At 52.7% G+C, this 276,956-nt stretch overlaps 9 protein-coding genes across 23 annotated transcripts; 7 read left to right on the plus strand and 2 right to left on the minus strand.

Annotated features, from left to right (window-relative positions):
* The first annotated feature begins 34,397 nt into the window (after window positions 1–34,397).
* NOTCH1 (notch receptor 1) lies at window positions 34,398–79,879 on the plus strand. 2 transcript variants are annotated; one of them, XM_075439365.1, is made up of 34 exons: window positions 34,398–34,578; window positions 36,196–36,277; window positions 54,846–55,108; window positions 55,443–55,781; window positions 58,839–58,961; window positions 59,133–59,366; window positions 59,510–59,665; window positions 59,757–59,942; window positions 60,373–60,486; window positions 61,071–61,184; window positions 62,507–62,740; window positions 63,072–63,182; window positions 63,955–64,147; window positions 64,402–64,547; window positions 64,878–64,991; window positions 65,990–66,109; window positions 66,532–66,684; window positions 67,126–67,354; window positions 67,508–67,709; window positions 67,854–68,007; window positions 68,208–68,392; window positions 68,583–68,715; window positions 69,030–69,287; window positions 69,409–69,521; window positions 70,064–70,635; window positions 71,364–71,792; window positions 72,590–72,738; window positions 73,363–73,579; window positions 73,929–74,019; window positions 74,295–74,460; window positions 75,174–75,469; window positions 75,815–75,962; window positions 76,075–76,172; window positions 76,631–79,879. In XM_075439365.1, the coding sequence occupies exons 1-34, from the start codon at window positions 34,521–34,523 to the stop codon at window positions 78,101–78,103; spliced, it is 7,653 nt and encodes a 2,550-aa protein (XP_075295480.1). In that variant the 5' UTR covers window positions 34,398–34,520; the 3' UTR covers window positions 78,104–79,879. The 2 variants fall into 2 exon arrangements, with proteins under 2 accessions (XP_075295480.1, XP_075295481.1); XM_075439366.1 differs by having other exon boundaries at window positions 69,168–69,287.
* A 4,517-nt stretch (window positions 79,880–84,396) lies between these two features.
* SEC16A (SEC16 homolog A, endoplasmic reticulum export factor) lies at window positions 84,397–114,510 on the plus strand. 6 transcript variants are annotated; one of them, XM_075439372.1, is made up of 33 exons: window positions 84,398–84,538; window positions 88,485–91,070; window positions 91,839–92,369; window positions 92,940–93,085; window positions 96,116–96,201; window positions 97,152–97,287; window positions 98,075–98,273; window positions 99,403–99,580; window positions 100,355–100,497; window positions 101,258–101,319; window positions 101,543–101,681; window positions 101,940–102,182; window positions 102,500–102,597; window positions 103,291–103,372; window positions 103,561–103,678; window positions 103,918–104,029; window positions 104,365–104,470; window positions 104,962–105,102; window positions 105,218–105,331; window positions 106,040–106,244; window positions 106,443–106,691; window positions 107,382–107,470; window positions 108,508–108,555; window positions 108,742–108,900; window positions 109,140–109,217; window positions 109,473–109,529; window positions 110,185–110,296; window positions 110,627–110,764; window positions 111,432–111,532; window positions 111,927–112,001; window positions 112,625–112,684; window positions 113,593–113,667; window positions 113,900–114,510. In XM_075439372.1, the coding sequence occupies exons 2-33, from the start codon at window positions 88,560–88,562 to the stop codon at window positions 113,966–113,968; spliced, it is 6,660 nt and encodes a 2,219-aa protein (XP_075295487.1). In that variant the 5' UTR covers window positions 84,398–84,538; window positions 88,485–88,559; the 3' UTR covers window positions 113,969–114,510. The 6 variants fall into 6 exon arrangements, with proteins under 6 accessions (XP_075295482.1, XP_075295485.1, XP_075295486.1 ...); XM_075439367.1 differs by having other exon boundaries at window positions 84,397–84,538; window positions 88,485–92,369; XM_075439370.1 differs by having other exon boundaries at window positions 84,397–84,538; window positions 88,485–92,369; window positions 99,463–99,580.
* Window positions 114,511–115,994: 1,484 nt separating this feature from the next.
* On the plus strand, window positions 115,995–127,140 carry INPP5E (inositol polyphosphate-5-phosphatase E). 3 transcript variants are annotated; one of them, XM_075439373.1, is made up of 11 exons: window positions 115,995–116,062; window positions 116,835–117,998; window positions 119,802–119,925; window positions 120,671–120,768; window positions 121,509–121,633; window positions 121,790–121,909; window positions 122,307–122,414; window positions 123,351–123,512; window positions 124,067–124,182; window positions 124,651–124,787; window positions 125,897–127,140. In XM_075439373.1, exons 2-11 carry the CDS (start codon window positions 117,142–117,144, stop codon window positions 126,027–126,029), a joined length of 1,980 nt encoding a protein of 659 aa, XP_075295488.1. In that variant the 5' UTR covers window positions 115,995–116,062; window positions 116,835–117,141; the 3' UTR covers window positions 126,030–127,140. The 3 variants fall into 3 exon arrangements, with proteins under 3 accessions (XP_075295488.1, XP_075295489.1, XP_009940742.2); XM_075439374.1 differs by having other exon boundaries at window positions 116,000–116,062; window positions 116,957–117,998; XM_009942440.2 differs by lacking the exon at window positions 115,995–116,062 and having other exon boundaries at window positions 116,184–117,998.
* Window positions 127,141–127,519: 379 nt separating this feature from the next.
* Window positions 127,520–134,276, minus strand: PMPCA (peptidase, mitochondrial processing subunit alpha). The gene is made up of 13 exons (XM_075439581.1): window positions 134,192–134,276; window positions 133,879–134,084; window positions 133,022–133,101; window positions 132,607–132,689; window positions 132,211–132,305; window positions 131,948–132,048; window positions 131,285–131,548; window positions 130,956–131,048; window positions 130,575–130,693; window positions 130,014–130,104; window positions 129,828–129,890; window positions 129,444–129,588; window positions 127,520–129,107 (listed from the first exon to the last, which is right to left on the minus strand). The coding sequence occupies exons 1-13, from the start codon at window positions 134,242–134,244 to the stop codon at window positions 128,938–128,940; spliced, it is 1,563 nt and encodes a 520-aa protein (XP_075295696.1). The 5' UTR covers window positions 134,245–134,276; the 3' UTR covers window positions 127,520–128,937.
* Window positions 134,277–134,467: 191 nt separating this feature from the next.
* On the plus strand, window positions 134,468–138,427 carry ENTR1 (endosome associated trafficking regulator 1). The gene is made up of 7 exons (XM_075439437.1): window positions 134,468–134,592; window positions 134,669–134,941; window positions 135,434–135,507; window positions 136,080–136,191; window positions 136,784–136,846; window positions 137,713–137,852; window positions 138,260–138,427. Exons 1-7 carry the CDS (start codon window positions 134,479–134,481, stop codon window positions 138,351–138,353), a joined length of 870 nt encoding a protein of 289 aa, XP_075295552.1. The 5' UTR covers window positions 134,468–134,478; the 3' UTR covers window positions 138,354–138,427.
* Window positions 138,428–138,808: 381 nt separating this feature from the next.
* SNAPC4 (small nuclear RNA activating complex polypeptide 4) lies at window positions 138,809–157,567 on the plus strand. Of its 2 annotated transcripts, none has more exons than XM_075439503.1 (23): window positions 138,809–139,014; window positions 139,538–139,578; window positions 140,615–140,773; window positions 141,226–141,351; window positions 142,181–142,259; window positions 142,796–142,877; window positions 143,744–143,848; window positions 144,435–144,507; window positions 144,776–144,940; window positions 145,174–145,321; window positions 146,331–146,437; window positions 146,723–146,817; window positions 147,508–147,602; window positions 148,235–148,320; window positions 149,041–149,451; window positions 150,450–150,539; window positions 150,781–151,024; window positions 151,123–151,193; window positions 151,520–151,618; window positions 151,844–151,871; window positions 152,438–154,545; window positions 155,872–156,002; window positions 156,934–157,567. In XM_075439503.1, the coding sequence occupies exons 1-22, from the start codon at window positions 138,810–138,812 to the stop codon at window positions 155,989–155,991; spliced, it is 4,737 nt and encodes a 1,578-aa protein (XP_075295618.1). In that variant the 5' UTR covers window position 138,809; the 3' UTR covers window positions 155,992–156,002; window positions 156,934–157,567. The 2 variants fall into 2 exon arrangements, with proteins under 2 accessions (XP_075295618.1, XP_075295617.1); XM_075439502.1 differs by having other exon boundaries at window positions 155,872–155,987.
* A 1,721-nt stretch (window positions 157,568–159,288) lies between these two features.
* CARD9 (caspase recruitment domain family member 9) lies at window positions 159,289–171,041 on the plus strand. Of its 2 annotated transcripts, none has more exons than XM_075439398.1 (14): window positions 159,289–159,420; window positions 162,068–162,291; window positions 163,467–163,604; window positions 164,053–164,378; window positions 164,792–164,971; window positions 165,169–165,321; window positions 165,793–165,918; window positions 166,041–166,232; window positions 166,752–166,793; window positions 167,402–167,447; window positions 168,859–168,929; window positions 169,672–169,754; window positions 170,635–170,886; window positions 170,969–171,041. In XM_075439398.1, exons 2-13 carry the CDS (start codon window positions 162,108–162,110, stop codon window positions 170,729–170,731), a joined length of 1,638 nt encoding a protein of 545 aa, XP_075295513.1. In that variant the 5' UTR covers window positions 159,289–159,420; window positions 162,068–162,107; the 3' UTR covers window positions 170,732–170,886; window positions 170,969–171,041. The 2 variants fall into 2 exon arrangements, with proteins under 2 accessions (XP_075295513.1, XP_075295514.1); XM_075439399.1 differs by having other exon boundaries at window positions 165,172–165,321.
* DNLZ (DNL-type zinc finger) lies at window positions 171,026–172,993 on the plus strand. The gene is made up of 5 exons (XM_075439331.1): window positions 171,026–171,041; window positions 171,126–171,248; window positions 171,323–171,585; window positions 171,797–171,936; window positions 172,711–172,993. Exons 1-5 carry the CDS (start codon window positions 171,026–171,028, stop codon window positions 172,880–172,882), a joined length of 714 nt encoding a protein of 237 aa, XP_075295446.1. The 3' UTR covers window positions 172,883–172,993.
* Window positions 172,994–178,150: 5,157 nt separating this feature from the next.
* Window positions 178,151–261,772, minus strand: GPSM1 (G protein signaling modulator 1). 5 transcript variants are annotated; one of them, XM_075439380.1, is made up of 14 exons: window positions 261,705–261,772; window positions 234,224–234,445; window positions 233,549–233,684; window positions 233,109–233,251; window positions 231,429–231,552; window positions 230,120–230,235; window positions 229,682–229,837; window positions 227,867–227,975; window positions 224,718–224,844; window positions 210,454–210,524; window positions 206,686–206,865; window positions 184,304–184,463; window positions 180,736–180,944; window positions 178,151–180,327 (listed from the first exon to the last, which is right to left on the minus strand). In XM_075439380.1, the coding sequence occupies exons 1-14, from the start codon at window positions 261,761–261,763 to the stop codon at window positions 180,139–180,141; spliced, it is 2,001 nt and encodes a 666-aa protein (XP_075295495.1). In that variant the 5' UTR covers window positions 261,764–261,772; the 3' UTR covers window positions 178,151–180,138. The 5 variants fall into 5 exon arrangements, with proteins under 5 accessions (XP_075295495.1, XP_075295496.1, XP_075295497.1 ...); XM_075439381.1 differs by lacking the exon at window positions 261,705–261,772 and adding an exon at window positions 239,952–240,025; XM_075439382.1 differs by lacking the exon at window positions 206,686–206,865.
* Window positions 261,773–276,956: the final 15,184 nt, after the last annotated feature.

The raw sequence follows: 276,956 nt of genomic DNA on the forward strand, positions 1-276,956 counted from the left end.
CCTCTCCGTCTGCGCGCGGCTGCCGTGCTGGATGCTGCCCCGATGCTTTGAAGTCGCTCTTTGCAGCAGGGTAAAGGTTCATTAACTCTTTCGGGACGAGCGGGGCAACCTCCATCGCCTCCTGGCTGGTGAGCACTGGGAGCACCCGCAGCACCGTGGTCGGATCTCGGCCTCCACCGCTGTGGCCACGGTTTGAAGATGCGCTGCACACCGGGGCCAGGCGCCCAGCCTCCCGCGGCCGTGCCTCAGCAGGGACATTCTGCCACACTCCCGCCCTGCCGCCGGCCAAGGAGACGGCAACCCAGCAAGGGCCATTTGCAAATGGTGGCCAGAGGCATGGCAGGGTCCAACACTGCGTGCCTGGACGTGTCAGCAGATGGCAATGTTTCTGTGCTCTGCATATCTCCGCAGATCTCTCCTTTTCAGCCCACAGCCTGACGAACCAAACCCCCGGCAGCAGGATCCCCCCCGTGGGGTCCAACCAGGCCCAACCCGGAAAGTCTGGAGCATCAATATCTGATGAAGCTAACATGCCCAAACATCTCCAGCACCCTGCTAGCAAGATCTGCTGCCGTTTCTCCTCCGTCCATGCCCAGGACACAGCCATCTCATCCTCTCCGTTGTGGCGTTACTGTTTCTGGTCTCAGCCCTGGCCAGGAAGGGCAGAGGCAACAACAAAAATAGCCAACAAACCGTTCAGTGAAGCCTTTTCAGACACTTGGGTGTGGTGCGACTTTTGGGCAAGAGATCAGGGGTTGGCTTTTTCCATCCGGCGCTGCTCCACTGCGCTGGCTCGGCTTGGCTGCACCAGGGAGCCTGGGAGCAGTAAAGCAAGCAGGGAACGGAGGAGGAGGTGGAAGCAGGCTGTCCTGGTGGTGGCCTTAGTAAAATGTCAGCCAAAACATCCCTGTGGGGAGCTCTGAAATGCCAGGTCTGAAGGGCAGCAAGTCAGGGCTCGGCACTTTCAGTCCTGCTCACCCTCCTCCGGCAAAAGCGGTCCCTGCGCACGGTGCCGCCGGTGCCCGGCTCAGCTCAGCCCGCCTCGCTCGCAGCGAGAGATTTCTATTTCCCAGACTTCCTCTTTCGGGTGAGATTTATGAAGGTCTGATCGTGGCAATTAGGAACCAGGAATGACCCAGCAAGGCTGCCCCAGGGGGTAAAAATAGCCCTGGGCAGTGACTCAGCGGCTTGTGGTGCGCAGACCCCCGGGGCCGCGGGCATGCTCCAGGCTGGTGACGCTGCCACAGCCCTGTGTCACCCACGCGGTGTGGTCCTGTCCGGCAGATCTGTCAGGAACCCACTCTGATCCCACCGATGTGGGAAGGTGCCGGGGGCATCGTGTCGAGCCAAGTCGGGGCAGTTTGCGTGACGGGGTGCTCCCACCGCGATCCAGCTCTCTCGAGCTGATGCCCCATTGCAGGTTTCCGCTTATCCCTGCGGGAGCTGGAGCGGGTGCTCAGCCCTGAGCACGGCCACATTGCTGCATTCGGCTTTTGACCGCTCCCGGCAGCCGGCACAGCCTGACCAGGGGCACCCGTGGGGTGGGGGCTGCTTCCCAAGGACCATCACACCCTGATGGGGAAGGCACCGTGGCACCAAGCACCTGGGAGAAGCCAGGTGGGACACTGGGAAGGTTTAGGGAGTACATTTTACCTCCCAGTATAAAAGCCCGCACCCCAGCAGCCCTGTCCCTCCCTGCCCGCGGGCTGGGACTGGAGGGGGGCCAGACCCTTCGTGCCAGAGCAGCACCACAGCAGGTCCCTACCGCAGCCCCGTGCTGTTCCCTTTCTCTAATCCCATCAGGTAACGACCTCCGGTGATGCGAAGCCCCGAGCGGTCAGACACACTCGACTAAGTTGTGTGTCAAGTCCGCTGAGCAGAAGTGTCTGTTGAGGGTGGGTGGTTACCGCAGGGTAATGTGTGCTTCCTCTGTGCAAGCTAAAAATAGATGGCAGAGCACAAAGAAACAAGGTGCTGGGTGCACCTCTGCAGGCGCAGGGCATGGGGGAAGGAGGATCTCAGCGCAGCTTCTGGGTAGATGTTTCAAGAGCAGCTTAATTCAATGCAACGTGTGCTCCAGTTTCGGGACTCCTTTTTGTTTTCGCAAGAGATTTGCACTTGAAAAGCCACTGTCAAATTTGCATGCACAAACATGTACGTAGTCAGTCCAGAAACAGAAACGATGCCCTCTGGTTTGCAGCGCAAGCCCCGCTTCCTGCGGCGTACCTGGCTTGCACAGCCACGGAGCAGCACCGGGCTGGTCTCCCAGGCTGGCATGGAGCGCTCGGTGGAAGCAGGACGGCAAATCCACTGTCAGCACGTGGCTAAAGCCGTACCCCACCACGCAGCAGCCAGCGCTGCCCTGCCTGGCGATGAACGACCCTCTGCTGAGATTCCCCAGAAGGAAGCAAGAGCCTTTCCAATGGAATGAGCTCATTTCTAACGACACAGCCCTGACAGCTTACGCCATCCATTGCAAAAGGGGCTTTGACCACGAACGCCCACACCGGAGGCTGACTTTGCATTCCCGATTTAGGAAAAGCAGGGATGCCCCTGCGAGCCGGTTCCTGCAGCTGCCAGCCATGCCTCGCGGTGCTGGAGCTGCTCTGGGAAACCCGGTGCTCATCGCCCCGGAGCAGAGCAGGGCTGATCCCCAGCACAGTCTTTCCCTCCTTTGACAACACCAGCCCTCCCGTGCAGCAAGCTGTTCCCTCGCGTGGCTACATGTCCCCAGCCGAGCCGCCGAGCACACGCGGCAGCAGCGCCGGTGCCAGCTCGTATTTAAAGCCGAATCCTTGGCAGCTTAAGGGACCTGTGTGGTCTGAGCATCACTCCAATCCACCCCTGCGGGGGCTCGCTCCCAGCACACGCGGCGGAGAGGCTGCACGGGGCGCGCGGTGCCATGCCAGAGCCCGCCGGGAGCCTTGCAGAGATGCAGAGGGGATCCGGCTTTGGGGGCCTTCACCTGGCCCTTCCCCATGCAGGCACGGGGGAACGCGGTTTGCAGCACGGAGCTGGTTTTGCAGAGCTCCCCATCAGCCCAGCACCATGCAAGAGGGGGAACGGGGGAAACCACAACCCTGGCCAGCTCCAAAACTTCCCACCGGCCCAGCTGCTGCCCGTCGGGCCGGCCGCGTCCAGCCTCGTGCCCAGGGAGCTTTTGCTCCTTGGCCTTTCGGTCAAAGTGAGCACAGCAAGCTGGCCAAAGCCGGAGAGGACTCGTGCCAAGAGCTGATCCTCTCCCACTCGCCGCTGGAAGGGTTATCAGGACAGGAGCGAAATCTGGAGCAGGGCCGAGGTGGGAGAGGTGTGGGAACGCAGACAAGGCAGGGTTATTTCCCCTGCGCCGCGGAGAAGCGAGGCAGGAAAGACACACAAATAGACATAATTGAGGCTAAATGTCTTCGGTTTTTGAATCAACATGCACCACGGAGAGCACAATCAAAGGCTCTTTAGTAATTTATTGACTTACCCTGAAGTAAAATTATCTGCGTGTATTTATCACACCCACACCCACCCCCACCCCTTCCTATTAGCTAACGGAGTCCTTCCAGAGCGCTCGGCTCTCGAGGAGGACGGGACGCGGTATGGGGAGCTCCGTGCCGGAACCAGCCTTGCACTGGCAAGGTGCACATCAGCGCCCAGGAGGGTGCAGGTCCACTGCCACCCCATTGCTCAGGTCAGTGGCCACGGCCGGATCCTGCAGCTCTGGAATTCAGATCAGATCCAAACACGGCTCCAGAGACATCCCTGGGGCGGTCGGTGGTTCTGCAAGAGCCACGGTCGTAGGGGACGGGGAGATTCCCATCTCCAAATGCAAGCCAGGGAGGCTTGGATGGGTCAGCGGCACCTTCGCACCCATCACGCCCTCCCTGCCCACCCCCGGAGCACAGAGAGGCTCCCACAGAGCAAAGGGAGATGGTACAAAGCCCTGGGGTTTTTCATCCACCACACCACGATGTCCCAGCTCCCTGTTGCTCTGCTCCCAGGTGGGTGCGTTTCCACCTGAGCTCTGCTGAGCCCAAGCAAACTCATGGCAGGGGTGGCCCCCCGTGACGCCAGCCCAGCCCGAGTGACACTTCAGCCCCGGCTTTCCGGGCAGAAAGGGGAAGGCAGCGGCGAGAGGCGCAGTCACCAAGCCCGGAGGTCAGGCTCGGTTTCAAAAGGCACGTGCAGGTTTTCTGCGCTTGCACAACTTCCCCCTCCCTCCTCTTTCGAAAGACCCTCGGCTTGCAAAACAGCAGGGGTTTTCGAACATGCTGGTTAAAAAAAACAATTTGTAAAGAAAAAAAACAACTTAAATTGTTGAGCTTGCAATGAGAGTGAGTACCTGGCTCCGGTTTCACCACCATGCCAGCAGCGAGGGCAGCCTGTGCCTCAGTTTCCCCTGCCGAGGAGCGGGACAGGCACTGGGGGAGCAGCCAGTGCCACAGGGCTTCCCCCAGCAGGCTCCCAGCCATGGTCCCTCTCCCACACCAGTGCCTGGCCCTGGCCCGGGGGCTCGGAAAAACCCTTCCTCCCCACCCCACGCTACAGACTGGAAACACTGGGGTTTATTATTGACAAATGAGGCAGTGGGTCGGATGAGGCCGATGCTGACCCCGCATCCTTGGAGAGCATCAATTGCTGCAGCGGGCGGCTGGCACCATCCCCAGCTCCCTGGAGGTGCTCATCACCCCAGCTTAGCTCGGCAGGTCCATCCCAGCCTGCTGCAGGCAAACAAACATCCCTTCCCCTGACACAGCCGCAGTCCTGCTCCCTGAGGATACCCGAAAATATAGGAAAAGCTCTGCTGTGGTCCCTGGGAGCCCAACTCACCACAGCAGGGAAGGCGAGGGGCTGCCGAGCCTGGCGAGAGCCTGCAGCCACCCTGCCCTGGGCTGCAGCCCCGGGCACCCAGAGAACCCGGTTTATAATTAGCTGGCGGCCAAAGCCCGGAGGGGAACTTCATGAGTTTGTGCAATCCCGTGCAAAGCAGATGGGGGAAAAAAGCTCCTACGCAAATCCTTGCCCACGCTTCCCGGTGGACACGGCTCAGCGGCGGCCATCCCACGCAGGAGAGCTGCCGCGGCTCGGCCGGGACGGGTGTGCTGGGCCCACGCCGGGAGCACACGTCTGTCCCCGCTCGGTCACCTCCCCACGTGCCAGGGACAGCCCGGGCTGCCCTGACCCGCTGCCAGGAATGGACCCAGGCTCCTCTGCTCCCACCAAGGTCCAGCTGTTACTGTGGGGAAAGGGAAATAACTGGAGGTTCGGCCCCGGCGCTGGGTCCCTCACCACTCACCCAGCCCATCTTCGGAAATAAACATCCTCCCGGCGCCCGGCGAGGGGAAGGGAGCTTCTGCCGCTGAAGAAAAAACACACACGAAGCGAACCAAAGCCACAACCAAGCAGGAACACACGCTGCCGAAACGGGTCCTGGCTCCCACACGAGGGAAGATGAAGCACTGGTAGATGAATCTTCTCCGGTGGGAGACCCTGGGACCAGGCACCCACCTCCTGCCAGGCATCGCTGCACCCCGGGAAGCTTACTGGGAGGCAGAAGCCAACGTGGGGGGCCGAAGGGGTTTTACAGCCCAAGGACTCATCTCTGGGCGCCAAGGACAAGATGTGGGGCAGAGCTGAGGCAGAGGGACGCCCCAAAAGGAGCACAGAGCCCGTGCAGCCCCCGACTGCCTCTGGGCACAGGGAGAGGTGCAGGGTCCAGCCCAGCACCCGGGTGCAGGGGGTCCACGCACACGCAGAGCCCCCAGGCTGGGAAACGGGGGATTTTCCCCCTGGCTTGCCCCGGCCCTATCGCACAGAGCCAGCTGCTTCGCGCATGGGAAACTGTGAGCACGAGAGAGAAAGATAGCGGCCAAGGGGAGATACGGCCCTCGCTTCCTGCGGGCAGCGCACAGCCCTCCGCCCTGCGCCAGCCCCGCAGTCCCCCTGGCCCACAGCTCGTCTCCTCGCCTGGCACCAATTAGCCTGATTAGCACCAGGGCTTTGCGTAGTGATAGGTCAGCAGAGCCCCAGCCTGCTGGAGCAAAGCCTGGTCTGCGCGTGGAGAAGATGAGGGGGTGCTTCTCCCAGCCTGGCGTTAGCCCCCGGAATGGAGGAGCGCTGGTGGTCCCATCTCATTTCGGCTGCCGCAACGCCCTCGAGGCCGGCCCTGGACCCCCTCGAGGCCGGCCCCAGGTGGAGGATGGCCATCAGCCAGCGCTGCGGCACGGCCAGGAGTCGGGGCACTCTCAGGGCTTCCCTTAAAACCCTGTTTAGATGTGCCCGTAACCACGCTTCTCATGCGTGCCGCAAAGCCAAGCGATTCGGGAGGCAGTGAACCACTTCCAGAATATCATAAACACCCAGTGCAGGTGCCTCGTGTCCTGCTGGGAAGAGAGTTTGGCCCCAAAGTCACAAAAAATCTCACAGTGCTGAGCAGAGCGTTGCCTGAATCCCCCCTGCCGCTGCTGCCCAAGGCAAGAAGAGAGACAAGCGGTGCCATGGGTGCGTGAGCGTGCACGGGCACTGGTGTGCGTGCAAGAACAGGCATGCGTGCACACCCTGGGACATCGCTCGCGGCAGGCGGGAGGTCAGCGCCCGGGTCGAGCCCTGCCTTGTGCAGGTTGGGAAGCCGAGGGGCCGGGAAGGGGCAGGGGATGGACGCTGGCGTCGTCCCCAGTGACAAACTCGGCCCTGGGAACAATCGCCAGCAGCTCGGGTTGGGCTGCGGTGCATCACGGACACCTCCCCGGGGCCGACGTGGCTGGTCCCCGCGGCAGAAGGCACTGCTTGGGTTCAGCCCCCTCATCTGCCCGCCCGGGGCTCCCCAGGGATGGCCAGTCCTGGGAACCGGCGCTTCGCAGCGGGGAGCGCGGCCATCCCGGGGTGGGACCCGCATCCCCCGCTCTGCCCTGGCAGCCCCGCTTGTGCCGTCTCCGGTGAAGAGCAGCGGCCGTGCCGTGCTGCAGAGCTGTCCCGGAGCTGCTCACGCTCCCACCGCAGCCCACGGGAGTCCTGCAGCTGGGAAAGGACAATCCGCCCCATAAATCCATCAGCTTTTCCCTCTTTACAGGGAAATCGTCTGGGAAGGGGACGTGGTTATTAAAGTCACCCAAGTGCCGGGCTCAGCTGGGGGGAGGCGTGAGGTGAGATGAAAACAGAGCTGCACGGGGGCTCCCGAAACACGGAGAGCGGGAAGGCGCAGCCCCATCCCTGCGTGCTGATCCAGCCCCATCGTGCGGGGTCCGTCCCTGTCACAGTGCTGGGGTGGCCCGTTGGGGTTTTGCTCGCCCGGTCCCGCAGGTCGGAGCTCCAGGATCAGCCTGGAGCAGTGGAGAGCCCCACTCGAGCCGGCTGGGGACAATTCCTGGGCGAGGAAGATGTGTGGGGGCAGGAAAACACGAGGCAGGGAAATGCGGCAGCACTGGGAAAAGTCTGCTCTGTTGTTTTTTTTTTTTTTCTTTTATTATTGTTGGGGTTTTTTGTTCTTTTTTTTTTTTTTTCGGAAGGTGCCTGGGAAAGGAAGCGATTGTTTGGAGCAGATCTTGATGGCTCCAGGCCCCTCGTTGGGGAGATAACCAGGCGCAGCCCCTCCGCAGCAGCCAGCCCCAGCCCGGCCCCGGTGGGAAACGTCCCGCTGCAGCTGGGCAGCTGCGGGGGGGGCAGGGGGTCAGCACTGAGACCCACCACCCCGCCGCCCCCCGAGACAGTGCAACTCGGGGAGGAGGGACCTGAGGGCCGTGGGGTCCCCCGGCGGTGTCACCCCATGGCTGCTGCCCTGGGACCTGTCCCCACCTCCGCCGTGTCTGCTTGGGGCTGTTTTGGGGGTAAGCAGGAATTAGGCAGCTTTAGCTCCTTTCTGATGCTGTTGCCAAAAATCTTGGCTAAGCATATCTAATTGGGGCCTCCGCCGTCTGTGGAGCCGTTACCCCTCTACCCGGCGCTGATTTGCAATATCCACATCTTAAATGTCACCGTCCTGGACCTCTCCTCCACCTCCCGCCATCTCTCACGACTTGAGCTGGGGATTAGGGAACAAGAGAGGGGTTTGGGGCCTCGCTGCCGGTCGGGAGATAGGGCCGGGTTTGCTCCAAGGAGGGAATTATTCTGGGTATGAATTATGTCATTTTCCTCTCCGGAAACGGCGCATGCTCCCGGGTGTCACAGCTGGTGGGGCCGAGGGGGAGGCTCCCTCCTCGGCACGTCCCGGCTCCCCGACCTCTCCAGGTCCCCAAACCCTGAGGAGAACAACGGGAATTGCCTGGGAGCGAAGGAAAATGAGCACTGGCTCCTCTCCCCTCCGCCCCAGCGGGTTGCTGCCCGGGAAGGATGCGGCCGCAGTTGTGCTGAGGCCATGCTGGCGACCAAAGGCTCAGCTGTGCGTGGGGCACGGGCGAGACGGGGCTGTAATCCGGGCTGGCAACCGGGGGGAGATGCAGAGCGGATCAAAGGTCCCTCTCCCAGCCCCCCGGAGAGCACCCGCCGGGGTCCGGGCTCTGCGGCACTTGGAGCATCCCAAGAATCAGAGCAAATGGCGGGGGCTGCGTCCCCCTGCCCTTGGCGGGGCGGTTAAAGATAGTAACGGGGAGAAAGATCTGGGAAGGGACGGGAGCATCTGCCCTGCGACCGGCAGCACCTCGTGCAGCACTCAGCAGGCAGCCGAGCTGAGCCGGGTTGGGGTGCGACACCCCGCACCCTCACCAGCACCCCGCAAACCCCACCGTGCGCTGCTCCGGCGTGCTGCGCGGCCGGCAGCCCTCAGCCCCGTGCCTCATCCCGGCCCTTGGCAGATGCCACCGTCAAAGGGAGCATTTAGGGCCGTGCTGGCACCCTTGGCAGGCGGCGGGGCGGGCGGCGGGGCCAGCTGCTGCCGCTGGCGCCGGAGCCGGCGGCACGGGCTGCAGGGCAGGTGGACGGCTGGCTCAGCCGCCTCGCTCCCCACAAAGGCACCCCTTTCTCCCGGGCAGAATCGGATCTGAATGAATCCGACTGATTTATTTGGCGTCGTTTCCTCGAATGGCTTTCCCCGTGAGCGTGTCTGCGGCAGCGCTCCCCCTCCCGCTGCCGGCACAGCCCAGGCACTCACGGGGTGGCAGCGGGTGAGGGTCCCTCCGGAGCAGCCACTGCACCCAGCTCTGCAGGATCCCCCCCCTGCAGATGCCTGGGGAAGGGGAGATCGGAGCGTTTCTGGAGAGAGGCCAAGCATGAGGGCAAATGGTTTACCAGCATCCAGGGAAAATTCTGGGCACCACGTGTGTGCGAGGAGCGAACGGCTGCTGGGACCCGCTCCGGATGCTCACCTTTATCCTGAAGTACTTCAAAAATGCAAACCTCCCCACATCCCCCCTTTGCACGATGCCGGGCTCTGGGCACGCAGAGGGAGCAGCACAGCTCCGCTCCGCTCCATCCCTGCAGGCAGCAGGATCGTGCCCTGCTCGCCCTGGCACCCCGACCCTGGCAGCACCCGAGAGCCGGGCTCCCCCGGGGACCCGGGGCTCTGCGGCAGAGCTGCCGCCCAGACATGAAAAGCCCTCTGCAGTTTCCCTTCCTTGTGTTATCCAAGCACAATATCAATTAAAAACCGCTCTGTTTTAAAATGCAAATGCTCCCTGGCGTGCCGATGCAGACGGAGGCAGTCGCCCCATCTCTGCCGGCGAGGGCCCAGATCTGCTCATTCCACTATCTCGCTCCGTCGGAAATCTTAATTAAATTCTCCCTTTGATTTGGGCGTGCTCCTGCACCCCGCGCGGCTCCTGCCGGGGCGTGCAAGCCTCCACCAGCACCCGGCTCCTTCCTCCTGCGAGGGGGAGCACCCCGCACCCACGGACCCGGGGGGAGGGTGGGTAGGAGAAACCCCACCGGGATGGCAGGCGGAACACCGGGACACGGTGCAGTGCGCGGAGGAGGTGGGAGCCACGCCACGTCTGCTTGCGCGTGGCAAAGTGGGGACCCGTGACGGGGACATTCTCGCCTGCTCGGCTCTGAAGGGCTGGTGGCTGGGAGGCTGGCTGGAGGTGACTTTTCCTTCTGGGGTTTTCCACTCAGGGTTGGCATCCACCCATGCCTCTGCTTAAAAAGCAAAAAAAAGAGAAATATCAGCCCCGAGAAGCGGCCTTGGCTCGTTGCAGGCTGTCTGCACACCCTTAGCACAGCTGAAAGGCCGTCCGTGCTTATCGGAGACGCCGTCCTGGAGCATCCCCGCAGAGCGGCTGCCTTTTGCTGCGTGGGGCTCCCCCCGGGCAGCCCCCCCACGACACGCTGCCTGCGGGGGGGTTCCAGCCCCGCTGGAGAAGCAGCCGGCGGGCGAAGCCGGGCGAGTGCCTGACGGCTCGCAGATGGGGCAGAGCAGCAAAGTAGGACAGCTTGGGGAGCAGCTCTGCCTCCCCGGCCCCATTGTCCCCTTTTCTTCCCCGAGCCCCAGCGCGGGGAGGACGCGGTGCTCAGCATCACGCCGCCGGGTTACCATGGCATCTCCCAGCCAACACCAGGCAGCGGCTGCCCCTCGGAGCCTGCTGCCGCCGGAGCACCCCTCGGCATCGCCGCGCTCGGGCCCGCGCCGGGGGCTGCTTCCCTCCCCTCCTGCCTTTCTTCCGAGCTGGTGGGCGAGCAGCCGTTGGGGAAGGAAGCGGCGGGGAGGAATACATTGACCTGGTGTCAGCCGCGCTGGCACGGCTGGAGCTGCTCCAACGCTGCGTTTCACCTGCCCAGCGCAACGTTAAAGCGGGACTTTCCTACTCGGGTAATTTGGACCGGGCACAGGATCACCTCGTTTGCTGCTAATTTGCTATTTTGTTCCTGCTGCTATGGCAAATATTTGTGTGTGGTATGTGTGGAGAAGTTCCTCCTTTGTTCCGCAGCCTCTCCCTTTGCCAGTCCCTGCAGCAAAAGCAGTCTGGGCTGACTGGTGATGTAAAGTGGTTTGGCAAGAAAGATCCTGTATCTCCCCAAAATCTCCATCAGTGATGGGCTCAGGACGGCACAAGGCTCTGCTTCCCACCTCTCCCCCTCCGCACGGGCCAAGGGAAGAGGGGCTGAGCCGGGAAGCGAACAGTCTGCTCTGGAGGAACTCAGAGCCAAGTTTGCAAAAGATTTCAGGCATGCATTTTTGCAGACTGGGCTGTGGCAGAGCCAGAGGAGCTCCCGCCTCCCGAGGCACGGGAGCAAACGGTCCAAAGGCTCTGTGCTGGAAGCCTGGACGACGTGAGAAACCCCCAAATCCCAGGTCAGGGCACAAGGGCTTGCTGGAGACGCTGCCCTGTCTCAAGGACCTGTCCCTCCCGCAGCCAGCATGCTGGGAGCCAAGACCTTGGGGAAAATCCGGGTGGCTGCTGAGCCACCTCGCAGCTCCACGCAGCCCCCCAGGGCTCGCCCCCCACCCTGGGCAGTGCCTGCTGCCATGTGGGGAGGTGTTGGAGGGCCGGCAGGACCGGCTGGGAGGGTTTGCACACCTTCGTTCACCCCTTGCTCCTCACAGAGCCCCAAAACGAGGGCAAACACGATGCCAAATCCAGCCCTGAAGATAGAAACCGAAATTCATTTGCTTTGTTAATTATTTAATTACACTGGAGATAAACAACAGAGAGCATCTCCCGGGCCCTTTCAGCCTGTTGGATGGCAGATACCTCCAGACTCTGAGCCCGGCCATGATGCAGAGGGTTGAATTTGGGGTGCCTCGTGCGAGGGTTCCCTCCTGCTCCAGGCGCTGCACAGCTCCCCCCCCCCCCCCGGCTCAACTCCCACCCAGCTCCCACCCACCACTGCCAGGAAAGGAATTTGGCCTCCGGGGCCACGTTAATTATGATTGCTCCTCGCCTTGCAGCGTGGCGGCTGCGAGCTCTGCAGACTCCCACCTCCCCGGCGCGGGGCCGTGGGGTCCGGGACACGCCATCCCCGTGCCTCCGGTGCTCCCGCATCCACCTGCCGCCCCGTCCCGCAGCGCCGAGACACGGCACGGCGGAGGGGGTCTGGGGAACGGTGCTTCTCCCCCGCGCCCTCCCGCTGCGGGGATGTGTCCGGGCATATCCCCCATCGCTAAAATGCAACAACCCAAAACGCACTTGCCTGGAGTTCAAATGTGCAGAGACGTCCTGGGGCACACGGAGAGGGGACCGTGCCGCCTGTGTGGACACGTGGCCCGTGCGTGGGCCGCTAGAAACCCCCCTGAGTTGGAAAGGAAGGGTCCCAGCTGGGCTAAACCCAGCCAGTCCTCCCCATCCTGCCGAAAGGACCCGGAGGCACGTGGGCAGGGGGTGGTTTGGTGCCGGAGGTCCCCCAGCCGGGCCGACCACTGCGTTTCCGCAGATGGGCTGGTTTCACGGTGCGGGCAGGGTTCCAGCTGGGGCTCGGCCAAAACCAACCCATTCGTTACAGTCCGGATCTCAGACTGGGCTTTACAACAACCGCAGTCCCAGGGCAGAGGGGAGAGGTGCCCAAGCCCGGCCAACCCACAGCTCCTGCCCTCTCCAGCCACCCACCACCCGTGTCCCTCTGGCACCAGCCGACTCCGGTGCCACGTTGCCAAAATTCTGGTGGATCAAGCTGGCTTGATCCTGCTCGGCAAAGCACCCATGCCAGGAGTTTTGGGGCTGATGAGGCCCCTCTTCCCAGGCAGCCCCCCCTCCCTGCCCCACCGGGCTGGGTCTCCCCGGGGGATCGTGTCGGCGAGGCAGCCGGCCGGCTGTGGTCCTGGCGCTGGGATGACTTTGCTGGCACGGCCCTGGTCACCGTGGTGAATGGTTTAGCTGGTCTCTGCCGTGACTGGGCTGGCTTTGACTGAGTGGTGTGAGATAATTTCCCGCTCCTAAGGGCTGGGCTTCTCCCAGGAGAGCTTCGTGCTGGAGGCACAGTCGGCGTCCCGGCTCCCACGGGGACCCAAACCCCGGGCAGGCACGGCAGCGACAGGGAGAGATCAGAAAAAGTCTGGGCTGGAACTAGAGGGGTGAGCAGCAGGGAAAGATGTCTCAAACCCTCCCTCCACTGGGACCCCGACGGTTAGGACTTTGGCAGAGGCGTGCGGATTGCTCAAATGACTCCGTGGCAGTGAGGAGGCTCGGGGGGGCTGCGGCGAGCCGTGGGCGTGCGGGAAGGCGGCTTGAATTACCCCGACGGCCCCTCTGTAGCCGAGACTTTGGAAAGACTCTCTGGAGCCCGGGAAGGGTCTCTGCCAGGCTTGACCTCACGTCGGTGACACTTTGGAGCGCAGACGCTCTCCGGTTGGGGCTCCTGCAGAAACACCACGCAGCCAGCCCTGCGTGGGACAAGGACGTGGTGATGGGGGACAGCAGAACCGGTGGTGGCCGCACCGCCACGAGCAGCTCCCAGCTCGCTGCCCCGGCACTGGGCTGGCTCCGGCTGGAGCACGAGCGGCTCGGTGCCCTGTCACCGTGCAGGCAGCCAGCCCTCGGCGAGGGCAGCGCGTCCGGCCGGGAGCTGCGTGCGGCACGGCTGGGCTCGGCGGTGGGGATGGCGATGGAGGCACCAGCACCCCGGTTGCCATCCCACAGCCTGCCCAGGGAGCAGGGCCGCTGGGCCGCTCTTTTTCCTACCACAATTTCAGATTTTGTGGATGGAAAGGAAAGAAGCGGCCCCCAAAAGTTTCATTTCCTCCACACCCCCCCTCACAGCAGCGCGAGTTGAATTTAATGCTGTCCGTCAGGCAGTGCCTGGCTGGCTGTGCCGCTCTGCAAGCTGATGGGGAAACCAATTGAGGGCAAAATTGCTGCAAACAATTGTCCTTTTGTCCCCTTCCCTGGGGTCTGTCTGCCAAGGTTAGTGGAGCTGAATAAAACTCACTTGAGCTGCAACTCACACAACATACCAAGGGCTCCTTTCGGGGCTCGGTGGGCGGGAGCAGGGGGAGCGGGGAGGAAGGGAGGACGGGGAGCAGGAGGCGACGGCGAGGGGAGGACGCTCCGGCGTACGCCCAGTGCCCACCCGCCGGGCACTGGGATGCGGCGGTGGGATGGGCAGCATCCTCCCAGCCCCAGCTCAGACCTGGTGGTCCATGGCCGACGACCGGCAGCGACCGAGCCGCTGGGAAGTGGGGCTGCACCGTGGCTTTGCTCACCCCTTCGGCACCCCGAAACGGCCAGTGCTGCCTGGCTAGAGAGCCCAGCGGGTCCGCGGCTCCTCTCCTGTGCACCCCCCGCCTGGTGCCAACCCAAGAGCCATTTGGCAGGAATCATCCCTCCGTGCCCATGGGCTGCCCAGGCAAAACCCTGTAGAACACATGGAAACCGATGCCCCCTCCGAATAAATAATAGCATGCTTGTTTGATTTCCTGAGCACAATAATTAAAAGCCCGGGGGCAGGAGGCATTGTCTGAACACCCCTGGGACCCAGCTCCCTCAGCTGACTCTTTACATTCCCCCAGTTATTCTTTGCGTCCTTTTTTTAGCTTCTCCATTGGCGAATGAAAAATAAAAGCACTTTTTTCCATCAATCTGGCTTTGTTACTGGAAGCCGATGCCTGAAAAGAACTTCTGTGGGTTTTTTTCATGAGTAATGAGCACTCGTGTTCCTACTGCCCAAACATATATGTGTTTTCCCATGGGGATGCCCCCGGCTTCCTCCCCCCCTTCTTCCCCAGGTTTGTCCCGGGAGATTTCTCGCCTTACCTAGGCGATGTGTCAGAGTACTGCTGGAGCCACTCTCCCTTTCCCTGCCATGTTGCTTCTCTTTAAGTATTTCCTCACCTGGCAGGTGGTGGGATGGCCCTGGTGGGATGGGACGAGCAGGCTGGAGGCCCCGGTGATGGGCTGCTGGGCATCTGTGCTGGCAGCTCTGCCCCAGCCCCATGGGACGCAGCCGGGGAGGAGGCAGAATCTCTGGGAGGGCAGGAGCAGAGGCTCAACCTCGCTGGCACCTAACGCAACTCTCTGTTTCTCCCCTGCAGCGGGGAGCCCCGACGTGGAGACCCTCCTCTCTGCTCCCGCTCAGCGGCCGGGGGGCTGTGGGTGATGCAGCTCCTCCAGCCATCGCCCGGACGCAGCGGAAAGCTGCAGCGTGCGAGAAAAATAAAGCAAAAGGACACCAAAGTGGGGCTGGCCGCTTCGTTATTTTCATTCCCTGATTTGTTTGCAAAGCTGCACTGTGCAAAATTCAATTTCTGGGACTTGCTGGGTTTCTAGGCAGCCCACTGGCTGCGGGGAGGGCGAGGGCAGGGGGCTGGTGGCGGCTCTGTCGTCCCGACGGGGAGCGTGTCCCCGCCGTTACGGGGCAGGTTTCAGTCCCTCCCTGGGGACGGCTGCTCCGAGCAGAGTGGGGCTGTTCCCCGCCTGTCTGCGTCAGCGGTCCCAGTGCAAGGCACGTTCCCACCCCGGGCTGGGGTCCCGCGGGGCGCAGGGGAGCAGAGGGTGGCAGGAGATGGCAGCGGGGCTGCCCCAGCTCCCAGGATGAGCGTTCCCAAAGGCAAAACCTCTCCGAGTATTTTTATCCCCCCCTGGAGACCCCACTTCACCAATGGGCGCAAAATCTCTCGCCTGTCTGCAAAGAGCAGCCGGGATGGCCCTGCATCCCCATCTCTCAGAATCACAGAATCACACAGAATGTTGGGGGTTGGAAGGGACCTCTGTGGGTCACCCAGTCCAACCCCCTGCCCAAGCAGGGTCACCCAGAGCAGGCTGCACAGGACCTTATCCAGGCGGGTCTGGAATATCTCCAGAGAAGGAGACTCCACAGCCTCCCTGGGCAGCCTGGGCCAGGGCTCCGTCACCCTCAGAGGGAAGAAGTTCTTCCTCATGCTCAGCTGGAGCTTCCTCTGCTTCAGTTTGTGCCCGTTGCCCCTTGTCCTGTCACTGGGCACCACTGAAAAGAGCTTGGCCCTGTCCTCCTGACCCCCACCCTGCAGATATTTATAAGCATTTCTAAGGTCCCCTCTCAGCCTTCCCTTCTCCAGGCTGAACAAGCCCAGCTCCCTCAGCCTCTCCTCGTAGGACAGATGTTCCAGTCCCCTCCTCATCCTCGTAGCCCTCCGCTGGACTCTCTCCAGTAGCTCTTCATCTTTCTTGAACTGGGGAGCCCAGAACTGGACAGAGCACTGCAGATGGGGCCTCACTAGGGCAGAGCAGAGGGGAAGGAAAACCTCCCTCACCCTGCTGGCCACGCTCCTCCTAATGCACCCCAGGACCCCATTGGCCTTCTTGGCAGCCAGGGCACGCTGCTGGCTCATGGTCAACTGCCGTCCACCGGGACACCCAGGTCCCTCTCCACAGAGCTGCATGCTCCCATGCTCCCATGCTCCGATGCCGGTGCCAGCACAGCCCACGTGCACAACAGCCCCAGCCCCCACCCCAGGGACACCCCATTTCTACTGAAACAGGAGCAAGTGGACAGCGAGGCCTCGTGCCGGGTCTGTGCTCGGGGCTGCGCACCCCATCGCTCCCCAGATGCCTGCGGTGTCCCCAGAACAAGCCACTGAGGAGGAGCAGCGGCGAGCGGCGGGAGGGCATCGGGACAGGAGCACCGGGAAGGGTCGCGGTGTCCCATCGCCTGGCCACCACCTAGGAGACATTTGACCTTTCCATTTTCAGCTTTGCTGACAAGCAAAACCAACAAACACCCCCAAAGGAGCCGTGGGGAGGGGGAAATGCCTGCGAGTGAGTCAGCCCAAGCAGACGCAGCAGTTTGCAGCCCACAGCGCTGGTGAGACCGGGACGTGCGTTGCACCATCAGCCCCAACGGGGCAATCAGCTGCGTCTGCCAAGCAAACCCCCCGCCAGGTGCCAGCTGAGCGCTGGTGAACCGGGCACTGGGTTTGGCACCTGATGTGGTGAGTTGGAAACCGGAGGGACGGTGGCAGCGGGGTGCCTGAGCAGAGGTCTGCCGGCGCTGCCCGGCTCGCCCGGCTGCAGAGCCACGCTCCCATCAGCCGAGATGCGATTCTGACCTGGGGTGGTTTTAGTTTACGGTCACGAATGGCCAAAAAAAAAAAAAAACCCAAATGATTTCATCCCCTTTTTGGCAAGTTTTGCTCTGAAAAACCTCCGCCTGTTGTAGTACTGTTGTCTTTTTCCAACCCGGAGGCTGCCTAGTGATTCGAAGCATCAATGAAAGCTGCTGCCCCGGCCACAGCGCAACGAGGCGCTTTCAGCAGCCTGAACGTGTCGCTGGGAGGTTGCCATCGAACGCTGGTTCAAAAAACACAGCAGAAAAAAAAAAACAAAGCAAAACAAAACAAAGGCAAGAGTACAAACAGACAGGGCTTGGGATCAGACCGAAGGAAAAAAAAAAGAAGTTATGAACTATATTTACTCTGCCCGAGATCCTTTACTGCCCTCGCTTCTGTGTGCGGTTATTTATTCACCCAGGGCCAAATCGCAGGAAGCGCTCGCAGCCTGCAGCTCCCGGCAAGTCGCCGCAGCCGCCACGGCAAGCGTGCCCCCCATGCCCTCCACCCGTCCCGGTGATGCCACTGCACCACCCAGGGACCTTCTCCCCGCACAACCCGATGCCCACGGCCGCTGCTTTACCTCCAAGTGACGGATTCCAGTTTTTCTAGATTTTTTTTAACACCCCCAGTGCAAAGCCAGCCTGAGCATCACAAGCTGCCCCCAGCCCCGGTGTTTCTGCAGGGCAGGCTGGGTTTTAGTTAAGTGGGAGCTGCCGCCCCGTGGTACCACGAGCCCAAATTTCGTGCGCCCGTCCAGCAGAGCCAGGGAGATGCTGGCTGGGCACCCAAACCCACCCCAGCTCCCACCAGAGCCGAGCAAGGCGCGTTGTCCCCGGCAGCCGGGGCAGGACCCCCAACGTGCAGAGCTGCTCCGTGCCCCCGAGGGAGCCGCAGGGTTGAGGTCACCCAGCGCAGGAGCTGCCTGCTTGGCCACGCCGTGGTTTGCCGGCGGGGTGACGGACGCGCTAAAGATGTACATCTTGGAGAGACCACAAGGCCGCCAGCGCGTGGGCTGTCACAGCCCACCAGCTGAGGACGGAGTAAAAGCAGAGGATGCTCTCCGAGCAGGTTTGCTTTCCCATCCGGAAGGAAAGGTGATGCTGGTTACCAGCACCAGCTGGGGCAAGCACAGACGTGGCCAGGAGACCTCCGGGACACCCCTCTGCAAGGGTCCAGCCTCTCTGCCAACCCCAAATGGCACCCCAGAGCGAGCTCCCGAGCGGGCTGAGCCCCCAGCCCAGCCCACCCAAGTTTTCCAAGGCAAGTGGAAAGGAGCTCAGACCCACCACGCCAGCCCCAGACCTCTGCTCAGCCAGTGTGGCCGGGCTGCTCCCGAGAGCAGGGTGAGAGCAAAGGCTGATGGCTGCCCCTGCATTCTTTTTCTTACTATTTTCTTATTTTTCTGCAAATATGCCTCCGACGCGGCCACGGGGGTGTCTTAGGGAGCCCCAGGCGGGTCCCTGGCAGTGCCTTCACCCCGCTTCAGAGGCAGCAGGTGGGGAATGGCTTGAAATGCAAAATCTCCCTCACTTTCAGATGCTTTTAACACATCGAGCAGGCCGGCAGTGAAAGCGTGCTGCAGCCCTGCCGAGCACTTCGCACCGAGGTGTGCAGACCACCATCACCACCACCACCGCCAGCCCTGCAAGCCCCCGCGGGTCCCCCCAGCCCAGGGCCGGGCAGCGGGCCTCGCCGGAGGCTGCAGGAAGGTTTTCCTTGGACTCTGTGCTGCTTTCCAGGAGCGTCAGCGAGGGGTTTCTGCAGGCTGGGAGCCCCGCGGCCGGCAGGGCTCGGCAGTCCCACGTGCCTCCACGCAGGATTATTTTTCCAGCATTTATTTTCTTTCCACTCATCCGGTACGGTTGTTGTGACACTGCAGTCAGCAAATATCATTAAACAGTAGGAAACGTGAGGTTTTACTGCTTCAGTGAGATCCAGCTGATAAACAGAGGAAGACAAAAACCCTCTTCGAGAGGGTGCAAAGTCCCATCGTGCCACCCCCGACCTCCCCTCATCCCTTGTCTGCTCAGACCCCCAGGTCCGGGTCCGACCCACAGCTGCAGCCCCACGTGGGGTGGGGGAACGTGCTGGAGGTCCCCCACAAAAGTGCTGGGACACCGCTGCCTGCCTGTCACCCCCGTCTGGGGAGGAAGGCAGGACACGACCACCTCGCTGCCTGCCATCACAGGGTGCCCGCAGGACCCGGACGGGGGGCTGCACCCGGGACCCCCAAAGTCTTGATAAAGCCCATGGGCTTGCTCTCGCTTGTTGCTAGTGGCCATGAAATACTGATGGCCAGCGTGGCCCAGGGAGCCATTTTCAGCTCCTTTATCTGATGGGACATTTTGAGGGAACAATGTCCCCCACGGCAGAGCTGGGGCGAACAATGGGCGCGGGGCGGCGGGCAGCGCGGCGGCCGGGCTGCGGGACCCCGGGGCGCCCCAGCCCGCAGGAAATCCTTTTATTTTTCACTTGTGAACTGAAACAAACACAAGCTCCTGTTTATTTCCTGGTCGATTGTATTTTGGAGGATGGAGGTGGCTTCCCCACGCCGGGCGGCTTAACTCCTCCCGCGCCGGCTGCGGCTGTCCGCCGTCCCGCGGCGAGACTGCTCCTCGCGCGGGGGTCACCCCTGCCTCCGCTAATTGATGTTTGATTTGAAAACCTGGGGGTCATTAATCACACGTGCTGGCGTGGGAAGTCTGGGAAGCGGGAAGCGGGAGCCCAGAGCTCGGCGGGAGGGTTGAGGGCTGGAGCTGCTGCTGGGGGATCGGGGCAGCATCCCCGGGGCTGCTCTGCACCGGCAGCCCGAAGCGGCCACCGCCACGGCCCCGCGGGATGTCCCGCTCCGAAACGGGACGGAGACGGGCGCCGAAGCGGTGCTGGATCAGCAGAGCTGCCGGGCAGGATCTGTCCCTCCTCTCCCCATCCCTCTGCACCTCTCCCCGCTATCGCCCACCCCGGGCTCGGGGCTGGCATCGCCCCACATCTCCGGCTGCTGAGCCCTCTCCTGCGAGGGAGCATGGCTCCCACGGCGAGGCCGAAGGTTTGCCGACCTCAGGCTTTTCTCACAGCTTCCCCGTCACATCCTCTCCAGCTCCCACGTCTGCCGTTCACAGGCGCTGCTCTCTTGGCTCCCAGCCCCGGGGCCTGTGCCTGGGTGGAAACAGCATCCAGATGGAGCTATTTTTTCACATTTTTTGGGGGGAGGGGAGAAAGGTTTGGGAAAAAGCAGCCGGGACCAGGGAAGGAGAGGATTTCCAAGGGGGCTGGTTCGCATAGCCCCGTTTCTGCTGGGTGCTCCCAGGAACCGTGGGCTCAGTGGGGATACTGAGGCACGGAGCACCCCACCCAGGGCAGCGTCCTGGCTGAGGGTGAAGCCTTGAACTCCTGCGCCGTCCCTGTGTGGGTGCAGCTGGGGGGACAGCACGGTCCGGATCGCACCCCGTCAGCGGGGACCAGCTCGGACGGGGAGTTCGGTGCCATGGGCAGAGCCTGAACTCGGCTCTCGCTGGTCCAGAGGTTGGAGGGGGAGGAAAAGGCCCTCCGCCCCCTCAACCTTCGATCGCATCCATAGAAAACTTTCGAAACCCCACTATTGTGTTAGAGGATAAACATTTATTGAATATTTCCTGTTTGGCACAAACACTCTCTGACTCCTCTATGGTCTTTTTCTTCTCGTGCCTTTAAACGAGAATTATTTGAGCTGAATGCAAAGGAAAATCACCCCCAGAGCGTGGAGGCCCTGGGAGCACGGAGCGAAGGAAAGCCCACGTGTGTGCCATGCCTGCTTGCTGTTAGCTATTAATTTCTGTCTCCCGAGGTCTGACATGAGCAATGCGTTATGCAAAGGTTGTGGGAATATTTCAGGCGCTGCATCCCGGGAGAACTACAATTTCAGTTTTACAGGGTTTAGGGTATTTCCCCCCCCTCCCCTGTCTTTCAGATGTGTTATTTCATTGAGCTGTAACCGCGGTGACGACTTACGCAGCGGAGGGAAGGACGAGCTGGGTCTGGCTGGGGTGGTCAAGGTCTCACCGTCCCTGGGCACCCACTGCTCAGCCTGGACCTCGCGTCCCCAGAACCCTCCGAGGTGGGCACCCGTCGGACGGAGGAGCAGCGTTCGGACCCCGCTTGCGTGCTTGGGTACGGGCAAAACCCACGGGGCTGGACTCCGGGGGCCGAAAGCGGGGCTGCGAGCCGCTGGGGGCTGGGGGCTGGTGGTGCCACAGGGAGGGCGGCGCCGGGGGACATGCGGGGCACACGAGGAAGGTGCAGGGGACATGGGGCCACCCCATCCCGTGTCACCGGGGGCCCAGAGCGAGGGAGAGGGCTCAGGCTGGGATGAAGCTGAGCGGGCTTGGTCCGGAGGCAGTCTAATTCTGGCCCAGGCACAATCAAAAGGGATTTATTTTTAGGATCCGGGCTATCGCCGCTTTGGGGAACTGAATGGAAAAATGTATATTTAGCCTCTTTGGTGATTTGCTTAGAAAAATAACCTCGTGTCACGGCTGCGGGCGGTGATTTGTGCCAGCCCTGCCCTCGCCAGCGCCGGCGGGCCCCCCGGCAGCCGAGCGAAGCCGGCAGGCATCGCCCGCCGCACGGCTGCTGCCTGCGGCCCCGCGAGCTGGCTTGCAGGCTCTTTTCTTCTTTTTTTCTCGACAGGATCTTGCCATCCCGCAGACTCTGCCCTTGCTGTGCGAAGGCAGGTGTGGGAGGGCAGCGCTGGGCTCCCCGCACAGCTCCCACGGGGCATCGCCCCCGGGACCGGCACTGTCCCCATGCCTGGGGGCCAGCGCAGAGGACACCGTCACGTAGGTCCTGCCGCCAGGACCTCATTTGTTTGGTGCCTGTGGGAAGTGCCAAGGCCTCTCTGGCGTGAAAGACGCGTGCGAACGCACGGGAGGGAGAAGGTGTTTCCTCCCCGAGCCGCAGGTGAGAGCCAGAAAGGCAGAGCGTTCCGGAGCCGTTCACGCTATAAATACACCAGATACACAGGAACCCGGGGCCCGTCGCTATTTTTGCCTGCAGGAAGCCAGGACGAGAAGGAGAGCATCCCTCCCTCTCCAGCACGTCGCTGGCAGCGGGACGTGCCCAGGGCCAGGGCGGCCGGGCTGGGCACATCCCACCCCACGCCGGCTCCCTTGCACACCATCCCTGCCAGCAGAGCAAGAACGGGTGCAGGGCTGGCACTGCCCCATCGCCTTCACCGTCACGGGGCAAAGAGCGGTTGCCAGAGAGCTGCCATCCCCCGGCCGGGGCTCTGAAGGAGAATCACAGAATCAGAGAATCATTAAGGTTGGAAAAGACCTCTAAGATCAAGTCCAATCACCACCCCAACCCTACCACGTCTGCTAAACCATGTCCCCAAGTGCCACATCTCCACATTTTTTGAACCCCTCCAGGGATGGGGACTCCACCACCTCCCTGGGCAGCCTGGTCCAGTGCCTGAGCACTCTTTCAGCATTTTCCGAATATCCGATCTGAACCTCCCCTGACGCAACTTGAGGGTGCATGGTCCATCTGCCAGGCTGCCGCGAGCGTCTCATCTCAGGGCGACGGAACGTGAGGAAGAACTTCTTCACTCTGAGGGTGACGGAGCCCTGGCCCAGGCTGCCCAGGGAGGCTGTGGAGTCTCCTTCTCTGGAGATACTCAAGACCCACCTGGACGCGGTGCTGTGCAGGCTACTGTAGGCAACCCCGCTTCAGCAGGGGGGTTGGACTGGGTGACCCACAGACGTCCCTTCCAAACCCTATGATTCTGTGATTCTGTGAATGGTCACGACAGGAGCCTGCGGCTGGGTCACCCTGGAGCCTCAAGACCCCGCAGCAGCTCTCGGGCCCCGGCGCCAGCTGGCTGGGTGGCTAAAGGAAAAGACGTGTCACCTTCACCGGGACTGATATCAGCTCCGCATCCTGCAGAGAGCTCTGCTGGCTGGTGACCTGCTCCCCTGGGACACGGGAAACAGCATCGGCTTCGCTGCGGTTGGATCGGGCCCGTGAAGCACGCACAGCCAGCATGGGAAGGTCTTCACACTCGTCCCTCCTCTTCCTCACTGGCTGCCCTGGAGACAACTCCTGAGCAGCTGCAGCTCCTGATCTGTCTTCTTACCCCACTTTGGGGCCTCTGGCAGGCTCTCTGCCGCGGGGTCACCGGCACTGCCGTGTGTCGTGGGAAGCCCACCGGTGGGACGACATGCAAACCGCATGGACGGGATTAAAGGCGCTTGGCCCCAAGAGGGGAGAGCGAGAACAGGACCACGCTCGGGGCTGCCTCCTGCTCCGATCAGGTCTCAGACGGCTCTCTCCATCCACACTCCTCTGTCCCAATTTCCTCGTTGCTGGGCTGTCTCTTGGCTGGTATCTCTTCTTTGGAAGAAGCCAAAGGCAACAATTGCACGAAAGCAGTGATGGCAAATCACAAGCAGCAGCGTCACGAATTGAGCAGATCTTATCAGCCCCCTCAGCAGTGCCTGTCTGTCTCTGCGTCCTCTCACCTCTAGAAAACGGAACCCAGCAACATTTCTTGGTCCAAAACAACTTCAGGCAGGGTCCTGTCTCTGCAGGAGACTTGCTTGGTGTCTACATGCGCGTGTGTCTCTGTGTCTGTGTGTTGCACGCACGTGCCCGTGGGTTTGAGGGTGTGTGTTTGTGTGTGTGTGCACCCGTAGAGTAAGCACATTTTACAACAGACAAATAGGAATAAAACATTTGAAGAATCTCTCTTGAATAAAACAATCTTGGGGAGTTTGACAGCCAAGGTCACGAAGAACTTTTGCTTCACGCTTGCTCAGTGCAGAGCCGGGTCTGGGCTCCGCACGGGCAGGGTCCCACGGGCGAGGAAGGTGGCCGGTCCCCGGTTCCCCAGCTGAGGACAGCTGTGGGTGTTGGCGTCTGTGTCCAAGAGCAGCAGCAGCTTCAGGACGTGGCCGGGACTGGGAGCTCTCACCTCACGCCCGCAGCAGGAACCCTGCCTGGGGAGCGTCTCTCCTCCGAGTCCCGGCGTGACCTGCCGGGGCACGCTGCGTCTCCGGCATTCACCAAAAGAAAAGAAGCAGGAAGAAAAAAAAGTCAGCTCCTCGTGATGTAGCCTCGTAATTACCTGTTATTCTCATATCGAGGTAATTAACAATTAGGCAGCTGTCTGAATCACATGCAGAGGAACAATTATTTCGTTATTAATGGATTCTATTTAACAGGTCCTATTTTCCCAGATGCTTTTTTTTTTGCTTGTGCTCTCATGAATTATCCTAGCAATTAAACCTGCACCAGAAAGAGGGAGGAGTAGTCCTAATATTTACTGAACCTTGCAAAGCATCGCATTTCTCAGCTTGTGAACCTGTCACAAGTCATCGGGGGGCTCCGGCGGTGACGGGGAGCCGGTAACCCAACACCCTGCGCTGTCACCTGCGCAGCTCTGCCGGCTCTGCCCCGCCGCTGCCGGGGAGCTTATTCATTTCACGGGTACCGCTGCAGATAAAAGCTATTATTTACAGTCAGTTACATATTTCCGTTGGCAAACCTCCTCCCTTAAGTGCAGGTTTGAAAACATCCCACTCAGCAAACCGAAGCTAAGCAAGCTAACGCCAGCCCGCTTTCATGCGGGTGCTGATCCCCCCGTGCCCCGACGCCGCGGCGGTGCTGTGCCGGGGGTCCCCCCAGCACAGCTGCGGTTTGGGGTGCGGGAACAGCCCAGCTGGGCCCCTCACCTTCATGTTACAGAATCACAGAATCACAGCGTGGCAGGGGTTGGCAGGGACCTCTGTGGGTCACCCAGTCCAACCCCCTGCCCAAGCAGGGTCACCCACAGCAGGCTGCACAGCACCGCGTCCAGGGGGGCTTGAATATTTCCAGAGAAGGAGACTCCACAGCCTCCCTGGGCAGCCTGGGCCAGGGCTCCGTCACCCTCAGAGGGAAGAAGTTCTTCCTCGGGTTCAGCTGGAGCTTCCTCTGCTTCAGTTTGTGCCCGTTGCCCCTTGTCCTGTCGCTGGGCGCCACTGGAAAGAGTCTGGCCCTGTCCTCCTGACACCCACCCTGCAGATACTTAGAGGCATTTCTAAGGTCCCCTTTTCCCACCTTTTGAGTTTGGCTCATGCTTGAAAGCAGAAGGGTTTGATTCTCCCAAACACTTGAGTGTGAGGTTTTCAGAGAGGGGGAAGTTTTTTGAGTTTGCTTTCTTTGGTTTGTGCCTACGGACTGGTCCAGCCCTGGAGTTCGTGTTTTCAACAGACAGCCAGGGCCGAGCCCTCCAGCCGCCCCGCGCAGGGCCAGGCACCTGCTCCGCTCCCATTTGTTTTTTCCAGGCACGGAGTTGGGGATTTCAGTGAAAAACAGGAACTTTGCTGGACAGCAGCTGCTCGGAGGCGGTGAATCAGCTCGTCCCGCTGACACCCCGCGGAGCCGTGCCAGCGTCCCGCAGCACGCCCGCGCCCAGCGCCCGCACACCCGGGACCCCGATGTGGCCGCACGTGCCACCAGCCCGGCCGGCAGCCCCCGTGGTGCGGGGACCCGGCCGGCGGCTGCGACCACCCGCGCGGCCGTGGCTGCTGCTCTGTCCCCACCGCAGAGGTCAGCGGGCCACGACCAGGCGCGGATGGCTAATGCCTTTTGTCCCAGCCTGACTTTTCCCCTCCCAGCGGGATTAGGACAGGATGACCGGGCAAGGAGGCCCCTAATCCTATTACAAGACCCTCGTGCAGCCCCGTCGGGCGGCTCTGGGAACCGGCCTCACTGCGAGGCACTGGAGCAGTGGGCGAGGAAACGGCCCCAGACTCTGCCACAAAATCAATCACCGCCGCCGTCCCGCTCAGCCCCGTCTCCACTGCTTTTCCCAAACCCACGTTGCTCCGCGCTGGCAGAGCGCTGGGCACGGTGCCCCAGCATGCAGGGGAGGCAGGAGACGCGCGGGCACCCCTGACCCCTGCGGCCCCCGCCACGGGGCTCAGCCCCCCGCCGCCACACACCTGGCAGCGTTTGGAGCAGGTGGTCCTGAGCCCTTTTGGCTTGTTTGGCCCGTTTGGCTCGTTTGCCACATTTCTCCGCGGGGTTGCAGCTGAGAGGGCAGCAAACCTTCTCCCGCCTGGAGAGCGAGTTGTTTTTCTCCTCCGACAGTTGCGAGGAGCCGTGTTTGTCTTTCTCTCCCTTCCTGTTTACTCGCTGCCATCAGGATGGGCTTTGATGTGTTTTCACTGCTGGATGTTCACGGGAGCATCGTCTCGTGGGCGCCTGCAGCGGTGCAGCGGGGACCGTGGCTCGCGACGCCGCAGCTCCAGCTCCGCCAGGCACAGCCGGCGTGCCGCAGGGGCACGGCTCAGCGAGGTGCCGGCGCAGGAGCGAGCACCCCAGCACCCTCGCCAGCACCTGGGCTGCCACACAGCTCCTACGCTCCAAAGTCCAGGCGGCAGTGAAAGCCCTGCCCTGCTGTGCCCGGGCCAGACACTGCTCCGGTGGGGCACAGGCTGCTGCGGGGGGTGGGCAGCCGGTGGCGGCACCGGGGTCCCACCGGGGCAGCATCACCCTGTCCCCGTGTGCCGGAACCAGGGGGTTGACCCCACACCTCCAGTGCGTCCATGGGTGCGTGGATCCCCCCTCCCCGCGCTCCCCGCTTCCTCCCAGGCTGTGAGTCTCACCGCCCCGTGCAGGAGCCGCTGCATTTGAAAGGTCACCGGGCTTTGAAGTCGGGGGCAGGGGAGGGTTCACACCTCTCCAGTCCCTCTTTGCCGGCCGGTTCCCAGCCCGTCACCCGTGCCGCGGGCAGGTATGGTGCCAGTGGGTGGTACAGCACACGGCCCAGCCCATGCCACCAGCGCTGTGCCTGCACCACGGAGTGGGAGCAGCAGGACCGTTCCTATATGTGGAGAAGGGGGGAAGCCCCAGGATGCCACCCGGGACCCCAAGGGGGGACAGCCTGAGTGAGAGTCCCCGGCCCGCTGAGGGATGCAGCGGGCAGCAGCCCTCACCGAGCTGCAGTGATCGCTCCCTGCAGAGAGGACCCCACAGAGGGACGAAAGGTTGTGGCATCACAGGGGGGTTTTCTTGTTATTTTTCAGCCTAATTCTAAAGAATATTTGCAACGATTTTCCAGGCAATCAATCGCTCAGCTACAGCTGCCTGCAGGCAGAGGTCAGGGAATGGGCTCTGGGGCTTCTCCAAACCCTGTGGCACCGGCTGCGGCACCTCGGAAGCCCCGGGTGCAGCCAGCCCCATGGGACACAGTCCCATGCAGGGCAGGGGACCCCCGGTGTCCCGGCATGGGGGAACGCGCTGGTCACGACGGGGCTTTTCCTGGGTCTCCTGGGTGCACCCCAGCGTGGTTTGGGGGGTCCTGCCTCCCGGGCGTGGAGCCCGCCATGATGGGGCACACCACGATAAAGCAGGCGGCTCCGGGGAGGCAGCCGGTGCCCCGCGGCCTCTCTTCTCCAAGCGGAAACAGCATCTTTCGGCCGATTCCTCCTGGTTCCCGTCTTCGTGTGCCTGGCTTTGATTTGCGGCCGAGCCCTGTGATAAAGTGGCTGCCTGGGAAGGAAGGGAGTAGAAGGAACTGGCTATTATGCTTGGCCCCTCTCCAGGAGGTGTTTTTGCTGGGAGGCACCAAGGTCAGAGCTGGGTGGGAAGCCTTCCCCGACAGCAGCCCTCGCACATGTGCCCGGCCGTGGCAGGGGGGACGCAGCAGACCCCACACAACCCCGGTAGCGGGGGCTGCCATCCCGGGCACCCATCGCCCAGAACGCCTTTCATCGGCGCGGAAGGTGTGTGGTCCCCTCTGCATGCGTTTTGGGGGAGAAAGAGCTGTTTTGCTGCTGCTCTGTGAAACAACACATCTCCAAATGTTTCCATGCAGAAGGAAAGAGGGGGCGGTGGGTGGGAGCGCCCGCGAATGGAGTGAGCAGCAAGGGCAGGGGTGCAGAAAGCGTTTTTTCACCCTCTTTTTGTAATCACTTAAGAATTTCGGCTAGCTTCAGCCTGGCGCGGGAGCTCCCAAGTCCCAAATCCCATTGCTGTGAGAACAGAACTGGCACTGAGCTGCCCCTGAAACTCCCTGCTGGCATCAGTGGCACCCCGGGACCCTGCAACCCGGCCCCCCGAGGGCAGTGCAGCAAGAAGGGGCACGTCCGAGTCTCCGGGAGTGACGTCTCCCGAAAAAACCTGCCTGAAAACCTGCACGGAGCGAGTGTCCACACAGCGTGACGTCTTTCTTGGAGTGCTTGCCTTGGGAGAGGCAAATCCCAGCAGCGCGGAGCCGGGTGAAACTGCGGGGATGCCAGCGTAACTCAGATGTGCTCGGCATTGCACAGCGGTCCAGAAATCCAGTATCAGGTTCATGCCCGGGCTTGTGCGCAGAGAATCACGCTTGGGTTTTCGCTGCTGCGAGCGATGATTTTCAATTATTTAAAGTAAATATCAGAAGAGGTCTGCTCCTGGCCCCTCCACGCAGTCCGGTGAGCGATTCCTTTGCTGAGACGATGCAAAGTCCCACGTGCCTCCGCAGGAAAAGAAGGAAAGGAAGAAAAAGCAAAGAAACAGATGGTTTTGAAAGAAGATGAACACAAAATGAAGGGTGCAAATACGTCCCGCACAGCCCCCAGGGCTGGTGTCAAGGCTGGGCTGGGGTCTGTGCTTTGAGAGAGACGGGGTCACCACCTGCATCCCCCCCGTGGGCGAGAGCCGGTGGGCGCAGAACCTCCCCCAGCCCCGAGCTGGGTGCCTGCGACGCCCTGAGGAATCACCCCGGCGAGGGTGGGGGGGACAGGGACACGCAGGGTCTGCAGCAACCGGGTGCAGGCAAGGACAAGGAGGAGCATGGAGGGGACAGGGATAGGCACCGAGCGACAGGGGGACCTGCACCTTGAGGGAGCCCACACGGGTGGGTGCACCCACGCCCCGGCACCCGCGAGGGAGCAGCACCGGGATGGGACGGGCTCGGGGACGGGCACACCGTCACCCGCGGCTCCATAAACCCCGCCGGCCTCTGTTTACACAACAGTGAATGTTTCGGTTGTTTTATGGAGGCGGATAAGAGCAGCGCAGGGGACGGCGAGGCCGAGGGACGCCTGCCCGACACCTGCTCTCCCTTCGCAGCCCATAAAGACATTTTATTTTAAACGTGACACAGATTTTATAGCGCGATAGCGCGGCAGCACCTTTCACCCGGGTACAAACAGCGCGGGGAGATCGGCTCCTCCGGGACATCTCCCCGCCTGTCGCTGATCCCGTGGGCGAGAGCTGCCAAGCTGACTTCACACTCCAAGAAATGATGGCCAGAAGCAACCCTGCAATTAAAACCAGTTTCAGCAGCCGGCGAGGAGGAAAACCCCGCAGGTGCCAATCCCGGGCGCAGCAGCCGTGCTGGGGCAGGGACACGCGTGGCACCAACCTCCGCCCGCGGCAGCGAGGGCCGTCGGCTGTCCCGGCCGCGCTCCCTGGCAGGACCGATGTCCACAGCGCTGCCGGGAGGAAAGCCGTCCTCCCCGGGCACGTGCTGCCGGGGAAAGGTGTGATCGGTGCGACTTCTGCTGTGGCCATCCATTCACAACCCTCCACTCAGCTATTTAAAAAAAAGAAAAAAAAAAAAAGAAGAAAAAAAAGGATTTAGACCATTCTTACAAATCCAGCCTTGTCTCTCTGGTGCCCCAGGGAATCGCGGTTTAATCCCACCACGGGGCAGCTTTGGCTGGGATAGTTTTACATCGCAGACTCCGTGGCCGGTTGTATTTTTATCAGCTCAGACTTTCCAGGATGCTCTACCCACTTTGCTTCACGCTTAATTACTAAAAATTGCTTTTTTTGAGAGCGCGGGTGCGTGTACCGGAGCGAGGAGGGCTAACCCTGCGCCCCGCTCCGACAGCCGCCGGCGGGGGAACGCCAAACCGAGCCCGGCGGGGAGAGCAGGAGAGATCCAGTTTGCTGGCGGCCTTATCGGCCCCGCGTTTATTGCACTGAACGTAGGAGAGCAAAATATTGATTGTGGTGATAAAGAGATGAAAGTGTCAAGAAGGAATCGGCACACAAGTTACTCAGGCGATTGGAAGCTGCGTTGGTTGTATTTAACAGGCATTTGCCATTTAAAAAAAAAGCCTGTTTTTATTTAAATAGCCTAGGGCAAATTTCTCACTAAACCAACTTTCCCACGCCAGCCCAGTGCTCTAACTCTGGTTTTTGGCAAATTTTTTCCTGAGCTGTCAAGGCAAAATATATATAAGAATGCTGGTCTCACTTAGGTTTTTTTCCAGCCCCTGGAGACATGAAAATAATTTACAGATGTGCGTTACCTGTTTATATTTGTATTAAGTTTTGCTTAACGGACATAATTTTCTTAGCTTGCAGTAACAAAAAAATATTCCCAGAGTTTCACTCATTTAATTTTAACTTATTAAAACTTTTAAACATGTGTGGAGGTTTTATGTTTTTAAATCGCTAATCACATGGACAGTTGCCAAGGTTTCTATTACAGCCTTTTATGAACGCTATTTTTAAAAGTACCTAAAATCCCATTATTTTTAACCCCTGAAGACCACTCGAAATAAAAAGTTGCTTTGGATTTATGTCATATTCACCTCTTATTGCAAAAAGATTTATGCTGAAGGCTGACTTTTCCCTTCCTCCCTTTTTTCCCTTTTCCTGGTGAAGTCCCTGGAGGAGGCGGCCGGGAGAAGGAGCCTCGAGGAGGTTCCCTGCAAGGATCTTGCCCCAGATCCCCCCTGTGCCAGGGGAAGGATGGCACCGGATTGAAGCCGGACACCTCACAGCAGCACCCGGCTGGAGGAGTCCTCCTCGCGCCGAGACGCTGGTGGCCCCGTCCTGCCCGTGGGGCACCGCGGAGCAGCCTCCTGCCTCCCCCCCGGCCGCGGGGTCACGGCAGCCCCCAGCGCGATGGCAATCCGTAGATGTATTGGACCTTTCGCAAGGCGGCACGGCCGCACGCACGGGGGTGTTTGCGTTTATCCGCAGCCTTGCCCCCGGCCGCCGCGGGCAGACCCCACCGCCGAGGGCAGCCAGGGCCGGGGCTCGCACATGGCTGCCCACGTGCTGTTTCAGCCCCCGGGCTGGTGGGTGTCCAGCACCCCGAGAGCTGACGGTGCCAGGGACACCCAGCCATCAGCGCCGGGACAGCGGGCAGGGCTGGGTGTCTGCACCACCCCGTCCTGTCGCTGCACCCCACCGCGCCGCACCGCATCTGGCGTCACCTTTTTCAGCCTGAAGAAGAGAAGGCTGCGAGGGGACCTTATAAATGCCTACAAATATCTGAAGGGTGGGTGTCAGGAGGATGGGGCCAAGCTCTTTTCAGTGGTGCCCAGTGACAGGACAAGGGGCAATGGGCACAAACTGAGGCACAGGAAGTTCCGTCTGAACATGAGGAGGAACTTCTTCCCTCTGAGGGTGACGGAGCCCTGGCCCAGGCTGCCCAGGGAGGTTGTGGAGTCTCCTTCTCTGGAGATATTCAAGACCCGCCTGGACAAGATCCTGTGCAGCCTACTGTAGGTGACCCTGCTTCGGCAGGGGGGTTGGACTAGATGACCCACAGAGGTCCCTTCCAACCCCTACTATTCTGTGATTCTGTGATTCTGATTCTGTCCCCAGCCGGCACAGGCACGGCAGGGACCCCGACCGCCCCGTGTGCCCGGGCACGGCCACGGTGGTCTGGCGGGGCTGGGAGGGCTCTCTCCAGTTTCGGGGAGAGAGCCCCCGAGCGCAGCTGAGCTGAACACGCCGTGCTTGCTGCATGTGGAGAACAAGCCCGGGCAAAGCTACGGACGGTGTTTGCAGGCGGGTAGAGCCGAGATGCTCCCTGCTCACCGGGCCCTGGCAGGGAGGGAGACAGGGAGAAGATGGAGAGAAAAACAGCAGCAGCCTCCATCTCCAAGGAAGCCCGAGTGGTGGAAACCTCAGGCTGCCCTCGCAGCTGCCTTGCCCCTGGCCGGGGCTGAAGATGGTGGCATGGTCATGGTGGCACACAGATGTTGCTCAGCCGGGGGGGTGGCTGGGGCTGAAGGTGGTGGCACGGTCGTGGTGGCACAGGGACATTGCTCAGCTGGGGCGGTGGCCGGGGCTGAAGATGGTGGCACGGTCGTGGTGGCACAGGGACGTTGCTCAGCTGGGGCAGTGGCAGGGGCTGCAGCCCACTGCTCAGCCGCTGACATCCTGCTCTTGTCTGCGGGGGGGATAAAATGGGGGGAGCACCCGCTTCCCCACCAAGGGTGGAAGATGAGGATGAAGAGGCACAGCAGCAGAGCGCTCGCATCCTTTGGCATCTGGCGTTTGCCCTTGGAACGCACCGACGGCCCGGCCTTGCCCCTGCTCTGCCGCCGCGGAGTGAGGCGAGCGGCATCTCCCGGGGTGCTGGAAGGGTTCGGAGGGGGCTCCAGCTCCCGGCGGCACCCAGATCCGGAGCGGCACCGCGCTCCGCTCGGAGCCCCGAGCCCCCCAGCCGGGTCAGGGTGCTGTTTTAGAGCCCGACGCGGCGAAGGCAGGAGGAGCAGGGAAGGAGGGGAGAGCGCGGGAGCGAGGTGCCGCCGCGGGGCTGGCTCCTTTGATCTGACGAGCAGACTCTGCCCTTCGGCCGGTTTAATTGTTTCACACTTGCTCTGGAAATAATTTACGACAGGAAGCAGCGGGGTAACACCGGGCCTGGCATGGGACGAGCTGAGCCCGGGGGGCTGGCGGAGAGGTGCCCTGTGATGAGAGGTGCAGATGACAACGGTGTCACCTCCTTCCCCTTAACCCGTCCCTGGCCCTCGCTCCTCTGTCCCAAGCTTGCAGCCGAAGACCACCAGCCGGCCCCGTGAAAGAGCCATCAGACGGCCTCCAGCGCCCGCAGCTCGGAGGGGCTCGGGGGGAGACCCAGGATCCCGACAGGATTTAGGTGCCCCCATCCCCAGGGCAGTCGGTACCCCACATTCTCCGTGCTCCCCTTTTGCAGGCCCCGCGGCGCAGCGCTGCGGCGGGTGACACCACGCTGCCACGGCGTGACGCAGGGGACCGGTGTCGAGCAGGGTTGGCTGCCGCTACTCCGCGAGGAAGCATCACTCGTTAGCACCCACACACGGGCTCATCCCGGCAGCCGTGCTCGGTGGGTACAGCCACCCCCCACCCCCCTGCAGCCACAGCCCTCGGGTGACACCAGCGAACACCAGTTTAAGCGCTTTAAGCTGGGCTCAGGGCCTGGCAGGGTTTCAGGTGGGACGTCCCTGCGCTCCCACCCCGCAGGCTCCGGGGCAGCTTGGCGTGCCGGGCTCGACCGCGGCGGAGCGTCGGCCGGGGGTCGGAGCGGGGCTCTGGGGACACGGGGACGTGGGCGCGGGATCCCGCAGGCAGCGCAGCGCGCGTGGGAAGCCTGCACGCGTCTGGGGGTTGTCGGGCTGCCTCGCAGGTTTGGCTTCCCCGCTTCTCCTAATTTATTTGTTTATTTGTTGACGCCGGCCGGGGCTCTGCCTGCGAGTTCATTAGTTCAGAGAGCAAAACAAACAACATCCGACCCCGGCTCCGCGGGCTGCCCGCGCGTACGGTGAGGGCGGGTGGGAAACCGCTCGCCGTACCTGCGCGCACCTGCGTCGTGGTGCGGGTCCGAGGGGGGATCCCACCCCGTGCCCCCCGAGCGCGGCCTGCACCCGGCTCCCCGGTGACCCGCGGGGGATGCTGAGCCCGAGCGCTGGTCCCCAGCGCAACCGGCCGTCGACAGCCGCCCCGTCCCCGCGCGTCCCAGGGCCCCTGCGCAGGGGTGCTGGGGGCCTGGGTCCTCGTGTGGCCCCTGAGCAGGGGCTGTGTCCCCCGGGCTGTGCAGAGGCTGGGGGGCTGCACCGGGGGGGCTGCGCGGGGGCTGTGCTGAGGCTGCCCCCAGGGCTGGGACGGGGCTGTACTGGGGCTGTGCTGGGAGTGTAGAGGGGGCTGAACTGGGACTGTGCAGGGTGTGCACGGGGGGGCTGCACCGAGGCTGGGGTGGGGGGCTGAACTGGGGGTGCCTGGAGCTGCACTGGGGCTGTGCAGGGGCTGCACTGGGACTATGGGGGGGCTGCTTGCGGGGGGCTGAACTGGAGGTGCCTGGGGCTGCCCTGGGGGTGTGCAGGGGCTGCACTGGGACTATGGGGGGGCTGCTTGTCAGGGGCTGCATGAAGGCACCTGGGGCTGTGCAGGGGCTGCAAGGGAGGGCTGTGCTGGAGCTGCACTGGGGGTGGGGGGTTATGGGGACTGCGTGGGGGGGCTGCTCTGTGAGCGTCAGGGGACTGCACGGGGCAGCTTCACTGGGGGTGTCCGGGGCCGCCCCGGAGGTGTCCGGTGGCTGCGTGGGGGGCTCCGCACCCGAGGTGTCCGGTGTCCGCACGGCGGGAGCCGCGCTGGGGCTGCCCGGGGGGGGCTGCGCGGACCCCCGCCGCCCCGCTCGGACCCTCCGTGACGGGAAGAGGGTTCCCAACCGCTGGGGGCAGGGAGGAGCGTCCCGCCCGGTGCCGTCCCGCGTCCCGCCCCGCGCCGTCCCGCCCCCCCCCCGCCCGGCCCGGCCCGCCGGGGCTGAGCAGCAGCGGGAGGCGCCGGCGCTCGGAGTCTCTGCGCTGGGGCGCGGTGTGTCCGGGGCAGCGCGGACCGGTACCGGCACCGGCACGGCCGAGGGCCCCCCGCCCCGGATCTATGCGGCTGTGAGCGGCGGGAGCAGAGCGGGATGGAGCGGCTCCTGGCCCCCGGCCTCATGGTGCTCCTGCTGCCCGCCCTGACGCGAGGTGAGGGCCGCGGCCCGGGGGGTTTGCCGGGACCGGGGGCACGGCGGGTACCCCGCGACGGCGGGGGGGGGGGGGGGGGGGGGGGGGTCCGGGACGCGGGGTCCCCGTGGGAACCGGGGCTCGGTGCCGCGGGGTGCCCCGGGACCGCGCTCAGCTCCTGCGGGGGGACCGGAGCTTGGCGGCGCCGGGGGAACCGGGGACGGAACCGTGCGGGGAGTGGGGCTCGGTGCCCCGGGGGGGGGGGGGGGAGAAGAGGGGCTTGGTGCCCCGGGAGGGGGCAGAACGGGGCTCGGCGCCGGGGGGCCGCGCTCGCTGCCGTCGGGGGGAGCGGGGCTCGGGACGGGCTGGGCCCGGCGGAGGGGCGCGGAGGGCGGCCGTGCTTCTGCCTCATGTTTCGCGAGAGCTTTTTTGACCGTTTTTTGCAAATTTGTTCTCGGTTTCCTGTTTCTTGAAAGTCAGGCGGCGCCCCCCCCCCCGCCCCGACCCCCCCCCTCCTCCCTCCCCGGGGCGGGTCCGGGCGCTTCGCCGCAAAGCGCTGGGAGACCGTCGGGACTGGGGAAAGGAGCCCGAAAAGTGCCCGGAGCGCGGGGAGCCGCCAGCCCCGGGGGGGGTCGGGGCCCTGCGGTGCCCCCGGGGCCGAGCCCGCAGCGTCCTGGGAGGGTTTTGGGGGGTGCTGCCTTCACCCCGCTCCGCAGCCCGGGCTGAGAGCTGTGCCTGGCCCCCGGCCCCTCGGAGGCGAAGTTTGCGGAAAGTTGTGCCCGGCTGAAGGGGTCCCCAGCACCCCACGCCGTCTGTCCCCCGTGGGACACGCAGCGGGGTGTCCCCGGGGGTGCGAGGGGCTCGGCAGCCATCCTGGTGAGAGCCCCCAGGAGAGCCCCCTGCCCCTCGGAGGCGAAGTCTGCAGAAGACTGTGCCCGGCTGGAGGGGTCCCCAGCACCCCACGCCCTCCATCCCCCGTGGGACACGCAGCGGGGTGTCCCCGGGGGTGCGAGGGGCTCGGCAGCCATCCCGGGGAGAAAGTTTGGTTCTGGCGGTGGCAGCGCGAAGCTGCAGTGGCTCGGTGTGAAGCTGTTGGGGCTGCACACGCGTGTCGCAGAAGCAGTTACCGCGAAGAGCGAGCGGGGCAGAGAAGGGGAAGAGCGAGCCGGGGTGGAAATCGGAAGCGATTCTGGTACTTTCAGCGAGTTGCTGTGGTAACTGTGCAGAATTTGGCTCTGAGGGCCAGACAATGAAACCTTTACTCATAGCAAGTTGTGACGGGCGACTCATTTCGTTACTGGGTTAGTGGTAACTACCGGGCCCTCGGGCGGATGGTTTTTCCCAAATGGCATTTGTCACTCAAGAGCCTGATCTGGGGTTTCTCTCTGTCAGTCCTCCCGCTGGAGGAGAAGGCAGAGCCTACCCTGCAGCCCACCCCGAGTTTATTTTTAGGCGAGCCTCCCCATGCTGGGGCCAGCGTGGTCCCTGCCCGCCTCCGTCACCCTGCATCGCCCCAGCCTGCGCCAGGGGTCTCGGCGAGCCGGTCCCCAGTCCGGGTGACGCCGGGGGATGCAGCCCTCACCCCCCCACTGCCACCCGGGACCTGCGCGGTGGGTAACGCTCTCCTTCTGTTTGCAGGTTTACGGTGCACACAGCTTGCCGAATCCTGCCTCAACGGGGGCAAGTGCGAAACTTTTCCGAACGGGACGGAGGTGTGCCAGTAAGTATGGAGGGAACCGGAGGATTTTCATCTCCCCCGACCAAAGTATTGACATGCATGTTGACTTTGCTTTGAAGGCTCTGGATTTAATAGGGCAAGATGCATTTTCTTTCCTTGAGTGGCAAGAATAACCTGCTTGTGTAGGAGTCGACGCGAGTTTGGCAGGATCGGGCTTTGTTCCTAGCTGGGTGGAAAAACATGGGCAAAGGGCCATGTTTTGCTGGTGTTAACCTATGCAGGCTGCCCTGCTGATGGAGCAGGAGGTAAGGCCAGCCCGCGGCGCTCGTTGGACCGTCGGACGGGGAGGGAGGCTGTCTGTCTGTCTGTCTTCCTTCCAGCGACTCCCTCCTGGCCCCGAAGCGTTGCCTTGCAGTCCCTTGCACCGTGGCAGTTCGTGGCGCGGCGTCCAGTGCACCTCCAATAAACGCGCAAGAGAGGTTTCGTGGCGCGGCTCCGGCCGCTGCGGCTGCCCCACGGATGTCCGTGGGTCTGCGGGGCATCGGCCAGGGGAACAGGGCCACCTCCTGCCGCAGCCCTGCCGGCGCCGGTGCCAAGCCGCGGTCCGGGCTGGCGTTCCTGGCACCCAGGCGGGAGCTTTCTCCGAGCTGGTTGTGGGGAAGCGGATGTGCAAAGCGTTGGGACTCTTTGAAGGACCAACCGACCCACCGCAGCGATGGCCGATTCACTCCAGGCTCCCAGGGAACAATAACCAAGAGAAATGAATAAGACTCCAGCTCCCTCTTTAAAACTATTCCATAAAAGAAATGTGAATGGGCAAGGCTCTGTTTTCCGGCCAGATTTCCCCTCTGCCTGCTGAACGTGGTCGGAGCTGAGAGCAGGCGGGGAGACGTTCCCACCCACCCCAGATTCCCAAAGAGGAAGTCCTCGGCGGAGGAACCCGAAGGCATTTCCAATCCCAACCTGTTGAATGGCAGTTTCCCTTGACAATGTCTGTGGCTTTTTTGCAAATGCGCCTGGGTGCCGTTACTGTGCCCGGTAGCCGGGCACCTCCCGCCCCCTTCTCCAAGCTGAGCCCCCCAACCCTTTGGTGCAAATAAATCAGCAAATCAATCAGGCACATGAGCAATTTAATGGACAAAGGCTGGGTCCCTTTGTGAGCCACTAATGAATGCACGCCACTTTTTTTTGCACAGAAGCCCTTACCAACGCTTGACGCTCTAAATCTTGTTTTCTTTCATTCAAAGAGCGACAGCTGGGATTCGGTCGAGATTCGGCAGCTATTGTTAAGGGAGGCAGATTAATGCTGTGTGACTAATCATGTATGGCTTCCCAGAATGCCCAACCCTCCACCCCCTCCCCAACCTTACACCCCTCCTTTTCCTTGTGGTCATTCTTCCCCTTTTTTCTGAAGTCTCTGCGACTCCTGATTTACATTTCATGTGCAGATGGTGATGGAATCTAATTAGATCTGATGTGTGCGAGCTCTATTCGGAGGAGAAGCCTCCAAAGTAGGCTTGGGGTGGGTTTTTTTTAAGAGAGAAAGTTAACTTTTAAAGAACTTCTGCGTTGCTAGCTGTGAATAACCGCCTCTCCCTTGGCTGCAGACGCTGGGATGGCTTCGCGAGTCTGTGCGAGTTATTTTTGCAGGAAAGCAAGGTGTGTGCTCTCAGTGTGTGAAAGTGCTTGTCCCGTGCAGGGTGTGCTCCGTGGGCGATGGGGACCGATATTAGAGGCACTGCCAGACTGGAGGAGGTGCAACTTTCCGAGGTATCCGATAGCAGCTCGCAAAATCCTGGTTTTTCACTTGTTTGAATATCTCTTTACGAGGAGTTTTGCTTCCAAGCTTCTTAAACAAAGCAGAGCCAAGAACACAGATACCAGACGCAGAGAAGCTTGGCACTGCCCTTTGGCGCCTGCGTGAAATGCACCATTTTGGCTGCTGGCCACATCTCCGCTCAGCCTGGCACTTAACAAAGTTTGGCCATAAAGCCCCATTGTGCTGCCCCCACAAATCCAATTAGAAAGTGGAGTGAAATAAAGAGCGTACGAGGGAGACGCTGCTGCAGCGGACAAGCGTCCCGGCGTTTGTGGCGGGAGAGAGCGAGCTGGGTGACACGGAGACGACTCTGATAACACCAAAACCGAGTTATCAGCCCTGTTACGGAAAGGGAATTGGCGGTGCGAGACGAGGAGCTTTCTCTGCCTTTATTATTTTACAGCGCTAGTTTGTAAAACTCCAGGTGCCTTATCTTGCTTGTCCCTTTGCCAGGCAGTCCGGGGCACGCAGGACTTTAACAGAATGGAGAGGACTGAGCGTTCGCTCGACTGGAGGGCTTGCAGCAGGAGCGGCCTGATGAAGCCACCCTTGGAGCTGTTTGCCATCTTGGCGGGGGTGGCCGGGTCTCTCGGTGCTGGAAGAACAGCGGCAGAGTTTTGTGCATCGTGCACGAACCCCAGCTGAAGGTGCGGGGTGTTTCTGTCCTGTGCATGGCACCTGCGCCAGATCTGGAGCTTGACGAGGTCCGGGCTGCCGCGGTGTTGGCGTGTGGTTTCGCGGCGCTGGGGAGCTGTGGCTTTCCAGAAAAGGCGCTCACCTTTGACTAAGGCATTTTCCCAGAGAAAATGAGAACGTTTTCTAAGAGGTCGTTTTGACTTCTAGTGGTAGCTCCTAATTAGACTGTTGGGTAACTGTAGTTGTGACTGGCATCTCCGCAAATGAGCGGGGCTGATTTTAGATTGCTGTGCCATGTGACATTTATTCCCAGGACCTCCCTTGCTCCACTAGTTAAAAGCAGATGGCATGAAAGAGGGCCGAGTTTCAAACCCCGCTCCACCAGCCTTTCGCCGTTAAAGTCGGAGGAGCTGTGTCTGGGTTGTCGTACTCTTGCCCAGAGAAGCCAAACAGACGGCAGAGGCAAAGAGTAAGTTCAGTTAATCAGCAGGCTTGCGCTGAAAAGGGGGAAAAGTCGGTTTGCTAAAGTACTTCCTCTGTTTATGAATCAGCGCGGCGCTGCAGTTCAGCCGGGGCGATGGCTCCCAAGCTGGTGCCCGCTGCCCCCACCAGCTTCCACAGGCAACGGGCCAGAAACCTTGGAAGAAACATTCAGAGGGGGACCGGAGTAGCAAGAGATGATTATTTTAGCTCAAAACTCTTGTCGGGAGACGACCAGGAAGACAGGGGAGGGATCTGAGCTCTGCAGCTCTCTGCGCCCTTCAAGTTATTCAACTGCTCAGTCACTGTTATCTCATTGTGAAGGGCGGAAGTTTCCTTCTGGTTTGGTTTTTCTCATGTGCTTTAACCCAACGTTATTTCCATGAAATAATAACAAAGAAAAAATGCGGTCTCCGTGCTGGAGAGGAAGAGGGTGGAGTGTTGAACAATCAACCAGAGGAAGCTCTTAAAGAAGTAGACGAGCGGTGATTCAGCCATGTTGAGAACTCTTGATGGCTCTTTCGAGTCTGATCTCATTCTCGGAAAGAACAAGGTGGAAATGGGTAAGAGGGTAAATCAAAAATACAAAAGCGTCACCTGTTGCAGATTCCAGTGGAAGAGAAACTTCACTGAGAAGCCCAGCTGGTGAGGTTACTGGGACGGCAGTGGGATTTTTGAGCTCTTTCTAGAAGAATCTGTTTACATCTCTCCTCTCTGCAAGGCATCTTGGTGATTGATCTTGATGAGATCAGTTGTTTCAGGTGGTACCACTGACTCCTGCTAACTTGCCTTAGGATTTTAGTGGTTGGTCTGAGGTTTTTCACCTGATTTTTCTCATGGCTTGGATACTTGTGATGGCCAGAGGGTTGTACTGCGTTTGGGCAGGGGCCAGCATGGGTCACGTGCAAGAGGAGATATCTCAGTAGGTCCCTCAGCAGTACCTGCAGCATGGAGGTGAGCAGGAGAGACGGAGTGATGCCTGCTGAGATGAACTTGCTCAGGGACTCCCTGGGACGCAGAGGGGGTGAGGTATTCGCAGTGGTCATCACCCTCACCAGAGGGTACTTGGAGCTGTTAAATGTGTGATGCAGCGCACGGGGCTCTGCTCCATGGACAGCTTCTGGAGGTTGCTCACTTCGTTGTACGGGATGCGTTTTACTCCACCAAAATCTCTTCCATCTCAACCACCTGACTTGCTGCCTGCCTGCCTGCTGGAAGCCAAGCTACGTCCGTTTGTTCCAGCTGATACTGCATACCCTGCTCTCACCTCCAAGGCCGTTACGGTTTGTTGTATGTAACATGAGGGAGACACGTATAAGTCATTGCAAGACCAAGCTATTCGCCAATTAAGGGCTTGGATAACATAATCAGCAGGCAGTTAGCAAGTTTTAAAATAACATTGTTTGGAAATTAACCTGCTCTTTCCAGGCCTAGAGGCGTGCTGACCCTTGTTTTGCTCGTGTTGGTAGGTGTCTCGAACGGTAACGGTGTGTGTACATGAGTGGAATGTGAAATTTATAGAGCATCAGGGTGTTTAACGAGGGAGTAGCCTCGGGGTGCACTCGCCAAGAGCTGGTAAGCTCTGGATCTGGATGGAGACTTCTCCACGGTTAACATCTCGCCAAACTCCAGGTGAAGGTTTTAGACCACGTGGTGGGGCTGCGGAGTGGAAGAGCCTCTGGGGTACAACTTAACTGCCCTGGGAAAGCAGACCTGCAGTGGGGTCTCAGTTGAGTCCTGCCTCCATCCTGGGGGCCAGGAAGGTGGTCGGGTTCTGTCTGCTTCGCCGCAGGTGTGTGGCTGTGTGTCCAGCCAGCTCGTGCTGCCGCCCGGGATGGGGCAGCACCATGGGGCACTTGGGCTGCTCGCTCCCTGCTCCCCAGGCTGGTCTTGGGCTGACCTCCTGCAGCCCTTCACTTTGGGGACCAGGGTTAGAAGGGCCATCAGGCTGGAAAGGTGAAGGTCTGGGGTGATTCCAGATGTTTTCCGAATGGTCTTTTCGTCTCGTTGCATGCCCTTGGCACACAGCGCCGAGCCCCAGAGCCTGGAAGTGGCTGTGCCAGAATCCTGCAGGTCTCTGAAGCTGTCCTGCTTGCATGGTGTCCTCGTGAGCCCAGATTTGCTGTGGGTAAGAGGCATCCCAGCTTCCCCAGTCTGTCCACAGAAGGGCCCCATCCTGCAGTGCCGGGCTCCTTGGGGTTGGCCTCGACAGGTATCGGCAGCGGCGGGTTGGTGTCACCACTATCCAAGGACTGCTGGCCATGGGCGTTGTGCTGGGTGCTCACCAGCCCGGGGCTGTGCTCACGCGTTGGTCTGGGGTAAAAGCGCAGCTGCTCGCGTCGGCCAAAGATCTGGAAGAAGCATGGAAATGCTGCTCTGGAGCTGAGGGGGGACGTTGCGTTTTCACTTCTTGGGCGTCTGAAGGTGGAGGCATCCAGGAGCAGAGGGCTGTGAGGGTCAGGGCCCTGCCTTGGGACCGCTGGCGTCAGCAGGGTCCGAGCAGGGGCTCTGAAGGGCTGAGGAAGCCCCAGCTGGGCTGAACAGCACAACTCTCTGTACATCTATCGCGTGAGATGTTGGGAAGCCTTCACAGCACCCCGCTAGGTCTCAGTGACACCAGACCATGGCAGCTCCCATCCGCCCGCTCGGCAAGCCCCAGGAGGGTTAGGGATGCCCACCTGGGGACACCCCAGTCTTTACTCTGGCATCGGAGAGTTGCTGGCAGAGCAGCTCCACGCTGCTTCCAGCTGGCTGTCTGGCCGAGGTGTGATGGTGCTGGTTCAGACTTCACAGAATCACAGAATCACAGAATAGTAGGGTTTGGAAGGGACCTCTGTGGGTCATCTAGTCCAACCCTCCTGCTGAAGCAGGGTCACCTACAGCAGGCTGCACAGGACCTTGTCCAGGCGGGTCTTGAATATCTCCAGAGAAGGAGAAGGACTTCTGTGCCCTTGCCTGGATTCGGCTTTCCTCGGTGCGGAGCGGCGCTGGGACCCGTTGCAGCACCTCCGTCTACAGCTCCTGCGTGTGACCAGTGGGTCGGGTCACCTTGCCTCACCTCCCTGCGTTGGCGAGTGCCCCGCGGGCAGGGGTCTGCAGCACGGGACGATGCCGGGGTGTCCACGTGCATCAGGCGAGGTCCACTTGGTGCCTCAGTGTCCCTGGTAGAGGTGAATTAGGTGATGGAGGTGCCCATTGGTAAGTGCAGCGCTTGGTGCAAGAGGTGCAGGATCAGGACCACAACTAATGCCCATGTGAGGGATTAGGGATGGGGGGGAAGACATTTGGCTGGGGCGTATGGGGAGCTCTGCCCTAGAATAGACTATTTTCAGCTGGAAGGGACCTGCAGTCGACTCTAACTGATGGGGATCCTGCCCACCGCCCCGTGCGCAGCAGGGCCGGTGCTGTGCTCACAGCCAGCGATGTTCCACGTCTGTTATCCTCGTTAGGGCTACGAGGATGATGAGGGGACTGGAGCATCTCTCCTACAAGGAGAGGCTGAGGGAGCTGGGCTTGTTCAGCCTGGAGAAGAGAAGGCTGCGAGGGGACCTTAGAAATGCCTACAAATATCTGCAGGGTGGGTGTCAGGAGGACGGGGCCAGACTCTTTCCAGTGGTGCCCAGCGACAGGACAAGGGGCAATGGGCACAAACTGAAGCAGAGGAAGCTCCAGCTGAACAGGAGGAAGAACTTCTTCCCTCTGAGGGTGACGGAGCCCTGGCCCAGGCTGCCCAGGGAGGCTGTGGAGTCTCCTTCTCTGGAGATATTCCAGCCCTGCCTGGACGCGGTGCTGTGCAGCCTGCTGTGGGTGACCCTGCTTGGGCAGGGGGTTGGACTGGGTGACCCACAGAGGTCCCTTCCAACCCCTAACATTCTGTGATTCTGTGTCTGCGAGGGGCTGTTGGGAGCACAACGCCGGTGGGATGTGGGCAGTGTGCGCTCCGGGTGTGCTTCCCTCGCACAGCAGTAATTAATGTCTGCTCCAAAGTTTCGCCCGTCATGTCCTCCCCTTCCCCCGTGGCAGCCTGGAGTTAATATTGGAAAATTCAGTTAAACAGTTAATGTTTAGGCCCTGGTTATTAGGCTCCTGCACATTTCCAGCAAAGGGAGCGGAGTTGCATTTTAATGGGAAACTTTCACGCTCAGTCAAGTTGCAAAAATTTATTTGTGCAGAAGTCATTTTCTTTTAACAAGTTTTCACCCTAATTCCCTTCCCCAAAATCTGAATTTAATGGTATTTATATGGGAAATGGATTTATTAAGTTTTAATGATGCTATAACGTTGCCCTTATTTAACGGCAGGGGCACCCTGCAGGCGAGCGGCCGTGTGGTGGTGGGCCGGGAGGGCTGGGTGCCGGCAGCGGTGCCGGTGGGCTGGGGAGCCGCTTGCTTTGGGCTCCATCAAAAGTCAGCGTCGGCGGTGCTGGGCTTCGCTTGGACCTCCAGGGCGGTGCAGGATCAGTCCCAGGCTCTGCAAGGGCTGGGGCTGCAGGGCTGAGCCTGGCCGCCTGCTGCCGATTCCTCCTCATCCTCCTCATCCTCCTCTGTGGCTCCTGGTGCGATGTGACGCTGCCGTGCCCACCGCGACTGTCCCCAAGAGGAGGAACGGAAGGAGCCTTTGGCGCTGGGGCTCTTCGCTTTGTCAGCTGCTCTGTCCCGTGTGCCCTCGTGAGACAGCCGGTGTCAGCGGGGCGGTGGGGACCCCGAGGACCATACGCTCGCTGCTGGCATCGCTGCCGTGGGTGGCTGAGTGTTTCTGAGCGTGCAGGGGTTGATTTTCAGGTGGAAATTATCTGCTGTCGACGAGCAGCACGATGAGGAGAGCACGTCCCCAGTGCTCCCGCCCCACCGGCGCATCCTTGCGCTGGGGGATCAGGAGAAGACCCCCGCAGAGGCACCCATTGCCGGTTGACCCATGGGGTAGCTCACCTCGGGGCCGGTGGAGGAACGTGGCTGTCGGCAGCGGGATGTGCCGGCTCCCGCCCGCTGCCCGCCAGCTTCGGGGCGGGCTGGGAGAGTGACCCCACAGGGGAGCAGCCCGGGAGGAGGGGGGCCTCTCCCCGGCCCCCAGCCCCTATTAAAATGTTAGACACAGACCTCCAAGTCAAAAGGCAGGGCGACAGACGGCCCTTTCACAGGGCCCGCTGCTCCCCACAAAAGGGGGGTTTCCAGGGGAGGGGGGCAGGAATGCGGGCTGCGGCCGGAGGGCAGAGCCGCCGCCATTGTCCCGCTCCCTCGGCGCGGGCGTCATGTTGACACAGGGATTTCTGCCGGCAAAAGGTGTCGGAGGCAGAGGCTTCCCTCCCGCCCTCGCCGTTTCCTTGGTTAAACTCGGCAGCCGCAGAAATCCCGGGACGCAGATCCCGGGAGCAGACACCCGTCGGCTCGCAGGGGCTTGGTGTCCCCCAGGCCACAGCTTCCAAGGGTTTTTGTTGCTAATAACTATTTTTCGGGAGCTTCGCTTTGCTTGCAAAGAGAAACCAGCAACTTCGTGGCTGTGAGGTTGGGGGGAGCTGGCTCCGTCGCTCTCCCGCCTTTGTCCGCTCACCGTCTCGCCGAAACAGCCCCGGCGCGCGTCGCTCTGCCTTGCGGTGGGGTTTGTGCCGCGGGAGCACCCATGTGCTCTGCCAGATCCCACAGTATCACACAGAATAGTAGGGGTTGGAAGGGACCTCTGTGGGTCACCCAGTCCAACCCCTGCCGAAGCAGGGTCACCTACAGTAGGCTGTAGAGGACCTTGTCCAGGCGGGTCTTGAATATCTCCAGAGAAGGAGAGTCCACAATCCCCCCCTCCTCCTGTTTATATCGCAGCTAAATATAGCTCGTTTAAACTCTTGGTGGCTGTTCAGATCCTAATCTCAGGTTTTATGTTTGGGATCAGACGAGTGGGATGGTGGGGTGACGCATGGCCCGGGGGGGAATTTTCCATATTTGGCTCTCGGGCAGCGCGGTGTTTAGCCAAAACTTGGTTTGAGGGGGGAAAAGGGAAAAAAAAGAAGAGAGTTCGTCGTCGCGTAGTGAGATGGTGACACCGGTGCTGCGTGCGTGCCTGGGGTCCCGGGAGCAAGGCAGCGTGAATTTGCCCTGCGCAGGCAGCAAGTGTGGGCAGCGCTGTGTCCGGATGGGGTGAAAATGGGCATTTACCCCAAAAGGGATGGGGAAGGGAGCGTGGCCTCGGGCACCAGCAGTGACGGGCTGGCAGGTGGCCTGGGGAGGTGGAAATGCCCCATCTCCCCCATATTCCGACTTTTCCTTCTGCAGGCTTAAAGGATAAAACATTTTTAAAGGGAGAATGTTAACAAATGAAAAATCAGAAGCAGGAGTGGTTGCAGCGGGCGCTCTCGAATGCCACGGCTGCTGGGCAGCGCGGCGGTGGAAGAGAGGAGCCGGGTCACTGCATGGTGTCAGACAGGCCCCCGGTCACCGGCGCGGCCGCTTGCTTGAAGACCTCCCCCAAGACCCTCGCCCCGCACTGCGGGCGGGCGGTGGGACCGGCTGCGGCCTCAGCCCGGGTCGTTTTCCCTGGGGATGCTCCGCTGGGAGCGCATCCTCCGTGGTCGCCCCGTAAGTGGGCTCCTCCCGGAGAAGGAGCGGGGAGAGCAGAGCTGAGCGCAGGGCAGCCGGGTCCCACAGGCAGTGGGGCTGTGCGGATTTACGCCGGCAGAGGATGTAACAAACGTCGACTGGGGGGGAAAATATATTTCATAGCAGCCATTGTTGCGGGTGGGAATGAGGTGGCTTTGTCTTGGTCTCTTCCTTCGACGTCTTTCATGTTTATTGTGAATGAAGCCCCACTGGAAGGCAGCTCCTTCCCAGGTAGCCGGTTACCACCCGGAGAATAGCCTGGCCACTCTGCTTACTAATGGGATTATATTGTTTTTCATTACAGTGGGAACTTTGATTCCCAAACTGTCCTGACTAATGTCTGCTTAAGAAACAAAGCCAATTTTTTTTTTTCCCTCTCCACTGCTGGTAGGAGGAACAGCGCTCTAGCTCGTTTTTCCCCCACTCCTGTCCATGAGTATATCCAGCTTTGGGAATTCCTTTAGTTTCTCTCCAGATGAAAGTCGGGGCCTTAAAATCTCAATTAGATGGCTTGGGCTAGGTCAAAAATGAAATGGAACAAAAAAAAACACATCAAAGACTTCGTATGGCACCGTTGTTTAATTAAAGAAGACTGGAGATCTGCTCTTGCTTTATTAACCTGATGTCACTCGAAGTAACCTGCTGCTTTGCCAACCACCTTCCCTGGGTGAAACTCCGCTTTTTTCCCAGGCTGCTGTCCCAGAGTGTTTAATAAAGCAGGGCCTGGATGGGACTTCATAAAAAAACCACCAGATTGCTCGAGCGCTGGGTTTTGGTGCCGGGAGCCGCGTTGCGGCTGCCGGAGGTGTTTGTGGGGTGATGCCGGCGCTGGGGCAGTGCAGCCGGGCTGGCGGGAGCTTTGGGGTGCATCGCCCGGTCGGGGGGCCCTACATGGGCGAGGGGGAGCTGGGCAGCTCTGCGTTCTCTGCCGAGGCGAAGTCTTCGGTTTCTTAACGGCCGCGTGTGGCAGAAACCACAGAGCGAAGCTGCAGGTGAAGCGCGGTGAGCCCGGCCGTGCCCGCTGCCGGGAGGCGGCTCGAGCCAGGGCAGGAGGGAGCATCCACGGCCCCGCGTGCCCCAGGGAGGTCAGGGCAGCATCCAAAAGTGTTCCCTGTCTCCCTGCACCCATGTTCCTTCTGCCGGCTCCTGGGGTGCCGTGCCACCCCGAGCAGGGGGGCCATGCCCAGACAGGGGCAGAGCGGGAGGTGGGACCGAGCGCAGGGTGCTGAGCTCTGCTTTCCCAGCAGGGTTGTTTTCCGGGCCTGTCTGCCTTCCCCTGGCTCCGGAGCGTGCTCCTGTGCTCAGCGGGGCGTTTCCCATTGCTGGGAAGCCATCCCGTGGGCAGTCGTAGGCACCTGCGGTCCCCGGTGATGCCCTGCGCAGGAACACGGGAGGGGCTGGTGGTGAGGCCATGGAACAAGAACGAATGCAAGAAGATGGCGTGGGAAGGTGGAATAAGAAGCAGATCTGATCCCTCAGTGACTCGGAGACGTGTCCCTGAGCACCGGCCCTTTCTCTGGGCGGATTGGAGCTGGGGGAGATCAGTAGGGGGGAAGGGTGTAACTTCAGGAGAAAGCTGGGGTGTTGCTTGCAGGCTGTGCCAGGCGGGAAGCCACTGGCACAACTGGAAAAGTGACTCTGGTGCGTGGATGTCTGGTGGAAGGCAAGCTCACCGCCCGGGGTCTGCAGCTGCTGGGGCTGCACGGGGGAACGGGTGGAAGCAGGCGGTTGTGGTTCCCGTTCCTAAGCCCAAGGTAACGACGGTTACCCCGAGAGGTGTGGGGACGGTGGGGCAGGGTCGCGTCACCGCTCTGCGCCTGGGAGCAGCGTGCAGTGGCTGTGGTCCTGCTAAGGGAGACTCTCCTGCTGGTTATTTCTCCTTCTCTCAGCAGTTGCCAGCAAACACATGAAATCGGAGTGTCCTGCTCACATTTGGCCACTTGCTTCACTCGTGGGGTCCAGACCAGGCTGGCACAGGCGTCCGCTCGGTCACGCAACGCGTTTGCTGGTGCGGAGGACTGTGGTGGTCCCTTGCTGGGGACCCTCTGCACCACGCAAGGTCACCATGGTGGTTTCTGCACCACTTCTGCGCTGAAGTGGCTCTGCTGGGGACTCTGGGGCGGAGGGCGCGGAGCTTGTCTAGGACAGCTGCTTCGGGACGCGGGTACCACGGAGCAGAGAGCGGCATCCCCAAAGCCCAGCCTGCACCTGCGGATGGGTGTCGGGGTGGGGGCTGCTCCCCCTGGCAGGGCAGACCCAGCGCCTGGGCGCGCTGCTGCTGCGGAGGCCACAGGGACTCTCCTGGCCCCGTGAGTCTCCAGGACCCCCAGAACGGGGCTTGAGTCAAGACCCGAGCCTCTGCTCCTTGGCTTTCTCACGGTGCTCGTACCTTGGGGAAAACAACCGCGGCCGTTTATGCTTCCAGCAGATGAGGGTGAGGAAGAGGTTATGTGATAGCAGCGCAGATAAGCAACAGCCTGGACGCGGGGCTGGCGGTGGGGACGGGGCTCCCCACCAGCCCCCCAGCCCCTCCCGCAGCGTATGGGGCACAGCCCCGTGGCCGTGCCCAGCTTACACCTGGTTTTCATTTTGCTTGTTGGTTGATTTTGTGCGTTTTAAGCCCGAGGTGGGTTTTACCTCCAGTCCTGCCACGGTCTCAGCCCTTGGGGGGACGCTCTGGGGCTGGGCAGGAAAGTGGTGGGTGGCGTGAGCGCGGGCGTTCTCAGCTGTGGGGTGATGCAGGCTGAGCCCCCGCATCCAGGGCATCCCCCATGCGCCCGGCACCTCTCCAGCAACCCCGGGCTGCGCTTGTGCGGGGCTGACGCGTCCCCAGTTTGAACAAAGCCCCTGTGCCACCATGCAGAAGCCGTGCCGGGGTGGGACGGGCTGCGGGAGCGCCTGGGTGTCATCTGTGCCGGCCGTGGCAGATGGCAGCTTAGCGCAGAAAGGAAAACATTAGTCTTGGGTCAGAGGTCGCAGAAACATCTGCCTCGGGATGCTTTCAGTGCCCGCATTGCTGCGGAGGGACAAAACCTGTTGCTGGTGGGTCGGAGGAGAAGCCTCGCGCGCTGCAAGCGGGGAGAGAGCGAACAAAAGGCCGGCGGCGTGCGCGGAGCCGCACGCACCCAGCACCCGGCGCAGCGGCTGTGGGCTGGCGGGGGGCCGGGATGAGCACCCCAACACCCCAACTCTGCCGGTGCTGCTCATGGGGCGAGGGGGTGCTGGAAGCTGCGGGGCAGGCAGACGCGTGGTGCGGGGCTGGGGCAGCGGCGTGGCGGCGGAGCGCGTTGGCGCGCTGAGGTTTCTACTGCTCATCCACGGTTTTGATGCTGTGATCTGCCGAGCTTTTCTGGAGCCCTGCTGAAAGGGCTGCAGCGCTGGGCCGTCGTTTGTAACTCGTTAAGGATGCGCAGCAGACACAACAAATGCACGTGCCCATGCTGAGCAGATCCAGATTTGGCCTGGGCTCGGCGCTGGGAGCGGGGTGGGAATTCGGGGCCGCTGTTCCCGTTCCCAGGCCATCCCTCGGGACTCAGTGTCTGACCTTGGACAAGGCCTTCTCCATCACCCTTCACATCGCCCATGAATCATGCCGGAGATTTACAGGCTGAGAGCGCGGTGCATTATTAATTGCGCCTCCCCCCTCGCAGCCGTTTGCGCTCCGGGCGCGGGTGCTTGCTCGGGGCTGGCGTGGAGGGGGAAGATGTGTCCCAGCTCAGTGTCATGGGAATCCGGCCCCCAGCCTCTGCCTGACCCCCCGAAACAAAACACCACCAGAACGGGCGGCAGCCCCAGACGCTCGGGGGCTGTAAATCAGTGCGTTCGCACCTGCGAGGAGCACGTGCAGCATCCCCATCCGCAGGGATGGGGACCAGCGGCTGCACCGCTGTCCCCTGTCCTGCCTGGCGCCTGGGTGACAGCCGCGGTCCCTTGGTTAGGTCACAGAAAATATGCTAGAAGTGAAGAGTTGTGAGAACATCCGCCCTGACTTGCTCCTTGTGCCGGCACGGTGCTGGGAGAGGGAGCATTGCGCGTCGGAGCGGGGCTCGGCCGTCGCCGGGGTCGGGATGCCATCACCCTCCGTCGCGGTCTGAAACGGCGGGGTGGGTCGCGGCGGGAGCGTTTGATGCCTCTGCAGCAGGTTAATGAGTCAACGGAAACGCTTCTCAGCTGCGTGCGCAGGGGAGGGAGAGACACCCGTATTTTTAGCCGCTCCTGCCTGGGTCGGGAACAGGGCGTGCGTCACGCGCGGGGCTGGGAGCGTGGCTGCGCTGGCCTCTCCGGGGATGTCACGGGGGCTCCTCAGGACCCCGGGGAGCTCGGCTGCCGTTCACCACCTCCAAGCTGGGTTCTAATGGCCCTTCCAAGCTGTTTTGATCCTGGAGCAGCCACGCTGTCCTCTGCCAACGCATATATTTATAATTAAAGCATAGCTTTAATGTCTCTTCTGCGAATTTCCATAAGCTGCTTGGGGTTTGGTTTGGGTAGCCCTCGCTTGGGAAATGCCGAAGGAAAAACCACAGGGTGAGCTTCACCTGGCTGAGCCCGCGGGTGCGTCGCGTCCTCCGCGTCTGCTCACCTGCGAGCCCTGCCGCCACCACCCATCGGTGTGTTTTTTACAGAAAATAAAGCTTCGCTCCCTGGGGTGAACTTTAGGGGAGGTTTTGAGCCCATTGAGAAGTGGTTGGATGCATGAGGAGGCTGCAGCACAGCTGGGACCTGAACCTGGCTCTGCTGAATCCAGCCTTTCCAGACCTGGGAGAGCTGAAAAAGAACGTTGTCTTGGGTTGGCCTTGTTCTTCACCTGGTTTTTGATCTCTTGCTTTGCATGCGAGGCTGGTCCCCAGGCTTTCCCCTGCAGCTAGGGCTCTCGATAGCAGTTGCGGTCATCGGGCTTTTAAATGCAGCTCCAGAGTCTCTGGCTGTGTGTGAGCTCCGGGACCCACGCAGGGACGAAGCGGAGAAATTCATCCCATGGCTTCGGTCCGCAGCTCTGCCCTGTCTCCTCTCAGACCTTCTGCGCAGAAGAGTCCACTGATGGTGCAGGCGCGGTGTGGAAGCCACCGGGTGCGGGGCTGCCCGTGGGCACGTCCTGGGCGCTGCCGTGTGTGAGCAGAGGAGCGTCCAGCGTCCTCGTTTCGTGCTCTTGCTGAGCAGCAATGTCGCCGTCGGAGACCTTTTGCTCTGAAGCCTTGAGAAGGAGTGCATTAGGAAGAGTGTGGGCAGCAGGTCGAGGGAGGTTCTGCTTCCCCTCTGCTCTGCCCTAGTGAGGCCCCATCTGGAGTACTCTGTCCAGTTCTGGGCTCCCCAGTTCAGGAAAGATGAGGAGCTACTGGAGAGAGTCCAGCGGAGGGCTATGAGGATGATGAGGGGACTGGAGCATCTCTGCTACGAGGAGAGGCTGAGGGAGCTGGGCTTGTTCAGCCTGGAGAAGAGAAGGCTGAGAGGGGACCTTAGAAATGCCTATAAAGATCTTAAGAGTGGGTGTCAGGAGGATGGGGCCAGACTCTTTTCAGTGGTGCCCAGTGGCAGGACAAGGGGCAATAGGCACAAACTGAAGCAGAGGAAGCTCCAGCTGAACATGAGGAAGAACTTCTTCCCTCTGAGGGTGACGGAGCCCTGGCCCAGGCTGCCCAGGGAGGCTGTGGAGTCTCCTTCTCTGGAGATATTCAAGCCCTGCCTGGACGCGGTGCTGTGCCCCCTGCTCTGGGTGACCCTGCTTGGGCAGGGGGTTGGGCTGGGTGACCCACAGAGGGCCCTGCCAACCCCCACCATGCTGGGATTCTGGGATTCTGTGAAGGAGCTGAGGTGACTTAGAAACTGTGGAAGGAGTTTGAGAGGGCTCCCCGAGCTGGGAGCTGGCGCGGTGTGGACGATGGACATGCGAGGGCCGTCCCCGTCGCTGCCAAGGTCGTGGTCGTGGTTTGGGACTCGCCAGGCGTCCGTAGGGGGTCTGTGCTGCACAGCCCCTCTCTGTGCGTTGCAAACTCCTCCGTGGGGTGTGGTAAGGGGTACGGGATTTTAAGGATGCCCGTGTTGTATGGCTTTTTTTCGGAAGAGTTACTTCACCAGCGCTTCTCAGCAGCTGGAAATACCCCCTTTGCAGGGAGGAGAAAGGCGATGCGTGAGCGTACCCTGTCCCACCTGCCCACGCGTGCCCATCGCTCAGCTCAGCCCCTCTGACCAGGGCAGACCCGTGCCGAGCCCTTCCCCGGCGCCTGCCGCACCCTCCTGCCTTCCTGGGCTGATGGCGTCCGTAAACCAGACAGGTAGAAAGCCGCTTTCAGAAAAAATCTGCAAACTCCGTGCAACTTGAGGGGTTTCCTGAAGCAAAAGCCTGGAAAGCAGCCGGGGAGCCCGGCCAGGTGCAGGGCAGCCCCCAGCCTGGGCACTGCCAGCGGCCCCAGACCCCCAGTGCCTGCAGGTAGGGGCTCCCCTGCCCCCCGGGGGGGTTCCACCATCACTAATTAACCTCCTGGCTAATAACCGTGCCCGGACTCGGGCTGGGCTCTGCTCCGGGAGCTCAATCCACCACTTCCCTGCACTGAAATTGGAAACAGTCCGAAGACTAATTGGGTGGGAGGGCTTTCGGCTCCGCGCCCCTCGCCCCAGCCGCATTTAAGCCCCGCGGCGCGGGACCCCCGGTCCCCACCATCGCCCAGCCGAGCATCGCCCGCTGCCCGCCCCGCCGCCGTTCCCGCGCTGCCTCGCCGCTCTTTGTCCAGCATCAATTCTATTTATTTTTTTTTCCCTTATTCCCTTTTTTTTCCCGCCTTTTTCTCCCATTGGAGACCCTCGTGACGCTCCCCTTGTCCCCCAGCCGCCGCGAGAGCCCGGAGCGTCGCTGGCGCGGCGCTGTTACCGGATGACCGCACACTCGAGCGGTTTGCCGCCCGCACAATGGCCCCGCAGCCCCCCAGAAGCGCCGTCGCCCCACGGCCGCGGAGCCCCGGGCCCGGAGCCGTCGGCGAGCGGAGCGTCGGCCACGGGCGCCGGCAGCTGCTCGGCCTCATTAGGATGCACACCTGCTCCCCGCCGCCCTTTGTGTGCCGAGCAGATGCCCTGATTTATTATTATACACATTTTCTTTTTCATTTGGCCTGGATAATGCCATCTCATTAACTCAAAATGTCTCCGAATCCTGACAAATTCTCACACAATCCCCAACAATGAAATAAGAATTGGGTTAAAAAAAAAAAAGTAGGGGAAAAGGAGAGGGGGAGCGGGGCCAAAACGTGGTCCTGCCGCCGGCGCGACGCGGCGAAGCACTGCGGCTCCGGGCTGCGGCTGGCTAAGGGCGGGGGTTTGCTGGCTGAGCTTCACGGAGGAGCCCCACGCTCGTGTTTTGGGGTTTGCAGGCTGGTGGGCTCTGCGGGTGGGTGCTCAGGGCTGCAGCGTTGCCCAGGACCCTCCCTGCTCGCCCCGGCCGGCTGCCTGCTGCGGGAGCCATGGATGCTCTGCCCAAGGCTTGGGGACGCAAGGTCCCCCCAGCTCTGGTAGCGATGGGTGCGAGCACGTGGTGGGTGCCTGAGCCGCGACCTGCTGAAGCAGAAGGGGGAGCGTGGTCCCCAGTGCCGGGGTGCTGTCGTCTTCCCCGCTGTCACCTCCCGCGGCGGTTGCCTTATTCCAAGCTCGTGGCAGTGAGTGCAGCTGCCGCTGGATTTATTTCTGCTCTCGAGGCCTCCGAGAGCAGCCGGCAGCGCAGCGGGAGCGCAGCGTGCTCTGCTCTGCCGGCTGCGGTGGTGTTGCCGTCGCGGGGTGGGAGAGCAGCGTGCCGGAGTCGTCTCGCTCCTCCCGTGCCCTGCTCGCGGCGGCTGCTCGGCGCAGCCCAGCCGGGGCAGAAAATGCCCCTTCGGAAGCAGCGCGATGTGAGCAGAGCTGGTTGGGGACCCACATGTGGCACCTCACGTTGCAGAGGTGATAGAAGAGATGCTGTGCGAGAGGGTTTGCGCTGGGGAGGTGGTGGAGGACCTCGTCCCTGGGATCTTCTTCTGATGTCCGGTGCCCTCGTGCTCTCCGTGCACAGCTTTGCTCCATCCTCCCTTTCTCAAGGGGCCGCTCCCCACTCTGCGGGGTCCTTTGCCGGCCTCGTGTCCTGCCCAGCCTCGCTGGGACGGCCGCTGGGATTTGCCCTTGCAGCATGTCTGCGTTGCCTGCCCCGGTCATGCAGCAGCCGTTTCACAGAATCCCAGCATGGTAGGGGTTGGAAGGGACCACTGTGGGTCATCTGGTCCAACCCCTGCCGAAGCAGGGTCACCCAGAGCAGGCTGCACAGCACCGCGTCCAGGCAGGTCTTGAATATCTCCAGAGAAGGAGACTCCACAGCCTCCCTGGGCAGCCTGGGCCAGGGCTCCGTCACCCTCAGAGGGAAGTTCTTCCCCATGTTCAGATGGAATAGTTCCAGCCCTGTCAGCTGACGTCTGACAGATGGCTGAGCCGGTGGCTGCGTCGGGGGGGCCTTTCTCAGGATGCCCACGCAGAGGGACGTGGCAGCGGGGGCCACTCGTCCCTCCTTGTGCAGGGCTTGTCGTCCGGGAAGACCTCGGCTGGCTGCGAGGAGCAGGAACGTGTCCCACCTGCCACCAGCCAATGCTGAGCCCATGTTTGAGCGGTTTCGCAGGATGGAGGGGGGGTTTGCATCGCGCCGGGGGGGCAGGGACCTGGGGCGGGCAGGGACGGGCAGGGCGCAGGGCTATCCCCATGGCCCCGTGGGCCACTGTGCGGTTTCCTCTCCCTCGGGGTCTGGAGGTGCCCTGGGTTGGGTGTGGGTATGGGGAGCCCCTCCCGGCCCCACCACGTCACCTCTTGTGCCTCAGTTTCCTTTTCGGTAAGAGGGGTGGCAAAAAAACCAGCGTGTTGCGATGCGAAGCAGGACGTCGGTGCTGGAGGCTGCGGTTTTGCAAGTCAGCGCAGGCCCTGCGGCGGGGGACGCCTTGCTTCCCGGTGCCTCTTTCATCTCCCTCTCCTCAGCGCGGCGCGGCCAGGACAGAGCCTTGCGACCGCCAAACCCGACGTGCGGGGCTGCGGTGCGGGGTCGGGCGCGGGCGGGCGTCCGGGTCCACTCTGGCTGACGGCGTCTCGCCCGTGCCAGGTGTAGCGGTGCCTACGTGGGCGAGCGGTGCCAGCTCCCCAACCCCTGCCTGAGCTCCCCCTGCAAGAACGCCGGCACCTGCACGCCGGTGGTGCGCGGCGGCAGCGTGGACTATGCCTGCGCCTGCCGCCTGGGCTTCAGCGACGAGCTCTGCCTGACGCCGCGCGACAACGCCTGCCTCAGCAACCCCTGCCGCAACGGAGGCACCTGCGACCTGCTGACGCTCAGCGAGTACAAGTGCCGCTGCCCGCCGGGGTGGTCAGGTGAGGGACACGGGGACACGGGGACCTGGGGGGGGAGAGGGAGAGCCCGCCGCCGGGGTTTCCATATCCCCATGGATGGAGATGAATCAGCGTGCTGGGGGAAATGGGAACAGGGGGGGTCTGCGAGCGGGGGCTTGGGAGGGTCACTGGGTGGATGGGCTGCAAGCATCCTGCACAGGTGAGGGTTTTACAGGAGCGGAGGTGTGTGGGGGGGCAATTAGCTGCACCCCCTGTGAGCACACTCCCAGAGGTGGGTCTGCGCCCCAGCACGAAGATCGCTCCCGCCAAGCGCTGCCGTTTGCATCCTCATCCTCCCTCCCTGCCCCTTCCCCAGGCAAAACCTGCCAGCAGGCCGACCCCTGCGCCTCCAACCCCTGCGCCAACGGGGGCCAGTGCGTCCCCTTCGAAGCCCACTACGTCTGCCGCTGCACCGCCAGCTTCCACGGGGCCAACTGCAAGCAGGACGTCAACGAGTGCAGCATCTCGCCGCCCGTCTGCAAGAACGGCGGGAGCTGCACCAACGAGGTGGGCACCTACCAGTGCTCCTGCAAGCCGGCGTACACCGGGCAGAACTGCGAGCACCTCTACGTGCCCTGCAACCCTTCGCCCTGCCAGAACGGGGGGACATGCCGCCAGATCGGGGACACCACCTACGACTGCACGTGCCTGCCAGGTAGGGGCTGCCTCCGAGGCGGGGGACGGGGATAGGGGACCCTTTTGCCCCCCCTGAAGATGTAGTGCCCAAGCTGCTCTCGAGCTGTGGCTCTGGGAGGGACAAAAATGAGGGGCTGTGGGCTGGCTGAGCCGCCTGCGTTCGGGAAGATGTTGGGCAGCGGTGCCTGAAGAGGAGAGGTCATCTGGGGGCTTTTTGTACTTGGTGATTCACCGAAATAGCTCTTCCAAAGCCACTGCTTCAGCGGAGGCCCCTGTGCGGACGCTCATATTCCAGAATAAGAGTGCCTTTTTCCGCTTCAGCTTAATCCACTTCCAGAATGGAATAATTAGCCCGGAATAGCTATTTTGGAAAGTTTCCGAGTGCGAAGGGAGTTGGGGAAGGGAAGACCCTCTCTGTGCTCGCTGCTGCTCCCTCCGGCAAGCGCCAGAGCAGCCCAGCCGAGTTACAGCCTCCAAAATGAGGGGCTCTTGCAGGAGGGGGCCTGTCCTGGGAGCTCAGCACCCTGCGTGGGAGCTCAGCAACCTGCATGGGAGCTCAGCACCCTGCGTGGGAGCTTGGCACCGTGGACACTGGGGGAAAGAAAAGCAGCGGTGAAAGGGCTCCCTGACCCCAGCAAGCCCTTTCGCTTCTGCCCATGGGCAGCGGTCTGGAGCGCGGTCAGGGCAGGGAGCGGAAGGGGCCAGCGATGGCCGGCGCAGCGCAGAGCCCGGCTGCCCCGCGGTGCAGCCCCAGGCTCAGACCAGGCTGTGTTTGCTGCGCAGCGAGGGCTGTTTCTCGCCCGAGCCAGCCCTGCCAGCGGCAGACGCAGAGGGGACGCATCCGCTCTCTGCCTTGGAAGGAAGCTGCGGGCTGTGCTGCGCTGCCTGAGGACTCTCTCGTGGGATTGCTTTGATCTCTGCTGGTCGCCCGTTGCCCCACAGCGGCTGGGCAGGATGAGGCGTAGGTGGCTTCTCTGCTCTGCACCCCGGGGGGTGCTTGACATTACCGGGGGGAGCTCCAGCATCCCTCCACCATAGCCCATCGGGCTGGGCTAGGGTCTCGCAGCCAGCACCGACGTACCCGCATCCTGCCGGCAGCCCGGCCCGGTGCCGAGAGAAGATGCGCAATCCCTGCAGGGCAGCATGGAGGGGTCTTCTCGTGATCTCTGACGCAGGCTCAGAGGTTCAGCCCGCTTCCCAAAACTTTTGCCTGCAAGAACTCGGGAGACTCGTTAACCATCCAAAATGTGCAGGGCCCTGCGGGGTCTCCTGCCCCCCACCCCAGGTGGGAGCAGAGCTTGGGGGCAGCGAGGCGTTGGGGCTGACGCAGTGAGCGGTGCCGGGGAAGGAAGCTTTTCCTGCCGGGATGAGCCGGTGCAGCCGGGAGCTCCGTGGAGCGATGCTCTGCAGGAGCAGCTCCGAGCCCTGGCTCCAGCAGAGCGATGCCGCAGGGTCAGGCTGTGGAGGGGGCAGAAGGAGCGGCGCTGGCCCTGCCCTGCCATTCTGCTGACTAGGCACTTTCCCCGGAGCAGCCCAAGAAGCGTCGGGCACATCGGGGTGAGGTATGGCCCTGGGGGGGGAGCATCCCTGTTGCGGGAGGGATCGGCGCTTTCACACCCAGCTGCGGCTTCGTGGGCTGCTTCCAGGAGATTTGCATGCTGCACGAGCTGGTTCGGCTCCCGCGGGGTGGCACGGCGTGGTCCCCGCTGCGGGGGGACGCGAGGGTCCCTCGGCACCTCCGCCATCCCGAACACCTCGCTGCAGGAGCTGCGTCGGCGGGGATAGGAGGGACCGGGGGCTGCTTCTCGTGATAAGAGGGTGATGGATACGCTGGTATGCAGCGCGGCGGACCCGAAACAATGTCCCCTTTTCATTCCCGGAGAGGCCTGGCCGTACCGGGTTTCTCCAAGTTAAACTAATCTTGGCTGTTTTATCATGCCATCGCTGTAGAACGTAACCCTGAGTTTAAAGTAATTGCAGTACTAATTACTCATTGGGATGGTTCAAAATGAGTTAATCCTGGTGTCTAGGACATTGCCAGTTATTGCTGTTCAGTTTCAGCCCAGATGCTCAAAAGTGAGGCACAAATCAGCGTTACCTGCTTTGGATCCCTACCAGCGATCATAAATAGCTGTGGCTGCTCCTCGCGTGGTGGGGCTGAGGCTGTGGGGGAGCAAAAGTGAGCGGAAAAGCCCCAGCTGGGCCAGGGGCTGGGGTCCCGCAGAGGACGAGCCGGGCACCTGGTCTGGACCTGCCTTGGGGAGTCTGGGGGAGCTGCGGGTGCGTGCCGGCACCGCGGGGAGCTGCCGTGGGCTGGCGTCGCCGTCCCGACGCCGGGCGGGCTGGGAAAGCTGACGCCTGACGGTGGCTGGGCTGGGGGCTCTGGGGGTCTTGCCGTAGATGCAGATGCCTGGAGAAGGGCCTGGCCGTTTCATTTCTGCTGCGGATGCCGCGGGGAGAGGCCGGGGGCGGCACGGTGTCCGTGCGTGCCACGCTGTCAGGCAGAGGCGATAACTCAAAGCGGAGCAGCCGGGCTCAGCGCGCGGGCAGCGGGCTGGGATCGGCACCGCGCTGCGTGGGGCCGTGGCTCGCCCCGCCGGGGCCCAGGATCCCGCTCCGGGGGAAGCGCTGCTGCTGAGGCTCTTTACCTCTGCAATTAAAAGCCGGTGATTCAGCACCGGGTGCCGCAAGCCTTTGTGGGAGCAGCCCTGGTTCATCCTGTCTTGCCGTGGAGCTGGATCCTCCGCTGCTCGCGGCGAGCGTCTGCAGAGCCGGGGGCTTTGGCAGGCGAGCCCCGCGCTGGGGACGCCCCGTTCTGCCCTGCTCGGGGGAAGCTGCTGCCGCTTGCCAGGCTCCGGTGATGGTGCCCAGGCAGGGAAGCCTGCGTGGCAGAACCAAGCCCCGACAGAGTTGAGATGGGGCTGGGGTGAAACCAGGTAGCTGGCTTCAAAGCTGGGCTGGGAGCGGCACCCGATGACGAGCAACCGGCCGTCGGCGGGGGTTGGCAGGGGGCTGAGGCAGTGGTGGCACGGCCAGCTGGTCGGTCAGCATCACTGCAGACATCTCCTCTGCGCAGGGTTCACGGGCCAGAACTGTGAGGAGAACATCAATGACTGTCCGGGCAACAACTGCAAGAACGGAGGCACCTGCGTGGATGGCGTCAACACCTACAACTGCCAGTGCCCACCCGAGTGGACAGGTAACACCGGCAGCGGCGGTGAGGGTGGCACGGGGCTGAGCTGGGAGGACGGGTCCTGCGCCGGGGGATGCCAGGGACCGGCTGGGGAGAGCTGTCGGACTTCCCAGCGATGCTCGTGGAGCCTGCGGGAGCTGGGCAGCACCAGCCTCATAGGTGCCCTGTCCCTGGCAGGTCAGTACTGCACCGAGGACGTGGACGAGTGCCAGCTGATGCCCAACGCCTGCCAGAACGGGGGCACCTGCCACAACAACCATGGTGGCTACAACTGTGTCTGCGTTAATGGCTGGACGGGAGAGGACTGCAGCGAGAACATCGACGACTGCGCCATGGCTGCCTGCTTCCACGGGGCCACCTGCCACGACCGGGTGGCCTCCTTCTATTGCGAGTGTCCCCACGGCCGCACAGGTGAGGCCCCGTCCCATCTTGCCCCTTGCTCGCCGGGCAGGGTGGCAGCTCCCCAGATGTCCCCTGGCTCCTAGATGACGTCTTGGTGCCTGATGACTTCTGTGCCCATCACCCTTGACGTGCATCTGCCTTTTGCTGCCCAGGTTTGCTGTGCCACCTCGATGACGCCTGCATCAGCAACCCCTGCAACGAGGGCTCCAACTGTGACACCAACCCCGTCAACGGCAAAGCCATCTGCACGTGTCCTTCGGGGTACACGGGGCCAGCCTGCAGCCAGGACGTGGACGAGTGCTCGCTGGGTGAGCACGGGGGCTGAGCTCGTGCAGGCAGCTGGGGAGAGCACCGGGGCAGCCGGGAGCGTGTCCTGTGAGCTGCGCTTGTGTCTTGCAGGAGCCAACCCTTGCGAGCACGCAGGCAAATGCATCAACACCCAGGGGTCCTTCCAGTGCCAGTGCCTGCAGGGCTACTCGGGCCCTCGCTGCGAGATCGACGTCAACGAGTGCCTCTCCAACCCCTGCCAGAACGATGCCACCTGCCTGGACCAGATCGGGGAGTTCCAGTGCATCTGCATGCCCGGTGGGTGGGCAGCCTGGTGGACCCCTGCCTGGCGCTGGGTGCGGGTGGTGGGAGGGCTCTGGGTGCTCCGGAGCTTCAGCTGAGGAGCCACGGGAGGTGAGTGTGCCTGGGAACGGCACCAAAAAGAAATTGCTAAGCAGAGATTGCGCGGTCTCCCGCAGTGATGAGGGGATGGGAGCAGAGGGTTGGGCACCATCAACCCTGCTCCGGACACCTTCTCCTGCCCACCTGGCTGGCTTGGATCAAGCCAAGGGCAGGGAGATCCAAGGTGGACGACCATAGAGCAGCTTGTGCATCAGGTCCCACCACCAGCAGCACAGCTCCTGAGCTGCCTTTGTAAAGACGGGGGGACCGAATACACCCTGGTGTAACCTGCGCGTTGTGCCGGCCCCGCGTCGCGGCGCTGACGGTGCGCCGGGTCTCTCGGCAGGTTACGAGGGGGTTTACTGCGAGATCAACACGGACGAGTGCGCCAGCAGCCCCTGCCTGCACAACGGCAACTGCCTCGACAAGATCAACGAGTTCCACTGCGAGTGCCCCACCGGTACGCGGCGTCCATCCCGCTGCGGCAGAGACAGAGCCGCACGGCGTCCCGTCCCGAGCCACGAAGGAGCTCCTTAGGTTTCAGAGCCTCCCAAAATGGGGAGATGGGGCTGAGCACCTTTCGATGCTTTCGGGACGGGGGGTTCCCTCGTCCCGGCGAGGGGCTGAGCCCCGCGCGGGTGATGCTGCACCAAGTCTGGCCCATGGGAGAGGGGAAGGAGGGTTAAACCCCACGGCTTTGCACTTGAAAAGGCCCCTCTTTGGGAAGGAGGGCCGGGGGCTGGGGGGGCCGCGCCAAGCGGCTTTGAATGCGGTGTCAAAGTCACGGGGTGGAGCGGAGAATGGGGAGACGGTTAATCTGTGAAAGGAGGTTTTGAAGTTCAGAGACTTTGCTCCTCTAGAGATGTAAATAAGATGCTCTCAATGGCGGGTCGCAGCCCCGCATTCAGGGCCCCCAGCAGCCGTCCCCATGGAAACCCGGCGCCCCGGCCGGGATGCGGGGGGCCCGGCGGGATCTGCCCGGCGGCGGGGGGAGGCTGGTGGGTCCGGCCACTGCGCGGGGACATGACTTCTCCCTGCGTCCAGGCTTCAACGGGCACCTGTGCCAGTTCGACATCGACGAGTGCGCCAGCACCCCCTGCAAGAATGGTGCCAAGTGCGTGGACGGCCCCAACACCTACAGCTGCGAGTGCACCGAAGGTGAGGGGTCCCCGCGTCCGGGGAGGCTCTGGGGATCCCACCCCACCGGGCACCAACGAGCCACTTTCCACCCCGTGACGTGCCGTAAAACCACATTGCTGAATTATTAACAAGTGCCCACCTGCCATGGGGGGGTCCCTGCTGATGTGATTCCCGTGGGGCAGGACTGTCAGGGCAAGGACAAGGGGCAACGGGCACAAACTGAAGCAGAGGAAGCTCCAGCTGAACACGAGGAAGAACTTCTTCCCTCTGAGGGTGACGGAGCCCTGGCCCAGGCTGCCCAGGGAGGCTGTGGAGTCTCCTTCTCTGGAGATATTCAAGCCCCGCCTGGACACGGTGCTGTGCAGCCTGCTCTGGGTGACCCTGCTTGGGCAGGGGGTTGGGCTGGGTGACCCACAGAGGTCCCTTCCAACCCCTGCCATGCTGGGATTCCGTGATTCTGTCCCTTTCCCGGGTGTTGGAGAAGCTGGTGTAACTCCACTGCCCGCCGGCCCCGGAGCCAGGCGTAACGAGCCCAGCGTTCGTTAGGTGTGGCCCTGCAGCGGCCGTCCCGCCGTGCTCCCAGCCTCGGCAGCGGGCGGCAGCGAGGGGGACGGCAGGAAGGAAGGAATAAAGCTGCCTCTATGGGGACGCAAGGTGCAGGGCTGCGGGGGCTCGCCGGCCGAAACCCAAGGAGCGATTGCACAAAATGATGACTTGAGCCGTGGTGGCAAACAGTGGCTCTTTTGTGGAGCAGCTCCCGCCAGAAATCTTCCAGCTCAATGGCCTCTAATTAGTGTCTTGCTAATGCCAAGCCCCGATGAAAAGCTGCTATGTGGGCTTGGCGGGGTCTAGTCAAAGCTGTACTTTGTCCTCGGCTCTCCACCCCCAAACCCGGCAGGGAGGGAGCCGCCCGGGAGAATGGGCTCTGCTGGGGGGGTTATTATTCGGGGGTGCCTGCGGCTGGCCCCCCTGCATGCTCCGGGACGAGCCGTGGGCAAGCGCGGGGCCCCGCTCCTGAGCCGGGGCTGCTTAATGCAGGTCATTGTGCGCCCCGGGACAAAGCCCGCGAGCCGGGGTCTGACCAGCCCCACCGCCAGCAAGCTGGGGTGCTCGCCTGCCTGCGCCCCGCTCCCGGGGGTCCCGGGGCTTGTGGTGGGGCGGGTGGGCAGGCCAAGCCACCCTGGTGCACTGCCTCACACCTGGCCAGGGTGGGAAAGGGTGTCCCCCATCCTCACCCCGCGTCCCCCATCCTCACCCAACGTCCCCCATCCTCACCCCGCGTCCCCCATCCTCACCCCGCGTCCCCCATCCTCACCCCGTCTCCCTCCCGCTGGTGGCAGGTTTCTCGGGTGCTCACTGCGAGATCGACATCGATGAGTGCGACCCCGACCCGTGCCACTACGGGACCTGCAAGGACAGCATCGCCGCCTTCACCTGCCTCTGCCAGCCAGGCTACACGGGCCACCGCTGCGACATCAACATCAATGAGTGCCAGAGCCAGCCCTGCAAAAACGGGGGGACCTGCCAGGACAGGAACAACGCCTACAACTGCCTCTGCCTCAAAGGGACCACGGGTGAGCGGGAGGGACCCCCCGGGGGCTCCATGCGGGTTGGCCGTGCCAAGCAGCACCCTAGTCCCATCCCCGTCCCCGGGCGGGTTGGCCCTGGGCTGTCGCCCGCAGCCGCGCTGGTGCTGGGGCTGGCCCGGGGCATCCTTGGGGAGGGCGAGTTCTCCCAGTTGGGTGCCCGGCTCTCGCAGGGATCGTGCCCCAGCCGGGAGCCGGGCAGCTGCTCGTGGCGGAAGCGCTTTTTCGTGGAGCGGCAGCGGCGGTCGGTGCCGGTGGGCTTCGTTTTGCCTCGTCAGCAGGGCCGGGGACCCCCTAACGGCACCGCTCTCCTCCCCAGGGCCCAACTGCGAGATCAACCTGGACGACTGCGCCAGCAACCCCTGCGACTACGGCAAGTGCATCGACAAGATCAACGGCTACGAGTGCACCTGCGAGCCGGGCTACACAGGTGAGAGCAGGGCAGGGCGGCCACCGCAGCACCCTGGGGACGTGGTCTGGATGCAGCCTCACGCCGGGGAGCCCTGGGATGTCCCCCGTGGCCACGCAGGGATGCCTGCGGCTGGCGGTGCCCCACGCAGCCAGGGCGAGGGTGCGGTGAGGAGGGGAGACGCTGCCATCCCACTTGCCGGAGGTTTTGCACCCTCCAGCGCTCCTGCTTGTTCAGGAGGGTGGCGCTGGCTCAGGCCGAAATCAAAGGGGTGTCTGGTGCCGCGAATTCGATTCCCGCTGCGCCCACTCCCATGGGTATCAGGTTGCTGCCTCGTCTGACTGGTTTTGTTTGATCCCTGCTGGAAATGGCGGAGGGCTTTGATGGGGGCGGCCGCCGCCTCTCCCCGCTCGCGCGGCCCCTTGTCCTCCTGCCCACTGGGAGCCACAATAAAGCCTGGCTTTGTTGGCCACGGCAGGTAGGGTTACCGGCTGAAACCAGCACCCTTCGTTATTCCTTTCTGCACCAAAAGAGCCCAGGGCATGGCCTCCTCCCAGTCAAGTTTAATTAAGCCAGGCGGGCGATGCAGGGGTGTGAAGTCACCCTACCCGGGGGGCAGCCCGCTCCTCTGCGGCCAGCACACGTGTGCCCAGAGACTGGAGCCTCCGGCAGCCGTGCCCCAGGTGGCTGGAGGGGATCCTGCCCGGTGGGTGCCCCCCGGGTGGCAGCGCGCCCGCCGTGCCATGCCATGCACCCTGTGGGGTGACATTTGCTCACCCCCACCCTTTCCCAGGGCGCATGTGCAACATCAACATCGACGAGTGCTCCAGCAACCCCTGCCACAACGGGGGCACCTGCAAGGATGGCATCAACGGCTTCACCTGCCTCTGCCCCGAGGGCTTCCACGACCCCAAGTGCCTGTCCGAAGTGAATGAGTGCAACAGCAACCCCTGCATCCACGGGAAATGCCACGACGGGCTGAACGGGTAGGTGGGGGGGCGCGGGGGCTGCTGAGGGGCTGCTGGGACCCAAGGGGCACCCAGCGAAGTCGGGGGTAGAGGCAGGGCGAGCAGCTGTCCCCCGTGCTGGCGCTGGTCCACGCTCTGTGGTGGACCAGGGGATGTTTCCCTGCAGGGGCACAGTTAAGAACCGGGGTTTGCTGGGGAAACGATGGCTGCTGCAGCCGGGAGGGCCGGGGTGGAGCAGATCCTGTGCTTGATGCCCCAATTTTTCCCCAAAGCTACAGGTGTGACTGCAACCCAGGCTGGAGCGGGACAAACTGCGACATTAACAATAACGAGTGTGAATCCAATCCCTGCATGAACGGTGGCACCTGCAAGGACATGACCAGCGGCTACATCTGCACCTGCAGGGAGGGCTTCAGCGGTAAGGGTGCAGCCGGGGACGCTGCCCCGTTCCCCTGGTGCTGGGGCCTGGGTGGGAGCTGTGGGTGAGCGTCTCCGTGATGCTGGGTGGGTTGGAGGCTTTGCTGTGGGGTGGTGGAGACCCCGGGTCTGGTTGGGAGATGTGGCAGTGCTGCCAGCCTGGGGACCTTCAGCAGAGATCGGGCACCCATGGCTGGAGCTGAGAACAGGAGGCTCTTCCAGGGCGATGCGTGGGCCATTGCCGTGGCCACCGTGTCCCAGCTGTGTCTTCAGCCCCCTCCCACCAGCACACCTCCATCACAGCAGCTTTTATCTATTTTTCTTAACACAGGACCCAACTGCCAGACCAATATCAACGAATGCGCTTCCAACCCTTGCCTGAACCAGGGCACGTGCATCGACGACGTTGCCGGCTATACCTGCAACTGCCTCCTGCCCTACACAGGTGAGGGGGAGCGCCCCGTGCCCCCAGGCCCTCAGTGGGGCTCTGCAGGGCTGCTGCTTCAGGTGTGACAGCAAAGCGGTCCCTCAGCACGTGTGACAAGCCAGCACCAAGCATGGAGGCTTCCCTTGTGCTGCCCTGCCGTGGGGCTGCCCGCGGCCGCGCTCCACCTCCCTGTGCCATGGCGCAGCCGGAGGAAATTTGGAGGAGCTTTGGGAAGCAGCCAGCCAGAGCTTCCTCCCTCCTCCTCCTCCTCCTCTTCCTCCTCCTCCTCCTCTTGGAGGGCACCGAGGCGGTGGCTCGGCCGCAGCCAGCACCCGGGGCAGCAGCCCCAGGCAGCCACCCCACTCACGCCCCACCGCCCTGGGTGGTCGGCGCTGCCGGTGGCCCCGTTCTCCTGCCATGGTGCTCACGCTGGAAAAAGCGAGCCGAGGCCAAGGGGCCGGGGGATTCTGCTGAGCCGATTCCTGTTTGCCGGCCTCCTGCTTCCGCTCGCACAGAGCGGCAGCCTTTGCACAATTGCAGGAAGCCGTGAGCTGTTTCCTGCCCTCGGCAGTGGCCATAGAAACCCCTGGGGGGACGGGGACGGGGCAGGCAGGGAGGGGAAGGCTCTGGAAAATAGCAAAGGCCAGTTCGGGAGATACTGGCTGACAGGGAAGATAAGGGTTCGGAGGGAACGTGTCCCTTGGCTGGACGTAAACAGGAAAAGCAGCTGAGAGGGACGGGGAGGAGCGCGAGGGGGGAAAGACACGCCGAGCAGCGCTTCCCTGCCAAAGGAAGTGTGCAGCACTTTAATGCAGCCCAGATTGCCAGGGCTTAAAGGATTCAGGGGGGCGTTGGGGTCACGGGGTACCAGGGATGGAGAACATGGCCCTAGCTGGGCTACCCCGGCATGGTGGGGAAGCCCAGAGCGTGCCCCGGGGCAGGGGACAGGGGTAGCTGGGGTCTTGGGCCACCCCTTGTTTTGGAGGGGGTGTCAGCGGTTGCTTGTGCCTGTGCAGGAGCCACCTGCGAGGACGTGCTGGCCCCCTGCGCCGGCAGCCCCTGCAAGAACGGCGGCGAGTGCCGGGAGTCAGAAAACTACGAGAGCTTCTCCTGCAGTTGCCCCGCTGGCTGGCAAGGTAGGGGCACAGCCCGTCTCGGGGTTCAGCACGCCCCGCTCTCCTCGGCTGCTCGGGGAGTGACAGACAGAGGGGAGGGAGCGTGGCCGGGGAGCAGTGGGAAGGTGGCTGCCTGCCCGCCCTGCCAGACGGGAGCAACCTGGCACGGTGCCCGGCCCCGGGGAGGGTCCTGTCCTGCCCCATGGCTCACGTGGGTGGATGGGACATGGCCATCGCCCGCACTCCTTGGCGAGGGTCCTGTCCTGCCCCACAGGTCACCCAGGTGGATGCGATGCAGCCATCGCCCGCACTCCTTGGCAAGGGCAGTTTGCTGCAAGGGCATCCCCAGTGCAAGCGGTGCCCAAGATGTCGTCGTCGTCGTCCCCGGGGCTTTCCCCAGCACCTCCATGCCCACGCGGTCCCCGTCCCCCTCTGTCCCGCAGGTCAGACCTGCGAGATCGACATCAACGAGTGCGTGAAGAGCCCCTGCCGCAACGGGGCCACGTGCCAGAACACCAACGGGAGCTACCGCTGCGCCTGCAGAGCCGGCTTCGCCGGCCGCAACTGCGACACCGACATCGACGACTGCAAGCCCAGTAAGAGCAGGGGCTGCTCTGGGGACCGCGCTCAGCCCAGCCTGGAGCCAGCAGCCTCCTTGCCCGTCCTGGGGCTGGGATCCTTGCTGCGCGTGGGCGAGCCCTGGCGCTGCTTTGCTCTGGGCTGTGCCTCAAGCCCTGCTCGGGCTTTTGGGCCACCTCGAGCACGTCCCGGCTGAGCTGCGTTGGTCCAAGGCCGGATGGGAGCTGGGGGGGAAGAGTGGTGTGTGGGCAGTGAGCATGTATGTCCCATGTGCCCTGCTTGTGCCCAGTCTCCCAGTGGGGCTGGCCCGGTCTCTGCCTGGTCCACAGGCTCTGTCCCGTCCCTCTGCACGGCCAGGGGACGTGTGCGGGGACGGTGCTGCGGGGCAGGTCCTGGGCAGGGCTGCTGCACCAGGGCTGGACCCATTGCATGTTCATGCACACATCCATCCTCTCCAGATCCGTGCCACAACGGTGGCTCCTGCTCTGATGGTGTCGGCACATTCTTCTGCGAGTGCCTGGCTGGTTTCCGTGGGCCCAAGTGCGAGGAGGACATCAACGAGTGCGCCAGCAACCCCTGCAAGAACGGTGCCAACTGCACCGACTGCGTCAACAGCTACACCTGCACCTGCCCCTCCGGCTTCAGCGGCATCCACTGCGAGAACAACACGCCTGACTGCACGGAGAGGTACAGCCCAGCGCGGCTCCTGCCACGGGCGCAGCCTTGGAGCAAGGGGCTGAGGTCCCTGCGCTGCCCCGTAGCCCTGGGCTGGTTTGTGGGGGCTTTGGCGTGGAGCACGGGCGGTGGTGACTCACGGGGACGTGATGTCTGTGTTCCCAGCTCCTGCTTCAATGGTGGGACCTGCGTGGATGGCATCAACACCTTCACCTGCGTCTGCCCGCCCGGCTTCACGGGCAGCTACTGCGAGCACAACATTAATGAGTGCGACTCCAAGCCGTGCCTGAACGGGGGCACGTGCCAGGACAGCTACGGAACATACAAGTGCACTTGTCCCCAGGGATACACCGGGCTCAACTGCCAGGTAGAGGAGCCTTGGGCTGTCGGCCACTCGCTCCAGTGTCCAACCTTGCATGCGGGCTGGGGGGAGCTGGGGGTCACTGCAGCCTCCACTCCTGCAGAAGCCCTGCTGGGTCCTGCCCCCCATCTCCTCCTGTGCTCCCCACAGAACCTGGTGCGCTGGTGCGACTCCTCTCCCTGCAAAAACGGAGGCAAGTGCTGGCAGACCAACAACCTGTACCGCTGTGAGTGCAACAGCGGGTGGACGGGGCTCTACTGCGACGTCCCCAGCGTCTCCTGCGAGGTGGCCGCCAAGCAGCAAGGTCAGTCCCTGCTGCACTCGGTTCTCTTGGTGGGGATCTTTGGCACAACGAGAGCGATCTCAAGGATTGCTGTGACGGGCACACCCTGCGGCTGCAGTCCTGGCTGCGCTCACCGGTGGGACGTGTGGTGGCCAGGACGTGGCCCTGCGGTGCGCGGGTGTCACCGAGGTCCCAGCGTCTCACTCTGCTCTCCCCGGCAGGTATCGACGTAGCACATCTCTGCAGGAATTCAGGGCTCTGCGTGGACACCGGCAACACTCACTTCTGCCGCTGCCAGGCCGGCTACACCGGCAGCTACTGCGAGGAGCAGGTGGACGAGTGCTCCCCCAACCCCTGCCAGAACGGAGCCACCTGCACAGACTACCTGGGAGGCTACTCCTGCGAGGTGAGTGCCGCGGGGGCAGAGATGCACGGGGGAAAGCACCAGTTATTGCCTTCCTGGAGCCCAAGGAGCTGCCCCAGCTTCAGGCTGGTGCCCCTCCACTGGGTTGAAGGCTGGGGTGCTGTCTGTGCTCCTGCAGCCACGTGGGGATTGAGGGAACCTCTCTGATAGTTCCGCTCTTCCCTCCTTGTAGTGCGTGGCTGGTTATCATGGAGTTAACTGCTCAGAGGAGATCAATGAGTGCTTGTCCCACCCATGCCAGAACGGAGGAACCTGCATCGATCTCATCAATACCTACAAATGCTCCTGCCCCAGAGGAACTCAAGGTAAATTAATTCCCCAGGTTGGGGCGTTAGTGGGTTGAGTGCAGATATCCTCGGTATCTGCTCATTAGCTGCTCGGGCTAGCAGAAGCAAATGCAGCGGTAGAGGTTTGTGTTTGCTTGCGAGCTTAGCCATCAAGGCCACGCAACCTTGGCCGCGAGCCTCGCCGCGCTGCGTGCCTCCTGCCAGAGCGGCGGCTCAGGCTGCCGTGGAGTTGGCCAGGCTCAGCCCCTTCGCAGGGGAGGTTCACGCAAGGGACCACCGGGCACCCTGACACTGTTTGATGAGCTGTGTGGGTTGTTCCCCCATCTCTCTAGGGGTGCACTGTGAGATCAATGTGGATGACTGCAGCCCTTTCTTTGATCCTGTCACCCTGGGGCCCAAGTGCTTTAACAATGGCAAGTGCACGGATCGGGTAGGTGGCTACAGCTGCATCTGCCCCCCTGGCTTTGTAGGGGAGCGCTGCGAGGGAGACGTCAACGAGTGCCTGTCCAACCCCTGCGACGCCCGCGGCACCCAGAACTGCGTGCAGCGGGTCAACGACTACAAATGCGAGTGCCGACCTGGCTACACAGGTGAGCGCCGTGTCCCCCCCGTCCCCCACCCTGCTCCCAGCGCCCAGCCCTGCGGCCCCCGGCCACTGCGAGCATCTCGCACGCCTTCCTCTGCTCCTCACGCGCTCCTCTCCCTCGGCAGGCCGCCGCTGTGACACCGTGGTGGATGGCTGTAAAGGCAAACCCTGCAGGAACGGGGGAACCTGCGCTGTTGCCAGCAACACCGGCCGTGGCTTCATCTGCAAATGCCCCCCGGTAGGTACCTGCTCCCCTCCAGCTCCCAGCGTGGGATGTTGCACGGGCCCTGCAAGTCAGCCCCTCGCACAGCGGCGCAGCGAAGGGGCCAGTTTAGCCCCTGTGGCTTCCCTGGCTGGGGTAACCAGGGTGATCGTGGGGGGACGATGCATTGCTGTGGGTGCTGACTGGAGGGAGGTGCGTCTGTATGTCCCTCCTCGCTTGCAAGGAGACCGGGTTAGGGTCAGGGAGAAGGAGGCGGCTCAGCCCTGCAGGAGCCACGCGCAGCTTGGTAGGACAGACTCTTCCATGGTTGACCGTTGTTTGCACCAGGTAAAGGTGGAGCAGGTAGCTATGCAAAAGAGCTCCCTTCGTTTGGAGTGGGATGCTCTGACAGGCGGGATGCTCTACGTTCTTGATGATTGTTGCCCATCACTAGTTTCAGAGGACGCACCAGAGCCGTGCCCTGATGCACTGGGTTTGTGCCAAGTTTCTCAGCGTGTTAGGCTGCTCATAGGACAGCGTCAGTGATTCTGACTCCCTCCTTGCTGTCACCTCCCCAGGGATTCGTGGGTGCCACCTGCGAGAACGACTCCCGCACCTGTGGGAACCTGCACTGCCTGAACGGTGGCACTTGCATCTCCATCCACAAGAGCTCCAAGTGCATGTGCGCGCCGGCCTTCACGGGTCCCGAGTGCCAGTACCCGGCCAGCAGCCCCTGCACCTCCAACCCCTGCTACAACAGGGGCACCTGCGAGTTCTTCGGCGATGCCTCCCCCTACTACCGGTGCAACTGCCCTGCCAACTTCAACGGCCTCAACTGCCACATCCTCGACTTCGATTTCCAGGGTGGCATCGGGCAGGATATCATCCCACCCAAAATTGAGGAGAAGTGCGAGATTGCCGTTTGCGCGGGCTACGCCGGCAACAAGATCTGCGATGGGAAATGCAACAACCATGCCTGCGGCTGGGACGGGGGTGACTGCTCCCTCAATTTCAACGACCCCTGGAAGAACTGCTCCCAGTCTCTGCAGTGCTGGAAGTACTTCAACGACGGCAAGTGCGACGCTCAGTGCAACAACGCTGGCTGCCTGTACGATGGATTTGACTGCCAGAAATACGAAGGGCAGTGCAAGTAAGTGGCTCGCTCATTGACCCTCTTAAAGCCATGACCTCTGGGCTCATCATCTGGGGGTATTTTCTGGTTGCATCTGCTAAAGCTCCTCAGCGCAGACCTGTTGTTCGCTCCCTACGTTCTGTTCTGCTGCCTGTGGGGCTGCAACTCAAACAACCACACTTCTCTGTGATCTTACCGAGTTCATGTCCACTTGGAAGCTCTCTGGGTTTGGCTCATTCCAGATGGCTTCCCTGTCCTTGCCTGTAACACGCCAGACAAGTGAATTCCCCAGCTCGCAGTAGTAACACAGTGAGTTTCAGTGTAGGGAGACCCCAGATGGAAGAGCTGCCAGAAAACAGGATGATGTTAACATCCAGGCATTTACCAAACATTGTCTTTGGCAACAGCAGGAACTTAATCCCAGATTCATGGACAAACTCTGGTCTGAGTAACTGTTCTGTGTCCCGCTGTCTTCTCTGAGTCACAGTAATTTATCCCTGTTTTCTGGCATCTGAATTGCAACTTATAATTTAACAGCTGCTGTCTTTCACCCCCAGTGGTGACTGCTTCACGGTGCTGCGTGAAACGATTGCCTTCTGTGTAAACTGGTTGAGTGTCCGTCAGGATGAGGCATATTTATACGAAAGAGAGGTCCTTGTGGACCACTGCTTGTTTTCTCAGCAGACAGTAATATGTGCAGTGCTCCGTCTAATTCGTTCTTCTGCCTTTCTTGTTCTTCTGCCCAGCCCTCTGTACGATCAGTACTGCAAAGATCACTTCTCAGATGGTCACTGTGACCAGGGCTGCAATAATTTTGAGTGCGAGTGGGATGGTCTGGACTGTGCAAACAACATGCCGGAGAAGCTGGCAGATGGCACGCTGGTGGTGGTGGTCCTCATCACTCCCGAGAACCTGAAGAACAACTCTTTCAACTTCCTGCGGGAGCTGAGCCGCGTGCTGCACACCAACGTGGTCTTCAAGAAGAATGCCAAGGGAGAGTACATGATCTTTCCGTACTACGGCAATGAGGAGGAGCTGAAAAAGCATTACATCAAGAGATCAACAGAGGACTGGTCAGACATGTCTAGTGCTGTCATCAACAAAGTGAAGAGCAGCCTCTACTCCAGGGCTGGCAGAAGGCAGAGGAGAGAGCTCGATCAGATGGACATCAGAGGGTAAGGGGGACCAGTGCGTTCCTTTTGCACCGAGCTGCGTTTGTTTTCTGCGTCGATAATAGTAACACGCTATAAGGGGAAGGATGTAGGCCAGAGAATTGTATTGAGACGTTGCTTTCAGTGTGAATAGAAACCGGATTTTGCTCTCGTGTGGGAAAAGCGAGTGATCGCTCAGGAATCCCTGATACAATGCTGCGCCGACTCTCACGATTGAAGGAGTCCTGTGTATTGTCGGGAGCCGGGGCTGGGCTGGGTGGGAGCTGGAAGCAGAGGTTGGCCTGACCGACTGTCTGACTTCAGGAAGTCATTAAGTTAAGCCTCAGTTTCTCCCTGGGAAATGCTTTCTAGAGCTTTGTTGTAAAACTCAATTACTGCAAACTGTGTTTGGAGATCTTTGGTATAAACATATAGATCTAACCATCTCCCTCTCTGTGGGCTCAATCAAAAGCCACCGACAGCAAAGGAGCTAGAGCAGCGAAAGTGATGGGAAAAGATCTGCAGGCTCCCAAACAGCGTTGTTTAAGATAGCAGAGTGCCTGCGTAATTCTAAAAATTGTGAAGCAGAGACTCCCTTCCATTCTTTTAGATAAGGAGTTAGATTTTGTGGTGCTCACTGAGACAAATCCAGTAGACCAGGAGTGTGAGCTGCAGGGCTTGGGCCACGGGGGAGCGAGGAGATGGGTTCCCACCTTCTGATTCCCACTGATGGGGGTTAAGGCAGGAAGGGAGACAGGGCTCGTCTGGCTTCTCAGTGTGGCCATCGCTCCGTGCTCCTCACCGACTCCTCTCTCGCACAGATCCATCGTCTACTTGGAAATTGATAACCGCCAGTGCATCCAGTCGTCTTCCCAGTGCTTCCAGAGTGCAACCGATGTGGCGGCGTTCCTGGGCGCCTTGGCCTCCCTTGGCAACCTGAACATACCCTACAAAATAGAAGCCGTTAAAAGTAAGTATGGCTGGTCGGCTGGGGAGGAGAGACAGCCAAAACTTTCCAGCCTCATCCATGTTTAGTTATCTCTCAGCTGGCTGCATCTGAGCACAGTCTGGTTTTAATAACCTTGCATCTTTTTTTTTTTTCCCCTTTGTCTGTTCTTAAAAAAATTGCAAAACCAGTTTACTATTTTTTGCTCATTCCAGGTTTATTTCAAAACCATTATCACTATAAAAGTTATAAGGGGAAAAAAAAAAGAGAAAATAAAAAGAAAGCTCAACCAGCTCCAATCAATCAGTGACATGGAAGGAGTTGAAGTTTGTATCTTGAAAATCCCCCCTAAATCCTTTTGTCTTAACAGCTCAATGCAAGCGCAATGATTTGAAGTTTGCTAATCCTTTTCCTTAAAGGAGAAAAAAGTGAAGCTGTCTCCTGATGCAGGCTGGCTTGTGCAGCCGAGAATTTGCCGATAGTTTGCAATTCTGATTAATAGCGTGTAAAATGACCTTATTTTGGGGGGGCTGATTTAGATCAGCCTTAGGTACCTCTATTAACTAATTTTCCTTCATTTCCACTCTGTCACTGGTTTGCTATGCAGCTTAATGTCTCAGCGTCTCTTCGTGCCCCACTGTTCTGTAGGTGAAACAGCTGAGCCGGCGAAGAACTCCCAGCTGTATCCTATGTACGTGGTGGTGGCTGCGCTGGTCTTGCTTGCTTTCATTGGAGTGGGAGTACTGGTGTCTCGTAAGCGGCGCAGGGAGCATGGGCAGCTTTGGTTCCCAGAAGGCTTCAAAGTGACAGAGTCGAGCAAGAAGAAGCGACGAGAACCGCTTGGGGAGGATTCTGTTGGACTGAAGTGAGTAATTTGCTTGCTAACCCGTTAAACGCAGTGCAGCAGGGCTGCTCGGGGCTCTGCTGAAAGAGCCCATCGGAGTTTTGTTCTCTAGTGCATCATACTGGCATCGCGGGGAGAAGAAAAAATCAGGTTTCTTAAAGATCTGCATGGGGAAAATAGTGTTTCCATCTGGAGGAGGTTTTTAACTGCTCTGTGGTCCATTTGCACTTGGTAAAAAATGAAAGGCAACCTGAGGGGGACCTGCTGGAAATTGCCTTGTTGATTCTTCTTTCAGTTTGTGCACACAGTCCATCACACTCTAGTTCCTGCAGAGGAGCTAATTTTTTGTGTGGTTTTTCTTTTTTCAAAGACCCCTCAAAAATGCTTCTGACGGCACGCTGATGGATGACAACCAAAATGAGTGGGGTGATGAGGAGACCTTGGACACCAAGAAGTTCAGGGTAAGCTCACTGCCCCGTTCCGTTGCTGTGCAGCACGTAGTCACTGGCGGGGTTTTGTCGTGGAAGGAGCAGAGCGCTGCGGGAAGCAGCAGAGCGGAGGGACCCCCGGGGGCCCGGTCTGCGCTGCGCATCGCTGCCGCCGGCTCCTTCGCGAACCTGCGTGCGACACTCGCACCTTTGGGACTTGCAGAGCTTCCCACGCTAGAGCTCAGCCCCCTCCTCCCGCCCTGCCTCGTGCGCTTTGCTCGGTGCTCATTTCCCGCTGTCGTTCCCAGTTCGAGGAGCAGGCGATGCTGCCCGACACGGACGATCAGACGGATCACCGGCAGTGGACCCAGCAGCACCTGGATGCCGCTGACCTGCGCATATCCTCCATGGCGCCTACTCCGCCGCAGGGGGAAATCGATGCGGACTGCATGGATGTCAACGTCAGAGGGCCCGGTAAGGTGGACTCCTTTCACCTCTGTGGTGCTTGTCAGCTCATCTGAAATCCTCCCTTACCCCTTGCAGGTGAGCGGTCCCAGACAGCCCTACCCATCTCCATTTCTAGCAGGGAGTTGCTGCTAGCCGTTCTGCATGGTTGTGTGTGATTTAGAGATAGATCCTGTCACGTTTTGCTGTCCGTGAGATCTCTTTTGTTTAATCACTGAGATGGAAATTAGAGAATACAGAAGAAGTACCTGTTAAATCATCCAGCTTATCTCTCTGCCCCTCCTAGATTCCTCTCCTCCCACCAATCTGCACATTTCACAATCTTCTTTTCAGGTTTTTAACTACACTAGTAGCGAATAGGCTCTTAAATTGTTACAAGCATTTGGTCCTCCCCACATCTGCAAAGTTGTCCTCTGAAATAATAAAAATATTGAAGGCTGCTCTGTACCATACTCAAGTTTGCTTTGAGCAGCCTTCGTTATAAATTGCACCTTACATGCAGACAAAATAGGAAAAGCAGTGAGTGGTGAGATACCACTAAGGAATTTCAGATCCATATCAGAGGAAGGATATTCGTGTTTGATGTTTAGAACCAGTCAGGAACTCAGTCTTGATGCGCCCACGAGGATAAGCATCTATCGCAGACAGAGCGTGTTGCTGAGCCGCCTGCATTACAGAAGGGTAAAAAGCCTTTTTTCACCGAGTTCCCCATGGCTTTTCAGATGGCTTCACCCCCCTCATGATCGCCTCGTGCAGCGGAGGAGGGCTGGAGACCGGCAACAGCGAAGAGGAAGACGATGCTCCCGCCGTCATTTCGGATTTCATTTACCAAGGCGCCAGCTTGCACAACCAGACTGACCGCACGGGCGAGACGGCTCTGCACCTGGCTGCCAGGTACTCCCGCTCCGACGCTGCCAAGCGCCTGCTGGAAGCTAGCGCCGATGCCAACATCCAGGACAACATGGGCAGGACACCCCTCCACGCCGCCGTCTCTGCCGATGCCCAGGGAGTCTTCCAGGTAAGTCATCCTTTCGCCGCCCGTCTCGGGGCTTTCTGGGGAAAGCGCTGGTGCTCCGCGTTGAGTCGGTCACACGGCTGAGCTGAGCGCGGGGTCTCCAGCTCACCCTGGCAAGGTGTGGCGTGAACGTCTCGAAAACCAAAGCCCCTGTTGTCTCAGGGCAGGGCACAGCGAAGCAGCAAGCCCGTAGCTGTCCTTGGGTGTGCACCGCGGACTGGGAGCGGGGACTGGAGGGACCAGCCTCTGGAAAGGGGGTTGCGGGTCCTGAGACCTGGTACTGGGAGCGTCTGCTCTCTGTCCCTCCTAACGTCTGCGTTTCCTGCGCTTTGGCCCTTGTTGTGGCAGATCCTGATTAGGAACAGGGCAACCGATCTCGACGCCCGAATGCACGACGGGACCACTCCTCTGATCCTGGCCGCTCGCTTGGCTGTGGAGGGCATGCTGGACGATCTCATCAACTGCCACGCAGACGTCAATGCCGTGGATGATCTAGGTACTGCAGGCAGCTGAAGCACGGGCTGCCTCGGAGGGGGAAGGAACGGGCTGCTTGCTGCTACTCTTACCACTCACTGACACGTGCTGTATTTTGTGGTCTTCCTCTGCAGGCAAGTCAGCACTGCACTGGGCAGCGGCTGTGAATAACGTTGAAGCCGCAGTGGTGCTCCTGAAGAATGGGGCCAATAAGGATATGCAGAACAATAAGGTAGGGGTCTCCTGGGCTGACGTAGGCAAGGGAAGAACCATCTCTGGGGAGTCTGTTAGAGGGTAATTTTTGCCTCAAATACAACACTGTCTGGCACTGAGACTCTGATTTGATTGTTCTGCTGGGAATGAAGCTGTTGGATTTAGCTGAAAGAAGCACTGTGGGATTTGGTCCTACGGGTGATGCTGAGGGGCCGTGCAGTGCTTGGGGAACAGTGTGGTACGGTGTTTGTGTGGCCATCTCCTCGCACGTTCTGGGTCGCTCATGGGGTTCCTGGTTTGATATCAGCGTAAGGGCATGGCTTAGCAGGGTAGGAAAAAGCAGCAGCAAAAACTCACCAGAGGAGAGACGATTACTGTCTCTGCCACGCGGCTGATGGTGTTGGGCATGGAGCTCAGGACACTGTTAGCCAGGAGGATCTGTGAACTTAAACTTAACCATCTTTGCTGGGTTTCCAGGAGGAGACCCCACTGTTCCTCGCAGCCAGAGAAGGGAGCTACGAAACCGCCAAGGTCCTGCTGGACCATTATGCCAACCGCGATATCACGGACCACATGGACCGGCTCCCACGGGACATCGCCCAGGAGCGCATGCACCACGACATCGTGAGGCTGCTGGACGAGTACAACCTGGTGCGGAGCCCACCGCTGCACAACGGCCCGCTGGGGGCACCCACCCTGTCCCCACCGCTGTGCTCTCCCAGCAGCTACATTGGCAACCTGAAACCTGCCGTCCAGGGCAAGAAGGCCAGGAAGCCGAGTACCAAGGGCCTGAGCTGCAACGGCAAGGATGCCAAAGACCTCAAAGCCCGGAGGAAAAAATCACAAGATGGGAAAGGATGTCTGCTTGACAACTCCAGTGTGTTGTCTCCGGTGGACTCCCTGGAGTCGCCCCATGGGTACCTGTCGGATGTTGCCTCTCCTCCGCTGATGACCTCTCCGTTTCAGCAGTCCCCTTCCGTGCCTCTGAATCACCTGCCAGGCATGCCTGATGCCCACATGAGCATCAACCACCTCAACATGGCGGGGAAGCAGGATATGGCCATGGGAAACTCCAGCAGGATGGCCTTCGATGCGGTGCCGCCGCGCCTCTCCCACCTCCCCGTCTCCAGCCCCAGCACAGCGATGAGCAACGCCCCGCTGAATTTCTCTGTCGGCGGCGCGGCCGCTCTGAACGGGCAGTGTGACTGGCTCAGCCGGCTGCAGAACGGCATGGTCCAGACCCAGTACAACCCCATGAGAGGCAACATGCAACCAGGGGCGCATCAGCAGCCGCAAAACCTCCAGCACGGCATGATGACCTCCCTGCACAACGGCTTGCCCACCACAAGCTTGTCGCAGATGATGAGCTACCAGGCCATGCCCAACACCCGGCTGGCTTCCCAGCCTCACCTGATGCCGAGCCAGCAGCTACAGCAGATGCAGCAGCAACAGCTCCAGCAGCAAAACATGCAGCCGCAGCAGCAGCCGCAGCAACCGCAGCAGCAGCCACCGCCGCAGCAGCCGCCGCAGCAGCATCACAACCCCAGCTCCAACGCGAGCGGCCACATCGGCCAAAATTTCCTTGGTACGGAGCTGAGCCAGCCTGACATGCAGCCGGTGAGCAGCAGTACCATGGCGGTCCACACGATCCTGCCTCAGGATTCCCAGATGCTGCCCACGTCTCTGCCATCCTCCCTCGCCCAGCCCATGACCACCACGCAGTTTCTAACTCCACCTTCCCAGCACAGTTATTCCTCCCCCTTGGACAACACCCCCAGCCACCAGCTCCAGGTGCCCGACCACCCTTTCCTAACGCCGTCGCCGGAGTCACCGGACCAGTGGTCCAGCTCGTCTCCTCACTCCAACGTGTCCGACTGGTCCGAGGGCATCTCCAGCCCTCCGACGAGTATGCAGTCACAGATGGGACACATCCCCGAAGCCTTCAAGTGAAAGACGGTGTTTCAGAGACGCTGGCGCTCAGTGGGAGTTAGAAGCTCGAGGGAGATCTTTTTTAAAAGGACATTGGATGCTTTTATTAAAGGATCCTTTTTAAATATGTTTTTATAAAAAAAGTAAAAAGACAAATTAATTCCTTTTTTTTTTAGTATTTATTTATGTACTTTTTATTTTACATGAAAACACTGCCTTTTTATTTATATGTTCTATTGTTAAGAACTCAATGTGGGACTCCAGTTGTGTTTCATGAAATCAAAAAGTTAGGTTTTTATAGGACATTCTCTTTTGTTTGGGGGGGTTCACTGTGTTTGATTTGAGAGGAAATGTTTATGTAAAGCTATAAGCAGCGATTTGTGATTCTGAAATGCCATTAATTTATTTTTTTCTCTTTCAACTCCGAAAGAGAGGTAAGAAAGAAAAGGGGAAGGAAAAATTGACTAAAAATACCATTCCTTAAGGGGGAAAAAAATTAAGTGTGGACAGATTTTTGAAATGTACTTTAAAATGTTTCCTTTGCTGTAGTATCTGAGAGGACATTTTATGGTACCGGTCATGAATCTTTGTTTAAATTTCAGTATTATATAGTTGTACATTTGCCTTGATAATAGAAATTTTTGTTCTCGCTTGTTTTTATATATATAAAAATATATATATTTAAATGATTTTAATGATCTAAAAAAAAAAAAAATCAGGATTATAGACCTGTAAGAACAGGTTCTAAGCTAAAAAAAACCCTTACAAAACATGAATACTGTCCCCCACCAAAAAGAAGTGTGTTTGCCAAACTTCTAAGAGAGCAAGCCCATAATTATGGAATATATACCAAACCCATAACTGTGGAGTTGATACACAAAGGAGACTTAATTTTACTTTGAATATCTTTACTGTTTTTTGTTTTCGTGTTTGCATTTGAGTAACTGTTTAAGAAATAAATGCCAATATAAACTTGTAAACCACATCCTTATTTTAAGGATGGCCTGCCTGTTGTGAAGAAGGCGTGTCTATTAATGCAGACAACCTGAGTGAGATTACAAAGCGTTGTAACACTGCCACCGCCGAGTGCTCGCCCGCCGCCGGCTCCTCTGGCAGCGCGTTGCTGGGTGCTCGGTGGGAAGCGCTGCCGGCTTTGGGGGCAAGCGGGGAGGGCGAAGGACAGCACAGCCGAGCCTGTGCTGTGAAACGTTAACATTTTGTTCTTGTTAGCCTGGAGTGATGCATCTTTTTTTATATTGATGTACACTCTTTCTGTGTATCATGTAAAATATGGTATAAGCCTGTGGCAGATTTAATGTTTGTAAATATGTGGTTTTTTTAAAAAAAGGTGGATTTTGTTTCAAAAATCTAAATGAGCAAGTCTTAAATATATCAGAAATATAGCACCTTATAGAGGTGTTGGAATATCACTCACTCGGGTGCAAGGGCAAGCAGACACCCTAAGACTAGATACGTGTATGGGGCAGGCAAATAGAGAGCAGTTAATCAAGAAAACCTAAGAAAAGGGTTTCTTTTCCTCATTGCTTTTTATTAGAACACCAAATAAAATGGATATTTCTCAAGGCCCAGCGCCTTGCTGAGCACTCAATTAACATTTCAGACCGTTGTTATTGTGACATGCCTAATACGAGTGATAAAAACATCACGTGGTGTTGAATCTTCCTATGTTTTATAAACTAGAGTGTAGTTTAAGAAAAGATATCTTCTGTAATAAAGCTATCTACATGCAAAGTTGTAGTTTGCAAAAATGATGTATTTTTTTTGGTTAACTGATTTGCAATAAATGATGCTTCTGGGCATCTAGATTTTACTAAAACTGGTACGTAGTGTTTTTGTTACGGATCGTTTGAAATCTGGGCTAGATCCCCACTGTCCTTCAATACTGCAGGGCTGCCTCGCCACAAAGCACCGGCACTTTCCTGACGTCTTGTTCTCTGTGCTAAAGCTCGGAGCAGGGCTTTGGACAATGAAACTTTCTCCTGAACTTGTGCAAAACTCTCACTGACTCGAGACGTCTGTTCTGATGAAGGCCGGAGGGGCTGTGCGAGGCGGTCAGCCAGGCTGGGCTCTGCCCAGGTCGCCCTGTCCCTGTGCTGGGGATGCTCCCATGTCCTCTCAGGCCTCTGCCATAAGGTCGGGATCTAAAAGGGGAAGCACTGAAAAGTTGTTTTAGAGAATGTCACTCACAAATGTGCAAAGTACCGTATTCTCTCACTGTAAAACTTCCCTTTCTGATTATTTTTTTAGGAGCATTCTCTGGCTGATGAGACGGCTGAGAGTAAGAAATGGCCACGTGCTTCTAATTACATAGTGCCTATGGAAACAGAGCCCTCTACGAGTAGGTCTGTAAGAGTGCTGCCTACTTCACAGACGGCGCTGAGCGTCGGGCTGGGCTCTCGGATGCGGTGGCTTGCGCAGATGGGAACTGGAAATCCCCCCAGTGACGATGCCGAGGGGCAGCAGCTCCCGAGGGGAAGTTTCAGTAATGCCACTGCGGGCACCAACACCACACAGAAACGGTTGCTGTCCTTGCTGCACTCCAGATTTTTAAGGTAATTTAATGTAATTCTTTCTCTTCCCTGCAGGGACTCTATAGCCCAAATGCAGCTGCAAAGTTCCCAAATAACTGGATATAAATAGCCGAGTCGTGGACCTCCTCCCAAACCAGATAAGCCTGGTAACTCCTGGAATGCTGGTATTTTCCACTCCGCGGCCGGGGAGGGAGTGGGCATGTGTGAACATGTAGCCGGTACCCAGCCCCAGACGGAACCGGGGCCGCCAGACGTGTGCTGTACAACCGGTCAGAGGCTGGTGCTGCAGCCGTGGCATTTTGCGTGCCACCCAGCTGCAGTGAAAGGCAGAGGTCGGGGAGGCGATGTGCCAGTGCGCACCTCCTGCAGACTCCGTGGAAAGGGGCATTTTAACCAAGGACAAAGCCCTCTTCCCCCTGCAAAACACGGTTTGCCAGTGAGGCTCTCGTTTCCCCAAGGGACACCCTGGAGATGGGCTTCCTGAGACGTGCTCTGCCCCAAGTCGTGTCTCGCTGCATCCCATCTGGGAGACGCTAGACGAAGTGTGTCTGCCCTCACCGCGACTCGCGCATGTGCTGCCCACGAATCACGTCTGGGAGCACCCAGCCGTGCTCCCACGCAGCCCATCCTTCCAGGCATCTCCCACACGTACGCATCCCAGCGCTCCTGCCCACGGCTGGCTGCGAGCATGGCTCATCCCAGCATCAGCCATTAGGAAGGCTCTCTCCTATCTGGGCTAGCATGCAACACGCCGGTCACCCTCAGTCAAGGTGGGAATTTGGCCTGGAATGGACTAAAAAAAGCCGTTATGAGGATGTGCAAAACCACATGACATGGCAAGAGGCAACTAAACGCGTGGCTCTTAAGAAGTGGGGGGCTGCAAAGCACGTAATTTTCCATGAGGATGGCTCAGAGGGACAGAGCGAGGAAAGAGGGGGCTAAATACCAGGGAAAGAGGCAAAACAAAAACGTCCGCTTTATCACGTGAATAGATATTAATAAAATGGCCACAAGGTAATTCAAACTAGCAGTCAGAAAAGGCTTTCTAAGCAGTCCAGGAGGAAGGATACACAGTTTAGTTTTTAAGCATTTAGACCCCACTGACTCCTACATTTATGAAAGTGTCTGGTGACCCACAATCTCCTGCCAGTCCCTCGTTCCGGCTTTCCCAAGCGGGTGCATGAGGTGGTCGTGGGGTCACAGGTCCCCAGCTGGGATCAAGGCAAAGTTAAATGAGAAACGAGAGAAATGGCCGCAGTTTCAAACCCTCCCTCCACACTTGGGGCTTTCCCACCAACTCTCTGTCCCGAAGGATTTGCCTTCCCCCAAGCCCCTCCACCCAGCCCATGCTGGCCAAGCACAAGCTCGTCTTTACCTCGTGTTGGTCAAAGTGCTGGGAGGTGAATTTCCAGCTCTCCCGTCAACAGAAGATGCCGAGAAATGAATGGGTCATGGCAAGCACAGTTGTTCCAGCATTCCAGCTGAAAAAGGCTGAGAAGCACTAAAATTATCTCCCACGCCAAGGGAAGGGTTCAGAAGTGTTTGCGTTAAACAAGATTAGCGCGGAGCTGTTCCGATGGCAAGTATGTTGATGCCAGGAGGAATCGGTGCATCTGAACTATTTGTTTACACGCTGGAGGGCTTGTTTTCTTTTTTTTTTGATTCTTTGTTTTCATTATTCCTGCTCAATTACATGGGACATTTAGAAATGGTAACTCTGTTTTGCTTTTACCTCCAGGCTACTGGTGTTTGCTCAGAAAGTTGCTAACAGCTGCTTGAACCCTGACTGCCGAATTGTTACTGCAGCTCTAATCACCCCCCCTTAAGAATGTACAAAAGGAGCCAAATTCATCTAAGGTGTAGCCTCTCTCGAATTGCACACAGCTTCATGTGGCTGGGGTAGTTTGGATAATCACAGCAACCAAATGAGTAAATAAATAAAGCTCAGCTTGTCCAAGTTGGATAACCTGGTACAGAGTTCCAATCATCATAAGAGAAACTCTGCTTTAGCCATCTTCCCTGTTTCTAAACTCAGAGAATGAGCCTTTTAATAGTGAGCTACTGGGGCAGGGCTGAGTTTATGGTTGCCTGAAACCTGAAGGCCGAATAAATTATCAGAATGTAACGGGAAAAGGTCAGTATTGCCTGTGCTGTACCCCAAGTATGCTGATAAAGCAGGAGAGAAGGACCCAGGCTGTCCTTTTCCCACTGGCAAGCATTTTTATTTGTAATGGGTCACTCTCAAGTCCAGAACCAGCTCCATTTGCTGACTACAGCAAATGAGTTAGCAAGCTTCAGGGTAAAAAGGGATTGAATGTCTTAATGTGACAATTCTTTATAATCACATACACAACAGGAGAACAGCAGCGGTAAGCGCCCATCATTAGTGTTTGTTTGTGTACAGGTGTATAAGAAGAGGGTTAGATATGTAAATATATAGCTATAGACACAGATGTAAGCTGGTATTTACAGAATACACTTGTATTTTTAAAAAGCCAGGCAGGCTAATTAAAAACATGTTTCCTCAGATTACACCTGTCGGGGGAAACATCAAAGGAAGACCAAGGCTTTATCTTTAATTCATGCTTGTGTAGGGAAATTGTCTTTGACAAGCTGGTTTATAAGAAAGTTCCTACAGAAGAGGGAGTTGAAAGGCACTTTAAAAATCACAGTGCTGCTCCTGCCTCCCACACCAGCATCAAAGTGTGGCTTGCCCTGCTCAGACCAGGCTTTGAGGACACCACCCTGCTTTCATGACCAAGCGTGCAGAAACAGCTCTCGTGCTGGTAACAGCCCCTGAGGGAGATGTTTGAGCCGTCTGTCTTGTCCCTTCCGAGGCTTGCTGTTGGGCACAGAGTGACAACGCCGGCATGGCCCACAGAGGGGACAAATCCTTCTTGCCTTTGCACGGGGGCTCGTCCCCAGAGCTTCGTGTTTGGGGGAACAGGCCCTGGAGACAGAGCACAGCAGAACCTCCAGCCTTGCACCCAACCGCTTGGCACCGTGCCGTGGCCCCGCAGGCACGAAGGCCCCAAGCACCCAGGTGGCAGGAACTCCGCTCTGCAGTGATAGCTCCTTACATTTCCCTCTGCTTCTACAAAAACTCAGCTCTTCTCGAGACCTGGGGCAGGCTCCTGACCTGCCCTGCTCCCCCCCACCAGGTGTTGTGGTGATGGTTGGACTTGATGATCTTGTAAGTCATTTCCAACCTTAATGACTATGATTCTATGATCCGACCGCAGCCGGCCCAAACCCCCCGCAGGCCGGGCCCGAAGCCCCCCAGGCAGGCCGCGCCCCAGGCCCCTCTAGGCAAGCCGGGCCGGGGCCAGGTCTGGCGTTCCTCTGTCCCGCCCTGGCGGCCGCCATCGCCACTGCAGCCGCCTCAGGGGCCCCTGAGGAGACCGGCAGCTCTCCCCGGGGCCGCGCCCCGCCAGACCCCGACCGGCGGCCGCGGATTTGCCAGCGCGGCCCCGCTCCGGGGAGGCGGCCCCGGCACGCCCGCAGCTACCCCAGCCGGGACTCGAACCGGCGACCCCCTCATCCGCAGCAGCACTGCGCCTGCGCCAGGCCGCAGCGCCGCGAGGCGGACGGAGTCGAAGCCGCTTCCGCCCTTAGTAGGCGCTCCCCGCTGCCTTCCCCCTTCCCCTTTAAAGGCACGCGGAAGGGCGGGGGGAAAGGGAGGAGCCGGCGGGAGTGAAACACAAACAAGCGCTCGCGCGTCGCCGGGCCCCGCACGCGCCGCGTGGCGTCGTCGCGCGTGCGCGGCGTGACACGTCGGCGGTGGCGGAACTCCGAGCCGGATGTTCCAAGATGGCGGCGGAAGGGGCCGGTGCCGCGGCCGTAAGGGGGGGCGACGGCGCCGCAGCCCGCTGCTGAGGGGCCTCGGTCGGCGGGGGACCGCCAGGTGCGGCGCGGCGGCGGCGGGAAGGGTTGGGGGCGGGCCGGGGGCGGGTGGAGCGCCGGGGATCCTGGGGGGGCTGCGTGAGGAGCGCAGAGGCCCGAGGCGCGGGGCTGGCGGTAGCTGCTGCCCGCTCCGTGCGGCTGGAGCCGCGCCGGGCCCGCGGGCCTCGGGGCGGGGGGAACCACCCGGGTCCACCCGCGGCAGCGTAGGGGGGGCGACGGCGGAGCTGGGCCCTCGGTCCCGCTTGGGGCAGGCGGCGGTGCCGCCCAGGCCCGTTGCGGCGGGGTGCGGGTCGCCCCAGGTCGCTCTGGGTCTCGGCGGCGGGACCGCGGCCCTCCCGCCAAGCCCTCCTTGCGCTGGGGCGGGGAAAGAGGGACCCCGCAGCCGTGAGGAGCCACCGCGCTGCTCGCAGCCTGGGGTCCCGGGGCTGTGCTCCGCTGGGGCAGCAGCTGGCGCTGGGTCGGGAGCGCGGATACCTGGGAGTGTTCGGCCCCGCTGTGTGACGGCCTGGGGCTCGGTCTGCCTTCCGCTGCAAACGGGAAGGTTTTACACTGCTGCTCTCTGTGTATCGCGTTAAGCTCTGCGCTTTTGATTCCCAAGGGGCTCTTTTCGCTGAATAACGGGGGTAACCGGGGTTGCCAGTTGCGAGGAAGCCGGTAGGAAGCTGCCAGCGGTACTGAAGACGTGCGGTGTGTTCAGTCCGAGTGCCGTCCACACGTGTGCTGATGCGTGGCCATCTACATAGAAAGAAAAAAATCTGAAAAACTGGCGCCCCGGATAGGGATTTTAAAGCTGCAGATCTCATTTTCCAGCTATTGTAGTCTTTGGGATCGCAGCGGGTTTATTTATTCACTTTGTTCTCCTCATTAGAAATCTGTGTATCTGAGCACGTCATTTATTGTTTGGTACATGTGCCTGTGTGTGCAAACGTGTGTGTGCATGCATATAGACACACATCAGAGTTGATATTAGAACTCTGTAACCTGCTTTGTGGGCATACTTACTCTTGTTTGAGAGTAATTTATTTAGCTTATGTCTCTTGGAGATACGATTGAATTGTTTCCCCCCTAAATAAATTATTCCTTCATGCAGATAGATTTTCCCAGAGGAGTTTAAAACTAATCATGGCTATAGAGCTCGTCAGGTGAAATTTATTGATGGCCTTGTCTAGAAGGTGGTTTTAAGCTCTTATTTTTTTTTTCCCCCTCTTTTGTATAATTTTCTTGGAGTGTCTGAAAACACCTTCTGCAATTGTATTTCTGGTGACTGATGTTTAGCAGGCTGCTCTGCATTATCTATTAATAAACCTGCTGAAAGTTAAGAATTTCCAAACTAGATAAAGCAGAGATGGATTGCTGTTAACTTACGTAGTTATTTCTCATTTATAAATTTCTCAAAATCAGCATTTCTGTCAATACTGGATTGGAGGCAGGGAGGGTCAGTGTCACCGAGTTGATATCTTCTGTTTAAATTACCTGACATGGGCACGTTCATTTTATTTGGACTTAATTCTTCAAATCTTGTATGCTTTTACTCCTGTGTGCAGTCTGTTAATATTAACTTTCCTTCTGTAAAGAGTCTGATACCCTCATGTTGAACTTCTGTAGTGCGACATTGGGAATCTTGTTATAGGAATGGCAAGCCAGCGCTTTAAAGTGGAACTCTAGATGTATTTTAATTAGCTAATTACTAGTACTGGCTGTGACAAAAATGTGGTAAAGTATTAGTTGTTTTTTTTTCTTTGTGTACATCTGATAAGACAGAAACAACTTTTCTATGAAGAACAGAACTGTTAGGCAGAATCCAACATTTTGTTCAGTTAAGTTAGTGCTTTCTGGGAGGTAACTTTTGGCAGATGTTTTAATCAGCTTTTTTTCTCCCCACTTCACAGTATGTGGCATAAAAACACTAATTTATTTGGAGGGGAGGGAGGAGTTTTTGCAGTTAGGTTGATACAGTGAAGAACATGATGAAAAATAAAAGAGGATGTCCAGAAGAGCCTGGGGTTTCTTCAGCATGTGGAAACTGGGGTGGGTGTTTCAGCAGGGTTTGGTGGTGGTATGGTTGGCAGTAAGCATGGCCAGATGGAAAACCTGCACCTTGGTATCACAACAGGAGAGAAGATTGTAAGGCACTAAAACCTTTCTGTGAGTGTTCCTTGACAGGAATTCAGCTGGCAGCTGTGTTTTTAAAAGAATGTTGAAGGCAAATGCAAGTAATGCATGAAACTAATGAAGCTTTCTATTGAACGCTTTTCTGGTGAAGTCAGTTTCTGGTCTTCTTTCCCATTTTAACCTAACATAAGTTTTAATAAATTTACAAAGTCTTAACTTAAGACACGGATATGGGGGAGAAATAGAGAGACTCTGTTGATGGGTACTTCAGGCCCTCCGAAAGAGGGACCTGGATTGTACGTACAACTGTTGGATTCTGCAGCGATGAATAGAAGAGATTTTTCCCTAGGGTAAGCTTTACTGATGTCCGATAAAGTCTGTGTAGATCGTGCTGTGGTGCTAGTCAGTATGCTTTTTATTGGAATTTTTTAGTTATAAATCTTAATGAAATACACGTAGTTACGCAGTGTTCACTCAATTTTTGTTAACCAGAAACCGGTAGCGGTTTGCATTTGAACTTTTCTATAGCTGTTAAAATTTTGGCTTGATTACAATTATCTGACTTTTCTGGCTTCCCATTTTATTCCTCTTATGGGCAAGATGCTGAATCTTAAAAAAAAAACCAAAACAAAACACACAAAACCAACAAACAGCCAATTAAAAATTGCACAGTTTTTGTCTGTCTTCTACAAACAGAAGTGCATCTGGCGTGGAACAATTGCTGTGAGCGCTCCACTGTACATCCTATAAACTGTATTTGCTGTGCACTATTAGAAAAGAAGACTGTCGCGTGTTGCTGAAGCTTCACTGAGCTGAACTGGCCCAGTACTGAAGAAGACCTCTAGTCTTGTTAGCTTCCCGCCTCCCCAGATTAAGGGTGTGATAAAATTGTAAAAGATGTGTTCGTGATTAATTTACTGAACTTCCTGTGTACCAAACTCCTAACTGGTATTGTTTGGAGTTCTTACTGGCAGGGTTGGAATACTTCTGTGCCTGTCCTTTCCACCCTGAAGTATAGCTATAATTCTGATGCTGTGCCGAAGTGCCACTAGTGTTAAAGTGAGAACGTAAATTAGTATGTGGGGAGAGTTGATTGTCTTTTATGGTCTTAAATGCAGTTTTACTATTATGCTGCATTCATCTGTAGGAGAGAATACTTGCAAAGACAACCCAGTCGCCTTTCTCAAAATAAATAACGCCACTGTCCTACACAGTGTTTTCTTTATTAAACCAAAATTGGACTCTGTTCTGTTGAGGAGGATAACATCTGATGCATTCTTTCTTGAGATGCTTGCGTCTCATCTTACCTGTAAAAAGATCCATTCACATTGAGCGGCAGTGCAACAGAGCTGAAGATCGTCTCTAACAGAATTAGAGTTAGATAATATTTTCTCAACTCTTGATAATTAAATTTATCTTGCCGTAGTGCTTGTGGGTTCTGTTGTAGCCTGACTGCTGCTGTGTCTTGTGTATTGTGCGTATTTCTGCTTAAAACAAATTTGGGGAAGTGTAACAGTGCAATACCATTGGTGCTTTAACAGTCTGAGATTTTAACATTTGTACAGGACTGAACTGTGTTTGATTACTCCTACTTGGAGCTGTTTGTTAATACAGTTGTTAAACAATGTGCGTTGTTAACACATAGCATTAAACTTCATAAATACTGGACTTGGATTTAGAAATACAATGTTATGTGTAACTTTCTTATGCGTTCTGGAGAGAAGAGAGTTCCACTTCAAGTTCTTTGAGTAATTTGGTTTCTAAAATAAAAATTGCATACTTGCTGCACCTGTTTGACAAGGGGAACTGACTTGTCATCTGTTTTGCCTTAACAGGGTGGAAGAAGGAATCTGTCTACAGTATCCACTACTAGTTTGTCGTCCAGCACCTGACCCTGCTAGAAGGCCACCATGCAGCAGCCTCCACAGACTGTTCCAGCAGGAGCGGCAGCTCCACCTCCTGCGGGCATTGCTCGGAACATGTACTGGAGGAGCGGCTCGCTCAGTAAACGAGCGAATGCAGCAGCTGCCCCAGTGCAGCCTGTGACAGACCCTTTTGCGTTTGGCAGACAAACTCCACAGGGTTCCCCTTTAGATAATCCATCCAAGGGCAATGCGTTGGTTATGCAGAGTTCTTCCCCAGCAGTGTTTCCACAGCCAGCCGTTATGCATACTTCACCGTCACATGCAGGGGACAATCCTCATGGACCACATACGTCTTTATCAGCTCCTGTATCTCAACCAGGAATAAATACCAGTACGTTTTCTAATGTTCCGATTCCTTCACCGTCCCCAGGATATGTTATAAATAGTGCTACAGAAGTGCATGCAAATGCAGATCTTGGACTCCGAGGGCCTGCAGTACCATTGCATTATAATACAGGAGCAGTGGTTGAAAATTCTTTCAGTGTGCATCCTGGAATGGTGTCTGTGTCAAACAAACCTGGAGGTAGGCAAGATGTTAGTAGAGATCCAAATGATGTTCCTTCAGGACCCAATGCAACAGCATTCTTCCCTCCACCTCCTCAGCAGCCTATGTCTCCATGGAGGCCTGTTCAAGGTAACCTGCAGTCTCCAGTTCGAAATTTTGTGCCCTATCCTGAGCCATCTTCTCAGATTGACGTTCATAACATTTCTCAGTCTTCTGTTAGCACTTCACATCCTCCTCCACAGACAAATTTACAGCAGGGTCCTGTACACCAAGGTACTCCACAAAATATCATGCAAGCGCCTTTGCCCGTTGGTTATGAAAAGAGTGGGAAAAATGGCTCTGCAAATAGCAGTCATCACATGAACAGTGTCCAGCCTGGCAGTGTGTTTAGGCAGAACACAGAGATGACTAACGCTTGGTTAGGTCAGCCATACCAGGAACAGTTTTACCCACAGCCCCCACTGCAAGACTCCAGTTTTGTCGTTTCCACAGCTCAGGAAAATAACCCCAAAAACCAGTCTCCAGGTATGTCTGAAACGTCCAATAGACCTGTTCCCACAGATCGAGATTCAGGAACTCTCTCTATGTTTTTCAAAGGGGATGAGGCAGAAAATGAAGAAATACTTTCATCTGAAAAAAATTACATAGTTGAGAAAATGGAGTTCGATGCTTGTCAGCCAAATTCAGCATCCTTGTATCGCCAGCCAGTGCATCCTCAGCGGGTTGCAGCTGATGTTCTCTCTCAGGCACAGGCTGGTACAGGTTCAGCCAACGAGATGGTACAAAAAGGAATGGATGTCCAGTACTTTCCTAAAATTGTGAGTCAGCAGGAGACACAGGCCGCTAAGCACTCTATGTTTGTTAGTGATGACAAGGCGCGTATAGGTGATGCGTCTGGGAGTGGTGGGTCACAGTATGAAAACGTTGAGAACCTGGAGTGCGTTCAGAATCAAGAAGTGCTGCCAAGTGAGCCACAGAACATCAGTGCTTCATCCCCTGCTGCTGGTCCTGAGCTGTACAGGTATGGATCCTTTCCTGGTCAGATGCTTCCAAAGAATGCTCTTGTGAGCCATGCTGAAGGAGGACCAAATTTGGAGGCACCCGATTCATTACCTCATCCTGTCCGACCAGACAGCGTATCTTCAAACTACAGCAACATTAGCCATAGGAGTGCTTCTAGCTCGGCAAGACCTCAAGAGCAAGTGGGTACATTTATTCAGCAAGAAAGTGGGAAGCCTGATGAAGAGTCTTCTGCTAGCTTCTTTAAACAGATTGACTCCTCTCCTTTGGGAGGCAATTCAAGTGAGCTAAACCTGGGCAAGAGCTACCATAGTAATCTGTCCCAGCCTCCAACTCCAAGTCCTCCTAAGCCTACAGGTGTATTTCAGACAAGTGCAAATAGTTCTTTTGAACCTGTGAGGTCCCACGGAGTTGGTATAAAACCTGCAGAGGTTGACCAAGCAAAGATGGTGGGTGAATTAAGAGAGAACCACTCAAACCAGAAGAGCATCAAGAAGAATACAGCTGTGCCGGCTGCATCCCCAGGCAATCTTGAACAGCCACCAGATAATCTGGAAACTATTTTCATGCCTCACGTACACCCCCTGCCTCTTGCAGCCGTTGGTGAAGCTGGAAATATTTTGCACTCTGGACCCGTTATGGAAAACATACAGTCAGTATCTGAGAGAAGGTCCTTAACAAGAGCTCAAGGATCAGTTAAGAAGTGTGATAGCCCCGCAACAACTTTGTGGGCTCATAATGAGTTACCTAATTTTGGGGGAAATGTTCTTCTAGCTCCTGCTGCTCCTGCAGTGTATGTACCTGCCAAACAAACTGTAGAAGTCATTCAGCCACCAGAAGAAGGCATGTCTAATCAGCAGCCAAGTAAACCAGGGACTATTGCTGTGCGGCTATCCCAAGATGGAAATATATCTTCTGAAAATCTTGAAAATCCTCCCAAAATGGGGGAAGAGGAGGCACTTCAGTCTCAGGCAAGTTCTGGTTATGCAAGTTTGTTGTCTTCTCCACCTACAGAGTCTTTGCAAAATCAGCCTATCCTGATTGCTCAGCCTAATCAAAACTATAACTTGGCTCAGCCAATTAATTTTTCTATTTCTCTATCTAATCAGCTCAGCAGCAATGAAAACAATCAGCCAATGAAGGACTCTGGGGCTGGGGACAAGCCTGCATTGGGTCCCCAAACCTCATGTGCTGGTGGGATCATTTCTGGGGAAAACATGCCATTACCTGCGGTGCAAGTTGGATCTCTGTTAGTTAATGCACTTCCAAGTACTAATCTGTTAAAACAGAATTTATTGCAAAGCCCTGTTAATTCCTCTGATGCTGCTCCTAATCAGCCTGCAAACTTGCTTATGAAAACTCCACTTAATTTGGCTCCAGAAGGGCAAAAGAATGTTAATATGGAAGGTTTTATTCCTGAGTTTGCTAGCAAGCCAGGGTCTAACTCATCTGTCTCTCCTGGGACAAATCTCCCCAGTGGAAGTGCAGGTGTACTAGTCCCCCCTGTTAATGCTGTAGTGCAGGCTAACAATTCTGCAAATCATTCAAATAGCAAAGAAGAAGCTGCTGGAGTGCTTGACTTCACGGTATCCCGGACGTTGGAGAAATGCAGTGCAAGTAATTCTGTACAGGTGCATAATCAGTCACTTTCTGGTGGTCCAGTGTATCCTCAACAGTCAGCTGGCAGCGCTGGTCAGGTGGGTCCTGAGGTGCATGACAAACAACATTTCTATCAACAGGTGACAAAAGATGTACAGCATCAGGCTGTATCAGACAGAGCTGTACAGGGAGCATTGCCATCTCAACCACAAGTGCAAGGAGCTCAAATGCAGCAACCAACATCTTCTGGACAGTCCTTAGTTCCTTCAAACCACCAAATTGCTGCAGGGACTAAAGCCATGCAGACATCACAGCAGCGTAAGAACCAGGTGCTGAGTGACCATCCTCAACCTGTGGGTCCTCAAGAGGCAGGTTCCGCGCAGCTGATGACAGCGTATGATCAGACGAGTCCTGATAAGCAGCCAGTGTCTGGACAGCCGTCAGGTGCTCCACCTGCCACAGCCCCCTCGACCACCACCAGTCAGTCAGTCACGCCAAATGCGCAGCAAGACCTGCAGCGTCCGTCCCTGCCGCAGACTCCTCAGGATGCCTTTGGTCCACTCCAGAACCCATACTACTACTATAGACATCCTTATGATGCTTACCAGCCTCCATATCCACCACCATATCCTCCTGCAGACCCCAGAACGGCAGCTCATCTTTATTACATGGTAAATTTTTATTTTTCCCGTCTTCCTTCCTTGGTATGGATTAGTAACTTTCATATTTGAATTAAGAGTTTAAACAGTTGTGTCATGATCAACATTCAGTATGGCATTCACGTTAAGTACTTAATTGTAGGGAAAATCCAGATAGCAGTAAAAAAGCTTACATTAAAAAGATGATAAAAACTTAAAAGTACTTGCTGATACCAATTCCACTTGACACAGATGTCAGCTGATAGAAATTTATTTGGTTCTTTGGAAAAAGTTGGCAGCCATAACTGTCTTAGCTGCCCAGGTGTTCAAATCTGGTTCCCGTCTGCCAGCTGCATCATCGACAGTTTAGCAGAGTGGCTAGCATAGTGGTTGAACTGCCTTTAGTCCAGATGTAATGTTTTTTCTTTAAGTCTGGGATATTAATAGACTTGAATATGACTTGCCACAATGCTTATCGAAAGCTATATGTTAGTCTATTGATCTGCATCTCTTCAGTAGTGGTGTGTATGGTGGTGTTTCTTTTTAAAGGCTTATTCTTGGAGACGGGAAGCCTCTTACCTTACATGTCGATCTCTTTTGTAGGAGGATAGCTACGGACAGTATGACCCGCGGTACAGACAGTATGATGGCACCAGCACTGCTTATATGGAGCCTGGGAGCTATCGGTATTCTGAGCCTGAACGTCCCAGTTCCAGAGCTAGTCACTGCTCTGACAGGCCACCTTCTAGGTACGCGGTTCCCAAGTTGAGTAAAGATCCGGTACGCCCTGAAGCAGTGAGGGTAATAATGCCTGTTGAAGTTTTATAGCATAAGCCGCAGCGAGGAAGTTCAAAACCTCGTTGTGTGCTGCCATAGGAACAGACGGTATCAAATGCCACATCTGAGAAGGATACAATTCCGCAGTCTTTTCTGTTGCTAAAGCCTTCTTACTCCTTTCATTCAGTTCTCTGGGTGGTGGTTGGTGTTTCTGCTAGGCAGGAAGTCGCTGCGAGGGGCGGCTCGATGCTGAGGTTAGCTCTTTCGCGTGTGCTGTGAAAGAGCAGTGTAGGCCATGGCTTTTTAATCAATATTAGTTCAGTTTCTGGCGAGCAGTTAAGCAGGGACCCCTAGTCCTGTTAACAAATGGCACTTTTGCACATCGGGCTGGGACTTGCCTTGCAAGCACTGCAGTACGTGTGGCCTGCTGATACGTGGGTTTTCAGATGTTCAGAAGAGAGAGATGGTGAATTAAGCGAAAACATCCTGGCGCTGTGTCGGGTTAGTTTGTCAGATGATTACTTCAGCTGCGTGGATAAGCTTTCTCACCAAACTCCCAAACTGTGGTCTGTGGAGCAAAGGTGCTATGTGGGCATGTTCCACCCACTGACTTCAGGTAGCACATGAATTAAGAAAACTTAAAAGCCTTGCTTTGTCTCATTATATGAAATAAAATATTTGAGAGAGGGAAATATTGTTTTCAGATGCTACTTGCAAATATTAAACAAAAAGCAGAAATGAAATCTCTAGTATTTCTCAGGCAAGAAGCAGCAAATTACCTTCCAGGGATTACTGCTTTCTGATGATTATTGCATAAGTGATTTGTATGAACTCCAAATTAATGACAAAATGTTACTGTTTCATTATCTGGTGGGTGGATTTGCAGGTTTCCAAGAGAGAACTCCGGTTATCTGTCTGGAAATGATGAAACCCTTTGTAGTATCTGTCTGTTGTTGGTAGTTCACTTACGGAGCAGTCTTCAAATAGAAAATGTAACATTTTGCTTACCACCTCCAGAAGATTATAGGAGGTGTATATTGGCCTTGAGGAGTGCAAAACAATGGCTGCAGCTGCATGTGAGAACTTTTATCATCTTAAGTGAATCTAAGTGCACTGTGAGATCTTGTAATGAGATAATAACCTCTAGTAGCACTTCGTGACGTGTGCTGTTCTTGGGCTTCATTTTCATAAGATGTTGCCATTGCTATAGGTGGCACTGGGCAGATCGAAGCCTGTTGTGAGGAGCTCTGTCAGTGTTGATGTGTGATGTGACTGCAGTTGGATGTGGACTGTGGTATGGTACTGCAGGGCAGCAGAGCCTAGGAGTGGCAGAGTCTGCGTGTGATAGCGTGTCTGAAACTTGCACTTAATCTACCAGTATTGATGGTGCAGCCTCGTAAACTCTGTTTGGGGTGGGGAGGAGCATAACATCTTTCTGAAGGAGACTGAGAAGATTGGTTGGATGGATAAACCTGATCTGATAAGATCAAATCTCCTCCTCTGCAGAGGTAGGTGCTGTCTTAGCAAACTTCCCACACGTTGTTCCAGGGAGGAACATCACTTGACTTGCTTGGCTGCTTTGGAGTTTGCACTATCACTTGTGTGATCAGTTGTAGAGGAGCATGACAGTTCTGATTGTTCCACATTGGCATTAAATAAATATCTTTACCTCCTGTGTGTGTATGTATATGTGTTTGTGTATATACACGCATGTAAAATATAACATACATGTAATACATATGTGTATGTACATGTATATAAACACAATACATTTTTCATCTAACATTCCTTGTGGAATAACTTGTGGGATGGTGCCCTAAAAATGGCATATAATAAAGGCTCATGATTTTTGAAGTAATGGCCACATCTTTCTTTTTCCATCAAAAGTAATGCGATTCTTGCACGTAGAGGTATTCTAACTATCTTTTGTATATGCACTGGCTTACTTTGATGTGTTGGTCTAAGTCAGGTTCTTGTGCTTTTTCTCTGTATTTGAACAACCATTATTTTAAGGCGGGCTCTGTAAATGAGGGGTTTTTTCTATTCGGTCGTCTTTATTTGCTCAAATGAAAAATAAGCCTTTCCTACACACTGCTGTCCCTGAAAGCCTGTTGAGAGGGGTAATAACCTAGAAGATGCCTGGAATTAGCTGTGGTTTGCTGTGTTATGATTGCATCTCAATGCTATCTCATGTATTCAGTGAAGTATTAAATGTAAGGATGTGCTAACACTCAAAACATTGCTGCATCTGCTGAAAAGCTGAGATTGAGAAACAGCCTGAGTGCAGCATGACAAGTAAAGCCATTGGTGTTATGGTAGTGCTAGCCCTACAACGTTAGTGTTCTGTGTCCTTGCCAGCCACAGACTGGCATCAGCTTGAAGTTGAGCAAGGTGATACAGTATGGAGTTCTTTGGCCAGGTACCCAAAGAAAGGTGCAGTGCGTTTTGGTTTTGTTTCTTTTCTGGCTGTATTGAATGCTAGTGACAGATGCCACAATGGCAGCCCCGGAGGCTGAAACCCTCTGTTTGGAATTATCTGTGAGAGTGCTGGTTTGTGTCCTGACCCGTTTTCATGACCTCTTCTCCAGACCGTAGTGCTCTTTTCATCACCATAAGGTGTATGACAAAACACAGCTCAAGTTGAAGGAGCAATTATTTCATTACTAGTTAAGTTACTGACTCCTCTATTGAGACATAATTATAGCAATAGTTTTTGTGGTTGCCTGTAAGTAATTGAACTTATCACCAAAGCAGTTCACAAGAATCACTGAATTATTATATAGTGAGGGCTGTCAGCTTTTTATGGCACACAACTATTTAGTGATAGATTGGTTTGTGAAGTCTTAATTTTATGATTCCTTAATTTCCTGTAAATGCATTATTTTAAATATGAAACTCTACCTAATCAGTTGTGGCATATAGTTCTTCATATCTCCTCCTGACTTGAGTCGAGAGATTGAAGGAGGAATAATAATGTTTTATGCCTGCACACTTTCTTTCAGGCAAGGGTATACTGAAGATTATTATACAAAAAGTGGATGGAGTGATTATTATCCAGGCTATTATCCGAACTCGTATGATTATGCAGGTAAGGTGTCAAAAATAAACTCTGCCTTTTTCTGTAGAAAATTGCAGGTTTAAACAAAAATTTATTGGGAAGAGGAATTTAAAGATCAGAGAATTATTATATTTTTCCATATTGATAAAACAAATATCCTTTCCATGACCAGCAAGAATAAAGTTATATTTGCTGAAAATTGATCTTTGGGCCTACTTCAGTTCTTAGTACCGTGCCATCATTCCTGTATGGTTTTTTTTTCAGTAGAAGTAATAAATAGAAAATAAACTAAGTTTTTTCCTCACTACCAGCCTTGAATTTGCCTTTCCATTTTGAAAGCACACCATTGTAAGTCTACAGAATGGTCATCTTCAGTGTATTGCAAGCCTGTCGTTCACTGGGGTGTATCCTTGGTGTGTAACCTGCAGGCAGACTTCTAAATTAAATTTTAGGTTAGTGTCTACAGAAATTGACTCATGACTAGAATTTAGTTTTGTCTGTAATTATCTGAATACTCACAGAGACTTACTTGTGTTGGTAATATGAAGATAATTGCTTGTATAGTGCCTGGGAGAATTGTAAGCAACATCTGTCCACATCCTGAGATGTTCAGCATGATGCTCTGAAGACTGATCACGGAGATTCTGTTAATATTTGTTGAGTTGTTATGATTGCGTTTTGAACTGTTAGAAAAGATCTGTCTGTCTGATGGTAAACACCATCTCTTCAGGAGTATCTAGCTAACTATAATAACCGCGTTTCTCTGAAAGTTGTGGAATTGATTTTTTTTTCTTTTTTTTTTGTGGTTTGTTGTTTTAACTAAAAATGAGTGGACATGTTTATGTAGCTTTAAGTACTTTTTTTTGGTTTTGCTATATGCTTCAGGACCAAATCAGCATTTAATTAAAGGGAAAGAAGTAGAAAAAAAGTTCTAGGCAACAGCTTCCAATACCTAAAAAATTTATTCATATTTTCCAAAGATCCAAGTCGTTGGGAACGTTACTCATCAGCGTATGACCCCCGATACAGAGATCCTAGAAGTTACGATCAGAGATATTGGTATGATGCTGAACACAACCCTTACCAGAAGAGAGAAGCGTATCCATATGGCAACAGGTTTGTCCATTCCATCCATGTTCTCTTGGTGCTCTTTCCACATCTCGGGCAGCTCAGGGCCTAGGTGCTGATGACGGGCAGAGAACTGGTGTGTGTGTCTGAGTGAAGGTGCAGAATCTGGTATTGGTTTCTCCAGGGCTGGGTCCCCCATAGTCAAATGTGGCACGAGAGAATGAAGTCATGACAGTAAGTGTTAAGGCAAAGGCTGAGGCTTTGCTTGTGCACTAACAGAAATACTACTTTATTTGCTGAAGATCTGCTCCAAAGCCTTCAAAATTTATGAACTGTTGTGATAGTTGTATCAGGTGTCAGAATTTCAAGGTGTTGTGCAGCTTTGTAAGTAAAATCCTCTCAATATTGTCTAGGAATGCAGATGCGTCCTGTAACAAACTGTCAAAATGCAGTATTATACATATTTCACAGGTGTATGTTGCTAGTCCTTTCTGTAGCTTTAACATAGGTCATTGAGGAGAAACAGATGAGCTGTCATGTCACTCTGAAGAAAAGGATTTAAGGCAGTAGGACTTGTTTTCAGATTGGGTGAACATTCTATGGGTTTTCCTAGAATAGACTTTGTGTGTCATCTTGAATATTCTGGATTAACTTCTTGAAGAAATGCCAGTTTGCTTACTGTGATAAAAAAACTCAGTCTAGGAAATAATCTAAAAGCCTAATAATCTGAAGTTAGGTACACTTTTCTTCTTAACAGGTATGCAGTGAAGTCATTTCCCTCCGGGATATATGTGGCTGTGTTCATTTTTGCTTTGTGTGTTTCTTTGTTCTTCAGACATGACCGATATGAAGATAACTGGAGATACGATCCTCGTTTTACTGGAAGTTTTGATGATGAATCTGAACCCCATAGAGATCCTTATGGTGATGAATTTGATAGACGCAGTGTCCACAGTGAGCATTCTGGCCATAGTCTCCGTAGCTCTCGCAGTGTTCACAGTCACCGGAGTAGTTTCAGCTCTCGCTCTCAGCAAGTGAGTTTTAAATGGTCACATCAAGTATTCTTTCAGCTGAGTTGCATCTTTCTCAGTTAGGGGTGGGTGTAACATTAGAAATATGGATGTATTTCTGGATTTATTTTGAGTAATATATATTTTGAAAAATTTTATTCTGTAAGTTAAGGCTGCTTAATAATACAGTTTTGAACTTAATATTTATCGCAGTTGTCAAGAGAACTTTAACCAAAATCAGCACTCAGCTGTGCAAGTTGCTGCACACACAGAAATTGAGAATTTCCTCTACCAAATCCATTTGCTGTTTGTTAGAACTTTACCTGTACTGTGCTTGGCTGTAGTTGATAATGTCTGGCTTTCAGTGTTACGTTGTTTTTCTCATCACAAGCATGAATGCTATTACTGAACTTGGGATCTCTTAAAAGACTAACTCCATATTTGTATGATGCTATTTTGACTTCAAAAGCAAAAACCAAATCTAACTGATTACTCACCTACTTATCCCAATATCTGAAAAAACACAGAGACTGTTTAGGTAATTTTTGTGTTACAGTCTTTGCTAGTGGCATGTGTCATTTTAGCTGTAATCTCATGTCTTGGTATATAATGTTTCTTGAAAATTAGATGGTTTTCCAGTCTGGACTCCAATTCAATCGGTAATAGGGGAAGTAGTACTGGAGATCGTTTAGGCGTTAATCTTGAGGCACCTGAAGTCATTTAGACATTCATTAGGTTTAATCAGTTCAGATTTTCTGTTGAAGTGTGGCAGCAGAGGTGAACATTGATTCTGATCCATAGTTGCTGATCCAGCAACACTTGAACCTGATGCCTTCGATAATGTTATTCTTCACACAAGCACATAGGCATTCTGTCTTGAGAGAACTGAACGTAGTTGGATGTGAACAGATGAAATGGTAGTAAAAACATGGAGGAAGAACACAAAGATATATTAATTATCTTGATGGCCTGTTGCTGTAGGTGTTGTGTAGCATAGCTTTCTCCAATGCAGTGATGTAGTAAGCCTGGCTTACGAACAGTATAAAGAATCGAAGCGGGGGGGACTCTTACTGTCTTAACTCATGCTTGCAGTATCTCTTGCTTTGTGTAACTTCATGCTCTCCGCTAACAATTACTAATATGATCTATTTAGAGCCAGCTGTATAGAAGTAATCATGATCTAACGGTTAATACGTATGAAACTACTGCGCAGGCAGTGTCGCTCCACACAGATTATCCATATGGCGGATATGCTGCTAATTTTGATGGACAACAGCCTTTTACAGATTATGGCTACGCGACTGAAACTGGATGGTCAGCTGTAGAACAAGGTATTGGCACCACTGGGGGAGGAGGAGGGAAGGCACTGCGCTTGTGAGGTTGACTACCAGTAGTAGTTTGCACTTCTGTTAGTATTTATTGTGTATGAGATGCCTTTCATGTATTCATTGAGCCTGTTAACAGGAAAACAAATGCTGTTTTTGTTTATGTGTATATACACTGTAAGTTTTGTTTCCTTTTCAGTGTAAGGATAACTTGCTTGCTGAAACCTGGATATATCACAGAGCAGTAGTAGCTAGGCAGTGTTTGCTGTTGAATACTGCATGCTTCCATTTGTAAATGTCTTTTTAGATAGATTTTTAACTACGCTGCTTGTGCTTCATGGGGAATGATTAAAGTTTAACATAAACTTCAGATTTTTCCATAATTTTTTCTTACCCTTTCGGTGTGGAACATAACACTGTTTCTTTGGCAAAGCTTTTCCAGAGTATGCTGAAGTGTGTCGTTAGCTCTTTGAAGATATGTCGTAATTGTACAGAGATCACAGAAATGGGTCTGAGACAAACAATCAAAGCCCCTGCACTGAAAAAATTAGTGGATTTTAAAATTCTATAATCTAGTTTTGGTTTTGTTGTTTCAAATCTTCAGAAGATCTTTGGGGATATAATGGAACTGATTAATTGTAAAGTTGAGCCAGATTGAATGCTGGGGTTTTTTCCAGCAGTACTGCAGGATTACTGAAGGGGAGAAGTATGTCAGCAAGTTTACTTATTTGCAAGAGTGGTAACATTGTTCTTATTTTATATTTTTTCTTCCCACTTCAGCACCTTTAAGGCCATCAACACCTGAGAAATTTTCAGTGCCTCATATCTGTGCTAGGTTTGGTCCTGGGGGCTTCTTAATAAAAGTGCTGCCAAACCTGCCTTCAGAAGGACAGCCAGCTCTGGTTGAAATACACAGTATGGAGGTAAAGTTTGAAAGAAAAAAAGGGATGTGGTGGGATACAGGCCCTGCTTTTGGAAGGGGGGTAGAGAACATGGATCTGTAGCTTCCTGACTATTTTTTATGTCGATGCATGTATCTATGTATTTGTCTGTTTGGGCTGTAACCATAAGTAGAACAGTAACTTTAAAAATTGTCTTCCTGTGAGAGATAATATAGTCATGATCAGATCATCCAGCTCCTTGTAATTTTGTTCAGGTAAAATCCTTACATCCTGGAAGGGCTGGAATTGTGTTGGTTTGTTTCTAATGTGATGCTGTTCATAGGGACAACACTGTCCTCGTGCATTCTCTGCAGGGCTGAGGACCGCTTGTCATCTGGATGGGCTGGGGATGAGGTATCATGGGTATAGTTTCCTCCTTGTGCTTCTACAGAGAAATGCAATACTCTAGTAGTGTATATGGAAGGACGGGCTTACAGGAGGGCAGAATTCATTGGCAAAATGTCACTAGAAGGGAGTAGAATTGTACACAAGTACTAGAACAGCATCAGGAAAATTATTAAGGAGGTGTGAGGCAGATTTTTCTATTTTGCTACAGAATGCCTTGCATGTGAAGTAGATTTTTGTCATTTATTATCCTTGTGCAGGTTGCAAGTCACCCTAAGTGTTTTGTTTGAGAAATAAGTTTGATTGCACTGTAAACTGTTCAGGTCTGGGGTTTTTATTGTCAAAAAGCAAAATTCATAGTTTTAAGAGTTTCTTATGGTTTATATTTGTGTTTTAGACTATGTTACAACATTCTCCAGAGCAAGAAGAGATGAGAGCGTTTCCTGGTCCTCTTGCCAAGTATGTCCTTGCAGACTTCAGAAATAACCTTCATGCTTTCAAATTTCATTTCTTCATCAAACTCTTACTTGTCTGCAAATGATAGGATTTAAACTGACTCAAAATATTTATGGCTTTCCACCTGCTTAACTAATACATGAGCTTTAAATTTATTCCTTCTACTAATCACAATAATGATCGGAATGTTGACGTTTATCTCACTGAAAACTTTTTTTTATTTCAGGGATGACACCCATAAAGTGGATGTTATTAATTTTGCACAAAAGAAAGCTACACAGTGCTTTAAGAATGAAAACTTAATTGACAAAGAATCTGCGAGTCTGCTTTGGGACTTTATTGTACTGCTCTGCAGGCAGAATGGGGTATGTCTCACAGCTTGATTTCATCTGTCCTAAAATATTTTATACACAAAGTGGTATTTATGTAAAAGACAGCAATATGCGTATAGTGGCGTATCTTGGAATAGTTCACAGACTGGCAGAACAGGTAAACTGATCGCTTGTCCGTAGGTGCTCGAAGGTGCTGGTATTCATACGTTGTTGTTGAAGTGACAAATAACATGAAGGCGCTGTTGAAATAACAGGCCTTTTTTTTTTCTTCTTTTCCCTCCACCTGTATAGACTGTTGTGGGAACAGACCTGGCTGAACTGTTGCTCCGAGACCACAAAACAGTGTGGCTTCCTGGGAAGTCCCCTAATGAGGCAAACTTGATTGATTTCACGAATGAGGCTTTGGAACAGGTGGAAGAGGAATCTGGTGAAGCCCAGCTCTCATTTCTCACTGATAGTCTAATAACCGCAATTGACAGTCTTGAGAAAGAGACAGAGAGATTCAGGGAGTTGCTGCTTTACGGCCGCAAGAAGGTGAATGATTCTACTGTTGTCCCAAATACTACATCTGTCTTGTTTACTTATCTTTCACAGATTTTAAAGCTCTAGGCATCACGTAAAATGATTCTTGCAACTTGCAGTGCATAGAATATTTCACGGCACTGCACTACACTGATACGGAAAAAATATTGTGCCCTACAGTTCATAACATAAAATTATTTTCATCTGTTAGCATTTGATCTAAACAAACACTTCTTCATTCAGTCACAAAGTGCTAGTGTAAAATAAACATTGTTTATCTGAGTGGTATGTTAAGCTATTCCCAGGAAACTAATTTCTGTATTAATTAGGATGCTTTGGAGTCTGCCATGAAGCATGGTTTATGGGGTCATGCTCTGCTGCTTGCCAGCAAAATGGACAGCAGAACACATGCAAGAGTTATGACCAGGTACGGTTTTGCTTGTTGATTAGTACAATATGACTACCTGTGCTGCTAATGAGTTAGAGGCTTGGTGCTCAGAAATCTTGATGTCACAATCATGAGTTACTCTTCGTAGCTCATGCAAGAATTACGCTTTAATTTTACTTGTATCTGTAGTTATTGTCTGTTACTTTTTGTTCTGGGGTGTTCTGGCCATAAACTTAAATCTGAAAAGTTACTCTATGCCACTCCTTCCATTTAAGGGATATTTGAGCAGTGTCATCTGTGGGCTTGCTTTACAGTCGCTGTTAGTCAGGCTTGGAAAAAACTGTGCAAAAACCAACTGTCAACTTAAAGCCAAGTAACTCTGTGGTACCCTTCAGTCTCCTTGCATGTAAGAAGCAGATGTGTTAGTGCATGCTTTGTCTATAGACACGTGAGCTTGTGTAATTCTGTGCTAAATCTCGTCAGCTGGCATGGGGAGAATCTCAGGGTTTTTCCTAGCTTGGACTGACCTATGTCAGAGTGGCAGATCCAGTTAACTGGTAATGTTTTGCTTTTGAACGTTATCTACTGGACAATTGCTTACTCAGTGTAGTATTTTCAACTAGCGCTTCCTTCTCTTAAGCTAAACTAGATTGACCGGCACCGAGTGTTCAAGTATATTTTAACTGCTTACCCCATGTTTGTTTTTTGTTTTTCTGTGTAATGTCTCTGTAGATTTGCCAACAGTCTCCCAATTAATGACCCTCTGCAGACTGTTTACCAGCTCATGTCTGGAAGGATGCCAGCTGCATCCACGGTAAGACTCAAGCGTGAGCTGCAGCTGAGGCTTAAATAGGTACCGCAGCAAGTAGTGTAGTTCACAAGAGTAATCCTTCTGTGTGCTTTTCCTAGAATGTCAGATAAGTTGTTTTGGTCCTTTTTAGGTTGAAACACCCATGCAGAGCTCCAGTCACTGATTTGACTAAGTAATTCTTCTAATTTTAGTGCTGTGGAGATGAGAAATGGGGAGACTGGAGGCCTCATCTAGCAATGGTGTTATCCAACTTGAACAGTAATGTGGACTTGGAATCCAGGACCATTGCTACCATGGGAGACACTCTTGGTAACTCTTGGGGAATGAACAGGGTGATGACTGAAGGAAAAGCTTTCTGAAAACTTTAATCACTCAGCTGATTTTGAATGCAAGCAATTGCCATGTAAAATGTAAAGTGGAACAGTTTTATATGTGTGTGTCTCTGTTGTGAAGGTAGTTGAATACAAAGTCAAAACAATATGGGGCACTGAATTACAATGTGCCACCAAGAGGAAATATCCTGAGTTCTGTCGCTTATTTTTCTACAGCGTCTAAAGGCCTGCTGGATGCTGCTCATTTTTGTTACCTTATGGCCCAAGTTGGTTTTGGCGTTTACACAAGGAAGACAACAAAGCTGGTCCTAATTGGATCAAATCATAGGTTTGGCTTTCCTTTTTTTTTTTTTTAAACATGGCTTTTTAGATGCAAGTGGCTTGAGAGACTCACTGCTCCTGTTATCATCATGGTGGTGATGGGTTGACAGTTGGACTTGATGATCTGAGGGTCTTTTCCAACTGTGATGATTCTGTGGCTCTATGATCGCTAGCCACAGCTGATTTTGAGATAACTATTTGATGCCTTGTCCTTGTTTGAGGAGTAGAAGTTACTGATACTCTGTGTCTACCAGAGCTATGTTTCTGGCTTTATTTGTGATTGTTGTCAGCATATATAATCTCAATGTTAAATAAAGTTTTTCCTTTCCCATTCCCGAACAGCTTGCCATTTTTAAAGTTTGCCACCAATGAAGCCATTCAAAGAACAGAAGCCTATGAATATGCACAGTCACTAGGAACTCAGCCTGGCTGCTTGCCCAACTTCCAGGTGAAGAGCTATTTCTTTTTTCTTTTTTTTATTTTGGCAGGTTTTATGCAGGGTTTTAATCTCTCATGTGCCGTATTCAACACAGCAAATATTTTATCCATTATAACATGAAATATTCATGGGTAACGTAGTGCAAGATAGCTTTTTTCCCTGTTGTCACTTAAATTTACTTTCTGCATTTTTCATCTGTGCATTCTGAACTTCTGAATTTTAAATTTTTTGTTATCATTAACTATATTACTAAAGCAAAATCTAGCAGAATGTGTTGGTACTAGCACAGACAAATAGATAACTTCCATTGGATACATTGAGTGGAAGAGGAGAACTGAATGCTTTTTCCCTCTTTTTTTTTTTTTTTTTTTTCCCCTGCCTAGTATAGGTGTGATAGTGGGATATCTGAGCTTTCAACTGAAATGACAGACTACCTTTCATTTGATACTTCTAAGAATGTTCTGATCACTTGGTTTATTTCACCTGCTTGCATTCCATAGGTTTTCAAATTCATCTATGCTTGCCGACTAGCTGAAATGGGACTTGCTGCTCAGGCTTTCCATTATTGTGAAGTGATATCCAGAACTGTCCTTAAAGATCCACATTACTATTCACCTGTACTTATTGGGCAGCTAATCCAGGTAACATAAGGAAGAATTACGTATTTGTGGCTTCATATTGTAGGCGGTCAGCTGTGGCTAAAGTTGCTGTTTGTTGACTGATTAACTTAAACTTTACAATGATTTCTTTCTCTAGATGTCATCACAACTACGCCTGTTTGACCCACAGATAAAAGAAAAACCAGATCAGGAATCTTTTATTGAACCTTCATGGTTAGTAAGGCTTCGATATGTGGATGGACAGATCAAGGTACAGAATGTACTTTTCAACATTAAGTAATATCTTTTAAGGATAGTGTCAATCCATTTTTTTCAAATAGTTTTGTTTATACTGCTAGTTACAGAAATGTAAAGTGACCTTGTGATATATTCATGTCATAAAGTGCAAGTCTTATGATTTAAACTAAGTGGATTTACCATGATTCAGTGCCCTAAGATTTAATACAGAGTAGTCAAAGGGTGACGTACAGTATATGATAGCCTTTTCTTAGTACTGTAATGCAAGGAGAATTGCAGGGCTCATTAGGTTGTAACAACTCCTGCTGTATGCAGAGGATCTGCTTGCCAGAAAAAAAAAGTTGTATGTGAATTAGTGTAGCTGGATTGTAACAGAGTGGAAGTAATTACCGTTTATTTAGAGACATCTGTTAGAATTTTGAACCTTGAGCTTATTAACTAAGCTTCCATTTAAAAAAAAAAAAAAAAAAAGACCACCACAACCCCTAATTTCCCCCCGAAAATCTAAAACCAAAAAAAAACCCACAGACAAAAAAACTTTTAAATGTTTTGGTTGAACTTGGCTTGCAAATGGCTGACAACTCATTTTTTGACTAAACACTGAAAGAAACTGTGTGCTGTTTTCACTTTTTAAGATTTCCTTTAGTGTATGTTCCCTTGGTTATGAACTTAAGGTCTGGTACAGTTAATAAGATCTTGCTTTTCTTGCTTTTTTGTGCAGGAGGGTGCAATAGCTTATAACACAGACAGATCCACCCCACCACCATATGCATGTAGTACCCCAAGTTCTGAATTAGACCGTGCTAGTCAATGTGATGGAGCAGGAGTTGGCCGTGACGTGGGTCCAGGTGCTGAAAATGCGTTGTTAGCATCCTTAATGCCTAATATGGCTCAACAGATGCAAAGTGTGCAGCTGATGCCTTCAGGTTAGTGTTCTGTATCCTTCTTCATGACAGAGAAAACAAATGTTTCAGATTTATGGTATAAGAAACCACTTAAGAGGGTGGTAGAGACAGTGAGATTTCACTTCTGCATTGTGTGATTTTGTTCAATAGGGTAGAAGGTTCACACACTGGAATTTGTTTAGTTATAACTCTTAACTTTTTTTTTTTCCTGTGCTGCAGTACCTCAGGCTGTCCTTGATGGGTCAGCTGCCATGATTCCTCCTGGTGACCAGGAAGCTGTCCAAAGTGTCCCTTTCTATTCAGTGGCTTCTCAGCCTGTGGGTCCAGGACATGGCTTTGCACCTCCAGGATTTTCAAATCCGTATGGAACTGAACCGTCACCACTGTATTTAGGGTCAGCACTACCACCAGGAGGGCCGCCACAAGAAATTGAACCACAGTCAGAAGACCAGACAAACCTGGAAACAGGTCTGGGGTCTTAGTAAACAGCTTTCTTTCCTTATTTGGGGAATGAAGTATTTTGGGGAATAATGCAAAATATCTCAATATTTAGAATATACTAAGTCAAGTCTTGGCTAATGACATTTAAAACCACCATGTAATGCTACGGAAACATCTATGGAAAGTTACAGTATTTGACCTGCTTATTTGGCTTAGTTTAAAAGAGAGGTCAGACTCAGCAGATCACGATTTAGATCCTGACAGGTAATCACTGAGTGCACTGGGATTGGCAGTTCTGTTTGCAGGCTCTGTGAATGGAGCCTCAGGGATTTCTGCCTCTGGGCATCAGCTTCTGGGACTCTTGAGAAGTTTTCATTCTGTGATGGCAGAACCTGACGTTTGTGAAGGCAAGCACGCACAAGTTTGGCAGAGCTGTGTTGGAGATGGGAAGAACCTTAAACTGCCCCATTCTGACGGCTGCATCCCTCGGCCTGCTCTGACCTGTGTTTAGAACAAACGTAATACCCATGCAGGAGAAAAAATAAAATCCCAGCAACTGCAGTTTACATTCTTTAAAAGACCAGCTTCTTTCTAGCACAGAATTCATAACTAGTGAAAATGTTTGTCTTAAAGGTGTTGTGGGGTTTGGGGGCTTTTGGGGTTTTTTTGTTGTTGCTGTGTTACTTCCCGCTAACATAATCTAATTTGTTTTTTAAGGAATGCAGAGAATTGCTCCAGAGTCTCCTTCACATAACTCTTTCCCTGAACAGAAAGAGGAGGATTTCTATGGCAGAATGGCTAGCATGGTATCTTTATTTCATACATCTCTTCAGCAAGTGTCAGCTGCATTGCAGATCTTTGCAAACACAGGAGTGTATTTAGACTCTGTCTTGCTCTTCAGCAAGACTCGAAGCTTAGTTTTTCTTTCCCGCTGTCCTTCCCCTTCAGTGGAGTAAATCACAAAAAACTAGTAGAAAAATTTTAGCCATAATTTTCTTGTCTAGAAAGAATTCTTAAAAAAAAAAAAAAAAAAAAAAAAAGAGGAGAGGAATATCAGGCTGTTCTCTGGAAGAGTTTAATTGAGCTTTCTCTGCCCTGGCTTCCTCTCGCATCTCCAAGAATGATTCTTCATAGCCAGAAGAACTTGTAGCATACAAACATGCAAGTGAGGCAAGCAGACTCTAAAGAACAGTTCTGTGACTGAGTTGTAAAAGCGTAGTATTGACTACCACTTGGTCATGATTGGAAATGTGGAAGGTGTTTTATCAACATCCCAAACCCATTTTTTAAATATACAGTATTTTCACTGTTTAAATATCACTGAAGTTGGTATCTCCTTGGAAGTCAGTTTAGTCTCTTCACATGACAGTTGTTTGAAAGAATTAATATAAAAATTTTTAATAGAGATACATTTGGCAACTAGTAAAGGATGGGAAGACTTTTTTAACTAGAAGCTAACTGTATTTAGAGGAAACAGAGAAATTTTTTTATGCTTGAGTTGCTATACTAACTTTAGAAGAACAACCTAGTGTAGCAGGGGAAAAAATTGCAGCAACCACTCCCTGGTGCAGCATCTTTATATCTTTCCTCTTGTGGGCTGGTTAGCATGCACAGCAGTGCCCTGATTTAACTCTTTTTAATGAACCAGTTACGTGATAGTGCGATTGCTTGGCTAGACTTCAGCTATTTTTCTGCACCTGCTACATGTCAGAGGAGATAGAAGTACCCAAGTAACCAGCTTGAGTATCTTCAGTTGTGTGGGAATTCTTGATAAAAAGTGAATGTTGTGTCAGATATTTAGCGCCTTGTTTATTAAGCATGTCCTGGCTTTATGTCTAACCAGGCACCAGGACGAAGATCCAGATCTGCATCTCAGTCTTCAGCACATATGGTATGCCATGAGCAGGCTGTTTCTTTTACTAAATCTTCATTCTTATTTATGTTTATTTTTCATGTGCTTTTGTATCTCTCTCTCTAGTAGTAATTTTGCAAAGAAGGGATGTGTTTAGCAGGATGAAATGTAATCCACCCCTCCAGCAGTGTTAACTTTGTACTTTTTTGTGTATTTGTAATAAAGGGCTATGGGCGAAGATCCCGAACAACTTCAGAGTCCTCTGCTCATTCTGTGGGACGAGAGAGATCCAACTCTGCAGCAAAACAGCCCTCTACTACTCCCTCTGTTCCTGTAGGAAAAGAAACTAAAAAAGAAATAAAAAAGGAGCCAGCGCCTAGAAAGGTAAACTTTCTAAGAAAGGTAGCTATACCTAGAGGAGATTTGTTAGTATATGTGGTAACTCCTGATCAAGGGTACTGATTTAAGAGGTCCTGACTAAACTATTTCTATTTATTAGGTGCAACTCTGGGCTCAGAGGTGAAGTCCCTAACGGAAAATGAATTGTTGCATGAATTTTTCTTTTAATCTACCTGTAAAGACAGTGTTGAGAGAATTAACTGAATAGATGAATTTATTTTTAGACTGGTGCAAACTGGTTTCGTTGGCTGATGGGAAAAGGAAAGAATGAAGCTCACCTTCCAGATGACAAGAACAAATCAGTAAGGCCCCTAAATCACAAAAACCTTTATAAATTCTAATGTGTTCAAAACGTTCCCCTGGATGACAGATGAACATTGTTTTGACAAGTAAACAAATGTGTGTAAAACATTTGAGATTACACTTATTTCAAGACTGGCTTTTAAAAAATATTATTACAGGGTGGTGGTTTGTGTTTTGTTTTGGTTTTATGTTTTTCTTTTTTGGCTGAATGGCTGTGTTTGAATTCTCTGTCTTTGACTGTGATTTCCTTGTAGATTGTTTGGGATGAACAGAAACAACGCTGGGTTAATCTGGATGAGCCAGAAGAAGAGGTAAAAGTCTGAGGACTCATTATTTCTCCAAGTGGAAAACTGAAATCTATACTGGCACTCAATTTTGTTTAATCTGTTATGGGCTGTTAAGAGTTGCATCTTACTGAATTTGGATTAAAATGTGCAACATTTTGAAACTAAGGAACAGGTTACATGTTCTTGTAGTTTACATCCTTATGGAACCATTTGTGTCTTTAGTTGCTGGTGTAGATCTAGTAATTGCAATTGAATTTACAAGGAAATTTAAACTTAGTTTCATCTATCTTTTCATAGAGGTTGACATCACCTAGGCAATTGCTTGTTAATTAATTTGCTGCAAACAATATAGGGAAAATAGGTAGGAAGAGTCTGTAGTTTTGAAAATGTAATGTATAGTATAGCAGAGAAAATAGCACATCCTGTCCATCCTTGTCATTTGAGGATCTGCCTCAAAACACAAACAAATGGTAAGAACTGCTGTTGTAAATGTTTCCTTTTAGAGTGAGCTTAGATGGCACTGACATTAGTTATCAAACGGAAGGTCTGCACTACAAGGTGTGTGCCTGTATACCCAATGTTATGTGCTCTGGAATAGGTGAGGAAAGGAACTCAGGCAGACACTTGGTTTAAAGCTCTCGGTCAGTGATGTGGTTGGGTTTTCTTGTTCTCCCTGCAGAGTAAGCCTCCGCCACCACCTCCAACGGGATTTCCTAAAGTTCCTCAGACTGTTCCACCTGGACCTGGAGGCCCACCTGGTGCCCCTGTCAACATGTTCTCCAGAAGAGCAGGTAACGGATAACATTGACACTTGAAGTATGGAAGGCTTCAGATTTTCTCTCGCATAAAATGTGAAGGCTTGGCTTTTTTGGAGTTGTCTGGGAACAGCTGGCAACTCAGTGATACCATGGAGCTGTGGCTGTTGCTGGCTTGGCTTGTGCCTACCTTCTGCACTGTGATTGCTGTCACAACTGTATTGTGACTTGGGTATTATTGTTTGTATCCCTGGAGCATTGTTTTCTGATTCTGAAAGATGGCTTAACCAGCACACTGTTTGAAATAGAAATGGGGATGACTAACACCAGGCTTATTTCTGTTATTTCTGGATTTTTCTGGTTTAGCTGGAAGCAGAGCCCGTTACGTTGATGTCCTGAATCCAGGTGGAACCAAGTCCAGTGGTGCTGTTCCTGCGCCATCAGATCTGTTTGCCCCTTTGGCACCAATGCCAATTCCTGCAAATGTATTTGTTCCAAACTCAGGTGTGTCATGAGTGGATAAAATCTTAAGGAGGCTGCGTGGTTATTTATGGTTGTATGGTTATCTAAGTCACTTTTGACAGTGTGTGTATTTTGTAGCCTTTAATGAACATTCTTAAATGTTCAATCTCAGTAGCTTCAGTGCATTTTAGAAGTAGAATCAGTCTGGGAACTGCAGTAAAACAAATGGGTTAGCAAAGCCCAGCTCTGCGTTCTGCAAAGGGGTGCTCTTTTTTGCTTCCCCCCTTCCCCATCCCGTTGCAGAGTGGCTAGGCCATCCAGATAGCTAAATTTGAACTGTGTAGTATTCCTGTGTTACTCAGTATCTCGTACTCACTTCTGACACCTGTTGCTAGTTCCAGGATTGTGATTTGGGGAAAGAAAGGGAGAAGTCTTACCTGCACGCTTACTTACCGTATTTTTTTTTCTGTTTTCACCACATGCTGTATTGCACCAAGGTTATCTGTGTGAACTGTATGCATCTCCTGCTTGCAGACTTGTAACAAGACTGAGGCATCTAGAGACATTGACACTGCCCTCTCTAAATTACATTTTTCCTGGGAGAAGATTGATGGTGTAAAGATTCAGTTCTGCTAATGTCCCTGCCTCTCTTTCTGTGAAGTAGACGCTCTGGTGTGGTGTGTTTGGCTAAATCCCATTTCTGCTGTAGTTCCAGGGGAACCCCAGCCGCTGGAAGGGAGTGGGGCAGCAGAGCACACGCCAGCTGCAAATCAAACCAACGCAGATCCTGCAGCAACTGTTGAACCAGAGGTGGGTTAGAAGGAATGTCTGTCTTGTATTTAGAATTCAGACTTCTGATTGAAAAATCCTCATGGTTCTGCATAGTTTCATAGCCACAGTGTGTCCAAAGCATGTTGTTGTAGCGATTACATTTCTGTACAGCGTTTTAGTTAAAAGAACTGGGGAAGAGAAATGCAGGTGAAAATGGAAATGGGAAGCCCATGGAAAGTTGCATTTCCTAATTTGGCCGAACTGCAGGTTCCGTGGGTGCAGCATGTGTCAGGAAAGGGACCACGAGCTTAGGAGAGCCATACTCTGCATGTTTCACCTGGCTTGATGTATTGTTCAGTGGGATCAATATAGCAGAAATGTGAAATAGCCTCATAGTAACGAAGTTAAACAACAGTGCATTGTTTTTCTTTAGTATTTAAACCCTGCAACCCTTCCTCCTGGCTCTGGACTTCCTGTTTCTAACCCTGATGGCTCCCAGTCAGGCGAGGTAAGGCTTGAGTCAAAGTAGTTATTAGCTAATGACTTTTGCAGCATATTTTAACCATGAATTTGTAGTGGACTTAACATGGGCCATCTAAAACAACAAGTAACTGATTCAGTTGTTGATGACCAGCCAAGATGGAATCGTATGACTGCCTCCAAAATTGTACAGAAAAGACATTTAAGCCCATACAAGAAGTTCAGCCTCAGTATCCTACATTCCGTGGTGTGATTCCCTATTTCTGTATTAGTAGACTTTTACAAGCCATTTTCAGAGTAAAGTGTCAGTAGCAGTTTGAGGATCTCTTGTTGCCTCCGTGCATGCATGTAATTTCACTAATATTGAGTGCAAGACACAACGAGGAGAATAGATTGCTATGTGCCAGGCAGAGTAACATTACCTTTGTTCCTACTAAATGTTTTCTGTATCTACATAATTTTGTGCTTTAAGAAGTCCTTTTGATTTAAACTAACTTCTGGCTTTACTTTTTTTTAACTTGAAGTTGGTTTAACCTTTGGCAGTGAGACTTTTAAAATTAAACAAAACAACTGAAAGCTTGGGGCAGTGACATGCATGACGACTTTTTTATTTGTGTTTTTTTGTATTTGTGTGTTCTTGCTGTTTTGTAGCTTTCGCGCTCTAGTTCAATGAGTTCATTATCACGTGAAGTAAGCCAGCATTTTAATCAGGTACATGTGGCTGGCCATTCTCATTTATGTTAACTTATTTACTTTTCCCCTCTTTATTTTGCATTTGCTCAAATACTTACTAATGCTACTTTTAGTCATTTTCCCCTCTTCTCATTTCACAGAAATTAAAAGTAACTAAAGATGTAGTGTTCCTTTTAACACTCAAACAGGGTCTTCAGAAGTTTTTGTATTTATGTGAATGCACGTAATCCAGGCATGCTTTTTGTTTATGTTCATGTTCCTAAGAGATTCACTTTAATAATTTTGGTGAGCTCTTTCCTGGGATACCAAAGAAGTCAGTTGATTTTAAACAATCAAAAACAAACAAACAAAACAATCCAAAAAAACTTCCTAAAAAGAGTCACCCAAGCAAAACCTTGTCATTCTGCTGCTGCCAGTCTCAAATCGGTAACAATACCATTGCCTGATTGATCTGCAAAAGCCCCTGTAGGAATGAAAGGAATGCTTCATCTCTGCTGTAAGTTCCAGTACTGTGGGGTCACCATAAAGGGGTGACACAAACTCTTTCTGATATTTCTCAGTAAAGCAAAACTTGACATAGAATGTTTATTTGGGGGCAACTCCTAAGGTCTACTAACAAAAGCAGAAGGTACTAATTCAGTGAAATCGCACTGGTGTCTTGTTTTGGTTTTGCATGCTTTGGATTCTCAGAGCTATTTGCAGTTTATGCATGTGACATTGTTTTGCCAATTCCTACTTTAAGCAAGTAATATTAAAGGTATGGATGCAAACTGTACCAGCACTTTTTGCAGTTGTTACAATATGCTGCGCTATCCATATTGTTGGCATTATTACTGTGAAGATTTGCGCTGTCTGACCAAGCAAACCACATTTGAGAGGCAGTGAAGCTCTGCAGTTCTGTAACTTTGGTATTATCTGCTTTCTAGCCTGCCAGTGTGTCACCTTCAGGGGGACCTTCAGCAGGAACAGTACCGTTCTACAATCCGTCTCAGTTTGCACAAGTGAGTACAGGCCTCGTCTTCACTTCGAACAAAACTATTGAGCAAAACCATGATTTTATGTTTTACTGGCTTTATCTGGACTCTTGCATGTTAAATGTGCACATAGGCCAGTCTCGCACTGGTTTCAGTTAACAGGTTTGCTTTCAAAACTTTATGGCCAACTTCTTGCATTTTGTCTCCAGTATGACACTTCTACAGAACTTTTTTTTTTATTCCTGTTCTCCTTTTTCAGTCTCCTGCAGTCACTGGAAGTTCAAGACTGGGAAGAATTGGACAGAGGAAGTATCCAACATTGAAGTAGATACAGTGGCTTTGTGTTTGGAATTCCCACTCATGTTCCGAGTGCACAAAGAACTATTCAATCTTACGGCACATGGTATCAGTGCTAGCTGCACTTGACATGACAGAAATTTAATGATGGGTGATTTTTTTCATGGGTCTCCCTACTTGCACCTCATCTACGCAAATCATTACCAAACATGAAATATGTGTAACTTTCCCTTTCAGAAAGCCTGGCTAGAAATAGCTTTGCTGTGATAAAGAATAGACACGAGGGAGGAAATAGTTGCTGTCTGTTACAAAATCTATTTGTAAATTGCATAGGCAATTTATTCCTTAAGTTTATTTTAAAGCTACTAGTGTGACCTTGGAAGACAATAGTTTCAGGGATTCCTTGGTTTCTGAAGGATGCTCCCCTCCCAGCGAGGGAGAACCATGTCCGCACTGTAACCTAACACTCTGTGGCCTTACGAGGACCATGCACAGTCGTGATGCTTATCAACCAGGCCTTGGTTTGTCAGCGCAGGGGGTGGGAGACGCTCCTCTGGGAAATGCCTCGGGCTGGCGGGGGGGTCGGAGGGGGGAGGGGGCCGCAGCTCATCCAAATAAATTGACCTATATTGAATGAAAACTGTGACTGTAATCTAACGCTAAGTTGATTTGGATCTTACCTAGTATGTACGTAGTTTGTGGTTTATACTACTTGTAAAGCAAATTGTATAGTCTGAAAGAAGCTCTCTGTATCATAGCCGACGCTGTACTATTTGATGAGTGAGTGTTCTTCGAAGTGCAATACGGTTACTTGCTTTCTCTCAAACTGCTGGCGCTGTACAATTAAGGTGGTAACAGCTTGAAAGTTGTTGAGGTTTTTTCCTGGTGAGTGCCAGAATCGGCGTAGTACTCTGTTCTTGAATTTCCATTACTGAAATAACCAAGGTCTTAAATAACTAACAGCTGAATTTCAAACATACTAAGAGTAGACGGATTAGACCTCTACCGATGGACTTTAAAATCTTTAGGTTTAATATAGGAAATCTTGAAAACCATGATATGCAACGTTCATATTCACTGAAGAATCTGAATTATCTGCAAAGAGAGAAATAAACTTATAAATATTTATTAAATCATTAGGCCATATTTTATTTAGAACCTGCCACCAAACTATTTGATTTTACTTGAATTTCTGCCCATGAGTAGAAATAATGTGAATGTGAAATTGCCAGTGTTGGTCCCTGATTGTTTTTCCTTTTGCTGAATAACGCCACCTCTCTGAGATCTCGATAGCCTTACGTATGTCCTGAAATGTTTGTATGTAGCTGGAGTAAAGTGCTTTTTGGGGGGATTAGAAACCTTTGCATAATGGTCCATGCTCAATTCCAGACGTGGTCAGCAGCAGTCAGTGTGGTTTACTTTTCTATAATTGAAACCTAGTCAGGCTCTTGGCTTTCCTCTAGTTCAGCCAGGCTGCTGATTATTTTCTCCTTTCAGTAGAGACTGCCAAACAACTCAATTCAAGAAGGCTTCCTTTGAGCTGGGAGCGGCTATCTTTCCTAAGTGTAAGATTTGACACTGTAAATTCTTAAATAAAATATTTTGCGCTCTGGAGCACTTTCACATTTTACTTTTTCTTGTGGTTATTGCTTTAGCCAGCTGGGTGAAGGACCCTCCCCTGCACCTTTGGAAATAATCTGTTTAAAGAACAGGAGTGAGATGGGCGTGCCTGTGGGGGCTGTTCTGTCCTGGAGCTGGTGTGGGTGTCTTTAATGAATTGTTCAGAACTGAAGCTGTAGATTTAACATAAGCAGCTCTTAATTTTTTTTTTTATTTTTTTTTTAAGTGTAAAATGCCTTGCTTTAAACTGCTGATCTAAATGCCGCCTGGAGCTGGAGCGCTTTATTTATTTATTCACGGCTGCGCGGGGCGGGGCTGGCGCGCGCTCCTCCGGCCGCCAGGGGGCGCCGCCGCTTCCCGCGGGGCGGGGCCCAGCGCCGCCGCTGTTGCCACGGGCGGGACCCGGCGCGCAGCGGGGCTGAGGCGGCCTCACACCCGCCCCCGCCCGCCGGCCGGGCCCGGGCAGCCGGCCTCACGCCGCGGCGGGCTCGGGGGGCTCTCGGCGGTGAGCGAGGCCGTGCCGCGGCCCGGGGAGGTCGTGGGGGGTCTGCGGGGCCGCCGGTGCCCGCGGCCGGGGTGGGTGGAGGGGTGTCTCGTCCATCCTCCCCTCGCCCGGGGCTGGCGCGGCCGCCGTCAGGGCTGGGGTCGTCGCGGTGAGGCCGCGGGCTGTGAGGGGCTGGCGAGGCTGTGACTCCCACCCGGGCCGCGGTGAGGCCGCGGGCTGTGAGGGGCTGGCGAGGCCGTGCCTCCCGCCGGCGCCTTCCCCCGGGCAGCGGCGTGGCGTTCCGGCGTGCTTTCACGGGATTGCGCGTTTCCAGGGTGGGGTGCCCGGTCTGGGTTGCACTAACGGCAGCGTGACGAGAGGCTTCCCCCCAGGCGGGGTCCGCCTTGAGCCCTGGCTCCGCGTCCCTGAAACCGCGGCCTCGGGTATTCCCTGGGGGTCAGCGGCGGTGGCCGGGGTCTGGCGCTGGGCGGGAAGCGGTGGCCGCGACCTCACTGCTGCGGGGAAAAGCTGGGAGTGCTGGAGACTCCCCGGCCTCTGGCACGTTGGGCAGCCCGGGGGCTGGCTGTACTGGTGACTCCGTGTGTAGCACAGAGAGCAAGCTGTGATTTATGCACAGTTTTAATTCCGTTTTGCGCTAGCAGTGTACTCAGCCTTTCCCTAAAGCAGCCTGTGCACAGCCACGGGGCCTGCAGCGGCGAGGCAGGCAGTTTGCTAAAATAGAAAATAACATTGTCTTTTTAACAAGGTCACATTAGGGTTTGAATTGTTCTAGAGGGAGGTCCTGTGAGGAGCTTGCTGTCTGATTAAGGAGCGGAGTTTGCAGCTCAATAACTGTTCATTCTTACGTGTTTCTCTTGGGGAAATCCACGCATCCTGCCTCCTGAAATTTTGCAGACAATGCATCCACCTACATGCACAGCTTCCCTTCATTCTCAGCTAAAGACCGAGCTGTCTTCAACTTCCATGTCCTTCTGGCTCAGTTAAAGCCCTGTGAACCTACAGGGTAAGTGAGGGAAGGACGCTATGCTGTGAGGAACTTTTCCTATGGAGCAGTGTCCATAGCTGGTACCCAGGGGAGAATGAGTACTCCAAATGGATTTCCGCAGCACTCGGGGGCCTGTGTTACTCAGAGCATGGAGGGTGGAGCAGTCCAGGACCTGCAGGCTAAGAAAGCTGGCAAAGCAGCGAAGAAGGACACTGGTGGCAATGGGGTGCTTACCTTTGAAGATCCTCCAAGTGTAGGCACCTCTTTAAATGAAACCTTAAAGCTTCTACCAGATGAACTCAAAGCTAATATGAAAATTAAATCACTCACTCCAAGGCCTCCTCGGAAGCCCCGGCTGGAGCGTGCTGCATCTCTGGATGAGAAAAGCTGGAGGAGGTGGAGGCGGTTCAGAACGAGTCAGGAAAGTCTGACTGATCCTAATGAGACAAGTTCCTCAAACGGTTCTCTGCAGGAAGCGTCCCTCAGCCCTCCCGTCAGGGGCAGGGCAAGCCCCTGCCATCAGTGCTGCCAGGAGAATTCCTTGCACAGTTCACCGGACGCCTTGGAAGCCAGTCCCGTGGGGAAGAGCAGAGGCAGCACCTCCGACCTGGGGAAACGAGCCTCCGAGATCTCCAGTGCCTTTGGTGGGCTTCTGCGGGGCAAAGCCTTTGCAGGCGGCAAACCCCGGCTGTCCCAAATAATGCCGGCTCGACCTCTGCCACCCATGGAGTTCAACGTGGCCTCTCACACGCTGAGGACAGCTAATAGGATTGACTCAGATTGTATGGATTATCGACATTATTCTCAGCACAAGTTTGGGAGGGTAAGCAGCAGCTTGAGCGATAGCAGGCTACATGGCAATGGGATGGTCTATGATAATTGCTCCACAGACTCCATGAAATCTACGTTCAGCCTGCTCACTCCCATTCGCTCCAAGGATGTTCGGAGCAGGTACGTCCCCCAGCTTCTTGTGGCAAAGTTTGGGGTGTGTTAGCAGGGAGCCAGCCACTCGGCAGAATCCTGCTGCGCAGGGGCAGGGAACTTCAGACCGATCAGTAAAGCACAGAAGTTGTTCTGTGCTTTTTAACCTGCTGTAGAGACTGGAAACAGCTTGAAGATGAAGAGATTAGTACAAATACTCTATATTTGCTCTTTTCAGCTGGGTATTGTTTTTTGTAAATGTAAGTTTGATTTGCTGTTAGCTTGCTTGTAGTATTTAAAGTAATCTGTTTTGAAAATTAACAAACAGTAGCTGTGCATGCTAACAGTTGGGGAAAACTATTTTTTTTTTTTAAATCTAAAAGTACATTGGGCTTGAATGGAAATGTTAAATGGAAGGGAAAAAAAACAGATATTTTAGCTTGGAACTATCGTGCAGTACATGCAGTACTATCACAATCCTGTAAGGTGCTGAGGGTCCTCTGCAGATGTTGAGCTTGTTTGGCTTCTGGCAGGATCAAACCATGTACTGTGAACTGCTTCAGCGTCCCACGGGAGCTCCTCTGCCCCGGCTTTTCCAGGAATCTCTTGAGGAAGAGTGTGATTCCACTCGGATCTCATCACTTTCTCCTAGTGTGGCCCTGAGCCCTTGCTCTGGTTGCTCATTTGTCTGTATTCTCAGTGAAGTTTAGATTGTTGACTGGAGGGAACTAACAGGAGTTTAATCTGCTTGCTAGATTATTGAATCCTCTTCTTGTGTTGGCCGCAGACCCTCTGTTTGCGAAGACCTGCCAGCACACAGCACAAACACTGCAACGAGTACGATTGATAGATAATACCACAGGTCAGGAAACGTGTTAGAAGGTGAAGGATACCAAGTACTCAGCTAAAGGTTGTAGGTTACAGATACACAACAGTCTGCAAGACCTTGAGGGACAAATCTGATCATTGATCCTAAGAGTGGGAGCCAGTGGTACAGGGAAAAATAGTTCTGAGATAAAGTGTTGCTAATTGGTGAAAAAGCTAGATTTTGTTACTTGTTTGCCATGAGGGATTTTCTTTCGCTTCCCTCTACAAAGCTGTTGTGGTCAGATGAGCAGCTGGGTGGACCAGTGGGTTGCGCAGCATCCCCTGACATCATGCTGTCATCATTATTTGCAGAGCTTAAGCAAGATTAAAAATGCTTATTCAACTCGCAGTCCTTTTGTAAGCAGCGTGTTCTTTGGAGAGGCAGACGGTGTGGGGTGGATCTGTCCTCTTCGAATGTGATACTCTTGTAGACCTCACACTCAATAAATCATTTACTTGAAAGCTAATTTGATGAGCTGAATTGGAGGAAGAATGTGAGTCTGAATTCTTGATCAGGAGCAACCTGGTGCCAGAACACTGGGAATGGTGGAGCCGTTTACTGCGTTTTAAGTAAACTGAGCTGCTTCAGGACTCAAATGTCAAACCATCCTCTTCATTTTGTGTCTGTGGTGAGTACTAGGGGGACTGAAGACTTTGGATGGCTTCAGTCTTCTCATGGCAGAACCTGGGCAGCAGCAGTCTCACCATCAGATTCGTGTCCTGGCTTTGAAAAGGCCGGTTTATGACAATAGTGTTGTTTTCTTGCCTATGATCCATGAACTCTCTATAAGGGTTGGAACTTTATAAGGAACTTTAGGCAAGGAGAACAGCGTATGAATACTAACTGCTATTTTTCTTGAGCAAAAGGTATGTTGTTGGTTAACTCGAGCTTCAAGTGTTACAAATCATTATTCCAACTGTCGTGCCATTTCCTTAGATGCTCTTTTATGGGTCTTCTGTTCACAGAAGCTATTTGGAAGGCAGCCTTCTGGCAAACGGTGCCTTACTGGGAGCAGAAGAACTTAGCAGATACTTCCCTGATCGGAACATTGGAATTTTTGTGGCCACCTGGAACATGCAGGGTCAGAAGGTATGTGCGCCTAAGTCTCCACAGGTCTTTCGGCAGTGGTAAAGTTACCCCACCTTTACTGCTAGAACTGGTGCAATGGGTTTTTTTCTGTTCATGGCTATGTTCCCTGTCAACCTGAGTTCATTGTCTTTATCAAATTACAGGGCCCTCTCACGCATGTTCAGCCTAGTGAGAGAGCCATGGTAACAGGGTTCCTCAGATACTAGGTGTGACAACAGTGAGCTTGCTAGTGCCTCTCTGGCTTTCTGTGGCAGCTGCTGCTGGTCTGTTGCAAGTAGGGTTGTATGAAGCTGACTGACAATTTAGTGCTTATGATGAGAACATCTCTGATAAAGAACACAGCCTCCTGCCTCCATCTTTGCGTAGCCTTGGAATTCAAGACTAATTCTACCAGGTGACTGAGAAGTTGTGCTTGGGAGAACACAAGCAGCCCCTGGGGTGTTCAGTAAATAGCTTATGAGCTTGGTAAAAAGTAAGCATCGCAGGAAATTAGAAACATCGCCTTACTGGCCTGTGTGGCTGAACTGTGGAAACTTGGTTACTGCTGGAGCAACAGCAGTTGAAGTCTGCCTTTGGGAAGGAGAATTTTTAGTATTATCACTTAATGTATATTTTGAAGCCTGAATTGTTTGCATATGCTGTGGAGCTTGTAGCTTAGCCTGGACTTTTCGTGTACTTTTCTAGTAAATCTTTGCATAACTAATATTCCTATTTAATCCTTTTTTTTTTTTTTTTTTAATAATAGGAACTTCCAGTGAATCTGGATGACTTCTTATTACCAACAGATCCTGACTATGCCCAGGACATGTATGTCATTGGGGTTCAAGAAGGCTGTCCAGACAGGTAGCAAAAACAATGTAATGAACCATCCTCTCTTACTGTTAACTGATTACTTTGGTTTTAATTACTCTGGAAATAGTCTCCATCATATTCTTAATATTTTCAGTAAACAACTCATTTTATAAGACTCTGAATTCCATTGCATGAGCACCAGGGGAGATGAGTTTTAGAGGAAAATGCCACAAAAATCTGTAAATCCAGAACTTGATGCTGTTGTTGGGGCAGCTAACAGCAACACTCCCGTCTGCCTTCTGTGGGCGTCTCACCGTAGATCTGAGCTGGCGGTGAGCTCGCTGACGGGCTGGCTGTTAGCGTTAGCAGCCACGTGCTCGTTAGCATTACATTGCTGCAAACTTCTAGTCTGAGATTGACCAACCCAAGGAGAGCAGATTGAAGCTTCGTGACAGACTCTGCTTTTTTAGGGTATCTTCCCAGTGGGACTTGTTTTTCCTCAGATTTGCAAGCCGCTCGGTGCAGTGGCAGTAATTCCCTTGCACTGACACACAGAGCCTGCTGCATGGCGTGCGTGGAGTTACACGTCAAACTGACCAGCCTTCACTGCAGCACCGCTGTGACCGTGGAGGTTTTGCTTACACTTACTTGACGTTCTTTATCAGAGAATAATATCAGAGTATTATCAGAGAGAAATCAGAGAATTGCTCGTTTTTCACAATGCTAATTTCCTTTCCTGGTTATTGTCTCTTGTACTGTCCTTGTGATCCAGCTGTTGTTCTTTCCTGCAGAAGAGAGTGGGAGATCCGCCTGCAAGAGACGCTAGGCCCCCACTACGTCATGCTCTACTCTGCTGCACATGGGGTGCTGTACATGTCGGTCTTCATTCGGAGGGACCTGATCTGGTTCTGCTCAGGTATGTGGTCCAGTAGGGGCTGGAGAGTTGGGAGGTGAAAGAACTGCTGCCGTCGGGTGTCTTGTCCTTTTCTCCTGGGGCTGTCCCTCACCTAACTTTCCCGCTTGCTGTCTCTAGAGGCTTTTCAATAACAGCAGCTTCTTTTTCTCCTTCCAGAAGTGGAGTATGCCACGGTGACAACTCGAATTGTGTCTCAGATCAAAACCAAGGGAGCTCTGGGAATCTGCTTCACATTTTTTGGGACCTCCTTTCTCTTCATCACCTCCCATTTCACATGTGAGACATTTACAGTGTTTTTAGAAGTGGCCTGATTGAGGGAGGAGCAGGGGTTTCTTTACAGAGGTAAAAAAAGCTGCTGGGAGATAGAGGAGCAGGACAGACTGAAGTCAAAGCCCAGGATTCCTGAGCTGAGAACAGTAAGGGAGGAGGATTTTTTGGTAGCAAACTTACAAAATAACTGTGTTTAGAAAAACAGAAATGTACTCTGCACAATGGTATCCCTTTTTCCACCCTTTCTGTTGTGATTTTTCAGTCTGTATGCTCCCTGAGTCAGAGGGTTACATTTTACAGGTGGAAAATGTGTGATGTCCTCTGGAAGCTCCTGTTATAACCAAAGATGGTAGCTGAATGAAAATGATGCATCATTGGCAGTAATGGGATTTCTGTCTTTCAGCTGGGGACAGTAAGGTGAACGAGAGGAAACTGGACTACAATAAAACCATCCAAGCCCTTATGCTTCCCAAGAACGTTCCAGACACAAACCCCTATCGATCCAGTTCTAGTAAGTGTGAAACCACGCCTGTGCGGGAGCCCAAATGAACAGAGCTTGTGCATTGTCTTTTGGTCTACACTAAGGAAGAGAGAATGAGACTGCTGATTTGAGACGGTATAAAAAGAGACCACCGGTCTTTTTGTCTGAGGATGGTGGTTATTCACATGATTTTCTTTTTTTTTAGGTGGGTTGCAATTTTGGGGGGAATTTGAGAGAAAAAGTTGAAATGGAGGGGGAGAGGATGTATTTTTTCTCAGAACAGCAATATGATAATTTTGGTGTAATTTTTATTGATATTGTGGATGTGTTTCACTTTACAAGTGTTTACTAGAACAAGTGGAAACTACATTCTTTCAAAACCTAAGAGAAAGAGCATTATTTCAATTTGCATATACGCAGGTCAGCGTATTGTTTGTCAAATTCTGTTATTGTCTCTTAGTACTGTGCTGTTAACATGATGTCTAGATACATAGCTAAGCCCTTTTTCTAGAAAGATGAATTTACTCTTTATCTGCAGTGTAGCATTAGGTTTCTGTGTTCATACTATTTTTAGGTCCTATAGATAGTTTGGTCTCTTTTCAGCTTTTTCTATTATTTTTTTTAAATTTCTGTTCTGTTTTATACTGCTTTTGATTACCACGTGCTGTGATGGTCACAGGCAGAAAACATGCTGAAGTGTTATATCTCTAGGTAGTAAAAAGAAAGGATTTATGCCTGTTCCTTGAACATACCTAGCAGCACTGTTAGTAAGCTATGCAGCATACAGCTCTCATTTCAAAAGAATGGAGTTTCATTTTAACGACCACGTAGCTACGTCACATACTTTAGGTTTCCTCAAAAGTCAAAAGGAGATCCAGGAAAGAAAAGTTGGGGAATTTTTTTTTTGCTTTCAGAACTTTTCAGGATGATTACCTTTATACTGACACTTCTATCTTGAATTTGCAGGTGATGTCACAACTCGGTTTGATGAAGTGTTCTGGTTTGGTGACTTCAACTTCCGACTAAATAAGGATCGGGAGACCGTGGATGCCATCTTGAACCAGAACCCAGAAACAGACGTGTCCAAGCTGCTGGCATATGACCAGCTGAGTAGCGAAATGAGTAGGGGTGAGGGACAGCTATGTTTCTCCCTGGCTGCCAGGAACAAAGAAATCTATGGATAGGAACAATTACAGCCTAATCGCTACTTTCTAGAAACCGTCACTGCTTTCTGTTGTTCAGTTCCCTAAAAAGGGAAGTCAGCAGTTGTCAAATCCAGTGGTGGTCTGTACTAGGGACTTTTTCTTACAGTATTTTGTTATATGTAGTGTAATCTCCCAAGCCATTTATTGCTCTGTTTTATCCGATTCCTCTGTAAACTGGACATCATTCAGATTTGAATAGCTAGCATTTGCAAATCATCATCTTTCAAATGGAAGGGGAAGTACATGTACCAAATGTTGTTTGTTTAAATAGCCACTGACTAGCTTTTCACCCTTGCTGGGGAAGAGCTTGAGCTCGCTCCCTTTCCAGAGCCCAAGGCCATGTTTTTCTAATCCTGTATGTACATGGCTGCAGTTTCTAGCCAGCATTAGTTGAGCAGTGTTGAATAAATGCAGAAAGTGTGCCAGGTTCTTGGGAAGAAGTTTGTTGTTCATGCTGTTCTCCCCTTGCCCTTACAGGGTCTATTTTCAAAGGATTCCAAGAGGCTGACATTCATTTCCGTCCCTCCTACAAGTTTGACATAGGAAAGGACAGCTATGACACCACTTCCAAACAAAGGACTCCTTCCTACACGGTAAGGGCTGGTTTCAGAGCAGCGTGCTGGGAAGGGCTGCTCAGCCTCACGTCCGTCTCCAGAGGGGATTCTTGCCTGTGAGAAAAAGCTGCCTTCCACAGTCGGTCTGCGTGAGATACAGTTGTGCTGAGATTTGTTGCTTGAGGGGAACAGGGCATGTGGGACTGGTTTGCAAAAAAGGATTGCTGAATCCGTGAGCACGGGGAGAGTTTTGCACAGGCTGCTAAGCTCATTTTCCCTGCCTTCCATCCTCTTCCAGTGCATTCTCCCCTGTGCTCAGAGCTGGGCACAGAACTGCTGCTGGGATCAGACACACGTTCTTCATGAATGTATCCCTGTCCAAGACACTTGATTTCCCTAAGTGGAGCGTGATAAATGAAGGGATCTGTCTCTCGCGAACCAGTACTTCTCTCCAGGGTGGATGTGCAAAGGGAGTTACCATCAGTCTCTCCTCTCTCTGCCTCCCAGGATCGAGTTGTATACCGCAGCCGGTACAGAGATGACATCCATGTGGTCAAGTACTCGTCTTGTCCTGTGATCAAAACTTCAGACCATCGGCCTGTATTTGCCTTGTTTCGTGTGAAAGTGAGGCCTGGCAGAGACAAGTGAGTACCTCCTCACGCCAGTCGGTATGGCTGCACATGGCTCCAGTGCTCCTGAGGATACACTGCTGTTCAGAGCTTGTCCTCTCAGGAGAGTCCCTGAAACAGTTTATCCCGTGTAGCTCTCTGCAGCCTGTTTGGTTTTCACCCAGTACATGCTCTCAGTGGTCAGAGCAGTGTGAGTGCTTAAACCTTGCACTGACATCTGAAATCTCTGCCGCCGGGTCCCTTAATCCTCCTGAGGGAGGGAAATAAACGGAGTCCGCTGCAATGGACTATAAATCTGTGTTTCGTCTGAGATGCAGCGCTCTGTTTTTCCTGTCAGCATGGCCAGCTTTCCTCTTGTTTCCCTCTTTGGCTTCAGTGCAGTTTTCTCTCCCCAGTGGTGCCTGCATTTTAACATAGCTGTATGTCAGTGCAGTATTTTGAGATCGTCCAAGTTTCTTTGTGTCCCACTGTGGGCTGCCATGCTAGTAGAACACCTTGGAAAATTTGGTTAAGTGACTGAAAGTTAGTCTCTTCGAGTAGCATGCTCAGGAATTTCAAGACCCAGGTGTCTAGAAAATGGTAATTTCTTAAAGCACTTGATCAGCAGTGCAATTAGAATTGGGATTTTTTTGTTTGCTTGTTTGTGGGCATTAAATACCCATTAAATAGAAGCATTGCAGAGTCTGAAGCTGGGCTGCTACGGTTTCCTCCTGGCCTCCGTAGAACTGACCAAGGTAGGAACTGTTGCGCATGAACCATACCAGTGAGTACACCGAGCTAACAGTGAGCTAGTGTAGCTTTTCAACCGAGTGTTTTTTGGTTTAGGGTCATAAAGAATGTCCTCCATCTATGTCCCTTATGAGTGCAGGAATGTTCGCACTTAAATTGGAAGTATATTTGCCTTTAACAACTGATACTCTTTTCGTTTAAATGTACTGTGAAAAACCTTAACTTGTTGCTGTGGAAGAACTTTGTTTTACCCATTTTCTCCTACAGCAGTAGCTGAATGCCGTAAGAAAGTAAAAATTAGGTTTCTGGCCTTTGTTGTATGAATTAGTTGGGAAATGTTGGGCAAACAAGAATGTATTTGTGCCCTGATCTAATTGCTTGTGTTTATATTGTAGCATTCCACTTGCTGCTGGGCAGTTTGACAGAGAACTCTATTTAATCGGAATAAAGAGGCGGATTACAAGGGAACTCCAGAAACGGCAAGCGCAAAAGGACCAAAAATCCAGCAGCATCTGTAGCGTTTCCTGAGCTGAGAACTCTGCAATGCTTGTGTTAGAGGTGCCCAGAAAGAGGATTTCAGGCCACGGCAGACTCTGCAGGGAATTGTCTGCTTAAGCACCTCTGGCAGTTGCTGTGGCTTGTGAAGAAAGTCTTAAACCTCATCCTGGATTCATTTGCATGAGCTAATCCATGTAGCTCAAGTGCTTTTGTTGAAGAAAATGGAGTCAGTTATTTAGGACATTCATCCCAACAGATGCAACTGAGTTGTTTTTAACTGTACTGTCTTTGGAAGCAACCAGATGCGGTCTGCTGTTCTAAGATGGCTCCACACAGGGGGTACAGCTTCTGGAAATGGCCTGACCAGGGGCAGGGGACCTAAGAAAAGCCTCCAGACAGGTGAACATTTTTGTTTGTCTGTTTGATTTGATCCGGTTAGCTCACATACGCTGTGGGGTTGGGTTTTTTCTCCTGATCTGTAGCCAAGTGTATGGTGTTCTGTAAAACGCGTAACAGGGACCAGGTAGGGGACTTGGGCAGTTTTGTGGAAGGATGGTGCTCCTGTCCTGGGCTTTTTTGGCCCTCTACAGCAAGATCTGTGTGAATGTACTACTGTACATTTGAAGTGTAGAAACATTGCCTTTCAATAATTATTCTATCAGCCTTCTGTTACTAAGGGGGTAAAGATCAGTCTCTCACACCATGTATTTGGCTGTTGAGACAGCTTGAAACAATCCCTTCCTTAACTCACTTCGCCTCCCGGCGGGTGATAGAACGCTACCTGCCTTCAGCAGCAGGACACTCGAGTTGAAAATAACGGTGGCCTAAGTACAGCTACTGTGTAATGCTTCACCAAAGTGATTAAAATATCAAGTGAGTACTAGGGAAGCATGCAGACAGACTGCAGCAAGTCCGATCAGCGCAGTTCCATTACCTCTGATTACAGTTAATTCCTTTTGTTTTTATTTTTCCAATTCAGTGAACTGTGAATAACTCGCTGTTTTGAAGTAGTGTTGTCTTAAGGCTAAACATACTACATGGACCAGTATGGCACTGGTAAAACGTTAAGTGCAGCAAATACGTAAAAACTCTTTGAGGGCACAGATTGGCTGGATCATTAATCACTGTAGTACCTAAAACACCACGGAAACAACTTGGAGGAAGTGCTGCTGACTATGCAACCTGTCCAAGACAGAGCTTCTGTTCTGCGGTACAAACATTTATGGCACTGACCTGTCTGTAGCCATCAGGTATTTGGATTTCCTTTCTTTTTAAAGGAATAAAGATAAATTAATGCAATACTTAAATGAGAACCAGCTCTTATTGTAGGGTTGTCAGAACTAGAGTTCTTTGTGTGATGCATGCTAACTGTTCGGGTGACCCGAGCCATTTGTCCTCAGCTGGAAGAGCGGGACAGATTTCTTTGGGATTGTCTGTATTGGACAAACAAAGCACATTTCACCTGCCAGTTCAAGAAACCCAGCCATTAGCTGATGAATTTCAGAACTCTTACTACTTGCTGCAGTCATTTAGAGGTCTCTTTATTTTCTTACGAATACACAACAACTGAATAGGACTTCCATACTGTGGGTTCCACAAGAAGCAATGCAACATGTTTTCTTCTAGTTGCATAAGGAAAGGTATGGGGATAAAGCAGGTAACAGCTGCCTCCCAGTGTTCTGCTCCCGGTTGGATTGCTCCTTACAATACACATCTAGCCAGTGAAGTGCTGCAATGCAGCTGTCTGCATTTTTTAAGCCCATAGGTTAGGGGATTCTGTAAATCAAATGTTTTCTTCCTCTGTTTTGGGTCTCCATTTCTTCAGCATATCAAATGCGTGGCACTGAGCTTCATATCTTTCCACAACATGGTGTCAGTCACTTTCAAGATCATAAGCTTTCCAAATGTTGTCATTTTCTTGATCGTGACTCCTGGCTGAGCGACATCTCTGCTGTGAGGCTGACAATCATGTCTTCTTTTTGCAAGGCCTTAAGTTCATGGGAGTGACAATGAAGAAAGTAGGTACAAGTTCAAGGTGCAGCAGCAGCAACTCCTTTAATAACTTTCTGTCTGTATACCAACTCTGGAGTAAAACAACTTGTATTCTTAGCACAGTTCACTTGCAAGTGAGAATCCTGAAGCACAGGATCGCTTTCACTCTAGACAAAGTGTCCATCTAGCATTACGCATAGAGTCTTTGTAGATGAACTCCAGAGAAACTTGGTTACGCCATAGGTCTACTTTCCTCTGAGCTCTAGCAAAATTATTATGTTATTTCCAGACATGCGATTCTATGATTCTAGTAGCACTACCGATGGTAAATTACACTGATGAAATGGGTCCATGATGCTTGTAACAAAACCTGGACTGCAGGAAACTTGTTGCCTAAGTTCACATAGATAACAACTGGTATTTTCCTAATTCAGTTTGACCAAGTCTTTGTTCACCTTGGTAACAGCTGTAAGAGTTCTTTGAATTCAGCTATGTAAGCCAAGTTCTTTAACATGCCACCATGTTCCTCAAGAAATGCACACACCAGGGCCTCCAACGTGACAGCCCCGCTTCGACTGCTGATGTGGGTAAGTGGTAACACATGGCAGCGACTGACTTACCAGATACATGCTTTGTTGTAGTGATGAGTATTTTGGCTTGCTATGCTCTCCCCAGTGCCAAGAGAAGGCTGTATACACCCACCTTCTCTTGTAACCTACTCAGAGGGTCAAAGGACTCATCCAGAGCCAGGGTGGCCCTTTAAGGCCCACATAACGAGCTTGTCACAGTCCAGTGTTCTGAGGCAGCTTTGCTCAGCTGTAGCATAGTTCCATGTGTGCGCAGGATGCCTGGAAAGATCGGGGGAGAGGGCTTGCAGCAATATTATAATCTCCAAAACATATTAAAAAAGAAGCAAGTCTGTCAGATGTGTGCAAGATGCGCTGCTTTATCGAAAGAGCCGGTACATCCGAGGGAGTCGCCCGTCCTTACTGGAAAGTGCTGCCTGGATGTGTTCGTAAGTGGGCAAATCCGTTAAGTCACCCAGTGCAGCCACAGCTGGTTTTTTATGAAGCATTTTAGTGACCACTCTCTTGATATCTGTAGATTTCACCTGACCTGCAGAAAAAAAAGCCAGAGCTGTGACAACTACATCCCAAATAGCGCAAAGCAGCTTTGTTACGATGCCGAGTCAGACCCCATGCTCAGAAAACCAATCCCTAACTCTAGACCTTCTCCACCATGCTTCTGTTTTTTGCTTCCTTCTAACAAAAATAAGCATTGTGCTAGCTTGCAAGCAATTCAGAAGATCAGTCTGAGATACACCTGTAGTATTTACGCCCCCACGCTTTCTAAGGCAATTCATCTGTGATACAAGAATACAATGTAAGTTGCTCCCCCTGCCCAACTGTACCTATAATTCAGTCAAGGCAAGGAAAAGCACTGTCTACTCACTGATCAGGGTGCAGAGCTCATGAGGTAGCTTCCTTGTGTTTGTTGCCAACACCTGCCTTCCCACATCTTCAAAGATAACTGGCCGAGACTCCAGGTTCATCATCAGCATGGACTTGAGCTGTGTCTTCGCTCGCTCAAGTTCTACCTGCAAATGAGCAGCAAATTCAAATGGATGTTCAAAGAAGTCTGGCCACTGCTCTCTAATACAAGATACCACGTAAGAGTTGTGGAAACACCTTCCTCTTTGTGACTGTGTTACTAAAATTACTATATTCTTTGACAGAAATACCTAACATACTTATCTACACAAATTCATTCTAGCAAGCCCAGTGCAATGCAGTATTTCCGCAGTAGACCGCACAGTCTGCAAGTTAGGCTGCTGACCTCTCCTACCGCTCCTGCCATTAGAATGAACTCTCTGGTGATGATTTCCACCATCTCTCGAACCTAGGAAAAACAGATAATTGAAAGAAGATTACAACGATGCTTATTCTGTTAGGATTACTGTCTGGTAATCACTGATGCAGTTAGTTTTTAAGGACACCTATCTTTGAATACAGGACTGTATACCTGTTTTGGATCTGCACTAGCATGTATACACAGCAGACCTGTATCCTCGTAACTGTGGTGGTAAGAGGTTGCGTTATACATCCAGTGGTGCCTGTAAGTACACAAACAGTATTTAAAAATTTAAAAAACCAGAATTTAAATGTAAAATCAAACTCACATGGACAGCAACTCCCCCTCCTAGTGCATTTTCAGGATTCTCAGCAATGCCAGTGAGGACCGTCAGTTCCTGCCTCTGCCACAATTTCTGCTTGTGCCATCTGCTTCCTTCTCTCCGCTTGCATCCTTGAGCCCAAACCCAGAACAACACAGAGCAGTACTGCCAATTCTGTTAATATCCCTGATTAAAGGACGGGTTGGGCTAGTGGAGGAAGACAGGACTCCTGGTCACTTCTGCCCTTTCACCCTCTCAAAAGGCCCACTGACAACTCAGTCCTGCATGTTTCAAGCGGAACAAGCCGATGTAAAACCTGGAGGTGCTGGCTTTCAACAGACAAAGCCTTCCCTGTGACCCTGCTAGAGAAGACTGTTTCTGCTGTCCCTTAATCAGAAAGGCAAACCAACCTGTTGAGCACATTGAGATACAGGCGGGTGAACATGCCCTTGCCGGGCCCTCCAGCTGAAAAAGAGCCACCACCTCCCATCATCATGTTCAACACTGCAAAGGGAATGAAGTCTTCCTCCTGAATTGCAACAAGAAATACAGTCAGCTAACACCAGAGCTCTCAAGGGTCTGGGATGAGTAAAGAGGGAGAAAGTCAGCAAGAAACATGGCACAAGAAGAGCATAAAGGTCAGTGCCTTCGTCAAACTGCCAGTGAAAAAGCTGCTTGTCTGTACGTGCAGCATCAGCGGCGAGTGCCAATGTTTACATAATGGGATACAGTAATCTGGGATTCCTCAAGTACAGGGCACCCAAAACAAAGGATTTTAGGTTGACACTTACTAAAAATGAGCAGCTTTCCAACCCAATCATGATGTGGGTAAGCTCAGGGATGGGAGTGGGGCCCAGACTCACATCTGACATATCTTTTTCAACCTGTGGGAAGGGCAGACAAACTGTTAGGACTGACTTTCACCTCTGTTGTATCCAGCCTGATGCATTCCCAATAATTAACATGTCATCCAGATAATGGCTGTCATGGCCAGTTTTGGCTCGTGTTCATGAACAGCACGTAATTCTAGAAAAGCAAAGCCAATAGAGAAATCAGCTCAAGTCAAATCTGCACCTCCAGAGAGGAAAGAGGCACGATGCCACCTCCACCTTCCTTTTACCTTGACAATGCCTCCTGTGTACTGAGCCACAGATCTGTCCACGTCCTTGGTCTGCCCGCTGCCCCACACCGGCTCTGCTCCAAGCAGGTGTTTCCTTGCACACTCCACTAACTGCTCGTGCTCGACTCCCACCCCGGCAAGCACCATCCTGTCTGGCGTGTAGTAGTTGCACAGGTAGGAATGCAGGACTTCTCGATCAATTTTGTCGGTATTTTCCACTGGGCAGAACCTGTTCAGTCCAACTGTATTGTCTCTGTAGGCTGCCTAAAAGGAAACAGATACGTTAAAGTAACAAATATTACTTCACCCCCCTCCATCTAAACCTTGTTTTAGAATTTTCCTGCCTGTTTGAGACACGTAAGAGAGGAAAGGCTGAGCATTATTTCCATAATGTCAGCGTAACTCAACATCTTGTCACCCATGTCAACAAAGATAGGTTATAGATACTTTAACCTAAACTAAAACACTTTCATGTGTGTAGAATGGAGGATTCAAAGTGGAGGGACAGCAAAATTCTCCCTCCCAACCACTGAAATCTAACAAAAAAAATCTGTTTTCAGAATAGTCTAAAATAAACCGTGAAGTTGAGGAAAATCTGAGGAAAAGAATGCAGCACGTCTCACGCGGGGGACTGCATGCAAGGTAGGCTTTTCAGGGATTTACCGCATGGATCATTTCTGTGAGGAGAGGCTCTGGATCAGGTCTCATATTCAAGTCTTCAAGCTCAAATTGTATAGCCGTTCGAGTCATCTCAATTTCTTCATCTGTCATAAGAGAGAAAGCAAGAGATAACAACCACCACACAAAATACCCAATTGCTACGTGGTAACTTCTTGATGAGCACAATCTAATGAAGAATTCTGGAATCTAACAGCAAGTCACGTGTTGGGAGCCTTTTTTTGTATCAGAGACTGAAGTTGCCAGACCTGATAACCTGGGCTGCAGCGCTACGTCGGCCAGCAAGTTGACCACCGTGTCCAGACCCTTGGCATCAGCAGAAACAGCGTACATTATGGTGTCCCTGCAACACAAGCAGACAGGTTCTGCACTGAGAGGTCACATCATTCGGTAAATGTGCATCAGGAAATCACAGATAAAGCTGCCTGACCATTACTCATTAAATGTTTTCAAAAGGAAATAGAACTGACTTCTGTGAGCCTTTCAGGTTCGCTTTTGTAGCGTCTCACCAGTCGCCACAAATGGATTTCTGCTGCTTAGAAGCAAAAAGTGGCTTTTACTGTCACACGCCAGAAAAAGCAACACCAACTGCTGTCGGTGTTACAACCACTCAGGCAGCAGAGCGCAGAGGAGGAGCATCATACCTCGACGCCTGGCAGTCACAGATGCCCCCGTGCTTTTCTAAGGTCAGGAGAATTTCATCTTTGCTGCCAAACTGAGCTGTGGACTAAGAAAGAAGATACCAGTGTTATTAATTTGTAAAGCAATAACTATTTATAAACCTTCAGTGTAGCCCAGAACGAGCACCATCTTCTATATCCTTTAAGTCAGACGGTTTGCTAAATACTCACTAACCTTGGGGGTGAAAGCACAACAGTCTTTCAAAATATAATTACAGCCACAATAATTAACTAGGAATACCACCACCCTCTATTTAAACAGATCAGAGCCGCGGTGCCTCTGCGGGGAGCGGGCCCTGCCCTCGGCCGCTCTCAGCTCTGCAGATTTACGGAGCCTGGCACAGACTCCGGGACCGGTCGGGACAAGGCCGGTACTCACGGAGAAGGCCAGCTTTTCCAAGAAGTGAGAGATGCCACTGAGGTATTTCGCTTCATGTCTTGATCCCGAATTTATAAGAACTAGTGTGAAGAAGAGAAGAGGTCATCAGCGTGACTTTTACCCCCCTCCACGGTCCTTACACACACATGTCGTGGTTTCACCTGGCAGGGGACAATCGGGACCCGACAGCCGCTCGCTCACCCCTCCCCCTCTCCTTCCCCTCTGCGGGATGGGGAGGAGAAACGGACAAAAGCGGAAACTCGAAGGTGCAGATAAAGACAGTTTAATAGGGCAACAAAGGAAATACTCATAATGATAGTAATAATGTTAATAATGAATATACAAAACAAGCTATATACAGTTTCGCTCATTGCCCGATGACTGACTCACAGTCACTCCCCGAACAGCGATGGAACGTGGAAATCACGGATTCCACAAATTCTGTGAAACTCACGAAAAAGTTTGAACTCCCAGAAAAGGAGACAGACAGACAGACAGAAAAGACAGAAAGAAACGGATCCTGCCCCCGGGCAGCCCCCGTTCGTAAGCCGAGCTCTACGTCCACGGCATGGAGCATCTCCATCGCCCAGCCTGGCTCCCCCCGCCAGCTGAACGCCAGGATCGGGAAAAACTCCTCAGCTTCTCAGGAACGGCTGAAAACACCGCCGGCACCGACACCCCGCCGGCACCGAGTCCGGGCCGCAGCGGCCACCGGGAGGAAAGCTGACCCCGTCCCCGCCCGAGCCCGGACAGCGCCTCAGGCGCCGGCTCCCCGGGCAGGGGGACCGTCCCCGGCCAGGCCCCCCGCTCCGGCCGGGGCAGCGGCGCGGCCCGGCCCCCCCGCCCCGGGTACTCACGGCCCACGGTGCAGAACTGCCCGAACTTCCGCTGGGAGGCGACGCGCAGCCCGTTCTCCAGCGTCGTCACCCGCGTCTCGAACCGCTCCCGGCCCTCGGCCGCCGCGAAGACCGCCTTGGGCACGCCGGGCAGCGGGCAGGTCAGCGACACGCCGGGGTAGGCGCCGCCGCCGCCGCTGTAGCTCCGCCCGGCCGCCGGCCCGCACCTGCGGGACAGGGGGAGCCGCCGTCAGCGAGGCCCGGCGCCCCGCGGCCGGTACGGGGCGCTGCCTCCCCCCAGCCCCGCCCCGCCGCTCCCCCCGTCCCCGCTCACCGCCGGGCCGGGCCCCAGGCCCCCCGCCGCAGCCATGCTATGGCGGCCGCCATCTTGCCGTCTACCGGGGAGCCTCGCTACCGCCCCGCGCGGGGGCGAGCGGCACTGCGCAGCCGCGCTGACCCCGGGGGTGGGTGGGCGGGGAAAGGGGCGGAGCGGAGCCTCCCCGGGGAAGGCGGGACTCGGGCTCGGCCGCGATTGGGCGAGGATGCGGTGGTCTAATTGGTGCGTTCTGAGGGGAGGCGGGGCCCGCCTTCAGGCGAGGCCGCGGCCGGCGGCGGGCTGTCATGGCGGCGGGCGGGCTGCCGGCGGCGGGCCCCGCCGAGCCCAACCCCTTCTCCTTCCGCGAGTTCGTCCGCAGCAAGGCCCGGGGCGGCGAGGAGGCAGGCGGCACCCGCCAGGTAGGGCCCGGGCGGAGGCGCGGCCGGGCCCCGCGGCGCCCACCTCAGCCACTCAGCTCTGCTCTCCCCTCCGCAGGCGGCGCGGCCCGGCCCCAGCCTCGGCCCCCTCCTGCTCCCGGACCCGGCGCCGCCCGGGGAGGCGGAGGACGAGGAGGAGGAGGAATGGAGCGGGAGCTACCGGCCCTTGGCCGTGGAGCAGGCCCACGTCGCAGCCGCGGACCCCGCTTCGCCCTCCGCCGGCCTCTTCTCCTGCGCGGGGCTGGCGGGCAGCGAGGACCCGAGCGCGGCCTCCCCCGGAGCCCCCCCGGGGCCGGGCTTCCCCTCCCTGCGGCTGCCCAGCTACGAGGAGGTGAGCAGCGCAGCCGGCACCCGGCTCTGGGTCGGGTCGTCACAGGCGCTGTCAGAGCCCGCTGTCGGCCAGGGCCACTCCGTCCGCGACAGCTTGTCGGGGCAGCTGGAGGGGGAGGAACGGGCCCAAAAAACCGCGCTGCAGCACGAGTCAGGTTCAGTACCTCGTCCGTCGCACCGCTTTTGGCGTGACCCAGGTGATTTCCCCAAGCTCTTGCCCCTCGAGGTCATTAATTTACGATTAACAGCGTTTGGTTAGTCACGTCTGCACTGGCTGCTTGGCGCCGCGTTTCCCTGCCCCACGGGGTTACTGAAGCTAAATGGTTTTGAGAGCAGAAAAACTAGGTGTGAAAGTAAGCTTGAACATGATAAAAAGTGCAGGACTCTCCAGCACTAGAGTTAAAGCTGAGTATTTCTTCTAGTACTGGTCTTGGAGTGCTAGCAGTGTTTTGAAGCCACACCCTCATTTCTAATGAGAATTTTTATTTTTTAGCTGAAAGAAGAGAACGCCAGTTTAAGAAGCAAGATCAATAAGCTTCAGATTTTCTCTGAAACTCAAGCAGACAAGTGCGTAAGCCACAGTATGGGGGAAAGTAACCACGTAAGCAAGGAGTTGTCTTAGAAGAGGTGCTCACTGGAAACAGTCAACATCTTTAAAGAAGAAAAATGTAGTTGAAATCTATGCTATTTATTAAAAAGCTTTAACAAACCTGGTTTTCACATTGAAAAAGTGCTGGAAAGTAAGTAGCAACTTGATATTGGGAGACTTGAATTTCCCGAGTTCAAACAACCCGGTGACCGATGCAGGGTGGCAATTTCTTAAGTTCCCATCTGAATCCTCTGCACTCTGCTGCTCCTCACAGTGAGGCAGCTGCTCCTCCCCTGGTGATGGGGTAATTTCAGAATTACCCTTATCTAGGCTGACTGTGAATGACTGTGTTTTCTGTACAGCCTTTCTGCATTCAGCTGCACAGTCCCCCTTAGTGCTAATAGCTGTTGAACAAAGAAATCCCCTGAGCCACAGCCTCTATTTTTCTTACAACATGAAAGAATGAGTTTCTTGATCCTTCCCTAGGATCTTCTTGCTGAAGTATTTAATGTTACAAGTGCTCATTGAGCCTTGTCTCCTGTTTTTTAAGGATGAGGAAGCTTGAAAAAAAGCTTGAGGAAAACAAAATTAAAGAAGAAAAAGAAGCGCAGGATTTGGAGGCGATGGTGCAGCACGTGGAACAAAACCTCCAGCTGATGACTGTAAGTGTTGGCGTTGTTCACAGCTGGAGCTGCGCTGTTCTGTTCCCTTTGCTTCCTCCCCCGGGAAGGCAAGGGAAGCCGAAGTGAGCGCTTCACCCGTGTGAGCGCTGAGCAGCCCTGACGTGGGGTCAGACTCTTCCCTTACAACGAGACTGCGCCCCAGTCTGGAGCTCCTTTCGTTACCTAGAATAAGGGAGGTGTTTGCGTTAATGCTGTTTCTGGATTCATCACAACTTCAGCTGCTTTTTTGCAGCCTTCTGAAAACACCTCCTACATGAACTAAGTTTTTCCTGCGTGTGTGTTTATACTGAGTACCTTTTGCTCTTGTTTGCGAGCAAAGTTTAATGGCTGGCGGTGATGGACAGCACTGGAAGATGTCAGAAAGGAGAAACAGGGAGTGGAGGAGGAAGCAACTACTCAGAGGTGCCTGGGGGCACTATCCCCATCTCTAAAGCATTCAGAACATGATGTGGTATAACGCAGACCGCGTCACTGCAAGTTACGTGCTGGAATCGCGCTTTCCTCTGCAGCTCAAACTGCCTGCGGTGTCCCGAGCGCTGCTGTGGAGTCAGTAATCTTTATTCTGTTTCAGAAACGGGCTGTTAAAGCAGAAAACAGTGCTGCAAAACTGAAACAGGAAAACGCACTACTTCAGGTACGAAGCAGTGTTTGTAAGGCCTTGCTGGATGTGCTGGGGCTCAAAGTGTAAAACTTGAAATCGAGCCTATATAAAGGATATTGAAAAATCCTAACTACACCTCGCTTTCCCTAGCGAGTGCTGTAGACGGTGTTCTAGGCCAGAGTGCTGCAGCTCTGTGCAGACTGTTAACTTCATCTCTGGCGTGTGTGTGCTTCGCTTACAATTCTGCTGAAGTTTCACGCGATGTTCAAACGCCGTTCAGCATTTGGGACATGAGAGTGCCAGGAACAGAGTTACAGAGTGTCAGGGGTTGGCAGGGACCTCTGTGGGTCCCCCAGTCCAACCCCCTGCCCAAGCAGGGTCACCCAGCGCAGGCTGCACAGCACCGCATCCAGACGGGGCTTGAATATCTCCAGAGAAGGAGACTCCACAGCCCCTCTGGGCAGCCTGTGCTCTGTCACTCCTCAGGGCACGCGGGTGCGCAGCTGCGGGAAGGTGCCCGACAGGAGGGAGGGACCCCCGAGCGATCCTGCCGCCAGCTCCGCAGAGCCTGCGCCCGCTTCCATCCCCGCCATCGCAGCTGGACTTCCCCGCTCTGCCGTAGCGCGGGATTGGGCCCGTGAAGCAGGCGCGCTGCTGGCCGGGACGTGCTGCGGGCATTTGCAGTTCTAAGAGAAGCTTCTGAGTTGTGGTGTTCGGCCAGAGCCTGCTCTCCAGAGCTGGGAGGGTGTTCCCTCTGGCAGCCTGGTTGTGGGATCTGTTCGTCAGTGGTCGTGATAATTTGCTGCATGAATGTGTTCATTAGTTGCTTTAGTTGTTAAGTATCTACTGGAGCTTTGTGGTTGTTTTCATATAAAGCTTTTTGTTTGTTTCCTCCCTAGGTTCAGCTGAAGAATTACAAGGCAGAGAACGAAGCCTTGAGGTCGGGCCAGTCGGCGAGCCTGGCCGCGGTGAAGCGGAACGCAGACCTGGCCTTGCAGAACCTGCTCACGGTTATAACGAGCTCCCGCTCGTCGATCAAGTGAGTTCTGGGGAGGTGACTCCCTCCGCGCGCTATCCCTGACGGTGGTCTAAATACCAAGCTCACGGCCCAGTGTCCCCGGGGGGGTTTTGGGGTTGAAACTCGGGTTCTTGTGTTCTGCAGCCAGTTGACGGTCGGTCTTACCGCAGTGTGCTTTCCTCCAGGTTTGGGCAGTAAAAGTAGCTAGGATGTGCAAGCACTTAATGCAAACCCGTTGTGCTCTAAGTCTCTCATACTTCACTTCTTGAAGCATAAGAGTCGGAGAGAAGTGAAGTCTTCAGTGCAGATAAGCTGCCTCTTGGAACGCCCCGGTGCCTGGGTGCTCGCCCACTGCCCCCGGCGCGGTGCCTGGGGGCTCCCCTTCCTCTCCCTTCCCACCCCACCTGACTCCTCTCTCCCGGTTGCAGGCAGCTGGTCTCCGGGGCCGAGTCGCTGCAGCTCGTCGCCGACCTCCTGCAGTCCATAGACAGAGTTTCGGAGGTGCCGGAGGACGGACATTAAAACCACGGAGCGGGCTCCAGCCGAGAACTTTGCTTTCACGCAGAAAACCGTACTTAAAAGTTATTTTTGTGATACTCGGCCTCGTTGAGATGCGCGGAGCTGTTGCTGCGGAACCGGCTCTGCCCGCCGAAACCCGCGGGGAGGAGCGCGGCCCCTCTCCGCTGGGCTGGGGCCGCCCCGGCCGCCGCCGCCCCGGGCACCGTGCAACCGGGTCGCGGCGCCTTTAAGGGCTGCGGGGCCAGGGCGGGGAGGGGGGACCCGGGAGCGCCCTCTCGCCGGCCACGTGCGCTGGCCCCGCCCCCCCGCGGAAGCTGTGGCGCGCTCGATTGGCTGGGCAGCGTCACGTGCGGAGGGGCTCAGCTGACCGCGGTGCGCAGCGGTGATTGGGCGGAGGGCGAGGGGGCGGGCCCCGCGGGCAGGCGGGGCGGGCCAGGCCCGGGAGCCCGCGGCGCCGCCATGTCCGCCTGGTCGGGCCCGGCTGGGCCCCGCCGTCCCCCCGCTGCCCCCGGCGCTGGGGCCGCGCCGTCCCCCGCGGCCCTCGACCTGAACGCGGAGCGGGAGAAGATCCGGCGGGAGATCGAGGAGCTGGAGCGGAGCCTGGAGCCCGGTGGGGCCGGCATCGGGGCGGCCGTGTCCGACGGCAGCCTCAGCTCCGGCGCGGGTACGGCGGGCCCGGGCTGCCCCCTCGGGCGGGGGGGGGGGGGGGTAACAAGCGGGCCGGTGCGAGGCCGCGGTCCCCAGACCCCGTCAGTCCCCCGGCCGGCCGGGCGGGCTCTGCTGTGGGAGCCGCTCCGCTGCGGCCTGCCCGCGCCGCCGGGCCTTCGTAGGGGGGGGGGGGGCAGCCGGGGTGTCCGTACCTCCGTTGGCTGCGCCCACCCCTCCGTGGGTCGTGCGAGGCCCGGTGGTGGGTGTCGGAGCTCTGCGGCCGCGCCGAACTGAGCCCGGGTGTCGCTGGAGAGCTGCTCGGTTTTCCTGCTCTCGAGCAAAACAGTGCGCGCGTGGGGTGTCACTGAATGCCATTTGCACCTGGCGATGTTGGCAGCGTCCAGAACCTCCGCCGGGCGGGTCTGAGCTGCTGTGGGGTGCGGCGTTCTGTGTGCTTTCATTGAAAACTCTGCGGTTCTGAAGCTTTCCTTTTCCTACCGCACTGCACTCAGCGTTTTTGTATTTTTGTTGTCTGACAGATGATGGTGAGGATGATGACTCAGACTCTCACGCTGAAATGGTAACCGTTTTCTCCTTAAGCATGTCTTTCCATCGCTCTGTTGAAGGGAGCAGGAGGAAGGGGAATTTCACTCTGTTCTGGGGAAATCTAGGCAGCTGGCTCAACTCCGTAGCTTGGGAAGGACTAATAATAGACCTGGAGGTTTAGTTATTCCTGCCCGGGACTTCGTTATTCGCGTGTAATAGAGAGACTTCTTCATGTGACAACAAATGAGGGAGATCGGAGGCCTCACTGCCGTAGTGCGTGCTGATCTCTGTCCCTGGAAACACAGCACCTTCTGGGGAGGTCGCAGAGCAGTGGTATGTCAGAAAGAAATCATCAGCTTGTGGTCGAGAAATCTTTTACTCCTTTGTACCTGAAGAATACTGGATTTGTACGTGAGGGGAAAATAACTTCTAAGACATTTTACAGATCTGTTTACCTTTGGTGGTGTTTTAAACATCATATTTTCTCAGACTTTTGATAAAAACACTTAGTAGAGAAATATTGTAACACCTGCGCAGCACAGGGGAGGAGAAGCTAGCTTGTGGAGACCCAGCTGCAGAGCACTTTCATGGAACAGTCAGCTCCACTTTGTGTCCGAAGCGTGTGGGGATAAATCACATGGGGGAAGAATTGCTTCAGCAGAAGCGCAAATGAGGTGGAAATTTGAAGGGGTGGTTCTGAGGTACAGATGTAGCAGGTAAGAGAGCTCCAGTGTAGAGTACTGTTTTGTAGTTTACTTCAGTTTTGCAGCTGATGGCACCAGACCAGGTGTTGGCAGGGTTCGGGGTCAGGCTTTGGTTCCAATGGCAGCAGGCTGAGCTGACGAAGAGGGCGAAGGGGAGCCAGGTGAGACCGCTAACTCTGCCTCTGGGAGCGTTCAGAACAACTGCCAGGGACAGACAAACAGCTAGGTGCCTCCGATTCTTTTGAAAACCAGTTTTGTAACATAATAGAATCACTTAGTTGCAAAAATAATTATGATACGTACCTGCTTTTAAAGCATGCATTTTTCTCTGCCTTCCCTCCCCTTAAATGCCTTATTTGCTTCAAGGAAACGCAAAGAGAAGACGACAGTAGCGATGACGATATTGAAAGTAGTCTGCCACAGGATCCAGAAACATGTCTGCAGATGAACCATGTGTACCAGGAAGTTATCCAGGAAAAGATTGAGGAAGTAGAGCTTCTCATTGCACAAAACAGAGAACAGCAGGTGAGCGAAACTGGAGTAAAATGTGCTTTTCTGGGTTGCCATTTGCCATCTTCCCCCACCCATCAAGCCCAGTAAAACTTACCTGGACATTCCTAATCCAGGCCAGGAACCAGGTTAATTTTCTTCATGGCAGTTCAACCCAACGTCACTTGACTGGCCTTTCGAATGGCTTGTTTACTGATGTTCCCATGCTTTCTGATCACCAAAAATGCTACGGCGAGGGTATTTTATATCTTGCATTTTAGCTTGTGGCAAGTTAGGTGGTTTTTTTAATCATCTGGAGGTTACTATACAAAGTTAGAAAGTTCCAAATTCTGTCGTACACCGATTTACTGTCTGGTGCTGCAAATTTGAACCCTGCCTGGGATGTTTGTGATGGGTTAGCCACTGCTCTCTGAAAGTAGGATTTTGAAGGAGACACTAATACTATTTGATTAATGCTTGTATTGCAGAAAGAAATCACATGCGAGCTTGGTGGTGCAAAAATAGCAAAGGCAGGAGATGGTAGAAATCTACCAGCAAATATATTTTTGGGTCATTTTATGAAGCCATACTTTAAGGATAAAACAACAGGAATTGTAAGTAAACATAACTAGGTTACCTATTGATATGTGTTTCAGTGATAGATTTAAATTGTAACTGTGTTACGTTTCAGCTGTGTGACTGTGAATGTCACTCCTCTGAAAGCTTTATTTCCTCACTTGTTGCTTGCTTACCCTTTTTTGGAAATGTTTATTCAACCCATGTCTGGCTGTGACGTCTGAAAGTGGGTTCTGAGGAGCGGCATTCCAGCCATGGAGCACTTGAACATTTTTGTTTTGAACTTAACTTTGATTGTTTGTCTTCGTCTCCACGATCCAATTCCATGCTGTTGTTTGAAGCATGTGGTGAAATCTGATTGCCTGTGAAACTGAGTTTTCTGTGGCAAACGTCACTACTTTTTTTCATGTGTTTTTAAAGGGTTGCTAGCAAAAGGAGATCTTGACTTTTTGTTGTAGCTAAGATGCTAGCTGTCACCATGCATATATTAATATAATATTCAAGCAGTGTCTGGTAATTTTTCTGTTAAATCCTACCCAAGTTGGTAGCGCATCTTAAGTAATACTTGTCCCCATGTCAAAAATGGTTCTTCAGCCAACTGTCAGCTGCGATGAACCGGCCTGGCTCTCAGCTGAGAACGTGCTGTGTAACCATGGACAAATTATTTGCTTGAAGTATCTGTTTGTATTTGTTTTCTTACGTCTTCTGGGGTATCTGTGAGCTAGTGCTAATAAAGGTAACTTAGCAGTTTGAATGTGACAGTCTGCACAAGTTTGAAATACCAGTCTTTTTTGTAGCCGTTCATGCTAGAGTTCTAAGAAGAAAAGGCGTTTTTAATGTGTATCTGACTCTGCTAATCTTCATCAGGGCCCTCCTGCCAATGAAGATGCCAAGGAAAAGGCAGCTCAGGGCATAAAATCCTTTGAACAACTGCTTTCAACAAAATGTAAGTCTATGTGCTGTTCAGTGTTCCATAAGAGCTATAACAAATGTATATTTTCATATTGTTAGTCCCCCCCCATTTGCAGTTAAATGTCAACACTTCTGGTATTTTATACTTGACTCAACAAAAAAAGTAGTGAAAAGTAAATGGGATGCTCTATAAATTGTTTCAGTGGTGATTAATGACTCCCTCCTGTCGTTTGCATTTGTTCTGATGCATCAACTCATGTGAGCACTCCAAAACCAAATGAGATCGTGCAAGGGTAGTGCTCGGATGAGAGGAATTCAAGGGACACTTACAGCTCTAGACGGTTACAAACACCGCGGTGATGATCTTTATTGAGGCCTCTTTGGAACTAAAGCTGAGCAAGAGGCTGTGACTTGCCCGAGTCAGACATGACACAGGTGATTTAGGTGGGGAACTCTTACTGAAGTCCTGGGGGATACTTTAGCAGGGATATTGAAAGCAGTGGGTTTCTGTTTTTCTCGGCAGTAGTTTTGCACTGGTGTCTGAACGCCCCATTGCCTTGTTTGGTTTAGGGAAAAGCAGAGAGAAGACGTTATTGCAGAAATCAGTAGTGAGTGACCGCTTGCAGCGCCTGCTTCAGCCGAAGTTACTGAAGTAAGTACTGTGCAAAAATCTTCTTTCTCCTGATGAGAACGTTATGTGCAAAGGAAGGAGAGGATACATGTGGAGGTTCTGCCTTGCTTCAGCATGCTCTCACGTTAACTGTTTGCAATTTGGTAAGGTTACAAAACACAGTAGAGAGACTTTGAATGTCACCGCTGGGCCTGGGAGAGCTGCTCTGTGGATTACAGCAGTGGTCCTCAAACTGCCCTGTCCTGTGGGCACCCGTGCAGAGGGTGACACTGTTGTAGGTAGCAGCATCTTGCGTTGTTGACATCTGTGTGATTTGTGCATGCACGTGGTACCCAGGGGTCTTGGACTGCAGTGTTGTGACCGTAAGGAAGAGGTTACAGCATTTGAGTTGGGTTGTAAACGCTTGACAATTGTTTTGTGGCTGTCTGGCAGGTGGAAAGCATCTTGCATTGTCTTGTATTACGGCATTCTGTAGCCATCCATTTCTTCCATTGACACAGTGGTGTAACTTAAAATAGTCTACAGGGCTTGAAGCTGAAATTGTGGTATGTAGCGAGTCATAATGGTGTGTCCAGGAGAGATTTCTGTGCCTGGAGCTGGTACAGTCTGTCTTTGTTGCTGTTGCAGCAACCATTGGTTCTCTCTGTACATGCCAGGATGGTTAATCTGAGACCTGTTTTAGGTCAATGATTTGCACTCGAGGGGCAAAAATAGGACGACGAGTGTGCCGTGTGGGGAAAACCTAGAAGAACAACGGTTTTGTGTAGTGTAGAAATGAAGAAAAGAATGATGCTGATGGGGAAACCACCTTTGCCATACGTCTTCTGATGCCATTGGCCTCGCCCCATCTGGTCATATTAAGTAATGATAAAAATGTCTTTGAACAGGATGAGTTACTGGAATCAGAAACTGGAAAAAGTCAAGACTGAAATGGAGAAACAGATCTTGGAAAAGCAAATCAAAGAAGTGGAGCAAGAAATAGAGGCAATTAAGTGAGAAGTTGTCTTTTTATGTTCTTATTGAAAATGCAAGTCTGTTCTTGGAGTTTACCTCTTAAAGTTCCCTCCTTCCTGGAGTACTTCTAGATATGACATGTGGAGAAAACTTTATTTGTGTTGGTTTGCAAAAAATTAAGGGCTATTCAAACTCTGTAGAGCTCTTGTTGCCACAGTTCGTCACTAAGAATTATGTTTTGGGTCTTGATATACAAATGTAGTATCTATAGCCAGTGCAGAGGTGCTATTTCAAATAGTTCTTGATTTAGCAACAAGGAAGCAGAGAGCTCAGTACAGCTGAGCTTTTGCTCATTAACATGTCTGGAGCAATTTATTTTGATACTGCATTAATGGTTTCTCCTGCTAAACCAACATCGCCTTGCAGGGGACTGTTTATCAAGAAGAAACATTGTTTTGGCAAAGTTACTGTGCTGAAGAGCCCAGTGCTTTGAGATAGTAGGTGTTCAGGTCTTGTGGAAGTCAGTAACGGGTGGGAGGAGTAAGAGGAAGCAAGATCAGGAAGACAAAGTGACTGTTTAATTAGCAATTCAATGCGGTTCTTTCTTTTCACCTTCTGCTTTAGCCAACTCCCAGAAAGTGACTTGTTAGGCACCAGATTCGATGAGCATGACTGGGAGAAAATTTCAAACATCCACGTAAGTTGGGAGATAAGTGGTTTTATTTCTTCTGATATCTGTGTCCCTTCTCTTGAGAATTACCTGACCTGGTCTAGTTTGCATCCTCTGTTCCCATCATGCATTTCTTGAAGTTGACTGTTAGGTGATCTCAACTTGTTAAATTTTATTATTTAGTTCTGGAAAACTTAGCAATGAGACGTGTCTGGAATGCAAAATATAGTCCTTGTATCGGTGTTCCTGTCAGTCCCAGCTACAAGACAAAACAGATTTTTGCTGTTTCTTTTAGTTTGATGGACAACGTAGTTCAGAAGAACTGAGGAAGTTTTGGCAAAATTGGGAGCATCCAAGCATCAACAAAAAGGAGTGGACTGAGGAGGAAATAGAGAGGCTCAAGAAGATAGCTGCTGAACATGGTTATCTGGACTGGCAGAGTATAGCCCAGGAGCTGGGGGTAAGTTCTGCTGAGCTCAGAAGCGAGAGGTGACAAGTCAGTTAATTCTGGCTTAACTGTGCCTCATGTCAATTTTCAGAAAACGATGTTAATGTTAATTCATTGTTCATTAATGCTCTTCTGAGACGCGTTCAAGAACAGTACCGAAATGTTTGGTACTTTAGTCTTCCCCTCTTGCCTTTTGTCTTCACAAATAACCAGTTACATGCGTATCTCTTTTTCCTTGTATTAAGACAAACAGGACACCTTTCCAGTGCTTGCAGAAATATCAAATCTATAACAAAGATTTGAAAAGGAAAGAATGGACCAAAGATGAAGATCAGATGCTTTTAGAGCTTGTTCAAGAGATGAGAGTAGGAAGTCATATCCCGTACAAGAAAAGTAAGTGACCTGCAAGTGAAAATGCCTTCCATTCACCTGTGGTTTTTTTTGTTCGTTCTCCCAGGCTTGTGTCTGTTAGTGTTTCTGCGTACTAGAGCACGCAGCCTGCTCTGGTTCAAGGAATTAATGAAGTTTTATTTCCTATGAATGTTTCTATTTCCAGGATAGTCACAGTTCTGTGTGTTCACATCACATTTCTAGTCTGTGATTGAGGCAAGGCACTGTTGTGCTGTGGCTCATCTGAAACTACGGATGTACTGATTTCTAAAAATGCCCCATTGGTGAGAGGAATGGAAGAGGACGGCTGAGTTTTCCCTCTCTTTTTCTGTGGTGGGAGCAGTGATATATGCCCTTCCTGTACCTGCCTGGAAGTTTCATTATATCAGCAAGAACTTAGTGTCTCTTGGAACCTCTGTCCATCTTTGAAATCTGGTTGAAACTGGCTGAGAGTTATTAATGAGTGCTGATGGTTGTGTGAGCTTTGTTTTTTGTAGAAAAACCATCAGAGTTCTTCCCTAGAAAGGCAATATTCGTGTGTGGCCAGCTGTTTTGGCAGTTTTCAGTGCTGTGCCCAGAAGCCTTTTCGAGGGGGTTGGCACTGCTGCTTCTGTTCCTCAGCAGTGCAGGACGCAGTACGGCTCGGGAGGGCTAGAGCTGAGAATAGCAACTGAGTACCTGGGGTCCTAAATCCAAGCTTGCGAGTGTAGCACCTGGTGTCTTGAACCTGTCGGATATGTGCTGGAGTGGGAACCTTGCCTAGTTCTCTGCTGTAGCAAGGTGGATTGTTGGGTCATCATGTGTCGGGTATGGATAGTGCTGTTAGAAATAGTAACGTGCTGGGTAGGCCGTACTCCTTCAGTTCTTGTGGCGTACCATTGTTTCAGTGTTTAAGCTGAGATTAAAATGGTGCTTATGGCAATCCACTGCTTGAAAATATCTGAGTTACGGTGTAAGTAAAGGAAGAAACATTATTTACAACAGACTTTAAAATACACCTTTGTGTTTTTAGTTGCTTATTACATGGAAGGAAGAGATTCTGCTCAGCTGATCTACCGATGGACCAAGAGCGTGGACCCCAGTTTGAAGAAAGGACCCTGGACACCAGAGGAAGATGCTGTAAGCTCCCTTCTCTGATGTCTAGAATTGTAGGGTGCCAAAGTGGGAAGGTTAGGCTCTTGAGATGTTGCATGGCTGCATACCCATGAGATATAACCGCGGCCCAAAGGAATGTAAAACAGACCAAGGTGGGCAGTTCACAAGTCATGAGGGCTTAGAAGCTCCCAAGCACTTCTGCTCAGAGATGTACAACACAGTGGAAACAAATACAACTGCTTCTGTCTCGGGCCTTTTAGGATTGTTACCGGTGGGAATTTCAGCTCTTGCTTTGTCTGATTAACATAGATGCTATTGGCTGCAGTTAAGAAGTATGGAGAGCGTGACTGGTATAAAATTCGGACAGAAGTGCCAGGGAGGAGTGATGCTCAGTGCAGAGATCGGTAGGTACGCTAAATGTAGCAACTGTGCTTTCAGGTTTATTACACAGAGCCAAGGTGCAACTTATTTTACAAATATGTTTGATTTGCTTAAACCAGTGTCACCTTAAGGGCTGTTTTGGGGAAGTGGTTATGGTCTAAATACAGTCTCTAACATTGTCTCCAAGTAACCCGGCATTTGTAGTTACACAAGTCAACAAGTTGGCATTGAGTTTAACGGAGAGGGCAGTGCATTGTTGCCCGTGGCGTGCTACTACCTCAGTACAGTTGCCTGTAGGTTAGCAGAAGTTGTGAAGGATGCAGTTCAAAATAAAGCAAAGGGGTCATTAAAGGTGAATGAGAGCGTGTAGGGGGGGAGGTTGTCATCCGTGTGTTAGCTGTGTATCTGTGAAGGTGATCTGGTCAGTGACCTCCTCCTCAGACCCAGCTTCAGGAGACTCAGAGTACAGCAAGTCCTAATTTCAGTGACCCGTTCTACAACTGCTTGTTGTAATTCTTAATCACATGGCCTGGTATTTTTGAGAACAAAGAGGTAGTAGGTGTGCTGCATTAAGGGAGTAGGGATGGGACCCCTTAGAAAAAGGGAAGATCTGATAAGGAATGCTGGCTTTGTTCCATCTTAGAGTATGCAGTGATGATCCAAACTGTACAAGCAGGATTGAATGTTCCTTACTTAATGTTTTCATTTTGAAGGTACTTGAAAGCATTGCACTGTGATGTAAAGAAAGGCAAGTGGAGTTTAGAGGAAGAGGAGCAGCTGATTGAACTGGTTCAAAAGCATGGCCTGGGTAAGTGTTCCTGTGGCTGAATCGTTGGAAGCTTAAAGAAGTGTGTATTATTAAGGAGTTTATCATTTCCGTTTTCTTCTCTCTTATTTTAAGCCCTGCAGCTGATAGTAGCAGGCTCTGCTCTGTACTGATGATTGCAGCCTTCCTTATATTGTGCAGCCTGTTCCCTGGAAATTCAGTTACTGAGGGATTGAGTAGTAAGGCGTTTGATAGCTGTGTCAGCAAGGTATCCGAGCTCTGACAGTGTAGAGGGGTGAGTTCCCCTCTGAACAGCCTGTGAAAGTCTGTTATTTCCTCTAAGACAACTTTTCCTTAACAAGTAGAATCTTTTCAGCACTCAGCTTAAGCTTTCTTCTAAGCAATCCCTTGCTGGTGCAAGGGAGTGTGTAGTTCTGCTAGGGTTTTCGTTCTTGGTTCATTTTCTGGTAGTTTCTAACTTTAGCTGCGTGTATAGCAGTGCAGAGTCTGATCAAAGAACACAAATGGGTGTTAAGGTTTTGAGATCCATTCATATAGTAACTCTGTCTCTTATACAAGGAAAGGTACAATATGTGTATAATGTTCTGCACTGAAAAGGCCTGTTGCTGGGTGCGTTGCATTCATAGGTACACTCTACTCTGCATCCTTTTTAGGTCGCTGGAGTAAAGTAGCTTCCGAGTTGCCTCATCGGACTGGCTCCCAGTGTCTGAGCAAGTGGAAACTCATGATTGGGTCTAAGGTATTGTAGAAAATGCTGCTGTGTTGCAGCCCCATCTCTTTAATTAAGATTCTCTAAACCAAAAGCAAAATCCTGTGAAATCAATACAAAAATTGCCATTGATATCACACAATCAAGATTGTCATGGGTGTTCATGGTCTCATTTTTTTGATGTGTTAAAACAACCTTTGCTCTGAAGGTCTGAAGTTAATTTGCTCTGTATTTGTGTATTGTCCAGAATTTCTTTATTGCCTTCAAGTGTCTGTAAGGATAGGATGTACCTAGGTGTTCGTGTATGTAACTCATGAGTTGCCAGCTTTGGTACCAGGCACTCCAGACATTCTGGCTACTTAAGACCATGTTAAAGACAGTCTTGTTTCCATCAGCAAAGCACCTGCCCTAGGAGGGGGTTCATGGAAACCCAAATGTGTCGAGATGGGGCAGCTGTGCTTAGTTTGTACTGCCCCATGCACCAGTTTGTAACACAAACTTTTCTCTTTCTGTAGCTTTTTCTTTGCATACAGGAATCTAAACCAATACAAATCTGTATCCAAAGGCAATTGTCAATTATACTGGATTTAGTTAATCTTGGCAGAATTAAAGCAAAACTGTCCATATGGAAGCCACGCCTTACTGATAGGATACTGCCCCATGAAACCTTTTAACTTGCTGATTTGAGAGATTTGCAAGTCAAGGGTGAATACTGGCTGAAACTTGTCTGTGCTTTTTTTGACTGAGAAGAAAAGATCTAGGCCAACAAAACGCCGACACGTGGAAGAGAGTTCCACCTCTTCAGAGAGCAGCAGTGAGGACATAGAACTGGACTTACCAGACAGTTCAGAGGAGGAGGCGACAAGCAAGGAGGAGGCGACAAGCAAGGAGGAGTGTGCATTTCCCAGCATTGATTTGTGGATACCGACACGCACAACTACGCCGGAGTCAAGCAAAGGAAGATACCAAACTCCATCCCTTTTCTCTCCTGAGAGTGCTGATGCAAGGACCGGTAGCAGTGAAGATCCAAGCACAACGTGTGATGGAGAGAAGGACAGAGTTGCCAATAAATCGTCGGAGTTGAACACCCTCCTGAGGGGTATTGCACGTCCACATTCAACGGACATCATTGTGAAGAATCCACAAGAAGTAATGAACAAGGTGAATCCTGGGATTCTCAGTCTGTTCTTGGTGGGTTTGGAGCTTGGATCAGAGGCAAATGGATCAGATAGCAAAATGTTTTTCATGCCTCCCTTGGCTGCCTTCTCACTGTGCCGCTGGGGGGTGCTGTTGGAGACCGAGCTGCGGGATTAAACAGAAATTTCTAGCGCTGCTTCCCCATGCATTGCCTAGAAAATAACTGTGTTCTTTCCTATCCGTAGTGTCACAGAAACAAAACTTCTTTTATATCTTCATAAAGCAGAATTGTCCGGTGAATCGTGGTGTCTTTCTACACCTGGCCAGGACGTATAGACTTAAAGTTTTGGAGAGTTCAGTTACACATCTGTACCTGATTCTGAGTTGGGTTTTCGCCGCGAATCAGGCATGGAAACAGTACAAACTCTCCTAGTACATTTTTGCAGAAAGAGCCTCCTTAGCAAAATATTAAATGTTAAAATTGCTATTTAAGTTCTTGTAAGCAAAAATGTTCTGACTTTTGTGTTAAGAATTGCACGTGTGCCTTAGACTGTGGGGCCAGCTGCACTGGTGACCGGTTTGTTGGTTACAGAAGTGGTGTGTTCTGGGGGTTCTGGTATGCAAGGGTTGCAAGTGCTTTAATTATGATTACAGATAGAGCATTATTTTACTAGTAGAAGTTCAGGGAAGAGTCAGTGGCTTTTCCAAACCTCTTCCTGTCCCTTCCCTTGTACTGTTAAGCCAAAAAATGCAGAGTCATGCAAAAAATTTGGACCCTCAGTGTGGATTTTTGTAGATACTTCGCACAAAGGCTTTTACGAAGTAGAGATTTGGTATTGTGATAGTGCACAAGGACTGAAAGGTAAGGTTAGCATCTCCACTTCAGGGATGATTTAATTTAATAAGGTACTTCCAACAGCAGGAGTGTTGAAAATTCTTGTACCTTCTGTGTATAGTCAGTGCAAGTCATTTTCTGTGAGATACTTTCCCTTTTATCTTTTCTTGTATGCTTTTCTTTTAAGGCTTCCAGATGTGGAAAGCAAGTGCTACGGGTTAGTCTGGAGGATGTGAGAAGAGTACTGAGAAATAACACGTGCTTTCAGAGGAGACTTGTAAGTGCCTCTTCTGTCTTGTTTGCTCTCGTGACGTGAGCGCTGTCAGGCTGTATTTAGTGAGAAATGTTTTTTGATAGTCACAAATCTTCTTGCGCTGTAGTCTCAAGACAAAAAGCTCATAAGGTTTGGTTTGGTTTGGTTTTCTTCCCCTGACTGCCCTGTGAATAGTTTGTCCTGGGACTAATTATGGTAGAACCTTACTAATTGGAACTCTAATTATGTATTTGTTCATGCACAGCAATCAAAGATACTAAAACCTTCTGCCACTGTTGTAACAAAAATACCTGGAGTTAGTACTTCTGCTGGCCAGAAGCTTCAGGGGCTGCAGAACATCTCAGAGAAAACTTACCGTCAGGAGAGAGAGCGTTTGAGAAGAATGAACCTTGACAGAAAGCTGCTGATGGCCGTGACACCTTGGGTGGGCAATGTACTACTGCCTTGCGCCTTGCAAACTGGGAAGATGGCCTTTCATCACACAGAAGGTAGCGGTCACCCCTCAGGGATAGTACTCTCCTGCGTTTTGTCGCTTCTTTCTGACGTCTTGTAAGTGAATGATTTTGATGTTGGACTTTTTTTCTAGCTGATTCTATTAAAGAGAAGATTAAGTCAATCAGTCTCACGAGCACTCCCCTGTTCACGCTTTTAATTCAGGTAGGTTTTACTGTCTTAGTAGTATTATCTGCTTTCAAACAGTGGTAATCTTTATTTCTGTATTTGATGCTTAAATAAATGGTTTATTTTTGTTCCTTAAACTAATCATCTAGTTACTGGATTAATCTGACCTTATGGCTTGCGTGTGATGTGTCTTAAATAAAACCTGCATCTGAAATATGATGCTGTGAGGGCTTTTTCTGTAAGTGTAAAAATGTCCCCAGAATATTGCATGTGAAGCCTCTCCCATCCATCTTGTTTTGTCACTGGCTCTACCAGAACATTTTTGTTCTCAGTCAAATGTTAATGAAATTCTCATCTTGCAGCTCTTTCAGATTGATACCAATGGCTGCATGAAGATTATTCGTGAGAGAAGGCTAAGGCAGTCAGAGCTTCTTAGGGCTAATGCAAGAAGGCCTCAGCAGGTATTGCACAGTTTCTAAGCTTTTCCCACTGAAGCCTTAAGTAAAGTAGAGATTTTTCATTATGTGTGGCCAGTGGCGCTGTTTGTGTGTGTGCATTACCAGTTTGGTTCAGAAGCGTAATAAAATGCACAGGATGTTGGCAGATGTGGGTTTGATTCACATCTGTGCTGTTTAAATGATCTTTAGATATCTCAGAAGTATAATTTAATATAATTTTTTTGGCAGGCTTCCCAAAATATGGAGACTTCTTCAGGTACCTACCAGAACATTTATTTTTATGATGTACAAGAACCTTCACTTAATTCATCACCGTTACATTAATGACCAATGTAACTGAAGGAGAACTTTTGGAACAAAACTACATTATCATGCTCATTTTTGCTAGCTCTTGGATTTTCAGCTATTGGCTAAATATGTTACCTTTTGGTAAGGACTTGAAAGAATACCGAAGGGCTGGGGGACCGCTGGCACTGACCAAAACCCTGGGTGGTTGTCATCCCGGCTGGGTGCGAAGTGCTGGTGTAGCGCTGACCAGTGCAGTTCCTCGTGTGTGGTGTTAAGGTGCGTTCCTAGCCCATCTGATTTCTGGGGAAAATCACATCGTTACTGAACAAGTGGTAAGCTTGCTGCATCAGAGTTATCTGAAGGATGTCAGGATGGGGCTTGATAAAATCAAGACTATAGTGTTGTAGAAGCTCTCACAAACAGGAATTTTGCTACTTCCTGTGCAGGGTACTTGATGCTTAGTAGCTAAGGAATGGATTTTGAAAATACTGTTCAATTTTTTTTTTAATATATTTTATTTGCCCTCCTCTATAGGCAATTCATCACAATCTTGTACTCAGAGGAGCTCCCAAAGGGGCATACCAAGGAGTGCTGTCAGGAGACCTGTTGCCTTAAAAGCAAGGGAGACTTCTGCTGCCGCCTTCGAGAGCAGTGCTCCTGCCATGCAGGGAGCTCTTCCAGCCCAAGTGCAAAGGCAGAAGCCTAAAACTGTCTCAGAGTTACTGAGGGAGAAGCGGCTAAGAGAATCCCGAGCTAAGAAAGCTATGCAGAGGACAGTGTTCGTTGCCCCTCAGATGCTGGTTTCAGGGCCTCTGATAATCCAGCACCCCCCACAGCAAATCATTCCTTCTACACAAGCAGGGAGCAAACCTGCAGGAATTGACTGCACAAACAGCCAAGTACAGAGCACACCAGCTCCGTTGCCAGCGTTTACTTCTGTTGCAGGTTCAGCTTCCACCATGGTTGTGCCTGAAAACCATTCCTTGTCAGTGCCAGAAATGGGGGAAAGCCCCGGTTCCTCACAAGGGACAGAGCTACAATCCAGTAAGGAAGCAAAAGAGCAATCTTTGGAGAGTAGCTGTGAAGGAGGGGCTCTTCCAGGCGTGAATCCAGCTGCAGCAGAGAAGGCCCCGGATCAGGGAGGGTGCAATGGTCAGGTCCTAGCTGGTAGCTCAGCTTCAGTAGCTTTGCAAAACCAAGCTTTTGTGCCACATCAAATTACAGTGGTGCCTGTTGGCATTGAGTCTGGCACCAACAATTTGTCTCTTTCCACACCAGTTACTTGTGAGCTGAACAGTAACGGGCCGCAGCAGAGGCCAGTCAGTCTCTTGCCTGCTCTTGTAACTCCGCAGACTGGTTCGCATTTGATTCCCAACAGCATACTGCCTTTCACGTGGGTTGTAACGCCACAGGCTTTGCTCCCCACCGCTGTACAAACTGTGGTGGGTGTTCCCCAAGGACTGCCAGCTGCTGCTGTGAGAAACCAGTGTCAGACAGCTGTGACTTCCGGTGGCAATGTCTCTGGCTTAGGAGTGCCTCCTGTACCAGCTGGAGCAAATACGCCTCGCCCCAGCGGTGCAGAGGCAAAAGCGCCAAGCGCCCAGTTAGCAGAAGGGGTACCTTTGGGAAAGGCAGCTAACCATTCCATGCTTCTGCCTGTGACCTCAGCGAGTCCCGGATGCACCACCTCCAGCCTGTCTTCTGCAACGCCTGCGTGCTCAGACGGTTTCTCCAAGGCTTCTGACTCCTCTGCGGCTCAGACCGCTCTCCCAGCTGGTGCACCAGCCCTGCGTGCTGTGCTGCTGCCTCAAACGCAGCTGCCTGCAAGCACTCAAGGGTCTGATGCCCAGTGTGTGTCGAGTCTTGCTGGCTTGGAAAAGAGCCATGGCTCCATGACAACAAACGGATCATCTTCCAGTCCGGGCATCGTCACGAAAGAGATTGCTCTCCAGCCAAGAGATCCAGTTCCTCATAACAATGTCCCAAGGAACTCTAACTGCTTCGTAGCTCAGTCATTGAAAAATAGACCTATTGCCTCCAAACCACCGACTGTGCAGCCCGCTGACAGTCCACCCCAGCCAACCACTTCCAGCGCAGAAAAGAATCTCCTTGACTTTAGCCTGATTTCCCTCGAAGATGAGGGGGTAGTGAAGGAGTGGCTGAGTGGGAAACAAGGTGTCCAGGTACCATCACTGCAGACCAGGTTGCCTTATCTGCCACCTTTTCTGTGCAACGTAAAAACCCTCTCGGAGCTACTTCTGCAGAAAGCAGCTCTAGAAGAGCAAGCGGCATGCCTTCTGCCTTCCGATGCCAATCAGGATGAGGGCACTGGGGTCGATTTGCACGCTATCACAGAACTGGTGCAGCAGAAACTCGGCGATAACCCTGCTTTCCTCCTACTGAAAGCCAGGTTCCTAGCAGCCTTTACTCTCCCAGCTGTACTAGCAACTCTGCCTCCTCCAAAAGTGACAACTACTCTGTCAGCCAGCAGGAAGCAATATGAAGAGAGTGATGAAGAGGAGTGGCAGAGTGAGAAGGAAGTGTCTGAGGAAGAGAGCTGTGGGGATGAATTAGCAGGTGTACGGCTGGATGGGACGGGTGGTGACGAGCCTGGAGACAAAGACCCTGATTTACTAAATCAGGTAAAATGGAGTTGTTAGGGACCAAAAGCAGAAAGCTACTGTGGGCTAAATATTGCTCTCACTGGAATCCAGGGTGAAACCCCCACTGTTCCAAAGTTTAGCAGAAATGTGGGCCTTTTGAATAAGCATAATTTTGCAGCTGATAAAAAAAAAAAAATCTCTCTCGCTCAGCTGGAGCCCTTAGCCCTCACAAGAGTAAAAGCCTGTGTTTTATGTAGCACGTTAAACTTGACATGATAGTTTCCAAAAGTGGGTATCAAAGTTCCTTTCCTCTTACAGTTTATAATCTGCTTCACTGACTCCTGTATTTTTGAAATCAGGCCCTTGTTTTTCATTGTCTGTGTCCTTTAAACTCCAGAAATATCAGGGGAATTGTGTACGTTTGCTCCTATTGCCATTTGAGGTCTTTGTCACGAGTGGTTTTATATGACTAGAGATTATTAGAGTATATGGATCGATGTAAACTGTAATGTCAATCTAAAATCAGTCTCTGATTTTTAAGCTAAATCCGTTACTGCCCAGCAGTGTTTTCTACCGAATATGCCAGGAAGCTGTGTAGCTCAGACTTGCATTTCAATTCATTGTGGCTCCGAAATAAGCAAACAAACTACTAATGAAGATGAATAAGGCTGTTTCTACAGAAAGATGGCAAAGCCGCCTAAAAATCAGAGCTTTCCCATAGTAAAAGCCAGCAGTTATCTTTCTGTTATCTCTGACTTTTGGATCTGGGCTAAGTTCGGTGTAGGTTGAACTGTGAGCAGTTGGTCCAAAAGTCTACAGCAGTTCTTCACTGCCTGGTAGCTTCACTGCCAGCCTCTGTCCTGTGTCGTCTCTGACCAGGCTCCTTCCCGCTCCTTTTATTAACGCTGTAGCCAGGTTGTTTTCCTGATGCTTTTCAGTTAAAAGTTTGTGGTAAGGGTATGTTTTATGAGAAATCAAGAGTTTGTGTTGACCCATGTTGTCTGGGGCACTGTCTGGCTCCAGCAGTGAAAGCGAAACCATCGCTTGTGGCAGGCCTGCAACCTCTAACGAACGGTTGTGCCCAGACAGGAGCTACAGCAGCAATTGCTGTAGGCTGGTAGTGGTAGCAGAAGCAGAAGTAGTGCCAGTGTTGGCTGAAGGTTTCGCTCTGAAAACTTTAGGAAGTTTTGTGCTTGCTGTGACACTGGTAATGGTGTTGGTGTCCCATGCTTAATTTTGAAGGTAAATAGAAGATTGTTGTGGAAAGCTTGCTGAGCTCCCTAAAACAGAAAGATGGCAGGAGGGGTTCTTCTGCAATTCTGCTAGTTCTCACGGTGTTGATAGTCTCTTCTGCTTATGTTGCAGGGCATCGGAGCCGAAGAGAGTGCTGCGCAGTCTGTCTTGGCCTCCTGCACTGATGTGGCTGATGCCAGTGCTCCTCAGATCAGGAGAAGTGCCCGCTTCAGGAAAAGGAGGAGGATGTAAGAAGGAAATGTGTTAGTAGCTACTTGGTGAATCTTGTATTTCTTGTCTGAGAAGAGAACTTGAAACACATTTGTCTGTGACACAGCTTAGACAATGAATCATGACCCTAGGAAAGGACTGAAATTATCTCGACTTTTGTTCCCTTAGGACACAGAGTTCTACACTCAGCCATTAATCATAGACTAAAGCTAATACTTTGACTTTCAGGGGGAGGGAAAGTTGTTGTCTGCCTAAATTATATACAAAAGTCATGAAGTTCAAACATCTGGCAGCCTTTTAGTCCGTGTTTCTGCCTACCGGTGTTATACCTAGTTGGCAGCACTCTACAGGCTTCGCTGCTAAAATGAGATTAGTAAAGGGTCATAATTGGTGGGACAGGAAAGCCTGGGCAGCTGCGGCTGAAGAGAGGGTTTGTGTGTGAGAGTGCTGAACAGCAGAAGCTGAAGTAAATGCTTGCTGCAGGTTCCAGCAAGCTGGTGGTACGCAGCCCTTGCTCAGGGCTGTCAGGCAGTCCTCTGGATCCTGGGCAGGTAGCAGCAGCGCTTTGTGTGGTTTGCCTTGTGTAGCCTGGCTCGGGAGTATTGAAGAACAGTATTAAAAACTGGTGGGAAGGTGGGGCTGAAGACCGGTGGGTACTTCACTGGAGTTTCTCTTTAACACTTGGTCTTTAATCAGCCTGGGGGGGTGGGGTTTCCCTGCTATGTGGCTTCATTTCTCTCCATGTATAACGGGACACCTTCTGTAGGGTGCAAGTGTGTGATATCTTCATATACGTTGAGGCTTTTAGTGAAATAAACCAAATGAACATGAGTGGTGTTTGATTCGCATAATTGGCAGAGGAGACTGACTGGGTTTTTTCTTTAAAATTGGTTTTAGAAACCAAAAGGGTAGCTTCCCTATAAAAATGCTGTGACTAAAGGAGTTGTTTGTGCTTTGTTACAGAGTCACTTGAATGAGGTCTGCCTTCCTGCATGGCAGCTGGAGATACTCTTTGCACTGTTCACTTTTAACACTTCCAACAGACTAGATGGACCTGGGGAAGAGAGGAAGATGGCTGGACTGGTTTTCCTGTCGCCTAACGAAGTCTGCATCTCTAGACAAGCTGCAAACATGAAACAAAGTGGCTCGAGGGAAGTCTTTCAGGCATAGACCAATCCTGTTCTCTTTCAAACTAGCACCTGGCATAGATTCCGAGGGGGAAGATTGCTGGAGGTCTGGGGAAACCAGCAGTGATGGTTATTTATTTCCTTTTTGTGTTAGCCCTTATTTATGTGAGTGTTTTTCCATGTTCAGAATATGTTGTTCATTGGGTGGGTTTTTTGGTGCTGTCACAGTGGTTTTGTTTGATGGCTAACTGACTGAATACTGCTGAATAAGCAACAGATTAATTTTGTATCAAAATGAGTCTTGAGTATTTGTTGAAATACAGATGTTTTATTTTTCTCACTTTAAAATTACTGATGCATTCTGTGTGGTTTTTTTTCTGGTAAATAGTGCTTTTAATAATGTGTGTATGAGTGTGATTGCTAATGAGAAAAATGAAGTTTGCAAGCTTCATGAAAACCAGGGAGAATGTGGGAAATGAATATGCATGTGGCTAAAACTGCGGGATTGAATTAGGCTTGGATTCTTTCTTGATTCTTCCACAGCCTGCCCCGTACAGACATTAGCAAATCACTTAACAAAATCTTGTTTCTTCATTCACAAAACAGCAATTTCTGTCTTAGAGAGGTGCAAAGCTAGCTGAGTCAAAGCTGATAAAATGTTGTGGGAAAGTGCTGCAGAAAGCTTCATTCCACGGCACTGGCTAAGCCTCCCGAGAGCGTCGCGGTGAGCTTAGGGCGCTGTCAGCTGCAGCTCTTCTACGAGGGCCCTTGAGGCAGAGCTGGGGACAGTGGGTACCAGTGTTGCTGTAACTGAGTGTCAAGACATCATGGAGCAAAAGGAATTATTCTGAAACGGCTTTCCTCTTGCAGTGTACTCTGTTTTCCAGAAGCCACTACAGAGAACATTCTTCCAAGAAATTCAGATGTGGGAGAAGCTCTGCCACACGGTTCGGTGTGCTGTTCACCACAGGGCTGTTACACGAGGCACTGGTAGTAAATGTGACCTGGGCTCTACACGATTGCTGTGCTTTGTGAATGCCGCTCGAGAGATGCCCTTGTGACCTTACCCGCTTGTGGAAAAACTTTGTATAACTGTAAGAAGCAGCTGTCTTTGTTCTTTTTCAGGATTAAACTGGTCTGTTACTATAGAACAAAAACTCCTGAGGCTAGACTGGTCGATTAGCAGACATTCTGATTACCTTCAGCAAAGGCATAGCTAATAGAGGTACTGTATCTTTTTTTAGTGTAAAGCTAATTTAATGCTTAACAAGAAGTGCAGGCTTAAAGAATCTGTGAGCATCTCTGCCCTACTCCTAATGATAACATGGAGCAACTCTCCAGAAACTTAGAAAGCAGAACAAAGAGCAGAGTGGGAAGCTAATGGGAAAATGTGTCATGCTGCCATGGTACCAGAGCGTGTATGTTCTCAAGACTTTTTAAAAACAGACTGTTAGTGAGTTCTTGTTGCAGCTACAGTTCTAGGGCTGTGGGAAGGCAGGGAGGCAGTCACAGGTATGATGTTGGTGCTTAACATCATGGCAATGCTGCTTGCTGTGCTGCTCCTTTAATTACTGTTAGAGCCACAGCCTGTAATTTGGGAATCGTGGGTTATGTTCCTTGCTTTGCCAAGACTTGATTCCCTTTCCCTCAAAATACTGAGTTGTCATAATTATGCTTGAAGCTTAAGGGCATCCAAAATTAGAGGCATCATTATAGAAATCATCCTTTTCAGCTGAACTCTAAACCAAGAGAGAGTTCTTGCTGCCACCTGCTTTGCTGTATAGAGATGTTATGTTAACAGCTGAAAAGCCATTTGAAGAGCCTCTTTCTTCTAGCTCTGTGGCTCGTGTTGTCCCCTGCAAGGAGCCGGACAGACCTATGCCTGTGACCTTCGCTCTTTTTAGTCTTTCTGACCACTACACAAAGAAACTTTCTGGACCCTAGCTGGTACTTCAGTGGTACAGATTGGAAGACAAAGCCAGAATGAGTCTAAAACCACTGCATATGTAACACCGCTGACTCGCAATGCGACTAGCGTTCTTCTCCTCCCCCATCACCCATTCTGGCTTCCCCTTTTTTTAATTTCTTTTTTTTTCTTTTTTTTTTTTTTTTCCTCCTCCTTCCCTTTCCTGTCTCGGAATATAGTTGAGTAGTTTCCCCTTTTCTCTGTTCTCAAAGCAGTTTTACTCCTGGAAGGATCTTTGCTCTAGCCAGAATATAAAGGGAGGCTGCATCCAAGACAAGTTTTCTCAGCGACAGGACACAGACAAGTGTCGCTAGACCAGGAGAGGAAACAAGGCAGCTTTTGACTGCACAGGCTCAGGTTGGTCCATGTAATACAGAATGGTTTATCTTAACAGGAAGAATTTTTTTGTTTTACAGCTCTGAGGTAAGGATGTGGTGTTTATCAATGGGGGAATGCATTTCTTGTAATCTGCTGGGCCTGGCTTGATGTCAGGCAGGGCAGAGTATTTTCTTCATTATAAGTAATGACTGGTTCTGTGTCAGTCCAGCTCGTCAAAGTTAACTAGCAATGTAATGTGTAACACATCTGTGCTGAAGACGTTTGGAGTCTTCCTCTGTGCTGGAGCAGAAAAACAATGAAGGTTTGAGATGACCTTGGCGAGAGATGCCGTAAGGTGTGTGTGAAATCCCAGCCCCCGTACAGGTGCTGATGGTCAGAACTCTGTTGCCACCCGCCCTGTCCCAAACAAGACAACTGAAAATCTGAATGCTGAGGTGTCTGGCAGCCTTCCTGAGCTGCTGGAAACGATAGTGGCGACTGCAGACAACTGCTGTATGTGAGATAAGCATAGTAATTAATGACTGGCATTTCAGAAGGTACTCATTACAGAACAGTCAACCACAAAGGGGCAAGGAAATAAAAGTAATGCTAGCTTCTTATTCGAAAGGTGAAGAAGGCTGGGTGTAGAAGTGTTGGGTTTTCTGTGTGTGTTTACCTGCATGCTCCCAGGCTGAGGAGCAGCAGCTGTTCTGGCTCTGGTTAATAGGGGGCATTGTTGGGAGAGGAACCTGATGAGGTTCAACAAAGGCAAATGCAGGGTCCTGCACCTGGGGAGGAACAACCTCATGCACCAGTACAGGCTTGGGGTGGACCTGCTGGAGAGCAGCTCTGTGGAGAGGGACCTGGGTGTCCTGGTGGACGACAGGTTAACCATGAGCCAGCAGTGTGCCCTGGCTGCCAAGAAAGCCAATGGAATCCTGGGGTGCATCAAGAAGAGTGTGGCCAGCAGGACAAGGGAGGTTCTCCTTCCCCTCTACACTGCCCTGGTGAGGCCTCATCTGGAGTACTGTGTCCAGTTCTGGGCTCCCCAGTTCAAGAAAGATGAAGAGCTACTGGAGAGAGTCCAGCGGAGGGCTACAAGGATGATGAGGGGACTGGAACATCTCCCCTACGAGGAGAGGCTGAGGGAGCTGGGCTTGTTCAGCCTGAAGAAGAGAAGGCTGCGAGGGGACCTAATAAATGTTTATAAATGTCTGAAGGGTGGGTGTCAGGAGGATGGGGCCAGACTCTTTCCAGTGGTGCCCAGTGACAGGACAAGGGGCAATAGGCACAAACTGAAGCAGAGGAAATTCCAGCTGAACATGAGGAAGAACTTCTTCCCTCTGAGGGTGACGGAGCCCTGGCCCAGGCTGCCCAGGGAGGTTGTGGAGTCTCCTTCTCTGGAGATATTCAAGACCCACCTGGACAAGGTCCTGTGCAGCCTGCTGTAGGTGACCCTGCTTCAGCAGGAGGGTTGGACTAGATGACCCACAGAGGTCCCTTCCAACCCCTACTATTCTGTGATTCTGTAACGAGTAATCTCGGAGTGCCACTGCTGCAGGGGAGCACTGCAGCAGGCTCCCACCCAGCACACGCGTGGAACCACTCTTTGTCTACAGGAATGGTTCTGTGACCTCCCAGTCTGGCTGGGCGTTAGTCACGCGTGTGTGGGAGGATGAATTGCTGAAGCTGCACAGATGCAGTCGGCGAGGTGGATGTGAGAGGCAGCCGGCCTCATGGTTTCCTGGGACATGACTTACACCTCTGTGTTGACAGTGGAAATTGTATACTGCTCCTGTTCCTCTTGCACATGGTGAAGTGCAGCATGCAGAAAACCAGCTGTTGTATGATTGCGGCTGAAGCCAGTGAAGGGTGTCGCTGTCGGGGGTTTTCAGAGAGCTGTTTGTGGCTGTTAGATTTAGTGACTGTGGGGTCAGACGAAATGCAGGGATCTCTTCAGTGCTGGGAGATGGAGGACGAAGAGTGTGAACTGTTTGTGAAGCAGAGGCAACAGCTAATTAGGAGAGCTTTAAAGATGTTTTCACTTCTTCAGAGGATGCTTAGCTTCAAATTGGGAAGTTGTGATTTGCCATCAGCTTGCCCTGTGTTGTGTTCCACCCTTTTTTCTATTGTTCATGTTCATCGGGATCAAAGATTTAATTCTAAGCATAGCTGAGCATCTGGAGAACCCACAGTGAAGTCTGTGAGATTCAACAGCACCTTCCTGGGGGACGCTGTTGGGAACATAGCTGGATTTTCCTCCCTTCATGGGGCTCTCGATGCCTTGCCAGTCGCCAGTGGACCTGTCGCTGAAAAGTTCCTCTTGCCGTGACCTCTGGGAGGTGCTCACCTGGTTGGAGAGAGATCATCAAGCTTTGGTGACTTTTGTTTTCTCAGAATCTCATGCTAGCTCTCTGTCATGTATATGTCAGTAGCGCTAGCCTCGCAGCTGCTGATACCTTCGGTCTGGTACCGCACCGTTCTTTGGGTGTGACTGCAGCGTATCGCCGTGTTCTGCAGGCGATCGGCGAGCGCTGAGATTAAGACCACATGGGAGATGTGTTCCTGCATCTAAAAGACACTTTTCCATTCTCAGTCTGTTAACATACTTGGTGTCACCACCCCCCCCCATTACTCTAGAAGGTTTAGAGTCTACTTGTTTGTTTTCTGGTTTTGTTTTTTCAAGACAGGACAACACTGCTCACTAATACTCCTCACTTGCCAACATGCTGGAAGAAGATAATGATGAGACATGTTGGAATGACCTGGAGAACTTCCGGGTGAAGCTGATCTCTGTGATCGATCCTTCCCGCATAACACCCTATCTTCGCCAGTGCAAAGTGATCAACCATGATGATGAGGAACAAGTTCTTAACGACCCCAGCCTGGTCATGTGCAAACGGAAGGCAGGTGGGTGAAGCGCAGCCTGCGGCTCCACAGACGCTCCGATGCTCGCTCGGCTCGTGGGAGCAGACTGGGACAGAGCGCTGACGGGCGGGCCCTGAAGGAGCGCGTCGCCTGTCTTCAGACACAAACGTTGTAGGCACTGCTGTGCGGCCCTGTTCCCTCCCTTTCCCCAGCACACCGGCGTGGGGAGAGGAACGGAGACGGCTCTGTCGACGCCTTCCCAAGCTGTGTAAGGGAGCACAGGGGGTGCACGGCCTCTTAGAATCATAGAATGGTAAGCGTTGGAAGTGACCTTGCAGATCATCTAGTTCCAACCTCCCTGCCATGAGCAGGAGCTCCTGGTGCTCTGGATCTCTAGATTAGCGTAAGGGAGGGAGTTGCTTTGGTTTGACCCACAGGGCTATCCGTGTAACGATTTTGCAGGGGAAAGATCTCCAAGATTAATGCAGCACGTATTGTCCCTCATTCCTGTCTTGTGGTGTTTGAGGGAGTGCTGGCAGCACATGAAGTAAATTTTTCGTGACTCTTCTATACAGTCCTGGTCTTGTTCCAACCACAGAGAATGTGAGAATTTGTTATGCTATTAGTACATCTTTTGGACTGGATTAACTCTTATTGGTAAATTACCATCATAGAAAAAAAAGTCCTTTCCCTGTTTTCCAGATTGGAAAACTGCAGAACACAGAAAAGAAGCCCCCTGGGCTTGATTTTGTACCGAGTATTTCTAGACAAAGTAGGGAACTGAGCTCAAAGTCTTTTTAGTCCAGGGTCACTTGGACTTGTCCCCGCTGCCTCTCTAGTTATGTGCGGTGTTCTTACACTAGTGGCCCTTTTTTCCCATATTTGCCTGTGGTATTTGGAAGTGGAGCCTCAAGCTGCAGAAACTGTCGTGGTGCTTTGTTTTAAACTTAGCTTCTCTGTAATTGTCAGCAAGATAACAGAAGGTGCTCTTCTGAGATCTGCTTTTTGCTACCCGCTGTAGCAGGAGCTAGGCACAGGGGTAAGTTTTAACGGCTCCTTCACAGTTGAAATACTCTTGTGTAGTTGCTGGGCAATTGGTTTAGGATTAGCTGGGGGATTCAATCCCCAGGGACTTTAATCTGCGTGTGGAGAACATGGAGCAATTGTAGGTAAAGAGATAATCAAAGGAATAGAATATCCTGTTGCTATTATTTCAGGTGTTCTTCTGGACATTCTTCAGCGAACGGGACGCAAGGGCTTTGAGGCATTTCTCGAGAGTCTTGAGCTTTATTATCCACAACTGTATAAGAAAATAACTGGCAAGGAGCCCAGCAGGGTCTTCTCTATGATCATAGGTAATGTTTGAGTTTTCAAACAGCTCTTCATTTGCTGTTGCTGTGCAAATTAAGGGGGGGTTTACTTCCGCTCTTCCCTCTCCCCAGCTTCAGTGAGCAGAGTCGGGAGCGTTCCCTGGCTTGCTCCCCGTGTGCTTTGGAAGGGTTCTGGCAAGAACGGCCCTGCTGTCTGGTGTCACAGGCTCGACCTGGGAGGGTGAAGGAGGAAGCAGAAGGATCAGTCTTCCTTCTGCCTGTTGTTCTGTCAGTGACACTGCTGTAGCGAGGCGCAGGGCTGGGGGGGAACAGCAGGGATAGTCTGATGACACGTCTCTGCAGGGTTTGCATGCCTGTGCATGGCACGGGATGATCCTGAGCTGCAGGGATAAGAGGGTGGGAACCTGCGCTGTATGCGTGGTGTCCAAAGAGCTGATGGGACAGCAGTGGCTGACGCCTGCCCACCGAACAGACACCGCTGGCGAGTCTGGCCTGAGCCAGCTCCTGATGAACGAGATCATGAAGCTGCAGAGCACCGTGCAGGAGGAGCGGCGGAAGGCCCAGGAGCTCACCATGTGGCTGCACAGCAAAGAGGACACGATCAGAGAGATGTGGGTGAGGGACAGCCTGCTCCGCAAGCACCAAGAGCGGGCACAGAAGATGAAGGAGGAGAGGGACAGCCTGAGCAAGGAGCTGCGGAAGTGCAAGGATGAGAACTACAACCTGGCGATGAGCTACGCCAGACAGAGCGAGGAGAAGAGCGCTGCCCTCATGAAGAACCGGGACCTGATCCTAGAGGTCGGTCAGTCTTTTCTAAAGCTTCCCCCTTCCTACCTGAGCCCTGGAAGGCTGTGCTGTGCACCAGGCTTGTCTTTGCCCAGGATGGTCTGGACCAGTCCAGCATGAACTTCTGTGCATCTTCTCTAGCAGGTGGCTTGTCTTGGTGGTCCCTACCTCAGCCATGCGTTACAAGTTATGCTGTGAAGAGTTAACAGTCTTCTCCTCATTCAAGAGTGGGCCCTCTCGCAAGAGCAACGTGTTGTATCCATTTAGCACACAGGCAGGACTCTGGTCCCCAGAGCACCGAGCATCCTGAGGAAACCAAAGCTGGGGAGAAACATGCCCTGTGTTTGTCTGGGGAGTGGAGTGAGAACTGCTTTTGCAGGCCAGAGTCTTCTCTTTGTACTGATGAGCTCTGAACCTTCTTGTAGATCGATCACTTGAAGCACAGCCTCATGAAGGCTGAGGATGACTGCAAACTGGAGCGTAAGCATACGATGAAGCTGAAGCACGCCATAGAGCAGCGTCCGAGCCACGAGGTGATGTGGGAGATCCAGCAGGAGAAGGAGCTGCTCTTGGCCAAGAATCAGGAGCTGGAGAACACTCTCCAGGTTGGTGGGGGTGGTTGGATCTGGACTCCTGAGAAGTGATTATCTGTTGCAGCCAGGGCAGCAGTGGGGCTGCACTGAAGACTGTGTGGGTCAGCTGTGGCCTCGTTCTCCCGAGTCAAACAGGGCGCACAGGGCTGTGGGGAGAGGGTTAATATGGAGTTAGATGGTTGCTGTATCTCACTTTTTTCTTTGTCCAGCAGGTTGCCAGGGAACAGAATTTGGAGAAAAGCCTCTCCAGCGAGACTCTGGAGAATGACTGTAGCCAGATACTGGAAGAACGCCGGGAGCTGATGAACACCATTTACAGCCTTCGCAAGGAGCTGCGGCAAGCTGAGGTGCTCCAAGACAAAGTACGTGATGCAGTGCAAATTCCTGCTGAGGGTCAGTGGGTACGACAGGCAGATGAAGCGCCTGCAGTGTCTTGCCTGTGGAGCAGAGGAGCCGCTCAGCAGCGATCCTTGCTGCTCCCACTCTAGTCTCTGTCTTATAGTTTGTTGAAAAAGGCACGCTGATATTTTAGCATGCTGTGTCTGTGGCATTAACTGTTACCTGTTAATGCCTTTGTTAATTAACAGCGTGGCGGGTGATGGAAGCTTTTGTCATGATTGACAGCTCAGGCACATGTAAATCCATCACGTTAGCAGTTGTCCTCTTCATGTTGACCAACCTTCTGGCTGGCCTTACTCCAGCTGGACGGTCTGGCTGAGCTTTGACATTGCATGGAGGTCTGGCCGTAGCAGTCTGTGGCACAGAGCAGACGTGGTGCGAGTCTAGCTCAGGCTCTGCCCACAAGCAGGGTGGTTTTGACCTTGTCTCAACAGTATGCAGAGGAAAAAGAGATGCTTGAACTACAGTGCATGTCTCTGAGGAAGGACTCCCAGATGTATAAAAAACGGATTGAAGCTGTCTTGCAGCAGATGGAGGAAGTCGCTTCAGAAAGAGACCAGGTGATGAAACCTTCCTCTTGGAACTGCTGCTAATCCCTGCTTCGCTGTTGGAAGCGGGCGGATAACTGTAACCCTGAACGTACCGCGTGTGACATGCCACAACCTGTTGTCCCTTACGCCAGGCACTCCTGACCCGGGAACAGTTCTATACGCAGTACTCCAAGAACCTGGTTGAAAGGGATGCTTACCGCAAGCAGATTCGGGAGCTGGGGGAGCGATGTGACGAAATGCAGCTGCAGCTCTTCCAAAAGGAGAGTCAGTTACTGGCTACTGAAGCCAAGCTGAAAAGGTTGCAACTGGAGCTACCCACACCGGTACGCCTGCGGGGCTGTCATCGGTGTGATGGGTTGGGAAGCTGAGCAGAGGGCCAGAGCGGGGCCTTTCCGAGGCCTGGAGGTAACCATTTCCACGCAAATGCCGAGTCTAGAAAAATGAAAGACACGATGGTTCCCATTACCTCACCCTTGTTCCAGGCATGGATAAGCTGGACCGATGCAAGCTGAGACCTTCTATGTGTCTGGAGTATGTCCAAAGACAATGAGGGGATCCTCAACCACCATAGAGTGATCTCTATTTACAGACTGTGTGTGAGGCATCTGGATGAAATTGGGAGCAGGATGTAAGGGTGCTAAATTTTCTGGAACTAAATTAGATATACAGGGGCTTTTAATTAGTGTGACATCTTGTGTAGTTTCTCCAAGTGGTCAGACAGAAGTGTAGGAGGAAGGAAGTCCACCCTTCTCTGTTTTCTGGGGCTTTCAGTCTCCTGCATATTCCTTACTGCCACTTCCTTGCTTAAGAGGAATGATTAATTTATACTGATTTTATTTCAGACCTCCGACCTGGATGATACCTCCTCCAGAGATTCCCAGGAAGTGAGTAGGGTGCCTCATATATTTTTACTTTCTTCTGGGATGGTTTCAAATTCCTCACTTGTGCTCAGTTCCCTAAGTAACAGCAGTTTTCAATCCATGGCTCTGGCTCGTTTCAGTGATACCAAGGAGTGGAGGGGCAGCAAAACAGACCAGTGACAGAATCTCCCTGCGTCCTGGGATTTCTAAGTGTAGGACACAGTTATGGTGTGAGCCGGCACCATTTACCGAGTCTAAGTAAATCAGGGGAACTGAATTACTCAAGTTGCTTCTAATTGTCTCTCTTGTGGGAGAAGAGGCAGTCTCACGTCAGGGACATCTGTAGTAAAGAGTTTTCACTTAGTTCATAACTGCAGTGTGGAAGTCATTGACACACTGTAGGCCAAAAGTATAAATGAGGCCAAAGGAACTGGGTATATTCATGGAGGATAAATCCATGAGTAGATCCATAACTTCTGGCTCAGTCTCCTGCTTTGCTGACAGCAAGATGCACTGGGGAAAGGTCGGTTCAATGCATGTCCTGTTTCTAATATTCCTCCATCTGTTCCTAGCTACTGCGTGAGGCAGAATAAAGCACAGTTCTCATGTTCTTGCTTTGTTTCTGTCCATAGCTTACTCTTCACGGTCATCTAGATGAAGATGCTCAGCCAACTAAAAGTAAGGCTTTTCTTGGGAAAACGTAGAATAGAATTCTTGAGAGGATGGTCCAGTGTTTCAAAGGGACAGGAAAAGACATTCCTGGGTTTTATCTTTAGTGAAGAACAGGTAGTTGGACTGGGGACTTGGTTTGTGAGAGATGCTTCTCGGTGGGGTGTGCTTGGCACTCTGAGACCTCCTGGAGATGACTCGGAATAGGTACCCACGAATCCAGGCGTTCCACCGCACCACTGCCTTTCTCACCTGTAAAAAGGAGAACGTGTCCCCAGCGGCTGGGAACAGTGAATGCTCGCAAAGGTTTTTTGAGAGAAAAAGCTCCATGGGCTGTCTTTGTACTATGTGGACTCTGAAAGGGTCTTTCATACAGCTGAATGACCTGGGGAAAGTGGTATCGTTAGACCATCCTAGGACCTCGAGTCTTTTTTTGAGGTAATCTGTAATTTGTCCAGGAAAAATCACCTGGTGCCTTTGAGAAATAGCTCCTGGGTGCCTCCCCCCGCCCCGCTCCTCATGCATTTGTGGCAGAGCTGAGAACAGAACAAGCATCCTTCCACTTCAGCTGAACCACGTGGCTTTCTCTAGGGATTTTTCCCTCCCCTCTTCCCTTTTACGTTGCAGGCTATTTTCACAAAAGCAGAAGCATGCAGTTAACGCTGTCACTGCTTCTGTTTCTGTGGCATCCCCAGTGGAGATGATTCAGCAGTGTGGAAAGGGATTAATAGGCTCCTCTAAGAACCTGAACTTCTGTTTCAAAACGTGTTGAGAAAGGAATGAAATGAGCACAGTAGAAGAAATTTTCCATTTTGATCTCCTGGAAGATCTAAATGGTCTTTTCATTCATTGAGATGGGAGATTTTTCACAAAAGCTAAACAAGACTGATCCAAAAAGCCTTTATTATTCTACCTTGCTCAGTTCAAAAACACGTACCTGATCACTGCATAAGGCGTTTCACTAAAATACCGTCTGATGTGAAGTGCCTTGATGTGCACAGCTTAGTTGCTGGGGAACGGGGACAAATTATGGTTAAAACAATGATTAATGTGATTTCTAGTGGTGAGCTCTAACATGAATATTTTTTTTAAATGATACTAAGGAAAGGTGCTGCTTTGCAAAGGTTCATTTTGCTCCTGCATAAGCAGAAGAAAGCTGCTGTCTCTTTCTGAGCCTGATGGGGAATTCCATCATCCTAAGCAAGATTCAGGGTGCAAGTAAAATGAGAAGTGACTCGTGCATTGATCACAGGACTGAATCCTGGACGTTCTGAGGCTTGGTTTCAGTTCTGCTGTTTACTCTGCGTAGTGCTGGGCTGCTGTTACATTACAGCTATTGCTGTTTGACGAACTGGTGGAGGGAGAAGTTACTTCACAATGGCAACTATGACTAAAGCTGTGATTTTTTTCCTTCTCTTAGAAGACTTCCCTGAAGGGCAAAACCAGGAATTCAGCACTCGAGAGAGCAATCTGCCTCCAAAGTCACCAAGTGTAAGAGAATCTTTGTGGGCCCTTCTTTACTACGACTGGGGTGTGTGATCTTTAATGTTCTTGTCAATGACGGATTTACTAGGTTTGAGAAGCATGTAAGCAGCTACTGCTTTTCCAAAATCTGAGCACTTTGTGCAAAATTCATCCTCCAAAAAGGATGAGCTCTGAACAGCAGAACACTTATGATGGTTATTTCTCCCATCTGTGCCTAGGAAATTCTTCTAATTACTTTATGGCCTTCGTCTCTGGGTATGGATGTTTTCCAGTTTAATTATCTGCAGTATTAGTGTTGGCACAGGAAACAGAATTCCAGATTTACAGATGGGAGAGAATAAAGATGATAACACTATGTGAAACAGATGTATTACCATCCTGCACACACAGTGGCCAGCCCAGCAATGAACATGCTGTGCTTCATGCTGCAGGCCCAAGCAGATGCAGGAAGCTAGCTGTACCCAGTGGACTGCTTTCCTGGAGGAGGGGGTTGGTAATTTTTAGCCATCTGAAGGCACTGGTTTCCATTTTTTCCTTCTTCATTGTAAATGTGAAATGATGAATTGCACAAACAAGTCAGAGGAGAAATGACCAAACTTATTTGGGTGGTCTGCAGCCTTTTACCCTGCAGAGGCCAGATGCAGTGCGTCAGCCTCCCCTTTGCAGAGCAGGTTTGCACTGCCTCGTGCTAACATTGATCTGATCTCCAGAGGAATCCAGTTCATATTTGTTTGGGTTTTTTTTCCAGTTCAAGGAGTGTGGCTTAGCCAATGAGGAACTGGCAGAAAAGGAGCGGAGGAGGATGAAGGACTGCTTTGAGCGTTATCGAAGGTCTGGACTTTAGTAAGCGGGACTAATTTAGACATACTCATGTGACTTAACTGATTAGCTTCTTGTATATATTTTCTATTTTCTGTCCATCCCTTGTCCCCAAGCTTGATTCATGGAGGGCACAAATTCATTACAGATCTTATCTTCGGAGGCTCATGCTTCCAGCTGAACTGGCTGAGACTCCCGTTTTAGCACCAGAGGTAGCCAAGATAGCAATGATCACATTTGCTCTGGACTGTGCCAGTGGTTCCACAGCAGGGAGTGGAGGGCGCTCCAAGGAATTGCTGGCTTGATACATTTGGTAGATTTCTCCCGTGTGAGCGAAATCTGTCTGATATTCACTGTCTGTCATACTGCTGACGTTCAAGACCAAGCTCCCACAGCTGTGAATGGGAACAGATTTCCACCCTCTGTCCTCTTCAGGTGCTCTTGGTTGAAGGCCTGTTCTCCAAATGCCCCATGTCTTCACCGATCAGTGCCTTTATGGAGCATGACACCAGTGACAACCTTGTAGAAGAGGGGCCTTAGTTCTGGCATTAGATAGAAGTGCTCCTAATGGCACTGTAAACTGCTCTTCTGACTGTTGACAATACTATTTTTATTAAAGAAAGGACTTTGGGTAGGATTTCTTGGCTTCTTCAATTGAACATCAACAATTACCACACTTCAAGAAATGTAAGAATGTTTTTATCAATTTAGACCAATCCTCTTTACCCTGTGCTTGCTACACGTCACAGTTTCTTGGTGGGTGTGTGAGCAAACTGTCACCTTCAGTTAAACGCTAAGTGGATTGATATATACTGAACTCCCCAGCGCAGTCAAATGCCACTTGTTTGCCGAAAACATCTTCTAAAAATGAAACGTCTACTCTTGTTTTCAGAAAAAGAGCAATGCGGAGGGCTCCGAAGGACCGGCACCACGAGGCCGACTGGGAGAACACCACGGGCAGCGACAACACCGACACCGAGGGCTCCTGAGAGCCGGAGCCCACCTGCGAGCGAGTGACACGCCAGGCTCCTGACCCCCTCAGATACCTTTACAAAGGTCTGGTTAGCCATAGCTGCGAAGTGATGGATCCTAACGGATGAAAATCGTCTCTAGAGAGAGAAATACAGAGCCCAGACATGCTGGGGTCTGTATTTCTCTCTCAAGGGACTACTTCAACATTAAAACTCTCTGAACAAACATTTACTGAAAGTTAATGTTTGTAACAGGACAGGATTTGTTAGCTCTGATGCCCCCTTGTCCATCTCTCTCTCAAAAATGCAGTGATGCTGGAGGTGTGGGGTGAGCAAATAAACAGGATTAAATATTTGCGGGCGCAGAGCCCCGAGGCTCCGTGTGTGGCCATTGCTCCCTGCCCTCTTGCAGCCAAGGCAGTTCCCGGGGAGGCCCTGCTCTGCGGGGAGCCGGAGACGCCTCGCCCTGCGCCGGGAGGACCCTGCCGCTCCCACGGGCCGCTGCTGCTGCTCGGTTACCGGCGCCAGCCCTCCGGTAAGGCGGGCCTGCCCCGACATGGCCGCCGCCGCATCAGTGCCCGCCCCTCACATGGCCGCTGTCCGCCCCAGCATGGCGGCCGCCGCCTCAGTGCCCGTCCCCAACATGGCGGCCGCCGCCTCAGCGCCCGCCTCCCCGGCGCGCATGCGCCAGGGCGATGCAGCGCGCGGCGCGGGCGCTGGCCGGGGCCCTACTGCGGGCCGCGCCGCCATGGCGCGCCCGCCGCCCCCCGCCCGCCCCGCCGCTCCGTTGCCTGCCCCGCCGCCCGGCCTGCACCGCCGCCGCGCCGGGACAGCCGCGGGCCGCGCGGTACCGCCTGGTGTACACCTGCAAGGTGCGCGGGGCTGGGGCGGGCGGCTCCGCCCGGGGAAGGGCCCTGCCCGGGGCCGGCGGGCGGGAGAAGGCCGCGGCCCGGCCTCCTCCCGCGGGCGAGGCGCTGAGGGGCTGGGGGAGGGAGCGAACCATTTTGGTGAGGTAAATAAAGCCGTTTCCTCCCCGGAGGCCCGGCAGCCGCGGTCGCCGCAGCGGTTCTCTGTGCTCGGCAGGTCTGCCAGACGCGGTCAGCCAAAACCATTTCCAAGGCCGCCTACCATGAGGGGGTGGTGATCGTGCGGTGCCCCGGCTGCCGGAACCACCACGTCATCGCCGACAACCTGGGCTGGTTTTCGGACCTGGAAGGAAAGAGGTGGGTGAGGGGGCGGCTGGGTCAGCGCCGCGGCCTCCCGCGCCCGGACGGAGCCGCTTCCACGCGTTCAGACCGTGGCTCAGAGAAAACTGGAGTTTTTGCTGGGCATAACCCAGTTCCACCCAGTTCCCCGAAGCACGCGCGCTGGGCTGTGCCATCTCCCGCCATCCGACCTCCGCGGCGTCCGCGCCGGTGGTGCGGAGCAGCAGCAGGCGCCGTGTGAGGTGCAGGCGTCCGGGCTGGTGCCAGCGGGCGCGTTGCTGCCCGCTGGTTCTGCTGCTGGCCCTGAGGCTCCGTCAGATCGCTGCTGGGTTTCCCCAGCTGAGCGTTTCGGACGTGCAGACTCATCTGCTGCTGAGTTTTGATGTTTTCTGACTCCCTGAGATACCTTTAAAAATTGCTGGTTAGCCGTAATCGCCAAGTTATTGACGGTAACGGGTGAAAATAGTCCCAGAAGGTTTGGGTGGATTTATCCGCCTCCCAAATGCTTTACAGAATCACAGAATGGTGGGGGTTGAAAGGGACCTCTGTGGGTCACCCAGCCCAACCCCCTGCCCAAGCAGGGTCACCCAGAGCAGGCTGCACAGCACAGCATCCAGGTGGGGCTGGAATATCTCCAGAGAAGGAGACTCCACAACTTTCCTGGAACCAAAAATAGCAGGGTCACGCTGGTGTGTGATTCCCGGCGTGGTGTGAAGCCTGAGAGCAGAGCACGGCAGAGCCAGGTCCAGCCCTTGCTGTGGTGTCACTGTTGGTTCTCAAATCGCTGTTAAGGAACATCGAGGAAATCCTGGCAGCCAGAGGGGAGAAGGTGAGACGCGTGGCTGGCGAGGAAGCCCTGGAACTGCTCCTGGAAAGCTCGGCAGATACCGGGTCGCAAGGTCAGCTCACAGAGGGAGAAAGCGGGGAAGCCCCCCCAGAGACTGGCGGCAAGGGCCAGACCTGACGAACGGGACTTGTGTCGTTCTGCTGATGGCAAGAGAGACTTTTCACCTGGATTCCCTGATTTCAGTGGTCGATGTTTGGAATAAACTCGGGCATTGGTCTTGCTCTGTGATGTGTCTTGGTGTTGTGTAGTTTTGCCTTTGACCAAGCTGATGTTTTTAGAGATGGAGCGCAGATATTTTTCCTGGTAGTTGTTGTGCTGACTTCTAGGTGAGTCTCAGCGCTCCAGCCACGTCAGCTCTGCTGAGATGGGAGCCCGTAGTGCTCTGTCCGTGCGCTGTGGCCTGGGGAGGTGCAGCGGTAGCTGGAGGCTGTGGCGATGTCTCCCGGCCTGGCGCAGGGGCTGCACGGCAGCAGCCGGTTGTGGAGCCGCTGGAGGTGCATCCCATGGCAGGGCAGCGGCACGCGTGAGGCAGCTGATGCCGCCTGAGAAGATGGGCCCCGACCAGAGCCCGAACGGCTCTGCAGGAGGCTCGGATCGCCGGCTCTCGCTGCGGTCGCTTGCCTACCGCTTTCTTCTTCCCCTTGCCACCTTCCAGAGTTTCGGTTCTGTGCCCCTCGCCGCGGGGCTGAAAGTCTGCTGTCTTTGTGGGCTACGGCGAGAGCCGCCCTGTGCGACCGTCAGCCCCCGCGCTCGGGGATCCCGCTCAGGGCAATGGATCGGCGAGCGGCTCCAGCGCTGGGGCTACGGAACCTCCTGGCTGGCGAGGGGGAGGAGGGGCGCGAAGGCAAAATTCGTGTTTGTGAAGCATGGTGGAGAGAAGTAGAGCACCTGGACCGTTGTCTTGACAGATATTGAGGTGCTTATAACGCTACTGATGCGTGTAAAGATCAGTTAGAAGAAAAAATAAGAATTGCATAAATGAAAAATGTAGGTGTTTACCAGCGTAGAACCTTCAGGTAGTGATGAGTCAGGCAGCGAGGGGATCAGACTGCTCTTCGTTAGGGCCTGCTTCCTCTGCCCACGTGAAAGTTTAACTCCTGTCAGGGTCCGTTGGTTGGAAGTACAGGGAAGCATTTGCTTTCTTCTGGTTTTAAACTCTCAATCAAAGAGTGATTCAGGTTGGAAGAGACCTCAGGAGGTTTCTAGTCTGACCCCCTTGTTCACAGGCAGTCCAGTCAGATAGGGATGCTCAGGGTCTTGTCTTGAACATATCTGAGGATGGAGATCCCACAACCTCTTAGCACCCCTGGTCTGATATTTGACCAATCCCCCAGCGAGAAAACCAAACGAAACCCAAACCTTAGCACCTAGCTGAAATTCCCTCTGTTTCCACTTGCCGCCATTCCCTTCTGTCCAAACACTGCACGTCTGAGGAGAGGCGTCTGGCTGTTCTCTACGCTCTCCTTAGCGAGCTGTAGAAAGTGGTAAAATCCCTCAGCCTCTGCGTTTCCGGGCTGAACAAACCCCGTTCTTTCAGCCACGTCCAGGGGCTCATGGTCCTTTATCAGCCAGGCATTTGGTGAGGGCATTGCGTGTCTTAATGAGTATTAATGAGTTTAGTTCCTTCGTCTGAAGCTTTCATACTAATTTTATACACGTTGTGTTACGAGCATGGATCAGAGCGACGGGAAAGCAGTCGCGTTTTCCTCTTGGTACCTAAGTTCAGGGTGGTGAAGGGTCACCCGCCAGCCGGCGTGTGCGTGTTCACATCCCGGCGACGTACAGCGCTCTGCGAGGCAGCGGGACGCGCGAGTGATCCGCGAGTTGACAGTGAAAAAACGGGGGTCTTGGCTCCAGGCACGCTGCTGCCTGCTCACCCGGTGTGAGCCGCGGGCACCTACTGGCACTCTGCGGGGAGAACGCCCGGTTTCTTACGCTTTACCTGAAAATCAGCATTCTGCTTCCACTGCGCTAGTGCCTTCGGTGGGGTGGGACAGAGCAGCTGCTGCCGCATCTGCGTTGCTGTGGAGATGGTTCATTTACAACCCAGCTTTACTGTTTTCCGTGCCTTTCTTACCTGTTACTGTGCCCCAGCTATAGAAGGGCGGGGTGAGTTTTTGCTGCGTTAGAGTAAAAACTGTAGCAAAATGCATTGGTGCTGGTAGTTGCTGGATTTTAGTGTTTCCTCAGCCCAGCGTGCTCTGGCCCAGGGTGCTCTGGAGGCAGGGCAGCGTGCTGGGCCCTGCAGCTGGCGGGTGGGGGCTGGCGTGGGATTGCTGCTTCTCCGAAGGGTCGGGCCAGCATCGCGGGCGCAACGGGAGGCAGCGGCTCGCGGGGAGCGGGCAGACCTTCGGGGCGTGGGTGCGGGGAGCTCGCTGCCCAGCGCTGCCTGGGCAGGGTCTGCAGAGGGCAGGGTGGGCGCGGAGTGCAGCCCCTGGGGACTCGTCGGCACCAATTGTCGAGGCTGCAGTGAGCAGCAGTGCAGAAATCCCCACTGCTCAGGACGAAACATCCGGGGGCTGTCAGCTGGAAGGGGACCGGGGTGCAGTCGTGTGAGGGAATTTGTGTATGATACCAAAGGTTTCACTGCTAACAGATTGCAGGAAAAAAGGTATTTTGTGCTCCCTTTTGAAGGGTTTTATTTCTGAAAAATGTTGTGCCACAGGGAAGCGTGTCTGTTCTTGAAGGCAGACACAGGTGAGCACGCTTTGTCTCAGAGGAGCCCGGCAGACCTTGCTTTAGCCAGAGACGAGGGAGCGGGAAGGAGCGAAGCAGCCTTGCTCCCGAGCTGGCGAGGTGTCGAGATGGGACAGCAGTGACCTGGAGGCCTGGTGCAGCAGAGGAGAGCGACGGGACGTGCGGCTGGGCACGGTGAGTCTTTGTGGCACAGTGGCGATTTCAAGGGGGAGCAAAGCGGCATTCGCGGGACGGTCAGCAGACATAAAGCCCTTTGCAATTCCTTGGAGCATCTTACTGTGGCTGTGAAGGGCTGGATCCGGTCCCTGAATCCTGTCCTGTAAGAGCTTTTCTCCAAAATGGCAAATACTTTGCCTCTTGTTTTCTGCCTCTTTGAGCAAATCCTACTTTTCTCGTGTAGCCAAATTCCAGAGTTACTCCAGCCGGTGCGGGCTGCTGCGGGCTCGCCTCTGCCCGCTGCGGGGGGTTGCTGTGTTCTGGCCCGTGCTCGGCAGGAGGGCAGCAGTGTTTGGTACAGGGGGTCGAGGGCTCCCTGGGGAGCGAGCGATGACGGGACTGGCTGAGGGGGGGCCTGGGCACAGAGGGCTTTGCTGGAGCTCCCTGACACAACCCCCTGCTGCTTTTGGCTGCCGGTGTGCGCTGGGCAGGACTGTGCCTCCCGCTGCCCTGCACTTGGCTGTGCTGCCGAGGGCTCAGCTGTACCCAGGAGCCGCTCGGGAGCCTTTCACAGTGGCGATGGGGCAGGTACCTTCCTTTTCCCGTAGCGACAGTGCAGGCAGGGAGGAGGGGTGCTGGGGGCTGCAGAACGAATTGCCGCTGATTTGTGCTGCTTGCACAGGGCCTAACGTAGGTGGGTTCTGGGCCTCCAGGTCCTGCTGTCACACAGGCAGAGAGGGCCGGTGAGGCTTAGCCAGCCCTCTGCTCCGAGCCCTGCACGGGTGTCTGTGTGGTGTCCCTGGGCTGGGGTACTCTGTGCAGGGAGGGCCCTGCCTTGCTGCGAAGCCGTGCAGGAGTTAACGTAGCCCCAGCTGTGTGCTGGCCTGGTGGGGTCCGAGGAGGTTGCTACGGAGAGCTGCCAAAAGCTCCAGACAAATTTACAGCGCCTGGGTGCTGCAGGCCGGCGTGGCCCTTCCCGCCAGCTGAGAGCCTTTCCAGCCCGAGGAAGAGCAGAGCTGGCTGGAGCAGCAACAGCACGAGGCTCTGGGGAGCGGTGAGCCGAGTGCGGAGACTCAGCCCCATGGCAGGTGAGCGATGCAGATGTCCCCAGAGGCCCGACATCAGCCCTGTCGCATAAGTGCCTCTCCGGGCGTGCATGCAGCTGAGGAGGAGAGCAGAAGCTGGTGTTTCTGCTGTTTTTTTCAGAGGTCCTTTTCACCTCCAGCCCTGCACCAGGGACAGCACCCTGCGCTGCGGTAACTCGCACGTCACAGCTGCTGCAGCAGCGCTCCGCAGCCCAAAGCACTGCCCTGGCCCCGACAGTCCCGTGGGTATCCGGCGGGCGTCAGCGTCGGCGCGCGCTTCCCTCCGTGGGACCAAGCTCTGCCGGCCCGGGGCGGCTTGGCAGTGTGGGAGAGGCAAGGGCGGGTGTGGGACACTGGCACGCTGCTCCCTGCTGCTGTGGGGTACGGCAGAGCCGCAACCAGCGCAGGCTGCGAGCTGCTCTGGCGATTCAGCGCCTGCTCACGGGGGCTCTCGTTCTGTTTCGTAGGTGCTCTGAGAGACATCATTTACTGGAGAGCGTGTGCTCTGCGCCCCAGCTGCTAAGGACAGAGAGAGACGGCAGGTGAGACCCCGTCATTCACTCACAGAGAATTCACCTGTTCCTGGGAATCCGCGCTGCTGTCCCTTGCGTTCCTGGGGACATGGTTCTGTCCCCGAGTCACACACAGAGACGTCCAGCACAGAGCTTGCTGTGTCCAGGCACCGAGAGATGTGAGAGTGCCTGATGAGAACAAGCTGGTGGCTCTTCATTAATCTTTGATCAGGACTGGCGATGGCCAGCACAAGTGAGCCAGGCGTGGGAAGACCAGCTGTGACTTGGCTTTATCCTCACAGGGCTCAGGATCCAAAATCCACTCGGCCCCACTTTTCAGCAACGTCTAATGGCCCGCTGACGCCTGCTGCGCTGGCCCGAGCGAGCGCTGCTGTGTGAGTCTCTTCACGCTGGTGCCTGGGCTTTGCCCAGCACTCGCTGCCTTTTTCCACTGGCAGCTGCTGCCGGGGAAACGACACAGCTTTTGGGCTCGGCCCTGAGAATGCACCGAGACAGGGCTGAGCCGGAGCCCCCAGGCAGGGCCTGAGAGGAGAGGCTGGGCCACAGCCCCAGAGGAGAGCTCAGGGTGGGAAAAGCCGCTCTTTTCTTGGCCTGGCAGCGCTGCCCTGTCGTCCTGGCAGCTTCTGGGCTTGGGCCATCGCTCCGGGCAGAGAACGCTCCAGGCTTTGTGTTGGATGGACGCTGGGCGGTTGGGGCAGGCAGAGCAGGGGACGGTGGCTGCCGCCTAAGCGCCCCTGAATGTGAAGGGCTGTGCGGGTGGGTGCAGATGCCCTTTTCTCAACACTTACACGTCGTGGTGTCCGCCACAAGAGACCACCACCCACCCCAGCCTCGTTCCAAAGGGCCAGCGTCAGCTCTGCTGTCGGCAAAGCAGGCAGGCTGGCCAAGAAATAATGGAAATGAATTGTAGTCACTGAAGCTTAGACACAAATATTTATTAAGCACAACCCCTCCCTTCCCCTTGAGCTGTATTCATTTCTAATATATTAATTCTTTTGGCAGATTATTTTTAGAAAAAAAAGTACCTGTGGGTTGGAAATTCCCCATTAAAAGGACATTAGCAAATGCACATGTAAAAAATAAATAAGCTCATACATTCAAGTATATGGCAAATAATTAACACCTCTGAAAGCTTAACGGTCAGATTCCAGTTCACCACGTGGCTGAGAGCTGCACGGGCCTGAGCCTGCAGCTGGTCTAAGTCATCTTCCTCTTCAATGTTTCCCTCCTCTTTACAGATGGAAGCTAGGTCTGTCCGTAGGTGGCTGGGCAGGTCCTCCTGTCCCTTCTCAGAGCACTGGCCAGCCCCAGAAGGTGGCCACGCTGTGGCCCGGCAGTCCAGGCAGCAGCGTGGCAGTTGAGTGCTCCCGGCAGCAGGTAAAATGCAGCCACCCCTCCCCCTGGCCAGCGCAGGCAGGGTAGATGCCCCATGAGCAGCATCACGGGTCTACAAATCTCACTGCTGGTTGGAAATGTTTCCATCAGTCTGATGCATGTCACATAGAAAGTGCGGATTTGTTCTCCGTGGGAACATGCCTGCTTTGGCAGAACGCATCACTGGAGCTTCTGAAGGCCGGGATAGCCTGTCTGGCCAAGCAGAGAAACGGTCCTCCGCCTCCGGAAGGCAGAGCGGGCCCCCTCCTCTCTGGGCTTGCTTTTCCAGCCTGTCCGAAAGGGGAAGGACTGAGAGTGAATGCAGACTCTTGCACTTGGTGGGGGGTGGAACTGGCGTCCCAGCCAGCGCCCCAGTCTGGAGCTCTCACGAGGCTCCGCTTCCCGGCGACGGCTCGGGCAGGACAGGAGAGCCTTCCCCAGAGCAGCCGGGGCCTGCAGGGACGGGGAGCAGCTCCGCACTGCTCTGGGGAGAAACAAGGGGAGGGAACGGCTGTTATCCCGACTGCTGCTGGGCGCAGAAGGGAGGAGAGGATGGTTCTGCTTGCTCTCCTGACAAGCTGTGGCCAGAAGACTTTGCTGGCTCCTCAAAGCGGGTTGTTGCTGAACGCAGGCTTCTGCCTTGGGCACGTTCACCTGCGCGCGGGACAAGCCTGTGAGACTCGTGGCTCGGCAGCACCAGCAGCTGTGAGTTGCCCAAGTTTGCCTTGCACTGGATGGGTGGGCAGGGAGGCTCCTTCCTCCCCTCGCAGGCGCCGGCCCAGCCCGGGTGTTGCCCTGGGCTTTGCTGCTCGGCTGTTCTCCGGAGGCAACCAGATCCCGCTGCAGCTCGGGGTGGGCAGGGCTCTGCCGGGGGGCACCGTGCCCAGGGCTGCAGCAGGGGGGGGTCCCGGGGCTCGCTGCAGGGTCCTCAGCACACCTGAAAGAAACCTGAGGGTGTGTGGGACCATGGCTGCAGCTGGGGCGGCGGCAAGGTTTCGAAGGGACGGGCTCATTTCCTCCTGTAGAAAGAACAAAGCCGAGCAAGATGTTCCAGGGAATGATCCAGAGACACTTCGGTCACCTCGTGATGCAGGCAAGGCAGGAGGACTTCAGAATGGAAAAGGTGCTCTTCCCTCCCCACGTTAAATTAAGAGAGTTGTGGAAATAAAAGATGTCAAGGCTGGAGTTCGCGACCCGCTCTGGGCTCCTCCTTTGGCTGACAGCACGAGTTCCTGGATTTGTAGGCGATAAGCAAAGGGGCTGGCAAAGCCTTCCCTCGTCCTGCACCCGGTGCTGCAGGGGCCGTGTGTCCTAAAAAACCCCCTTGTTTAAAATCCGTCCCCTGTCTGGCGTGCTGTTGGGTAGCACTGCCTCTGCGGCTCCCCGCGTCCCTGGGCCGGCTCCGGGGAGAAGTCCGTGACAGCGCAGCAGCGCGCGGGTTTGAAACCACCTACACTTTTTTTTTTTCTTTCTTTTTAAAAAACAAAATGAAACCAAAATAACCCCCCCCAGGGCCAAACCCCAGTTCTTAGCTGGAACCAGGCCTGTGCTGCTCCTCCGCTGCCTCCTCCTGGGCTGAGGCCAAGTCTACCCGCTGCTCGTCCATGCGCTTGGCCTGGACGCGCTGGATGAGGCTGAAGAAGTCTTCATCCGGCATGGTGGGGCCGCGGGGGATGGAGTCTGGTGGTGCGCAGCGCTGGTCGTCTATCCTGGAGGACTGCGCGGGGAGGAGAGCAGGCGTCGGGACGCGGCACTGCTGTGCTCGCGCTCCCCGTCCGGGGGCCAGGACGGCGGGACCAGCAGTGCCGCTCTGGGAGGAGCAGTGCCCCGGCCCCGGGGGCCGCAGGCACCGGGCGGGAGGGGGGGTCTCCAGCCACCCTCCTGCTTGGGGAGCGGTGACAAAGCGCAGCCCCCAGTATGGGGTGGAAAAGTGGCCCTGGAGCCACAGAGAAGCACCCGCCTGGGTGCCCAGGGCTGCGGGCGGGCAGCTGCGGGCCACAGCCCCTCCAGGCTGGGCCGGTGGGATCTGGGAACGATTCTTGCCTCTGGGGGAGAAAATAGTGTCCCCCCTGGTAGTGTCCCCCCCAGTAGTGTCCCCCCTCCTGCCCGGCAGCCCCGCCGGTACCTGGCACTTCATCAGCATGTTGAAGAACTCGTCGCCGGGCTCCTGGGCGTCCCCCTCCACACGCAGGTGCCCCAGGTTGTTGTGTGTTATCCGGAGGCCCGGCAGGTTGCCGACGTTGGCACGCTGGTCATCCAGCCGTCTGCTCTGGGAGCTGGCGATGAGATCGAAGAACTCCTCCGTCTGCGGAGACGCCATGAAGGAGGACTGGGCTGTGGGTGGGGAAGAGGAGCACGCGCCGGGGTCACAGCTCTGCCTGCTCGTGCCCGAGCAGCAGCTCTGCCCTGCAGAAAGCCCGAGCCCTGCTCATCACCAAACTGGGCTGCAGCCGAGCCTCACGCAGCCCCCCGAGGGACAGGGCTCCCGGGGCTGAGCCGCGTCGCATGCTGGCTTCACGTGCGGCCGTCGGCATCTCCTTCCACCCGGCGTGGGGGAGCGGGAACAATCCCAGGGCCGGCAACGCAAGTGAGCAAAAACCCACCAGAGCGACAAAACCCACCGCCCCGTCTCGCAACCGCGTGCTCCGCTTTCCAAAGGCCGGTGCCGTAGCGCAGCCCTCGGTACCCACCTCCCAAAAAGGCCTTGGGCTGCAGCCCGGGAGCTGCCCGGCACAAAGGGTGAGCAGGGACAGCGGCAAGGCGCCCGCCGGCGCAGCTCCCGGCCCAGCAGCCAGCACCTGCAGTGGGACCCCCTGCCCTGCCCTCCCCGTGGGCAGCAGAAAAGCTCTGGTTCCGCAGAACTGTGGTTTCCTTGTCCAGCCGGAGCGCAGCTGCCCTGAGGGCTGTGCACGCCGCCTCCCGCACGCTCCCGGGCCACCAGACTCAACCGAACGCATCCAATTCATGGACTGGGCGGTGGTAACAGTACGGCTCGCTCCAGAGCGCGCCTCCCGCAGCGAGCCTGCCGTGCACACGCAAACCCATCGGGCAGCGCAGGGGCGAAGCAGGTGCCTTGGCAGGGTGACGAGCAGAATCACAGAATGGTAGGGGTTGGAAGGGACCTCTGTGGGTCACCCAGTCCAACCCCCTGCCGAAGCAGGGTCACCCAGAGCAGGCTGTAGAGGACCTTGTCCAGGCAGGTCTTGAATATCTCCAGAGAAGGAGACTCCACAGCCTCCCTGGGCAGCCTGGGCCAGGGCTCCATCACCCTCAGAGGGAAGAAGTTCTTCCTCGTGTTCAGCTGGAGCTTCCTCTGCTTCAGTTTGTGCCCATTGCCCCTTGTCCTGTCGCTGGGCACTACTGAAAAGAGTCTGGCCCCGTCCTCCTGACACCCACCCTGCAGATATTTGTAAGCAGAACCTCACGTACACATCTCCCACTGCGGGACCACCCGGGAGGGGCTCCCTGCTATCTACAGCGCTTCGGCCAGCTCCTGGAGGACACCAAAGATGCCACCTCGGCCCAGAAGATCCAGTGCCCCGACATTCACCGCTGCCTGCGAGCAATCGCTGTTGTTTCCAGCACAACTTCCACTCGGCTTTGCACCTCGGGGCACAGGGCACGGCAGGCACCGGCAGCTGCAGGTGGGCACAGAGCTCCTGAGCGCTCCTCTGGCTCGGCAGCGGGCGCCGAGGGCTGGGTATAATTAGAGCAGGTAATCAGCAAAGCCCAGCCTGGCTAAGCCACTCACCTGGCAGCGCATCCTCCGCAGGCTCCTCAGAGCCCGGCCTTTTTGGGGCAACTGCCGAAGGGAGCCCTGCAGTCGCTGCGGCCGTCACGAGCCGCAGGACCTGCGTCACAGCACGCGAGAGGAAAACACTCGTGGGGTCTGGTTGTCATCACGCGGAGCGGAGCGAGCCTGGGCTCCGTCTGCCCGGGGAGGGCTGGCGCGAGCTGGCGGCAGGGGGTCCCAGCCCAGCCCCACAGGTAGTCCCTGCTCTGCAAACCCTCGGGGGGATCCCATGCAGACACCCCACACGCCCGGGGTGAAGCACTGGAGGAGCCGTCGGGCCCCACACGCCCGGAGCGCAGCCGTGCACAGGCAGTGCCCCCGCCTCGGCACACCTGCTCCGGGCTGGCACCACCGAGGGGCTCGGGACAAAGCGAGGATTCTCAAGCACGGCACAGGAGCAATGCCGGGACTGCGGCAAAGCGAGCTGGTCGGCCCCCAACCCTGGAAACGCCTCTTGGGCAGCGCTCCATGGCAAGAGCCTGTTGGCTCCTGGCAGCTGCTGGGCAGGGAATGCTCCCGAACAACAGGCACCGCGCTCGAGGCGGGGACAAGCAAGAGAAAACGGCAAGAAACTCGGCCTGATTGGTGTTACTGTCGCAGTGAGCACAGAGCACTTGAGGAGAGGGTGCCTCGAGCCTCCCGACACGACGTGGGACTCTGCAGGAACGCATAAAAATCTCAGCAGTGACACAAAGACGAGTCTCTTCCCCTTCGGCTCACAATGAAACCTTGAAAATAACACGTCCAAGAGGCTCAGAGACAAATGAGAGCTGAACAGAACGTGTACATTCTTTATAAAGCTTCGTATTTTAGACTTGGTCTCCTAAATTACACATCTGTTACAGCCAAACACAGGTTTGTATCAGAAATGTGTGTCTCGAAAAAGTGATGCTCATTTCCACCTTATTTTTAGAAGCAAAACCCCGCTCACCTCGCGGCCAACCTGCCCTCCTGCTGCCGCCTGACCTTCTCCGCGCTGCTCTGGTCTCGCTGCCGCTTCAGCCCCTGCTCCTGGCACCTGCCTCTCCGAGCAGTCTTGCCACGCTCGGAGGGATGTCAGGGGTCTGCTCCTCTCACTCGGAAGCCGATAAACAAACCCATCCCTTCACACAAAGTGCTTGGAGCCCTTTGTGACGGTGCTTAAGCGTGCAAGTGTGACCTGCACGTTTTAGTGCTTCTCTCCAGCTTGGTTTAAACAAAGGCTCTCAACGCTGTGTCATAAAAAAAGACACAAAACCGAAGTGCAAACACAGCCCCGACCTGCCTTTCCTGTCCCGTCTATCTGTCAGACGGCTTCCTCGATTTATCCCTGTTCTTCCTACGGCTGAGCTAGCCGTCTGCCTGCCGCAGCCTCCGGCTGTTTATCCATCCTGCCGGCTTCTCCGTTCTTACACAGCACCTATCTCCACAGCGTCCAGGAACCGTACAAAATCCAGAAGTTTTTCCTCCATGGCAACGCCATGAGAAAAACTGGGACTACTTTAACCTGGCGGTGAACGCCTCCCGGCCCTTGGCATGCCCCCGCTCTCCAGGCTCGTGCAAGGCTCCCTCAGCAATGACCATCGACTGGGGTCTTCCTCACGGGGATGCTGGCAGAGGCAGAAGTCCTCGTGCCAACCTCACTGTTCAGGAGGCCAGAAAAGATCCGTACCGACCAAATACAAGTATATTCTGCATTTCTTTTGCTGGTTTACTCTCCAAGCCTTAGTTCACACTCTCCAACCTTTCCCTCAGCAACCGTTAACATAAGAATGATTCTTTCTTCCTTAAATAATGATGGAGATTGCTACATTCAGAGAGCCGAGGCCCAGATGCACAGTAAAGCCACAACAGCTGGCCCCCCTGTGGGAGCAGCATCGCTCCCCGAGTAACAGTGACTTATAAACGCGTCGGTGCTTACAGATCCGCTCTTCCAGGGCAGGCACCGGCGTGGCAGCTGCCGCTGCAGCCTCTGATGGGCATTCTTCCAACGGGCAGCGCTGATCATCCATCCGGTTGCTCTGGAACTTGCTCAACAAGTCAAAGAAGCATTCCTCATCCGAAGGGGTCCGGTTGATTTTCTGGAAAGACAGTGAAATACAAGAAGAGAGTCAGAACGCCCCGAAAAGCTCCCCGTGTCCGATGGCTCCGTCTGGCCTGGCCTCGGCAACGCGTCGTGCCCTCTCCTGGTGAGTTCCAAGGCTGGCTCCTGGCTGTGCCCGTGGCTTGCCAAGCTCCACAGCCTGGAGCCTGCCAGTGGTCACTGCTACGTGGTCCCTCTGTCCTCCTGGCCCTGAAATAACCTCACCATTTTTCCCTTGCACCCTTCAGCATGGACAGTCTAACACTGTCCTCTTAGAGGAGGCCACAGGCAGAGCATCACAAAGGTCCCCCTGCCCGCAGGGACCCCTGAGCAGGGTGCAGAGCTGCTCTGCGACTTGTGCTCCGTCAGACAGGACGTCTGTGGGGAGCTGTGGCCCCTCCAACAGGTCACTCGCCCCATGGCCAACCCCAGAGGCTCTGGACACTTCTGCAGCCCACACCAGAGCCGGGCTCCTAGCAGCGAGCAGGCGAGCCTCGCACCGAGCAGCCTCCGTTGCTGCACAGCGTCTGGAGCGCTCAGAACAAACCGGAGGCTGAAAGGGAAAGAGGGGAGGAAAGGGGACAGCATTCCCCCCGGCACAGCCCCGCAGGGAAGAGGAGCTTTGGGCTGGCGAAGGCGTGGGCTCGCAGAGGGACCGCGGTCGGGAGCACGAAGGACGAGGGGGAACCGTGCGACGCCCCGGCTGCGGCGGTGTTGTGTGCCCAGCTGCGGCCGAGCTCCAGCGCGCCAGCACTCCGCCGTCCTTTTTAACCAGCCAAAGTCAGCCTGCGGGCCACTGCCCCTTGCCCCCCCAGTGCTCCCTTTCGGTGCTCCTGTGTCCTCCGCACACCGCTCCTAACAGTCACCGAGCTGCAAACGCCACAAAACTACAGTTTTTCAGGAAAACGGTTCTTGTGTGAGAGCCCTACAGAAGCACCTTGAGCAGACAGTGATGCACTGAAGCCGCGCTGCGGGAGGGTTCGGGTTCAAGGCAGCCTTTCGGCAGCGCTTTCTTGTGTCTGGCTCCAGCGCCGAGAGGGGCTGCGTGCCCCGTGCCGGGAGAGCGAGCCCAGAGTCGTGCTCTGGAGCGGCCGGTGCCGGAGGAACAGCAGACCTTCCCGAGGAGCCACTCAGAATGGGATTTAAAATCAGACAGCGATAAGAGGGGCATCTGCCAGGCTCAGGAAAGGTCCCCGCGTGCTGAGCTGGTCCCACCAGATGCTGGAAAAAATACCATAACAGAAACCAACCCAAAACTCCTACTGGGTCTGCCTGCGCTGAGCTATTTTCCAGCACGGGGCTGGGGAAGGCCAGCCTGGGAAGGGGCACTGGGTGCCTCCTGGGGAGCAGGACACCCCGCCAGGGCGATGCAGAGAGCACAGGGAGAGCCGGCCCGGAGCGCCAGGCCTTTCAGTGGAGAAGGGGATCTCCTTGGCTGTTCGAGAAGCAAAGCCCCTCTCCTCGCTCCAGCGGTGCCTGGGAGCCCTCCCTCGGCTGCCACGTGCGGTGCCGGACCCAGCAGAGAGCTCGTCACCAGGACAGAGGCACACGAAGCCCTTCAAGGGAGGTCTGGGCTGCGGAGAGATTTGTGCTGACAGGGTTAAAGCCGCAAGTTGGATGCAGTAAATGAAGGGAAACAATTTTCCCCGATGCTAAGCGAAGCAGATGAGATGCACTCAGCTTCTATTTAGGGCAGCGTCAAAATTAGCAGCGGGCCAGAGAGGAACATTAGCAATGTGGGAGCTGATCAGGGAGGGGAAAAACCCCTCTCACCTCTTTCCATGTGCCGATCGCTAACGAAACGGCGGCTCAGATGGACCCTCCGAGCCATCAACAGTTGCACCTTGGAAATCAAAGCTTGCTTGGGCTCGAAGCGAGGAAGAACTACGCCATCTCTCACAGCTCTGCTATGTTGGCTTGCGTGACCCAAATTTCAGGCTAGAGGAGGAAGCCGGCTCATTCACACCAAACCTCCCTCTAAGCTTCCCCGCAAACGCGCAGAGTAAATCAGAGCAGTCGCACATCCATGGGAGAAGCTCTGCCTTGCAGGGAGCTGCTGGGCTGGTCAGAGCCCCCAGCTCGGGGCTCACCCCCCGGCACGGAGCAGATTCCCCCGGCACGCGTCCTGCCAGGGACCCTGCGATTCCCCATGTCAGGATCTCTGCTCAAAATGTGCCCGGGAGAGGAAAGGATGCTCCGAATCGGTCGGAAGAGCAGCCGGTGCGTGTGAAGTGTGGGACGGGGCTGGCTGCGTGCCTGGGTGCCTCCCGGTACAGTGGCACCCGGAGGGGCAGGGGGCCAGTGCCCGCGGGCCAGCGTTCGGGCTGGCAGGTGCTGTGCCAGCCCGGGACACAGGGTACTGCAGGGCCCGTGGCAGGACATGCTGACGCCAGGCTCCCTCCAGCGCACCCCAGGTCTGCACCTCCCTAATTAAAATGCCCCAAGATGACAAGGCACGGAGTGCTCGGCTCCCTCCCCTCCCAGTCTGCTCCTCGCCCCGAGGAAGGAGCTGTGAGGGCAGATGGATGCACAATCACACTCTGGGGCCCACCATCTGCCACCGAGCTGTGCTTGCCCAGGGCTTGGCACATCCAGGATGGTCAGGCGAGAGCCAGGGCATCCCCTAACGGGCTGAGCGACAGTCCTGTGACAGCACAGACACACAACAACCGGTCACCGCGGGCCCAAGACCCAGATCCCTAAAAGGTTCCTGGGCAGCAGCTCTGGTTTCCAGCCCCAAGACCACTTCTCACCCCACGGCTGGTGTCCCTGCCTGACCTCATCCCCCGTCCTCTGCCTCCAGCACCACAACTGCCCAAATTCTGCCAATGGTTATTTTCCTCCGGTCAGCCAGCCTCCATCACGGGCAAAGAGGCAAAGCAACCCCATTTGCACTGGGCAGAGGGACCCAGGGCTTTCGCTGGCACCCACAGCCCGGGGGCTGCCAGCGCTGCAGAGCTCACCGGGGCAGCCCTGGCTTCAAACACACTCGCCCTCGGCATGGAGACACACACGCCTCTCCCCACGCGGGGACCAGGACAAGCGCGGAGCCTCGGCTCCTGCTCTGCGACCTCGGCCAGGACAGGGGTGGGCAGCGTCCCAGGCAGGCGGAGGTCCCGCAGTACGTGGGGATGAGAGCTTTGCTCCTGTTTTCTGTGAGCGGTATTTCCACCCGGACACTGCCAGCTCATCGAGAGCTGAGCAACCTGGCTAAGGACAGCCCGGGAGCAGGACTCGCTCACCTGACACAGGCCTCCCGCGCTGGAAGGCACCCCAGCTTTTCCATGCATGTATTTGCGGGTGGATGAGCAGGCTGTTTAACCTGCCAGGTTGGATCCAGGACGTGCAAAAGGCAGCTGAGGTGTTGGAAAGGCAGTGGAGAGCAGCTGCAGGCAGTGACGGGGAGCCTGCTGCCATTCTCCACAGCGATGCCGCCCCGGGGAGCCCCTCTGCTCGGCCGGGACAGATGGCTCTTCAGGAGGGCTTGGGGGAGCCCAGTGCTGGGGCTGCCCAAGCCCCTGCCTCTCCCAGGCTGCCACGCAGAGCACAAGCGCACCCGATCTCCTCGCCAATAAACTCTCCTGCCGAGTAAAAGCTTTCACAGCCTCTGAACGAGAAGGTCCTGGGCTGCCCAGCTCTGCCCCCCGGCCACAGACCAGCATCTCATGGGGAAATCCCTCCGGTCGGCTGCTCCGGATGCGCAGGTGAGGCCAAGGCTGAAGTGATCCCAGACAAAGCAAAACAAAGTCAGAACAGATTCCTGTGCCTAAACCCCCTTGGCCATTTTCACTCAGATTCAGGAAAGCCATTAAAAAAATGTAGAAAGCCTAATTACAGGAGCTAAAACACTTTCCACTTCCCAGCACCCAAAGCCACAGCCTGCAGATGACCCGCAGGGTTTCTGCCCTTGGACGCTGCTGCCCATGGGGGTCTGCAGAGAAGAGCCTTGCTCTGACACGTTCCCGAGCCCTACTCGGGGATTGGCAGAGGACACGTTCATTATTTCCGTGCTAGTTTCACACGGTGTTCCCACGCCTGAGGTCCCCAAGGGTCCTCGTGCCCGGATCCCCCCCCCACATTCCAGGCCAGGAGCAGAAAGTCCTTGGTCAGAGGACAGCAATGCCACCGGCACCGTGGCTTGGGCTTTCTGCTCCATGGTGCCTCTCCCGGGCAGCACCCTGTCCCCAGTCTCCCTTCAGCACCCAAGCAGCCCACACCCACCGACGGCCCCAGCTGCGCTCCCCTGCCGTGCGCCGGCCGTTAGAAATGCCCTCAACTGAGCGGCTCCGGCAACGGCGACTTCTCCCACAGCTTCCTGCTGCCCCCACCGGGTTTCAAGTCGGCTCGGCCAGAGCTGGAGGGGTCCCCAGGACGCAGCCAGGGCGGGATGCAGCTCTCTCCGCATTCTCTGCTGAGCCCCACCAAAAGCCTGTCCGATCACAGCCGCGCGGCCACGCACTCCCAGGTCGCTCCGGGACAGGGCTCCGGAGGCCCCCAAGGACCACGGCAGATGATTTCTGTGCCGGCAGAGCCACGGCACATTCCCCAGCGATTCCTGCCGCTGCCACGTGCCAAAAGCACCCGCTGTACCTTGCATGGGTGAAACGTCCCCTTCGAAGGGAGTGTTGCCCAGCAGATCAAACTGCTGACCCCTCGTGAGCTACCCAAAGGGCCAAACCTTGCTCCTCCATCAGATCAGCTTCTCTTTTCTCAGCTGGTGTCCCCACAGGCTGCTGGCCTGCCTTTGATCCCCCTCCTCTCCTCCAAGCTCCACTTCTTGCAGACCTGCCCTGAAGCAGCAAGGACTCCTCAAGCTCGAGGACTGCTCACTGCTCAGCCCTCCGAGGGGGACAGGGCGGCCCTACACGCGGGCAGGACCCGCTGCCCGGCAATGGATGGACCCCGGTGAGTCTGGCATAGTGGCCCCAGCACCAAGGCTGCTGCTCGAAGGCTCTGGTGTGTGGGGTAGGTCGGGGACGAGGTGAGGACAGCAGCAGCTTCAGGGATAACGTGGCAGTTTTCACCACTGCTCCCACAGCAGCCCCTCAGAGAGCACTGCCTTAGCATTTAAACATGTCCACCAACGGTTCCTCCTGCTCACCTTGTTTCAGTGAGGAGACAACCTGGAGGTGAAGTGACTTGACCATGTCCTCCAGTGACGCAGTGGCAGAGCTGGCACAGGTCCCAGTGCTCTGACCCCAGGGCTGAGCTCTCCGCTGCGGACAGTTCTTGGAAAAATTGTGCCCCTTGTTCTAGCAGGCAGTTATCTGCCCAGGGCCTGGCAGATATTCACCCCAACACGTTTACACCCGCGTGCCATGCCTTGTATGTCTCTCCCTCTATAAACCAGATGCATCGCAACTGCTTACCTACCCTTTCTTCAAGGCACTCAACCCCAAAATCACCAGGCAGGAGCGGGGCTGGGGTGGTGCTGGTGACTGCCAGTGCTGGGAGCACTTCATCCTGGGCTGCCCCGCTGCCCGCCAGTGCCCTGCACGCAGCTTTGCTTTACCCCCGCATCGCCCCAGCTCCTGGCCCTGGAGGAACCCACGGCGGGGGCAGCACCACTGGCGTGGCCACAGCCCCAACCCCCCCACCTTGCCGGGGTGCAGCGGGCACTGAACTGCCCCACCTCACCGCTTCACCCGGCAAAAGGCACCGGAGGGGAGGCTTGGAAAGGGCCTCCCAGCAGGCGAGGGGGAGCTGGAGGAGACGAGTGGAAGGAAACCCCTGGCCAAAAGCCTCAGCCTGGAATGTCCGAGGCATCGTTTCGGGACTCGGGAGTGGGGCTCTCCCAGTCCTCAGCCACCAATAGCTCAGTGCCGGCTGGAGTCTCCACTCCTTGATGAGACCATCATCTTCAGAGTCAGAAAAGCTGTTGAACTTGCCCAGTCTTTGCTGAGGACAGCTCTTCCCTTTCAATGCCCACCCTTACACGCTGCTGCCACGCTCCCTCCGAAACGGCAGGGCTGGCTGGCAGACGCCCCGTCGTCCCCCCGCAAGCACAGCCAGGCACGGAGAACCACCAGCCGCGCTCGCCACGCTCTGCTGTAAGGCACCGGCAGACACCCCAGCATGCCTGCGCATCGCTTGTATCTATTTCCCAGAAAGCTGCAAAAATATTCATAATAAAAAGTTCAAACTCACCTGAAAACTTTAAAAATAACAAGCAGACACAGGCAACATCCAAGCCCTGGCCCGAGTAAATCTCTCTTCCGTAGCTCTGTATCTGCCTCCTTCTCTCACCCCGATCCAGCCTCTCATTTCAGAGGACGGAAGGCAAACACAAACAAAAACCGAGTTTTCCTTACTGACCTCAGCAGCCAGCTCTTCCCCAGGCTCCAGCTTTCACATGTCCACGGGCAAGAAGGACCTCACCTCGGCGGGCAGCGGCTGGCGACGCGGGGCTGCCGCGTCGACGCTCCTCCGCGGCGGCGAGCAGCCAGGGAGAGCTCTCCCCAGCTCCGCTCCGGCTGCCGGAGCAGAGATTTATGCGGAGCGCGCAGCCATGTGCAGAACGTCGCCAGCACCGATGACCCGCCGGGCGCGAGAGGCAGCTTAAAGCGGCAGCCCTGCTCGCCACGCTCCTCCCGGCGTCACTCCTGTCCCCTCGCTCGAGGGGGTGGGCTCCAGCCAAGCGCTCGTCTCTCCCTCACCTCGCTGCCGCGATCCCGGTCTTATTAGATGATGCTCTCAAACGCACAGGGGAGCTATGTGAATATTTAGCTTTCCTTCCACCTCCTCACCTCCTACCCGCCACACACACTTTACCTTAAAAATAGATCGGGATCAATTTTGCTAAACTACATCTGCACACACACACTCAGCTCTCCAGGCACACGCACCACGCCAGTAAAGGCTCTGTGCACACACAGACACAGTGTGATCGCTCAGATTTAAAGCACCAAAATATTGAAAGACCATTTTTAGCTCCTGATAGTCCTCCTGTTCCTCATATTATTAGATTTGTGATTTTTTTTGTCCTGTTGCAAGAGCTGAAGAAGCTCAGCCATAAGCATCTCTTAATTTAAACATCCCACTGTTTAGCAGAGGGAAATTTCTAATTGCAACAAGGTTTTAAACACAGAAAGATGGAAATGCTACGCAACAGCCAAGGAGCTGCTCTTACCTCCCATTTGTGAAACGTGAATGTGAAATATGAATTTCTGACAGTGAAATGGGTCACTGGGAAGAGAAGCAGCTCGCCAAAAGCCACCTGGCAGGGCAGTGGCAAAAAGGAGACAGAGCCCCGCTGGCACTCTCGGCTCTGTCCACTCTGTCCTCTCAGACTTTGTTCTCATTTTTCATTGCAAAACTAGAAAATTTCTTTGTCCTGAACAAACACAGCTTTGGGGGATTGCCTGTGATTTGCCACACCAGTAAACCTATTTCCAGGAGTCACACACTAATTAGAAACACGGAAACTGCGGGTCCTGAGATCAGGACTCCCAGCTCGGTACCTGGCCTGGCCCCTGCACGCAGGGCACGGCGGGTCCAGCCCCCAGCCCCCAGCCCCCTCGTATCCCCCGGAGCGGCCGCGAAGCCTCACCGGGCTTTGCAACGACCCTGGACCCGAGGGCGAGGCATCGCGGATGCATCGAGCATCTCCAGCAGGAGAGCAGCAGGGCTGGGGCAGCCGCCATCGGGGACTGCGAATCCATCGGCGCCCACGAGGTCGAGCGGGCGGACGGGGAGGGGGCCAGGCTGGGCCCAGGGGCAAACACAAGCTCTGAAGCAACAAGTGATAAAACGCCCTTTGCTGATGAGATGGGCAGAACTGCCGTGGTGGGGATGCTGCAGACACACATGATGGACCCGCCATGAGCACCAGTGCTGCTGGCCAGGATCTGTCCTGTGGGGCAGCCCCATCTCCCACGTAAGAGAAGAAGCCAGCTCTCCATCACGCAGGACCTTGCAAAATCCTGCTATCAGGACAGAGCGGGCAAAAGGCAATTACTCTGCACCTATTTTGTTCTGTTGCCACAGGCTATGCAAGGCAAGAGACAACTGGGAATCGGCCTCAAAGTAAGCTGCTCCCTGGGGAGCTCACATACAAAACTGCAATTTAGTTTGTGATTTAATTTTTAAAAATGCTACAGCAACCGAGGAGGGAAAGCAGGGACAAGGAAGGGCGAGGGGCAGGGCACAGCCGACCTGCCTGCTGCCATGCTCAGTGCGGGGGCACGGACGCTGCCGCAGCTCACGCGAGCTGAACGTCTGTGCTGCGGCCGCCTTCTCCCTGCTGCTGCACTGCTGGGGGGCTGAGTTCATAGAAATCATGGAAATCATAGAAAGTTTTGGGTCAGAAGGGACCCCTAGAGGTCATCTAGTCCAACCCCCCCGCAGCGAGCAGGGACACCGCTAACTAGATCAGGTTGCTCAGAGCCCTGTCCAACCTGGGCTTGAACGTTTCCAGGGATGGGGCCTCCACTACCTCTCTGGGCAACCTGTTCCAGTGTTTCACCACCCTCGTTGTAAAGAATTTCTTCCTTATATCCAGCCTAAACCTACCCTGTTTTAGTTTAAAACCATTACCCCTCGTCCTGTCACTGCTGTCTCTACTAAAAGAGTTAAGGGGATGCTTCAGTGGAGAGGGGTAAGATGGGAACAAACCAGAACTGAGACTCGGCCCCTTAACGTTGAAGAGCTGAGTCGACCTGGGACAGCTACGAAAGGCGGCATCTGAGGCTGGTCCTGAGGGTGAAACGCAGAAGACAGGCATAACAGGAGCAGAGCCCACACATGAGAGGTCGGCGCCTGGAACAGCAAGAGGAAACGACTTCTTGCATCTGGGTTTGGGACGCAGCAAAGGAGAGTGAGTGAGATGTCCACGATCTGCAGAGAGACCACCTGCAGCTCCAGACTCCAGCTCTCAGGCCAGGGAGCTGCGAGCGTGCGCCCGAGCGTGCCCTCGGCACACGCGTGCCCTTCGGCGAGCTGTGCAAGCGGCACGGCCCCGGTGCAGACCATGCACGCACTGCTCAAACGCCGGACGCGTGCACCGCGCTTCCCTCGTAGGATGGAATTAGCACCCTGACTTGGACTGTTTTCAAAGACTTTTTTTTCCTTTAAACAACTCGCCCACTCATCCCTATAAACGCCGGTGCTAAAAGCTGGTTCTGTTGTTAAGATTTCAAATAACTTGGGTTTTATTGTTTCAAACAAAATCAAAATAACTCACCCACGCTCGCTCCTTCCCTAATACAGTAACTGCTGACCTGTGGGGAGCACGGCCCACTGCCACGCGCGGCTTCAATCCACGCCTGTGGGTCAACAGCAGGTGACAATACTGGTTTTGATTTTATTTTGAGACAGAGCGTGGCGTGCCTGCGCAGGTGTCTGGCTGAAGTGTTACTGACACCTCTCTGTCCCACTGCCTGACAGCTAGTGCCACCGGGCTCGGATCCAGCCACTTTCTGCAACAACTTTATTAATTCTGGGTTTACACTTTTTCCCCAGCTACGTGGTAACCTGCTCTGAAACCACGGGCCCGGTAGCCAGCCCTCTCTGCTGACACCAGTGCATCCATGGCGTGGAAATGCCTTCTGGTTTCTCTTTGGGAGGCAATAGATTGGAGTATTCAAACAGTCCTCAAAGAGCTACAGCAACGCTCTGCAGTGTTAACGTAGCGACTTTTCAACGTAGGTTTTGACAGCATTTACCATGCCAGGCTGGGTTTGCCTGTCACCACTGAGCAGGAACACACGAGCCTAGCTTTAGCACCTACAGCTTAAATTACCAACCAAGGAGACAAGTTAGAAGCGTTATCATTCCAGGTCAGTCCCTCCAGTCTGTGGAAGCAGATGGGAAGCTCCAGAGGCCAACCTGACCCATCAAAAACCTGGAGGATCCCTTAAATACCAGAAATGGGAGCGAACCTGAGCTACTTGCTCAAAACAATTCAGGTTATAGGGAGCTTCCAGCAAGGAGTAAGCTCCTGGAGCGTAACCGATGCTCATCCTCACCCAGGGCCGTGGTACCTGGCCGTGCACACCGTAACACACCCAGGCAGCAAGGCACAACTCTTTAGCTGGAACTAGACGCCGTGATTTACTTTGCTGTTGGAGCGGGGTGGAACTAGGACCATGCTCAGCTGTTGAGTCTCAGCTGAGCAGCAGTAATTTGCTAAACTGAAATAACTCCATTGCTTTAAATGATATAACCCATATTCTTGATTAATTAGCACAGAAGCCAAGGTTAATATAAGTGCTCCACTCCCAGTCACCCACTCTACCCAACAGCCCACACCACGTCCCCGTTTCCAGCCCCAGGAGCGGGAGGGGATGGGGCAGACAGGTGCCGGTGAAGGACACGCTGCTCCTCGGCGATGGGAAGGATCCAGCGCTCCCCCAGCAGCAGCGACACCCTCCTCCCCACGACACATCTGAAAGCGGGACCTACTGGCAGCTTGCTTTGAGAACGCTTTGCGAAAAAGCCTGCTTGTCTCTGGATTGACAAAACTGTGCTGCTTTCTCGAAACGTACTTTTGTTTAGACTCCTGCTTGCTCTCAGCACAGCGCCGTTCCAAAAAGCAGCCGAGCAGATGTGGCACCTTCACCAGGGTGGTGACGATCGGTGAAGTCAGTCGGTGGAGCCACACACACCCGTCACGCACATCTAGCCTTCACATAAACGCCCAAATCTTAATTATTATTTACTCTTCTTCCAGTAATGCCTGAACGCCGTGCTGGAGATCAAGGCCTTGTTATGCAAGGCACCCCACAAAACATGAAATCCTGGCCCTGCTCGGGGCAGGGAGGATCCTGGGGCTGGCACCCGTGGGTTTACCATTTCAGCGATGGTCAGACACAACCCTTCCCAGAAGAGCTTAAACCGGTAAGACAAAAATCACATGCAAACGCAGGAACAGCTTCTCCTACCAGCAAAAAGCAAATCTCTCTCTGGTAGATGCTGTTTAAAAGGGCAAGATGAAGTTATGCCCCGTTTAGGGAAGGCAAAGATGAGGAGGCTGATTTGCTCCACACGACAGTGCCCAGAGAACACTAGGATGCAAATGGCTTTAGACACAGGCAAAAAATCCTCCAGGGACTTTTCTGCACGTCCCAGGGGAGCTGCACCTCCTGCACCCAAGCACAGCCAATGGTCTCACTCTTTGCTGGCTCTCCAGCCAGGGCTGCGCCGACCTGCAGAACCTGGTTCCCCCTCTGCTCCAGCATAACGAGCACTGCAGGGAACCGTGACTCACTCTGTGGGACAGGCACCACGATCCAGGGTGGAAAAGCTGGATCCATGGGATCGTCTGGGGCCCTTCTCTAATTCTACGCCTCACCAAGAAGCTTCCCCGGCAGTCCCCGCACATCAAGCACTTGGGCTCAGCTCTCTGCCAGGTTCGGACTGCAGCCTTCTGGGGCCACATGGGGAACAGGAAGGACCTGGGGGCTCTGAAAAACCATTATTTAGGCTTTTTTACATTAATTGGTGTTAATTGCCTTGGGAGGCTTGAAAATAGCACTGCTAATGGGAAACAGGCTGAAGGTGAGGTGTGAGCAGAGGCTCGTGATTGCTGCATTAACCCCGGACGCAGGTTGTGCCCTGCCCGGCGGGCAGCCAGCAGCGGCTGCCAAAAGTAGGGAGACCTTCTCCTGCCCAGCTGGGATCCGCCTGCACCCCTAACCCCGACGTGTCCCCCTCCCCAGCTATGTTCACGCTCATACAGGGGCAGGGGGAGCCTTCCCGCTGCCACCACAGTTTTGTCATGAGAGCTCCAAGAAACAGCACTCAAACCTTCCTCATTTCAGGCTCCTTTGATTTATGGATCCACATCCTCCTCCTCACTCCCGCACCCGTGGAGGACCCTCCGCCAGCACCCAAGGCAGCCTCAGCTCCCTACCACGCACCTAGACCAAGCACAGACACACGGACAGCCCAGAGAGACCCCAAAACCTCTGCTCACCCCAAGGCTACGCTAAATCCAGAAGAGAGGACTGGCAGCGGGTTAGAGAGCAACCTGCCACCAGAGGAGGTTACTGCTGTCAGCCGGGGGGTTGAACCCTCCTGCCCCACGGCAAACCAGCGCTGCGGCCGGAGCTGCGCCGGGGACGAGAGGAGGCAGCGGGGTGGCCTCTGGGCAGGATGGCCGAGTGACCACACGGGACAAGCCGCTCGCAGGCTGAGATCTGGCCTCCCCAAAGCTGGGCAATAACAGACAAAAACCAAATTTGCCCCAAGGCTGTGCTGTGTTTGTGTCTTCTGGAAGAGCCTCCAGCGCAGCAGCCCTGCCCAGCAGCTGGTAACAGCCGCTATCAAAGATAAGGTACAGACAAAACGGGGCTGATCACACAGGCTCCTGCACTGCTACAGGTCTCTCTCTAAATGAAACCCAAACTCCATATTTTAAATAGAGTTCACAAAGAGAAATGCAAGTTACTGCCACAGAAAAGATGATCTGCGTAGACCCAACGAGCGACAGAAAAGCGCAGAGCACGGCTCCAGCCAGCACAGCCATGCTCCCTCCCCAGCCTCGGTCCGTGGACGGAGACCGGCGGGGTCCATCGGGTGACCCCTCACACGCCAGGTCCCACCAGCCCCGGCCGGGAGCCCAGCCCCGGCGCTGGCACGGATACAGGTCACTGCTGCACCCCTGCGACACGCAGCCACGGCCACGCTACCTCTTGCACTCACGTTTGCCTGAGCAAGAGATATTCATGCAAGAAAATCAAACAAAATCCCCGGTCACTGGACGCCCCTGTGCTATCTGGTGTCATCATAGCTCCAGTGATTTAAGCAGAGTTATGCTGACTTACATCCAAACAGAACCTAGATTATGATTTTATTTTTTTTTGAGCTCTTCTGGCACGTACCATTCATTGAATGCGAGAGGCCGGAACTACGGACGTACAAAGTGCCCGAGGCACAGCAGAGACCCTACAAATGAATGAAGAGTTCCAGATTTTGAGAGAAGTCAAACATTGGAGTTTTATTGCTCTGGGTCTGGCTTCGATGCATCCCTCTTTTTAGTACTGTTCTCTTTAAAGTGACAGTTTCTAGGAAATGGCGAGTGCAACATCTCTTTCACTGTCTCATACCACTTGATGGCTGACAATTTGCCGGGAGAAAGGTTGTGCAAGGAGGAAAGCAAACCTCAATTACGGCTTCAAAGCGCCAATAACTGAAAACTTCGTTACAATGAGTCAGGGGAAGAAGGATGTATTTTGGTAGCTTGGTTAGTCAGCTCCAGCCTGGACCACCGGACTGGCCAGTCTGCAGACCTCCTGTCGCAACCTCCAGCAAAGGTCTGCTGGGGGACCTTGGGCAACCAGTTCAGTTTTTACCTTCTTCCTAGAGCAAGTTCCTCTGGTAAGAGGCTCTTTCTTACAGTTTTCTAGCTCCAAAGCCGGCCTCCACACTTAGGCAGTTATGGATGGAATATGGGGTTCTCAGACGTGCTTTCATACAATTCCCTGGATCCTCAGCCCAAGGGATCTGAGAAGCATCCAGACCTTGGGTGTCCTTGGTGTAACTTGTACACAGCTGAGGGCTTGTGCAGCCATCCTGCATGTAGTGCAGCCTTTAGGTTCCTTCTTTCTGCGTGCAGTTGATGCACAAGCACAGGCTTGTGTTCAGTCCTGCCTCCTATCTGCTTTCCACAGCACAGCTTTGATTCACAACCTGACCTCAGCCTGGGAGGAGGAGAAACAAGGCACAGGCGTATTGGGAAGAAGCAGAAACGGGGTGTACCACTAACAAGAATATCCCGAAGACAGGAAGATAAGGAATTCAGCTTTATCTCTGGGACCTTAAGCACTGAAGTATCTCACCAAGGACAAGGTTTAGGGGCTGACACCATGGCACAGAGCCAGCGATATCTCTGCCTTGCTACTGTTCGGAGCAAAACGTGGGCAGGACACTGCAAGGACAGCTCTGGGACCAGCCCTGAGCAAGCAGTCCTCAACCCATCACCGCCCCAGATGCAGGACACTGATCAAGCTGCAGCCCGTACAGATACCATCTGCCCTGCCAGCTTCAGTCCTGTCCCACAGAGCGCGTGGGAGTTCTCTGCCTCGTAAGCGGTGACACGTTCTCTTTTCTATATAGCTTTTGTCCTCCATATTTTCTGCAGGACAAAGGGGAGGGAATAGTTAATGTTTGTCCTGTGCTGCGCAGGGCACCTTGTAGGGGTCCTTTCTCCTGCTTCAGCACCCAAGAGGGTCAAATACTTGCAGACAAGGTCACAGTCTGGCCTTTTCCTGGCTTAAATTCAGAAGCACCAAAACCATTCACTGCACCCTCAGGGGCTCTGCAGCGGAACAGTCATTTTTCCAAAATGAAAAGAGCATCAACTGAGCGTCTCCTCGGTGCTGAAAAGCCCATTGCTGTGAGCAGACACGCGTGGGACCGGGCTGCAAAGAGGGGTCATGGCAGCCACTGCCTGCACCCTTCTCATAAGCACAAGCTGTGGGCAGAAGAGATGATCGCTGCTTCTCGAATCAAGCCAGGGAGCCATCCACACTGCACCCAAGGCATCCAAGGCTGAGTCTCAGGACTCCCAATTTTGGACTTTGCAGGGCTGATTTCAAGGCAGCCTCCTCTGGCCACCCAGAGGAGCAAGGCAGAGGATGCGAAGGAAAAGCCTTGGAGTGGCACAACTGGGACTGCTGTGCAGAGCACTGGGAAGCCTGCACTGCTCCTTGAACACAGCTGCTCTTTCACAAAACCAAACCTGAAGTCACAGAGCTGTCTGAAATGCGGGTGCCATCCCCAGCGAGGAGGGGGTGCCCAGGGAACAGCAAGTGCAGCATTTGGCCCCAGCACAGCTCCTGCCTCCCCTCTCCCTGCCCGGGACGCTGCTCCCTCCCCACACGCTCTCCCAACCACACCTCACTCGGACCAGCTTCTCCTCCCTGGGACGCCAAGGAGATGGGCAGGGAATTCTGGCTTTTTTTTCCAACTGCAAGTGCTAGCCTTCCTCCCATACCCGACCCTCCACATGAGAAAAAGTAACTTCATGAAGGATCGTAAAACCATCAGCCCCGCGTAACTGCTTGTGCAGCCCCGCACACCAGTTCAGTCCCCCAGGCACGACGCTGCCTGCAGCAGAGCCTGCCGTGCCTTCCTCTCACTCACATGCTCTCATTGGATAATTACAGAGAAAACCAAGGCAAATCCCAATTTTAGTGCCATTATAAAACAGAGAGGGGGAATTCATTACCTGGCAACTGTTAATATTTAAGGAAGAAACCGATAATTTACCTCTGAGGCAATGAATTCAGCAGAGGCAGCACAAGCTAGAAAACGCTGCTGCCTCCCCCCCATCCCTGTGCAGTTACTCTGCAGAGATTTTCTATCCACCCCTTTATTTCCCTGCCTCCCATGCCAACACCAAGGTCCCAGCGAGGAACAGCGTTTGCCAGGGCTCTGCACCACAAAGCTCACGAGAGTCTTGGCTCCGGCTCTGCTGTCCCTGCCACACCTCTGGATCCAGGAGAGCGTTTGTTAAATCTCTCCTGGTTCATACAGCATCTGTGCAACCAGCCCACCTGAGTCAGAGCAGAGGAGCTAAAGAAAAGCAGGGCCCTAGAGCTTAACAAAAAGACTCATACGGAAAGAAAGGTCAGACAACTTCAGATGACCCTGGGGAGGCAACCAGATCTCTGGCTGCTTCTCCAAACAGCCCAAACCCATGGAAGAGCCTCCTGATACCTGTCAGGCTCAAGCCCTCCAGAAAGTTTTCCGGCACATCCTGCCTCCAGCTAGGAAATCTCTCAGCACAGCCGCTCTCCCACGTCTGCACAAAGCACTACAGAAGGTCCCGCAAACTGAACAGGAAGAGAAAGCATTACAAGAACGAGCCATGGCTCTGTGTTTACCTGCTCAGTTCCAACAGGACTGACAGCAGCACAGCAGCTTCCAGGTGTCATAGGAACAGCCTTAAATTGAGCAGCAGCCACCTTCCCTCTCCCTGACTCTGACTTCTCTCTTCCTCTCCATCCCCCTCGCTCTCAGATTCCTGGAGCACGTTTACACCAGAAAGTCTGACCAACAATACTGGCATAATTATGCCCACGCAGTTAAACAAAACACAAAGGCTGTGGGGTAAAGGAGGGTGTGCATTTGCACTGCCCTTGCATCGCTGTAGTTTACACATCACTGAGACGAAGAGGCTGCCTCATCTTAAAGGAGAGGGAAGGTGCCCAGCCAGCCACCACAGAGCAGCAAAGGCTGCCTGGTGCAGCCCTCCATTTTGAAGCTCCTGAGGGACTGCAAGAAAGTCTCAGCTTAATCTTCTCGCAAACTATACAAGGCACCAGGGAAAAAGTGCTTTGGGGCCAGAGTGCAAGTGTCTGGGAGGAAGCCCCCAGGGCTGTATTGATCTTTGCACACCAGCATCCACCCGGCCAATTCTGCAGTGAGGTCACAGGGGCTGGATGGGGGCACCTGATATCCCAGCGCTGCCTGGACCACACATGGCTCAGCAGGGACCAGCAGGACTTCCTTGCTTGGCTCTGCCATGCACCCCGTGCTGCCCTCCAGCTCTGGTCCCTGCCCAGGGACACCAGGAACTGAACTCTCATACTTGGAGGCCAGGCAGAGGGTCAACCACAAGCATCTGCTGTGTGCATCACTCCTCCCCTAGTAAATCATCAGCGAGAAAATCATCGTGAGAGCCCTGCAACCTACTTTTGGGGCAGGGGGGTATGTTCTACAGAATTTTCCCCTCTTTTATGGTTCCTTCTCGCTGTAATCATAAAAAAGGTCTTACAAAAACATTTGTCTCAGGGAAAGTTTGGCGATGCAGCATGCTTGTAAATTGTTCAGTGTCTAAATACATCAGCAACCCATCTCTGCAAGTCGTCACTGCCATCAAACACAGCTCCTCTTTCTCTTGACTATAAATGGTTTTTGCTGAGGACAGGGTGGAGGACAGGTTTGAAGAGCGAGGAAGCGCTCCCTCGAGCTGATGCACTCTCCTGGGAAGAGGGGGGTCCAGATGAACAGCACCACTTCTAGAGCACGTGTCTCCAAGGAGGGGAGAGGACCGAGTTTGAGCCTTACCTCTTTCCATGGTTTTTGCTCCAGCTGTTGGACCTTGACCCAAAAAAGGGCTTTAGCCCTTGAATTCTGGCACGTACACAGTCCCACTGACCTCAGAGACTTTAGCTCGGTGCTGACCTTAAACACAAGGCCCAGAACTGGGGCAGGTCCCCAGCCCCTCCCCAGACAGTCTTTTCAGAAATACACAGCCCCTTTCTTCCATGGACCCTCTCCTTTTTCTGCAGTGGTTGCTCTCTCAGAGAGGAGGGTGAAGGACACACAACCTCTGATATTTCTGAAATGTTAGAAAAATTTCACTCTTCTAATAACGCTTCAAAATACAGCTGTTACCAAATCAATCAAGTGCTGGAGTGTTATGACCTTCTCCACAGCGGAGCAGAGGGGTTAAATTTATGAGCAAGCCTTTGATGTCTGCAAGCTTCATGTGGTACAAAACCTTCTGCTTTGATGTTGCTTTTAAAAGAGAGGAAATTCAGAAGGTGTGCGGTGCCGAGTCCCACGGAGCACTCAGATCTGGCCACCCGCAACTGCAGGCACAGGGACTGAGCTCTAACGCAGCTACTTTTGCTCAGGGCTCTGCTGCAACAGAGAGAACACAGGACCAAACGCCTCTCACCTTCACTAGCTTCTCCCAGACCAAACCCACCCTTGCTCTGCCTGTGGAGAACCAGGCACTCACTGCCCTGAGTCTTCCCACAGGAGCTCCAGACCTGACCTCAAAGGTGAAGAGGACCCTGCCCTTGCCCGTCCCACAGATCCAGGCAGAGCCGGTCTCTCTCCTCCTGGAGACCACCAGCCATAGCTGGGAAATTCCCCACCTTCCCGGGGCCACGGGAGGGGTAAGGGAGCCCGTCTCTCTGCCCCTCCAGCGATGCAACCCTCCTGCGTGAGCTCTCCATCGCGTGCATCGCCGGCATCTTGCACAGCAGTGGCAGGAAGGTGGAAGCTGCATGGAGGGTCCTGCTGTGGGCCCTGGCATGCTCTCCTACCTTACGCAGCGCCTGGGCCATAGCTTCTCCTATCCATCCCAGCATCCCCACGGCTGTGCCAACAGGCTGAGTCCTTCTCCTGGGGCCCAACAGAGCTGCCAGTAGTGACAGGCTCCTCTCCATCCCCCAGCTCACTTCACCTCCCTTCACTTTTCCCTGCCTCCCCTCCCCTCTCCTGCCTCCTCCCATGGGGAGTTTCCCAGCAGCTCAGTAATTAGCATCATCATCACCAGTGCTAATAACACCACCACAGCTCCTGCCACCCAAAGCTCAAACGACTTTACAGCCATCGTCACGCCTCTGTAACCTCCCCAGGGCAGGCAGCGCCGCAGCCTTACCCCATCGCACAGATGGGGGAGAGGGAGGCAAGCACCAGGCGGTCGGTGGCAGAGATGGGCAGCGAACCCAGGAGCTCTGACTCAGGCACCGCACCCACAGGACCTCCCGTCCCAGGAAGGAGGTCAGCGGTTGTGTTAATGGGAGGACTTATCCAGAGATTGCATCACTCGGCTCGGGGCCTGGGAGTCCTGGGGTGAGTTTTCTCCCCGAGCATCCCCGCGCGCAGCCTCGGCTCCCCCCTGGACAACGACCGTGGGAGCAGCACACAGGACGGCGCGCACAGTCTGAGTTCACACCTTCTGACGGGACAGCAGGTATCACGGCATCCCATCGAAGCACCTCAGATCAACCACTGGAGCTCACCTCTCATTAAGGGCTCGATGTTCACTGGCGGATTAAAGAGGATTTTGGCTTTGAGCCTTCACAAAATGCGGAATCTGGGGGGATTCTTGTCTGAACAGCCTGACCAGGGAAAACTTCTCTCCCATCTTGGGTGGGGTTTGTTACATTAGATTTTAAAAGGCTCCCATGGATAGGAATTACAGCTTTTCAAAGAGGCCCACCCACGCTCCCCAGCAACAGACTGACGCAGCCCTGGTAGCCCCCGACGGACAGGGACAAGAGCAGAGCGCAAGGCAATGGGTCGCGTCGCTTTTGGCAAGTACCCACAAGACAACATTGACTCTAAATGTTCTGAGGTCTGGCCTACACTACAAAGGGCTGGCGTAGCTGTCAGCTGGGATCAGCAACACAAAACAAAATTCACCTGAAGTGACCCAGCCTCTTCCACCAGCAGATAACATAGAGATGTTCTCCTGGAAGAACAGGCCTTTCTGGAGGGTATTTCACGGGTGGCAAAGCACGGTCTGAAGACAACCAGCTGGTGTAAGCCATGTGCCGGCGAGGCTCTGCTGCCTGCACGGGGTGATGGACCATTTATTCCTGTGCCTGGACAAGCAGCAGGCACGCAGCACCGCCAGGCGCTGCCGGGAGCAGGGCAGAATTTCAGATGCTTCCTAAGCCTCTCCAGCTCTGGCTTCTGGGGAGCTCCTGGACTTCTGAGGGCGTTTCCGAAAACTTTAGGAAAGGGGATATAAATACACCTGCCTTGGCTTTGTGGGTGCACAGGCAGTGGCAAAACCTAGTTGGCGGCTCCGGCCTCCTTGGCAAGGAGGGATGGCAGGATGCCCCACCGAGAGCAATGCTGGGAGGCTTCAGTGTCTCACCTGCATTTTGCCAACCGGAGTCCCCTCTGCCATTCAGAGCATCTGCCTACAAAGACCACAACCCCAATCATGCTGCGTAACTCTGTTTAACTACTGGCCTGAAGAAAAACCCTATAAACTAATTGTCATTGTCATTTTTACAGGATTTGGACTATTACATACCAAATAAGGGACGTTCTTTAAAATGTAAAACAGGCAATCGCCCCTCTGCTCCAGCCACTGTTCAGTGTATCGACCTGTTCTCTCATCTTATATGAGACATATTTAATGTCTGCAAGGAGGAAGATGTAATTTTTTTCCACACACTGCTGCTCTGCATATCCTGTTGCATTCACTCTACGCTGTTTCACTACCATGTGCACCAGGCACGCCTGGGAACTGAACTAAAAATGGACTTTCGGGGCCCAGCTCACAAATCCAGAGCAAGTGGGGAGCGAACACACACACACTGCGAATCCAGGGCACGCAGGGAAGAGACCTTGTGAGAACAGCTGGTGAAAGAATCCGACTGCAGCAGTCAGGCAGAGCTCTGCAAGAGCAAACCCTGGGCTCTGCACCCCCGCTGCGGGGTCTCCCATGCCCTGATGGGTGCGAGGAGGAGCAGCATTGTCCCTCACCTGCTCTCACGCTTCCATCGGAGTCAGGAACCAGCATGTGCCCCAGGTCTCTGAACGGCACCTCCTGCGACTGCAGCACACACTTCTACACTTGCTCTTTCATTGACTTTCACCAATACCCCAGGCATACTGTCACAAGGTCACTGGTGGTTGGCAATATCCCATGGGGCCTTTTCTTAGACACAGGCTATGTACTCACAGCTACACTCCTGAGGCATGATTTTTGCCTTGCTCTTGATGGAGCATGACTTCTGTTTGGTTTCTGGCTGAACGTCTGAGTTAAAAATACGAGGCTATTTCTGGCAGAAGAGTTTTTTTCTTCTGCCTTTATATTGCCTTGGATGCCCCTGTGCTGCTGTCTCTTTTCTGGCTCAGATGAGCTTTGTTTTCCTTCTCAATGATCATGTTTGCACCGGTGAGCAGTAGGAAATGCTTCTCCTATTAGAACATTTCCACGAGTACTGCTGGGAATGAAGAATGAGCTCAGAGAAGTCTAAAAAAAACCCAGGTGGTGTAAAGATCCTGTCTCCAGTGGTCAGAGAACTGAAAATCCGGAATGCCTGTGGTTAAAAAGGGATGTATATGTGTGCACATGCATACAGGTACTTCAGGATATGTTCTCCCCATGACCTGCAGACCAGGAACAAATGACTCCATGCTAGAATCCTTTTCAAGCATCCCCGCTCTACAGACAGCTTTCATCCCAAGCTCTGCAGCTCAAGCCCTTTCTTACCCAGCATGGAAATATTTTATTTTGCTTTTCTTAAATGCCAAGAAAAAATAGGCCTATCTTTCCTGGCTTGGATTTATTCCATCTGGAATCACTGCACAATCACAGGACTGCGATAGCGTGTTACAGCCTCAGCATAAAGCAAGAGCCCAAATACTTTCAAACACCCCTGTGATCATTAAATCTTTGCTGTCACACTCCATCTCCTGGCAACAAGCAGCTGAGGACTTGGGGCTTCTCACTTGAGATCACTGAGTTCAAATCTCTCCAAGCCCCCTCCCACGATGCAGAAACATGCCATCGTTTGTGGGTGTGATCCCTGTCTCCAGGACCAAGAACAAAACCAACACAGCTGCAGGAAGCTCCCTGGTACATTGTATTTGCCACATGTCACAACAAACATGAACATAACTGCAAGATAACGGCCTAACAAACAGCTCAATTGTTCAGGCTAAAGTCATCAAAAAGGCACATGGAGAGCTTTCCAGGGCACGGATCCCCACCACCTTCTGGGAAGCCAAGCACAGACTGAGTCAGAGCTCTCCAACACCCAACACAGGCCTTGCTGCATGCCAGTAACCCATAAATCACTGACATCAGGGCCAGCTCCTCTTGCCAGGTTCTGCTTTTTAGGAAGCATGCTCTACTTAACTTGCTTCCAAAGAGAAGCTCATAGATGATGATTTTCTACCATCTCTGCCTAATGATTGATGAATTCAGAGACCACTCTGCACATTGCCACTCTGGAGACCATCAATGTGATCAGGAGACGAGAGGAAACAGGACCTAAGGTCCCAGATTTGGCAAAGGCAACCAGCATTTTTGGTTGCTCATCAAAAACCTGAAAATGGCTGTTTCTTGAAGGCAACAAGTCCACTCTTCATGAACCCCGGGAGGCTGTTCAAGTTAGGCTCCACAAAGCAAGGGGTCCAAATTGCTGTGTTCTTCTGGAATTGAAGGCATCACATCCTCACAGTCCCAAACTCAGGAAAGCTCAGGTCTAGACTCCCGTCCCTCAAGAGAAGGCTACAGATACTACCACTAAATACCGAGCTCTTGTAGACCATTTTATGATGGAGGTTGGTACCATGGTTCTGTTAAATGGACAGTGATGCTGAGGCTCAGAAAGGCAAAATGATTTGCCTACAGTTGCCCAAACAGTCACAAGCAGAGCTAGATGCAGGCTCTGTTTTGCAACCAACAGGCCACACTGCCACTTCCATACCAGGCTAGAAAAGAGGTAAGAAAAAACAACGCTGTAAGAAACTCCCAGATCAGTACTGAAGGAAAAAAATAATCTTCCTACCGACTGTGACACCTGGACTCGGACTTCGCTGGTATCCAGTGGTGACGTACTTGACCCCTGGGACTTTCTCTCTGAACTGGATTGGTGCTCTCGGTATTTCTTTGACCTCGCAGGTAATGACAAGAACTCTTTTCCTGAGATCTTCAGATCTCCCACGTGATGGCTGTCCCCATTCTGGTCCTTGGAAAGCAAGAAACAGTCATTGCACAAATTGCCTGTCTCAGGTTTACGTGGAGATCTGTTGGCAAGAATCCACAGAACAGCAGACGCACAGCAGCCAGAAGTTTATGCGGAGTTTAGACAGTGTGAGCTGCCACTCGTCATGTGCAGGGTTGAATGAGGACGTTTTGACTATCTCTGCAGCATGTGATTCTAATGAGTGGGGAGGAAGCATCACCCAAACAACACACAGCAGCCAACTTCTCGACTGTGAGATGTAACATCCTCTTAAAAAACCCAGGTATGCAGGCAGCAGCACGGCTGGTTTATTTACAGGCATAAGGAATGATGGATGAAACCTTCAGAAGCAGTCGCTGCTGCTAGTGATTGCTGGCAACTGCACTCATACAAACCTCTTCTCCACAGAGTGGCAAGCTCACCTTGCCCAGGATACCAAACTCTTGGCACAGGTCCCTCCTCTTGCTGTATCGTCACTTCTTCCCAGCGCCCAGCCGTGCAGAAGCCCACACTGAACCACGGACAACCCGCCCACGCCCCAGGGAACATGGCTGCACTAGATGCTCCACAGCATTTCCCACCTCTAGGGCTTGGCTCCCAGCACAGATGGAGCATTGCCTGCCTCAGTGTCTCTCACTGTCTTCACCAAGAAGGAACCTTACCCAATGGTTTCCTAAAAGGCAGATTAACATGAACTGCTGGAGTCCCATTCAGCTCTTTTGGAGCCCTCACGCTGCCAGACACACGTGAGGACTGCAGGGCAACGTGACTGACTCCAGCAGCTGGTTACAAGCAGTCCCCCGTTCGCTCACTGCTGTCCTTCTTTGCCCTCTGAAGTGCTGGTGCCCAGTGCTCCCACAGGCATGTAAAACACAGCATTACCACCCTTGTGGAGTGAACGGGGAAACTGAGGTAAGAGATTTACACATCTCTCAAAGGTTTTGTCCCCTCTCACTGCAGCTCCTCACTTTGCTTTTCCAGGCCCTGCCCCACGCCTGGCTCCCCCATTCTCACCTCCTTCCCACAAGACGCGTGCAACTCTATCCCTTCTCTGTCAAACGACTCAAGCTAACGGCCCTGCCTCTATCATCATCACAGCCTCATTACTGCTGTCACGCAGATGAGGCCCTAGTACAGAAGCACAAGCAGGAGTGTTCAGCATTAGCTCCAAAGACACTTATGAAAGGCACCAGGCACTTTACGCGTAACCAGTGGGAACCGAGTACCTAAACCTGCTTGATGCTCTGGGCTTCAGTGTTTCTGGGCTGCAAACCACTGCTTCATCACACGTAAAGCAGAGGGGACTGCCCAGGGTGTCCTCACTGCAGCAACTACACGCAGGTGAAAGAAGCTCAAGCACAGCTCAGGAGACGACCCAAGGGCCCAAGAAGTTGGGATTTAAGCACACATAGACCAAAAAGCCAAGGATACTGCACAGGACCCAAAGTCACAACACATCGACAACACAATGGGATTTTGTAACCAAAATTATTTTTCCATTCCTTGCAACACAAACAGGAATAGTGAGAACAAGTACGGAGAGATTCATTTCCCTAGGTGCTGTTGATGGGACCAGCTGCAGCCAGGCTGGTGTCCACATTTTGAAAAGCAGCCACAAAAGTGGATTTCAGAACTGGAAAGAAGCTGCCTTACAATGCCTTACTGCCTTAGTTAGAGCCCTCAAATTGTTTAGCTCATGACAAAAAGAATAGATGACTCAATTACAGCACGTAAACACCTTCAGGGTAAAAACCAGCATGTGATAAACAGATTTTTAGTCTGGTAGAGAGAGAGGAATAAATAAGAACCAATGGCTGGGAGCTAAAACCAGAGAAGCTCAAAACAAGCAACAAGGCACAGGTTGGAGAGCAGGGTGATCAGGGAAGCAGCGTTCCTGCTATCTGCTGGGGCGTTCAGAGCCAACGTGGGTGCCTCCTGGCAGGTGCGCTCTGCCCAGGCACGCGGCTCCGTGCAGAGGCATTGGACAAGAGTTCCTGGCCTGTGCGGTACCAGAGGTCCCTGCTGACTTTGGAGGCTCTCTCTGGCAGAGATGGTGGGCAGAGAGGGCGAGATGATAACGAGAGGATGCTGGAGAGACCACAGTTCACTCCACTGATTTATTCTTTACCAGCTTATCACCCTCGCCACAGCAAGCTTGAAGCAAACAGCCCTCTCCCGTGACTGTAGTGACCTCTCCCTAGGAGCCGCAGCAGGAGAGAGGGAGGGGAACTGCATCCAAAACACTCTCGCAAGGGGAGGGGAACTCGCACGCACCCCCCAGGACCACTGCTGGGGGACGGGAGTACTCGAGTCTGACTCCACAGTTACGGACTGCCCACAGCTCCTCTGGTTGCTCCATCCTCCCTGTGGAATCCCTCAAATCCCATAACCCTGTCCAAACTATTGAACCAGGTTTAGCTTTTACAGCAAAGAGTAGGGAACCAACAGCATTAACACCATTAGCAGCAAAGCCCACACCAGCAAAACTCTCCCTGCCACCCCTCTGGGCCACGCTGCTCTGATGAGGACACTCGATCGAATGCCTCCCCGACACCAGGCACCGCTGGCCCTGCTCTCAGCACCCCCGAGATGGAGTCACACTGGTTGAAGCAGGTAGGAGCCAAAACAGCCAGTGGGCAGTTGGGAGAACTAATAAAAATACATAAATGTGTTTGGCATTTAACTCCCAAAGAGCTTTAATTCAGGGAGGAGCTTTTGTCTGGCCCTCTCAGTGCTCACTGGGATGTTTAGGCACCCAAATGGTTTTTTGCAAGCCTGAGGTTCTTTCTCATTGACCATCTGCACCTACCTGCACTTGGGCAAGTTATTTCTCTCTGTGACACTTCTGTAAAAGGGGAGATGCTCCCTGGGACATGCAGGAGAGCTGTGCCTTGAAAGCGCTGGATAAATGTAAATTATTTGTGCCAAAGACATTCCAAAAAGGCAGAGCACGGCTGCTTGCCTGGCCACCTCCTCTGGGAACCAGCATGGGTGAGCCCCATGGCAGCACCAGTGCCTAGAGCTGGGCAGACCCAGCGATCCTGCGCAGGATTTTCTGAGAAACTTAAAGAATCCCTGCAGGTGGAAAGGCTCAGTGCCTCCCAGCTGACTGCAGAAACAGCCTTTGCCCTGGGGAGACTGAGAAAATGCTGATCTGCTTGGATCTGACATTTCCAGCGGCGAAGCAGAGCAGAGGCAACCCTCAGAGCCCCTTGGCACAACACCCTCTGCCTCCCGCAACGCACCGTCTCCTGCTTCTGCCCTCTCCCTCCCAGCACTCCGCTGCGCTGACAGGGCAGTGAGATTTGCCACCAGCCACGAAAGGGGCTAAAAGGCAAACGATTACCCTCTCAGTAAAGGGCTGTTTCTTCAAAAAAGCACAGAAGGGGCTTTTTCAGCTTTCAGTTAAGTGCCTTTTTAGCTAGACCAGCTGTTCCTCTCCTCCAAGCTCTCTAGAAACCCTCTTTGGTTAATCCCATTGACTCCAATGATATCTGCTAATTGCAGACTTCCCTGCAAATGAAGCCAGTCAACAAGCCATTACAGATTCCTACTGATATTTAATCTTTGAGGCCAGACATCTTTGCTTACCTTTTCAGAAGGGAACTTCAGGAGGTCTAAGCTGTCCATGCTGTTCCTTTGGAGTCTCTTTGGCCTGGCTCCTGCAAAACAACGCACTCTCGCATCAGGAGGGTGTCACTCACTGACAGCACTAATGTCACACAGATAAAATTCAAACCAGGGCAGACCCTCTGCTCCTGTTAACTGCAAAGTCAGAAGGATGGGATGCTGCAGCTGCACTGTCCTTGAGATTCAAACGTGGGGTTTCTCCTCTATTGTTTTGGGTCTTTTTCAAAACACTATCACAGCACAGCCAGCAACAACCAGGGCTGCGTGAAGCTTTTCCTGTCGAACCAGTGCCTGGGTCACACTACGACCCTGATGTCTGGAATTCAGGAGTCAGAAATCCCACTCTAAAGAACAAAAGTCAGGGGGACTGACATCGAGAAAAATCATAACAAAAATGTAGTTTGATACATACATGGATTTGTTGCTTTATCTTCATGTTTTGAATTCAAGGAATGTATTTGGGACGCAGCTTTAAGCTTTTCTCTACAGTCATGAAGGCTGGAAAAGTAAGTGAAGGAGCAAATATTTTCTAACCATCACAGGCCCAGCCTTAATGGGAGAAAAACCTTGCCCTGAATCTGACAGAGAAATCAAAAAATTTGGCAGCATTCATTACACTTATTTGAGATTTCATAAATTTTATTTTAATGTAGTGTTCTAGCAATGAGCGGGTGAAACACAGTTCAGCTCTGACTGCTGCTTTCCAAAGTCTCTTTACCTGCACATCTCCCTCCGACCCGCTTCCAGCTGCTGTTGCCTTGCTCGCTAACGCAGCCAGGATTTACAAAACAGCCCTGGGATGCCTTCACCACATCTGGGAAAACATCTGCCCTTTGACTCTCCTGCTCCCCTTCCTGAAGGTTCTGTTTAGCTGGGCGCCACGTGACATCCCACACCAGCAACACCAAGCAGGGCAGAAATGAAAGCTCTCAACTCAAGGTCCCATGACAACTTCCAAGCTTCGGGGGAAATCCTGGGGGAGGGTGAATAAACGCATACGAATTGAAACCCATCCCCATGCTGAGTCCTGAGAACGGAAACCACTGAGCTTTGTGTGGTTCCTGCAACAGCAAACTCACCAAACCTACAGATTCCCCAGTTTCCCACCACCACCTAACAGCACCGTTGCTTACGTTACAGCAGCCCCCACAGACCCTGCTCAAACCCAGGATACCACTGAGCTGCTCTGTGGATAAACTTAACGAGAGAGAAGGCACAAAATTTACAAGCTAATTCAAGACTGATTGTAGGCAGAATATGGTGATTAAACAGAAAAAGCCACAAGGTAGCAGGGAATCCTTCACTAACAAGCACACATCCAGGCTCCAGATGTGACCACAGCTGTCTCGAAACTGCAGCAACTCCAAAGACACTGCTGCTTTCAAAAGCTCAGTCTCACTCAGCTTTGTGAGGTACAAGACAAGCTCAGACCAGCTGGGACTTCGCTAAGGGTCACGCACATACATCACATCTTAGGTACCAACGACCTAAGGTGAATTACACTGCCCCTCGCTAAACTAAAGTGATTTACTTCTTGCGGCCTTAAAGACTCAAATCAAAGTATTGTTGCACATTTCTGTCTCTCTAGTTCAAAGAGCACATTAGCACCAGCTTCGTTTCAAGGTGACCACATTGCTCGGCTTTGTGTTCCGAAGGGACTGGCATCGGCGCTGGCGAATAGGTGCAGAACAGATATTGACGTGAATACATGAAGAGTAAGCAAAACATGTAAGGATAAGCCATCGTCACTTTACCAAACTCTACCCTCTTCCACACCACAAAGCCAGTTGCTCGCTTGGCAGCGGCTCAGTAACAACAGGATTTGATCCCGGAAGGTCAGCGATTGCTGCCGACACTGGCAAGGATTCAAACACGGGGCTGCCCTCCCTCTGGAGCAGGCAGAGAAAAAGAACTCTGCTGCCCTCAATAAAGCAGGCAGAACTCTTGATTTTACCATTTTTATTCCAGCCTTTGCTTATGTTTACTAAGATATTTTATCTCAGGTATCTTATTTTGCTAACATATCTTGAGCTCCTCCTGTGAGCAGGTTGGGAGAGGCTCGTGCTGTTGGACACCAGCGAAACGATATGGTTATTTGGCAGCTGAACACCTCTGTTATCACAGGCTGGATATCCACTCAGCCATGAAGGCAGCTGAAACAATCAACCCCGAGCCCTCTCCCACCATAAAACAGAGAGAGCCACACCACTCTCGGTGGGCAGGCACAACCCACCACCCTGCCAGAGAGACCCCTTCACTCCATACAGGACCCCCCTTCCATGTGCTAAATGCCGTCCAAGCTTACACTCCTCGGGGGCATCAGTGACACCAGTTTTCAGCTGGGACAACCCAGAGCTCTTAAACAAAGCTAAGGTCCTGTTCCAACTCGATGGGAGACATGAGATGCCCTGCACCCAGGTCCCATCACTCCACCATGCTCCAGCCAGCAACCTGTGGGCATCAGCACATAGAAGGTGGCTGTGCCACAGCAGGGCGGCTGCCGCTGGCCCCAGGTCTCCTCCCACGCTGCCAAACGAGCGAAGGGCTTTTGGCTGCTGCCACATCAGTCAAACGGGAGCTCAGCGAGGGGAAGGCAGCGGCGGGTTGTGCCCAGTGGCTCCCAGTTACGCCTGATGATGTTCTGGACATCGCTATGGCTGCTCACGGCTCTCAGCTTCTCTCAGAATAACCTATAGTCCTACGTACGGAGCAGCGAGGTGAGTCTAGAATAAAGGACACCTACAAACACTTAATTAGATGGTGCGTTAAGGTTTCAAAGCAATACCCAAGAGGCGAGGCCAGCATCTGGAAGTGAGCATGCATCATAGTGGCTTTTAACGGCCACTTCCAGGAAAGCCAGAAAGCAGCAAAGTGTGTCTGATTAGATAAACACACACCATTTCCAACAGTCTAAAGAGTCGTTAATTACACACCTCCGTCCTCAGGTACTTTTGTACATTTGCAACGGCATTAAACTGCTGGCCAGAAACCATTAATCTCTGATCTGAGAAAAGCTGCCTTCCCGTTTGTTAATTTAATAGATGTATTCAGCTGAGATTGCCCCAGCAATTAGGGCATGCAGAACAATTTGTCTTTTTCAGTTGTTTTGATGCTGGTGTTCCTCTGTTACCATGTGGATTTCACATTCATTTGAGATAAGAGAGGAAGAAGTCAGGAGTTACAAACTCAGCTTGCGAGCCATTCAACTCGGCCATTTTCTTCCAGAAAAAAACACCACCAGCACCGGGGCCAAACGCCGGTCTCGTGAAAGCCCACAGTTCTGCCATCCCCGCTCACCGCCAGCTGTCCCGCAGGGAAGCGGCAGCACCACGAACACGAGCAGCTAAAAGAATTCAGAAGCTACCTCTCCATCAGGGCTATTGTAAACCAGCTCGATGCAGGCAGCAATTCCCACTGTGCTCACGGGAGCTTCTCCCCTTTACTCCACAGCAGACAGGCTCAGTCACCTGCCTGTACTCATCTTCCAGGAGAGCAGAGAGATTTCCATACTCACAAGCACCCCAACGACAGGAGGAGTCCCATTAACTCTCTGCCTCCGACTAGGACATTCCCTCAGATAGCTTCAGACGTAACTTGCAGCCTCCTCCAAGTTATTTTTCCCAGAAATACCTGCAGCACCGCCTAACATTCAGCAAAAGTTCAACTCTGCCTCCTTCTCCCCAGTGCCGATCAACAGCGGCAGCAGCAGCCGTGGATGCGAAAGATTGAGCCGCTGAAACCCCGGGTCTGTTCCTCTGGAAGGTTTTTTCCTCTCTCTCCAGCATTTACTGGCGTGTTTACCAAGCCTGCTGCGGAGTAACGGAAAACCTCAGGGGCATTTCTAAATGCTCTCTCTGTCCTGAAGGTTTACTGAGGTCTCTGACAGAGCAAGTTGAAACCTTCTTGTGAACATCAGCTGAGCAACGCTACTGACTGGCTGTATTCATGCCTTGTTTTCCTGGAGCTCCTCGGATGTTGTTCTTCTCACTGCTCAGGCTCAGGGTTGTTGTTTTATTTTTAAATATTTTTTTTCAAAATCTCCCCACCCCCCCACCCCGATTTCAACACCACCATGAACCAAGGGGATTTTTTTTACTTTTTGCTTTTGCAGTTTGGTTCCTGAGGTGAGCTTAACGGTTTTCACATTCCTGTATTTTAAAACTCGATGAAGCAGTCACCTCCCACCCTGGAAGTGAGCAACGGACTCCAGAGAAGGGGAAGTTCACCGCAGCAGAGGACGGGGCGATGCTTGTGGGCTTGCCTGCATGCATACGAGACACCCCTGCTTCCCCCACCTCCCTCACATCCCCCATTTCACAACTACTCCCTATTCTTCTGTCTTTGGGACACTAACCCAATATATCCATGTCAGATACCTGCCTAGACCCATCTTTTTTCCCTGTCTGACATCCCGACCCTGCAGAGATGGGCACAGCCCCTCTGCACATCCTCGTGCTACTTGTGGTGACGTGGATGCCACAACCTTTATCTACAAGCTCTTCTGCACAGCCAAAGTGTGGCAGTGCCTGCTCCCTGCTTTCCTCGGGCTTTTTAAGCTGATCAGCATAGAGCTACACTGGGCCCTGCACATCTGGTGGAGAGGCTAAACAAGAGAGCTGGCATGGCGCAGGCAGCAAGCACAGCAGCTTCCCCCCCATTCTTCTCCTGTCCCCTTGGTGTCTGTCACCAGCTCCGCGCTGCCAGGAAGGGCAGGATCAGCGTGGCCCCCACAGGCAGGCCCTCCAACAGGCAAAGCCTCAGTTTTCAGGGTGCAATTGGAGGAGAAATGCTCACGTAGCAAAAATTCTCCAGCAGTACCTTGCTACAAAGTGAGATGTAGCCACAGAAAACACAAGGAAGTGTTTTATTGTAGGATGGTGGTGGGATCATCCCATGTAAATCTGGGTAGGCAGCGTGAGCAGAGTTTTGTTCCCCTATGGACAGTCTCCATAACCAACTGGAGCTCCTGAGATTTCAGAGTTGACAAGATCAAGCAGAACACGCGTAGCAGCAACTCAGGGAGCTCTGCCAGGAGCTCTCATCAAGCTGACATGTGCTTTGGTAACTCCTAGGCTCCCCCCCATCTCCAGCAGCTTGGAGAGCTGCCTACTCCATCCTGGTTTGAGACAAAGCAACCCCCCCCGACGCAGATCGAGCGACAGTTCTATTTGCAGGCCAGGAACACGCTGTATCCCTCTGGGGTGGCTGTACCAGAGGAAGCAGAATTAAACCTGACAGTGGACTCCACAAAAGACCAACAGCGAAAGGTTGTACGGCCAACATCATCCCCTCTCTGCCTCCAGCGCTCCCAGCTGAGCAGCACGCACAGCTCAGTGGCAGCGGCCACCCCATGGAGCACAAGCTTTGCATCCCAAAGAACATGACAAATCTTGGCATCAGCACATGCTGTATTTTCACAAAAAGGTCATTTCTCTCTGTACCTGTATTAACTGAGATACCAGATTGTCTTCTGGGTGAGTTTTTCCAGCCCAGGACAGTGCCTCCCCACGCTTCAGAACCTTGATTTTGGCAGACAACTCTAAATATTGTTCAATATGATTAAATTAGACCAGCCAGCCAGTTGTTTGGAGTGGAAGACTGGTCCGTAAACCCTACCAAGCTCAGCAGTGACCATGGAGTTACTGTCCAGCGATCCAAATGCTCACAGAGCACCTCAAATCATACGCTACTGCTATCTAATAAGGAAAGTTCTGTTAAGCTACTGCTCCATTACAGCAAGCTCCTCAAAGAGCAAATGGGGGAGGGGAAGGAAAGAAAAAGAAAAAGCAAGCACAGCAGCAAGTAAAGAAAGGAGAAAAAAAAAAAAAAAGCAGCCTCCAGTAGGACAAGCATCTCATTTAAGGTTTTAATTAGTCTTCAAACACATAATGGGTTCTGGCACTATAAATCCACTTGACCTCTATTATTGCCAGCACTTGCAAGATAAATGCTGGCATTTGTTTTCCCAGTTGTTACTGAGATAGAACAATACTTTTCTCTAAAGAGTGAAAGCAAATAGTATCAGTTATTTATGACGACCGCACCACAAAATGCTGGCACCAAGCTGCTGTGTGCCGGTCCATGGGAAGGACACTCTGCTTACCCCCCAGTCCTTCAGATAGGAAAGGACCAGGGCAATCCTGACAGCTCTGGCCCCTTCTGGGTCTGAGGACACGGCTAGATGGGCAAAACGACTTTTTTCTCCCTATCAGTTATTTGAGGGCTTTTCTGGCTGCACACTCTAGACAAAAGCCAAGGGCAGGTATGGCTTACAACAGAAAGGACAGTACACATGAAAATAATAAAGTCAGCCCATAGCCAAGGGCCAGGAAAAACTATGGGGAGTTGTTTTCAATGCAGTGTCACATCAGACTTCCTCAGGAATGCTTTGGTCCCATGCAAGGCCCTCCATCCTCAGCTCTCCATTGTCAGAACTGGGAGCCAAAAGGACAGGAATGAAACCTCTTCTGCTGGGAAGATCGGGCTCCAGCGTGTTTGCTCTGACATGCTGTATTCATTGGCACACAGACAGTACACAGCTGAGCAAATATCAACCTTCCAGACAGATCCTGAGCACTACAAAAATCTTCTCCAGAATAACAATTTTGCAGTTTTTTTTTTCTCCGTGGAAAAACTGTTCCTTTAAAAACAGGTATACACAATAAGCTAATAAAGAGAAGTTACTCTTGAATCAAGCTGCTCGTCTGCCTGATTTGGCAGAAGATGCTTTGCATATGTGTCACCCGAGTTTCGCATCCTCCAGAATCCAGTCTGACAGCTGAACAACTGGCTGAAAATAACAGTAATACTGCACATCTACACGACACCCAGGAGCCCCTTGACATTTGGCTGACTGCATCAGGGTGAGCAGCTAGCACAGAGCCTTCCCAGACAGGGAGAGGGAACAAGGAGACACTATGGACCACATGCAAGAAGAGCCTTCACATTCACATGGAGGAGGCAAGACTTCGAGCAAAAGTCCTCCTTGGAGATAGAGATGGCCCAAAGGAGCTACTTTCCCCCAGGTGGGAGCAAAACCAACGTAGCTCAGGAAAGCTGCAATCTTTGAGTGCGAGGCATTCTTACACCTTGTAGCCTCACAACCAACTGCCATGATGTTGGGCACATCTCTGATTTCAATTTTCCCCCACAGGTGCCATAGGCATTAGTTTTTCTCTAAATAAGCAAGGCTGGAATAAGGCTTATTTGCAAATAAAGTGCTGCAATTCAGGTCAAAGAACGAAGTATTTTGGCGTGTATCTGCAGGATCTAGAAAATGCAGAGCACCCAATCATGCAACACCTAACAGATAGTCAACTACAAGCCTTGGAGCTTGTGGGAAACTTGGAGCCATGTTAGAGGCAGCCTCCTATGACCACAACCTCCCCGAGGCAATGGTCTGTTTAACAGACTAACAGTTGTGGGGACAGGAGGATTTTCTGGGAGATAAGCTGAACTGGGTGGAGCAGGCTGGGAGGAGGCATGTAACCTCGGGGCTAATTCAAGAACAGTGTGCAAGGCTTGGCAGGAACACCTAGCTTTCTTCTAAGAGCAGGGTTTTCTCTGCCAGTACATAGCAGAGCCTCATGACCTCCGATCTGCCATTATCAGCTTGTGTTGAACAAGCAGAGATCAAAAAGAAACTGAGTTTGAGCTAGAAAGTGACACACAGTAATTAACACAGGCAACATCTCCAGCAGCTAGACAAGCCCAATTACGGCAGCTGCGTCCTACAGACTGACTCAAGGAGGGCAAGGGAAAGAGCAACCCACTTCAGAGCCTTGCAGCCATCAAACACTCACAGTAAAATCCTCTAAACACAGGGGCAATGTGCTTCATCCCTCCTGGATGCTGCTCTGAATCCGTCACCAGCTTGCAGCAGCCTGGCACTTCTCAGCTACTGGGACATGGCTGGCCACACTGGACTGAATTCACGAGCTTTGTCTCTACAAGCTGCCAGGTCTCTTTGCTAAGCAAAGGTCTGTTGTCTGAGTGCTTGTCCCTGCCAGGCTAGGGGCCAGCCCTGCTGCCCAGTGAAGGAGTATGGTTCCTGAGGTCAGTCAAGAGATGATGGTGACTCATGCTGAGGGTCTGGCCTTGCCCTGCTCAGTGAAGTGTCAAAGCAGACCACAGTCATCCATACAAAAATCTTTAAGAGATAAAAAGTAATTCCAGCTTGGTGAGAAAGAGAACTTTCTTCTTCTCAGTCCCTTTCTTGCTCTGTGCTGCAAGAAAAAACAGTAAGCAGAGGCATCTGGTTCCTAACGGTAATATTGTACTGTTCAACAGAAGACGGTCGTAACCACGGGCGTTTCCTGCACGTTGGCTACCAAAGGAAACTGTCTGTGGAAAGTGGATTTGGGAACCAGACAGCACACACCAGAGCTGAGACGGCTGCAGGAGCCTGGAGCAGCAGCCAAAGGGAACTTCAGGCTTCCCACCTTGAGGCAGGAGTTTGCATAAGGAACTGACAATTTCCAGACAGCTCTCCCCACAACAAGGGCTCCCTTGATGTAACGGATGGCCTTGCCAAAAGCCACGTTGTACCTTCTCTGCCCCAGGCTTCAAGAACTGGCTTCTTCCTCATCCTCTGTCCCAGCACTTGCAGTCTCCCCTGGCATCAAGATAAACAAGCACCTGAGTTTCATTAGCTCAGTATCTTCTCCGGTCCCGGAGCATTTCCTCTGCTGTGAGCTGAGGAGCCTTGCTGCACTTTACATTGACGCTGGGAAGGACACTCACAGAGAAAGATGAGAGAAGAACATTAAATATTTCTTGATGCTTTGAGAAGAATATTTTAAAACCTCACAAAGCCAATACTGGGGCAGTCTGAACTGAGTGCTAAATTACTCGGTTTAAATCCAAATGACTCAGAGGTTCATCCCCCCATCAGTGCTGCTGGAATGATGTAACAGCTGTAACAACAGAGGTTACTCAGATCTGGAAAAGACTCATTACAAAGATAATGAAGAGGCATCCTTTAGAAGTCCTAAATCTTCACCCAAGCATCCCCCCATGCAAGCAGCCCTGCTGTCCTTCCTGCCCAGCTCCCTTCAGCATCACAGCAAGGACCACCACAGACTCGGGTCTTTTGGGACACCTGCCTGCAGGTGCCTTACTGGGAGGCACGTGGGAACATTTGTGCTAGCAGTCCTCCCAGCTCAGAAGCTAAGGCCCCACTGAGCGCCCAGTAGAGCACAATAAAGCAATCGGACCACCTTGCATTCTACCTCCCGCTTGGCCAAAAGCTACTCTGCTTCAGTCAACTGCCTCATCCATCAAAACCCTGCACAAGCAGGTACAATTAACCAGCACGGCCTCGGGCTTTCATTTTCAGGATGAAAAAAGGCTGAGCTGCAGCCCATCAGCTCTTGGGAAAAAGTAAATATAGCTGAGGCTACTTAATATTAAGCAATTTCAATTGCTATGCTTACTCAGTCTGACTGGTAAGAACAGGGCAGGTTCCGTGCTGGAGCCACTAGCGATGTGACCCCTGTACTCGTCTGCTGAGTGGAAGGCGAATGCTACCTAGACACTGAAATCAGAGTCTCAGTGAGCAGGGCTGTCCCACTGTCGGAAGGACATTGGTCTCGGAGGGCCACAGCTCTTGGCTTTCACCCAGAACAGTCCTTCGTAGAAGGGTTGAGCAAACCTCGCAAGAGGAACGTTCCTGTCCCTGGGCAGCATCCCAGCCCGAGACACCAGCTGGCAAGGGTTAGCAGCACTGCCTCCTTCCTGCTTTGTGTCAACAGAGGGCTGGTCAATCTGGCATATTTCAGCAGCCCTAAACGCTTCTTAGCTTCTTCAAAGATATTTAAAGCAAGCAAACAAACAAAAACAAACAGGCTGGGAAACATAAAAGCAAATTTCCTCTATCCCTGTCTGATTGATCCAAGGGTTCAAAGATTCCTGTGAAGAAGGCAAGCTCAAAACTGCATTGAGGACACCAAGACCCACATTCAAAGCCACACAGAGCTCATTACTGCTCAGGAAGAAGACGGGTTTCATGCTCACCCAGGCTCAGCTGCCCACTTCACCACCTGAGCTGAAGCACGGCTGCCTGTCCCGCAGGGATGAGCAGTGCTCCAGCTCCTGAACACCAGACAAGCAGACTCGCCTTGCGCCTACCCTTCTCCTGCAGAAGATGTGCAGAGAGCAGGGGGGGTCAGGCTCACGACCGAGTCCTCTCCTGCCCTCAGAGCTCACTGAGCATGGCTGGGCAGCGGTGTCTGCATACTGCAAACAGCACAGAAACCACGCCAGGAACCAGATTACACCGCTCTGAAAGCGTCTGCATGCCAATGCCTTCTGGAACACCTGCATCCCTCCCCACCTACCCCCACCTACCAGGAGAGGTGTTGCTCAGTGTCTCTGGACAGTACTGAGGCTGACAGGCTGATGATGAAAGAAAAGCAGCCCAGAGTCAGTTTTCACTTCGGAGAAGCACAGAGGCTTGGCCAGGGCTGCTCTCTGCCTTCTGGGTGGCACCTCCACCCCTTCGGTGGTGGGTGAGCCCCTCTCTGGGCTCCCCTCCCAGCTGGCAGGCGGCCCCAGCCGGTGCCAGCATCCAGAGGGGAGAGCTGGCAAGGCAGCACTCTGTTCAGCGTACACCAGAGACCCCAGTTACCCCCCCAGGGACAGCCCAGGCTCAGTCTGGGACGGGTTCAGCTCAGTGCTCCTGTTTCAGAGCTACCCACCGAGCACCAGGCGCAGCCGACCCCTTGCTGAGCAGATGCTGAAGCCTCGGCCCAAACGGACGGATCTCGGCAAGGGCAGCCAGCGAGGGTGGCACGGGCAGCACACCCACCCCACAGGCAGCAGCGGTGCTGGGGGCAGAGCTGGCTGTTTGTATGTGGGACATCTCCCAGCAGCAGGCAGCGCTGCTGCTTGTTCATGGGTGCCTTCATCCCTACAAACCAGCTCTCTTAGAGGCACAGCAAGTTCCCTTACTTCTCCCAAAAGACAAACGCCTACCAGTACTCAATTCTTAACCTGCAGTGTGTGAAAGAGGGCAAGACCAGTTTTCAGGGCCACATTTTTGCATATCTGGAGAAACAGACACAACCTCTGTTTATTTGCTTCATGTTTTAGCTACTCTCCAGCTTCTTTTGGTTTGTTGCTTTAAGCTTTCCATGTTTGCATTTCTTGACAAGGTCGTTGCTTTCACAAGACTTTTGCAGCGCTGCCCCACTTCCCTGGCCTCCAGCTTTGTCTTCTGACGTCCAATTGCTCTCAGAATATTAATTCAAATCACAAAGAGCTCAGCAAGAGGAGCCAAAACAACAGGGAAAAACATCCGTCACTGCTTCCTCCCCCAGGCCGGCGGCGGAGGGCAGTGCCCAAGACTTAGAAGCAAAAGTAACCTGTGAAGGACACCACAGTCTGATGGTCTGGCTCAGGTTTTTCCAGAACTCAAGTTTGCTATGAAACTTTAACTTCATCAGGAAGGTAGAATAATGTGTTTTATAAGATGCTTGCCTTATCAGACGATTTTAGCATCCTTATGAATATGCAGACATTTTATAACCTTAAGCAGGGAAAATAATCTGAAGGGAAAAAGATTTGAAAGCTCTCCTCACCACAAGATTTGCTGGCATCAAAAGGCACGGCTGGTTCAGAAGTCAACTTGACTCTCAACTCTCTCACCTGCTTCCTATTAGAGAAACAGATGTTCCTCTTGCTGTAAATTGCTGCTATTAATAATATAAATAATTATCCTTTTCTAATCATTTAATAGGTGCACAGGAGGGTACCAAAGTTCCTGGCAGTCATTAAATACATCTCCCCTCTTCTCAAGGGCTTAAAGACACGTTGGTGGCCTCTCTTATCCTCCACTGAAGTTCAGAATAAAAGAGCTGAAGCCGGAATGAAAACTAAGGAGAAATCAAGGGACCCAGGCTCCTCTCCACAGGCTGCCCTGCAGATCCATCCTCTCTCCAAATCGCCACGTGACAGGGACAGCACCTCAGATGCGTGCGTCGGAGCCCACACGTGGTGAAGCACCGCAACCCTCACACTCCCTTCCTCACGCAAGGTGCTGCTGCACAGCCCAGGCTGATTTTTACCTCCCCAGCAGGTTCCCAGGACCCTCCCTCCCTGCACTGCCTCAGTCATTTGCTGTTTTTCCTCCAGAGAACATTTTGTCCTCCTGCTGACAACAGCCCCAGCCTTGGGAACGTGAGCAATGACACCATGGATTAACGAGGTCACCGCAACCTCCAGCAAGCACTGCCCCTGATGACGGCTGCTCAGCCCCTCTTCCCACCCTCCAGCGATCTCATGCACAGACCAGCATGGCTCTGGCTCCATCAGATGAGAGAAAAATCATTACTGGCCCCAGATGTTGAGACAGCTCAGGCACATCTGGGTCACTGGAGGGTAGCGAACGGCCCGTGGGCCTCACGCTGGCTCTGCCTTTCCCTGCCTCACCTTCAGAGTTAAGCCCAGCCACCGACCAGGCTTGGCACGTGCCTTAAGCAAAAATCCCAACCCTCCAGCGCCGCGCGCTCTCCAGGTCTCGTGCTGCGAGTCGCGGTCGGTGGGGCTGTGTCACCGCCCGTGTAGGGGACACTGCCACACACCAGCCTCGGCTTTCCCCACGAGGGGCTCTGCTCGGACCGAGACCCTCCCTGGCCCCCAAGTCACGCTGTCCTGCCTGCAGTGGGACACCAGACCAGTCCGTAGCACGCTGCATTCAAGGTCGGATTCAATGGGGAGTTTGTTACGAGAGCAGAGACCCTCCTTGCTTTATTTTTCTAATTATTTCCAGCTAAGAAAAGGCCGTGCGCTCCTGGCTATCCAATACAGTCAGAGCTGCAGAGCCCCTCTCCCAGATAAATCGGGCCTGACCCCTTCCACTGCAGCTCTCCTACGCAGCAGGCTCTCGCCTCCAGTCAAACACGTGTCTCGGCGTGCAGTGCTCTCATGCCCACGTGGTCCTTGGTGCTGCCCGCCTGCACCCCTCCATTCCCCAGCCCAAGGGACCTGGCACCCCATCAGCTCCTTTCAGCACACTTCACTCTGTCCCAGGAGCAGCGGCAACATCAAGGCTAATTCCCTGTTCCCCTTTCAGAGCAAAGTAATTTGCCAAAAGTAAGCCCCTAACGAGGTGCCAGGGATGAACAGCAGGCCCTAGCTAATAAGTCTCCCAGCAGTTATAAAGATGGACCTGACGTGCCAAAGGAGGCTGGGGCAGCCGCTGTGGTCCACACGGCCTTTGAGGAAACAGCTCAGCTCCAGTGCGGCTCCCGATGGGGCACAGCAGGGCATGCTGGCTCCCTTGCCCACAGTTCAGCTTCTCAGGAAAAGATTTAGCACTGACGTAGCAGGCTACACCTCCAAGATCAATACAGAGAGCAAAAACACACAGCCAGCCTTTCTCCCTCCCAGGACATCGTGCCTCAACCCGAGCATCATCTTCTCTATGCCAGTTCTGCCAACAGGAAAGAGAACACACAGCCCGAGAAAACCTGTTTGCGCTAACAAGGTCATATTTAATCAGTCAGCACCTCCTGGGATGCAGTCTCATCTGAGTGAATTAATAAGTCTGTCCAGAGCGACAGAGCAGCCAGCTGGAAGTGCCCCATGCCAGGCACCCACAAATGTCTGCCGTGGGCCGTTCCGGGACAGGCAGTCGGTCCCCGAGCTGGGGACACACGTCAGGCTGGCAGCGCGCTGCGGCGAGGACTCAGCTGTGCTCTCCTGCTCCCTGGGGAGCCAAATCTCTGTTTCCAAGCTGGGCATCACTGCAAGTGTTCCAGGGGCGAGACGGCACCCAGCGTGCTGATGCTCACAACCTGCCTTCAGCCCATGCTGCAGGCTTGTTCCTTGGCTGCTAATCAGAGTAAGAACAGGCAAAAATCCCTGTCAGTCACCTTTTGAAAGCTTGCTCTATCAGTCAAATCAGTTAAGAGGGCCCTGCAGAGCTTTAAAAGAGACAAAAGCTGATTTGCTGCTTGGCATGTGGAATTTCATTCCCAATGCAGATTAATTCCGTTAACTCATTCTGTGCCTTTTTTGGGGCAGATCTTTCCCTGCCCTTGCAGCTTATGGAAAGCACAGGGCAAACATGCCGCCTTCTCCTTTGTGGTAAGGGCACTCGATAGTCTCGTCTTACTCTGGCATTCACCTTTTCTCCCACGTTGCTCACTTGCAAACACCTCCCCATGTACCACACCACATCTTTCATGTGACCTTTCAATACCATCAAAAGCCCAGAAACTCACCTTGTGCTTCATAGCCAGAATAGTGCTGAGCTGTACCCACGTCCTCATCCCCGGGGCCCAAGCCAAGGGCCGACCTGAGCTGGGCCATGTTGACCTGTGCTGTCAGCTCACCACTCCGGTCCCCGATCTACAGGGTGAAAACCAACAGGGCAGCTGGTTAAAAGGCAACAGGCTCCAAGCAAACAGCCCCTAGCAAAGGGTTTGCCAGTCCCATGTCAAAGCAAACACACAGCCAGCCAGAAGAAAGCTTGGAGGCACCTTGAGAGACCAACACAGCTCAGCTTTCAACACCAGAGCAACTCTCCAATACTATTCCTCAGTGGTACGTCGGGAGAGGTTCCACGCATGCTGCGCTGTGTACTGGCTGCACCTCCAAATGCATTTCTGCGGAGCTCGCTACAAGGAACTGAGGGAACACAGTTTGCCCACTGATACAGAACCGTGGGACAGAGGTAAACATGCCCATCTGGTCCGTCCTGTAGCTGCACATGGCCTGGCAGAGAGAAACTCTCAACCCCGTTCCTCAAGTATTTCCAAATACTGAGCAGCAGACAGCCCACGCTACTGCCAGCCACGTGGGCAGTGTCACACTCCGGGCTCGGGTGCTCTGAAAGCCCTGCTCTGTCTCCTGGCTCAGGTCCATACAGCTTTCAGTTGTTCCTAGTGATCTACCCACACAAGACTCCAAAATATTTTGGAGTCCAAATTTTTCCAAATTCCCATCTCTCACTGGCCTGAGGCTGAGGCAGACAATGTTACGTGTTCAGGAAGAGATCTTTCCAGTGGCTCCTGCTGCTTAAAATGGGCAATTATAAGACATGCTGCTGGGCCCTCCTCAAAGTTTAACCAAACAAGAAAATTACTGTGCTGTGTATCACCAGCGAACACAGAAAGGTCACTCAGAAGCAGCCTCTAATCTTTAAAGGAACAGCAGCCTCTGTTACAGAGGAAGACCTTGGCTGTTCCCCTGGTGAGGCCTGACTCCCTGTTAAGTGCCTTGCAACAGCTCTTTTGTGGTGCTTCGAGACAGACTGCAGTGTGAGCCATCCTAGAACAAAATCATAAATCCCCACATTTTTTATGACAAAGCCCCAAGCACCAGTAAAGGGAGGCAGATCAAACAGCTTCTCATCAGGCATAAACCCCCTGCCAATTACAAGAGATTTGCTGTTGACATCATCTCCAGAGAAATGACTATGTCCTGGTTAGGTCTCACAGTCCTTGACGCTCTGTTCAATGCTTCCCTGACTTCCACACGTTCCAGGATCCTCTCCAAGGCGCTGCTAACACCAGAGGAACACACTGGCAGGACAGCGATCCTAGGCAGGACCTACCACACACACCACAGCAGAGCCCCCTTTTCTGCCCTCGGCTCAGATGTCTCCAGTTTCCCAGGAGCCCCCTGCCACACGCAGAGATGGGAAGGCTGCTCCGGAGCAGCGTCTGAGAGCTGGGACAGCTTCCAAGGTTTTTAGGTACACAGCCTTCATTTCCAGCTGTTTCAGAAGAAATTTTTCAGTAACCTTTGATCACCCTGTAGCAGCTTCCAATGTGCTCACCCTGAACAGATTTCATTTGGTAGAAAGGGGAATGGGTGATGGAAAGTCAGCTTTAGTGTGCTGATGTTTAACTTCTCTAGGTTTTTCCTGGACAAAATGCTGGTGGCTTGCCCACAACAGCACAAGCAGCTCACTTGGTTCCCAAGGCTGAAATAAAACATCAGCTTTAGAAGAGAAGCAGTAGCTGCTAGCAGCTAAAGCAGGCTCTGCTCACAAGCGGACAGTCTCTGCACTGCTCCACAATTAACGATGCGGGGGAGTCTATTAGCCGCCCGCCACGAGTAACCTAGTCCTGACATGCCCTGTAATCACAGCCATCACCCCAGAACGAGAACTGCTGCGAGCCCCCACCCCGCCGGGTCTCCCCTCCACCCCCAGGAGTCACCAGGGCCACTCCTGCTCCTGTCCTCCCGTCACCCCTCATCTGCACCGCACATCGCCGAGCTGCCACCTGCCTCTGAGCAATCAGCCCTGCGCCGCAACTGCCCAAGCAGACTCAAGCTGGAAAAGTTAATTTGTCCTAAAATGTGCAGGGCCAAAGACCAGTATTTCTTCTGCGTGTCTGATAAGTATAATTAAATACATAATTAGGCTGGTATGTCAGCCCTACCTCAAGATTTAGCCAGCTAATAGACGGGCAGGAGAACACACAAAGCACTTTCATATGGTGATTTCAATTAGTGCTTCACTAGGGCAATTTCTTCATCTGGGGAAGACTAAAGAGGCCATGGCTGATTTCCTCACAACACACTGGAAAGAGCAATGGCTTTCTTGCTTTCTGCACTTCCGAGCCACCTAAAAGAACACCCTGTGCTCTTACACCAGGAAAGCTGCAGCTAGCTGGGCAAGCACATCTGTGAAAGCCAGAGTAGCCGCACGCATGAAACCCTAAACGGTGCGGCAGCGGCACAGGGCCAGCTGCAGGCTGTGCTCGTCCAGCGTCAGCAACCCACTGTAGTGGGACAATGCCAGAGTTTACCACCCCACAGCTGGGACCCCCTGCCAGCTTCACCGAGAGGAAATAACTTGTCACACGTACACTGTGTTGCAGTGCAAAATATAGCAGGTTTAGAGCACCCAGCCACTGGGTAGAAGCCGGCCTCTTTTTCTCCAGGTACTTAACTTGCCAGCACACCAAGCCAGACCACAGCTAGAATCACAAGGTCCATCTCAGTCAGAATCTCACAGCCTCGCGCTCAGGAAAGGGGGAGGGAGGGGTGGTGGTGGTGTCTTACTAACCAATGGGACACCAAGAGGTATCACACCACCTGGGTGCACAACACCTTGGCCAACAGACCAGACAACTAGTCCCCAGGTCCTTTCTCACCCAGGAATATTAGTTAAGAGCAATATACAGCAAATGTACTAGCTGTAATTAAGGGAAAGGCTGGGAGCCTCCCAGAAAAAGAATATTTTCCAGCCAAGCTCTGTAGTTCCTACAGGGACCAGCAAAACAGCACATAGACAAGGGCTTTCCAGAGCAGTCATTGCAAGAGAAGAACTGCATTAAAACAACTTATTGGCATAAAATAAACTCTTCCTCTCAACAGGGACAGCTGATTGCCTTTGCTCTGAACGAGCTTCTCTTACCTCTTGCGAGATTTCAAGATGTTTCCTTGCAAAGTGCAAGGCTTGTTCATGGCTCCCCAGGGAGACGTAGGCATTTCCGAGACTCCAGCAGGCTCTTCCTTCTCCCACCCTGCAAAGCAGGAAATTGTCAACCACAGAAATGCCGGGCAAAACCCAGCAGCACATCAGCCCGCTCAGGGCTGCCTCCTCCCCTAGTGCACCAACAGCCAGGCCTCCTAGTTGTGTTTTCACCTACAGAAGTGTTCTGCAAAGGAAAATTAAATGCACTGTACATCTTAAACTCTTCTTACGCTGAGGTCAGTAAGATCAGGGCATGAGCAATAGCCTCAGAAGTGGGCCTGACCCACAGTGGCAAAAAGCTAAGCAGCGTAGCAAGGGCCCAGAATGGTTTGCCTTCATTTGTAAGCACTAGCCTGAGAGCAGAAGCCAGAGCTCCTGTCCAGCTTCCACCTCACATGGCAAGGATTCCTCTCCAGAGACACACAACGCATCAAGGGGACATGTAACATCCAGCCCTTTAGCCCAACAGCAGCCCAGAGCTAAATTACCAAGAACGTGGCAAGGAGAGAACATCGCAGGCACGCAACGTTCCCCTGCTAAACACCAGCCCCGCATCACCCTGGATGCGTGCATGAACTGAACCTGCATGCAAAGCCAAGCAAATATTGGCCCATTTCCACAAGACCTCCAGGGTGCTGCTGCCTGCGCTCAGAAGCAGAGGAAGCAGCCCTCACCCCCGAGCGCAGCCAGACCCCGTCAGACACCCGGTGTCTCTGGAGCGGGTTTCAGCCCCTGTTTGCACAAGCAGGCAGAGAGCTACTGCTCATCAGAGCCTGCTCAGCTCTGCAAACGAGCAGATGTGGGGGGTGATGGGCTAAAAAAAGCACATGGGGGCGCAGGGGGAGGTTCAGCGTGACTGCAACTCCCTTTTCAGAGGTTTGGGCGGGTTGATCAGCATTTAAACGCTTTTCTTGTCACCCTGTTCAATACCTTCTGCTCATAGGGTGTGTTCCCAGAAATGCAGGAGCCCACAGGCCTGCACCCCCACAGCATGATTCACCCTTGGGTGGGATTATGCCTTCTCTGAGCAGATAGTGCCCGGGTAGCGGCGCAGAGCTGCCATCCCGATGTCTCTGCTCCATCTAGTGGAAGACACCCAGCTCCCCGAGAGCCACCAGCGCTGAACAGGGCGGCTGCAAAGTCACTTCAGCTGCAAGCAGGCTCCAGGATGACAAAGAGAGTACCCAGGAGAAAGAAACCAAGCTCGCTCTCTCTCGAAAAAAAAAAAAGAAGGGGCCAAGAAGCAAAATATGTTATCTCCACATGCTGTACATAACATCATTTGTTTCTACATGGAAGTTTCCAGCATCATCTCAGAGGGACAGGACGAAGTGGCATGTACGTATGTATGTATGTCCTACCCACACATTTTCTAAGGAAGATACAATTTTTGTGAGCTTGAGGAAGCCTTAGAGGGGCCCTTCTGGGATAAAACAGCAGTAGCCACATTGCAGAGTGCTGAATACAATACATTTTCTTGAAGAACCTCTTATCAGAAATCTCACTCAGCCCCCACAGACATAGTTTTAAGGGCACAGTCTCCAGGTTTCAATCACATGATAAAGGTATCATTCATATTACGTTTTTGACAGATGACTGGACTAAGGCCTGGATTCCGAGACATTTCTAAAGACTTTCAAAAATACACATCACTGGTGTTTAGCCCCAGCAGCAGAGAACAATAAATCAACAGGGAAGGGTCAGTGCTCTGAACCCAGCAGAGCAGAAACACTGTCTCCTGAGGCAGTCCCTTACCTGTCTCCCAGTTCCTGTGCTATCACCAGGTGTTTTAGATGGTACTCAATTGCTCTTTCATAGTCTTGAAGCAGTGTGTATGTATTTCCAAGACTGTAGCAAGCCTGGGCTTCTACTGCTTGGTCTTTGAGTTGTCTGGAGAGCTGGAGTGTTTTCCTGCATGGAACAGGTGGAAATGAAGAGACCTGGTCATTGCAGAGCACCTCTGGAAGGTGACAGGCAAGTCACTGCTTGGGCATGCACTGCTTTGAGCTGATGCCTGTAACACGCTGCAGGCTGGCTGTCAGGTGGCTGCATTACTCGCCACTGCTGAGCACCACACATGCAGTCGGCCTCCAGGTCCCTTGTCACATCCCCCTGAGCCTATAAATTCACTGCAATAGGTCAGGATTTCCAGGGAACATCTGCCCTGTGTCTGCCTTAGCCCCTGGCACTTACTTGTAGTACTCAGCAGAGATGTCAAACCTCCCAAGGAAGATGTGTGCATTGCCCAGGTTGCTGTACGCTCTCCGCTCGGCTGCCTTGTCCCCAAACTCCTTAGCAATAGCAAGGCGCTGCAGCAGACACAGATTAGTGAGTACAGGCTGGCCACTGCCAGCTTTCTGTGACACAGCAACTCTTTTGGCAGATCAGTTTCTTGGTTTGCAGAGCTCCCACCCAGCAAGGTAGCAGTGCACATGCCTATCAGGGCTGGATGCAGCAGGAAATCTCTCCCTCCTCTGCAACTCAGGATCAGGAAGGGCCCTTGGAAAAGGGGGAATAATGTCGCATCCTCCTCTAACTCCTACTCCAGCCTGGTCAGTACACTTCTCTTTAGCTAAAGTGCAAAAGGCGCTATGCATGTTCTTCAGCAGCTGGATAAAGAGGTGAGTGGAGAGCTGTAGGTGAGGGCTGTGAAGGGATGGGTCCATGAGCAGACTATCGTGCAGGAACAAGGCTGCACTGTGGCACAGAACAACGGTACACGTGTGCACGCTCCATCTCAGTCTGCGCTGGAGCTGCTCCCCAGGCCTCTGCCCCTGCCCGCACCTCAGTCCCACCTCTGCTCTCCCGTCCCCCTGCTCCCCATCCTTCCCCACCTCTCACCCTCTGCTTCGCAGCACCCTGCTCCTGGTCCCAAATACTGCACAGAGTTTTCCCATCCCTTTCAAGCCCCTTCTCCCAAAACGCTGCTGGCTGCTGCCCTCCAGCATTTAGAAACCAGAAGAGCTGTGACAGGGCTGACTTTCCAAGGTGCTGGGCACTTTCCACTGCAAGGAAACTGATATATACTCGGGGCTAGAAGCTGAATTGCATTTGAATTGGGGAAGGGACTGTGTCATCTCACCCCTCTGCAAAGTTTTACATTAAGTTATTATGTTCTACAAGCAACGTTTATTCCTGATCAACAGCTCTCTCAGCAGAGTAATTAAACTCATGGCTTGCATTTATTAACACCTAGACTGACACAAATTAAGAGCAGAAAAGCCTTGGTAGGCCCAGCTGCAATTTGCCCTTTGATATCTCCTTTGGTTTCCAAGCCAATGGCACCTCTCCCTCAAGCTGCTCAGTAGGTGCTGACGGGGATTGGAGTAAGATGTTGCTCAGCATGAGTTAGTACAGTAGGGCCAGACCCCGAGGTACAGACAGGAGGGAGAGAAAAAGCCCAGGACAAACACCTCCCTGTACTTTCTGGGCTGTGGTGAGAAGAAAGGCTGCTCGCCACCAGCCGGTCCCAGCCCCTGACCCCAGGAAGAAGGTTTCCTACCTCCTTGTGGAAGGCTATAGCTTCACTGAAGTTGCCAAGTAAGTACTGGGTGTTGCCGAGGTTGCCATACGCACGGCCCTGCGCAGCTCTGTCCCCCAGCTCCTTCACCAGGGACAGGTTCCTCCTGAAAGAAGTCAGAGCAGCATGTCTGGTGAGACACAGCCAACCCTCCCTGCAGGAGATACAGTGAAGAAACTCGCACCGCAGAGGAAGGAGAGCCAACCCCGGAGCAGGCATTTCCCCTCCCCAGCTGCCTGCCCTGGGCATCCCTCAGCAGTTGAAAGGCTGGTGATCTACGCTAGCCGCAGCTCTGGGAGCTCAGAGCCCGTGGTGCAAGTCCCTGCTGCCCTCTCGACCTCAGGCAATCTGCAGCTGTGTACAGGAACCGCTCAAGCGCTCACACATCGATGGCCTGATAGGACCCCACGCTAAATAAGAAATGGCCACCTCACTGTCCGGGGGAGAACCAGGAGCACGAGAGAAAGGAGATTACCTACAGCAGGACAGGGACAAACCTGGGGAGAGGGGCAAGCTCCACAGTCCCATGCCAGAGCTCTGCTCATGGACCTTCCCAGCATTTCTTCACCTTGTTCTTTCCCCCCTTACACATCCAGCAGACAAAGGGAAGCGTAGAGCTCCCAGCTGCCACAAATTTACCCACTGGCTGTGCTACACGCACCATTCTTTGGAAAAAGGATGGCAAGCTATATACAGGCACTACCCCATCCTCAGGTATGAGGAGACAGATATAAGGTCTTGTCACTCTCTTCATTTAAAAAGGCTACTTAAAAAAACCCCTGCATTATTGAAGCAAAACGCTGAAGTACAAGAGAAAAACATTAGCCCAAAAGTCTGGTGACAGCCTTCCCGTGTGGGACATTGGAGTGATCTCTGAAACTATCTAGGAAAAGGAGGATGTTACAAGCAAGATAAACTACAGATCCACGAGAAAGAGAACCGGGACTTCAAGTGAGAGCCTCTTCTCTTGGGTGAAGGAGGTTCTGCTCATGGCCGCAGTGATGGAGACAGAGAGGGATCCATTCTCACCAAGGCCAGCAGAGAGCAGCAGGGCCTACGGCAGCTGCAGTTTAGCTTCCAAATACAGCTCTGAGAAGGAGCAGACTACTGAACTTAATTGCATGATCGTACTTCAAACTACACTGAGTTCTACCAAGGCAATGCCAGGACAAATTTTTGCCCTAATTTCATAAAAGCTTATAGTTCCTCACTCGCCTTCTTTGAGATTAATTTGCCATGATAACTCGGCATCTCAGGGGAATATTCCTAATTCATCACAACATGCAAAAGCTCATTCGGTGGCCTGACTTTCAGCAGTGCTGAGCCCACAGTCTCATTCTTTGCAACAAACATCTTCCAGAGCTCCCACATCCGCAGTGGCCCAGGAAACAAATCGCCCCCATGAGAAATGCTTCCAACAGGACTAAGTAAAAATAGTTGTCTTGCACCCCATGCAGCTATCATTAGTCTAACGGTTATCAGAGCTCAGCTAACCTGCAGACCCTGAAAGCTGTCAACAGAACAGGAACTCCATAAATATTGATTATGATCTGAGCAGGCCAAGCTCAACAAAGGTGTACCTGTGTGTATTTTAGCAATCACTGGTGCCTGACCAGTGCTGTTCCCTGCAGGATAAAGCACTGGCCAAGCTTGAATACTTACTCATAATATTCTGAAGCTTTCTGTAGCGTCTCCTTGACTTCTTGAGGCAAGTAGCCTGGGTCTTGGGCCATGTTCCAAGATAAGTGCTTTCCCTTTGCATGGTAAACATTTCCTATATTATAGAGTGCTCTGGCTTCACCTACCTAAAGGGAGGAAGAACAGGGAGCAGTGAGGTATTACACTTCACATCCCTACATGGACCTTTCCATTGCTGGGCAGAGATGGTGCAAGCCAGGAGGCCAACATTTTCCTTTCCCATCTTCACTGTCGTGGCAGCTGTTACTGTCAGCAGCATGAGACCTGTGACGCAGCCGGAAGGGAGAGCTTTACACTCCATCTCCTTCCAAAGCCCGCCTTCACCGTATCACAGTTACTGACTTGCAGACAGATTAGTTTTAAAGCTAAGAAATATTTCCTGTTGGATGCCATGAACAAATTACCTTGTCTCCCTGCTCCTGGGAAATGTCCAAGTGTCTCTGGCAACAAACGACAGCTTCATCAAACTGCCCAAGTATTTTCAATGTATTCCCGAGGTTGCCGCTTGCCTTGGCTTCTCCAATGCGGTCCCCAATGGTTCTACAAGATGGCCAGAGGAATGAAGAGAGGTGTTAAAAGAACTCACAGACTTTTACTCACCAACTGTTGGAGGCAGTTTTCAAGCTGCAGTGAGCCAAGCTGCAGCAAGAACTGCAAGGTACACACATCACATCCAGCGGTTCCCAGCACACACGCCTGACTGGAGTGCTTCATAGAAGCTCTCTCAATCTGGAAGACAGATTCTTGGTTTTTGCTGTCTCGGGTGGACTGCTTTAATGACTTCAGGTGTACTTACAATGAGTATCTGGGGACAGGAGAACTGGACACTGCCCTGCTCTTGCTCCAAGCACCATCCTCACATCCATATCCCTTTCTTCCTGCTCTGAAGGTGACTGTCTCTTTCTCATTGCTTCCCGAGTTCTCCACAGGACAGCCAGCCCATGCCTCAGGGCTCGTTTTGCATGCTTATTTCTGGGACAGATTCCCTCATGCTCCTGGGTTCAGACCCCACAGAACTCACCTTCGCTCAAGCCCTGACAGGTTGTCTGGTTAGGATGAGCCACTGCTGACATGCTTACCTGGCCAGGGTAAGGTCATGTTTATGGTATTCCAGGGCCTTGGAGTACTCCTTTAGGTAGAAATATGCGTTGCCCAGCTGACTGTAGATGGCACTGAGAGTCTTCAGGTCCTCCGTCCCCACCTGCACTGCTGCTTCGAAGAAGGCTGCCCCAGCTTTGAAGTCCCCAGCCTTGCACAAGCGCTCTCCTTCCAGGGCCAGTTCCAGACAGGACGCCTCCATTCTGCCAAAAGCAAGACCATCATTTCTAGAGGAGTTAGACTGCAGCGCAGCCATGCTGCTCTGCAATGGTTAAAAAGTTTACTTCATTGTACACCTCGTTGTGCTAGAAAAAAATCTACAAAACGCCACCAACCCTGGAAGAAGCCACACTCCAGGCAGCAGCGGCCTCTCTGCACTCAGCCCCAAGCACCAAGGCCCTGGTCAGACACCCTTTGGGTGATAATAACTTGGGACCACGCAGCCAGCAGACCTCAGCGGTGTGGACACTGGCTTTCAGCGGACACGGTAGGCACTTGGCCCCCCCCAGAAACCAGCCTCTCAGGCACAAGCCACAGGAGCGCCCGGATTTACAGACTGCATCTGCAAGTGGCCAAAGGCAGCCCCCCAGCTCCTGGTAGGAATCTGGACAAGCAGCTCTGGGCTTCTGGCTCTCAAGGTGCACATTCACATCACAAGGGTAACAGGGCATCTGTCTTTCTTCCAGGTGAGGCACAGCACAGAAGCCACGTACCCAGGCTACTCATGCTAGCAGCATTTTCCTCAGGGTAACAGAGAGGGTAGCCAAACTGTAACACATTTTTACTGGATACCAGAGAAAACCCTGGACTGTGCAGAATTTCTTGGCTGAGCAGCTTCCAGTGCTCAGTGTCTGCTTTTCATTAACTCCCCTGCTGTCACTTTTTCCACAGGCACTCTGCACGTTAGCCTCCAGGCTAGCTTTCCTCCCTTGCATTTCTCGACACCTTTGGCAACGGTGCACGCCGTGCTGTCAGTGAGTGCTCTGCGAGCCAGCAGAGAGGAGCGAGACCAGTGATACTGCTTCAAGAGAAAGGAAACGTGCTCCTTCGAGCGCTCCATCGAGTCCTCTCTAAGTTACAGCTGTCCCTGCTAGACCATGAGTATCCTCGGGTTCTCAGACAGGACAGAGCACGCCTTTAAAAGCTGACATTTGGGAGCCTGCTGCAAAGCCAGCCCCTTTGCGAGGCAGATGGACATAGCATGTTCCTGCTCCTCTATTCAGGTGCCTCTCTTCACTCTTTTTGGCTTTTTCATTTCTACCCAATGTACTTTTAAAAGTCTAGGTCAAAGGTGGACATCTGCTCAGAAGAAACATGGCCCATTTGTCCAGAGTCAGACAAAAGGTAACAAATGAAGAAAGGCGGTTTCTATTCTGTTCTCAGTCAAAGAGCACTTGCAGGAAGGCTGACTGTGGTACCCGGACTAAGAGAGCAATTTGCTCATCACCACCGCAACAGCAGCAGCCCAGCTGATGTGTCCTGCAGCAGTTTGCTGCTGAAGCCAAGCAGATGCCTCCCCCAAAGCCACCCTTGTGATGAGCCAAGGCCCAGCCCCTGCAGCCGGGGTCTCTGCAGACCGAGGGTGGGGTGTGCTGGCCAAGCCAGGGCACCCTGCACAGCTCTGGCTCCTCTCCCCGAGGACCCCACATGCCACCGTGCACCCACACACCCCGTGCACGCCGACTGCAGGGCAGAGGTCCTCCTGCTCGACGTCTGCGCTCCAGCACCTTCTGCCCAAGCCTGCACCCAGCACCTGCCTGCCCTGCTGCGAAGGGGCGCGGGGGGATGCACGTGTGAAATACCAATCCCGATACATTTTTCCTACAAACAGGCAGAATGGCGTTTTCTCAGCTGCCAGGAAACAAAGCCAGTTCCTTGTGAGCAGTGCATAAACTGTCTAAAATCCAACCCTGTTTGCCTGGCACTCTCCCTGCTGAGTTGGCTCCGTATGGCTCCAAATGCCCAACACTTGGCAGCCCAACGGCATCCGCCAAAGCAGGACAACCCACAAGGACTGTCCAAACAAAAAAAAATTGGCGAAAGACCTGGTTTCAGACTCACCCTCCAAACACACTTGTGACCTCTCCCGTCTCACTGTTCACTTGTCCCCAAAACCACCGAGTAACAAGAGGGAGAATGGGATTATGAAGCAGCTCTTTAGAGCTCCCGCCTCAAACTCCCACACAAATATTTGATTTCAAGCTCACTGCAGAGCCCACTTTTGAGTGGCTATTTTACTTGCACAAGAAGGCTGCTTGTGGTCCTACTGCAGCATCAGCCCCTGCCTCAACTTCTGTTTGACAGGGGAAATAAAAATGTTAAGACTGTTAATACTAAAAATGTTTAGCTTCTCTCTGCTGGTCCTCTTGCTAGACCACAAGAAAATCAGTAAGAATGAGCTTCTGCTGCAGTGTGTTGAGTTAGAGGGATGCAGCTGAGGATCACACCAAACTTCCATCAGTCCCAAGGGATGTTCATGGTTTGTAGCTCACTAGAGTGGTTAACTAGTGTCGTCATTAGGTACTGACAAGTCTCTGCTGAGACATCCCAAACAGCTGAAAGAAGGCTTGGGACTGAAGACAGACAAGAAACACACTCAAATCAGCAAGATTAAATTCAGACAGCCTAGTAGAGATGAATCTTGAGAGGACTTGAAATGCAGGAATGAGCCACTAGCGCAGGAATTAATGTTGGTTTCCAGTTAGAAGATGGTAAAGACAAAAGAAATTTCAAAATCATTTCAGTTCAAATTTCAACACAAACAAAATTCTTCCCAATATCCACGTTCTCTTTAAGAAACTGAGTTCACCAACTGTAAACAGTCTAAAAACTGAGCTGGAGACCAATTTCCCTAATTCATGGCATCGCAATCTAGCTCAGATCAAACCTGTTGTGTGATTTGAATAGCTTGAAGTGAGGGTTCCCATCCCCACAACACAGAACACCCTACAGCAACAAAACCCAACTACACGCTCCAAGGGGGGCATCTCACGCAGGCCATATTTGCCAGTGGCAGCCTAACCAGAAGGGGAATCTGTGCCTGGGGGCCTGCGTTCTGATACGCTCACACACGCTTGCACACGCTCACACTCTCAGGGTGCTTTCCTGGTGTTCCCATAGTAACTCTTCAGGCACAATGCAGTGACACGACCTTCCAGCGCATACAGCCTTTAATTAAAATCTGTTTGTCCTTGAACAGGCTGCTTTGCAGAGTATCTGACTTATCTAATTAACATCACTGCTCGGTTTGGGACCTAAGCAAACAAGGGGAAGGGAGAGGAGGCTTTTCCTCTGCATCGTACTCTGCCAAGCCTTTGCTGCCATGTAAATGGACAAGAGTCAAGGATAGCAATTATTAATAGAAACACAACCCACTGCTAAAACCCACCTGCCCTTCCCGCATCCTCAGGACCTCACAGCCAGAGCCAGTTCTGGGAAGCAACTTACGCGCAGTCCAGTCACCGCAGGCTTAAAAGCGCTCCGAAACACAATGCCAAGGGCAGAGGAACCAACAGAAGGCCAAGAACAAACTCAAGCACACACTCGTACAACAGCTTCCAAAGGTCATAGCTCAACAGTCCATGAGAAAAGACCAGACAGGCTATTTAAGGAGAAGATGGAAATCTGCTGTTCAAGCGAGCCAGCTTGAACCACCTCGACAAACTCTGGCAAAGGAGAGGGAAAACAGTGAATAAAGACAGACTCAAATCACAGCCCCAGTTCCTCCCACAGCACATGCCTGAGCCCTCCCCTACCTCTTCTTCTGCAGGTTACGCATTTTCTGAACATAGACCCAGAGCTCCAAGCCCACTGGCAGGAGGAAGCAGCGGGGCTGAGGTCTACTTGGAACAATTTTGCAGACAGGTCTCTCTGTTAAGTTCACAGGTAGGATCCAGGGTTTTGAAGATGTGGATGGCATCTTCATTTCCGCACAACATGCACTGCTCTCCAGTTTTCACTTGCTCTCCACTTTTCACTTGACCGGCTTGGACAATGTTACCAGCAAGTTGCTGGAATCTTGAACTTTGTTTATCTGGGACACTCCTTTTTCTCTCTGTATGCTGCCCTTAAAAGTGAAGGGGAAAGGAGTATTGTTTTTCTTTCCAGAGACCTAGACAAAGCAATGCCCTCTTTTCTCTAAGAAATATAATATTCTTCGCCCACTGTTGGTTTCAGGTACCAGATAGGCAAGTTCACAGCTGGAATCCAGAAATGAGAGAGTGCCTTGGTTCATTCACATATTTTCAGTGCTGCCCAAAGCAGAAAAAGGGCCCTGGAAGAGTCCATGAGATAGCCAGAGTTGAAGGCAAGCAGCTCCCTCCTTTCTGCACGGGTCTCTTCCCAAAGCACTTTGCCTCTGTGGTCACATCAGGTATTCCTGTTTGTTCCTCTTTTCTCCAAGAGCAGAAGGACTTCTGCTGCTGTGAACCTCTTCTTGTCAGGTGAGGAGCTCAGGGTTCCTCCAAAAGAGGGTCATCTTTGGGCAGAAGCACACTTTACTTCAACAGGCTCCAAAAGGGCCCCATCTGTCTGCCGCCCACGAAGCTCTGCAAGCTCCAGAAATCACCCGAGCAGTTCTCAGACTGGGGAAAAGCAGAAGGCAGATCCCACAGAGTACATCCCTGCCCATTTAAATGGGCTCCAAAACATCCCCATCGGAGAAGACACAGCCCTCTAACCCCCCAAGTTTCTCCTCTGCTGACACACGGGCAAAACGCCTGAGCCTGCACCACCTCAGCAAACACCTGCTATTCACGTCTTAATACCAGAAAAGAAGATTCAGTCCCTCCTGAGCCAGCAAATTACTGCTGACAAGCTGAAGGTGCTGGGCTTGGCCATATGGTGTGGTTTAGAAGAGTGACACTGCAGAACACGAGCTGCTTTTCTTACTTCCACAGCTAAGATGCTAGAGCTTGTTAACACAATTCCCTCACTACTCAACCTTCTAGCTAACAGCATGGTACGTCCCTGCCTATGGGTTTGGACAAAGACACCGGGAGGGGGGATGCTCACTTGGAGCAGCTCCTGTTCATGAGCCTTGCCCTAAATCAGTGCAAACCACTCGACACAGATTTGCGTGTTCCTCCAGAAAGTTTCCAGTTATTGGCAGAAGTCACATCCCATACTCCAGGCCCACCACAAGCAGCCAGGAAGGTCTGACAGCCTTCCTAGATGATCAAGTCCCAGATCAAGCCAAGACTACACCACGTATAGCAAAGTGATTTCTTCTGAATGCACAGAGATGACAGACCCCATCCAGTCCGGCCAGGTAAGGATAAAGTTTTGAAGAAGCCAGTTATAATCTAGAAATCAAAACAGTGCTGGTGTGTACAGCAAAGAGTCCCAGCATCAGTTCCCAGCTGGAGCTCAAAGCAAGTCCCACAGCTCCTCTGCACCTTGGGTTACGTACGCAGTGTAGAACAGCAAGGAAGGTGGCTCCCAGAGCACTCTGAGATCCTTTTGCAAAAGGTACTCTAAAAATGGCAATATATGTGTTTAAGAAACAACAATAAAAAGAACAAGTTTTTTTAAAAGCAGTAAGAGGCCAAATATAAACCCAATGTTTGGCCACAAATGAGTTAAGCAATCTGCACAGCATTCTGCCAGAGCAACGCGGGAGTGGCAGAACCCTGGCAGATCACTCGGCCCCCATCAACGCAGCAGCTGCGAATTTCAAACCCATGGATGGATGTTGCTTCTGACACTCACATGAGGCAGAAACGGGTGACCTTCCACCGCGCGGTGACACGGATGAAGAAGTCTCCTCCCAATCCAACACAGGGCAGGGCTGCCCTCCCTGCTCCTTCACTTCTTCTTTAAACGACAACTGATCTGAAGGCAGAAAAAGCCAAGAAGAACAGGAAGAGCAGATATTGCCTTTAACAACAAGATTTCCCGGGGTCATTCATCGCTGCCAGATAGCAGCTGATGATGATCTGTATCACAGATTGCCTTTTGGCTGCCTTGCCTTAAGAGTAAAAATGTTCCTTTACAAAAAGTGCACAGGCAAAACGCAAGGACTGCCACGTGTCAAATGTTTTCAAGCAACACAGCAATACGGAGAAGGCAGCGAGGGGCCCGGGAGCACTGGGGATGCCGAGAACACTGAGACAAAGCAAACGGCACAAAGTGTTATCGGTGCCATTAACAATGATCACCACGACTGCTGTCAAAACAGTGCTGTAATTCAGACTTGGGTGATGATATAGGTTCCCAGAGGGGGAACACTACTCATAACATGTGTTCAGCAGCTGGGAGCGACAGTCAGACCTCCCAACACCCCGCTCTCCCCCAAATCTAATTAGGGGACCTAATAAATGTTTATAAATATCTGCAGGGTGGGTGTCAGGAGGATGGGGCCAGACACTTTTCAGTGGTGCCCAGTGACAGGACAAGGGGCAATGGGCACAAACTGAAGCAGAGGAAGTTCTGTCTGAACAGGAGGAAGAACTTCTCTCTGAGGGTGACGGAACCCTGGACCAGGCTGCCCAGGGAGGTTGTGGAGTCTCCTTCTCTGGAGATATTCAAGACCCACCTGGACAAGGTCCTGTGCAGCCTGCTCTGGGTGACCCTGCTTCGGCAGGGGGGCTGGACTAGATGACCCACAGAGGTCCCTTCCAACCCCTACCATTCTGTGATTCTGTGAAATCTTTATGACTCCTTTGTCAAATATTCCAAGAAAATAACACTGCATGGACAACCTCACGCTTGTCCTCCCCCTGCTAGGCTGGAAAACAGCAGTGCAGACTGCCTTTAGCCAAGAGCTATTCTGCAGGATCATGGGCTATGCCCTGAAGCTCAGGGCTGCTGCAGCTCCTGCAACCCAGGAGATGCAGCCACAGGAGCCAGAGCAGGACGCAGTGACATCCCACCTCTCCAGTCTGCACCTCTCCATGGCGTCCACTCCAGGCAGGCAGATAACGAGGAGACCATACAGTGCCCAGCAATTAAACTTGGCTTGCTCCAAGCCTTTCACACATTCAGGGCTGCCTTGTGCGGACTGTCTTGCTCACAGCACTTACCCTGCTGACAATAAATCCATCAAGCTACGCAGAAAATAATCACATCACAAGACAAAGGTAGGAGACAGTTGTCTGCTGCCTTAAATATTGTAAATCTCACAGGGCAAGAGAACCTCTTCCTGCCTGCACAGTGAAACTGCCTCAAAAAAAAAAAAAAAAGAGAAAATATATTTACAGGTATTTGATTCATATTAGTGGGGGAGATTGCAAAACTCATTCCCAATCAGAGCTGGTGTAGTTTTAAAGTTAGGAATAAAACCCAAGCTTTTAGACAGGAGGTAAGACAGAAAAAACCCTACCAAAACCACCAACAGTAGTAAAAGAACTCCTCTGTATATCTATCATTATGAATTAATGAAGCAACAGATTTTAGCATCTTACTTGCAACCTGATTGAATTTTATACAAAAATAAATATAATTTGAGAGCACTGATGACAGGGGCAATTAAACATCTTTTCCCCATCAGAAAGTGATCAAGTTTATCAGGTGCTCAGTGTAAATGTATATTCACTGGCTTAACTAAATATGCATGTAAATAATTAGCTGGCAGCACATCTTTAAAGAAAGTAATCAAGCTGGGAATTATTCCCCTTCAGTAATTTCCTTTCCCAGCCTTTGCACGGCTTCTCTACATGAAAAGCAGCCGATGACTCTGAACCAGCAGATAGCACAGCCAGGCAGGAGCTGCCCGAACTCCCCAGGGACACGACGGAGGACGCTCCCATCCCGCAGGAACCTGCTCATGCTTCTCCTGTGCCAAAGCCCATGCTGGGCCTGATGAAGAGTCTGGCTATTTTCATGGGCTTCCCTACATGAGGAAAGCTACCCCAGATCCCCCTGATGCACAGCCCGAAATTATTCACCACGAATTTATAGCTGTTTAGCCTTGGGCAAGCACCGCAAGCTGGGCTAGGCTGCTCTTCTCTGCCTGGGGCATTCTCACCACGTGTTTCGGGCAGTTTCTCCCTGGCTACTCTGCCCTAGGCAGGGTTCTGCCTCCTCATCAAGCACCACTTTCCTCACAACAGGCTGGGGGCTCACATAGTCCTATCACCAGGACACACACAGCTGCCTCTCTCTTCCTTACTCCCAAACAATTAGCTCCCATCTCTGAGAAGAAAATTTTATTACTGGCTCCTAAGTACACATGCTTGCAACTTCATACTACGAAATGTCATCACATTGCCATGACACCAGACTTATCAATCATTCAGTTCCTCGTATTCAATACTCATCCTCCCCTGCACTACCTGTATGGCCATACCAGCAACACACCCATTAGCAACCTGCTCTGTTTTGCAGGGAGGGCACTAATTAAAGTACTCAGCTCACTCCCAAGGCTGGTTCTTGTGCAATGCAGCCAGCGATGCCTCTCCACCCTGCCGACAGCTCTCCTTGAAGCACGGCCCCTCACTTCCCACGCACGTCACAACCCAAGTGCTAATCCCCTCCTGACAAGCAGTTTCCCCACAAGGCACCGTATCAAACACAGGCTGGCAGGGAAGGGTGACAAATAAATCAAAATACACTTCACATTAGCTCAGGTCAAACTCCTTTTGGTAGTTTGAAACCAGCACATGGAAGCCGATTTCCCTCCGGTCAATGGAGGGCAGAACCTCTGGGCACTTTACCCTACATGTCACGGTATCAGTGAGGGGAAGAAATCAAAACCCTCTTGTTTTGTTTGGAGCAGAAAGGCCAAAGATGAAACAATGAATGCTGCACCCAGTCCTTCCCAGCTTCTGAACTAGTTCCAAGAGTCTGGGCCAGTTTCTTTCACATCTCCCGAAGCACGTGAGGTGCTGCAGAGGCAGCTCTGTGCCACCAGCACATCTGGAGGGGAGACAGTTTCCACTCCCCACACTTTCACTGGAAATAAGTGTTGCAGTGAGTCCTTTCAGTGATCCCTGAACTGAAAATTATCAAGTAATATATACACATGCACACACTTACTGCTGTTTGAGAAGTGTTTGCTCAAGCTGGAGCTCCAGGGAATACCACGATGAAGCAGTTTTCACTGCAATCTTTTGATAAGGGCATGAAATAGAATCCAGAGGGGAAAACTACAGGGAGTTCTGGAAGCCGCTAGGTCTGTGCACTGGCTCCAGACTTCCTCTTCCTTTCACTGATGGTAGCATCAGTGCTCAACAGTAGTCATTTCAGTTAATTGCTATCTACCATTAGCTGCAGAGTACTTACATGGGATTCAATTCCACTGCATATTTTCTAATAAATACCAAATGACAGTGAGAAAGACAGCTGTATTTTAGTTGCATTTACCCTCTTATTAGCAGAGCTGAATAAGACCCCATTTCAATTCATAATGGCTCCAACAAGCTGCGTCATTGTCAGAAATTCCAATTCAAACTCCCCATTGCCTGCTTGAAAGCAAAAGTCATCCAGCACTCCCCTGCTCGCACAGCTCCGCTGTGGCTGTACACAACTCTCCCTTTGACCAAGGGCCACGCAGAACAACTACCTCTGGGGCTTTGATCCACAGGGATGGCGAGAACTGAAGGCAGATGGGACTAATCTGCTGCTTTAGTAGCATTTTGTGAAGCAACTTATGATGCTGAGCTGGTATGTGTAGAAAGTTTTCAACCTAAGGACCGCAAAATATTTGGCAAAGGTGCGAGGGTAGCTATTACCTCATTCTGCAAACAGGAAACTAAGGTACGGCAAGACATCGCTTGCCCACAGCGATGGAGCATGGAAAGGGACCCAGGAGCGCTGGACCCAGGAGCGCTGGACCCAGGAGCGCTGGACCCAGGAGCGCTGGCTCCCAGCACCTCTGCCAGGTCCCCCCTCTCATGTGCCAAGTGAACCACTCAGACTAGAGCTGCTCTGCTGGGGATGAGGTGGAGCGTTTTCCACCCAGGCAAGGATGCTCGTGCAGCTCGTGCCACCAGCTCAACAGGTCAGAATCACTGAAGATCTAACCCTGCCCAAAGAGATGCCCCCAGCTCCAGGAGCTTAAAATACTCACGACCTCTAGAAACCTGCTCCACACCTGAAAGGATGGGGCTCAATAAATTATACACTGGTAATAATTATCTTGAATCCATGTAGCAAATCTTTCCCACAAACACAGCTTAACCCCCAGCAAGAACAGAGAACACAATGAAATTTTTCTGTCATCTGAAGACTGAAACCTCTAAAAGGCAATGAGGAAAAATTTAAGCCTTTGTGCTCCAAAATTACTCAAATATCAAAGGATCATGATAGGATGTAATTAACTTGCACCACTTGAGAAAGCTCAGATGGGATTAAGGTGCAAATGTGAATTTCCTCTCATCCTGGTTAACAGTTTCACTTGATGCCCAGTTTCAAAGCACTTAAGTTATAAGATTCAAATAGTTTCCAGGGTCTAAGGAAATGATGATTAAGGAGATACCAATTTGAAAACTAATTCATAAAAACATGTTCTGACTCCCCAATGAAAAAAAAAATCCACCAAACATATGAACTGATTAAGGTGCCTCAGAAGAGGGACTGTGCAGGAGAACTCCCTTTCAAGAAGAGTGAGAACGAAACCTTCTGAAGAGCCTGGATCATAACCTCTTCACACGGCTCATCAGCAGGGTATAAACCCAACCACCACCACCTGCCATTAGAGCTAAAGGAAAATAAGCCTAGAGGCCAGCAGCACCAGCTTGCCAAATGCTAGTGGGCTAACGACGCTCGTGTCTGAGGATGCTCTTGCCTTTGCTGGAGGCACAAAGGAGGATGCTCAGTCCATGCTGTCAGTAGCTCATCTCACTCCTGCAAACTGCAGACCACAGTCAAAGGTAACAGCTCTAACATCTGAAACCTGCCACACAGAGCAGCAAGCAAGCCAGTGTCTGCATCAGGATGAATTTTCAGGCATTCGGATTTTGTCACTGAGGATACTGGAAATGAACTCCGTGATTTCAGCACTATGAGGAAAACTTCCTGAGTTTTCAAGAGCATTTTGCTTTCTTGTACAATGCTAGTGCCTTCAGTGAAATTAATCCATCACACTGCAATGAAACAACACTCCTGGGATGATTTCACCAGAAGTGAAGTGCTATTTCCTTCAGTCACTTCCAGAAACCAGAGGGCAAGAGAGGACACGCAGTCTGAATGGCTTTTCATTATAACATTACTTTGACAATGAGGTCAACACATCCTCTCACTAAAATATATGCTGTGATTTAAATCAGCTACTGCTCCTGCTACAAAATACACTGGGTTACAATTATGATATACACTAGAAAAACAAATAGCTTATCAACAGCTATACAATGAAAACAGCAGGATTTATTTATCACCCATTTTGTTTATGCTATTCAACTTCTATTGCCCACCAAAAGCCAAGGGTTCATTCGCGCCACACTTGTTACTGAAAACGGCTGGATTCTGGTGTGGGGGATTATCCTTCCAAATGCAGAACCACTGGAAATGAGACAAGAGCAGTCCAGACTCAGACACCTCTTCTCTACAACAGCCCCACACAGACACACAGCGGGGGCTCAGCAGTCAGCCTGGACCCAGCCCACCCGCTCTCCTGGGGTGAGAGGGGACTGCCGGGTCCCTCCTGGCCTCCTCAGCAGAGCCGGGGACGAGTCCTCAGGGACCACGGTGGAGCTACAACACAGCGGTGCAGCTCGCGTCAGACGAAGTGAGCGAGCAGCGTAGGACACAAGCTACGAGACAGCTTGGACTGCAAGGACCACGGCCTCCCCCCAGCTCCCGCCCCAGGACCCTGCCAACCCCCAGCTGCCGGCAGGGTCCAGCTCAGCTCCACAAGTGCCACCCAGCACAATTGCTCCAGTTGTGCTCTGTAGCTGCACAGGCTGAGGGGCCTTACGAGATTTGCTTTCCTGCACACCCAGACTAATTTTCTGAGGCCAAGTGAAAGCAAGTCTTGTCTTCCCAGAAATACACAGGCCACAGACCCAAGTCTTTTCTCAGTTCAAGCTGCCTGGAAACCCCTCCAACTGCAGCTCCCCCTTCTTCTTGCTCTCTCAGCCTGTCACTTGTTCCTGCCTTGGAGCATGGGCTTGCAGGAGGAAAACAACTGCATATTGAAAAGATGCTGCCAAGTCCCTGCAACACTAAAGGCAATAACATGCTTAACCCTGGCCAGACAAAGAAAGCCACCTCTGCCTGTCCCAGCCATGCAGCCCCTTGCCCACACCCCCTCCACGTGCACAGCCTCATCCCAGACCCCCCCTGCATCTGCCCAGCACCAGCAGCCAGAGAGGCTGCACACCCTCCCCGCGCGCTGCCTCCTCCCTGCCCACATACCCACGCAAACCGCCGAGCCCTGCTCAGGGCACAGCAAACAGGCTGTCGTCGTGATGAGGGGTAAAAGGCAACGATGACAAAGGTCACACCACGGTTTTTCCACTGACTCCTCAGCAACCTACAGACAATGCGGTTCTGCTCCCTCCCCATCTCATCTGCTTCCCTTCAGCCCCAAGCCAAGTATTTCAGTCCAAGAGAGGGGGGCCTTTGGGGTCTATCTGCAAACACACTCCCTGATCCCATGCTCCTGGGCCATCCAGGCTTGGAGCCAGGGAGACGCTGAGCAATCGCAGCTCGCCAGGAGACTGCTCATGATGCTCTGCAGCCTTCTGTAGCATCTGAAAGGGGTTTGGATGTGACCTTAGTGACAGGAACAGCATGAACCTGGCCGTCTTACTTTCTGCAGGACTTGCCGAAAAGCAATTAGCAGGATCCAAGCAATCAAGAGCAGTGAGTCCAAACAAGCAGCAACTCCTTTTTCAAATTTCCACTCAGTAAAGCCAGTAAAGAGGGCGACATCAAGCCAGAGCACACCAGCAAGAGCCCGTGACAGTTCCTCCCTTGGGGATTACAGCCCTCTGTGCCCAAACCAGAGGAAGCCACAACGGGAAACAGACCCAGGGGTTCCCCGAGGTCACAAAGCGTAGGTGGGCAGAGCTTGCGCCCAGGCTGGAAGTGACACCAGACACTAGGACAGATTTTTGTTGGCAAAGCTGTAGCAGAGCAGATTGCACCAATTTTACATTGTTTTTCTGCAGCTGCCTCGTGCTCCAAGGGCTGTTAAAAGCATTGTCGTGCTCTCCCTGAAAATTTCAGGGGTGCTGAAAATCGGAAAGCAGCCCAGACACACTCGTGCATTTAAAGGCTGCCTTGGCAAGCAGTGCGAGAGCTCAGGTGCAGGACACTGCTGTTCTCCCTGGCTGTTGCACAGCCACAGGGCACCCCTCTGGATTTCATAAAGATGATATTCCACATCAGTCTGAAAAAAACAGGGAACAGAGGCTCCCCAAGAGCTCAGATACCAGCCAGGGGTCCCCAGCACCTCTAGACACGTTATCTGCATCTCCTCTGTAGAAACCCAGACTAAGCAGAACGGCAGCAAAAGCGCTTTCGGGTTCTTCATGGGATTAAGGAAAAATCTATGTGTGCCATCAGATTAATCTGCAAGCCTACAAATCAGAGTGTGGCAGGATTCCCAGAAGGCCAGGCCATTGCCTCACAGCAACGCAGCTCGTATGCAGGGTGGGAATTACGCTCTGCTTTGCTAATCCGAGGAGAACAGACCGGCCGTCTCGCACTGTGCGGCACAGTCTGCGGTGGGCGTCTGCTGCCTCTGCGGGGAACCCGGGAGCGCCAGCATCCTGCAAGCTGGGTTCACTTCTTCCGGAGGATCGGGTGGCTTAATCCTCCACCACATTTTCCCAAATTTTTAGTACTTCTGTCCTAGTATAGCTCTGCAGATAACATCCACCCTGGAAATGCTTGGCACCACTGTGCTGAATGTCTGTACAAATCAAGTGCGTGGAGGCAAGTCCCCACTCCTCCCCGACACAGCCCCGCATCAGGGTTTGCTCCAACGCTGTGATATTGGCATAATTCTATCACGTGTGTAAGCAGCAGGCAAGCATGTATCGCTGCATGAGTTTGCCACGTAGATCAAAGCACGGTACAGCTTTGCATTTGTGAAGTGGACTCTGGTCCTGTTCTTCCATAGGAGGAACTTGTATAAACGTCTTGTTTCTTGGAAAGTCTCCCTGGATACAGCAAGAATACCGATAGTCTCCCCAGTAATTTTCTCACTGCTATCACAAAATCATGAGTTAGTCCATATAATGATTTGCTTTTTAAGCAAATTGCAAAACTTATTATAAAAAAACCCCAAAATTATGTTCTTTTATATGTGTCTTAGAATTGAGCCTTTGGTAAGAGGAATAAAAGGATGAAGCATCAGATGTTTAAACTTTTCTATACCAACAAGCCTCCTCTGTTTTCCTCACAAAGTAGGGCAAAGGCCTGCAGCACATCCAACTCCAGCACAATACCCTACCCTCCCTCCAAACCTCAGCACTGCTCTCTGCAGTCCGACACAACAGCTACTGTCATGCCGCAGCAGATGCTCTCCCGTCCCTAGGAGAGGGGAGATGAGGCTTCCAGCCCAGCTGAGAGCAGGAGCAGATCCTCAGCTTACCAGGGTGCTCTGCCCTCGCTGCGCACAGCAGCACCCAGCCACGCAGCTGCACCACACCTCTAGCCACGCCGGCTGGGTTAGAGGCAGAACCCAAACTCCTTTGCAAAGGGGACACCCTTTCCAAATCAAGCTTCCTAAAGCCATGTCCTTCATGGTTTAATTTCCAATTCCTTCTTATTTTCCCTCCCCCCATTCTCCATATTTCTTTCTCACTCTCACCTTCCCTGCTGCTGCACAGTCCCCCTTGGCACAGCAAATATTTGCTATGGTGCACGCAGAAAGGATGAAGCCATCAGTTTAATGTTATGTCACGTATTACCTGCCTGATGGACACATGCAGTTAATGAGACAGAATGAGCAGAAATGGAGAGCGGAGATCTCTCCACAATCCTATTTTAGGTTTAGGTTAGCTCCTCAGAGGTACTGCAATGACTTTATCCAGAACACAGGCCGGTCTGTAGCACTGAAAGAATTCACCACTCCCCTCCTCCCTTACACTGGTGAAAGAAGGGAGGATGCAGCATCGGGGTTACACACATGCCCAAATCAAGGAAGTTCATTTATCCTGACTGCTGAATAATGCATGGCTTCAGAAAAAAAAAATCTGTTCCTGCACAGAGACATTGTCATCTAGCAGTGAAAGACATGGCACAACAGCAGGCTGCACCGAGAAACACTCTTTAGGAGCACAGGCAGCAGCGACAGGGAGGACGAGACAGGTGACAAGACAGCTCCTTACCTTAACCCACGAGGGTGGGGGGCTGTGGAAGGTGCTGACATGCAGGAACAAAGCTGCTTCCACACAGGTTTTGCGTGCTGGGGAAGCCTGCCTGTTTCAATCCAGGGCATTACAGAATGGCTGCATTTGTGCTGTACAAACAGCCTCTACAAGCCTTTCAGGAGCAGTTACATCCTCCAACACACATGGCTTTGACTGGGAATTCTTTTCCTTATTTTAATTCCAGTCACATGTTTTGAGCTGCTACTTTTCTCTCCTCTGCGCGCGTATATAGATAGATACATTTATACATTTTTACGTCTCCTGTCTGTGTGCCATGTTAGCCTCAGGCAACCAGCTCCGAGAGAGCCGTCAGCCTTGACAAATGACTCAGTTCTCATCTGGAGTCAGGTCTCTACAGCATCTCCTTCCTTCCTTTCTCCAGGCTGCTCTTAGCACAGCCACCCTGGCCCTGGGCAGGCGAGCTCTGCTCTCTGTGCATGTGCTTGGAGCTTCACCGAGCACAGCTGGAGTCTGATCCTGCTTTAGCAAACCTCAAAGGACCCTGAAATTACACTGATCAGACTCTGACCGAGGGTCCTTCAGGAAAAGAGATTTCCACAACAGCAGAATGACATTTTGTTCCATGGGGGGAGTCAAGGGCAGGCCACACAACAGTTTTCTCCGCTCACTCCTCACCCTTGTGTCAGTACGTGTTTGGCTTTAAAGCAGGGACAATCTTGGATGCTGGGGCCAGGACCTGTCCCACCACAGCGATCACAGACCACGTAGCGGAGGACGCCTGCTCGCTGGTGACCGGCCTGCTCATCAGCCACGCGGCAGGACAAAGTCCCGGCACGCAGCCCTGGCGCTCCTTTCTGTGGATACGGGGTACGACAGGACACCTGTGTTTGAGGCCAGCGTCTGTCACCCATGCAGCCTTCACAGGCTGTCATTTTCTGCTGCTGATCTCTCACACAAGTCTATGCAAAATGCTCACTTAATGGCATGACTGATGACAACTTTCTGCCAAAAACACTGATGCCAAACAATGGCTTTACTGAAGGAAGGGCACATTTTGCAGAGCAGTTTTCATTTTCTTCCAGAATGGCAGTGGAAAAAGTGGGTATTTTCAACCATTTCATTGTTAACTCCTCAGACAGCCGAACACATTGCCAAAGCTCCCTGTTGAACACAGTCTCCTCGCAGAGCCCGTGGTATTTGCTGGCACACTTTTGCTGTTTGCCCTCCCAGTGGTGCACATGAAAGGGGCGAATGCAGATAATGCGACAGCCTCTCTTTCTCCAGTGGCTTTACCCAGGAAAGCACCAAACCACAGACTTCAATCAACCAACCGGTTCATGCTTGCAGTTTCCTGGATTACAGCCCTGATGGAAGCAATTGATACAGGAGCTGGCCAAGGGCTGCAGCCTTCAAATTCTGGGCGTGCTGCAGTGAACTCGTATGGTTTATTATTTAGACCAGTGCGGGAGCTCACACACTCAGCTGAAGTCATAGGCCAGGAAATGTCGAGGCACACGTGGAGTCTCACGATTCCACGACATTCATCTGCATTTATGTATGTAAGCCCCTCTTCACTCGCCATGAGATGCCGGCCCATGGGTTTCCCAAGCAAGCTGCTACTCACTGAAATGAGAAGGGCTTATTTGTCAGAAAGGAAAGAGAAATACGCATTGGTTATGATGCTAGATATTTTAATTCATTTAGTCACTGGTGGTTTATATTCCTGCCTCATGCTGTAGAAAGCTTGGCCAGTAAACAAGTCAGACCTGACAGCCTCTGTGTTTTGCAGCAAGACACAGTCCCCTAATTTCTCAATACAAATCTCTGAAGACAGTTGCTGAAAGAGGGGCTGGTTTATGATGCAGCATCAGCTGTGATACGATAACTTTAAAAGAGCATAGCTGGAGCACAGTAACAACAGGACCCTCCCCAAAGTACTGGCATCCTCTGCCCACCCCAAAAGCTTCCAGCCCGACTGTAAGAATTGAGGGGTGTGTTTTTCTCCCTCCATATTTCACCATCCCCCAAAGACAACCACCCCTCAAGGCAGGGCAACCTGGAACTCCTCTCAGTTCTTACGTGATTTAACTTGCAGGCAATTTTCTGACAGGGAACACCTTCCCCTGCATCCCTCTCTCCCTTTTTAAATGACCTGCTCCATTCCCAAAGCCTGAGACACAGATAACTATGCAGAGTCACAAGTGCCCGAGCACTCTAACAACTCAGGGCTGTTCTCCTGCTTTCTTTAAGCTAGAGCTGGGCTCTTCATGGTCAGCAGACCCCATGGCCACCCAGGCTGCTCCTTTTCCTCCCCCAGGGCCTGTGGTTTGCAGTGTTCCCACCACATTTAAGAGGCACACCTTGCAAACCAGCAGGGCCTGGCATTTAATTCGCCAGCCGGCAACTTCCTTCTGAACAACCTTTTGCTCCCCCCCATACTAAGCAGAACAGCAGAACCATTGTAATACCATGCAAGGCAAGTGCTGCGCTGCCCTGTACGGTTCAGTAAAAGATGAAGCCAAGGTCTCCTCTTTATTTCACAGTTAACCTCACTGTGACGTGGGTAAGGAAGTGCTGAAGGGAAGGAGTGGGAGTCGGGACATTCAGCTCCCAGCTTTGCCATCTATATTCTCTTTCACCCTGAAGACTATACAATTTCTCGCCCTTGAAAACAGCAACAATATTTCCCAGAAAGGCTGCAATAAAATACTGATGTTTACCACGCACTCTGAAACCCTGGAACGGATATAACCCTTCCAGGATCCCCTCAGTCTGGCACAGCAGCATGGGACACTAGGCAGTACCGTAATACAAACCACGAATAACAGTAATTAACAAATAGCCCCAGAGAGATGAGTATTAATCAGCTTTCCAGCTCTCCTCGGGCATGAATGGATACTCCACAGATGGAGTGCACAACGAACAACGCAACCCTGCAGTGTGGATCCCGGGAGGAACTTGCCCCACAGCTAATTTGCACTCCAGCTGCTCCAAACCAGAGCGCAGGAAATTGGAGCAGTTTACCCCAAAGTGCCCAGGGAGGTACCACCAGGCAAGCCCCAGCGTGCTGCATGGGGCAAACGTTCAGAAGGGGCACCTGCTGGGATATCCACCAAAGAGCAAATATAGCCCAGTGCTCTGCAATATCACTGGAGCATCAAGAAAATCGTGGAAACATACAACTTGGCAAAGCCATTTAGTACAGCAAACCCCTCTGTTCTTCCTGTAATTATGCACAGCTTTTTTATTCAAGGCATGGAGAAACTCCACTACACACACAGCCCACTTGGCTGTCCCAGCAGCATGCTGGAGCTTCCCCTCAGGAACTCAACACAACTCTTGCAAGCCCCATGGCAAAGCTGGTCTCACTGTGCTGTCTGCTGCAATCCTACAGCAGAAGTCATTCCTCCACAGGCTAGGCAGGGCCCGGAAGCAGAAGTGAGGCTGCAAATCAAATAACTCGCCCCAGGTCTCACCACAGATCAGCAGCCGGACTTGTGTCTGCAGCAAGCTCTGCACAGTGTCCAGGACAGGGGCTCAGAGGGGCAAGGCTTTGCTTTTGCACAAGCCATCTCGGTCTGCTCCCTGGCAGCCCGAGCGTGGGAGGGGAACAGAGCTGAATCCCCAGGGCAGGAAAGAAGCCCTGTGGCACGGCGCGTGTTCAGAGCTGCTTCCCAGGAGCATCACACGGCCGTCACTTTCTGCAGCTCAGCGAGCAGACTGCGTATATCAACTGACAGCACTAAGTTTTATCCATACATTTTTAAAAGCAGCTCCCAAGACAAAACACCTGCTCTCAGGTGGAGCCAGGGCTCAACATGAAATGGCTTCTACCCCAAGTTATGTTACACTAATAACAGAGGTGTTTTCCCCATTTTAAATCCATTTTCCTCATCTTTCTCCTCTCCTGCAGCATCTGGAGGAAAGATGTATTAGTCCCAAACTCCCAGAGAAGAGTCCCTCTGGCTGCTCCAGAGGGCGTAAATGCAAAGGGTAACACAAATGCATGAAGGGAGACAAGACAATCCGATATTCTTCATCCAAAATTCCTTCAGGTTTAGCAGCTGCACAGAGTTACTGACTCACAGCAGAAGATGAAGCTTCTTCAGACTCATCATTTCTAATCTCAGAGTCGGAAAGGAAAGGCCTGTGGGCTCCAGTACCTGTCATCCTTGGGCAAAATCTGCTTGCTGAAAGAAAACTGGGAATAGCAGAAGATTTTTAATCTATGTATGTCTACCCTGAAGGTAGTGATCAGATAGCAGCACTGCCTTCCAAGTAGTTCATTCAGGGTTTGTGTCGCTGCTCCACTGTCTACAGCCTTGGAAAGGGGTCTTTTTATTGCTTCCACTGAAATAAGGAAAAGCAACCAGGTATCAATGTGATGCTTCAGCACATGCTTGCACCCTTTTTACGAGGCTTCAGTGGGACGGGGATCAGTCAGGCACCCACAGAATCAGGCCATTACACTGGTTTGGCTGCACACTGTTAAGGCTCTCAATCCAATGCCTCGGATTCAGTTCTGAAAGGAGCCCGTATTTGTTGGTGGGAGCAGAGGTCACGGCTATTTGCCTTACCAGCCATGTCATTTGTCCCAGGAGAAGTCAGTTAAGTACAGGGTTGTGCTGCAAATTGCTCATTTAACATTGCCCTTGAAACTGCACCGTAATGATAAATTTTCACTTCCTTCCCTAGGCAGTTGCATAACGTTGCTGGGCATTGTTCAGAGCTGTGCTGCGCGCCAAGCCAGCGGCAGCTGGGGTCCCTTTCCCCTTCCCCTCACCGAGCAGCGGCAGAACTGTTACCTTTATGGTTGTGGGGTTTTTTTACGCTCTATCAGCTTACTACATAAAACAACAGGTAGACACGACTCTGAATGCAAGTACCCTTCCAGCAAGATTATTCCTACTTTCTCCAGCTTTCAGTAGGGAAAATGTAACCCATTTATACTACTTAAATCAAAGCCAATTAGAAAGTCAGATCTGTCAAATAACATTTAATTAAAAGTATCTTTAGGGAGGGAGCAGCTCAGTCAATGGAAAGCTTTCCCACTGACAATATAAATAGCCCAGGCCCAGAATTCAACAGCCCCACTTTGTGGTCGGGCTACGCAGCCTGCATGCCCAGACACAGGAGGAATTTGTTTCATGGCTTTGGTTGGCATGGTTTTTTATAACAGAGAAGTGGCTTTGAATTCTGGAAGCTGGGCTGGCTGATCAAAGTGATACACAGAGCAGGACTGGAAGCGGGGGAAAACTAGGTACACTTGAGCAGCTATTTGGAGATAACACTGATCTTAAAGCAGAACAGCATCAAGAGTTCAGTAAGATACATCCCTCCACTTCAAGAAATTTGCTGCTGGTGGCTCCTTGCAGCATAACGCCTCACAGTTCAAACCTGTTCTTCAAGCGAGGCTGAGTGCAAGTTCAGACATTCCCTAAAGTGGAAAAATACAAGATAGCAAAAAAGCAACCACACCAGCACAACAAATACGGTTTATGTTCTCTGGTGGCAGAAGGTCTGATCTTTTGGAGAGGAGGCAAGACAGCACAGAATAGAAAGGAGGGCTGCAATACGAGAGTATGGGGAGATGAGGCTTCAGACAGACTGGTATTTGCTCTAGGGAGAGCACAAACTGCACATGGTTGGTGCAGTAACAGTTGTGCCCTGGGGACATGTTAAAACGGCACGGATGCAGGCAGCCATAGGACAAGCTAGGAAGCTGCTGATTGTGCAAGGGACCCAGGACACAAGCCAGGGTCACCGCAGAGCCACCTCGGAGCAGGATGAGGAGGGCTGGGCAGGTGGCAGCAGGGTGATCCTGCAGAGCTGCATGGCAGGGTCTGCCATCTCCCCACCGTCTCTCCTCGGCCCTCACTCCGGCTTCAAGCACACCTCCAGCCAAAAGCACCAGCAAGTGGCCAGCTCGGTGTAGGGGACCAGGAGCCGGCATGTTGCCGCTCAGTGCAGTCCAGCCTTCAGGGCTGGGGACCTCTTGCTCTGATGGGAACATACACACACACTACTGGTTTAAATCAGGCAGGATCTTTCATCCTGATGAGCTTCATTTAAAAAACAAAGTCATTCCATTAGCCCCAGTCTGTAACAAAATCCCTTCCTGTCTGCACAGCACACTGCAGATGTTTCCCTCCAAGCCTGCAGGCCTTGATCAGTGGGGAAAGAAATGGATTCTCCAGCCTTTTGCCCACATATCCAATTTTAAGCCTTCCTGCTGCTGGCCATGATTTTGCTCATCTTCAAGGCATGGCTTTCCCTTGTGGCATATGTAATTTATCAGGAATAAATCCAATGCCTGGGACACTCTTCTACTGAACTGGATGAGGGGAATGCCAGCTGAGCTATGCAGCCCACTCCTGTCTCCTTCACCCAGGTATTTCTAATCTCCCATCACCTCCCAAGTCTTTGCTGTTGTCACCAGAGCAGTCTTGGTTCAGCTGCATTCAGCTGAAGATAGGAATGGCTACAAGGGAATATTAAAATCACTTTTCTACAACAAATCAGTTTCTCAGCCTTCATAAACAGTTTTCATCCTTTGGTGTAATAGACACTGCTCCCTAACTTACTTTGAAAATAAAAGGCAGCAGATCCCTAATTAGTTACATCCACCAGGAAAAGAGAAATCAATTACACACAAGATTTTAATGTGGCATAAGCAAGTCGTGCTGCAGACACCAGCCAAAGGTCTGACAAGACCTGGACCCAGCAGGAGCCAGAATGGGACCCCCCACCCATGCCTGCAACTAAATGGCAACACCTGGTCACCATGATCCAACCACGATCCAGTGTTAAGAGGTCCTTCTTACCACCACAAACCCAAGGACTTTCTCTACCCTTAAGAATGCCCCAGCCAGGCCCCCACCAATCTCTGGGTTGCAGGAGCCCTTTTCACACAGTGTCCTCTCTCCCTCGTTAGCCATGAGCTCTTTCAGATACGTTCCCAGAAGGGATGCACCTGATGAGGAATGCAACAGCTAGCAAAAGACACCTCAGTAGCTCATGGTGGAGCACCGGGTAGCACGGCTCACTCGTGCTTCCCAGACGACATCCCAGCTGGTAAGGGTCAAAGTCTGCCTCCCTTCCAGACCCAGCTCTCCATCCAGCAGGCCCTGGGGTGACCAAATAGAGCATTAAGGTTCATCTCACAGGGAAGTTGCTTCAAGAGGTGCCCTCAGGCCACACACACGAGTCACAAAAGCTGATTTGACTTCAGCTGATGCAGTAGCAAACACATATAACCCACCAACAAGTGGCCAATGCACAAAGTTCTCTTTCTAGTCTGCTTGGCACAAATGCCTCGTACAATGTGAAGTATTTCAGGACGAAGGATCCCGAAGGACAGCTCTCACCCCAGGAGCACGAGGCACAACAGGCGGGACATCTGGCATAACCTGAGTCAGTGAAGTGCAAGTCAGCACAGGGAAAAGGCAGTGTATCGTCTCAACTTGATTTACACGTGCACATACAAGTCAAATTAACACCCTGAAGACAACAACTGTTTGTATTGCAGCAGCACCTAGAGGTCAGAAGTAGGATGAAGATGACGCTGTGCTGGGTGCTGTACAGGTACAAGGCACATCCCCTGCCCATTTAACATCAGAGACCAAAGGGAGGAGCGAAATAGAGCTTCTCTCCCCTCGTCCCACAAGGCAAAGCACAGAAGAATCAAAAAGGATGCCCAAGGTCCCAGGAGAAACCTGCAACAAAGCCAGACGCCGATTCCCAGGTCAAGGCCTGACCGGCAAGGTCCCCTCTCCCTGCTGCGGTGGAGACTGAAATGTTCTGCCTGGCTCCGCGTTGGGATGACCACATTACTCACAAACGCTGAAACTACGAGCGAGTTGTTCAAAACGTCCCAAAACAGATGTCAACAAAACCACCACTGCATGCTAAGCTATCGTATAATTTTTGCTCAGGCCACCGATCATGCAGCACAGCTATTTTAGAAATGTTTGTCCTGTTTTTCACATCCTTCTGCCTAATGGAGACTGACTGCGTACGCCTACAAAAGAAAAACTGCAATCTTTTAGAAACTTCTATACCAGCATTTTCAAACATAATAATCGAGCAATTTCAAGTTTGAACTACGGAGTGAAGAGAGACAAAAAAGGGTAATTCCCAGCTTTCTGCTGGCACAGAATGCCACATTTTGACTCTGATGCCAGCTAGCCTCCGCTTCGCAAACCTGCCCACCCAGGACTGACCACCTTCAGCCACAGCACTCCTGAGGCTGCTGTTTTCAGCAGGAAAACCCTTACCTGGAGAGAAGAAGAGGACAGCTGTAACAATTTGGAACATCAGAATGGGGAGACAGGGGAAGTCTGCCAGGAAGTCAAAAATACAAAAAACAGCTGAAATAGCCTGCAAGCTCAAACAGGTTAAAATCACGTAAATATTGTGTTTTCTATGTAGGTCCTGCTTACATAACAGATGTCACCCTCACCAACTCCCAAGTATTTTTATAAGGCAAAGACATACAAATAGTTACTTCCCACCCATCCGTCAAGAGCTACCCCAGGCGTCAAGCACCCCAGCCAGCCCTGTGAGCCCCTTGCCAGCTCTGCCAGCCACTCAGCTCGCTCACAGCATGGCTGCAGTGGCCATGGTCCCCAGCTGCTCAGGTGAGGTGTGCTTCCTCCTCCCAAACTCTGCCACCACCTCAACTGTTTCCAGGGTCCGCAAAGGCTGCTACCACAATAGCTCAGAGGTATCTTTAGCAAGTTCAAAGGAATCCCCTTCACCTGAGCCCCTTCCCAGTCTCACAGCACAAGCTAATCGCACTCTGCCATCCTCCTGTGAGCCAGCATCTCTCCAGCCCTCAGGCTCAGAGGATTTGCAGCAAGGCACAAAGCTCTTTGTCACCACACCGCTGCTCAAATCCAGCCCAAGTTGATACAGAGCTAGTAGTTATCACCAGAAGGCTTATTCACTTGAGTATTCAGTGAAATTCCTAATGAACACCAAAACCAGCACTGCTGGTGATGCTAATTTTCACCCCTGAGGCAGATACATTTATCTTCTTTCCAAGAGGTGGTATTTAATTGTATCTTTAAAAAGAATGCAATATGTAACCTTTTTTTTTTCCTTTTCCTTTTAAATGAAAAAAAGCAACACTACTTTTAGCATTATACAAAATCTAGACTCAGAAGGTTTTGAAAGTTTACAAGTACTAGCAGCTGGAAAATAATTAGAATATTTCATGGTGCTGTGATCCCTTGGATATGTGCAAAATGAACAGGAACCATTCCAGAGGGAGGTCCACCCCACCGGTGGACTTTCTTCCTAACTTGCTTTGCGAACACCAGTTTACTCTGCCTTAACTGCTGTGCTGAGTTATGCCTTCTTTTCACTGCCTTCCACCTGGAGGCAGTTAGGACAATTCTTCCATCTCAGTTTTCCCATCAGAACAGGAGAAAGTTTCCTCCTCTAGCAAGATCCGTGATGCTCAGAGCGCGCTCTAATTGCCCGATGCACATTCAGGTCAGGTACCCACTGTAGTGGCATTAATGAGTGAGATGGAGACTGTTTACACCATAATCAAGAGAAGTTGGTAAACAATGCAAAAGCCAACAGCTCTGTTGAAAACACATAGCCTTGCAAGAGAACGCAGAGCAAGGGAGGGGAAATGGAGGCCCAGGAGGAACAAGACATGCTTTTATCTGAGTTCTCCTGTCAGATGTATACATTTCTGGTCTGACTGCGGCATTATCTAATGTTCTTTCTGCGTGGGATCAAGAACATCTCCGCGATGTCAATGCAACACAGCAATGGTTTCCCCAGAACATGCCCATGCCTCACGCCCAGACCCAAAAAGCTCCAGAATAGCCTTTTAAAAGCAAAGGGCCAACCAAAGCCAGTGGAGCTCTCTGGACACTGGTGGACTTGTCCACGGCACGATCTTGACACACACGCTCTCAGGAACCACTGTCCAGGGCAATGATTTGATGGGCTTGGTGCTTCCTACACATTCAGGGTCAGCCAGGCAGCACAAAACGGCAAGTGAGACTATCTGCAGCAGCAGAGGAGAGCAGGGCACCTGCTGCAAGCAGCTATTTCACAGCTCCTACAGCCCAGATTCTGTCCAACAAAAGTCCTCAGAGGTTACACGCAGTGGAATTGGATGCACTTAAATTAGTACAAGATCAAAACCTCACGTAAGGTAGAGTGTTAGCTCAGGCTCATGTATTACTTGCTTAACTCAAGTTTGTGGAGCAAGATCACAGAGCTCAACATTTCCAACGAGCCCTGGCCAGAGATCTCACGTTCAATGTCCGGAGCTGCTCACCGTGGATGCAGCAGCCCTGGAGAGAGTCGCAACTGCTCAGGTGCTTCGAAAGCTCTGTACCTCCAGCAAGTCTCCCTCGAGACTAACAGTTCTGCTGTAACAACAGCAAGGAAATAAATGGCATCAGAAAGGTTACCAAGAGCGGATTTAAAGAGCTGCACAGGACCTCTTTTCCAAAAATGCAAAAGTGTATTATTCCAGAAGTGTAGGATTGCTGTAGCTGAGATACCACCAGCTTCGGTCTCGGTAAACGGAAGAGTTTGGCCCCGTCAGCACACAGACTGTCTGCTGCCAGCACAACAACTGAACAGATGCCTTTGGTTAAGACGGGTTGAATTTAGGGAAATATCAAGGGATGTAGTAAAATGAACAAACACTTTCTTTGTGGCATGATTCCTTCTGCCTCATCCCTCTTCCCAGAAGGAATTTACCTCCCCTGGTCCCCCCAGATAAGGGGTCTGGCACTCCCTATCTGCACAAGCACTTCTGCAGTTCTTACACCTGAGTTACTGCTCCCAGGTCACAAAACACACTGAGACAGACTTTGAGACCAGCTGTTTTGTCTTTACCATCTGAACAGTCACCAGAGACTCCACCCATCACCCCAGATAACCTACCCAATCGAGTTTAGCGTCATTTACTTCAACTTAGACCTAACTTCACTTGTATCACAGTGTGGAAAATCAAGGTCCTGTGCAGCCTGCTGTAGGTGACCCTGCTTCGGCAGGGGGGTTGGACTAGATGACCCAAAGAGGTCCCTTCCAACGCAGACCATTCTGTGATTCTGTGAAACTAAGTGACAACTCCAGTTAACAGTGCAGTAGAGACATGTACTGTCAAGGCCTGCAGAGCCAGCGGGAAAAGCACTGCAGCGAATTTTAACACCACACACCCTGCCAGAGCCACCCAGACGAAGCCACAGGAGAGGTGCTTCCACACCACTTTGATTCCCTCTTCACTACGCAGCTGGTAGCAGGGTTTACTGTGCTGGGCAGGCACACGTTAGTGGTACACAGGCCCCCCCCAGGATCTCCTTCACAAAAACGACCAAAGTCTATTCCCCAAAAGGTTTTCAAGAAAAACAAATGAGAAAGAAAGAAACAGATCCAGTTTGATTAAAAGCCGGTGTGTTTCTCCGCAGCTGTAGCTCCACCAGGGTAGGCAGACCAGTGGTGTTAACTCTGCGTTCTCTTTTATTTTTCCCAGGAGTTGCCATACAATACAATGAAAACAAGAAACACCTGCTGTCCTAATGAACCAATACTCATGAAACTAGACAACCCACTAGCTGCCATGCTAATTATTGCAAAGCATGCAAAGAAAATTGATGAACAGCTACTACATTGCATACACTTCAAGCATTTTTTTTTTTCCCCTCTAGTCCGGATACTCATTACCTCCACTGCTGACTGCTAGAGGAGAAATAAAGCACAGTGGGGATGAACAGCATAAACAGCAACGCTGCGAGCACCGCCGTAAGGCCTCACATTGACTTTTTTATTTGTGATCTGAATTAAAAGAATGAGCAAGATAGAGTATTTTCATGAATGCCGGCCAGCCTGAAGCTATTTTTTCCCAGCCTTGTGTGAGTTTCTGTAGTGTTCAATTTTAAAGCTGAGGCTTAAAGTCTCTGCAGTGCGACCAAGAGCCTCCCATGCAAATGCCCGGCGCAGCCCGGGTTGCAGCTCGGCCTCCCGAACAGAGCGGGCTGAGCGCTCCGCGCTGGGGCCAGGACAAACCACGGTTTCCCTCTCCGCAACCTCAGCACCCACCACCCAGAGGCGAAGCGAGAGCTGCCCCGCAGAGCAAACCCCGCGTCCTTCCCCCCCCTCCCCGCGGCGTGCAACAGCTTCTCCCTTCCCAGGGACCAGCGCTCGCTCCCCCCCTCCCCTCCCCGGGACGCCCGCCAGCCCCTCGCCCCCCGGCCCCGCTCACCTCGAGTAGAGCCGGCGGGCGGCGGCGCCCGGGCTGTCCCCGGCGGGCGGGCACGCCATGGGCGGCGGCCCCGCCGCGGCGGAGGCAGGGGCGGCGGCGGCCCGGCACCGGGCAGCGGGGTACGGCGGCGGCGGGAAGTGATGCGCCCAGCCAAGAAACTCGCGGGCAGGCCCCTCCCCCGGTGATGTCAGCCCCGCGGCCCGGCCCCCTCCCCCGCCGGCACCGGGGCACGGCGGGGCTCAGCCCCCCCCCTCCCCCGGGTCCCCCCACTCGGTGGCCCGCGGGTCGCGCCGGTGCCCGGTGTTTGCCGGCCCTTTGCGGTGCGTCCGCGCCCGCCTTCAGAGCCCCGCAGCGGTCCCGCACAGACTGGGCGAGCTGCGGGCACCCCGCCCGCGTCTGAACGCCCGAGGGAGCCGCACAGCACTGCTGGTTGCTGACCCGCACCGCACGTAGCCACGTAACGCCCGGTGAGAAGCCTGGCTTTGCTCAGCCTAAGCCCTGTTGTCCTGCAAAGTAGATGCCTGCACCTGGAGGCGGTCAGGACGGGAGCGGAGACCGGGACCGGGCACAGTCGTGTCCACCTTACCCCAGCAGCAGGGCTGTGCCAGAGGCCCGCGACGTCCCAGTCTGCACAAGCAGACTCGGCCACAAAGCAAAGTCTGGCTCCTGCCTTCGTTAGCGAGGAATTCCCCGAGAAAAGCGATGTTTCCCTCTGGCCTGCAGCTTGTTTTCTGTGGTGGTTGTGTCCTGTTGAACCTTGGGGCCTTTACTACTTGTTGTCAACCAAATGTCTCAAGGTAGACACAGGTCATCTCTTCAGTGGTGCCCAGTGACAGGACAAGGGGCAACGGGCACAAACTGAAGCAGAGGAAGGTCCAGCTGAACCCGAGGAAGAACTTCTTCCCTCTGAGGGTGACGGAGCCCTGGCCCAGGCCGCCCAGAGGGGCTGTGGCGTCTCCTTCTCTGGAGATATTCAAGACCCACCTGGACATGGCCCTGTGCAGCCTGCTCTGGGTGACCCTGCTTCGGCAGGAGGGTTGGACTAGATGATCCACAGAAGGCCCTTACAACCCCGACCATTCTGCGATTGTGATCTTCAAATGCTGCATCCAGCTCCCTCTGTTTTCCAAGGCTTGAGGTGCTCCTGTAACAGTTGGTGAGCTGGTCTCTCAGCAGAGGCCTGTCTGTAAATTCATGTCACTTATCCAGCAACATCAAATTAAACATTGTTATCATCACAGACATCCCAAACAAGCATAGGTATAAACTGTGGCTTTCAGTGGTTCTAGCAGCTTGCTCCACAGACACAAGAACCCTGTGGTCAGTGGGAATCCAGAGCCGTGCCCTACTTACTGGACTGTTTCCCCCTGGGGACCTCCACAAAAGCCCCTCTCAAGTGCAAGCAGAGATCCTGCTCAGGAAAAAACCTCATCAATAACACCCCGCTAGCAAACCACAGAAGCCTCTTTCCCTAGAGCTAATTGATTGGGCATTTAAATCCAAAGCAAAAACACGTGAACAAACCTGCATCTGTGTCTCATCTTAGGAATAGTCTCAATCCTGTAGATAAATCACATCCAAGAAAGCTGAAACCATCCTGCTGAGACCCGCCTCCTCGCCCAGGGGTGTGCACCGGTGTCCTGGGTACCTGCCATACCTCCCAAGAAAAGGAACCCTCTGCACCTTCAAGCAACCAGCTACAGAAGCCACGCTGGAGGGACTGCGGGCAAACCTGTGGGCCAGCCTGGGACATTCTGCCTCACACCAGCCAGTTTTTACCCAGGTTTGTGGTTTCACTGACAGCAGCAAACATCCTGGCACAAGCAGCTGTTCACAGGCGTGTGGAAACCAGTAACTGTTCAGCTCTAAGAGATCTTGGTATTCCCAGGGGGTATGTTTGTTCGTGCCTCCCTCCTTCCCCAACCCCTCTTCAAGTCAAGAATACTAGTGCAGAAGATGAAAACCAGCTGCTGTTGCTGCTGGCTACAGCCCTTCCTCAACCGCAGGAGACAGAGGGTGCTTTGCTGCACGAGGCCCACAGCGCTGGGTCGGCATTTAATGAATGCAGGCAGATAGAGTAATTGCCCTTTGGAGAAACAATGCTGGAAAGGGGAGCAAAAGAAAGGAGGGTGGAGACCAGCTTCCAGTTTGGGCTGTGGCCAGATATATGGTATTCCACAGAGCTCCGGGCAAACGGGTCACCCACACGCTAATGACACAGGAATCGCTGGGTCACGTTCCACGGCCTGGGTTATGCAGTAGGTCAGACTAAGATGAGCATAATGGTCCCCTTTGGCCTTAAAATTCATGAATTTGCAATGGATAATTTATCATCTGACAGACTCAGCTTCTTTTTCTTCTTGTAGAAGTGGCAAACAGGTCACAATAGATTTGAATTCATTAGATGAAATAATTCAATTACTTTGCTGTGGGTTGGGTTTGGTTAACCCTACATGTTTATGCCAAGAAGCTCCCTGCAAGTACTTGGACCTGAGCCACAACCCAGATCCATTGCTCAGCTGCAGTGAAACAGGCAAATTACAAGCACACAGAGAGAAAGAAACCTCAATACTTTAAAAATGCCACTAATTCATCTGGTGAATTGTGTCCACGTTGTGTCATACATTGGGAAGGACACGGAGCAATTAGAAAGGCTCCAGATGAATGTGACAAGTGTGACCTATGCTAAAAAGGTAAAAGAAATTGGTTTGTTCAGTCCAGATAAGATCAAGAGGAAGTGGAGTAGTAGTCTTCAAACATGAAAAGGGCTGCTGCGAAGAGCAGCAAAAGGGAGAAACGGATCATGAAAAAGGGGGTAGGAAACAAAATACTCCGGCTAGGATCCATGACAGCAGCTGCTGGGGTCACATTAGACAGACATTATGTACCTCTGCACGTCCAACAGCTTTTTGTTCCTGCAATCTTAAGGCACCGCTGACTGCTAGTAAAGAGCTAGGCTCACCAAATTACCTTCATCATCTTGTTCCTCCCAGCTACGGAACATCTCTGTCTTCACTTACAAACACAGGCAGAATCACAATGCTAACAATAGCATTGCAGGAACCTTAAAATTTCTTGAGCAATTTTTAATATTTCTTTTAAAAATTTATGTCCAAAGCCATCACAACACAATATGAAAGAGCTCTATTGTCACATTTTGTACTACTTGGAAGAGACAACCGTGAACATAACAAGGCACAGAACGCTGAAGGGAAGACAGCGAGACAGTAATACAGATCCGTGACACAGGAGTCAACCAGCAAATTTTGCCAATCGTTTCAGGATTGCTAAGACAGAAGAACATTCCTCCACTGCCTTGATGTCTTCATCATCCAAACACACTAAGGAGTCAGGCATCCTCCAAACCACAAAGATCTCTCTTGATTAGCATGGAAGCTTTCCTGCAGCTCATGAAATGGATTGCTGGTGGCCTCTGCTGGGGTTTGTGTGCAAAAAGAGCACTGCAATTCAGATTCCCGAAGCTGATGGACCCCACCTGAAATCACTACTGAACAGGCTCGGTAATTGCCAACTCTTACTGGCAACAGCTGTAATTAAACACCATCACCTTGCACCGTCTTTTTTTCAGACTGGGAGATTCTGAAAGCACTTTGCTATTGTCTGGCATACTGGAAAAAGTTTGCCATTTTCTAGATTCCTTTAAAGGCAGCATGCAAGGAAAAGCAGGCGATGGTCCCTGTTTCTGTGGATGTAGAACTGGATATTTTTTCTTGTGCTCTTTTTGACATGAAAGAAGGCCCAGGTGATCCTCGTCTGTGGGCAGGTGCATCCAATTTCTGCCCCTTCCCCACTGACCGTCACTTAACTCGGAGCTCTTTTTCAGTAAGTGTGACAAAGATGAGGGCTTTGAAGACAGAGGGTCTCTATATAGTTCTTGAAAATATTAGGATGACAAGACCTATTACTGTCTGAGCCAAGAGAAGGGGGCAATGATAACTCCAATGTTGTCATGTGGCTGAAGATGCTAGCAGGCAGGTAGCAGAACAGGGCGTCTTTTCGAGCTCATACTCAACTAAGAGTCCCATGATGAGATAAATCCACAGGAAAACAGGCTTTCAGCAGCAGCACTTGCAAAAAGATCATGAAACTTAGCGACTGTAGGCTGCAGATAGTTGGTTATTATCAGGCAGGAGCAGGACAGAGAGGCTATAAATGATCCACTATCAATCAGACAAAATAGACAAACCAGAACAGTGTGGGGATGGTAAAAATTTCCCTACCCCCTTCCTTCACGCTTTAGGCAGCTCGATGATCTTCACCTGGAGACAGAACAGTACTGGTTTCAACCAGCCTAGAAAGAATCATGCAGTGAAACACAGGGGAAACTTTGTCTTGGCTTTATATCTGCTGGTTTTACACCGTAAATTTAGATGGAGATAAAAATATCTTTGAGGAAGTTTGCACCTTATTAATATCAAAGTACCCCAGTGGATGTAACTGCCTTTTGTAAGCAGGCTTCTAAATGCTACCTCAAGTAGCAGGAAGTGTAGAGAGGGGGGATAGATGCAAATTTATAATTAGCAGAATTTGTTTAAAACCAGTGATAGTAGTTTACAGTGAGTAGAGGTAAATAAGCAACAACAGACAACGGCTGTCAAGAGCAGTTATATGGTAAAGGAGAAAACTGAAGAGACATAAGCTGTAGAGACAGGATAAATCAGGCTGGTGTACATGCTTGTTCTTTCCAGACAAACTCTAATATACATGTATTGTGTTATTGTTTATATTTTACCTTTTAATATAGAGTAAAAAATCCATAGATGTCAAAAGACCTTGACATAATGAAGAAGCAACATTTCTTGTTCCAAACACAGATTTCTATCTATGTCACCTCTGCTCTTCTTGGTCACTGAGCAAGGCTGTGCCACCAGACAGCTCATTTAACCTTTCAAACTTCATTTAAATCAGTAAACAGCTAAGCCAGTAAAGCTTCCTCTGCTTCTCCTGGCCCGACCCCGTGGCTCCTCAACACTGATCCAGCACAAGTGTTCTTGTGGCCACACACTGAACTGAATCAGAGAACTAATCCAAGTGAAAAGTAATCCAGCAGATGCTCTGCACGTGCAACACCGTGGGTGTTTTTCAGCTAGATGCAGTTCTTCCCCAGTTTGTTGGGCAAGTGCCTGCACAAATGCAGACACCAGACAAAGAACACAGGGCTGGAAGTTCGTACAGTGGAGATAATAAAATAACTTCTACCTATCCCTCCTGGGGAAGTAATAAGAGTGAAAGTCTGAAGATCTTACATGTATTACTGAGCTGGGAGCAAAGTACTTTTAATAAGCCTGAAACCAGTGTGAAGATGGGTTAAGAGAGGAGTTAGCCTTGTTAAAGAAAAAGGGTATAATAGAAATGGCCCTGGAGGGTGCGAAGGCTGGTATACAAATCGGGGCCACACACACCCTGTCTGAACCAGGAACATTTGCTTTGGCTTTGAGATTTTCATAAAACATAATTACATGGGTTGCAAAAACAGTCTCCTCCGAACAGCCCAGAGCCATGCAGGAAACTCGTGAGGGGACGGGATGGGTTTCAGCAGGAGCACTTAGCCATTCCTGTTATTTAAAACAACATATTAATAACAAGGTTCAATATCTTTCTTTGGGGAACAGAACTCTGCAGGCATCTGGAAGATTTAACAGGTCTAAACAACACTGCTGTGTTGCAGAGCTTTTTTCCAGAACCTGTAAAGGAATTACAGTTTTCAACGGCTTCTGCAATCCTTCTTTCCACTGAATCTGGTCCCAAGGCAACAGAACTCCGCTGTTCAGAGAGTGGGACTCAACGAGGAACCATTATTTCCTCTCTCAAGTAGAAGTAGAAAGGTTGTGGCAATCTCCAGATAACCTGTAACAGAGACTCACAGCCAGGAATATTATTCATATCTGAAACAAGGAGGATCATCTGAGAGTAAAGAGTTGGTTTGCTGACTGTGGCCATCTTGGAGCACAGAGACCCGGGAAAAGCTGTGACTAACAAGCTTCTCTGAATAATTTAGCTGCATGCAGCCACAACTGCTGAGCAAAGAGATCCTCTCTGGGGGGTCACATTCACACGGAGAGCTATGCTGCCCAGGCTAGCCAGCGGGGTGTTGGGTAGGATGCCTGTTGGCCAGTAAAGGTGGATGCAAACCCCTTCCCAGAACCTGGGTAGTAACACAGCAAGCGTGCTCTAAACTTCTTTCCCCACCCCAGAGTAAGGCCCCTCTCTTCTCCTGGTAGAGCACCAAAATACACATCAAGACCTTAGCAGTTTTCACAAGTTACATTGCTTTATGTTTGGGTGCATTGAACAGTTGAGGATTTTGACCTTTCCAGCTTTGTGCATATTTATACATCCTCTGTCTCTGATGTCCCTGAATTTCCTTTTCATTAATACTCCTCTCAGCCTCGGAAGAGGCAAACAAAGAGGCAGAACTCATCCGCTTCTTTTAACTTTCAAGCTTGACTGAAAACACTTCATTAAATAAATAACAAGAGTCCCTTAAAGTTCCCTTGCCCTCAACCTTATAGCTGGTTTGGAATGAAACCCTATGACCTGGAACTGGCTTGCTTGGTAGATGGGGATTCGTTAGGCAGGGCTAGAGGGGACTGTCCTGACTTCTTTGTGCTAATGTCATGTATGCCTTGTATCGAAAAAGCCAGCACCTCTTTAGCCAAAATCTTACTCTTTGCCTCAGAGCAGGATGACAGTTTGTACAGAGTGCCTTAGGAAGGCTTTTGAACTCGGCAAGTTCCAAGCACAGGGAACTGATGCCTGTTGTAACAGCGAGCGCTCTCCCTCACGCCAGCCTCCTCCTCGGCCCTGCCATTGCCCTCTCTGGATGCAGCTTTCTCAGGGGAGGCTGGCCCAGCCTGCCAGGGCACTGCAGCCTCAGCGCTGCCCTGACCGCGGTGCGGGGTGCTCGGGGTCTGCAGACACGCTCATCTTCCTCCTTGCCTGGAATCAAAACTGGCTATTCGTGTGGTCTGCGTTTCAGCTTGGCTTTGCCATGACCATGAATTACCTGAGACCCAGCCTGGCTAATGGGCCTAGAGGGAAAGCTGGAGCTGACTGCAATATGCGAGATAGGTGGTATCTGATAACCAGCTGGGAGGCCTGTGAACAGCCTTGGCGTCATTAATTGCCTCTCACACATGCCCCCAGGCATCCCAGTGATGTTGGCAGCAAGCTGGACAAGCTCGAGCAACACAGGGATTTCTGCTTCCCTTTCATCTCTTGGAAAATCCGCATCGCTTCTCACTGCCTGGGGGCACGTGCTCTGTGGAGCATGGTCCCTGCCTGCTCGCTGTTCCTGCAGGAGAGTTCAACAGCCTGGAAGGTGCCTGCTGCAAGAGGTCTTCTTAGGACGTCAACCGAATCTCCAAGAGGGTGGTGGGAGTCTCTCTTGTGGTTCATCAGAAATATGCTGGCTTTTTTATGGGCTTGGAAGACACGAATGGCAGTAACAGGGAGCTTTTCTTGGAGGCACTTTACCAAAGATTTATTGCTCAGGCAAATACCCCAGAGCTCCTAGTCATGATCAGTTCATATTTACAATGATGGCAATGGGTTTGTTTAACTAATTTCAAGTTCCAACAGTCAACAGACAAAACCCCAGTTTCTCCTGCTGGAAGTCTGGGAAAACCTCCTGTTAGCATTAACTGAAATAAGAAGTAATCTTCTGTTATACTTGAAAGCCTGGGGGAAAAAATATACATTTTCACCTTTGAAGGGGTTTTTATTTCCTTTTTAAATTATAACTGTTGGTAATGACATTAATTACAAGCAAGCGTGTTTGGGATTGTTTTTCAAACAGATTGCCAAATAGTTACACTGTAATTGCATTGTTTAGTCAAGCTTCTGCAAGTGCTTTCCAAACACTCCCTGTGTAACTGACAGGGTTTAGTTCTGTTTAACTAACTAGCAACTCTGAGACCAGAGGCAGAAGGAGCGGGCAAAGTGAATCTGTCGCCAACCACACTGCAAGGTCGCAGAGGCTCCGGCAGCAGCACCAGACTGCGTCACCCCTCGCGGTCCCCAGACCAGCCCTTTGCGACAGGAAGCACGTTCTGGTTGTAACCAAAGCTGCACTCTAACCACACGGGCTCAGGTCTAAACCCATCAATTTCTTCATCAGCAACGAAAGCCAACACAAAAATATCAGCATTGACAGCTCAAGTCTGCTAAGTGTTTATGGCAGGATATATAATTTTTTTTCTACATTTCTTCCACTTGAAGATAAGTCTGTTCTTATCATTCTAATAGAATATTAGGACAATGTTGTAGCAACATTAAGCTGCGCTTTCTAAAAGTAATGATTTTCATTTTAGGACTGATAACTGGCACACAGCACACTCTCTGCACCATTCATGCTGATTTTTGAGCAGATAACAGAACACAGGGAAAGTTTCAAAGGCCTGAAAAGAGACTTGTAGTGAAATGAAATATCTTAGAAAAGTAACAGGGATGTCCCAGGTAGTCCAATACTGATGCCATGCTAATATGGGCCACAGTCAAAAGGGCCATGGAATGTCAATCCATTGCTCCAGAGACCTGCTCATCAAACTAGCAATCTTTCTTTTGAGGAGATTATAAATTCATTTAATAAAGGTAATTCAGCTGACATAATAGACTTAGGCTTCTGCAAAACGGTTGACTTAATCTTGCATGACATTCTGTTAAAAATAGTACTCAACAAAATCAATGTAGCTTATATTAAATGAATGGAAAATTTGTTATCATGGATCTAAAAGTAATTATCTGATAGAGGACTTTCTAGTGTGTCCAAAAGGATTTACTCTTCATATAATGCTATTCAACGTTTTTATCAATGATCTGCCATTGCTGGCAACGTTTGTGTAAAAAAATGAATTTAGAAGAACAGTAACAATTAATGAGAGAGGTGGATCAGTTTGTTTGGTAGGGGGACACATGCTGGAGCATGCATTCCAGCACAACCAAACATCACTGCACTTGCAGTTCTGATGACAAGAATGAGCTGAAAACGCACATGCTGAGATGAAGGAGCTGTGGAAAGGCTTCCGGCAGCTAACAAACCAAGTCTAAGACCACAAAGCAACACTGTAGCAAAGAACGTAAATATCAGCTACAGGAGAAATATCAGCTACAGGAGTGGTGCAAAATTAGCCCATCAATTGACTGAGCTTGATTAAGTTTATTTCAAGGTTTGACGTAATTTTAGGTGACAGTTAACTTTATAGACAAGAAAATTTCTGGGAATAGAAAGCTTTATAGTCTAGTAGAAAGTGGCACACACAGAACATGCAGCTAGGCAAATTCAGACTGGGAGTAAGATGTGATGTTTAAATGTAGGTAATTAAACAGTGGAACAAGGAAATTCTTAGGAACCGAGTGCACCCTCCGTTAGCTGATGTCTGGAAGAAAGGTGTTTAAATATGCTGCAGTTCAAACACAAGTTCTGGGCCTGATGCAGCATTTGCTGAGTGAGAGTGTTTACTCTGTGTTATACCAGAACTCTAATTAGACAATCTGTTCTGTTATCTGTAAAACCACTTTTCTTGTTTTACCTATTGATCCGTTTTATCTACTGATATTTGATATTTTTCCCGGGCTGGCAAATCTCAGCATTACTGTTGACATGACAGTCATGTTGTTAGTGTAACATGTACTGCAGTATCGATCATGCTGTGATTAACAGCCTGTAGTGCCTGAGGGACAAAATGGATATTAATGTTTGCTCAAGTTGTCTGTTGAGATCAAATATTTGTGTCCTTTGTTGACTGCAGCCTGCAGGCTGCATTGGCCTCTTGGTAAAGAACAGAGTCCTGATTCCGAGTGAAATGTTGGAGAGTGGCAAAGCACAGTGTTAGTCTATGGGATTTACAATCCCATCCCCTCATTTTTCCTCGGAAAAGCAAAGGCAGTGGAGCTCGTGGCTTTACTCCTCAGAACAGTGTGTCTACCTCTCAGCTGCTGCTTTTGAGTTTCACTCGAGAGCTGCTAAATGATGTTGTCATAGAAACATAAAAGGGGCATCTGGGAACCCTTCCAGGCTGGGCTATGCGCCGGACCACACATTTCACTCCCATGTATCTAGATCTCTACAAACTTATTACCTTTCTACCAGACAGCGCAATTAACCAAGTACAGGTTTTCTTACCAGATTCTTGCATAGTGGTGGTGCTTCTTGCTCACAGTGGCTCAGCTCCGAAATAACCATCCTGTCCAGGTGTCCAGAATCTGTTCTTTCTCTCAGTGAGCCACCACGCCCACCAGCTTTGCTGCAAGCAAACAAATTCCTCAGGGTCAGCTTCTCTGCTTACATAAACTGGGATAGCTCTATTGACTGGCACAGGGCTGTACCACTTTACATCAGTGGAGAATTTAGCCTTCAAACGTATGCTATGTTTATTTTACATTGGAGATGGGTATGAAGTTAGTATCTATTTTCCTTTGCACTTAGCTCCATATAGATTAATTTTGTCAATAATAAGGCAATATTTTTGCTGGTTTACATTATTATCCAAAGAGACAGAAGAAAAAAAAAAAAGCCCAGACAAGCAAATTCCAGTCACAGTCAGAAATGATCTTGGGTTAAATGACTGCACTGTCTGGCATCCCAGGGGACAGCAGCAATGAAACACTGGCAAATCTGAGGGCAACCTGACTTGACAGAGCATAACACGGCAAAAGACAGTCTGTGCTGTTAGCTTGTCCTGCTGCTTCTTCAGTGATAATATTCTGGGCTGGTACTTAGTGGTAAAACAAACACAATCAAGGGGAAAATGGATGAATTTATGAGCAGAGGGTCAATGGCCCCAGAGACTGTCCTTAGTAAGTGGGATATATAAAGCTCTTCTGCTCTCATAACCTCTTGTAGTCACCTGTACTGGTATCCCAACGGGGACAGAGCAGATCAGCTCTGATGCAAGGCAGCTGTTGTGCATCAGAGATGAGCTGCCACGGTGGGTCTGTACACACCACAATGTACCAGCTTGCCCAGGACTTTCTGCCTAGGTAATTAGGTAAGCTTCTCACTATGCCATCTGCAAATGATGCAGGTCCGAGATTGATGGCCTGCAAATTGGTGAGTGGAGATCAAGAACTGAAAGGTGGCAGGAAGGATTTTGAAAGCCACTGAAGGACCAAGGAAAGCACTACCGAGAGGAAAACATGCAAAAGGGAAGGGGAAGCTCTGGCTGGCAGCATCTGCTGTGTGGGTAGAACTGGATGGGAAAGAAACAGGCAGCAGCAGAGGAAGGACAGGAGGACCCAGTTCCCAGATTTTGGTTGGACTATTTGGATTTTGAACATACAGCTCTTCTTGAAGGCAGAGGCTGAGGTCTTACCATTCTTAGTAGCTGTTTGGTGCTTTGTTGATAGATTGAAGCAGAACAAAGCAACATTTGAAGAAAAAGCTGTGGAGCACAGTAAAACATGCTTACCGAGTGTACAGAGCTTTGAGACTTTGCTGCCAAGGATGCTGTATCCTCCAACTCCAAGGGAATTTTCCTTCTTGTATTTGTCACAAATATACTCAGGTGTGTACTAAATTACATATTTAAAGCCAGTCACACTAAGCCAGACACACGGTAAGTCAGGAGATTTCGAGCTTTGTTACTAGATACGACAACAGGCAAGTTAGTTACGCGATGCAGTTCTGCAGGAGCTAGTGACCACACTGGTCATTGGTTCTGTGTAAGTTAGATTTAACCGTTACGCTTAGGTGGGAGCAGGATCAGACAGGTGTGTGGTGCCTGATCCCAGAGAAGATTACCTGGCACTGTCACTCAGGTCCTGGTAATGTATGGTGATGAAGGCAGCACTGCAAAAATAATGTTGTTGCTGTCTCCATATATCACTGTGCTTGAATGTCAATAAATGGGAAAATCTGAAAACAGTAAATCATTCCCCACTCATCTGATCTCTTGTTACAGAAGCACTGTTCATTGCTTACAGAACATTTGTCTCACTCACGGGTGTAACAAGCTGTTATGGGGGCCTTTACCAGATGGACTCTTCCCCCAGCTCCAGACCAAAAGCACAAACTGGGCAGCATTCCTGAGCTGCAGGGTCCACCATCTGCAGGGAAGCAGGGAATAGACTCTGCTTCTCCTCTCTCTGAGTTTGTTGGGCACAGGAATGGTGCATCCGTGTGCCTACTGCTCTGGTTTGGTGCCCAGGGAACATAGGCCTGCTCGTTGCATGCCTGGTCCAGCCCCCACCAAAAGCCACAAGAATCTTTGCATCAGCTTCTGTGGGTTTTAGGTCAGGCTTTAATACACCTCATAAATTTTTACTCCTGCAATTCTCCCCACCCACCTGCCCTTCCTTTTTCATTTTACAGTGCACGGAGACCATGCGCAAGGAATTGTGCCATTCTACCTGTAAATTGTTGATTTAAATTGCCTAATCCCAGCCCGGCAGTATAAATCCTCTCATGCAGCTGGAGAGCCCCGTTTACTATAGCGGGTTTCCATGGCAATCCAGCGCTCTCCCACGTTCAGCTGCACAGTGCAGGCAGCCCCCTCCTTCTTCAGATTCCATCCACATCGTCTCCTATTGATAAGAAAAAACCCCAAATGGGCCACGAATAGCTATTTCCTATCTTAACACACGTTCCCCCAATAACTGGATGATACATATGGTTTTTAGCATATACAGAGAACATTTGCCCTTCTCCAGACATCATTTGGCATGTAGCATAACATCCAGATATTCTGAAGGTCTAGTTCTTTCCTGACACATATTAGTCTTGTCATCTCAGGACATCAGTAGGAAAACACAAACTTAACATTTCCTGGTGTTTCTGACTGTAATCGCTACAAAGGAAAGGTATCTCTCTACTGCAGCAAATCCCTGCCTAGGCTTGGGGCAGCCTCACGCTAGCCTCCCACCTGCATTTGAGCTGTTCTCTGTACAGCACTCGGTACAACTCAGCAACTGAGTGTATGACACAGATCATGGGAAAACTACGTGCTTATTCCTAACAACATGGGAAACAGCATGAGCTGCTAGGATTAAAAAAAAAAAAAACAAAACAAAGAAAGAAGATCAGTGGTACCAGCAAAAAATCTGCAGCCAGGGTCAAACTCCTCCCTCTGTACCTCTGAGCGTGTTACATGAATATTGCTATTTTACATTACCTGTGGAGGAAGAAATTTGTGTCTTAGAGCTGTGACAAAGTGTCATTAATGGGGCAGCCCATTTATCTCAGTTTTATTGTGCTGCTGATTTGAGTGATGATAAGTACCCTTAAGAATTACTTCAATATGTAATGGTCAGCCCTAAGCTCCTTGCAGGTTCTAATCAAATCCCAAAGTGTCTTTATCTTTGTCCCTTTTAACTTTAGCTCATGCTTTGGCACAGATTTCAGTGGGTGCAGGATTGGGCCCTTGGCCATCAGACTTCAGAGCACTACACTTTTTTTTAATCAGCTGCCACTTCCCACCATATGCTTACTACAAAATTCATGTCACATCCAGTTTGCAATCAAAGTCTAGATTTGTGCTTTGATTGTTTGCTAACTGTGAATTGCTGTGAAACGTGGTTTACACTGTAAATTGCTTAGTCAGGCACTGTAAAAAAAACCCCAACAAACAAGTACCATTTCCTTTCCTTTTAGCTGGACGTATTTCTCAAAAGTGAGGGAACTCCCAATGCTCACAAAGCTAAGCACACAGAGCAAACCAGCAAGAGAAAGAAAGGAGTGCGTCTGCCAGAGCTGCGAATTATTGTTGATGAGATTATTGGAGTATATCTGGTGGGCACAAAAGTATAGCTGCACAATATGCAGCTGTTTCAAAACCCAGAGACTTAGGAGGAATTTCTGGTTTTGGTTCACATACATATGCACTTCCTGAATTTTGCTAGGCCTTGTGGGTTATTGGTTTAAAGATTTCCTAAACAGTGACAGTGCACAACAGCGGAAACTGAAGGCTCTGGGAGGTGAGCCTGCAGCCTGAACGATGTCAAACAAACCTCCAGACTCCAAACAGCCTCATATGGGGTTGAGCAATTACCAAGCCCACTTGCCTTTGCCTTGCAAAACCACCAGAAAGCCTGGCTGGAGCTCAGAGTGCCGCAGCGTGGCAGAGCTGGGCGCTTCGTGTCCCACTTTATCATCGTGCATATGCAAGTGTAACAGCAGCAGAAACCGCTGGCTGGGAAAAAGTGGAGACTCCTATCTGGACCATGTGCTCGCCGTGGGATAATCCCATGTGATGGGTTAGCAGCATCTCTCTGTGGATTCTTAGCTGCAAGAAACTTTGCAATATCCTTTCCAGAAAAAGCCCAAAATGGCTTTTGTAAAACCTCCACTGGGTATGCGATAGCCTGTAGTCTAATTTGCTAAAACGAGTAGGTGGGTAGTCTGAGTGCCTCTGTAGGGGAAATTCAGAGCTTCAGGGCTGATGCATCGTAAATGCCATACGACTGAAACACGGAGCCTAATTCTGTCGTAGTTCCACGTGACAGGAGCTGTGGAGTCAGCAGGCCAGAACCGCACCTGACTCGCTCATTTTGCTCATACAGTTCTAAAAAACAAATGCAGATGGACTGGCTCCTGTCTGCCCGGGCTCACACTTGGCACCCTGATTTGGGAGTTTCACACACTGCAGAAGTGGGATTTGGCCCATAGGTTTCCCTTCATCTCTCAGCAGATTTGTGGTCTAACACTCCAAGATGTGCAGCATAACACGCAGGCAATCTGTCACTCTCCTGGCTCTCGTCAGCTCCAACAGCTTGCTGAGAAAAAGCAGTGCCAAAATAGATGCCAGTCCGACCCGAGGGACTTGAGGAACATTGCCTGCACGCAGCTGAAAGCTCTGCCTGTCACAGCATGTGCATTCCCGCTCTGCTTGGCTCCTCCATCAACCCAGCAGGCTGGGACCAGCCCCGGGGCTTTCCTGGTTACTGTCGCAGTTTCCCATCTCACTGTATCTTCACTGAAAGTTGCCCTCGCGCTGCTGAGGTTTCACTTTACTGCTCCCTCCTCTCTCTTCAGTGGACCAGTTCACTTGGCACGGTGGCTGCCTGTGAACCCCGGGACTGCAATTAAGGCTCTTATCACTTGTGCACCCTGAATAGCTGTGGCTCCTGTCTTGGACAAGCTCTGCATTCCTAGCACTGAAACCTCTAATCAGGCCGAAACATTGGCTTGGAACAGCTTGAAATGGGAACTTCGTGACTCCACTCTGCAGCTCAGGAATTCCTTGTTTGGTTAAACTTGAAAAGCTGGGGATATCTGAGCACAGACTGCTGTGACGT

Source organism: Opisthocomus hoazin, chromosome 19 (assembly GCF_030867145.1).
Source record: "Opisthocomus hoazin isolate bOpiHoa1 chromosome 19, bOpiHoa1.hap1, whole genome shotgun sequence".
NCBI lineage: Eukaryota > Metazoa > Chordata > Aves > Opisthocomiformes > Opisthocomidae > Opisthocomus > Opisthocomus hoazin.

What these genes read in the sequence shown, in the direction of transcription:
- NOTCH1 (XM_075439365.1), top strand. Translation starts at nt 34,521, where the DNA reads ATGGAGCGGCTCCTGGCCCCCGGCCTCATGGTGCTCCTGCTGCCCGCC. An exon ending in CTGCCCCAGAGGAACTCAAG is followed by an intron (nt 68,716 to 69,029) that starts GTAAATTAATTC and finishes CCATCTCTCTAG; the next exon opens with GGGTGCACTGTGAGATCAAT. An exon ending in GTGCCGACCTGGCTACACAG is followed by an intron (nt 69,288 to 69,408) that starts GTGAGCGCCGTG and finishes CTCCCTCGGCAG; the next exon opens with GCCGCCGCTGTGACACCGTG.
- SEC16A (XM_075439367.1), top strand. Translation starts at nt 88,560, where the DNA reads ATGCAGCAGCCTCCACAGACTGTTCCAGCAGGAGCGGCAGCTCCACCT. An exon ending in GAACTCGTATGATTATGCAG is followed by an intron (nt 96,202 to 97,151) that starts GTAAGGTGTCAA and finishes TATTTTCCAAAG; the next exon opens with ATCCAAGTCGTTGGGAACGT. An exon ending in CAGCAACTGTTGAACCAGAG is followed by an intron (nt 111,533 to 111,926) that starts GTGGGTTAGAAG and finishes GTTTTTCTTTAG; the next exon opens with TATTTAAACCCTGCAACCCT.
- INPP5E (XM_075439373.1), top strand. Translation starts at nt 117,142, where the DNA reads ATGAGTACTCCAAATGGATTTCCGCAGCACTCGGGGGCCTGTGTTACT. An exon ending in CAAGAAGGCTGTCCAGACAG is followed by an intron (nt 120,769 to 121,508) that starts GTAGCAAAAACA and finishes TCTTTCCTGCAG; the next exon opens with AAGAGAGTGGGAGATCCGCC. An exon ending in GAGTAGCGAAATGAGTAGGG is followed by an intron (nt 123,513 to 124,066) that starts GTGAGGGACAGC and finishes TTGCCCTTACAG; the next exon opens with GGTCTATTTTCAAAGGATTC.
- PMPCA (XM_075439581.1), bottom strand. Translation starts at nt 134,244, where the DNA reads ATGGCGGCCGCCATAGCATGGCTGCGGCGGGGGGCCTGGGGCCCGGCC. An exon ending in GCTGCAGCCCAGGTTATCAG is followed by an intron (nt 132,049 to 132,210) that starts GTCTGGCAACTT and finishes CTCTTATGACAG; the next exon opens with ATGAAGAAATTGAGATGACT. An exon ending in TGGAAAGCTGCTCATTTTTA is followed by an intron (nt 130,694 to 130,955) that starts GTAAGTGTCAAC and finishes GTTGCAATTCAG; the next exon opens with GAGGAAGACTTCATTCCCTT.
- ENTR1 (XM_075439437.1), top strand. Translation starts at nt 134,479, where the DNA reads ATGGCGGCGGGCGGGCTGCCGGCGGCGGGCCCCGCCGAGCCCAACCCC. An exon ending in AGGAAAACGCACTACTTCAG is followed by an intron (nt 136,847 to 137,712) that starts GTACGAAGCAGT and finishes TTTCCTCCCTAG; the next exon opens with GTTCAGCTGAAGAATTACAA. An exon ending in AGCTCCCGCTCGTCGATCAA is followed by an intron (nt 137,853 to 138,259) that starts GTGAGTTCTGGG and finishes TCCCGGTTGCAG; the next exon opens with GCAGCTGGTCTCCGGGGCCG.
- SNAPC4 (XM_075439502.1), top strand. Translation starts at nt 138,810, where the DNA reads ATGTCCGCCTGGTCGGGCCCGGCTGGGCCCCGCCGTCCCCCCGCTGCC. An exon ending in CAGCCTCAGCTCCGGCGCGG is followed by an intron (nt 139,015 to 139,537) that starts GTACGGCGGGCC and finishes GTTGTCTGACAG; the next exon opens with ATGATGGTGAGGATGATGAC. An exon ending in TGTTCACGCTTTTAATTCAG is followed by an intron (nt 151,194 to 151,519) that starts GTAGGTTTTACT and finishes CTCATCTTGCAG; the next exon opens with CTCTTTCAGATTGATACCAA.
- CARD9 (XM_075439398.1), top strand. Translation starts at nt 162,108, where the DNA reads ATGCTGGAAGAAGATAATGATGAGACATGTTGGAATGACCTGGAGAAC. An exon ending in TCGCTTCAGAAAGAGACCAG is followed by an intron (nt 165,919 to 166,040) that starts GTGATGAAACCT and finishes CCCTTACGCCAG; the next exon opens with GCACTCCTGACCCGGGAACA. An exon ending in TGCTTTGAGCGTTATCGAAG is followed by an intron (nt 169,755 to 170,634) that starts GTCTGGACTTTA and finishes TCTTGTTTTCAG; the next exon opens with AAAAAGAGCAATGCGGAGGG.
- DNLZ (XM_075439331.1), top strand. An exon ending in TTACCGGCGCCAGCCCTCCG is followed by an intron (nt 171,249 to 171,322) that starts GTAAGGCGGGCC and finishes TGTCCGCCCCAG; the next exon opens with CATGGCGGCCGCCGCCTCAG. An exon ending in TCGGACCTGGAAGGAAAGAG is followed by an intron (nt 171,937 to 172,710) that starts GTGGGTGAGGGG and finishes ATCGCTGTTAAG; the next exon opens with GAACATCGAGGAAATCCTGG.
- GPSM1 (XM_075439380.1), bottom strand. Translation starts at nt 261,763, where the DNA reads ATGGCGTGCCCGCCCGCCGGGGACAGCCCGGGCGCCGCCGCCCGCCGG. An exon ending in CTATAGCCTTCCACAAGGAG is followed by an intron (nt 230,236 to 231,428) that starts GTAGGAAACCTT and finishes TGTCTGCTGCAG; the next exon opens with CGCCTTGCTATTGCTAAGGA. An exon ending in TGAAGTTCCCTTCTGAAAAG is followed by an intron (nt 206,866 to 210,453) that starts GTAAGCAAAGAT and finishes TTGCTTTCCAAG; the next exon opens with GACCAGAATGGGGACAGCCA.